Source organism: Phyllostomus hastatus, unplaced genomic scaffold (assembly GCF_019186645.2).
Source record: "Phyllostomus hastatus isolate PE091 unplaced genomic scaffold, TTU_PhHast_1.1 phas_scaffold_555, whole genome shotgun sequence".
Taxonomy (NCBI): Eukaryota; Metazoa; Chordata; class Mammalia; order Chiroptera; family Phyllostomidae; genus Phyllostomus; species Phyllostomus hastatus.
The window spans coordinates 6641418-6929775 of record NW_025334036.1 but is presented as its reverse complement, the minus strand read 5'-3'; the positions used below and the strand labels follow the sequence as shown (position 1 = coordinate 6929775).

General features: G+C 47.0%; 2 protein-coding genes and 1 long non-coding RNA gene across 14 annotated transcripts; 1 reads left to right on the top strand and 2 right to left on the bottom strand.

Annotated features, from left to right (window-relative positions):
- Positions 1-47556: 47556 nt before the first annotated feature.
- LOC123809711 lies at positions 47557-154085 on the bottom strand. Of its 3 annotated transcripts, XR_006784069.1 has the most exons (7): positions 153965-154085; positions 145213-145269; positions 136078-136272; positions 134200-134315; positions 111117-111213; positions 87149-87261; positions 47557-47730 (listed from the first exon to the last, which is right to left on the bottom strand). It is a non-coding gene; the product is annotated as an uncharacterized LOC123809711 (long non-coding RNA). The 3 variants fall into 3 exon arrangements; XR_006784068.1 differs by lacking the exon at positions 145213-145269 and having other exon boundaries at positions 153965-154078; XR_006784070.1 differs by lacking the exon at positions 145213-145269 and having other exon boundaries at positions 136103-136272; positions 153965-154078.
- Positions 153606-182104, top strand: RGMA (repulsive guidance molecule BMP co-receptor a). 6 transcript variants are annotated; one of them, XM_045824968.1, is made up of 4 exons: positions 153606-153797; positions 163750-163865; positions 174529-175043; positions 179906-182104. In XM_045824968.1, exons 2-4 carry the CDS (start codon positions 163784-163786, stop codon positions 180623-180625), a joined length of 1317 nt encoding a protein of 438 aa, XP_045680924.1. In that variant the 5' UTR covers positions 153606-153797; positions 163750-163783; the 3' UTR covers positions 180626-182104. The 6 variants fall into 6 exon arrangements, with proteins under 6 accessions (XP_045680924.1, XP_045680923.1, XP_045680922.1 ...); XM_045824967.1 differs by lacking the exon at positions 153606-153797 and adding an exon at positions 154046-154335; XM_045824966.1 differs by lacking the exon at positions 153606-153797 and adding an exon at positions 159514-159532.
- A 5792-nt stretch (positions 182105-187896) lies between these two features.
- On the bottom strand, positions 187897-273099 carry CHD2 (chromodomain helicase DNA binding protein 2). Of its 5 annotated transcripts, XM_045824718.1 has the most exons (39): positions 272559-273099; positions 272089-272221; positions 255451-255682; positions 251949-252035; positions 250272-250333; positions 245398-245505; positions 243304-243444; positions 241937-242070; positions 240820-241072; positions 240026-240126; positions 239058-239102; positions 238732-238910; positions 238494-238618; positions 236848-237064; positions 234989-235078; positions 233948-234138; positions 229925-230113; positions 227895-228057; positions 227420-227572; positions 225205-225276; positions 221806-221955; positions 220916-221064; positions 219851-219947; positions 219311-219403; positions 216116-216286; positions 215014-215189; positions 213844-213885; positions 212927-213066; positions 210012-210150; positions 209660-209810; positions 208404-208526; positions 207076-207204; positions 206038-206178; positions 204276-204410; positions 200602-200780; positions 198573-198672; positions 196534-196747; positions 193561-193807; positions 187897-191453 (listed from the first exon to the last, which is right to left on the bottom strand). In XM_045824718.1, exons 2-39 carry the CDS (start codon positions 272148-272150, stop codon positions 191120-191122), a joined length of 5514 nt encoding a protein of 1837 aa, XP_045680674.1. In that variant the 5' UTR covers positions 272151-272221; positions 272559-273099; the 3' UTR covers positions 187897-191119. The 5 variants fall into 5 exon arrangements, with proteins under 5 accessions (XP_045680674.1, XP_045680676.1, XP_045680671.1 ...); XM_045824720.1 differs by lacking the exon at positions 272089-272221 and having other exon boundaries at positions 272559-273098; XM_045824715.1 differs by lacking the exons at positions 272089-272221; positions 272559-273099 and adding an exon at positions 268407-268910.
- Between the last annotated feature and the right edge of the window lie 15259 nt (positions 273100-288358).

Genomic DNA, 288358 nt, shown 5'->3' with positions numbered 1-288358 from the left:
CCCTTTGATGCATTTTCGGGCCGAGCAAAGGGAGCCCAACACCCCAGTGGGTAGGCTTCAAAATGCCTTTGCAACTGTTATTTTCCAATTGACTGTGAAAACAGAATAGCTTCCCATGACCACTAAGAAAGGAAGACAGAACTGGCTTACATGGCCCCAGGCTCAGCAAACCCACTGGCGGAGATGGAGCAACTCACAAAGGCCCCTCCCAGGCAGCCCGGTGGAGAGGGATTACTGTGTCCTTAGTCATTCTCTTGACTCAAGGTGCTAGTTTTGCCTGGGCTGGCTTTGAGTCACTGATCCTCCCTACAGATTGTATGTCCTACTTTAAAAAAAAAAAAAAAAACATTTTCAAGCTTCTCTTACCTCTTCACCTCTTTCTTTTTAAAGATTTTAATTTATAGCAAAGGTATCAATAAAAAATATTCACAAGCCTTCTTTAGGTTCTATAATTGAACATGTTTCATAAGTCTCTATTAGTTTTCTCAGGCTACTGGGACAAACTGCTGCAGACTGGGTGGCCTGAGCAACGGAAACTCATTCCCTCATGGCTACGGAGGCTGGAAGTGTGAGATGAAGGGGTTAGCAGGACAGTCCCTCCCCACTCCCGTCCGTGAGATTCACCTGCACTTCTGCATACAACAACGGCTTGCTGTTTTCATCTTTGGGATGGACATCATCGTACGCACACACCACAGCGGTTGTCCATCCTACCGCTGATGGATATCTGAGTGGTTTTCCATCGGAGAAACCATGCACAATGTCAACTTTCACACTTACGCTTGTCACACGTGCACTTACTTCTCTCAGTTCTACAAAGCAGCAGCACCCACTGACACTCCCGCCAGCAGTGTGTGGCCGTCCCACTCTGAGCTATAATCCTGGACCCAAGTTCTGGACCCTGAACATCTCAGTGTGTATACTGGTAGGGGATGGGGGGAGGGTGTCCATCCAAGGGGACAGGAAACTTGCAATATGTCAAATACACTCACCATGTAGCTATTTTCTGACCAGTGTGCTGGTCCCTCCTGCAAAACGACTGGGTGAAGGACAGAGAGTTGACAGGGAAGTAAGGAGGAAGGCTAACAAGCTAACAACAAATGGTATAAAGCTGGACTCTGCCAGCTGGCCAGCCTGGTGGACCCCGGCTAGCAGCATGGATATACCGTGACAGTCCCTCCAGCTAATGGGCTTCAGGACCAGGTGGGCTGGCCTGGGATCTCCTGGGTGCTGTACACAAATACTGGGGGCCTTGGATGCCTCCCCTGGGAGCTCTGCAGGGCCGACCAGTCTTCAGAAGTCCTTCCACTTTATCAGTACTCAGTCATTCAGCAGCCGCCACAGTGCCATGGGGAAGGTACACTTGAATCTCTCTGGCAACCAACACATCAGCGCACACCAGGGGTAAGTGAGCCTTTCACATCTATTACAATATCAAATGAAAGGGGGAAAACCACTAAGACTGAACCGGCTAGTCTAAATACTCTTGCTGAGCCCTTAAACACTGCTCAGGACATATCAGAGGACATCACAAATAGCTATGCTTCCGAAAATGTAAAGCTGCCTGAAAAACAGGGTAGGCGAACACATTTCTTTTTTTTTAAGATTTTATTTATTTACTTTTTAGAGAGGGAAGGAAGGGAGAAAGAGAGAGAGAGAGAGAAACATCAATGTGTGGTTGCTGGGGGTCATGGCCTGCAACCCAGGCATGTACCCTGACTGGGAATCAAACCTGCGACACTTTGGTTCGCAGTCTGCACTCAATCCACTGAGCCACGCCAGCCAGGGCAGGAGAACACATTTCACAGCACGTTCTTTAACAGTGGAAAGTTTCGCAGCAGATCAAAGGATACACTGACCACGGTCTAACACTTTATGACATCCTCTGATACTCACAACGACATTCTGAAGGAAGCGGGCTAATACGGTCACTGTCGAATAAACCCTGAAATGGAACGTGCAGATTTCATGAAACTGAAATGTCTCCATTGTTAAGGTAACAGTAGATGCTAATGTTGTAAATTTACTTCTAAGTCAGAATGAGAGATCACACAAAGGAATGGGAGACTGGGGCAAACGCAGGTGCTCCTGCATACAGGCACCTGGGAGAATACTCAGGAATTTCACACCGTCTTTCCAGAAAGTCAAGGTGCTCACCTTAGACTGAACCAATGCGCATGAATACAAATCAAGTTTGATTTAAAAGAGCCCTTTAACCTTTTAGAGACAGTAGAATTTCGTAGTGCTGTACAAACTTTTAGATGTCTTAAATAGAGACATTTACTTTGACAAGAGCTGTTTTTCCAGAATTCGTTTTACAAAAGAGTCTGGTTTTCAAAAATCTGCATTTCTATTTTGAGACTGGAAAAGATGTTTTTATCAAGCCTTTCAACTCCTTCCACGTGGGTTCAAGTTCAGGTGAAGAATCAGTGTAAAGGGTCGGGGAGGCTGCTGCTCTCTCGACACTAGAAAGGAGAGCAGGCAGGCATATCCGAGCTTCCTACAGATGTGCGTGGGTGTTCTTTGCGGGCCTACAGGGGCCTCTCCGGCTTGGCTCCCATTATGGAAATATCTATAGCTTCGGGCTCTCCGGCAGCCCTTTCACTAGAATTATTTACTGCTGCAAAGTCAACACAGCTTTTGTGAACCGGGAGCCCAATTTGATCACTGAACACACATAAGCAGCCTTCCACCCACAGGCCGCAGGGGAGGCTCTCAGTCCCATTTGCAGAGCTGCAGAGTCACAGACAGTCTGACGTCTCCGCGCTCAGCTTTACGTCTCACGATTCAGGAAAATGGGCTGACCTGAGAACCCGCGTCTTCTGCAGCTGAACACCAATGGCAAACCTCTCTGGGAGAAATGACAGTCAGAATGACCACCCTCCCATATTAAAGGAGAAAGTAAGTTCCCCTTGCTCTGCATGGGTCAACCCATGACCACTCCAGCCATTATTTCCTCATTACTGCCTATGTCTAGGAGTAACCTTGGGGCTAAACAAAACCAGCAGGGCAATTACATTTCCAACTTCTCTTGGAATCTAGACTCCATGGTAACCCTACACCTCCTGCCGCTGACCTCCTGGGAAGGAAATTGGTGTCCTCTGCTTACAGAGGAAGTGAATTGTCCCCAGAGGGCCTAGGTCACAAGCTGGCATTCCATTCTGTTTACGGTCAAAATGGTTCCTTTTTTCATGATTTCGCTATTAACACCAGTAAGCAGTGATTTCATTGACCTCAAAGTGAAGTCACCAGAATTGTCTCTTTAAGAGGAAAAAGATTGTTTAAAGTATGTTTAAATTATGGTCAGTGAAGAGATACTTGGTTTATTGCTGACTACCTACAACTCTTTTTCAGCATATGGCCTAACTTCCCTAAAGGTTTCATCAAGATGTTTGCCGGAATATACTTTACATATTTGAAACATGTATCCTTAGATTTTTCTAAGAGTCCCTCAGCTCCCCAGTCTGAGGAAAATGGACTTAAAGGGATTGTCCCTTTCAGCCATGAACAAACACTGACATCGCTTCACAGGGCTGACTTTCATTCCTGCTCTGCCACTCCCTGGCTCACTGACGACATCCACGTCTCCTCAAAGCACTGAGCCTTAGTCTCAAGTGCAAATAATACCACCTTCCATCACAGGACCACACTCTGAGCCATGGAATGGGCTGGATTCGAAACAGACCTAAAACGTCTGGATGGCAGCTCATCCTCCTGAAGCTGCTCGAGTGACCCCATTGGCATTTCCAAAGTTTGCATCAGCTGCCTTGTACCATGCGTCTGAAATTAGTTCAGCAGGAAGGACTATAGACAAGAACATCTAACACCAGGACGACTCCCAGAAACAAAACTACGTGCCGCCATTGAGTAAAAGCTAAAGAGAGTGGGTCAGTCCTCATTTCCAGAAGAACAATGGTCAATTTCCAACTCATATGGCATCACACTGGATACAGCAGCTGCATCATCAAAGACACGCAAAGGACCCCGCAGCAGGCCACCGGCTTCACACACAGAGGATGACTAAAAAACCAAATCACTCCAAAAGACACAGAATGGCTGAGCCCACAAAAGCAGTCCCACCAAACGGTCCCCAGGTCCTCACCAACCACCCTGGTCACATACTAGTCTACCAACAGGTCCATCATACTACACACGTTCTGACTGATCACAGAAAAGGAATCTGAATCCAATGAGCAATTTCCATCCTCAGCTGTTTCAGAACTGACAGCTAAAGAAGTTACCATAGAAAAAGTGACCCCACCCATTGCAAGAATGAAGAGGAAAAGAAGCAATGAGCCACTCAACAGCAAGTCAAGCGATGGAGAAGTTGCCGTTCACAACAAATGTGTCTTGGTACTAGAGCAACTGGAAAAGAAAAATCAAGGATCTGTATGTAAACATGGGCAACCAACGAAAACTTCTTGACACTAAGATGGCACTACTGGAGACCAAGGTTGACAAGCTTCAAAGACGCGTTTTTTATGTACTTACAGTCGATGCACAGGGCCCCTCCAAAGGGTGCCTCCTCCCCAAGGGTGGTAACGGATGAAGCCAGGCTGTAGCTGCCTCTGCCACAGCACCCCAGGACACAGAGGGGGAGTCCCACAAGATCTGGAAAGAATGGTTCACATAGCACATGTACTGAGCCAGTAATTAAGTTCTGCAACTAAATCCTCTATGACCAAACCCTTCATGCTTGGAAGACATCCCCCTATTGCAGTGATTGTACACTATAAACAACACCCACAAAAACATAAACTAAAATAAAAGGTCTGATCTTACAAAAACCCTCAGGTGCTATGCGCTCCCATTTTAAAGACTGAGAAACTGACTCTCCAAGAGATGAAATAACTTGCCACGGGTCATATATTTAAAAGGAAAATGAGCCGAGGTTCAGTTGGGGTCAGTTTCCCTACAAAATCCTACCTCTTTCTACTCAAATTCACAACCTCCCTGTAAAGCCACTGTGCATGCCTGTTTCTGGAGAAATACGCACAGGGTGGTGGGGGAAGGAATGGTAGAGCCCAGAGGAGGCCGGCACGGGCCTCTGGAGCCAGGCCCTGCGAAACTGACTCCCACATGGGGGCCTGGCCAGCCTGGGTGCGGCCCAATCCAACAGTGTCATTTCGCCCATCGTGCAGGCTCCCCGCAGGCCTTCAAATGGCGTTCATCTGCAAGGGACACACACACCCTTCCTCAAACGTGGTCAGGCCAGACAGACGGTCCCAGAACCCAGTTCAAGCAAGACAGTCAGTTCGCCTGAAGTGCCAGCTTGGGCTGTCGCAGCCTTGCCAGACCGATAAACTGCTCTGCCTCTGGTTCCTCTTAATTTAGAATTCATTACGTCTCCCTTTCCATGAAAGATAAACCAATGGCTGCCCTTGACAGCTGTTTCCTCTGGGGTCATTCCTTCTATCCACCCAGCTACTCTTTCTTGGGGGATTTGAGCGATGTAATGTTAGTCCTATCGATTTCACTCAATCCTTCCAGTGTAGTCTACGGTGACCGGGGAGACGGCCAAGCCCGATGCCCTTAACTGTTTGTGCGCTGTGCAGGCCAGTGAGGGTGGTAAGGAGGACACAGAGAGCAAGGTGCGAAAACAAAAATTCCTGCACCGAAATGCCTCCAACGTGACGTGCTGCTATGGAGGCACCCAGACCAGACACGCCCAGCAAAGTACTGGCCAGTCCAGGAGGGCACCCATCCTCTGCACTTCGATGTAGCCCAATCTGCCCGTGTCACCGTGGACAGGTCTCAGAGGAACTCCAGGCTCCAGTGACGGGTGGAAAGGATTCCTTCACTGTGGGGAGCCAGGGTGGTCATGGGGAAAGTGGACTGGGTTTTCTGAGAACTCAGTGATGGAGTCGGCCTTTGACAAGCATTCTCTATCTCACGACAACCCTGAAAGGTAGGCGGAATGACTGCCAGTTTTCACGTGCGTGAACTAGGGTTCTCGGGACTTTTTCCAAAGACCGCGCCATGCAGAAGAAGCTCGCATTAGAATGTAATTGAGACTAGTGGTTCTCAACCTGGGGTCACATTGCTCCCCAGGGGACTTTTATAATACCCGGGGGCATTTTTGGTTGTCGCAGCAGGAGTACTACTACTAGCATCTACTGGGTAGGGGGCAGGGGGTGCTGTTAAACATCCTACAATGCACAGGGCAGCCCCTCAGAACAAACTGTCCAACCCCACAAGCTCACAGTGTCTTGGTTGAGAAACCTTGGGTTAGAGTGACTCAGAGCCCATGAGGCTATGAGGGCTGGGGATGCGAGCGAGGGGACAATAAAAATTACTCACAATAACTAGTAAAATTACATATGACTTTTGTAATTTTTACTTCTGAGGCCTTGGTGCCTCCCAAACTCAATGGGACACATGGGGAAGAGTGATTTCCGTGCATAATTATAACGATTTGTCGACTAGAAAGCACGAGGCCAAATCCCCAGGAACCGCCTTCAGATTTTATCCCAAGTTCTCTCTGTGCCTGAAGTGAATTTGTTCAACATGTAGGAAGCATTTCTAAATGGGGACCAAAATGACCAAAACAAAAAAAAATCCTCTCTGCAAGAAAAATGGAACATATTTAAAGGGCAGCAGGGGAGGCCTCATCCAGATCACTTGACAAACATCTGCTTCATCAGACCCTTGGGCTGGAGTCAGCCTGACGGTGCCCCAGGCTCCTGTTCCCTCCAGGTGCTCCAGCCTTCCACCCTTGCAGGAAGGAGCTAGCTGAGACCAAAAGGAAAAGGCACCTGGGGACAGAGGAGGGTTAGAGATAAGAACTTCTCCTGGAGACGTCTGGGAATCGAAGGGCCTGTGTAGTGAGGTAAGCCACAAAATCTGTCTCTTAACACACGGATGTGATCTCAGTCATTTCCTTGCCTGAAACCCCACTGAGCACTTGTTCAAGTCCAAAGTCCAGCCACGGCAAGTGGAGTCCTTCCTGGTTTGGCTCTATGTAGCCCACCCAGATCCCTCCCCTCAGGCAGACCCCCAGCCTCCCCCCTAGGCCTTTTGCCATGCTGTGCCTGCTCTCGGGAAGGTTCCTGAGGCCACCCTGACCCACCTTCCTGGACACTCAGCATTTCTTCGCCTGTATTCTTACAGCATCGGGCTTTCCCCCGTGGTAGCGCTGGTCAGCTCCCACCTGAAGCTTCCACTCCTCAAGCACAGAGCCCTCCCTTTACACATTTCTGTCCCCAGCACTAGTAGACAGCAGCGCATCTGCAGTGAGATGAGTGAATGAAGAAAAGGCAGTGGCAAGTTGCCCCGGGCGGTGACAGACATGACATACTAACTAGACGATGGCCTTATGGTGCGTCCAGAGGCTTTGGAGTCAGAAGGCTCAGGTCTTCTCACACTCGGTTACGTCATCACTTGTGAGTGTGACTCAACCTGCCTAGACCTCAGTCTCCTGGTCTGCAAAATGAGGGTAGGGAGGTCAGCTCGAAAACATTGCCCATCTGGTAGGATTGTTGTGGACCAATGCACGCAACGCTCTTCATGAGCACCAGGCCTGGGGAAAAGCACTTCATTTAAAAAAAGAAAGGCCCCTTTTTCGGGGAAAGATGGTACAGTGGCCGATAAGAGGCATTTTGCTTTGGTTCCACATAAACGGACAGAGATCCCATCTGATTCATCCAGAAGGCCACAACCCCATCTTCTTTGCCACCAAAGGGGAATGGGTGTGAAATGGGGTTTGGCTATAAAATGCCCTCAGGAACCAACTGCTGACTGAAGGAAAGAGAAGACCCCACACATTTTCTAGCAACAGCAAACAAAACAGTAGCAACAACTGGTACAAGTAAGCAGGGTGGCGTGCCACAAAAATTGGCACAATCTGCCCTGGAAGATGCAGAACGTTGTTTTTAAAAGTAGTTGCTCTTTTCAGAGGCGCTACAGATTTCCCCTGAAGAAAGCGATCACTGTCTATCTTCAGGGAATGATGTGAGGCAAAACTACAAAATGCTTCTGCTGGAGCCACACAGCCCCTGCATTTCTCCTCCCTTTCTCCCTCCTCCTTCTCCCCTCCGGCCACCCCCTTCCAGCTCACTGGGGACCACCTTCTCTGGTATCCACTGCTGGCTTCTCATCAGCGCTCCAGGGAGGCAGGGAGATGTAACCAGACCGGTTGGGCGATGGTATCAGCTGCCCCCGGTGACTGGCACTTGGACTAAAAGCCTCCCCCCGCTCCTGCACTGTGATTGAGTTTCCTTCTCCCCCACCCCCAGAGTCCCCTCCCTCTTAGAGGCAGCGTCTGTGCCAAAGGGCTGGGCGCTCACCCCTCCGCCTGCAGCACTTGCCAACCTGAACCTGCCGGCTTGTCTGAATCCCAAAGCCTCTCTCCATTGAGCTGACAGCTCTGTTAGCTCTGGGCAGGATGGGAGCAGAAGCTAGACAATTCCATGTGCTTGGTCCCTGGGATTCTGGGGCTGAAATACCCAGGGAGGAGGGGCAAGAGATACCAGTGACATACTGATCTCCATGACTGACACCAGGGCCCTCAGCACTGGGACCTGCATGAAGGAAGAGGCGGAGCACACAGAGCAGAGGAGCTGGGGAGGGAGACCAGGGCCATCCGAGGAGTCAGGACCCTACGTGCAGCCTCACGTAGACCTAAGGAGCGCCATAATGCTGGCACCCAGCAGGCAAAAAAACTCGAGGGGGAGAGAGGGTTGCACTGGACAGGGCAAAGCCTCTGCTCACAACTTTAACACAACAGTCAAGAGAAGTTTCGATGTCCAATGTAGTTTGCTTCTTACCATTTCCCTCTAGTCTCCTTATGTTAATAGACTTGTCAGCCAGTCAGTGTGATCACTTAAAAAAATGGCTTAGCAGAGCTGAATCACTGCTACCACCACCCTGCTTTAGTAGCCAAAGGCAACTGCTCAGATACAATCCAACCAAATTTCAACAGAAATCTTGGCCACTTCATAAACCCATGTGTCATTTCATTTCCGAACACTAATAAGTTTGGAACTCATGCCTCCAAGGAGAAAGGGAGGACTAACATTTACTGGCTCCTACTGTGCGCCTGGCTCCCCCACACATCACCTCACAGAATGCACGCACGGCCTGGGCAGAGCTTTGCGACCTTTTTCATCTCGTGGCACATGTTAAATAATTTCTCCAATCTGCGGCACACCAAGAAATCTGACCAAAAATAGGTATAATTTTGATTCACTCACACTGGAAGGCTACAGTGTTGGCCGTTGTCATTTTTTTATCCAACACTCTAAGGGGAAAGAGGTCAGTGCTTCCCACTAAATAGTCAGGTATTGCATGTTTTAAACATTCTTGCAGCACACTGGTTGAAAATCACTACCCTAGGGGGGAGTTTCTCTCTTGGCATTTGCTCCAAATCTCACCCCGGAAACCTGGGACCTGCCTGGCAATCCCCCTTGCTCCCAGCTGCTGTCAGCAGTCCCCACGCACTGCCTGTCGGTTCACCTCTGAGCAGATTGTGATTTGACTCCACACTTGCTCAGCCACCCAGCTGCTACCGATGCTTCAGAACACAGCATGGGTACCACCTCCTCCACGAGGCCCAGGTCGAGCCAAACTCTCCTCTGTCTTCCTGCTCCTTGATCATTCTTCCTTTTTATCTTTCCAGTCATATAATTTTATTAAGTAACTATCTCGCCTAACAGACTGTCAACAGCCGGCAGGCCCAGCCTGTGTCTTATGGCCCAGAGCCCAGCTGTGTCTGCCCGGCACCGGCGGGCTGAACCGGGAAACTCTGACTGAAAGAAGTGAACGATCGTGCACGCAGTCCGAGGACCTGGACTCTCCCCTGGGCCGACGGCGGCAAAGCCTCCACGCCCCTGCGCCGTGGCCGGCCCAGCATCATCCCAGACCTACCAGAGGAAGCCGGGGGTTCTACTGTCCACGTGACTCATAACTGTTCCCAAGGCAGTAAAGGGCCCCCTCAGGCACGTCAATATAATGAATGGATGGTTACATTTTATTCTACTACTGGTGATACAGTTCAGGAACATCGATTAGGAAAAGTTTTCATAGATTATCCTAGAAAGGTAATCATCCTTGATTCTGAGTTTCAAATGACTCATTCATGGAATTTTAGATCAAAGTGCTAGCATGTCTAATCTTCGTAACAACCCTACGAAGTGAAGGGAGAGGTGGCTGCTGTTTAGTGCCTTTGAGGATGATGTGTGTGATGCTCAGACCGAGGCCCAGATCACTTGTGAGGGTAAGAGACCTGCGCTGAGGAACCCGGGCACTGGACACAAAGGCATCAGGCATCCCCCTCAGAAACCCCCTTGGCACGGCATCTGCCATCCGTCCTTCTACACTCCCCCAGGCCCGCCCCCACTAGGTCTCTTCTATACACCCCTGACCCCAGCTCCCATGTGCACATATCATTCCCCTCACCCTCATACCTGTATGACTGTCAGGTAATGCCCTCTCTGGAATTCCAGCTTTCCTCGAGAAAGGGAATCGTGAGCATCTTACAAGCCTCTCCTAGTGGAAACGGATGTCCAGTGTCATCGTCAAACGACCTTCCTTTCGATAGTGCGTTCCTCCCACAACATCGGAGGAGCAGTCTCTGCCCCAGGGACACTCACGCCCACATTCCGTCCAATGTCAGGTGCCCGTTCTGCGGGCCCCAAGATAACCAGAAACACGGCCCCAGCGCAGACTCTGCTCAGGGTCCAGGGAGGGAAGTTCACTCACGGAGAAAGTACAGACTCCAGTTTCATTTTTAACTTTTCTCCAGTTCATGTTCCTTTTTAACAGAATGGCTTTCAAAGGCGCAAAGAGTTCTGATCCTAGGCCCCCATATCCCTGGCCAGGAAGGAAAGAAACTGGTGTCCTTCGCAATGAGGCCCTTTTCCTTCACATCACCTGTAGACCAGTGTGGGTCACTTGTAAGACACAGGGGTGGCACGGTGGTGACTAGACCTCAGATGAGTCTGAGAAAAATGGGATAATGGGTGGAATGACGTCTCTGTTCCCTTCGCGATAAGATCCCACATTCTGGCCACAAATACTCGCACTGCCCTGTGCTTCTGTAGTCGGGCAATGAAACACAGTGCGCGCTGGCTGAAAGAGGGGGACGAGGAGCATCTGATGGAGAGGCTGCGGGCTCCGGAGTCTCCCGCAGAGCCTTCCAGGGCCGGCCGGCGGCTCTGCGCCACGCCATCCCCACCCCCCTTCCCCTATCTCCATTGGAATGTGAACCCGCTGGGCGTTCTGGAGAGAGACCTGCCCTTCAGGCTGCTCTTCCCTTCTCTGTCTGTGGAGCGCCCTCGGTGCTGGGAGAAAGTGAGCAAAACAACAGAGCAGCTGAGCAGCCAACTCCCTTCCCCAGCCATGCTGACCACGGGCCCCTTCCCTCGCATAAATAGCACCAGCCGGGGTTTAGTGGGGATCTTCAAAAGTAAATGACCCAATGACCAAGGAGCTGTGAGGGAAAATAAAGGACACTGAGCATGACTATCCCTAAGACTGGCAGAGAAGCTGAGGGTGCCTGGCTGGGCTCGCTTCCCACTGCAGTTCTGTCTGAGGCCCTGCCTGGGACACGGCGGCCTCCGTACGCTATCGCAGTCTCCTTTTCGGGACACACAGTTATAAACACGCTTTTCTAGAGCAAACGCATGTTTTTAAGTAGGCTGGGTTTTCTTGATGCCCCGTGGTCAGAGACCCAGGAGGCTCAGGGCTGTTTCCCCAGGGTACACACTCCTGGTAACGCAAGCGTCCACCTGGGGTCAAGGTAAGTCCTGTCACCCATTTGGCTTATCCCAAATCATACAACAATCCACTGTCAAGCAAACAAACCCCTTATATGCAATCCCTTCACATAAAAGCCCACAGCGCTATAGACATAGAGCAACGTCAGCAGTCTCAATGCAGATCGCCATTTCTTACAGTCACCAACAGGAGAAATGTCCCTGGGACAGGCCACTCCATTAAAGGGACTGACTCACTGGATTGGAGTCGTACTGCCCCCTGTGAGCAAGTCCAGGAACGACATTCCCGGGGCCATCTTCTCTATCAACTGCACAGCTACACAGAGACAACGAAGTCCCTCCTGCCCTCACCCTCTATGAGCTGCTCCCTGAAAGAAGCACTAACAGCTTATGGTTCAAGAAAATGGCTTGATTCTGTGTCCCAGAACTTCTCTTTTAAGTGGCAAAGCCATCCTCTCCTGTCCTTCCACCAAATTCCCAGACAGGCGAAGTTGAACACATGCACGTACACACACTCACACACACACACACACACACACACACAGTGACAGAAAGTTCTAAGACTATACCGTCAGAGATTACTTCTACAGTTCGTAGGAAGTTCCGCCAAGTTATAGGGTTAATGCAGTGGAAACAACCAACAGGGCTGCATTTTTCAACCATACATGATAAGGCTGCTTCACCTTCTTCAAAGAAGGTGGGAACGGAGGGCATCCCCGACCCCGCAGGCCCACCCAAGCAGGGAGCTGGGATCCACCGACACTGACCACCTCTCCACCGCAGAACTGATGTCCTTGCAGCGCCCACAAAGGGACTCTAATCCCATGAGCCCTGCTCACCTCACTGCCTCCACACAGGTCCTGAAACTCCCGGTGAACAAGAGCCCAAGGAGGGTGAGTAGCTGGAGGCTGTGACACGCCAAGAGACCCTACCTGTGTAATTCCATATGAAAGTCAGAGGCACAAAAATCTCAGGTGGCGACTTCTGAAGAAGACTAACTTTCCACCCACCCGACCACAGCAGAAGAAACACAGGTCTGAGAGGACGTCTTCCAGCACCGTCGAAGGACCCGCCAAAAACTGCGACCTGGCGGGACCGAATTTCAGCTATGGAAGTACCTGAGGAAAACAGACAGAATGTGCACTGAGGATGGAGGAATAAGAGCCAGAAAAAATGGCAGGCACTTGAGGAGGGTGGGAGACACAAGCTCGCATTTCTTAGAGCTAAAGGCGTTTGTGACTCCAGGGGAAGCCACTGGAAGCAATGCCTTCGCACTATTTCTTTGAGCCAAGCACAGCTTGCCCTCTTCCTCCCAGGCGTGGCCCAGCCGTGAGGGTGGAGGAGAATGCAACTACTCTGGGGCAGCTGCAACCAGGTGGCTGCAGGGGAGGGTCGGAGTCGCCTTGCAGGCCAGGCCACGTGAGGTGGCAGTAGTCTGAGGGCCCCAACTTCCTCCAGCCTGGACTGTGGATGCACCCACATGACACAGCTAAGGCAGCAGCCATCAGTCAGGCTGTAGAACTACAGTAGGCAGGTCAGGCAGGACTGCCTGGGTAGGGTGAGCAACACTTGGTTTAAAAAAATCACACTACTATATGCTCTGTGAAGCTACTACATAGTGAAGGCCGAGACCCTGTGCTTGAAGCCTTATGGTCTGAGTGGCCATAGACCACAGGGCCCCACCCACTTAGAATGTTAAGGAGAGAACATCCCTGGTGGCAGTTGAAGGCAGCAGTTGAAGCCAAGGCTTGCGGCAGCACAGAATTCACAGTCCAGGGTAGGACACAGACACCCCAAAGAGGAGCTCAGGGAGGAGGCCCCTGCAGACAGGGCTGGAAAAGGCTGCCAAAGCCAGAAAAAAAGCGGGCATGCAGGCCTGGGAAGACATGAAAGGGCTCCCGAGGGACTGAGGATCCAGCAGGCCAGAGGCAAACTGAGCACTGCGTGACTCCGCTGGGGGCCTGCCCTGGAGAAAAGCAGCCCAGCCTCTACCCCAGCCACTGAGCTAGCAGGCTTGCTCCTCAACAGGCAGGGGTCATGGCTGCCTCTGTCTCCGGGGCCTAGCTGGTGCTCTGTGAAGCGTTCACTGGGAATCATGACAAGTCCACATGTAGCCTCTCTGTAGGCAGAGAGAAACAATTCATGCATTCATTCATTCAACAAATACTTATTGAGCATCTAGTACGCTCTGGACATTAGGAATGTAATAGTGAGCTCCTGCCTGATGGAGATTATAAGTCACTCTACAACATTTCCCTCACAGGTGTTTTAAAAGAGCAGTACTCGACCCTGTGAGAGCCTAAAGCCCTGCTCTAGCTGTGGGGCCTCTCTGAAAACAAAGGAGCTGGAATCTGAAAGGGGGGCGGAGAATTACTAGGTTAAAATGGGCAAGAGGAGAGGGCCACGGTGTTCTAGGGAGACGAAACTGCAGGAGCAATGAGCGAAGGGAAGAAGCAGGGTGTGTGTCAGATGGCCAGGCACCAGGAGCTCAGACAGATCTGGGAGGACTGAGGCTGCAGAGGCCAGCACGGGCCACACTGCGAGTATTCTTGGAGGTCATGGCAAATGTTTATTTTTGGAGCTCATGCTGGAAGGTTCTGGTGTTGATGCAGAAGCCAAAAAGCACAAGCAGCCAATGGTAAGACCGTAGCAGGGGCCAAACACAGAAGGTCAGAGCGTGTCCACATACACATCACAGAGAAAAATGAGCATGCGTGCAGTCAGGGGCCCAGAGGGTCCTGTGCCATAATCCATCACTATTAAGAAATCCCCATTCTTTCCTTGGCATCAGTCATGGAGAAAAAAAACATCAGGCATCTGGGACCCAGAAACCTACCAGAGGTGAACTGTGGTTCCAATAGCAACGGAGGGGCCTGGCACAGGTCTGTTGTGTGTGTGTGTGTGCGCGTGTGTGTGCATATGTCTCCAAATTACATGTATAAATCGGGGGAGAAGAGATGGGTCGCTTGTCTCACTTCGTAAATGGAGAACTGAAACTCAGAACAACTACAGAGATTGCCAAAAGTCACAAAGGAAAAAAAAAAAACAGAATGAGAACTGTAAATTCTCTCCTAGCTCTTCTCGCAACATGCTTTGTCTAAACAACAGAGGCCTGGCAATACCGGGAACTGATACTTGAAAAGAAAGTAAAATGAGATTAATTTACACCAAAACACTGCACTCCTATATGCTTCTGAAACAGCTGGATAATACATCGCCTGAGTTCCCCTCCACATCTGCAACTGAAGATATTAAATATTAGATAATGTACTCATCTCCAAACTAAAGTGGTTTGCTTAAAGCAAAGAAATTCTCAAAATCATAAAAGGAAACAAGAATAAAAATAGGACTAATTGGAGAGAGACTTAAGTAAATAATGATGATGTGAACCCATCCCAATACTATTTGTATCTGTGATGCTAATTACTCATTCATTACGGAACTTGAGACATTCCTGGTGACGTTCATCTGGGAGGCCACGTGGACACGCCTGCCACAGAACAGAGGCCCTGCGCACTCCAAAGTGCAGGGCAGGCATCGCGACAACCCCATGCAAACCACACTTAAATGAGCTGGAGACGGGGAGAGGGGACTGCGAATGGTTTGGAAAGAGAAGCTGAGAAAGGCAAACGTGGTGCCTGTGGGTGAGAACACACGAGTGCTAGATAAGAGCCCTCTGCTCCTGCCCCTGGGTCCTTCCTCCTGCTGGCTTCTACTTACTGGCTGGCTCTAACATCTCAGAAATACTTCCCACCCCGTCATCTGCCAGAGCTTCTCAGGATAGGTTCTCCAGGGGCTCCCATGCAACGCCCCACAGAGGCCAAGGTTATGCACGTCAGTCAGATTTTGACAGCCTCGCCTCACTAACCCCCGAATCCAACCAGATGCTTCTCTCTCCTCTTGCTCCAAGCGCCCAGCTTGCATCCTCCAGTGTACACATACCGGAAGCTACAATATCCCCAGAAAACGGATCCGAAAGAAACAGACTTCACATATTATGTGTCCATTCACAGCTAAACTTTGCGGTTCCCTAAGCTACCGGGACATGGCCCTTCCCAGCCCAGACTCTCTGCAAGGGTTCACAGATGGGGTCTCGGTCCTAGACAGTGTGAGCAAGAAAAAGTCAGAGCCTGAAAGGGCTTGGCTGTTCCATGAAGAGACAAAGGCAGACTGTTCCTTTGTCCACAAACTGAGATTGGCTCCAATGCATCTCCCTCCAAAATGAGACTGTGATGCTTAAGGAAATGAAGCGTGTCCTCCAAACTTCTTTTAAGTAGAATCTGAACTAATCCGAAAGGCCCCTCGCCCCCACCCCCACCTGCCCCTGGGGATGGCGGTAAGGAGTCCGGCTGCTCTGCTGCGCAGCGAGTCGCAGAGGCCGGGCCGGGCGAGGGCGGGCTCCCCCACATCCCTCTGCACGGCTGTCTTCCCTGAACTTCCCCACCCTCTCGTTCTCTCTTTCCAGCAGTGGCAGGCCTGCGGGGTGCCCAGCCGCTCTGATGGGGGGAGAATGAGCAGGGAGAGGTGGGCACGTGGTGGGGGAAGAAAAGGTCGGGGCCTTCCCCGGGGTGGGTGGAAGCGGCGCTGTCCCTGTCCCCAGGAAAACAGCGCCTGGAGGGGGAGTCCCCTCCGCTGGGCAGAGGGGCCTACCTTTCAGATCCCAACCCTTCTTCCACCCAGGAAACCGTTTTCATAACAGAGACCACGCCTGACCCTGAGGGGTCATCGGAGGGCAGGTGGGCTGTGACCCACACGGGGATGGCTGGGGTTTTGATCTCCCTGAATCCTCACTGATCCCAAGAAACTCCTTCCCCCAACCAAGGGACTATCCAGAAACCTTTCAGTGCAGCTGGTGTTCCATTTCCCATTTTTTCCTGCTCATTTTTGGATGACTGCCTCCTTCCCTCACTCTTGTCTTCCCCCTCTCTTTCTTCTCTTTCTCCTTTCATGAGATACTGTGAGCTAACAGGAACAGTATCGATCCTGCTCACCACTTCTCTTCTCTTCTTCTCGGCCCACACCCACACCCCACCCAGGACACAGTGCCCCAAAAACATTCAGCGTCAGACAGCGCGCCATCCCCAGGGCATCCCATTCCCGGCAGGGCCAGTGCCCTGGACCTAACTTTCCCTCCAGAAGCCAGACGGCCCCTCCTCCTGATCCTCACTTCTCACTTTTCTTTCAAAACCCATGTGTGCTTGCAACCACCCAGAGCACAGCAAGAATTTAAGTATCAGAGCATCCCATCTAATTCCTTTTATATGTGTAAATGTTACACTCTTGTCTATGCCTCAAGTTGAAATAAATCCCCTAGACACCCTAGAAAATATCTTAATTCCTCACGCTATCTCCCACAGACACTGAGCACCGTGCCCACTCGTGAGCAGTCATGGAAGGACCTCTAGAACTCAGCTTGCTCATCACGCCCCTAGAGAAACTCTGAAATTACTACGGAGTGAGGGTCAGCACTGTATTCAGATCTGAAGTCCATCATCAGTAGTTAAATCCTGTAACCTTAACAAATCAAGCACTTGTTTTCCTAGCATGTACTACAGACTAAATACCATTTTGTATTTTGGAAAGTATGAGGCCTTTAGTGTATGTGTTGCATGTGTGCATGCACGAGTGTGCATGTGTGTGTGTGTGTGTGTGTGTGTGTGTGGACAGGGTCACCATTGTAAAACTGAGCACAGCGATATTTCCTCCTGCCATCTAAAATGTGCAGGCAGGGGCGGGTGGGCAGGAAGGGGTTCTCCTTCATTCACTCCAGTGTTTGCATCTCACGGTTTCCTTGTGTCCCTTTTTGCCTTGAGGGTGATGGGAATAAAGAGGAACCGTCCAGTCCTTCAGTATCTCAGGCCTGTGAACCAAGACTCAGTCTTGTCTCCCAGAGTCTGATTGGTTTCAACGCCAACATCGTGCATCCTCCCAGGAAGGCGGAGGTCCCTGCAGGTCCGTCCTCTTCCTGGCTGGTCCTGGCTCTCTGGCCACCCAACTGTGGGATGGCCCCTAGGTCCAGGTCTCCCTGGGACCCAGGTCACTGACAGAGGCACTATTCAGCAATTAAAGGTAGGGCAGGAGCAGGACAGGGAAGACAGAGGCAGAATGAAGTGACCTAGAAAAAGGCACTCCTTTGGACGAATTCCCACCGTCTCAAGCTGAGACTCCCCACCTGCTACTCCTCTGTTCAGGACCTGCTCTCTCCAGTAGCATTCCACTAGCATTTCCAGGGCAAAACATCATGGTGGGGAGGCCTTACAGCTCTTTTTCTGTGAACTTGACTTCAACGGTCAGTGTTGGTCCTCTTATTGAGCCTGGGTCTCTGTGCTTAGATGTTTGATGTCTCACCTCCACCACGTAGTCTCAGAGCTACAGCTCTTCCAACGTCTCCCGGGAGCTGGAAGCTCCTGCTAGCTATAAGCAGACAGTCAGAGCCCAGCAAAGGCCTCTTACATGGAGCCCCAGGGGAACGGGTCCAGCCTGGGATTCTGGGATCTCTCAAGCCAGGCATTTACAGTGGCATTTCCCGAAGGGGACTGGTGCTCTCTGCCAGGCAGTCTCACAGGACAAGGCCAAAGGGTGGAGTCATCCCCACCCCAATGGCCTGATGCCCCACGAGCAAAGACCCCACGTTGCTCATTGTCCTCTGAAGAAAAGTGGTGAAACTGAGTCCAAAGGAATTGTCCAAAGGAATTCTTCAACCTGGCCCTTTTGTTGCACAACGTTCAGGATTTAGGGGGCAGAATACTCAGGCTATAGCAGAAGCTGTATTTTGCCAGAGTATGAGAAAAAAGTGAAAATCACAGACACTTTAGGTCCTTTTTTCTCCGACTTGGCTTCTTCATGATCTTGGACATCCTGCAACCCAGCACCCAGAGCATGAGAGCACTTTCCCGCGGGGACTCAACCTGGCTGTCTTCCATCCACGCGGGGATTCTCAGAGACGCCTCTGGCACCCAGCATGTCAATGCCATGTGCCACGGTCAGGGCCCCAGGCTGCTCTTCACGTTACTGCTTTGTACTGAAAAATGTGTATGCTCTGAAGCAGGAAAACCAACCTTCAAACCCAAAATTGGGGGAATTTTCAAAGCATTTTCATTCCACTAGCATTTCCTGGGTACTCGTGGTGTGCCCGCTGCACAGACAGGCAGTGGGTCTGACAGTATACGTTGTCCCTGCCCTCAAGGCCTTCACAGCCCACTTGTGAAGAGGCAGCAATGGGAGGATCTGAGGGCAATCTGTCCATCTCAAAAGGGCCTGGCCCACGGCAGGGAGAAACAGCCCCCTTCGAACGAGCAGGTGACTGTGAGAAGCTGCAATCCCCAGGGCAGGTTTTGGGAGCCAGACTCTCCTTTCACAAATCTCTTTGCTATTTGCCATGAGTTACATACAGATGTGGGCTCAAGTCTTGAGGTTTTGGCTGATTAGGATATTTTCAGTAAAGAGGTAGAGAATTCAGATTTAAGAGTTAAAGATATTTGAACAGCTGGAGGCTCGATTCCCTTTTGCTTTTCCTAAAGAACAAAACTGTACCATCAGTGACTGTCTCTGCACCAGGAATAGGACAGAATGGAGCTTCAGTGCCGTGGGCGCCCCTGGACCAGCCCCCTGAAGCACTGTCATTACTGAGCCCTGCTGGAATGGGGACAAGACTGTTCATGCACAAACACAGAAAGAATGTATCCCCTTAGCTCTGAAAAGAGGGTTTAGAAAGTAAATTTCATATGGAACTAGGGAAAAGCTGGCACCTTAAAGGGGCAGAAGCTTTCATTTCTTTATTTGGATAAAGCCCTTAAGATGCCAGTTACAAATGGTTCTGACACGTGAATGGTTCCTGCCCAGTGTTCAAGGGAGCCTCTCAGGGCAGGAATCCCAGACCCGAGGAGTTAAAAATGCTTCTGCTGTTTCTTTCTTAATTCAAGCCCATCCGATGGAAGTGTTCGTCAGACATGGGCGTATTTCAGAGTCCTGAAGACAGCACTAGAAAGCTCAAAGACCCGCCCCTCCCCCCAGCAAACTTCCCCCTCCTCCGAAGCGGCTCCTTCAGAGCCTACCCGAGGCTTCAGTGCTCTGCCCTCCTCACTGGGACGGGGACGTTGGCCTCTCACCTTCCCTGGGATGTGTTCCACTCAGAACTTCGTCCCAACTCCTGGCTGCCTCTTCAGTGCTTCCCAGGTCTTCCTGCCTCTACCCTCCTCCTCCTCCTCAGCCCGACTTCCCACAACCAGAGGCCTGGTGTGCTGCTGCCTCTGGTACCAGCTTGGCCTCCCATCTCTGCCTCTCCCACAGCCTGGGTGCCGGGGGCCTTCCCTCTTCCCTCTTCCCTCAGCAAGCAGCAATTGATCATGACAATGCGGTCTCCTGAGCCAATGCCTTTGGTGCAGGCCTGAGCGAGGGACTGAGCCTTGAGTTGGTCTTGTGACAAATGTAAGGCCCCTGCTTCTGGAAGCCAGCCCCCTCCTGAGTTTCATTTCCAAATGATGCACACAGCCCCCGGGCCCCATCTTCCCCCAGCTCTGCAACCAGGCCTGTTGTCCCCTCTGCCTGGCCAAGCTCCCCGCACCAGACTGCCCCCTGCTCAGCAACACAACCTTTGGGAAAGCATCTCTGTGGCCAAACAAGTGGAAGACCCTCTAACAGTCCCCACCTGTGGAAGTCGGGCACATGGGCCTCATCTTTCCAGGATGAAGGAGAAGAAGGCCCTGTCTGTGTCACCATTGCCCTCTCTTGGCAACAGGTAGTAGTCGGGCTGAGTAACCATGGCTAATGAGGCTTCCTTGAAGAAACTGGGTCTCTACAGGCAAAGGAGCTCTCCCCCAGGGAGGTCCCAGCAGACTCCAGAGTCCTGCTCAGGGCCTATGAACATCTTAGGATCCAAGACAAGGAGTAGAGATTTCTGAAGACTTCTTCAAACTCTTCATCTTTGCTCCTTCAAGTGTGCTACTTACCTTATGGGAGAATAGCAAGACAGTCCAATTCCATTATGGAAAGTCTCCTCAGAAGGAAAACCCGGACATAGACCCCCTTGGCTCTATGTCCGGTGGCACGGGGCACAGGAAGTGTGGATTCTACATGGAGCTAAAATGGAAAAGTCGCCTTTCCCAAATCACAAGCATAAACTACATGTACAGACCAAAAGATAACTTCCCACCCCTCACGGCCCTTCTTCCCCTATATCCGGTCTGCTCAGAGGACTGGGCAAGAACAATGGACAAATGGAGACAACAGCAAAGCACCTGTCCACCAGGAGTTTGCAGCCCAGTGCACAGGTCATCCCTATAACCTCATGCAAAAGCTCCAAGGTTCTCTTGATGTCTGGAATTATCCAGACCAGAGCTTGGGGACACTGAACTCCCCAAGTGTTAGCCTTATGTAATCAGCAATAAACTCCCTAAGCCTGTTTCTTTGCCTATAAAACAGAAAGAACTTTTCATGTTCTGATGTGAGGCCTGGAGTGATGTATTCAAAGCGCTTGGCACAGGGACCAGCAGGCACTGAAGAGTTGCCGTCATCCCTATGGAGGTGATGCTGGGGCGGAGTTTACACCCAGTGCAGCAAGGTTGGTAGGGAAAACAGGAATGCCTCCTCGGAGAAAGTGGGCATTCAAATTAGCCTTAAAAGATAAACGTGGTTTTATCTGAACATTCATTCATTCATTCAACAAATATTTCTGGAGTAGCTAGCATGTGTCAAGCACTTTAAGAACATGAGTGACATTCACAGCAAGTCTTTCATGTAATCTCATGCCATATGCAGATGTCAGCTCTACGGCTTGGCTACTTGGTCCAGATAACAAAGCTCGGCATCCACGGTTTTCCAATCGGGTACTGGAAAAGAAGCCAAGCTTCAAGCCCAGGTCATTCCTAGTTCTCTCTTCTGTGGCAGGAATACCGTTCCCTGCATTTATACGAATGCTAGTCTGTGATTATACACACATAGAAGTGCAAATTTAAATACTGCCATATCAAAATGAAGCCAATTCAAACGTGTAAGAATACTGAAAACAAGGTCTTGCTCATAAAATCTTGTTTCTGTTAATATTAGGAAAGTTCCAGTGGTCTCAGAGAAAATGTTTCTCACATCACCTGTGCAGCGGGTACGGGGAAGGAAGGCGGAGAGCCCAGGTGAGCCAGGACCTGGCTGCACAAAGGCAGCTTTTAAGCGCATTCACTGCTGACACAGTGGGAGGTGGGGAAGGTATTTACAGGGGTACTGGGACATGCCATTGGGGAAAATGTTTTGAGTTAGAGTAGACAAATCTTTTCCAGGCAGCCCTCAGACCACTGGGCCTCTGCCTTTTTGCTTCCTTTTTCTCCAAAAAGACTATAAAATCTTTCTCCGTTCCACAAGAAGCACCGCAGTTAAAAGGAACTTGAAAAACACCTTCTTGCTCACTGGGGGCATCAAAGTCCCAACTCCCAAGGTACCACTATGAAAAGTTGCGCAACAGCAATCAGCATAGAAATAGCTATAAAAAAAATAAAAATACAGACTCTCCATTTTGGGTCTCTACACCTAGATGTCCCTGTGTGCAAATTTTGAACATTTATTTGGAAAGACTGCAGCCCAGAGATGGACATTCCTTGCGGCCTTCACCTCACCGCGAGAAGCGCACGGATTGGTTGGAACGTGGAGCCAGGCTGCCTGGGCTGGAATCGGGATCCTCCACTGACCAGCTATGACTTTTAGCAAGTAACCTAGCCTGTGTCTGTTTTCTTCTCTGTAATACGGGGATAATGACATGAGGTTGCTCTGAGAATCAAATAGGTTAATACTGAGGAATAACTGAGTTAACACTGTCAAGTGTTTAGAAGCGTGCTTGGCACATAGTAAACACAGACATTAAACAACAAGCAATGTCCAACATAGAAGTGACGACATGAGCCAAAAAAGATACAAAACAAAGATTGTAGTATTCGTATCATCATCTTTTATAAGCTGTTCACACCATTTGGCAGGTTTCACTGGGGTGTTTGTCTTTTGATTATTGATTTCTGAGAGTTCTTTATTCTGAATGCAAATCCTTTTGTCAGATATGTGCATTTCAAATAATCACAGCAGAAGACACTGTCATTAGCCACTGGGGAAATGCAAATGAGAGCCACGATGACACGATGACACGTGCACACCCACTAGAACGGCTGACATTAAGATGACAGATGACACCCAGTGCTGGGGAGAGCGCGGTGCGCCCGCGTTTTCTGAGTGCACTGCTGACAGGAAGGCAAAAGGACAGAACCGTTTTTGGAAAACTGCTTGGCAGTTTCCCACCAAGCGAAACATTCACCTAGCATATGCCTTGGGTACTGAGCCGAGAGAAATGAAAACATATGCTTACACAAAGACTTGTGCAAGACTGTTTCAAGCTGTGTTGCTCATATAGCCAAGAACTGGAACCCACCCAAATGTCCATCAGCAAGAGAACGAGGAACTGGTGGCACACTGACACAGGGAACTGACAATGCACGGGACCAAGGTGGATCTCATGGACGTTATTATTTCCAGCAAAAGATGCCAGAGACACAGAAGGGTGCATCCTGTGTGCGTACCTCAAGCACAGGCAAAACTAGCATATAGGGACAGAAATGACGAGCAGTTCTGGGAGTAAGGGTCCTGACTCAAGAGCCAGAAAGGAGCATTCCATGGCAGTGGTTCTAATCGGGGGGTGATTTAGCCACTCCTGGGGACACTCTGATTGCCTGCCTCTAGCATGTAGCGCGTGGATGCTGCTACCCAGGCTACAACACACAGTGCGGTCCCCGACCAGGAATGGTCCAGCTCTACATGTCAACAGCATATAGGTTGAGGAGTCCTGGTCTCGAGTAACGGAAATGTTCTGTATCTTGACTGGTTCCATGGGGGTTGAACACATTAGACAAAACCTACCAAACTGTGTATTTTGCTGTATGTAGTTATACCCCAGTTTTAAAAGTTACTGAACAAAATATCAAAAAGGAACCAGATCAGAAGGGAAATGTCCCTTTGGGCACATTTGGCTTCCGTATTCACTTCCTGAGAATGTGCCGTTTTCCTAAACCCATGCTGCGCTTACAACAGTATTTCACATACTTCGCTTTGGTTGACCATTAGTAAATGTGTACGATTCAAGAGTGTAAGTTCACTTCTCCCCAAACCTTCTGACTGGCTGACTCCACAGCACCCTGAGTGCCCCATAGCTCCCTCTGGGGCTGAGACAGGACCCCCACCAGGCAGAGCCCGCTGACACCCCGGTGACTGGAAGCCTGACAGAGAGTGAGGAACCAGTCCACAAATGGGACTCGCCCCCCACAGAGTTTGGAAGACACCCAAAGATACAGTTTGGGGTAGGCTTTTTAAAATATTTCAAAAAAGAGGTCCACTTTTGGGGTAGGAAAAGTATCTTGCTTTTTGAGAGTATCGGAATGAGCAGACCCTGCCACAGACCTGTCCTTGATTTTCTGGTTCAGCACACTTTAGTTCTGGCTGCATGTTAGAGTCTTAGGGGAAAGTTTTCAATTTAAGATTTCTTATATTGTGTTTCATTCCATTCATCTCAAAGTATTTTCTGATTTATTTGTGGTTTCTTCTTTGACCCATTGGTTGCATAAGAGTATATTTTTGAATTTCCATATTTTTTAAATTTTACAGTTTTCATCTATTATTTATTTCTAGTTTCATTCCATTGTGGTTGGAGAAGATAATCTGTATGATTTCAAATTTTTAAAATTCAGTTCCTTCTTACAATTTCTATTTTTTTATTGATATTCTCTCTTTATTAAGACACCATTCTCCTGGTTTCCAATAGCTCTTTGAGTATACTTAGAGACACTTGATTTCAATATGAAGTACCAAAACAAAAAGCCCCAGGTTTACCAAGTCCAGCCTTCGGGTCAAACCTTGAAGATGGGGAAATCTGAAGAAGGGCAACTGAAGGGGAGAATGTTTCAAAATGAACAGAGGGTCTAACTTCCCTGTCACCAGAAAAATTACTAGGAAAAGCCAGAGCTAGCCAGAGCTGACCAGAGCTGACCCACGGGGGTCAGGCCGGCTCTCAGGCCACGCCTGGCTCTGTGCGGATGTGGTATGCAGGGGCGGGTGGGGGTGCGCATGCCCAAGCGCTTCCGTGTCCTGTTCACTCTATGGAACTTCCACTTGGCTTTTCATTAAGTCTCCTCACAACCTAAAGTTAGAGACAGATTCAAAAGGAATTTCTCTCTGCCTGCTGAGGGCTAAAAGCAGATTTTAAAAATGCATTAAAGCAATGCTTCACCTTTAACAATTTTAACAAGTTCATTAACTTGAAATATAGAGCACAAAATCCTAATATTCTGCCTCCTAAGTTACTAACTTAGGAACAGACCTCTGATAACCTCTGCCACTGCCACCATCAGTATGTATGGCAGGGATCATTCCAGAAAGTTCCCCTGAGCTGGAACATGTGTGGCTGTCAGACATTTTATTCCTGGCCCACCCTTCCTGTCTATACCAACCACTAAGATTAAAAATGCATCCAAAGTAAACCTCAGACAACTGAACCTTCCACAGCAACGTGGGGGGCACTTGGTATTAGAGGGTGGTCACCCTGAGTCACTGCAAAGGCTGCCCCAGGTGCTCTGCAGCTGGCTGGAATGGCTCGTGAAATTCTATCCTTCCAGCTCTCAACACACTGAGAAGTAACCCAGAGAAGCCAACAGCCCCGTCCCACCTGTGGAAATTAACGATGCCAGCTCAGCACATTGGCAGAGAAAAGAAATTTACACAGCAAACAAACTTGCTGAAAAATTGGAAATATTTGCTTAACAGAAGCACATTGATTAAAGTCACTCCAAGATCAAATGACCCTCCCTGCCTACACAATTTCACCCTGGAGGCCAGCAGACTTCTATTGGCACAGTATTGATGAAAAGCTCTCGCCATGTCTAGATGCACCATCCTGGGGGCGTTAATCTCACAGGTAGCCCATAATTTTCTCTTACACCCCGTGTCTTCATTTGGAAGAGTCTAATTCCAATACGAACAGTAAAAAGGAGATAAAGTCATTGATATATGCCTTTCCAATATCCCCCTTTGGTTAAGAACTTTTCATTTCTATAGTCAATTAAAGCTCACCTTAAATAAAACATGACGTTCGTTTCAAATAGACTTCCAAGGTTCCTTGGGGTTTTTTTTTAATTTTCCACAATTTCAAAGGGAAATAAAAGGCAGAGTGAAAGCCACTTCACTACCAAGATAAGCAACTCACCAAATAAATATGCTTAACACCATGCTCATCACAAAGGAGAGAAATTAGCAATTCCAAGAAGGGCCCTCACCTAGTACCAGAAGAGAAGAGCATCTGAGGGCTAGGCCATGGTCACCCAGCCACTGAGACAAGTCCTCCAGCTGTTTGCAGCAGCTGGTTAAGGCCTCTCTGGGTCCCCGCAGTTACACAGCTTAGATACCGACTTCTCATCACAACCGTGAAAATGACCCACATTTGACTTGCTGCAGCATTTTAAACAGCCCAAGAAGCAGCCACCCATGCCTTGCCCCTTCTGCTTCCTAAGGTCAGTCATAAGGCAATAAGACCATCTCAAACTCTGTCTCAGGTGGACAAGGAAGGGCACTCCAGTGCAGGCCTCCTCACCCCAAGCACAGTAGCTACAAAGCCCTAGAGCCTGAAGGTAGCTAGAGAAGGGTGGCTAGGCTTGGGGGTGGGGACCCTCCTAGCCTCCACTGTTCTGCCTCTACAAACAGACCTCGGAGCTCCCACCCCTCCTGTTCAGGGCATTCAGACCACAGCCCAAACACTGAGCTCAGCCTGGAAATCCCCCCACCCCTGCCCCACTCCTCACTCTCAAGGAGAGTCCCCAAGCCACCCACCTCCCTCGTAGGACAGCCTGCACTTGCTGAGTGAACACCAAGTTACAAAGTCAGTGAACACTCCAAGACACCTCCCTCATGGGCAAAGGACAAGCTCCTATATCCTGCCAGAAATCCTAGATTTCAAGCTTCCCAGCCAAGCCACCTGCCTCCAAAGAAGGTACGAAACCCACACGAGAACAACAGGCGCTTAGGTGGGATGTGCAAAGGTTCTTGCTTAGAGGGCCTCATCAAGAACTCAGGGAGGACAAGGAGTGGAAAGGAAGGGACAGAGGAAGCTGAAGATGCGGGGAAGTGGGGAGACAGAACAGTGGGGGAGGCAAGGAGGAGGGAGAGCACTGTGCTTGGGCACCTAGGGTCCAGATACTGCTCTGGGTGCGCTTTTTCCTATTTTTCTCTTGCAGTCACTGTATGACGCCTCTGGGAGAAACCAGGGTTCCCACTGTGGCTGAGTATTAGAATTATCTGGGAATCTCCAACTTGGATCAACTGAATCAGACTCTCCAGGGGCAGGGCTCACACACCCATGGTTTTTAGAAGCATCCCAGCAAAATTGCACTCCACAGGCGGGACTGCTGCAAGGAACCACTAAACTCCTTTTTTACTCTTGTGTCATGAAATACCCCCTAGGTAAGCAGAAAAGAGCCACCAGTGTGGGGTCCCTGGAGGGGACTCCCGAGGGGCCAGCCTCACCTGCTCCTCCTGCCCGGGCTCTGGCCCCACTGAGACTGCACTCAGGCATCACCCTGAGGACTGGGATTTTCACTTTGCGTGACTCAGAAAAGGACTGACCTGGAGTGAAACGTTGCTTTCTTAAACTCCTTAAGTTCCTAAGTCTTGAAAACATAGGCTCACACATCTTAGAAGGCCTACAGCTTTTCATGTGAGGTTTTTCTTTTTCACCAGACCGCCAAGCCACTCCAGGTTTGATGCGCAGTGAGCAGCCAGATGTCATTTTGAAGAGTAATTTTTTTTTGCTTAGGAGAAAATGCATGCTCTAGTTCCTGATAATTGATTTGCAAGGTTCCAATTTAGGCAGCAAATTGCTCCCGCTGCCCAGGTATTTCATATCTTATATGAGCACTTTGATAGAAAACTCAATATTCCTTATGCTGACCTGGAAATGACGAGAAGAGCTGCAATTTAAATTTTGAATCATTTCTCTAGTTTTCTTAGTACCATTCTAAGAGGCCCTGATTACAGATAGATCAAGGTAGTTTAAAAAATAATAATGTTAATGGTGTCTTCTAAGTGGCCTTACACCCTAAGGGAAGGCTGGGCGCTGGCCCCAGCCTCGTAATCAATCCTGATAAGAACTCCACCTGAGCCCAGGGGCGGGCCACCCTCAAGGACTCGGATTGAACCCGAGGAAATGAGAGCCAGAGATTTGCCTGGCTGTCAGTGATGGAACCAGGGCAAGCCAGGCTCCCGGGCACCCAAACAAGAGAAAGAGTGGAGGACCCACGTCAGGATTCGCAGCCCTCAAACCTCAGCCCTGATGCCTGTTTTAAAGGTCAACCCATGTACTTCTCTCTGCAGGCAGAGAGGTTTTCTCCTTCGTGAAAAGGGCTGCGAAGGTTGGAAGAGAAACTCTCAGGTGTCTTTCTCGGCTTCAACCCCTTGTGGCCCGAGGACTCCCAGCCCAGTGGGTGGTCGAAGAGCTGGCCTCAGGGTCAGACTGAGCCTCTGGGTCCATCTAGGACCCAGCTTCCAGGCTGTTGCCAAGAGAAACTGCTGGCAAAAACAAGAAAGGGGAAGGTGGAGAAGTCAAGGAATCACCACGTGAGCCTGGGCATGTACGGTCTACAACAATAAGGACAATTCACTTATAACCTGAGTTGGGCAATGCCCCTTCTGTTGCCATGATTATTCCCAGATGCTATTCCTGTGCAGTAGGTAAAGTGGGGGTGTCCAACCCACAGCGCCTGTGGGCCGCATGCGGCCCGGAACGGCTATGAATACGGCCCACACAAAATCGTAAATTTACTTAAAACATTACTTAGTTTTATTACTCAGTTTTATACCAAGTTTTATTACTTAGATATGTGCATTTTCTGTATTAGTGATCACAAACTAAGGACCTGCTCAACAACTTTAAAAGATTATCAAAAGGGCCGTTGCATAATTAGGGTTATTATGTGAGGGCTTTTTTGCTTATCTATGGTGGCAGATATCACAAAAACTATGCATGGAACTTTTTTTATTCATCAGTTTTCGTTAGTGTTGGTGTATTTAATGTGTGGCTCAAGACAACTCTTCCTCCAGTGTGGCCTAGAGACGCCAAAAGGTCGGACACCCCTGATAAAGTACAGAAGAGAAACGCAGCCAAACTCACAGATGCAAACGCATGCGGGAACCCACACACACCCCTTTGCTCTACTCAAGGTCTGGCAAAGGGAAGGTAAGGTGACGCATTGAGCAGACCCTGAGGGTGACCCACACAACCCTGCGTGGAGGCATCCTTCAGATTTTACAAACCGGCAAACCGGGGCTCAGAAATGCTAAGTAACACGGGTTCCACAGCTGGGTCACTTCGAGCCCAAATTCAAATCCTTGCCTGTTGGAGAATTCAGGGGCCGAGGGGCTGGCATCCACCCCACCTGAGGAGGCCTACGAGAGGAAGGCTGTGGAGGAGGCGCCCCGCCCGCTGGCACAGCCTCGGGGCAAGCTTTACTTCCACAGCCGGCCAGAAAAGGTAGCGTAAGTGGGTTTTGTTTTCTCTTTTCGTGGAAAATTCAGCCAAAGGGTGTGCCCTTCGATCTTTGTATCAGGTACAATTATCTTCTCGGGTCATTCTTCTTCAGGGATGTCTTGGCTGTGCATGGCCCTCTGATCATCCACAGAAACTTTAGAACCAGTTTGTGATACAAAGAAAAATCCAGTTAGGATTATTATAGGTCAGTTGGGGGAACATTAACTCCTTTATGATATTGAATCATACTATCCATAAACATGGAAGGTCTCCATTTACTTAGGGCTTCCTTAAAGACTGAAATGAAGTTGCACATACACAGATATATGTAAATATAAATATATAGAAATACATATACACACACAACAGTTTTTGCCTGCAAAGGTCTTGGACATCTGTTTTTCAATCTCCCAGGTAGCTCATTTATATATTTTAAATAATACTTCTGAAAACTCATATATTCTAAAGGCTGAATAGCAATGCAATTTTAGTTTCTGTATTCATTTTATATCTGCATAAACTACTAATGATTTTAGTAATTTACTTAAGGATCTTTTGGGTTTTTGTACAGGTATTCATGTCCAAATAACGGCATTCTCTGGGCTTCATTCTCACTTAATTTGCTGCTTTCTCTAGGATTCCAATACTAAGTATAAAAGATTCAGCTAGCACAGGCGTTCTGGTTCTGTTCCTCATTTTAAAGTGTTTCTAATGGTTTATCATTAAGTTTGAGGTTTGCTGTAGATTTGGAGAATTGCCTTTATGAGATTTTAAAAATTTTCCTAGTTTGCTAAGAATGCTTATGATGAATAAATGTGAAATTCTGTTGAATGACTTTTCTACATCTATTGCAATGATCACATGCTGCTTCTCCTTTAATCTATGTAGCATGATAAAGAGTATTAATCAATTTCCAGTTTGAACTATCTTACATTCCGGGTTCACCCTGGTAAACCTTTTTTCTCTAGCATATTTTGTCTAATACTAATACAGCTCCACAAATGAGCACTCATGTACTATCTGCTAATAAACTTCTTTCTTTCCATATGTTTTTCAAACTTTCAGGGTCCTAATGTTTCAGGTAAAAAGCATATCACCAGGTTTTATTTATTTGTAATCTACTGTGATGGTCTCTCAACTAGCAAGTTTAAATGATCATATACGTGGTTATCACATACATGTAGTATAGTTAATGTCAATATACTCAGATTCATTTTATTCTTTCTACAAGTTGTTTTTTCTTTGTTATTTTTCTTCCTTATTCACTTCTTTAACATTGATTACAATTTGTCTTACTCCATTTTTCTCTTTCCTTGTGTGGCACGTATATGTACTATTTTCTCTCCTGTGATTCTTGAGAAACTTAAATTGTGAGAGCTCTTGGAGACCTAAATAAAATGTTTTTTCTCCAAAGAGTATTTGCCTTTCCTTAAGCCAAGAAGAAGGAGGGCAGGAGGCAAAGGTACACCTGAAACTCAATTCAGTCTCAGCCTGAGGTCTTTTGGAACTTTTGGATGGTTTGAATTCTAGTTCCAAACCCTATGAAGGCCAGATTACAGTTAAGAACTCTCAAGAGACATTGTGTTTATCTTTGAGTTTTGTTGTTGTTGCTATTGTCTTCCTGGATCTGAGCCCAGCCCGGTTAGGGCAGTCTGTTTGTGTGGGACTGAGAGCGAGCGCAATCCCTGAATTTGTGCCCACTTACCGGCATTTCCCATTCCCGCTCCCCTCCCCGATGCAACCGACCACTCTGGTCTGCTGGATGTGCACGCCTGATTGAACAGTTTCTCCCCGAAGTCCATGTCTATCTAGGACGTAACCTTGTTTGGAGACAGGGTCTTTGCAGATGTAACCGAGTTATGATCAAGTCAGGCTGGGTCAGGGTGGGCCCTAACTCAATATAACTGGTGTCCTGGTAAGAGAGAAATCTGGACACAGAAAGACACAGACGGGCAAAGACAGAAGATGAAGGCAGTGACTGGAGTGGTGTATCTGGAAGCCAAGGGATGCCAAGGGTTGCCGCAACACGCAGAAGCTGGGAGAGAGGCCTGAGACAGACGCTCCCTTACAGGCTCTAGTAGGAACCAACCCTGCCAATGCTTTGATTTCATGCTCTGGCCTCCAGGACTGCGGAGGAATAGATTTATTTTGTTTTAAGGCCCCCAGTTTGTGATATTTCCTAGCAACCCTCGGGAAATAATACAATGGAGATCCAGTCATTCATTCCTGCAAAACACCAATTGCTTTGTATGACTGCATTTTTAATTCATATCCATGGCATTGCGCTGTGGATCACGTCTGCTTCCTCTCTTTCCCTGTAGCACTTGGTGGTACACCCACAGCACTCGCGTGTACCCAGCCCACTCACAGCAAGGGGCGCCCAGAAAACTTCGAGCTACCTGCCACCTCAAACACCTGCACATGTGTCAAATGACTAGTGTGACAACTTCTTTCGTTCACATACCCGAAAGAAGGAGGGCTAGGTCCCAGGGACTATGCACGTCCAACTGAAGCTACTACTTCCCAGGATGGCGGCACTTTTCTCACTCTGGCAAAGTAAGTAAGGGTCTCTCTCTCGTCTCAACCCCAAGGACACCTGTCCTTATCTGGCTTTTCCTATAAATTAAGCATATCCTTTGCCCAATTTTTCTTTGGGGATCCTACCTGTTGATTTGTAGGAGTGCTTTGTATATCCTAGACCAGCAAGCAAGCAGTTCACACATTTTGAGCAGAAAGCTCAAGTAACTTAGAACCCCAGAGCTTTTGTTTATATGTTGTATCTGTCAAAACATTTAACGTTTTTTTAAATAAAACAAAGTATTTTTAAAGATTCCTTAATTCATTTAAAAAGTAATAAACTTATATAAACATAACATTTTTATAAGAAATAACTATTTTCCAAAATAAGCAATTCAATGAGGAGAGAAGCGATGTTTTTTATTTTTCCAAATCTTTTTAATGTCCACCCGTTGCATTATTTTGGTTAGAGTATACGAAAATATGTAGTTGGGAAAGGCAAGGATATTTTAAGAACCTTTGCAGATAATTTTTTCTTTGACAATACACTAGAACTCAATACATGGTAGTTTCTTAAAAGTTATTTGCAGTGTGAAATCCAAAATTATATCAATGAGCTTTTTGCACACTGTGAAAGTCCACCGGTCTCTCTTGCAGTTTAAATAAATCTTTTGTCTGTGCGTGATTTTGAAGTACCGTTCACCAGCCATTTGGGAGACATTAGTTCGCAGAGTCTCGAGGATCTTCCAAATGTTGACTTTTCCTTACACAGGATCAAACAAGTCCCATTTGTTAACATCTCCGCCAACTTCGTCAGAAAAGTCTTTCAGCACCGGGAGGCTGTTGAGCTCACAACGGTGGGCAGGAGCCTTCCAAAATTTGAATTTCTGCTTGAACACTTGAACCTTATCACTGCCAACACCTGCTGTCAGTCCCTTCCTTTGAAGTGACAAGCTCAGTGTATTAATTTCTGAGAAAGGGAGGTGGCAGGTGTTGGGGCAAGAGGCAGGGGTTTACTTTCAGTCTCAGACGCAACCCTGGAAACCAGTCGGGCGGCTGAGACAGCCTGGCCGCGGCTCTCAGAGCCGGAGGGTGAATGAAGCCCTGGTTCAGACCCCACACTCGGCAGCAGAGGGCAAGCTCAGCCTGTCCTGTGACCGCCGGCCTGGGAGGCCAGAGGAAAGCAGGGCTTCCCATGCACTCTGGAGCTGCCTGCACAGACCCCTCGCTCTCCAGCTGGGTGAAGTTCTCCGAGTCTCAATTAACTTATGTGGAAGGCAGAAATGAGAACAGCAACTCTCACCCACGATTCACTGAGCACCTGTTGTCTTCCAGACTCGGGCTCCCAGCACTGAACCAGCCAGACAAGTCTCAGCCTGGAGGAGCTTATGACCTGGTGGTGAGCACACCTGGAGCCCTGTGGCAGGGAGAAGGGATGGGGAGTGAGAGGACAAATGCCACCCCTGGCTCGCAAGGGCGACCTCTTACTACTGAAGAGACTTGAGGCACCATCTGATCTGTTGTGTCTATCTGATAAGCTTCCACCCCTAGAGTCCCAAAGAACCATTAAATGGCAATCACACTGGCTTGACACTCGATATTTCAGTTAGCTCACATGGAAGTATTGTGGCTAAATCAAATATTTAAATGAGCCCCTGCACACTTCACCATGAGTGCCCCTGGAGCCTGAGCATCACAGATGAGTCAGAAAGTCCTCGTCCTTCACTAGAGCAGGGACACGAGACTGGAGAAATTTTAAACTACCTCTCTCTCTCTGTCACACACACACACACACACACACACACACACACACCCTTTGAATGCCTCCAGTAAAGCTTCATTCTTTTGGGATCTTCACGGAATTCTCGTCTCCTAGGAGAACATTATAAAATGCAAATGACCCAGGAGGGGGTCACAGCTAAACCCTTCAGAAGTTTACACCTGAGTTAACAATTAACTTTAGGAAAAGTTTACGGCTTATAAGGTCTTTAGAGGTCACCAAGTTAAGATGAGGTCATACTGGTCTAGGGTGGACCCTAATTTAATGACTGATGTCCTTATAATACAGAAAGAGATACATCAGGACAGAGACCTGCACAGAAGGCAGGCAGCATACACACACACGGAGAGATGGCTGTGGGGAGACAGAGGAAGACACCAGGGTTACGCTGTGTCACACGCCACGAAACACCAAGGATGGCCGGCCACCACCCCAAACTGGAAGAGGCAAGGAAGAATTCTCCCCTGGGCCCCTCCAAGGGAGCATGGCCCTGCCAACACCTCTGTTTCTGCATTTCTGGTCTACAGAACTGTGTGAGAATACACTTTGGATGTTTGACAACAGAACAAGTTAGGGATATTCTCATTTATTTCAGCTACCACTTGGCTCACCCTGACCTGAAGGCCAGACGGTGCAAAAATGCATGTTCTCCTTTCGCCCCTCCCTCCTCCCAAAGCCCCCTGCCCACCCCCACTCCATTCATCCCCGTTAGCCTCCGAAGGGTTAAATGCTGGAGAAGTGCCTTTCAGGAACAGCTGGAAACAAAGTGCTGCCCCAGGCTGACAGCATCCAATGAAAGGTCAGGAGGTTGAGGGAATCATTTTCCATGGGAATAATTTTCTAAGGGAAATGGTAAAGTTATTTGAGTCACCAGGTGGGACACATAAAGGACAATCTTTCTTGGCTCTCAAGAAATGCATGCTGCTTGACCTCACAGCTTTGCCTGTCTCTGATTTACATAATGAACTCGGAACCTCGGTAACACGAAATGACTTTTTATAACGTTCTATATATGCCATTTTAAGTTTTGTAAAACAGTGTCACCTTCTGGGGAATAAACATGGAAGGAGGGAGAGAGGGACATAAAATGTTCATAACCTTTGACCTGGTAATCCCACTTGGGAATTCAACCCCAAGAAATATATTCAACAAGGGAAACAAAGCTTTATGTGGCAAAGATGTTTGCTGCAACGTTATTTATGATAGAAAGAAAACGTAACGGTTCAGCTCAAGAGGGTGAGTTAGAAAATGACTGCACATCAACGTGGGAGAGTATCATGGGCCATTAAAACTACAAAGTAACATGGGAAACGTCGCCTTCAGAAAGAAAAACAATATGCACGGGGTGACATATTCACGATGTCACTCTGTGTCTGTAGGATATGAAGACAGCGTGGCACCGATGAAAAAGGGTCACCTGAGGCAGTAGAACCACAAGAGATCCTTCTCTTTTTCTCAGTTCCGTGTAATGGTAATTTCTTTTCTCTGACCAGAAGTTTAATTTTTACAATATTACTGACTGTATTCCCCAGGCTCCCCTTTGTATGGTGCCAGTGGGGCACTGGAAATATCAGCCAGGACCCTTTGTGAGGTGTAGGACTGTCTCGTCACCATGCTGGGCACCTGACACTAATGCAAAGTAACACTGAATGTAAACTGTACCCGGAAAAAATTTTAATAAAAAATATTTTTTTAAATGTGATTTTGTTGGGGAAATAGAGTGTTCATAAATTGTCGCAATGACACCGTCACCTCTGCAAGCAAGCTGAAACCCACTAACTTGTATGCCCCTGGGAGAGTGGTATGGCATGTGCACTGTATCTCAGTAAAGCTGTTATGAAACATTTAATTTTGTTTTTTAAAATGTGAGCCACTTCCAATGAAGAGGGGGAAAAATCTTTGTTTCCAACTTAAGAGCACCACTCAATAGCTGTATTATATATACAAGGTTTTTAAGTAAATTCTCAATGCAATTTATGAAGTTAGTGACAAATGGGATCTGGGGTCCCATTTTAACCAAAGCACACCCAATGTACTTCAGGAGACAGGATCTTTGCTGGTCCCTCCTGAAATGGAACCGATCCCACCAGGGAAAACATTTTGAAATCAGACAGATGGCATTCAAATCTGAAAAAAAATAAAAAAAGAAAAGAGAGGAGAAGCCCCACCACCTAATCATAGCGTTGCTTCGGGCAGCTTACTGAGCCTCTCTGAGCCCCTGTTTCCCTTCCACAACACAGAGCTGAGTCCACCTTCCTGATGGGGCTCTGGCGAAAATTAAAAGGCATCATACATGTAAAGTAATGAGACATATTTGTATTGGAACATAATATAGAGATGCAACTAAAACAAGTTTTAAAACTACTTTGGGTTTTGTTCAGGGGGCCAGCAATGACAACTGGTTCTTCCCATGGTGAATCTGGGGAGTGGTCTGCACACGTCTGTCTGTCTGTCTGTCTGGCAGAGCTGCATCGGTCTGAACTGCACCCCAAGAGCCCGCGGTGTTTTCTAAGAGGCTGCCCAGGCAGCAACCGTGTCTGTTCCTACAGCCCACCCCACATCACTGGAGCCCGGGAAGAGAGGGAAATCGCTATCCATGGGCCCCTGAAACAACCGCTCAGTTCGGGAACATGGAATCAGTTAAGTGAATGTCCTGCGGCCTAACAACAGGGATCGTGGCCTTGGGGCCCTGGAGTCCTGGGGCCGGACGCCGTCTCTACCCCCTAGAGCCTCCTGTCAAGTCTCGGACTACGTGCACGACTCGGCTCCCTCCTTTAGGAAACGTGAGCCAGCACTTTCTGGTTCATGTCGTACTAAACATAAACATCTTCGGGCGCACAGCAGAGACCCGGTACATGGTACTACTGCGCCCATTTCCCCATTAGGCTTTAACTGATGGGCTTCTCTTCTGCTAAGACAAGCTCATTCATCCTCTGCCTCATTCTCTTCCTCCTTCTCTTTCTCCTTCTCTTTCAGTCCCACCCCCAACCCCTGATTTCTCATCCTTCCCAAACCAACAAGTCCCAGAACGTAAGCCTCTAAATGTCAGTCGGCACCAACTCGGCCCACGGCATATGGCCCCGCGCGATCTCCCCATGATCTCATCCAGTTGGACTGTTATTTTCACAGACTGGTATTAAGGAGCATAGCCAGGAATTTTACAGACACTGTCACGCTGGGTATTCTCAGGCTTGCAGTGCAGATGGAGCGTTCCTAGAATTTTATGGTACGACACGTGGGTCTCTTCCCTCCTCCTCAGACCCCCGCTCTCCGGGGCCCCGGGGAAAGCGATGCAGGGCTCTGCGCTCCACTCTGTGCTCTCTCCCCTTCATGTGCCAACCGAGCGTTTCCTGCCCTCGTCACAGTCAGCAACCGCAGCCTCCGCACACAGAGAAGGGGGTGCCGGGGGGCCAGAATGGGGCAGGCATCCTGAGCATCCCACCACGGACAGGTCACTGGTTGAACACTCCGTGAACTAGGAAGCTGAAGCTGAGCTGCCTGTCAGTGACAAGCAGTCCTGTTCCTCTCTGCCCGAAAGTATGAGCTTAGCATGGGGGGTGGGGGTGGGGGGGGTGAAAGAGCAAGTGTTCCTGTCCCCCAGCTTTCACGGAGCCCAAAATCAAGAACCTCCCAACCACTAAACAGGTGGAAGAATGATCCAAGTGGCAACAAGTCACCTGTGTAAATTACAAAACATAAGCCATGAGGTTTCTGTTCTGTAATTATGTAATATATGTATTTTCCCCAAAAGTGAAAGAGAAAAGCAAAGAAAAAAATAAAAATAAAAAGCCCTCTGGTCTAACATGAGGGAAGGTGGACACTTGAAGAGCACACCATCTGTCTCTGCACCCTCATCCATCCATCCATTCATTCATTCATTTTCTCTCTCTCTCTGTCTCTTTCTCTCTCTGGTTCACTCTGCTCTTCTTTACTCATTGCATGCATTTCTGGCTTTCAGGCACTCAACAATCTTCTGTCATCAGTTGTGGCTTCTTTCTGGGTAATTGCAGTTATTTAAAAACAATGTCAGCATGAAAGTCTTTCTTCTGCTCCCTGGCAACCACTTTACACTCCCTGTCTTGCCACCTCTCCTGCCCTGCCCCTTTGCTTCACTCCCTCCTCTGTTAGCCTCACCCCTTACCTGGTTGGGAATGTCCATGGAAGGGAAGGGACAGGGTCACCAGTGTTTGTACATGAGGAACAACCTCTGTGCCTTCACACACAACAAATGCATTCAAGGCCAAGACCATAAGCATGTCAACCATCCCCCTGAATACTGTGATGCCACATGCACACTGGGACATACCCCACCAGGGCAGGCCCTAGATGGGGGACACAGATCCCTCCTCAGCTCTCCATGCGCTCCCTCTCTCCAACCAACTGGCAGAACAATTTCAAGGGAGGGAGGAAGGGAGGGAGGGAGTGAGGGAAGGACAGACTTATTTGTAGCCTGAGGTTCTAAAGACTCAGCTCCTCAAAGAAAAGGTAAGTGTTCACAACCATCTTCAGCACTTCAAAAATGCTGGTCAAAGCTGGCCCCACTGCCCCATTTCTCGGATTTGGCTCAACATGGCGCTGACTCAGTCTGGGATAACTGGCAGGCTCATGCAGCTTAAAGCCCTGAGAGGACAAATGTATCTTCCATTAAAATAAAAAGTGAGGGAAATAATGACTACTTGGAAAAATAGCATGTTTAGTCAGAAAAGAAAGTCTTTCTAAACACAGGACTAGTAGGCAAAACATTTTAAATGAAATGATCATTGACAGAGAAATAATCAGTGATCTCTGAATTCAACCTCACTGCAAGAGAAAGAGCCCCCTCGGTCACAGACAGCTATCTAGGTCAAAGCCCCCATGAAAGTGGCCCTAAAGTGACAGACAATATATCTCTGCTATTAGCCTCATGGCTCCCCAGGACATGGTGCAGTACGGACACCTCCATGACTCACTGTCCCGAGAACAGGGAAATGGAAGAGTGACCACTTCTGCCCCTTGACCCAAATCCCCACAGGGCAAGAATGGCCACGGAGAATTTCCTAGCATCGGAGAGTCAGGCTCCGGAATGAACAACGAAGAGAAAGACACAGTCCGGATCAGCATAAGCTTCAGGCTGCAGAGGAGCATCTGACAAAAGAGCTTGGGGTCTAGAAATGCACTTCTTCTGCAGAGTTTTGTCATCTTAAGAAAAAAAATCTCCTGAAATCTTGCCTCCTCCAAAATCCAAAAGCCTAGAGTAGTGATGATCGTGGCAAGCAGTTCTTTCCTACCTGTCCCTCCTCCCAGGTCACATGGAGCCCTGCACATATAAAAGGTGTCATGTCAACAATGACAGGCCACAGTTAGCTATTATTTCCTATTTACTAATAGTATGCCCGGACCTCCAGCCCCCCCACCCCAGTTATTTCGGGGGCCCAGGGAGTGTGTGTGTCCTGTGTGTGCCCCAATAAAGCCCCTGACTGACCGGCTTGTTACCTCTTAAGGGATGCCCAGGGCGAGGCCTCCGCTGCCTGCCTGGCAGTGCCAAGTTCCTTGCCCTGCGCCCACTGGACCACACGGGAGCCACTCCTGCCCTGCTCTGCGGCCTCCTGCTTCACCACCTTGGATGCTGTCCCTTCTAGGGCCCACCAGGCCATGTGCTATAGAAACTCTTCCTAAGTCAGCCAGCCAGATGGAGGCTCTTGTCTCTGAATTAATGGTCTCCTAAAGAGCCGTGCCGGCCATCGACTCTTTGGAGCCCTTGGAACATCTTTCCATCCACTAATGCAACACTCCCCTATGTGGCTGTTTTAAGAAGGTTTGCTAATCTTGTCAAAGACCAGCACCTTCAGAAGCAGTTCTCCACCCGCACTGCACCCACCACCCGCTATCCACATGCCCCGTGTTCATCCACAGCTGAGTTAGCTGAGAACCCCACACACTGGGTCCTGGATCCGAGGACGTCCTGTCCATCAGTAAGCAGGGGAGGCACTAGGAGAAGGATCGTGCCAGATTGTCAGTCAGTCTGTGCCATGAAAATGGCCTGATGAAAAAAAAACGGAGAGTTCCTGGTTGAAGCACTGAACAAAACAGAAATGCAAACCGAAACGGCCCTGGAAAACTCTGCCTAACGGAGCCGTCCAAAGGCACCACGGCGATCATTTCAGCAAAGCACCCCCTTGCCTGGAGAAAAATACTACCTGCAACTGAGTGGATACAAAGGTGGCGGAAATGCAAACCCTTCCATGATTCTGCTAATCTGGGGGGTGAGGCGGGTGGGCGGAGGTGATTGTGGATCCTTGCCTACTTGGGAGACTGCCACAGGGAAGCCAGAGCGCAGGTAGGCAGGGTCTGCAGGGAGAGATGGAAAGAGAGTGGCCGCTCCCTGGAACTGACCAGCAGACTGCAAGGGGAGAGCCATGAGCGACTTCCTTAGGAAGTTCACTCTACCCACCACCTACAGGGCTGTGGGGAGCCCTGCCCCACCGTAGCACCAAGCGGAGCAGAACCAAGTGGACCACAGGACTAACACTTCCAGCGCATCTACTATGTCCAGGGCCCAGCCTCACCTCATTTCATTTCCACCGCTTGTGGCAGGTCCTATGTCCCCTGTTTTACAAATGAGGACAATGGGGATAAATTCATGTCTAAGGTCACAAGACTAGCAACAGAGGGACTGGAAATAAGCATGCACATCTCTCTACACCCAGACAGCATTCTGGGTAACAGCTCACCATTCTGCTCCAGGAGAAATTGTGTTTTCCTTAGAATAGAAGGACTATTTCTTTGCCTCCTTAATGAGTAAGCCCAGCTCCCTCCCAGCCCGGGGTCACACTGATGCCATCGTCTGTCCCTCCCGCCTCTAGGACAGAGCCCGTCTTTTACTAAACCTCACCAAACCCAGCACAGGGGGCCCCAATCCAGAAGAAGAATCCCTGTTAATATCGTATTGTTCACCAGTAATTGCTTTTTTTCTGGCCTCCACCTTTTCTAAAGCCATGGGCCATTTCTCCCAGAGTCCACCTTCTTGAAGCTTTTGTTTAAGTCTTTAAAAGACATGGCTTTTCAAAGAAATAATTAAGGCTTTCGTGCCCCACACTTTTAACAAATATATTTTGACCTCGTTTCATCCCTTTGGGATGGGAGCTGTTCTCTGGCACCTTAAAGGGATTTCCACCCAATTATCCTCCAGAATCCTCTTTTCTCCCCTGCTTTCTTTCAGCACAAAAAGCTTCCCATTTGCCTCCAAAGGTGAAATTAGGTGCTTGCCCATTCATCACGGACAGAGTTTAAATTGGATGAAATAATAATGCTTCTTTGAGTTGCAGGGCAGCCTTCACAGGGGAAAATTAGAATCTACCCTTCAGAGCCACTCCATCATCTGTTGCCCTTCTATTCTCTCTGTGCGAGTGGGGGGAGAGTGGTAAAGGCAAAGGTGGGATTCGCACAAAACTCAAAGCGCCTCTTTACAAACTTTGTTCAGGAGCTAGGATAAAGGCAGGGCTTGCTTCCGCCCGGAGCCACGCCCATCCCGACACCTACCCAGCCACACCCCGAGCCCTGAGCTCTGCTGGAGGGAAACCTCGCAGAGTAAGACTCAAGAGCTGTGGCCCTGCCAGTTCTGGGCATTTTATTTTTAATGCAGCACAGTAAATTAGAAAGGAATGGTGACTAAAAGTCAAACAAAAAGCACTGGGAGTTGGGGGTGTTGGAATGAAATAAAATGGTGGGGAATAGTTTGATCTGAGCCTCTATCCTTTAACCTGAAACAGAGAGCTTCCCCCTCAAACGTCACACCTGCAGACGAACTGTCTCCTTGGTGCATAGAGCATCTAGTCGCCTCCCCACCACCCAGGACCCCTGCGTGCACACATATACACACGTGTTCTGTCTCTCTCTCCCCCACCCTCTCTCTCAAAGCCTAGGCATCCCAAAGAACTATTTCTAAGAGAAGCCTGACCCGTTGGCACCCTCTGCTTTAGATAATGGGATGGGAAGAATGGCACCCATGGGCCTCCTGCAGCCTCCCTGAGACACCCCCACTGACAGTCACGCTGTTACCAACTTCGTTCCTTTAGAAAAGTGAGAACATGTCTTCCAGAAAGCCTGCCTGACTTATTACAAAACTGAGGGGTTTGCTTGTCTAATTAGTCCAGTGTCACCAGGCAGAGGGCAGGGCCTAAATGCCTTGCACAGAAAAGACAAAGATCTGGAAAAGACGATGCAAGGCGAGGGCAGCAGCGGGGAGCAGTAAGCTCACGGGAGTCCCACGAGGGGCCAGGGACAGGGGAGAACCAAAAATCAGAAACAAGGGCAGCTCTTCCTGATTTTCAACTGGGTCCAGAGCCAGAACGGATCTTATTCTATTCAATTTCCTAAACCTGGTGCATCTAACGTGCTAAAACTCATCTACAGAAGAGCCTTTCATGTTTTATGAGCACATCTATTCAAACGATAAATATCCATGGATCTAAACGGGCCTCTCCATTTAGATCTTCTTCCTATAATGCATGCAATATCCCAACGGTGCCTCTGACATTACATTAATCTTCCTGCATCGTGTAAATGGGGAAATGGAAATATTTACAATGCAGGTTGCACCAAAATTTACTAGAATATCTGGATCCACCAGGCACTCTCTGCCAAAAAAAGAAAAAGGAAAAAGAAGAAAAAACCCATGGCATTCAAGAGTACTGCCCACACAGCCCAAAGGGAACATAGCTTACAGCTTCCCGAGTCCAGCCACGCCAACCCAGCCTCCCTTTTCCTGAAAACATGAGGTTGCTCCACTACTACCTTGTCTGGCTTTTCTAGGAAAGCCAGAGCACAGACTGCTATGTCAAACCCCAGAGTTTCTGAATCGGTAGGTCTGGGATGGACCTGAAAATCTAAGGAAGTTAGATTTTACACATCTAACGAAGTTCCAGGGATACTGGAACTGCTGGTCCAGGGGCTCTCTGTAAGAACCAGTTACTGTAAGGATCGACTTCTTCACCAGCGAGACATCCGGCCCAAGCAGTCAGCCCGAGGCCAAGGATGCTGTGGAACAGCCTATCACACACAGGACAGGCTGCACAACAAAGACTTATCTAGCTTTAAATGCCAACAGTTCGGAAGTCGAGCAGTCCTGCTGCAGAGCAGTCTCATCTCTGCTACCTACCTACACTATTGGCTCCTTTGCAAGGCCAGTTCTCCTCACGGTAACAAGAGGGCTGCCTGTCACCGTCTTTCTTGTCTACGGAAACAGACCAGCTTTCCTTTGCTGTCTCTTAAGATTGAAGAATATTCTCTCCCCTAGATGGGTCAAAATTTTGGGGACTTATTTCTGTGATCAACAGAAAAAAATTCTATTTTAATTAGCAAATTAACTACATAATAGAAAATATACTTGTATTATGCAATTTGTCCATTATTATTCTCTGAAAGAGACCTGGTATTGGAACTGAATTGTTACGAGGGTAATAGTTGCCCACAAGGCACACACAGATTTCATGCAGTTACTGTGAAAGTGTTAGTAAGTAATTCTCAGTATGTTCCACTATCAAATAAAGATCTGTTCTTTCCTGTCACTGCACTGCCAAAACGGAGTGTTCTCATCAAGTGAGGTTTCAACAATTAGTTTTATTTCTCCCCAAACTGAAGGTCCAAATATCTATTTGCTTGGTTATAGGACCAAACAATTTTTCTTACTATCTATTATTCTTTAGATAATTCAATAAACCATGCATGGCATTTTCAGTTCAACTGATTTTGAGAAAACGTAAAAAAAAAAATGTGGGGTCCCAAAGGGAAGATGAACTGCAATGTTAAAGACATTCTTCATTTGTCACCAACTCACGGAAAAGCGCATCCTCACACATAAGGTAAGTGACTTGAGGTTTAAGTTTGAGAGAGGAAATGTACTTTTAACCCTTTTCTTTTCAGAAGAGGACCTAAGATTTTTGAAAACCAAAGGCAAATGCCTCCTCTTCAGTCAGAGGGGTCAGAAACCAGGGTAAACCCTCTCTAAAAGCCCTTCATTCAGGGCACCTCTGCCTCCTCATTTTGAAGATGATCCACTTTAGTTCAGTTTTCCCTGGATCTGAAGTTCTCTCCTCCCTGTCTCCTTAGACTCTCATATAATTGAAAACGTACTGCATACACTACAGAGAAAACAGGAGAATCTAGAGTCAACATCACACCTGAACTGAACTACTTCGAATACTGCCTGTCCCCTGCCCACATCAGATGTGGGTGTGCATGGTGTGGGGGCTGGAGGTTTACTTGTTTGGGGTCTTCAGACTATTTCTGGGGAAACTTGAAGAAGCCCACAACGACTCTGGACTCCTGAGTCCCACCCGACTGACTGTGGGCCCGGAAGCGGAGAAACTGGAAACAGTCGTACAGTCTGCAGGGCTGCTGGTGTCCGGCTGCAGTTCCCGATCCAGCCCAGGAAGAGCCTTCCCAACTCATCCCGGGCCCCTGAAGGCTGGCCCTCTGAGTCTAAAAGCTAAAGCCCTCAAATTAAAGATGCAAGAGGACAAGGAGGAGTCCAGACAGAAAAAGCAGAATAGCAAATCATAACGTAAGACCCTTTTGTTTTTCCTGGAAGTTCAACTCCTGGCGACAATGGGTGACAAACACAGCTTCCCCGCCTGCGCGCTGACCGAGTGGGTGAGGTCTGGCAGGAACTATTTCCAGTCAGAGACCCTCACTTGGGTTTTATTTCACCGTCTGTAAGGGTGTTGTTTTTTGGCAGGGGGCCGGGGTGGCAGATGGAGAATCTTGGAGAAGACAATTCACAGGTTTTTGGTTTTGGTTGTTTTTTTGTTGTTGTCATCAACTTTGTTTTTGATAAGAGATACAGGTGTTCCCATTTGGAATGTAAGCTATATTTTTTTTTAATTAAAAATTCCTGACAGTCTCTTTGGCCCAAAAAAGGGAAAAAGCAGATGGACACCCTTTGGGGAGACGATAGCTTTCTGGCAGGGACTGAACTGTCGGGGGTAACACTGTCCAGATTCCGGCGTGGAAATGTGCTCCGAGGGGCTGCAGGGTCTGGGAGTTATTAACCACAAGACCCGTCTCCACGCTCTTCGGCGCTGCTTGCAGCTGTGAGGGAAAGTCCTGAAGGCGGGACGCAAGGTGCCATCGTGAGCCGAGGACACCTCTGCAGGGAATGGTGTGCATCCTGCAGCCCCCCTCCGGCCCCCACCAGCCCCATGCCAGCGTTTCTAAAGGGAATGCAGGCAACGGTTCGTAAAGTGATGAATGAATAACACGCCCCTAACCTGAGGGTGATCCCAATTATAAGAGCTAATTACCAAACCTTCACTTTATTTACTGCCACAAACAAAAACACAAAAGTACAATTAACAAGCAAAAGCAGGCACTAACAACTGAGTCTAGAGGTAAAATAATAAAATACAGAGAAAAAAGGATGGAAGGAAGAGGAGAAGGGGAGGGCCTAGGTCCTCTACAGTTGGTCACAAGCGTGTAGATGCTCGTTTTAAATCATCTCCGTGCTTCCCAGTCATCCTGTGAAAGGTCACTTGTGAAACCTCAGGGCCTTTAAGTCTGCCGAAAGCATCAACAGTGAAGGGAGGCAGGGAAAGCAGACAGCCAAGGAGAGAGGAACCAAGACCAATTATTTACATCTGTTTACCTGAGCTTCCCAAGCTTTACCTCCGCTCAGAGGGATCTCCAGATGGCTAGAGACCTCTGCTTTTTCCATGTTGTCAATATCCTCAGAGTTCCTCTGCCTACGTATGATTTTGCCCAAAGCTAAAAGACCAATATGCGTTTATCTCTAAAGCCAGCTTTGTCAAGAAGGCATTTCTGGTACTGGTGACAATGGGGTGATCATCTTAGGCTGCAGAGACAGGATAACAGCTTGTGTAGTTGGGCTTTATTTTGGTTCCATGTTTATCGACAGTCTACTACCGGGGTGTCGAAGTCATTTTCACCAGGGGCCACATCAGCCCCACGGTTGCCTTCAAAGGGCTGAATGCAATTTCAATTCCTTCACAGTTAAGGAGTAGTTACATTTATACAGTCCTAAAATTACAATGCAGGAGTGGGAAGTGGCGGGGTCACTGTTGGGAGCACTCCAAGACAGCCCCCTTAACTGCTCCTTAACTGTGAAGGAATTGAAATTCCATTCGGCCCTTTGAAGGCAACCGCGAGGCTGATGTGGCCCCCAGTGAGAGTGAGTTTGACGCCCCTGCTCTACCACTATGGGCGGTACCAGGCAACAACATATCCTGTGGCCAAGCAGCCTGGGGGCCCCCGTCCTCAGGGCCCCTTCAGGACCCTTGTGCCTTCCAGCTACTGAAGGGGAACAAGTTCAGTGTTTTAGTGCGGGGAGCCAGGCTGCCTGGGTTCGATCTGGCTCCGTGTGACTCGGTTTCCTCATCTGTAAAATGAGTGGCAGCAACACTGCAGTGAACCACAGAGGATTCTCTGTGCAATTATCCAATTATTTCCTTGGGGCAAATTACTGAAAGAAACTGGTTAAAGATTTTTGAAGCTCCTAATTTTATATAATTTTTTCAAGTACACATACAAGAAAGGGAGAGAAAGAAGAAGAGAGGGAGGGAAGGAGAGAGAAAAGAAGGAAAAAAGAAAAGAAAGGACAGAAGGGAGGGAGGAAGGAAAAAAAGGAAGGGAGGAGAGAGAAAAGGAAAGAAAAGGGAAAGAGAGAAAAACCACAACCCAAGTTAAGGAAGCTTTGTCTTCCTGAGAAGTCCTATCTGCTGAGTCTGCTGTCCACCCAGCTTCCTGGACTCACTGTGTGTCTGTGCCAAACCACCCCTGGGAAAGGCCGAGCCGGCCACTCTCCAATCCCCAGGTTGACGATGATAAAGACCCTCAGAGGCAGGGGCGAAGCAGTTCAGGGCTTTTTGTTCTGCTGCCCCTTTGTTCCAGTGCCTTCTCCCATCTCAAAGGATTCCAGCAGCACCGAGGGCGGACACTGTGCCCATCCTGGTTCTCACAGACTTCTGCAAGGGAGGACAAAGCAATGTTGGCATTGAGGAGGGCCCACAATGACGGGGGACTGAGAGAGAAGAAAGCGCCTGGCGGATCTGGCAGGCCCAGTATATTCAGTTGCTGTAGCAACTGGAAGTTAAACAATGAGGAGGAGAGGGGACAGCCATTTTCCGCACTTGGTCCAGTTGTCATGGATACTGGGATTTTAGAAGTAAAAGGGTGAAGGCTTTTCTTTACACTTTACAATCGGTGCCTTTTTTCCACTTACTTGGCCTGTGTCCTTGCTCTGGGACGGGGACCTTCCATCCTGAGTCTCACTGCAGGGGGCTAGGGAAGGGGAGTAACCTCGGGTGCTATCAGTAAAGGTGTCCTCTGGCCCGCAGCTCTAAAGTTTGTTCTCATTTAATGCCAGGCAGAAAGACCTAAATGTTCATGGAAATTTTCATTCACCAAACACCTCCCAACACTATGCCTCTCCCAGGAGCACTCACACACGGGCAGTCACCTGAGGTTTCAGCTTCGCATGCCTCCCACCCCAGAGACCCCTGGTAGCATCCTTCCCTGCTTCCTCCTCCAGGACTCTGCAGAAGGAATACAGCTCTGCTCCCTTCTCCTACACTGACCCCCAGCTCCTTCGCCCTGAGCCGATGCCCGCGCCCCAGCAGTGCCTTGCTGGGCTGTGCGGCATGGTACGGTGAGAAGGTCACCAGCTCTGCGGACCTAGGGTCAAGGCTCAGCTGCGCCGCTCACCAGACCGAGCAGAGTGCTCAGTCTCTCTGAACCTTATTTCTCCTTCTGGTGCAGTACACATCATAACACCCTCCGCGCAGCACTGGTGAGGGTATTAAGTGAGGAAGTCTATGCCACACTGGGGCTGACTGCAGGCACTGCAACAGTGACAGTCTCCCTACCCTCCTCTTCATCAGCTACCCCCTCCGCCTCCACACACACACTCCCCCCCCCCCCGCCACAGGCTTTCACACACACAATCACAGCTGGAGATGGAACTACTGGGAAAGAAGTAACTCTTTATTCCAGTCTTGAAGGGTGAATGTGGAGACCATCCGAGTATTCACATTTAACCTCCAGCATCCCCAGAGTGCCCTGGGCATTGAAGACAACACGGAATGAACACGGATGGAATGCCCTGAATTGACAAACCACTTCCCCGCATTTCAGAACGATATAGACCTGCCCAGCCACCGTCTGTCTGTGTCCATTCAGAGGAGACATCTTGGCACCTATTAGCAAAGAAAGGCAGAAGTCAGGGGTAGATCTTCCTTTAAAAAAAAAGTTGCAGAGATATCAAAAATCACTTCTAACACATATGGAGCATTTACCATGAGCCAGGCACTGTTCTCAGCACTGTTCTGAGCGGATTAACACATATAATCATCATTTAACCTCACTACCTAAAGGAGGAAACAGAGACACAGAGACATGAAAAAGAAAATGCTAGATATTACTCCAAGGGCAACAACGGGAATGAGTCTTGCCCGCTGGGTGGTTACAGAGGAGAGCACTCTGACTCGGGCCGCGGTCAGGAGAACCCCGGTGGGGGCACAGGAGCCCAATACTCTGCTGGGAGCAATCAAGGTGCCAGGGCAGGTGAGCAAGCAATTTACTAAGACTGCTCTTGGGCCTTAAAACGTGAAGTAGAGCGGGAAGTGAAGAAAGCAGGGCCACCTGAGGAGGACACGAAGGAAAGAGCTGGCATCACCGTCACCACCTTTGCTGCACAGACCCCCGTCCTTGATCCTCATGGTGTCCCCACATCGTAGAGATCACCTCCATGTGACGCCTCCTTATCTGTCATAGGAATACTTTTTAAGCAACACCCGAACCATCTTAAACTATTACCTCCAACAATCTGACTCAGGGAACTCTTAGTGTCTCAGAAGTTCTGGCTGTCAAAAGAGACAGTGGCTACTCTCTCCACCACAGGACGTCCCCTCTCTTTCTCTCTACCTGACCAGCACCCCAGCTCCCGGAGCCTCAGTGAGAGCCCCAGCCCCGCCGGCAGACACATTGACCCTGGCAGTCCCCATGATCCCTCTGCGCCTCCAGGCTGGCAAGGCCCTGAGAGACAAATGATTGAGCCAAATTTATGGAGAGAGACACTGAACCTTGGAGATGTTAAATGTTTTAACCAACATCCCAACCTTCTTGAGTTTCCCAGCTGAACCACAGCCGCTTTTACACAGTGGTGCCCCTTGCTGGCCCGGCTGACAGCTCACTGCCAGCCTGCTGCTGGGAGCGCTGACTGTGGGCCCCGCTGCCTGGACACGGGCCTCAGGTGGGCAGGGAGCAGTCTGCAGGGTGAGTGGGGCTCGGTCCCGGGGGCTGTCCCTCGGCACTCAAAGACTCCTACCACCTCCGTTTGTCCCAGAGCGCCTGCGGCTGTGCACCGTAATCCAAATTGGGTTCAAGCCCCAGGCCTCCGCACTCCATTGTAATGCTATATTTTTATTCAGCACAAGATCAGATCTGCCAAGACCTCACATTGCCGACATAAAAGAAGAAAGATTTTGTTAATCCCAAAGAAAATGAATTCCTCTTATATTTTCCTAGAAAAAAAGAAAACATGAGGGTATTACACCGGCCTCTCAAACCCCAGAAAAACCCCCACCATCGTGAGATGGTTAGAACATGCAGCTTTAGGAGTCGACACAAAGAACGGCAATTACACACCTCTTCACCTCTCGCTGGTTTGTTTTCTTATCCTGGATATTTCAACTGTTTTTTTCCTGGGATGCTTTGGATATGATAATCCCTCCAGCCTTGAAGCAGAGTATCAGAGAGGGAGTGGGGTCAGAGGGGGAAGACGTTCACAGGATCCGAGTACAGAGACGACGCCAGAGAGCGAGCGGGCAAGGAAGAACACCTGCCCTGAAAATCTGGTATGTTTTTACGAAATCTGAGTGCTCCAGGGCCAGAGGGGCCTTGAAGAGAACTAGTGAGACCTTCTCACTAAACACACACATACAGTGAATGAGGTTCGGGCTGGGTATGATTTGTCCAAGGAAACGGATGCTTCACTTAGGCCTACTCTAGAACGGGCTTCCTGGGCATGTCCCCGGACAGTCCACATCGCCGGGGCACCGACACTGGCCAGCTTCTGCCAGTTATAGTAAAAGGCCCTTCCACACCTCTTAGCATTTTCGTGTCCTTTGCTGCCAGAGCCACCGAGCTCACCATCCGCTCCCGCGACTGCCAGCAGTCTCTCCCCTGGCTAGGTGCAGGCACTCAGATGTGGAGTATCTCTCAAATGAATTGGGGTTTTGTTCCTTGCAACCTGGGCTGAAATTTACAAGACTAAAACAAAGGCACTCCCTGTGCCCTGGTCTTGGCTCCACCCGGAACACTAATTGCTCAACAACAGCACATGTGGGAGAAAGGGGCCAGCTCTGATTAAGGAGCCCCATGGGAAGGTGCCGAGAACAACCTTTTCTTTTTCTTTCTCAACTCGCCTTTGTCTCTGTCACCAGAGGCCACTCTGCCTCCATGCTGCTGGGCATCTGTGGGTACATAGGAGTCAATGGACCAGCAGCATACCGGTGTGGGAGACCACAGTGCACTGGGTACCTGCCGCGTGCTGAAGTGGCACAAGATGGTCTTGCGCATGAGCACTGCTCCTCTGACAACTCTAGGAAGTGAGCACCATCATCATCTCCACTTGGAAGATGAAGGAACAAGAGTCCAGAGCTACAGAATCAGAGAGAGGCTCAGCTGGATTATAACTCAGTCCTGGCTCAAAAGCCCAGGACCGTGCTTCCAGAATAAACTAGGAAGTGTGGTTTTTCCCAAATCCTAAAATCACAACATTTCACAGCTTAGAAAGCACTTTTCTTTTACATCTGGGAAGGATGACATTCATCTAAGACCCCAACAGTGAAGGGACATGATCCGGATCAGTCTGACAGGTTGGCTGGCCCTGACCTAGAACCCAGGACTCTGAGGCCAGTGCTCTTTGCCCTCTCCCTTCCGCTTGCTCACCCGTTGTTGTCCTGGATTCCCAAGGGCCTCCCATCCCTGAGTGCTGACCAGACTGATCTGTGCTGAACTGGCAGACTCATCAGTTCTGGGGTGCCTAGCATCTCTGTGAATGCTGCCAAAAACAAATATTAATTTTCCAGCTGCAGAAGGAAGAATCTATAAATAAGTCCCAACTGGAAACATTTGCAAGATCATATGTGTGGAGGAAAAATAGCCATCCTTTGTGCTTCCAGATAGAGTTAAATTTGGAGTAATCCCTGGAGAGCCTAACGCACTCCCATGTGTTAAAATAAAAGACACCCGGCAATGGAGGTAAGAAGGCCTGCATGTCCGAGAACCTGTGGCTTCACGGTGAGGTGCCTTCCTGCATGCGTACCGCCAGCCCCATAGTGGGAAGAGCTGGGGTCTGATGCAGAGAGCTCAGGGACACAGACACACAACCAAAGGCCTTGCTACTGGAGAGGAAAGCCCTGGAAGGAAGAACAAACTCACAATAAAATAAAGGAGGACAAACCCTCTTCCCCAAGCCTGAGGAAATCAGGTTGAACCAGATGAAAATCGGGCAGCAAGCCAAGTCAGCTTTACCTGACCTGTGCGACCACTCCCTGTTGTGTTTCCATGGGAATGGGCATCCTAGGTACCGAGCCAGCAGGTTTGCCACTGCAGGTATTTCTCCTCTGACAGTGATCAGCAGTGGGAAGGTAGATGAAGGAGCAGGGGGGTGGAGAAGGGTTACCGTCTTCAAGACTGGTGGCAGAGAATTAAAACCCTCTGTAGCAGAAATAGAAAATGCTGAGGTAAAACTGCTACTAAACTCTATAAGAGAATAAAACACAGGCACCCTGGCTGGTGTAGCTCAGTGGATTGAGTGCAGGCCCACAAACCAAAGGGTTGTTGGTTCAATTCCCAGTCAGGGCACATGCCTAGGTTTCAGGCCAGGTCCCCAGTATGGGGCGTAAGAGGCAACCACACAATGATGTTTCTCTCCCTCTCTTCCTCCCCACCTTCCCCTCTCTAAAATAAATAAATAAAATCTTTGAAAGAAAAAATAAAAAATATATAGGCTAAGTAATTCTAAATAGGCTTCTTCTTTTAATCCACTAAATGCAAGATAAATGACAAAGGTCTTAAATTGCAGTAAGGACACTGCACTTGAGCATCAATCACAATGGAAAGAATGACAGCAGCTAAATCAGTCCGATTCAGTTGGGCCACAGAGCACACCCACACAGTGCCTCAACCTGAATTATGATCTAGGCACTTACAAGGCACCTGACTACAAGTGAGGGAATGCACCCACATCTCAGCTCCACGCACCACGTGAGAGTCACAGCCTACTCACATTGAGTGCTTGCTCACGCACGTTGTCGCTGGAATGAGGTCCTAGATCATTTAGTGCTTATGACACCATGATCCCTTTTCTGAGCACCCCACGTGTTTATCTTTATTCAAGCCTCCTGACAACTCTATGTGGTGGTTACTCCTGTTATGCACACACGTGCACACACCACAGAGAAACGGAATCAGCGGCACATCAAGGTTAGATGGCATGCCCTCCATCACCCAACGGCAGTGAGTAGAGCCAGGATCTGAACCTATGCAGTCTGTGTCTCATCACCACACCATCTATCATTCACGTAGAGGTTCCCCCAGTGCCTGGCCCCTAACAAACCCTCAGGGGCCTTCAGCTTTAGTGTTGTTCTGATAGGCCCTGAACTGTTAGAAATCACTGCCAAAGCCTCTTTACAAAGTTGGCTGGGATGCGGAGAGCAGGGCTGTCCAGAGACCAACAGATGCATCTGATGGCAGCTTAAGGCTTCATCCAGACATCGATGTAGAATCATTGCTCTGTAAGCCAAGCCTCTGAAGCAGGGCAGACACAACACACAGAACGTGGGGGGCCAACCAAAGCTTCAAAGATGATCTTTGTTTTGCTTTGAAGTCTGAGCTTGGTCTGGCAATCTTCACCTTAATATCAAGTTAGATTCCACCCAAAGTGTTGACAGCATGTGTTCTAGGAAGGTGACATATCTTCTAATGCTCAAACTGACAGGTGACCTCCTGGCTGGCACCAATTGGCCCCCACCCCAGACTCTCCCTTCTGTACAATTCATAATATCTCAGCTGGTGGCAATGACCTGGACAAGCATGTGCCATGGTCTGTGCCTTCTGTACCCTGGGTAGCCTTGGATGGCTTTAAGCAGTGACTCAGAGTTGGCAAGGAAAAGCATACCATGCGTGCACTTCGCAGCTGCTGCTTCTCACAGCACACCACCACCCACACGGGCTGACACAATGAGTGTGTCTCACCAGGAGGCCCAGGTGCCTGCCAGCATTGTTTACCAGCCCGTGGTGAAAGCCCACGGGAACCTGGCTTCTCTGCCAGCCAGCTAGGCCTGGTTCCTACTCTTCGTGACTTTCTAAGTGAGTATCACAGCAGGGCTTTACAAGTAGAATTTCTAAACCCACAAGACTGCAGAAACAGACAAGTGTGGCGGCGTCACCTCCTCTTACGCATCCCCTATTGGCAGTGCTCCTTATGCAGAAGGTATCGGTCACAGAGAAAGTACCGAGACACCAGGCAGGCAGTCACTAGCATTTCTACTAGACTTACCTCCCCTGGCCCCTAGACTTGTGATCCATTGCTCAGGAAGAAAAGAAACTTTTACCTGTGAATGTCTGAGAAACAGCCTGAGGCCCCAGACTGAGGCCACAAGAAAGTAAGTCACAAGAGAAAGGACCAGCTAAGGCCTCCCACGTACACGGACCCCTCATGAGAGAGAGAACTGGCTCAGTCCCAAAGAACCCACGACTCTCCCTAAGGGGACAGGACCCACGAGCATCCTGCCTCATGCTCCACTGTAGTCTAAGCCACAAGGAGGAACCAGAAGATGCCACCAAACACAGGGTGGCCATCCACATGGTGAGGACATTTGGGGTTCTTGCCGAGGAAAAACCTGGTCAGCTTTTAGCTCTCAATCCTCTCTTTAAAAACTCAGAAACCCAATTTTTATAAAAATTTTGGAAGAGGCTCATCTCTTAAAGATGAGGTAATTGAAGCCTAGTGGTGGTAGTGTGGGAAAGAGGGCGAGAGGGTGAGACGAGGACGTGGAGAGAAGCCGGATGGGGCAGAGGGGTGGGGGCGGGGATCTGTCTGGGGCTTGCCCTTCATGCTGGCTCCCCCGGGCACACCCCACGGAACCTCGAGGGCTCCAGAAAGTTCCAGGCTTTAGACCGCAGTAAGTACCTGGCAGCCCTTCTCCGTTGTCTGTAAGGCTGCTGACAGTCTGTTCCTCAGAAGGCTGTCCGTAACTCGGGGGCACCCTTCCTATGAAACGCCGGGGTGCGGACGGATTGTGCGTGCTCAGGGCCTTGTTCATACTTGCTTCCACAACGTAGTGTTTGCACAGGGCACCATTAAGGAAGAAATTCAGAATAATTTCAAACCTACGTACCTAGATAGGGCCATTGAGAGCATACCTGGTATATTTCTTTCCATCCATTTACAATTCATTTCATAAAATTGAGCACCTAGTGATTCATCTGTTCGTTCTAAGTACGTTGTGAACGTTTTTCATGTCTGTAAGTATTCTTTGAAGGTATAAATTTCCCATTTAGTTTTAATGTGTATTTCTTACATTTCTAGGGAGATTTTTTCCTTACATTTATTAAACATTTTGATTTTTCTACTATTAAATATAATTTGACCATTTTATATTTAAAAGTGAGTTAGGTTTCTTTTTCTTATTCACTGTGGTCTTGTCAATTTTACTGCAAATATTTTTTTCAGCTTGATGATAGCTTTTTAAATTGGTTTCGATTTTGAGACAATTAGCCTTTAATGTATGAGCGTTACATTTGTGAACAACTGCATTCATGATTTCCCACTCCTTCCATGCCTTCAAAGTTGTTCCACATGCCTGAAGAGTTAAACATTTATTTCTCCTTCCACTTTTTTTACCTTCAACTCTTTTTTAGTGTTTCATGTGCTACCTGTATTGCTTTCACTATATATAACACAGCACTTGAATATTTAGCCCAAATGGTGTTCATTAACACAGAATAGATTAATTTTCTTCTATTGCTGTTTTGGACCTTAGCCTGTATTTTGAAATGTCTTGTAATTACCACAATGCCCACAAAGACCTGGCTTGCGGGCTGCAAGTGCAGTTCAAGGAAAGCTGGAATGGGCTCACTCAACAAATGAAGATGGAACCCCCATATCACCCAGGTAAATATCCCTCACAGGAGCTCCCTGAGCCCCAAACCTATATTCAGTCACCAGGTTTGTTTAGATCAATGAGCCATTTTGAGAAAGATTAATAGACATGTCTACACATACACAAACACAGATATTTCATACAAACATATCCCATGCAGCCCCCACCCTCAGATCCTGTGGATAATCAAAAATGACCACTGTCACCCCAATAAAATCAATTAAAAATTTTTTAAAAGTATATCAACACACTAGAGCAAAGCTATAGCCAGTAATTTTCAGGGGGAAAATAATTATCCTGACAATCAGGCCCAGAGCAGTGTGCTCCTTGTCAAAGAAAGCCAAAGATGCCTGTGCATATTTCTGCATCCACTTTTAACAGCTTAATTAATTTGCACACCAATGAAATCTCAAAGTCTAGGAATCCACCTGTTCATAAAATGACGAATGAGATTCATGAGGTTTTTTTAGCCTAATTCCCAGTTTCATTTGCATATTAGAAACCCTTCGCATCTCTTCCCCAGAAGCTGCTGGCTTCCAAGAGCCATTCGCAGTGCACAGCTATGGCTATAAATTCAATTACTCTCATTAGCGTAAATCCAGTGTATTCCACCCGGCAGGTGGGTTGTCATTTTTATACAGATTGCTCTCTGCCCTGGAGCGACCAACCTTCAGCACATCCTTAGATGGTTTTCGACTCCACATTAAAGAAGAACTCCTTTGCGACAGAGGAATGAAATCTGAAAAGCAACAGGGCCTCTCAGACCTGACACACAGGAACCTGCCTCCCACGACAGGGCTCCTTCCCACTGTGCTGCGCGCCCACTTCCCTGCTCGGTGTCTGTCCCCCTGTCAGTCAGGATTTCTCACAGCTGTCAGGCCACCAGAGGAAACTCTTCACTTTGGAGGAGGGTCCTCGAACCCCATACCCACAGCTCAGCTGAGCCAAACAACAGACCAGCGGGCTGGGGGTTCCATCAGAGGCTGGCTTCTGGCAAGAACGGGCAGTAACCCAGTAATGCACGCAAAGTAGAAACCTGTTTGGGGGGCAAGTGAGTGAGGGGGTGAGATGACTCTTTCCCTCCTTGTTCTCATCCCTCATTTTCCTGCTTCGACTATCATTTTAGTCATCATGTTTAAGTGACATTAAATATGAATTCTACCCCCAGGAAAGAGGACAGGGGAAGTGCAGACAGGGAGCAGTATTTCAAGAGCTCCAGCTAAGTGCCCAGCAGACTGCCGCACCCCACTTAAATGTCACAGCCCCGTGAGATTGGTCTGATCAGTCCCTGTTGACATGCCAAGCACCTGGAGATTGGCAAAAAGCCATCGACCATGCAACAGAAAGAGGGAGAGGGGCCCCAATGAAGATTCCAGAACCAAGGAGTCTCTCTGTTCCTCTGGGAAGCTTTTTCCTTCCTCTCCTCCCTGACTTCCCGGATCAGCAGGCAGAATGGCAGGCAGAGGCTGCACTGGGGCTGCCCCGAGGTTCTGACCAAGGCGCCAACAGGAACAAAAGACACAAAGCCAGCCAGGGGCCTTTGTAATCACTGGTCCTGCTAGGAAACCACTTCTTGCCTCACTAGTGTTTCTCTGAGGCTGATTGATGCTCTGGAGCGGGAAATCCATGAGAAAGTCCCTTTCCCCCTCAAAATTGAGGGCTTCCAGTAGACTTGGCAAATGTGCCCAGCCCCCCACCCCCAGCTCTCCATGGTGAAAGTCTGCATGGGGCAGGAAGTAAGCCTGCCAAGCTCTGTTCTGGGCTAAACACTCCCCAAGCAGACACCGGGTTCCCATGTCAATGAGAGCTCCGCAGTGCTTTCTGAAGGCTGTGATGAATATGTGAGAAAAACAAACACGGGTGGCAGGGTTGGGAAAGAAGGAAGGGAAGCTCAGAGAGAGGCGCCCCCAGGCAGGCCTGGGAAACCCCAGGGGTCTAATTGAAAGGGTTTAAAATAGTAAATATCAAATCTAAACCCAGATGGTTTTTTTTTTCAAAGGAAGCAAACCGTTCATTAAGCTGATTCCTTCGAGTAAGATTACCTTCAAAACAACAGGAAGCCAACCTCCCCCCACCTTCAAAACAACAAGAAGCCAGCCTCCCCCCACCGCTAACTTGCTTCCAAATCCCATTTTGATGGCACAGCTGAGTGGACAGGAGCCCCGAGCAGAGTGGGGGTCATTGGCAGGAGGGGGTGAATTCCTTCCTGATTTGCTATTTTGGGTCAAGCAGCGCTAGGGATGTTGTTGGCTTCTCCTGTACCCTGGGTTTGGGTCTCAAAATCCTTCCATGAAAAAATGAAAAATGAAAGCTGTTGACACCAGGCGGACCCAGAGAAATGCACCAGGGCGAGCGTGCGCGTGTGGAGGCCAGAACGAGGGGAACAGGGAGAGCAGTCCTCCCCCACCGGCCCCATGCAGGCACTCGAAGTCTCCCAACAGGCACCATGAGCAGGGCCCCCTAACACGCAGACTGAGCAGGTGCACCCAAAATCATGCGACCCCCCTCCCCCCAGAGTGGCAAAGCTTCCCACCGTGTTCATTCAGCCATCCTTTGACTTAGTCCTGGGTGTACACAGGCCCTGGGAGACGGACACAGCCAAGGCAGACCTGAGCATCCCCAAATTCCAGCCCCTCCAGACACCTCATCCACGCTGCACCCCAGCGACCTCCCACATCCCAGACTGCAACAAACCGAAGGCAGCAGCTATCAGCAGGTGCATCGGTGTTCCAGAGACCACCACGAAGCGGGAGGGACGCCACCACTGAGACCATGGCATTCCATCCACTTTAAGAAGCAGACTGATTTAAAAAATGTTAATATGTAAAAAAAAATGAGCATCCAGAATCAATGAAACACATTAATAGCTGATGCTTATTGAGAACACAGCCGGTGTCAGGCCCAGTGCCAAATAGTTTCTGTGGATTATCTCATTCACTCCTCACAACTGTAATTATCTCCATTTTTCAAACGAGGAAAGCTGGCCTTCAAGCGCTGAGTTAACTTGCCCAATATCCCACAATGTGGCCAGTATGCACACTCAGGCCTGTCTGAATCCAGGGGCCAAGAAATCATCCTTGTGGGTCCTTAAAATCCCCTAGGATGGCCCTCGGAAATAGACACCTTCGGCCCTCACCCTGCTGAGCTTCTGCTTCCTTAAGTCTCCAGTGCTGTGGACAGAACTGCATTTTATACGAGCACCCAGGCCATTCTGATAAAGGTGGCCCCAGTGCCACGTGTGGAGAAGCTGAAGAAGTCACCATGTGCAGGTTCACAAGTATCGGCCCTGGGCTGTCCACCAGGGCGCAGTGAGAGCTGGAAAACACCGCTTTGTCTGTTTGGGGTAACAGGTTACAGCCGAAGAGGTGCAGTCAATTCAGTGGCCTGTAGCCTCTTAAGAATGCTCTTAATTGAGCCAGTCACTCTGTGCTGGTATACCAGCCGGTGCACAGTGGGAAATGCACACTGCCGCTGCAAAACCAAGTTGCACTCAGTACCTAAGGACCGGCAAGAGTGAAGGGCTGGGCACAGGGCAGGTGTCAATCTGGGGCTGCTGCATGCAGACCAATGTGAGTCCACTGCACGCAGAGAGGAAAACTGCTTCTTGTCCACGCTGCCTTCTTTGGAACCATCCCCAGTCCTTGGCACAAGTGAGCATCCCCACAGCAAATGAGAGAGCCCCTAAACTGGGAACAACGCAAATTCTTTCTGTTCAAATGGTGTCTGTTAAAATAGCGCAGACTCATTGGCCAGAAGAGCGTGAGCCTTCGCTAGAAGAGACACGGGTTGGAATCACAGCTCCACCACACTAGCCTTGCCATTTCTAGTGTCTCTCTATACCCAAGTGCTTTCTGTAAAATGAGATTACCGATGCCTCCCTGTTGTTAAGACAGAATGAAAACGTGTGCTTCAGGCATTTGACATAATACCTGGCACCTATTAATAATTCAATAAATGTGAATATCTTTCATTTGCTAAATTTAAATATACGCAGTGCAGGATTTTACCTGGACCAAAAAAAATACATAGCAAGAGAAATCAAATAGCAGAACAGCAACTCCAAAAAAAGGGACTGAGCTCTATTCACTTGTTGGTTCTTAAACTTTCCTAGCTACTGAGCCATTGATAGAGATGCTGGCTCTGGATTTCTGGGTTTGCATCCTGGCTATGTGACCTTAAACTAATTTCTCACCTTTTCTATAGACATGGAAAAGGCGAGAGACTAGTTTCTCTGGGAAGAGAAACTTCTGGGAAGACTTGGAAATGGGCAAAAAAAAAAAAGATAATGGGTGCTCTGGGTTGCTACCACCTTGCTTGCACTGACTCAAAGCTCTTTCACAATTCTATTATGCTGTAGCAATGCTACAGAAAATGTGGGGCAATGCAAGCCATCCCTGTCCACAGAAACGCAGACAGCTCCCGTGGAAAGCCAACTGATCACTGCGCTATGGATGGTGACCGCTCCACACCTGTTTCCTCATTCCTGACTGTAGTGCACGGTCGGGTCTCTGAATTCTCCTTTGAACTACTTGTGCCATTTTACTGGTTCCTTTGCTAATTAAGTAGTTAAATACAATCTTGGACATGTGTTCACTTTACTTTTATATGAGAGTCATGATTTTACTTTTTGAAAATATTGATTCTTTAACAGTAAGCCTCAGTTTCCTCATCAGGATGGTGAAAACAATAAAAACGTCCACTTCATGGGGCGGGAGTGAAAAGAAATGAAACAAATGGCACGCAGTCCTTGGCACGGCGTCCGGCACATCACACGGACACGGTTACCCCATTAGTGAGCACGTCTGTTAGGCTGTCAAAGTGGAGTAATGACTAACGGACAGAATGTTCTCACTTTTAAGTTGTTCTCCAACAATTTTTTTTTCTTAAATATTTATTACCTACTACTGCTCCTTTACTAGTGAACACGCACAGATCAAATGAGTAGATAAATAAGCAGCAAGTAAATATTCATAAAAATTTAGAGGGATACACTTATGGTTTGTTTGAGAACCTGGATGTCGGGTCTTAGGGTTGTTTTGTTTGTTTGTTTGTTTGTTTGTTTTTGGACATATGCCTTGGCTGTAATCTTATACCTCTTACATTTATCATACATGCCAATGATAAGCTAGTTTGAATTCCTATGATGGAGTCTGTATTAATATTTCCTAATGCCCCCTAAAGAATACAGCAAATTCCAAATTCACTCATCAGCTGACCACTGATCTAGGGGCTCATTTAAAACTGGGAGACAGGGAGTCAGGGCACCTACTCCTGATACAACTATTTTACAAGGCTGTGATTGAGTCATTTAAGATCATCTGGGATTAAGAACTCTTTAAAAGAATGGGGACCTAGAGAAAAGCAGAAAAACACAACAGCAGCTACCATCCGTCCAGCACTTAAATGACCTGTGGGTTCATTCAGCAACAAATATTCCACATCCTCAAGAAGCTCAGAGGCTAATGAAGCAGAGAGGGGACAATTTTCAGGAAAGCTTTCCGAAATGCAGAGAGTCCGATGAGCTCTGGCAGGGCAAACAGGGGTCGGAAGCACATCACAGCGAGGGTACTGGTCACACTCTGTGGTGGCTCGAAGGGTGAGCTGCGGCTGGGAGGTAAAGTGCTGGGGAAGGGGGCCTGCAGGCAGAGGGAGGTGCAATGGCAGGCAGGTGTGAAAGAGCCTGCTGGCTGACGCCAGGAAGAGCAAGGACATCCATGTGGCTTGAGGTGCTGGAAAAAAGGTCACAGGGCTAGGAAGGTCACCCAGGACCACGTCAGTTAAACCAGCCATTGGAGCCCCATGACCCCTCAAGGAAGGTATCACAGCCCCCATATCAAAAATGAATAAAATTTAAAAGCAGTGAAGTCTGAGGATCTAAGACTATGTATTTTGTAATCATCAGAGCTGGGGTTTTTTAAACCTATATGCAGCATTGTAAAGGCCTAAGAACCACAAAGAATCAGGGAAGACAACTGAAACCCCTAACTAAAGACAAATTTCGAGAATACACCTCCATCCTGGGGAAAGTGTCAGACACGGACGTGCAAGCCTCCTTCCAGTTACCACCTAGCATGGTCGTTGCTAACAAACTAAACCATTGGTGATTTCCTACCCAGAAAGAGCTCCCACTCGGCTGTCTTTTCTGTTCCCAAAGGGGTTCTTTGCCAGGGAGGCAGCAGCCGCCTGTGCTTCCCCCAGCTCTGGCCCCCCACGGTGAACGGCACCTGCTTCACCATGCTGACACTGGGGCTGGCACAAGAGAGACACTGGCTGATCTTGGGTCATCCTGAGCCTTGAGTGGGTCACAGCCACAGACAACTCTGCAAGAGATTTACAGGGTTTCCTTGGTTAATTTTCCTTTCCATAGGCCTTGGGGACCACCCCCCCCCCCCAGCAAGGAGAAGATGGCCAAGAGTTAGCCGCATGTGCACACGCTGTTCTGTGCAAGTGATGGCCGGCATCTGGGCAGAGCGAACGCCAAAAGCAACCGAGGCCATCTGAACCTCATCACAACCCTCAACTACGTTCGCCCAGCTGAAGGATGAGCACGGATCAAAGCCGCCTTTCCCCCACTTCCCTCCTCTCCCTCTTCAACATCTGGGAGAGGCCACTGGACTGCCAGACCGGAAAGACTGACGGACAGTCTCTCTTGGACCAAAGTCTCGTCAGGATCCTCTGAAACTTCTTCCCAGACAGGCCTCAGCTTTAGACTTTGTATCTGCCTTTGCTCTGCCTGGTTCTGGCAAGAATTCTTTTCTGGCAAAAGGATTTTGCCAGTGATCCAATTGGTGATCACTCTAGATCTCTGATCAAATTCTGTATTTCCCGCCACCCCCAGTGATGTCTGCTTGCCCTTCAGCAAGAACCTGGTTAGGTGGGTTCAGCAGGAACTCCCCCTTACCCTGAGGTTCCCCCTCAGAAACTGGCCACGCAGTGACCCCACCCACTCGCTGACTATGAATCCCCACTCGTCCAGGTTGCAGTCAGCAGCTGAGCCCCGTTCTACAATCTACACCAACATCTCTTTTCTCTCATTGCAACAGCTCCTGGATAGAATCTGTTCTACTACTTTAACTACTGTCCAGCTTTGACTTTCCTGTGACAATGCTGACAGGAACACGAGCCACAAGAGTCGACCTCACTAATTCAAGCCATGCCTCCAGCTTCCCAATATGGCAGCTAACATTCCAAGAGCCAATGTCGAGTCTCTTCCCTGTATGTCCCACAGCCATGGCCACTTGAGCACACCCTGGAAATGCAGGCCAGTCCTGCAGCATGTTTCCTACGGATACCAGCTCATATTCAGAAAGCAGAAGTCGTGACTTTGACCTTCATGATACGGTATATCCAAAGCCAAGACCTTACTTAGCAGGGGACAGGTAAGGAAAGGGACCCAGTTTTGACTCTACGGGCAGAATCACATAAAATTCAAATCACAGCTTTGATGCATTTGGGAGGTGATACTGGAAAGAAGGAGATGAGAGGCTTACAGTAATCTCCTACTGTTAAAGGAGGGCATGGTTCATAGTAATATCCACTTGTCCTGTGTTGTCTGGAACAGGCTCCTGCTAACTAGGTGGGTTGATGTATCCTGATGTGGGGGCTGGAGGCGGTTGTGCAAGCCAATCAGTAGAAAAGCCAGCTGCAGGCTGGGAGAAGTTGGGTAAGTATGAGTAACAGCTTGGCGCACAGAAGAGATGACAACCATTCTTTACCAAAAGAACCACCAAGTCTAAACACTATATGACCAAAGAAAAAAACTGTAAGAGTTCACGGTCTGTTTTGGAACCTGATAGTTATTAGTTGCTTTGTTTCTGATATGCCAGAAACAACAAATTTCTGCTTTTACGTTATAATGTGAGCATTTTAATTACGAAGAAATACAGCACCTAAGGAGAAAAAGTTAGTTTACATTTTTAAAAAAATAACATTGTTGTTTTTTTCTGATCATAACAGGAATACTTGTGAATGCCAAAAACTCAGAAACTACCAGAAATTGTAAAGGCGATAAATATTCTACCACATACACATAAACATTTTGACATCTATCTTTCCAGATTTTTTTCCACATATACAAAATGATTTAAAAAATAAGAACTAGTCATGTAATATCTTATAACTTACCCATTTCTGTTAGTTTTTTTGTGACTCTCTTTCCATGCTAGCAAACATGAAGTTATGTGATCACTTTTAATTACATTATACTACTCCAGTGTGCCAATGCATTTTTTTAACCATCTACTCAGTAAAAATTGGATGTTTCGATTATATTGTATTACGATCATTTCCGGGGCAAACATTCCTGTGTATAACTCTTTGCTGAATTGCCTAACTATTTTCCCTAGGAATCCCTAAAAGTGGAATTGCTGGATCAGCCATTCGCACTTGCTCTAAGGCTGCTGATCCATGATTCCAAGAAACCATCTGGAACAACTGGATCAACTCACCCTCCCCCAGCACACTAGGAAAATGCCCATCGCTCACACCCTCACCAACTCAGCGTATTGTAAAATGATTCAACCTTAGTTTACACAATTGCAATAAAGCACATCACTGTTCTGCTGTGTCCTAACCTCCAAGGTGCTTGGCCAGAAGCCCTGGGGCGGGGGAGAGAAGGACCAAACACAACCAGGAGCTCCAGGCACAGGGAGCATTGCTCCGGCCTTGCTCTTTCAGGGTAGAAAATGAAAAGGCCCGGGGCACTGTCTTTTTATGTGCCAACTGGAAGTTAGAGGAATCTGGGGAAAAGAAGGGGCCGTGGGTGTCACGGCTCACTTCCTTCACACTCCCAGGTGGAACACATTTCACCACCTCCCCCAGCCTCCCTCACCCCAAACAACATCTGCTGGTGAAAGCGGAGGAAGAAAGAGGAAAAGCAAACACAAGGGCCAGAAGGGAACAGCTTGGTCCTTCAGGTTAGAAGGGCAGCCTGTTCCCACCAGGGACCCCTGTTCAGCTGCAAACTGCTGCCTTTGACATTTCAATGTGGCCAGGGAGGGGTGGGGGAGGGCGAGGAGGGAGCAGAGGGGCAGCACGGGAGACCTGAATAGGGACCGGGGGGGACAAAAAAATCTGCATCTCTTTAATTCTGCCACTTGTTCTTTCTCCCCTTTTTCCCTCGCCAGAACGTGACATTCAGGAGCAAAAGCATTTTTTCTCTCACTCTCTTTTTTCCTTTTTCCTTTGACATTTAAAAACAATATACACTTGGGTGCATTGAAAGCTGGGGATGGTTAGTGGGAGGAGGGAAGAGGAAGATTGTTTCGGGAAGAATTGAACCTCAGGAAAGCTGCTTTCATCTTCCCTGGGACTTGTCCTGGCAGCCACATTCCTTTTCATCGCTTTGGAGGGGAAAAGTGAAAGGACTTGGGTTTTGCAAACAAAAAAGGTAAAATTCTAACCCTATCTAGTGAATGTGCTTTCTGGTAGGGGAGGGAATTACTATTCCTTGGAAAGGAAGGCCCTGGGAGCTTTAAGGAACAGGACTCTTCTGGAGCTAGCCTCGGACAACAGCAGCAGCAGTACCTCGGAGTGGTGCTGGGGTTAAGGTGGGGTCAGAGCTAGGCTGCCCTCTCCACACCCGTTCCTGAGATGGAGTCCACACCCGCTCCCACCAGGCAATCCAGCTGACCCTTGAACGAGGTGGGTTTCAGCTGCACCCATCCACTTGTACATAGCCCCCCACCAATAAATACTGTAGATGTGTTCTCTCCTCCTTATAATTTTCTTTGCTCTGGCTCACTTTATTGTAATCCAGTATATAATGCACACAGCACACAAGATGTGTTAGTCAGCTGTTATCAGGCTTCTGGTCTAGAGCAGGCTATTAGTAGTTGAGTTCAGGAAGGAGTCAGAAGTTTCCACTGTGCAGGGGCCAGTGCCCCTGACTCCTGTGTTGCTCAAGGGTCACCTGTACTGGCTGCAGCCTCTGGGAACACCACTGAGTGGAACACATTTACCAGTCGGGCTTGTCTTTACCAACTCTCCCCGTTGGCCCAGGCTGCACGTGAGAGCACCGAGGCCCAGGAAGACAGAAGGCAATAAACTCACAAAGCCAGGCCAACAGCCCCAAAGCCGAGTCCTTCCTCTCCGAGGAACACCCCCATCTCACTGTGGCCGCCTGGGTCTGTTACAAGAGACTGAGTCACAGCTCTCCCTCCAAGTCACAGTGGCTCTCTCCACCCACCACAGAGCAAAAATAGCAGGAAAATCAAGAGAAGTGTTCCCCAGGGGGAAGACGGGACAGGAATATCACTCACACTGGAGCAGGAAATGGGCAGGCTTGAAACTGAGAGGAAATGACATTCCAGCATCCTCAGGGACTTCAGGTGGCTGGGTCGGGAGAGGTTCCTGACCCAGCCGCTGGGATCCCAAGGACACCGGGGAGGAAACAGCCATGTGGGCAGGGCTGGGGGCATGGGGTAACAAAGGAGCCCAGGCCTGAGGCCAAGAAGCACAGGTGCCACTTCACCCAGACCAGCAGGGACTGTACCCACCAAGGCCACAGGTCACTGCCCTGGAGTGGACAGCACCAAGCTGCCCATGTACATTTACAAAATGTGGCCCTATTCTGCATCCCAAGCTCATGAAGTGAAACATAGGATAAGTTAGTACCTAAACCTTTGTCACAGTACTTGAAATCATTTTAGTCTCCAAGTATGACCAGAAAGAACTCGACTGAATTAAAAATACCCTTTTCCTACAGTAGAAAATATATATAATGGAATAGAACCTTTTTTAAAAAAATAAACTTTCAGTTGTAAATCAGATTTTTTAGAAATCATTGACAGTTCACAGGGTCCCCATGGATACTGTGCCATCCCACATCCACATGGCACATTCGTTACAACTAAAGAACTACGACCGGCGCATTATTAACCACGACCTATAACTTTACGCAGGTGTCTTTAGTTCACAAGCAATGGCTTTTTCCTGTTCTGGGGTCCCATCCCAGACAGCACACTACATTGAGTGGCCACGTCTCCTCAGGCGCCTCTTGCTCTGACAGTCTCCCAGACTGACTTTGTTTGGATGACCTGCTGACCGTGACAGATTTGAGAGGTTCCGATCAGGTATTCTGTGAAACGTCCCTCAGCTGGGATTGGTCTATGTTCTTCTCATGATTTGACTAGGGTTATGCAATTTTGAGAAGACCACAGAGGTAAAATGCCATTCTCATCACATCGTATCAAGGGTACATCCTATCAGCCTGACTTATCACTGCTGAAGTTGACCTTGACCACCGGGCAGAGCAAGTGTTTGCCAGGCCTCTCCACTGAGAAATTACTCCACTTTCCTGCCTTCCCACAGTGACCTCTTTCGAAAGAAGTCACTGTGTGTCGCCTACACTTAAGCAGTGAACGACATGCTCTACTTTGCTCCATTAAGAGCAAAGTATTTACATAAATTATTTAGAATTCTTCCGCTTGGGAGATGTGTAATAAACTCCTTTGTTAAATGTGGACTGAGATTACTAGCTTAGCATCCGTATTTTTAAGTAACAGGTTGTAGAGCATATGAGAGGTTCTCAAGTTGAGTCCCACAAAGCTGTGGGAATCCAGGGGGAGCTGGAAGGGCTTTGGGACAAGACGGGCAGTGAGCAGGGCTGCCGAGTCTGGCCGTGGTGACCCACCACCATGTCACTGTGCTTTATGAAACCCTTCACGCCCTTGTCTTGAATGACAGCAGAAGTCCCATGTCTGCTGTCATTCAGGTCTCTAATGCTTCACTGAGTGAGCGGGTCCCCATTCCACTGCTTATTAGCAAGCAGACCCTGGGCAAGGTACTTATCCTCTTGAAGTCCCAAGTCTCACTTTTAATGTGGAGATGACACCAACTCGTCCTCAGATTGCTGAAGTGAGGACAGAGCCAGGCAATGTGTGTCAGACGCTTCTGGGCCTGGCCCAACCTGGCCCAATGTAGGTTAATGACGCTGAGGAGCTATTCCTGTCTCTCTCTCGGGGGCTCAGAAAAGGGTCATGTGAACTATGAAACAATGAACAAAAAAGCCCCAGTGACTAATGCGGAGGGTGGGAATGAGAAGCAGCAATGTCTAGGAAAGAGCAGCTCAGAACGGCCAGCCGAGCGCGCTGGAACAACCTGGAAAGTGTCTCGGCCAGCCAGGAGAACAGGCACAACCATTCCCAGGGCACCTTCGCTTTGACTCATGGTTCAGAGTTCATGCTGCACTAGCCATGGCCGCTCCCCAAAGGCAGCGCGGGACCACAGGGCCTGGGCTCGGTGCTCCCCCGCTCAGCCTCTGCAGCTCCGTGCGGCCCCGCCCGAGCGGTCAGGCTCTCCGACTGCAGAGGGAAGTGCTCACGGCAGGATGGCTGACACCCCAGAAGGAGGTCCAGGGGGTGAGGGAAGGGAAGCAGCTGGGCAGAGAGAGAACCGTGATTTGGGCTTGCCTATGTCCTGGGCTAAGCACACACTCGCCCATTCCAGAAACTTCTTCAGTCATACATCTGAGAAGAAAAGAAACAAGAACATGCCTCGACCTGGTGGCCCCAGCAGCCATAGAAATAACTAATCTCTACCAAAAGTTTGAGGCTGCTCAGCTGCCATCTCCCCGTGACACAGGCAAAATCCCCACTATTGACATTGCTTGTTTGGGCCAAAGCACTGCCCCAAGCCCCTCTTAAACGGTTGATATGGCCTCTGAAAGGTGACACAGTGACCAAAAACTGCCCATCAAAATAGTTCATTGGTTTGGAACTTATAAAAAAGTTTTCTTTTTAAAGAGAGCAGCTGTAGGCAGAAAGGACCAGCTGCGGGGTTCAGAGGCCAGAAGACGGCCTGGCCTGCATGCCCGGAGTCCCTGTCCTGGCTCTGAGTTGGCAGCTGGGCCAGGAGATGACGGACAAACGTGTCTTCGAGACAGCCCTGCACGTTCAGCACCAAGGGCTTGAATAAAACCCAGAATGAAACCAACCCATGTAGCAAATTTCCTCCCCAAACAGTGTACCCATGTCTGGGCAAGCCCAGCCACCTGCCACCATCACCCTGTGAAACAAACTGACACGGTCAGATGTCACGCTAACAGAAGACTTTAACTGAAGCTGAGTTAGAGTCATGACATCATTTTGCTGTCCAAGCTTAATTCCCCTGAAGTTACATCATGAAACCAGGGCATTACCAAGGATTAGGGACCAAAGGAAGGTACATGTGAATAGGTTTCCATATGGCCATGACTCATGTCTCACAGTCAAGCCCCACAGGCGGGCCCTCATGACTCACCACTGATATCAGCACCACTTCCGTGCGGCCTCCATGTGTGTGGATGCCAGACCTTGGCCCCTGCTGCTGGGAACGCTGAGAGGCCCGGGTATAGTCAGGAGCGAGGGGAGCCACATACAGGAATCATCGTCCCAAACAGAGCCTCTCAGGGGAACTCTGCTTATCCGGGAAGACTTCACTACCGTCTGAGTTCAGTGTGGCCCCCAAAGTGTCCCGTGGTCAACACGTTTGGGGAAAGGATTGGTAAATGGGTTTCCCCACTGCAAGCCTCCTTGGGGCTCTCAACCTACCACTGCTCTTCGTGATGCCCACGAAAGCAAGGGAGTAGGCTGCATTTCCCAAAGCTGCTAGTCTGGGGAACCCTTCTTGAAGCAGAATCCATAGGGTTGGTGCACTAAAAAACACTCTGGCAAAACCTTTTTAGTTGTGGCTTCTCCCCACACTGTTCTCCCTTGCCACAAAGACAGAGAGGCCTCCAGCCCCCTGTGTTTCCAAGGCCTCTCCTTCTGCCCTACTCGAATGCTGCAGGCTCTGCAAGAGGGAGGCCAGATGAGAAGGAAGAAGGCAGAGAAGAGAAAGAGGGAGGGAGGACATTAGGACACTCCAGCGCCGCCGGCTCTGCCAGGCAGGCTCAGTCCAAGCACCAGCACTTGCCTGAACTTTGTCTTCCCACTTCAGGCATGAGCATTGCCCAGTGCCCATGCCCCTGCCTTGCCCTGAACTGTGGCTGCCTGGCAAGTCAGCACCATGTTTCTCCTACCACATGCACCCTGGCACCTCAGCCTCTGGCAATACCAAGAACCAAGAACTTGACGTTCCTCCAAGCATACCATGGCAGCCTACCCAGTATCCACTCTCTGCTTCTTCCTTAATAACAGGCCTTGATTAATTCAGGGCTGCAAGATGCTCAGCTAAAAGACTGTATTTTACTGCCTCCCTTGAATCCAGGCAGAGAAGTGAGAAGTTCTCAGAGACTGAGAAGTTTCTTTTCTGGGAGGTGATTCAGTTAGAAGGCATAACTTTTTGCCCCTTTTCCTTTGCCTTCTCCATCCTCTCTGCTTGGAACACAAACATCCTGGCTGCAGCTCCAGCAGCCACCTTGTGACTTGAGGATAGAAGACACATGCTAAGGGTGGCCAACGCAGAGAGCAAGAAGTCCCCTCCACACCAACGCCGAATTGCTTGCTTTTGGATTTCGTTATGAGAGAGAAGTAAGCTGTCATCTAATTTCTGCCACTTATTTGGTTTTCTCTTTTAGACAGCTAACCCTAAATCTCACACAACAGCCATGCGCAATCATGCCTCTGAGCCTTTGTATAGCAGTTCTCTCTACCAGGAAGAGAGCCTATGAGCAAGGAAGCCAAGGAACAGAAAGGTGAGTGACTTCAGGGCCACATAGGCGTATCTCTGCCCTCACCCCTCACTTCTCACAGTGTGATCCTCAGACCAGCAGCCACCTCCCCTGGGAACTTGTTAGAAATGGATCACAGATTGCTTCAATAAAATTGTTTGGCCCTCTCCATCATCCACAAAAATGTCACTATCCAGGGAACTAGCCTCATGTCCTCAGCTAGCTGCCCAACCAGCTCAGTGACATCAGAGAATGTCTCTGAATAGATGCAGGAGTCTAGGGCCTGATGCCCTGGGTGGGAACCCAGGGCTGTGTGACACTTTGCTTTCTGACCTGGGTTCCCAGTTTGTTTCGAGTTGACAATACCAGCACCTCAGCCTCTTCAGGTGGCCATGTGCACATGACAGGACGAAGAGTAGAAACCCATGCACAGCAGACTTCCACAAACGGCAGCTACTGACCCACCGGTCATGAAAAGCACTTCAGCCACGGAGTCTCAAAGCCAACCAGTGACAGAGTATTTCCCCCAGAACCCCTGGCAGAGAGCTGTTCCCACGTTTCTTGTGGCAGATGTGGCTCTCACTTTTATCCCTCCCTCCAAAAAACACCATGCAACACTGCAAGCCCTTTGTTCCCAGAACAGCTTAGCAAGGAATCTGCAGAGCTGCTGTGGGAAGCTATCGCACACAGTCTCTGGTGAGAAAGCAGCTGGCCCTCCAGCTGGGCCCAGGTGGTGAGGACATGGGCGGAGGTGGGCTGGGTGAGCCCTGCAGCAGAGGATAAAGGGGTGCTCAGCTCAGCAGCAGCAGAAGCCTCTCATCTCCCAGCCCCAACAAGAGGGGTCAAAGCTTGCCCCTCCTCTCCCCAGGCTGTGCTGGTTCCTCAATCAGCCAACCTCAGGCACAGGACCAGACTTTTTTCTTTTCCATAATGCAGGCCAGCTTGCATGGGGGAGCCTGGCCCAGCTGGTCACACAGCATGAGAGTGGCCCTGTGGGGCCACCTGGAGAGTTCTGAATTATCATGCTCTGAATTATAATGCCCCAAATTATCATGGCTACACATTCTCATGCAGAGCTGGGGTCTGTGGTTCTGGGAGGTGCTGAGATTCTGCATTTCTGACAACCCCCAAGTGATTCCTGAGCTGCTAGACCACAGACCACAGTTTGAACAGCATGGACTCAGCACACCCAGGTTTCAATACTACTCCACTCCCCCCACCAACCACACACACACACATACACACACACTCACTCATGATTGCACTCTCTAAGCCTGTATCCTCATCTGCAAGACAGAGTGACAATCAGCACCTAGTCCATAGGGAGGAGCTGGAGCTCACAGGCAGGCTGTGTCTCCTGCACAGCAAGAGAAAGTCTCGTAAGATGTTCAAGCAGGGGTGGGGCCCAGGGGCACTGTTGCCAGCAAGAGGCCATGTGACAGCATGGGTTTTAAATCAAACAGGCTGAATGGATTGCTGAGTCTCAGAAATGCCTCTATAACTCATGGGCAACAAGACTTAGAGAAAGATTTGGCTGTTAAAGTTAAAAAAAAAACAGAGAAAGAAATCTCTAAAGTGCTTAGCACAGGACTTAGCATGCAGGAAGAAGTCAAGAAGTGTTAGTTTTCTTCTCCCTATGTTCCTTCTTTCCTGGGCTAGTTTTGCACTCTCCTCTCTTCCAGAGAAGGTGTAACTGCACACCAGCAGGGTCCGTTAGGGGCTTCCCAGGCACATCGTTCAATGACCGTTAGCATGAACACTTCTCTCCAAATCACACTTACTTGTCAGGAACCTTCAGTTACAAATGACAAGACTTAACGGAAACTGGCTTAAAAGGGTACTACGGCCCCCTTCGCTGAACAGTCCAGTGGGGTTCAGGCACTGCTGGATCTAGCTCCCCAAGTGCTAGTGTTGGGAACCTGTCTCTATCTCTTTGTTCTGCCTTTCTCAGCATCGGCTTCACTCTGGGTCAGACTTTGAATGTGGTGGCAAAAATTTCCTCCAGCAGCTCCATGTTGACAGATTTGACAGAAAAATGGAAAAAAAAAAAAAAAAGATTCTTTTTCTCAAAAAATCCAGAAAAAAACTCAGGGCTGACTCTTACTGGCCCAGATCAAGTGACGAGTCTGTGCCTGAGTGAACTGCTATGCCCTGCACAGTCCCGAGTGGCATGTCACCGGCAGGCAGGGATAGAGCCCAGCCGCCGTAGCCTGTTTATGTCCTAGGACCGTCATAGCAATGTACCCCACGCTGGGCGGCTTAGACCACAGAAACTGATCGTCTCACAGTCCTGGAGGGCAGAAGTCCAAAGTCAAGGTGTCAGCGAGATTGGTTCCTTCTGGAGGCTCTGAGGGAACACCTGTCCCCTCGCTCTCTCCTGCCTTCTGGTGTCTGTCCACTCATAACTGTCTCACCCCACCCTCTGCCCCCAGTTCTTGTTGCGCGTGGGTCACCGGCCAGCAGTGACCACGGAACGCTGTGGATGGCTTGACGATAAACACGCGAGAAAAAACACATGCACAGAGACAGACTAGTTTCTGTGGGGAAGTAGGGACGAAATGGCCACCCCCCCTAGTGGGGAGCGTGCCGATTTACCATCCATACCTGCTTTTATTGGGCTCACTTTGCATAACAATTCAGGTAAAGTACAGTACTCATTAGGGGAAGTAAGGAACCATAGAAAACAAGGAACTCTGCGGGTCTATTTTGAGTCAGGGTAAAAGAGCTGTAAGACTTTGAGGAACAAATTAACTTCCTCCTTGGACCCTTCTCATTCAACTGAGAGCATTCTAAACAAAGAAGGTTTCACAGTAATTTACATGTTCTTTCTTAGGCCTGATCACCTGGGGAATCTGCCTTTTTCAGCACAGAGGTGCACCACCCTGTCATTGTTTCAGGCTTAGGTGGAGCAAGGGAACTAAGGCAACCAAGAGATAAGGAGATTTTTCTCCCAGAAGATGAGAACTCAGGCTTTGTCAAAGCCGAGGAGCCAGGGTCCATCACCCCCTTTTGCTGCAGCCCCCCAAGTCCTTTTGGGGGGCCTCCCAAAGTGATCGTGCCTGTCTTAGGTCGTTCCCCCCTTGGGGAATCTTACCTGTCTTTGGCTAACCAACCAAGCTTTTTGGGGTTCAGTTATGAATAAAGCAGCAGAAGCAGCATTCCTGCCAGGGAGATAAGCTTTTGTCTCCTTGCTGGCTTACGGTTCCAAGGGCGTTCCCTTAGTCTTAGCCTAGGCGGGGGTTTCAGCTTCTGATACCAGTCAGGGCGGTTCCCCACAAGTTCTTCCATCTGCTCCTCTGTGTCTTCACGTGACCTTCTTATGATGACACCCGTCATTAGATTTAAGGCCCACCTTCACCCAGTAGTATGACCTTACCTTAACTAATTATATCTGCAAAGACCCCATTTCCACAGAAAGTCACATTCAGAGTTTCTAAATAAACATGAGTTTGGGGTGGGGCCACTGTTCAATTCCGTTCAGGTGGTAAACCAGAAGAAAAATGGGGTATGGATACCAGAAAAAAATAAGATATGGACGCTTGGCAGGCAAACCCCAAAACACCACATAAGTGACCAATCCTCAGACTGTCAAGACAGGGGAGACCTTGAACAAATCTGTCTTCCCAGTGCCTCGAGACGACTGTGCCCAGTCACACGTGGGAAATCCCACAGGGAACCCGGTTCTCCAGCAACCAGAGTCTCATTTGGATGGGAATGGTTCTGAGAAGCTGAGCTAAATTTACAACAAGTCAGGAGACTGCCATTCTCTTTCAGGCAAACTCACAGTAGCCCCCCCAGCCCCGCCCCCTCGACTGTTCTGACTCCACATGTGTCTGAGATAGTGAGAGCCCTGCCCTTCAGGGAATTCGCGCGGCCCGTAGAGCCCAGCTGTGTCTAAAAATGTGAAGCTGCTTTGGGAAGGCGAAGTCAGCTGTTCCTGAATCCCCAGCTTGGGGAGGCCACCCTCCAAGTTGGCCGAACTGGCCCATCTTCTCAGAATCACCATCGCTGATACGCAAGCCAGTTATAGATTTTACTTCCCGTCCTCCCTGCAGAAAAAAAAATAATGATAACTTCCAATTTCTTGGGGGGAAAAGTTCCACGAGAGTTTAAGTCAAACTCCTAGCAGTGGTAATTTCTGGAGGGTAGGATAAAGGAGGGTTACAGGAGCATAAGTTATTTTTGAAAACAATTATAAAGATATTTCTAAATTAAAAACATCTCCTAGTGGTTCTGTGAAGGCTACCAAATCATGTCAGTGAGCTAACCACCTTTGATTTGGGATGTCTAATAAGTAAGAAACTTTCTCCCTCAACAATAAGGAAAGAAAAAAGTCTAAATGAAAAGAAGGCAGTGGAAACAGAAAAGTACATGTAAAAACTAAAAATCCAAGCCAAGTGCCATTTCACATTCTTATTTCCTCCAAGAAGTGAAGGTTTCCTACTTGGTGCAGTGACACCCCCTGGGGACCCGAGACCCTGGACAGGAGTCAAGATTCCCAGGTCTGACTCACAGCGCTGTCACTTCCCAGATGTGTGACTCCAGGCGAGTCACTTTACCCATGTGAGCCTCAGTCTCCTCATTTTCTAAAAATATCTCCACTATCCAACTATATTTGTATAGTTGTCATAACACTCAAATGGGTCCACCTACAGGCAAGGGCTCTGAAAACACCATCAACATTATAGGGGATTATTACGAAAATTCTTTGTTATTTAAGCATGTGTGGCATCCTACCAAGCCCCAATAAAATACATAACCAACAAAAGGTAATCCTTTTCCTCAAAATGATGGCCTTTTTTGCTTGCTTATTTTACCCTCAGGTATACTATTGCAATCATCACACTTAACCCATGAAATATGATCACACTGGCCCATGCAAGCTTCTACTCACTCTTTATTTATTCCCTGTTTGCTCCCTTCCCCACCCCCACCTGCCTCCTCCCTGCTTATAGGCAACTATTTCATTCTGGTTAATACGTAGTCTTTTGTATGTATTTCCTAAGAGCTGTGTATATCTGCACATTGTTTAATGTTTCATTTTGCTTCTTAGAGTTCTCCTTAAATTCTTAGGATGTTTTTGCATATCTGGTCTACATTTCCTCTCACTGTGGCATTGTACTTCACGTGCGTCCGAGGCACTTCACTAGCTGGGTCTCCCAGCTTAAAGGGGGACCCCCTTCCTCTAAAAAGAACACGGCAGTGCACATCTCTGCTCAGACCCTGGGCACAGGCTCGGCCCCAAGGCGCGTGCACACTCACTTCGCTGCTCTCCAGTTCAACATCCCTGCATCCCCACCGCACACGGCATCATCCAGCTTCCCCACGGGTACAAATGTGTAGACACACAGGGAAATGTCATTGGCTGATTTTCATCTAATTGATTAGGATTGATATTAAGCACCTCTTTGTGTGTTTATTATTTCAGGTGTGAGGGAGGGTTCTTTTTCTAAAAATTGCCTGTTCATATCCTTTTCTCATTTTGTTAGGAGTTGCTGTCTTTCTCCTGTCCGTTTGAGGGTTTTCTTGCAAAGCCTAAGTATATACCTTCTTCCTTTCTGTCATCTGGTGATTTGGCCAGGCAGAGATCCTTAATTCTGATGTGATCAAATTCCTCTCTCTTCCACGTTGTAGTGCGCACGCTCTGCGAGGCACCCCCTCCCTGTCAGCACCCGAGTCAGCTGCCCACACACTAGCCAGCAGCCCCTGCGCCACTGTGAGTGGTCCATCCTAACGACCAAAATTCACCTGTGCCTTCAACTCTCTTGCCGGTTCAAGGATGAAATCAAAACATCGTACTCTGGTATACAGGGTCCTGATGAACCTAATCCCACCTGTCCTGGCTCTTTTCTGCTGTGTAAGCCCCCACTTCCCTCCCAGACCCCTCTACCCCGCCTTCCACAAGGCTGTCCTACATACACTGCTCATGTGTTTAAAATACCCCCTACCCTGTCCCTCTTCTTAGCAAGTAAATGGGAAGACTCTTTCAACTCTTGCTTTTGCCCATTTGTAGTTGGGTTTTTTCCCCTACTCGGCACACTACTGACATTTGCAAGTGTAAAAAATGTGGTTTCATGTCAGAAGACACTCCTAATGGCCCATGACAGGCTACTGTCAGTACGGTCACTGTAGTCAGTCACTGTCAGTCACAGAGCAGCACACAGGAGGAGAAGAAACACCGGGTCACAGAAAATCAGCACCGGACATGTGTTAGGGCCGAGTTTGTTCAGACAACTGCCACAGAGGACAGAGACTCCGGTGTAAACTGAGCTCAGCACCAGCTGAGACAAAGGTAATGTGAGGTTTTCAAAGAAGAACAGAGAGGAAACAAACAAACAAAAAGGGTCTACAGGGAAGTGAAAGAGGGTAAAAAAAGACTAGGCGGAGTCTAAGGAAATGGGAAATTACAGAAGGGAAGGGGGGAGAACTGCTGTGCACAGTGCGGCAAAGTGAGTTGAGGCCACGGGCATTTTTAGACTTGACATCACTGTGCTTTCTTGAGCAAACACTCGGCGTGGAGGCTGAGGTCACTGTCAGGGACACAGCCCAGGGCAGGCGGAAGCCAGGCTGAGGCTCACTAGCACAGCGCTCAGGCGAATCCTTCGTGCCATACTGCGGTTCCTGATTCACTCCTCCTGGTGGTTAGATAGCTCGCACGTGGCTGCACCAGCAACAGGGCAAAGCCAAGATTGGAACACAAGCCTGCCTGACCACAAAGTCCTGCTTCTGGTTGGCATTCATCATTTCAGTGAGGCGCTTCTGTGGAGTGAGCCCTGGGGGAGGCTTGTGAGCAGGAGGCAAGCATTTATGTGATGAGGCAGCCCAGCTACCCTCGGGGTTGGGGGGCAGAGGTTCACCTCTGGCCCTGAGGCAGCAGGAACTCTTGTGAGAAAATATATAAACTGGTTTTTTTAATCACTTTGTAGAAATTTGCCACCATGTGAGAAAAAAACCTCATGGGAAAGTTGATGAATGATAAATATGCAAGAACTATTTGCTTCTTGAAGGGAATACAACCTAGGAGAAAGCCTAAACATTTCCTTCACAGTCACGGGGAGGAACTCCCAGAAGTTTCTAGAAGAAGCCCTCTCAAGTGTCTCCATTCTGAGACACAATGAGCTCCCTCAGCAGGTTTTGGCAGAGTGCAGTTCTGGGAATCAGCTGGAAACCGGCCAGGAGGCACCTGGCTGCAGGCCGCACCCTCAGCAGGGAGACACAAGCAACACCACTTCCAGCGACAGAGCGCATCGGGCTGTAAAACTCAAATCCCTCTCCCAGTCTCATTTAGATAATTATAGTTTGCCTCCTAGGACCCTCCCTGTGGATCCAACCGGCTTTGGTTGTCGTCGTTACTGCTATTCTCCTAAATTACTGGGTAGGGCAGGATTAAAAGGCCAAGCCTCCTACAGGGAGGATGAGCCGGGAAGGTGGTTTCCTCTATCAGCTAACTACCCCCTCTCAGAGAGAACTGACTCCTTCGCACAGAGCACAGAGCGCCTACATTTGGTGTCACGTCATCAGAAAAGTGAGTGAATCCCATGTGGTTTTTCCTGTCCGTGCACTGTCCTGGGACCCGAAACTTTCTCCACAACAGACCAGGTGCTGGGACACGGGCCGGCCCGACTCGAGGCAGCATCGCACAACCGTCACGAGCATCCTGTCAGAGCCAGGCTGTTTCTGAAACACTGGGCTGAGACAGACGCCTTCCTCACCTCGAGTCAGCAGAAGTGGCTGGCTCGTTACGCGCACCAGGCACAGGAGAGGCCCCAGTATGTGCTCAAGAGCATGAGCTCTTACCTGTCCACTCAGGATCAGGCCACCAGACTCCCTGAGGTGGGCTGTGGCCAATGTCATGCAGTTATTACAAATGAGGAGAGTGGTAGTGCAGTGAGCAGATACACTTGACCCTTGAACAACATGGGTTTGAACTGTGTGGGTCCATTTTATGCAGATTTTTTTTTCAATTGAGCCACACAGTTCAAACCTAAGTTCAAGGTCAGCTGCATAGGTTGTTGTGAAGAGGTGAGCTGTTATGACAAATGGCAGGCCCTTGGCATGTAGGGAATGGGCCACAGGGTCTGGAGTGGACTCTATCACACGCTGGGTGTGGAGTCTTGGGTCACACACACCTCCCTTCCCATGCCTCTGTCTCCCCATCTGAGAATACACCAGTTCTTATCTCTCTCACCTTCCATTCTAAGGCTTCCGAACTCTGCCTGGGCCTCACTGAAACATTCTTGCAAGGTCAGACTTTAAAATCATCTCAACTTGTAGTGTTTATATCTATATTGAGAATAAATCACCTGCAATGAAGACAAAAATGCGAAATCTAGAGGAAACTGAGCGGCCCCCTACACAGGCCTCCAAGAGTAACGCTGAGACTGGGGACTGAGGAGGGGGCCGGAAGGGAATTCCTCATGCCCGCTGAGTACAGACGGAGTCAGAAAAGCACTTGCCAGGAGGCCTTTCAGAAACCAAGAATGTCAGCACCATCACCAAGTGAGGGAGAAAGCAGGAGCCGGGGCAAAGGCCTAACCCTGCGGGCAGAGGGCTGTTGTGCTGGACAGGGCCAGCTACCAGGGGCGCCCAGGCCACATGCCCACGTGGGCCGACCTCAGGCTCCACAGGACCGGCCCCAGGTTCGGCGCCCACCTGTTCGTGAGGACGGGGCCTAATGAATGACCGGCGCCCTCTGCTTTGTCTCAAGCCCAGGATGTGTCTGACCCATCAGCTTGAAATTCCTCAGGGCCTTAAGCCTGCTGAATCTGGGGACAGCATAATGACAGCCAGAGAAATTCCTCTATAATTTTCAAGGCCCATTTAGGGTTTGATGCTTAGAAAGCAAACTCTTCATTTGTTCAAATCTAAAATGTTAAAAGCCCCCAGTGGACAAAAGCGCTATTTACAGGCCTGGCCCCCACCCCCTCCCCTCTCCTGGGCATCACTGGGCAGCTCAGCGTGTTCGCTGTGTTTGTGTGCTGTGTTTTGTTCTCCTCCTTCAAGTTGGTTCTGTGTTCCAAGAAAAAGACAAGGCTGACAACTTGAAGAGAGAGCAGCCCTCTCCTCTCTGGTCTACAAGGGCCAACATCTCCTTGGCAATCAGCCAGCCTAATTTAGTGTCTTTGCTAATGATGGGAAAGGGCTGCTGATTAAAAACCTGCAGACAAGGCCCATCAGGAGGCGTGGCAAACCCAAGGGGACTCCAGTGGCTGCACAAAAGGGGCTGCCAGGAACTCGCACCGCAGGGGGCTCACACCAGAAGGGTCAGACCTGCCATCCAGCTGCCCTGTCCTCACCTCTACCAGGCATCGTCACCAGATGCCAGTGCGTGGGCCTGGGGAGGCGGCGTCTGTCGTAAAACTGGGTTTTCCTGTAGACAGTGCAGACAGCAGAGGGCTAGCCAGGGCCTTAGCAAAGAAACAGAGGCAGAGCGCTTGCCAGGGAGTCATACTCCTTCCCAAGCAGACAGAGAGACTCCAGGTAAGGGGGAGGCTGGCCAGGGAGTTAGGATCTCAAGAGGTGGAGGGTCTAACCTGACTGCAAAGGCCCTAATTCTATTTCTACAATCATGACCGCGCGATGTTTCATCCCTTGCCTGCCCTGGGCTTTGAGGCACACATATCAGCTGCCCATCAACACCTCTTTTTGGCTGGGAAAAGCATGCTAGGTATGTTCATTGTGTGGTTATCCATTCCTCTTCATTCCCTGTGAACAGAACCTTGATTTGGTCTGGGGTGCGGTGTGCTCCCCAGATGGCCTTTCCAGTATGTGTGGCCGTGAACGTGGTTGCACCCAACAGGACACAGGTGGAGGGCCTGGGGGAGACTTGTGCTTTCCTGATACAGTTTCCTGTTTCCACCCCCTCCCACTTTCCCCTTCCTGCTTTTTCCCGAATGAGGATGGGCAGCTGGGCGTGGGGGGCAGTGACCACCTGTGACTGAGAAGCCACAAACATGCGCACAAGGTGGCAGAGCGGAAAGGCGAGAACAGTCTCATTTTCAAAGGCGCCCTGGAGCCGCCGGTCCAGCCCTAGAGCCACCACCTTGGCCTCCTCGCTCCACGAGACACACAGCCCCACTGTTCCGTGCACACTTCTGCCGCTCGCAGGGAACTGAGCACGTCCAGAGCCAAACTCACAACTGCTCTCCAACCTGGCTCTCTGCCAGTCTTTGCACACCTGCAAGTCAGAAACCAAGGGCCACCGCGAATTCCCCAGGTCCCTCCTCCTCTGTGCTGAGACAGATCAGTTATCTGTCTGTCGCTCCTTCTCCTCCAACAGCCCCCGATTCATTTTCTACCCAGCACCAGTGATCTTCTCCAAGTGCCCATCTGCTTGCGCCCTACATACAGCCCTACAAGGGCACCACCCCCTCCATACAATTAGGAGAAGGGCCTTCACCTGATCAAACCTGGCAGCCCCACACCTCCTATCCTGGCCTCTTCTGCGCTCCACACACTCTTGCCTTCTTCCAGGTCACTGATTCCCAACTTTGTCTCATATTAGAATCACCCAGGGCTTTCATCAAACTTAACTAAAACTACAATCTCCAAGGGTATGGCCTAGGCATTGGTATGTTTTGAGATGATTCCAGGGTGCAGACAAATTCGGGAACCATTGTTTCCTTAACCAGCTGGTGCTCTTGCCATCCACCCATTGGCGTTCGGGTCTTCCTCTTGCCTGGACCGCTCAGGCCTCCCACACTGCTTCCTCGTACCTGCACCTTCTCCTCCTTCAGCCAACATTTCAGACATCACTGCCTTGAGGAAACTGTTCCAAGCCCCCGAACTAGGTGGGGTGGGCCCTGTCCCAAACACAATGTCTATTCCCCCAACCAGACTTGAACCTCTCTCCAAGCTCGGGTCCCTCCTGTTTCACCTGCATTGCATCTCCAGGTCAAGCACACTATCTGGGCTTAGTAGGTGAGCGACACATACCAGAGGGGACCCCCCAAAAACTGGAATTACCTTCTGGAGGGCAGGCCTCTTATAGTACAAGCTTCCCCTCCTAGGTGAGTGTTCTAGGAACTCACGTGGATCAGCTGCTGCTGTGAGAAGCTCCGTTCAGCTTCAGTGAAGTTTTTTTGGAGACTCGTCCAGTACATTTGTCTATTTCATGATAGGTGGTTTACGAGCACACCTGCCCACACCACACTGAGTGTTCAGCAGTTTTTGACCAAAAACAGCATGACTCCCATCTCCTCCCAATCACCCAATCTCACCATGAGCAACTTTTGTTTCCCCAAATGAAAAACATCCTCAAAGAGAAACATTTTGCCTATATGGAAGAGAAGAAACAAAAACAGCAAAAGCACTAAAAGGCACCAAAATTGAGGAGTTGAAAAACTGTTTTGAACAGTGGAAAAAATGTCTCAATAGGTGTATTGCATCAAAGGGAGAGTACTTTGAATGTGAATGAAGTTTAAACAGAACAATAAATGCACATTTTTTTTAATAAATAAATTCTGGGTTTGGGGGGCTCCCCGTCATTTTTGTTGAACTTAGGAATGGTCAGTAGCATCTCACCTCACAGGTGTGGATCTGAGACCCTAGATCTGAGGTCCAGTGGCTGGGTGTAACAAAAGGGCACTCACAGCCGGGTGTCAGCCCTCCTTTCATGACGGAGTTTGCAAACATCCAGTTCGTCAGCATCACCACGGAGGCCACGTGCCCAGAGTGCCTGATGCAGCAGGTCTGGGGAGAGGCCCAAGAATTCTCATTTCCGTCAAGTTCCCAGGTGACGCTATTGCTGCCGGTCTGGGGGCCACACTTCAGGACCACTGCCCGGGCTCCCCTCGTATGACCTTCCAGCCACCGGGTGCACTGACCGACAGGGAAGGGTCCAAGTCAATGCACGCCCACCTTTACTCCAACAACTATCTTTTTCTCGTTGCTTCTTTTTAAAGCTTTATACAAGAGTTACAGTCATATCATCAGAATCCGGAGTTCGTCCTGGGCTCTGAGAAGGGACTCCTTCCTCCCCATCGCCCTACTGACAGAGCAACTCCAGCTGCGGCAAAGCTCAGTCTCCCCAGGGGGCTGGCAAAGTTTCTAAACCTATCGGCAGCCAAGTGGCAAAGGGGTCTGGCAGGGCACTCTGATCCCTGCACACCTGACTCGTGTCCAGAAAAAGAGACAAGTGTGAAACTCTGCCTGGAGAGAAATGGGCCAACCACAGCTCCCCGCCAACCTCCCATGCCCTGCCCCCTGCCCGTACTCTGGAAACCCTGGAGATTTCCAGAAGATTCCCGGATCCACACTTTCAGACAATCCACAGTCTGTTTAAAAATCCCCCTTTCTCTACTCTTTCTTCTTCTCTGCAGCGTTTTCCAACAAACTGCCGTGAACAAGCCTGTGCCTGTCTTTCACGCACGCACACTTGGGTGAGTGCAAGCGGAAGGCACAGACTTGGCACCCGGGACAGCTGGCCCCACCCAGACCATTCCCGTCCTCGGCCTGGGAGACCTGTTCCTCTATTTTGAAGTTCCAGCCCACAGGTTTCATGTTCATACTGACTGCCTTGTCTGAACAGTGGTCGCCAAAAAAAAAAAGTAAACAAATAAAATAAAATCATAGTCCCTTAGCTAATGGTTCATTTCAAGATTGAGATCACCCTGTAAGAAATATTACAAGTGAAGGCAGTTCCATGGGGGAAAAAATGGAGACATCTGAAACATTTGTAACAAAAACCACTGGGTAGAGGGCTGGGGAGATGCCTGGAGTAAATGGGTTTCTAGCGCATTATTGGCCAGAGCGAAGGCCACTAGGACACTCACTCATCCGCATTTTACACTCCAGCATTTGGGAAGGAGATGTGCTATGACTGAGGCTTACCCCAACATGACTGGGGAAGAAAGCGTTTGTAGCTATTGTCCTAACTGTTAATTAACTGTGTCAACAAGATTGTAGAAAAAATGTTTTTAAAGCCTCTTAAGAGGGCAAACACATTTTAAGCACCTCTAAGTACTTTCGGAATACCCAAGGATTTAAATTGACAATGATAAACAATCACTAATTATAGTCATTCCTGACTGGTTCTCACCAAGGATCTGTATTAGATAACACTTGTGAACCTAGTTTCAACCACAGTGTATATTTAAGGAAGATTAAGTTCAATTTAATTCAAATCTGCTTTTATCGCGTTTCCTATAATGTGTGTCAAGTGATGAGACTGATTATTCTCAAACACGCTGTCTTTCAGACTGGCCCTTCCCGGGTTAGCCAAAAATGGTAGGACTTGACTCTGCTCTAAAACTTGTAACCACAGGAATACAACTTTATCACACATTGTACCAAAACCACCTGTGATGTCCCATGACAGGGATCGAAGTATCGTATCATCTTTGTACGCCTGGCACGCAGCACAATGCTCATCACAAAGAAGACCCTAATACATGTCCACTGGGCAATGGAGTCGCAGAAACAACACGGCCTCCATGATGGATTGTTCCAGAAGATGAAAGGAGAGGAATTAGTGTCACCAGCTTTTAAAGCAAGACTCGCTCTCTTTCATTGAACATTTGAGCCGAGCAAACACTGAGTTAAGCTTTTCAAGTGTTTCTTCTTACTGGAGCCTCAGGACAAGCTCTGAGGAAGGTCTCTCAATGACCCATTTTACAAATGCAGACTAGGACAATGGGACTGTGAAGGGTGGGAGGAAAAAGAAATCCCAGGTCCCTCGGGCTCCAGGCCAGCCCCTCTCAAGGGCTGGGTACCTTACCCTCCGTTCAAGTCCAGCCTGGGTCTAAGCACTTCTGACAACTTAAGAAAGCAAAAGACTCCAGAAGGAGCACGGTTACCCAGTAGGAGGAAGAGGCTGGACAGGGAGAGGAGCTCTCTGCACAGATACACAAAGTATTGCTTCATTTTCTCTCCTTTGTGTCGTCAAAACAATGAGGACACGCAGAACGAACAGCCTTGAACAAGCCACAGGCACTCCACTCACCATCAAAAAAATAAATAAATAAAATAAAGACCTTCTTGCCATTGTGATCTTTGAGCAAAGTAGCTGAGTAGGAAATAAATACATCAAGGTATCCAATGTGTTGTTGTTTTGTTATTTAAATCATTGCTTACTCTTAGCATCAAGTAGGTTTTGAAAGGAGAACAGGAAAATGAAGTCAGATTGTATGAGCAATGTTTTAATATAAGCAACAGCGGGGGAAAAATCACAGTTCAAGAAAGTGAGTCTCAAATTTCAGAGGGCATGAAAGCTCCAGAGGAGATCCTTAAAAACAGATTCCAGAGTCACACGGAGTCACATTCCCAGAGAGCAGGCTTGTGTGAGGGAAGCCCAGACCTCGTAGTTTCACTCCCAGTGTCCAGGCACCCTACCCATTCATTGCTCCGTTTACTGAGCAGCTACCGTGTCAGATGGGGGATCCAGAAGGCGGGGATACCGCAGTAAGCGACGTACTCAGAACCCCTGCAGTCAGAGTGGGGAGACAGGCCATAACCAGAGGCATCTACGGACATTGTGCCACAGAGTGAGAAGGGTTCGATGAGGAATAAAGTAGAGAGAGGGGAATAAGGGGCATCGCCTCCTTGTACCGGGGGTTGTGGGAAGCTTTTCTAACACTGGAACAAAGCAGGTTTCTACGCAGAATTCTAGGGAAAATGCATGCCGCACAGAGGGGACAGCAAATGAGAAGACACTTGGAATGCTGGTGCTGAGTCAAAGAGCACTTGCTATGTACTGGATGCTTCACAGCAGTGATCTGATTTCAACAGCACAGCGACTCCGCACCGCTAAGCACTGTGTCTCCCACTCACCCCATGACCGCACGGGGGATCTGGCCACAGGCCCAGCAAAGGGTGGAGCTGAAGGATGGCCCAGGTGTCCAACGGAATTCCCCCAAGCACAACGAGTTAGGGGTGTCCACCGTGGGGGACAGGTCCATCCTGAGAAGTGGTGAATATTCAAAGGAGTAAATAAAGCATGATTTAATTATAAGCGTACCTGCCTAAATGATACTTAAGAGTTTAATGATTTGGGTAAGTATAGTGGCATCAGAAGTAAAACAGTATATAGAATTACAGAGATAGAAAGGACTTAACTGTATAAAAAAACTGCACGAGAATATAAAATGAGAGGGGAAATATGCCAAAATGTGAACTGTGTTGTTGCCTCTAAACGTACATTTAATCCTTCACTTTTTCATACTTCCCAGTGTGTCTATTGCAATAAGCAGGTATTTGTGCGATCACCAGGGAGGAAAATGAAAAATATTGTGAAGATGTGCATTGCTCATGCTTGGAATTTTGACTGTGACCCCATCTGCAGGTAAGAGTGACGGCCCCAACTCCCATTAAGGCCATTCCTGCACTTGTCCCCTCAGGGAGGCCCTGAGCCCGAGTCAGCCGGGCGTCCCCGGAGCCAGGGTCCGGGTGCTGCTCCCTGGCTGCTGAGGGAGGGACTCGGGGGGGAAGCCTGTGCTGCCTCCATCCATCACGTGGGCAGCCAACGGGGTCACCTTTTACAGGCGGTTTGAGCGCTCCACTGGCGAACCTTCCGGCATGTCACTGCTATAAATTCTCCTGGCTCTTATTAATAAACCATAACGGTAATTCCCAGAATGATGGCCTATTATCCTAAGTCGCAGAATGACAGCACAATCAAAATCAGAATGAATTATAGGCCTGAAGACACGGTGGAGAGGTGGGCAAGTTTAACTGGCTTCCAGAGGAGCAGCACCGGCCCATGCAGCAAATCAAAGCAGTAATATTCAAGGCAATTGTTTACACGGCCAGAAGAAGCAGCATGGTAAGCTTATACAGCAAATGCTTCCCCAGAAATGGATGATGCACCAAAGAAGTGAGGGGGGCATGTGGTGGGCTGCGAACTGACCCCCAGCCAGCCACACTGGGCTTGTTTTCTGTGTTGTGTTTACTTCCTTCTCCTCCCAAAGTGTTTTTTGTTTTTTTAATTTTGCTCTGTGTCTGAGTTCTAGGTTGACAGTTCTACACTATTTCTTCTTTCACCAGGTAAAAACCATTCAACACATTTGACCAAGACATGACTAAGCCATTTGAAGGTGAAAGAGAAGTCTTTGAAGGCCGAAATACAAACGCCTCGGAGTCATCTCTAACAGAGAGCCAGGATGACTGGGATGCGCCCAAGTGGCTTTGTACTTGGTCTCCCACCGACATGAGACTTGCTGACTTCGGAAGTCCTTGACGGGGACTTGGCAGAGAGGACTCTGAAGCCACACGGTGGACTTCTTCCCCTGCAGAGGCCGAAGCCACCCACTGTGATGACTTATCTGCGACTCCGCCAAGCAAACTTAGAGATCCGTCTAATTCCACACAGGGGGCGATTCCCACCACACCACCTGTCATATTCTTACTGTGGGGCGAGCCTCCACCACAGTGGCCCCCAAATTCCGGCAATCCATCTTTTATTAGGTTCCTAACTCTAAGAAAAGGCAGTGGGTCTTAACCCTAAAAATATGGGGAGTTTTAATAAAAAACATCCATGGCTGGGATCCACCTCCACGATTTAATTGTTCTCTAGACCCTTGCTACTTGGAATGTCGCCCTCAAGCCAGCAGCGACAGCATCACCGGACAGATTGTCATGCAGACAGAATGTCAGACCCCACTTGGAAACTAATTCCTCAGAATCTATGTCAACAAGATCCCCAGATAATTCTAATGCACAGTAGAGTTTAAGAAGCACTGGTCTAGGGTAGAGCCAGGAATTTCTTTTTTTATATTTCCCCAAGTTATTCTAACGTTCAGCCAAGACTAAGAGCTCCCCACTTAAATTCTACCATTGGCCTTTTCTTTTCCTTGCTGACCACAGCCAAGCTCAGGGCCTGAGGCATCGGACCAGCTGATCCAAGCTTCGTCCCTCATAAGAGGGCCTGTTGTTAACTGTGGAAAATTCCCTCCATCCCACTCCTGCTTCCCTGAGGTTTACCCCAGACAACCACGTCTAGTGGTCTGCCCACACCCAACCCCAGGAATTTTATATCGCTCTCCTTATCCTGTTGCTGACCGTCTTCCTACCTTGCTTCTACCTTGCTTATAGCAGTTCGTCCCTCCCCATCAGCTGCCCTCTCCCCACCACCTTTGTTCCTTGGCAACTTCCAGTACAAGTGTCCCCACAATAAGAAGTACCAAATGGAACAAGGAAGGGCTTCTCTTTCTCTCGTCTTCAAGCACCATCTCCTCTTGCCACACGTGGCTTTCTACATGGCACATGTGTGAGTCACGTTAATGGCATGAAGGCAGAGAAAAGGAGGAGGACGGAACAAGCGGAGAGCTACAGGAGAGGCGTCACCTGACATCCGAAGGTAAAAGGAACAGCAGTTTCAAGCAATGACACTAAGTCCACGTGAGGCAAGTAGGACAAATACTGCACCTAATATCAGGAGATTCCATAAGTGACTCAAATGATCAAAGGCAACTAAAGGTCCAACACCAAATATTATCCAGTTTCAAACTGCAGCCCCAGTGAGAGAACACAGCCAGATCCCCTACATGGTCACTGTGGTTCAGAGCCAAGAAGCAGCCTGAGCCTAGGTCCAGGCGCATCTTCGCTTCACCGCATGTGCTCAAGAAAAATGCGACAATGTTAGAATGAAAACTAGACAGGTTTATACACCTGAGACACTCTGCTTACTCCAGGTTGGTTATGAAGGCCACATGGCAGTACATGCTCCCTGGTGGCCAGTCACAAATACACTCAGACACTGGTGGACAGCGCAAAATGCTTCGCCGTTCTGTCGTTTTTCACTTGGTACCTGGAGAGTCAAAGGCAGCCTCTCTCAGGCATCTGCTGGCCTCATCACCTGTCTCCTCTGCTCTCCGGTTCCTCTCCCTCCTCCCTCACCAGCCCCCAGCATCATCTTACTGGTTTTGAAGGGGCCACCGCTGAGAAGGCCGCCATTCCTGCTCTCACCCTGGGAGGGCACCTCGCAGCTCTCCGCACCCTCCATCTCTCCTCTGACCTTCAACAAGAAGCACCTGTAAAATAAAATGATACGTTTCATAAGAAATGGCATCTCAAGACATAACTTGAATGCATTATTACAGCAAAGACCCTCTTTGCACGTTCCCACATAAAAAAAGACTTCTCTGTCTTTGACCACACTTCCTGTTCTTGCATACCTGTATTCTTTCTCTCTCTCTGTGCATCGGTCAGTATAAACTGGGTGTTACTCCAGTAACACACAACCCCACCTCAGTGGCTGTAAAATAACATAGTTTTCTCTCTCACTGACTCCATAGTCTGCAGTGTGCCAGCAGGGGCTCTGTTCCTCACAGCTACTGTGGGGCCCCGGCAGGCCCCCAAGCCAAGAAGAGAAAGATTTCTGCAGATCACGCATGTCCTTCAAACAAGCTACGTCACCCCTGCTGGTCATTCCTTGCTCAGAACTAGTCAGAGGCTCTGTCCAACCACAAAGCAGCCACGAGTGCAGTCCTGCCATGTGTGCAGGAGGAGGACCAAGAATATTGCTTTGAAATGCCTTATTTACTACCCTTGCACCCTAAGTTCAAACTCCCAGGGGGAAGAACACAACCTGCTCCAACTGACCGCACTGTCTGAGCTCACTGGCCAGGCAGAAAGAGGAACCTGTGCACTTCGTGTGTGTCTGGGAACATGGGAAACAATGGACACGGATGAAAAAGGCAATGCAAGGGTCACGAGCCAAAGAAACAAACCGTAAGATATGAAAACAGGTCCCTTGGGTGTGGATGAGTTGGAGACAGGACTGGTGGGTTAAAAAGCACACAAAACAAAGCGCTAGGGCTTGCAGGGATGAAAACGGTGATAAGCAAAGAAGCTAATACCCATTACCTGAACTCAGTTTCCAAACATTCATGGGAATTTTCCCACCATGTAGCTACTGACACACCTGCAAGGTAGAAAAGCTTCTCAATCAGAGGTAAGCCATGATGGGGGCTGAACTAACAAGAGCACACTCAGATTCTTCTGCTGCTCCACTTATAATTTATGTACTAGTCAGACACAATTTTCATTTAATCAAGAGCTATCTTGTCCAACCTTTCAGCTGCAAGTAACTTTGTACAAGATGAAAATAACCTAATCCATCATGATGATAGAAAATTTTCTACTTCTTCCAGGCCCTCACTGCCAACAAAATGCCAGGAATCTTGCTGCTTTGGATGGTTTATTAAAACGCAGCAGACCCAAACTGCATTAGGGCTGTGTAATAGCACGCCCTGCCCACCAGCTAATGCTTGCCAGATGTGCGAGCTCAGCCGCATCTGCAAGCACCTGCTTAGAGGAGTGGGCCTCCAGAGCAGATCAGGGAGAATGCAACTACTGGCTTTATGTGCCCTCCAGTTGATGCATGCAGGGGCAAAGGGTTAAATTAAAATGGGGAAGGGGGTTGCCATGCTGAGCTGGCAAGTGTTTCAATAAAGTGATTTTCCACTAGCTTTTTGCAAGCATATTCCCTGGACTTCTGCACCCATATATTTTTGAGGCTGAACACCAAAGTTCTAATCCCCACCACAATGATCTTGGGTAGTAACGTCCTTAACTTCCCTGAGCTCTGGATTTCTAACTTGTAAAATAGGGACAATTACACTCACTTGCAGGCTGCTGTGAGGATGAAACAAGATGAAATATGAGGAACTGCTTTGCACAGTAAGAGTGACATAGTAATTTCTCAATAAATGTCCCATCCACATATGCATTTAACATGTAGGTAGGGCCAGAAAACCTGGATCTCTCTTCCACACTCAAACCATGTTACCCTCTACACACACGCCTATTCCTCCCCTCTCCATCCTTCCCTGCCTCCTGCTCCCCCGCCTGTCTTTGTCTGGGACTGTACTATAATGCAGAATTGGCAGAAGGGACACGAGGAGCACTCTGCCCAAGCCAGTGCATTTCTCTGAAGGGAAAAGTTCAGAAACAGGCAGGCAGAGTAATGGAAGCCCCAGCTCTCTCTGCCCCCTAAAGCATAAGGCAGTGCTGGCATGACCCGCTGGGTCTATGCACCTACCCCTAAGCAATATAGTACTTAGTCTGATATGTGTTTAAACTTTATACAAAAACTTATACATTCCCACATGGCTTGCATTTTGTACTCAGGATTGTATTTTTGAGATTCATTGCTGTTGGTGCATGAGGCTGTGATTTACTCACGTTCACTACCGTATAATATTCTACTGTGTGGCTATACCACCATTTATACTACCACGGACAGGCATCTGTGCTGTTGCCGGTATCCTCACTATTACAGACAGCACCACCATGAGTGTTCTCAGGCTGGTATACATGATCCAAAGACCTTCCGAGGCAGGAGGATAGGAGAACACTGCTGGGTCACAGGTCTATGGTCCCCAATTATTTTTCCAAAGAGTTTGTTCCAGTTTACCCTCTGATTGCCCAGTTCCTGGCAAAAACATTGCAAACTACCTTGGAGGATGTTACTCTTGCAAGTAGAGGTTGCTGGAGTTTCAGAACACTGGCCGAATCAGTTCCCACACATGCCACCTGGAAGTTCACGGTCACAAACATTCCTCCAGGGGAGGGAGAGGTTTGGTCGTGTACAGAATTTTGAACAAAGAGAGTCTTGAGATGAGTGGTTTTGCGGCCCCCTGGCTCGAGGGATGAAACCTGCCCAGGATTAACATGTACTGTCCAGCTCAAGAACAGAACAGTCTGTAGCTGCTGCTGTTTTTCCCATGGGGGTGGTGGAAACTGGCACAAGACTACTTCCAAACCACCCTTCACCAACAGACTCCAAGGGCTAGACTGATGTCTCTGAGGACAAGCAGCATACTTTTCTCTCTCATTTATATCTGTAACGTTCAGTATGGTGTTTGCACATCACAGGTGCTCAATGAAACTTCATATCATGGAATTAAGAGTTAATCATTTTGGCAGATACTGCTGTGTATTATTGAAATCTGTCTCTTCCACCTCCTGGGTGCGATGCTAGACACCATTTCCCAGCTTTACTCACAGTGGCTGTGACCATGTGACTGATTCTGACCAATCCAATGTGAGCAGAGGGGATACCCACCACCTCCTGTCCTGGTCTACAGAAACCACCCACAGCATCCTCCACACCCTCTCTTCTTCTGGCTGGCAGCTGGATGCTTTCCCCCCACACAGTCTTCACCTGGGCTCACATCAGGGAAGGTGGCTATGGCATCTTTTTCAAATCAACCAAGGAAATAAACATGTTTTCTCTGTAAAGCAAACAAAGCTGTGTAACAGCCCCTTTGTGTGTTTTTCATGAGACGGAGAGAGCAGATGAGCACGTTCATGACTCAGAGCCTGAGGTGACTCGCACTCAGCTGCCCAGGCTAGCTGCCAGGCTGGCTCTGAATAAAGTCGGATTTCTAATTACTAGGCCTTTTGATACCTCTTAATGTACACCAACAGGATGCATAATGAATGGTGGTGTTGAAATTCAACAAGGAAGTAACAAGGTATATTAATTACCTATCGCAGCATAACAAATTACCCCAGATTTCAGTGGATTAAAACAAAAACACTTATTATCTCGCATTATTTCTGTGAGTCAGGAATCTGGGCACAGTTTAGCTGAGTCCTCTGGCTCAAGACGTCTCATAGACTGTGACCGAGCTGGTGGCTGGGGCTGCTGTCATTTTCAGGCTCTGCTGGGGAAATCCACATTTCAGCTCACTCTGTGGTTACTGACAGGATTCAGTTTTTCATGGGCTATTGGACTAAGGGCCTCATGCAGCTTCTCACCAGCTGTTGGCTGCAGGCTGCCGTGTAGGGAGAGTGTGAAGGCTCCCTCAGAGCATGGTGGAAGCTTCATCAGTGAGCAAGTGAGAAAAGAGGGAGATGGAAGAGGGGTGGGGAGACAGGGAGGGAGCGAGTAAGCAAAGGAGAAGTCACAACCTGATCTTGGAAGCAACATCTCATTTCTTTCTTTATTAGAAGGAGGTGACTAGGTCCAGCCTTAGAAGCTACCTTCCACACAAAGAAATTAAAGATCACAATTTTGCCAATTCGCTCCTCGATTTTTCTGAACCTAACCTCTAAATTTCAATTATCTAGTCAAAAGTCTTAATAGCTCTTCAAGCTCTCCTCAACATTTCAGAAGCCAATGTCAAAGTGAAAAAACTATAATGAAAATTATATCCAATTTGCTTCTTCCTTAACTGGGAATAAAACTATCCACTTCTGCAATGGGATACTTTGGAAAAAGAATGGCAAGGGGCCTATTTTCCTCTCTTATGTCAACACTTAGAAATAAAACTCAAAATTTACGCCAATTATCTGGTTGATTTTTAAGTCAAAATGCAGAAATTCCAAACACAAAAGCAGGCCTGCCTATTTTAATGCTAATAATTAAATTTACATCTGCCTTTTAAAATTGTGTCTCTCAACCAAGTACTATGAACTATGTAATTTGTGCATGTACTTGTTGACAAATCATGCTTCTCTAACGGGCAGTAAATTACACAGTGTTTCATTTACTAGATAGAAAGGATTTTAAAATTCTTAAATTCAATTTTTATAACACGTAAAACGACAAAATGGGTGTTTTCTTTCAATCCCTACAAGATGAGGAGAGGTAAGAGACCGTATGTTCCCAGAAGGCCTAGGTGCAGGCTTTCGGGAAGCCTCTCTCTGCCTTGCACACCACACCCTCCTCTCCTTTCCAACCCATGTGACTGCGGACGAATCAGACCTTTTGGAAAAGACCCACCATACACTGTTTCCACGTCTCATGAGAGGCACAGATTTGGAAATATCAGTCCCCGGCAGCCCACACATTTTAATGAGCCGTGGCCAACTGCACTGACGGAACCCTTCAGCCACGTCGAGTGTGCTGCCACAGCTGGCCCAGGGCGGCAGAAGCTGCCTCCTCCCCGGGACACCTCCCCGTGTCTAGTCACAACCGCATGAGCCCCAAACGCGGAGCACATGTTCCCAGCTGCTCTCAGAGGCCCGGGGAAACTGGGCTCGCGGAGCGCCGGGAGCCATGGCAGTGTAGCGGGCGCTGGAGGAGCCGCGGCTGAGATGAGGAGTGGGCAGGGAATGGGGTACCAGGCCAAGAGCAGGAAGCCAAACCTCATCAGTCCAGCAACCTTGCAAAGACATCTTAAAGTGCAAAGTCATTCTCAGTTCCAAAACCAGGAACGTCTCCAGATGTTGAAATGGCTTTTGCCAAATGCTGACTTGGAAAATTTGCTTTTCCTTTGGTTCATTAAGAGAGAATAACCATTTATGCATTTATTAAAAGAAATATGACCCTCCAGGGTCTGTAAGCATCTACCCAGGGGCTGGAATAACCTCTCCTTGAGAGCCAATTCCGCTCTTTCTATCAGCAAACGTTTATTCACTGAGGGGCTTCCAGGTCCCCAAGAAACAGTGCCTGCCCTCATAGAGCTTTCAGTCCAGTGCAGGGACAGCCTGGGATGTAGATGATGATGACACAGTGTGGACCGTGGCCCTGCCTTCAGAAGCGGTGATCCAGTACTGGGCCATAAAAGCAGATGCACGAGATCCCTGGCCTGGCTGGGGATGGGGGCTTCAGGGCGCGAATGCGTTATCGTGGAGCTGACAGCTGAGCTGAGACCCCCAGGGCCTCAGGACTCATGGGAGTGACCCAGGGAAAGTGAGAGCACGCGCAGGGTCCAGATTCTCTGTGTATAGAGAGGCGCGTGAAGGTAGCTGGCTCAGATCAGAGCATGGTGCCTATATGAACTTATTTTATTCCCAACAGTCCCATACAGGTGCTGCTATTAGCCTCATTTCACAAATGAGGAAACAAGCATGAGGAGGTTAATTGACTTTCCCAAGATCCTCCAGCTAGGGAGTGGCTGAAAGTAGTTCAAAATGAGCGGAGCATGTGGGGGAGGCGGGGGAGGCCCAGGCCGCCCGGAGGCACAAAGGCAGGCAGAGGCCAAATAATGCCTTGTTAGGCATTTGCAAGCATCTGGGCAACCCCTGCAGGAGGTCCGAGGTGTTGACGCTAGGAGCTGAGGTAAGCTCTGAAGAGTTCACACCACATGCCTTGTGGAAAATGTGTTGGAGACAAGTGAGGTTGGTGGTGGCAGACCACCTGAGCCAGATGAGTGGCGGTGAGGGTGGCGGGGACTGCGGTTCCCGGGACCTTTGGTGAGTACAGTCGATTGAACAACGGCTGCTGGCAGAGGGCAGGATGAGGAGAGGGAGGCCCGGAGGCCAACTGCCAGGCTCCTGGCTTGGGTTCCACACAGATGGCGGGGCCCCCAGAAGAATTCTCTGAGATCCCAGAATAACAATGAAGGGACTGGCTATGATCCTCGACTATTTCATGGCACCAGGCTGGACGCCTGGAAGAATGCATTCACCCCAGGGGTCATCCAATGTGACCAGCACGTCCCCAGACACAGGCTCCTTCTCTCCTGCCCAGTGTTTGGGAGACCAGGGCCCGCACTGGTGTCTCCACGTCCTCCTGGTCTGTGTTTCTGGACAATTCCTGTTTTGGCAGGGCCTGCCTTTGCTCACTCCAGGAGAGACGTGCACCCAGGACTCTCGGTGAAGAAGGAGCAAATACACCTAGGTGCCTCTGGACTCTTCCATCTGCACCCAACAGGCTGAATTGCTTTTTGAACTCATATCAGGCTTGGCCCAGGCATATTTTCCCGACATATGTCGGTTTTCAGTGAAATTTATTCGGTCTCTTTCTGATTCTTCTACACTTAACTCATTCACAGGGTGTGAGGACACAACTATTTGACATCCGGGACACCTTCATGGGTGTTCTGTGGCATTTTAAAGCCTCATTTTCTTTCGTCTTAGACATAGGGAACAACAACTTGCCAAGTATAAACAAACTTTCTCCAAGATGATTTTAAACGTCTTCTCGGATGGAAGTAAGAGAACAGAACACAAGAAATGGAGACGGAGCAGAAGGCCTGTGGAAGAAGGAATACATTTGGGCTCTTGAATGACACCAAAGAACTATCAAAACTAAATTAAATACAGGCACCAGTGATGTGGTAAGTACCAGAGTCACCTCTGCCTTGCCTAATTTCTACCCCATCGGCCTCATCCTATGTCCCTCCGCAGAAGGCACTTGAAGACGCTAAGAGAACAGCTACATTGAGCGGTGGACTTTCACTGTGTGGCTAGTTCCAACTATTCTAATACCCACACGTCGGCTCAATGTCCTTAATCAGTGCTTCTCATGCTTGGGCCCTATAAGCGGTCGTAAGGAAGAAGTCACTAGATACATAAACCATTTAAGATTGAACTATTTTTTTTTTCATTTTGGAGACTTTCTCCTACTTCTTGGGAAAGAAACCGTAAAACCAGGCAGAAACAATCATTTTTTATGACTGCTGACACATCTGGGGGTTATGAGAAAAGTCTGTATCCCTTCCCCTCGTCCAGGCAACAGTTGAAAGAACTCATTTTGGACTTCTGCACAGCACCCTTCTCTTCTTTCTAGACCAATCTGCGCTCATCTCTGTCTTCTCTGGCAAGCCATCGCCCAGGGCCCACCTTTGAGTCAGTCTGTAAACAGTCTGAGAAGCAAGGGGTCACAGCAGGCAACAGCTTGTCCAAGGAGGCGCAAACAGGTGGCGGACCTCAGGCAGAAACGTACACTCCAAAGGGGGCGGCCCTGTGGGGCCTGAGGCAGCTGATGCGAGTGTTCAGGGTCTGGGACGGGTCCCCAGTGAGGGCCGAGGCTGATGATGAATTCCTGTGGGCTGATTTGCAAAGAACAACAACTGATTACGCTGGGCTTGTTAGGACAGTGTCCTCTAGACAAAATGTAACCCAGAAGATAACAAGGCAAACCTGCTGAAGCCGCTGTCACCAAGGGCTCTGTCCCACCCCTGACCACAGCAGCACGGCAGGGGGCAACCCAAACGGGATGCCATCCCCCACCTCAATTGCAACGTCCTATTTTATGTCTCATCTCATTGGCTCTTACGGAGACTGAGACGCTGGGGAGGGGCTGGCTCAAAGACTGTGACTGACTGCTGTCATCAGCATTAGCAAAAAATTCAGCCTCCTCTTCCTCCCCCACCCTGCCCCCGCTAGAAAAGGATCACTGATGTGGTGGGCAGTTTTGTCAGCCAAAGGAACCACTGCCACCCTTTACATGTTTGCTTGTTTGGGGTATTGATCAATGTGTGCCCAGCACATTCCACAGAGAAATTGAAGTAGCCACAAAAGAACTATGAAACAGACTGTAAATTAAAAAAAAAAAATTAACAGTGACGCACAAATAACTATTGTTACTGAGACTTACGCAGAGTTTCATGTATCAGGCTATGGACAGTAATGGTATCTGGCACAAACACCTTATCTTCTCTCTTTCTTTTTCAACATCACTTTGCTTTCCTAATATCAGCATGTGATAGAAAAAGCCTGATGAAAACCTGCAGTTGCACATCTGGACATAAATCAGCTAGATAACTGAGCTTTAAAAATACAGGCTGTGGACATCGGGAAATCAATCAATAACTGAGCCTCAAGGTATATGCCTTGGAATCACTGGCCTGGCACTCCAGCTCCAAAAGAGAAAAACAACTGAGGATTCTGCGGGGGGCACGGGCATGGGCATGGACATGCACCTTGGACTAGCATCCACCTTTGAAGAGCCTTGAGAATGCATCAACTAATGCCAACTGATTAGCTAAATATTTTGCATTTCTAAAACAGTAAAGCAACTGAAAACTGAGTATTCTTACCAAGTGTGAGGAATAGATGACTACCAAAACCTAAGTCTTAAAAATGTGTAGCTCTGAGAGAGAAGTTCAAAAAACAAGTACCAGGAGCCCTCTGACCCAAGGTATTCCTATCCATGTTTCCATAAGTTGCTGAGCCAATAGGAAGCATCCTATTGCAATGAGTCAGCCCCCAGTTCATCTTCCAGACTATCTAGTGGAGAGTTCTTATTAGGATCCTCTAGAAGATTTTGTAAAAATAGCCATGCCCAGATCCCACCCACAGGCATTCATTTCCACTAATCCAGGAGGACCCAGACGTGGGATTTTTAACAGATCGCTGGATCTGAGAACCACAGCTCTAATCCGTACAAGCATATCTCAATATTGGGTAACGACAAGGCTGTAGAGAGCGTGCCTAAAGTGGCAAGTAAAAAAGCAAATGCTCATCTTTTTAAGGCTACCCTGTCCAATACAGTGGCCACTAGCCATATGTACCATTTAAGCACCTGACATATAGCCGGTGCTATTGAGGAACTCAGCTTTTCATGTTATTTTACTACCTTTAAAGACTGAAACACAATTTAATCATTGGAAAACACTTGCGTACATTTGAAACAGCCTGGGCATATGAATCTACCTCTCAACCATAAATTTTGTGAATTCTAATACAGACCAAGTGTTTCTGGTAAAGTTAATGTGTAAATTGAGAAATGCTGGAAGCATAAAATGCATACTGGATGTCAAAGACTTCATGAAAATAATGCAAATGTCTCAATTTTTATACTGACTACATGTTAAGATAATATTTTTGATATATTGGGTTAAATAAAATACATTATGAAAATTAATTTCACTTGTTCCTTTTTACTTTTTTAACACGGCTACTGGAAATTTTTAAATGACATGTGTACGTTCCAAGGAAAATGAGCAATCTGCAGCCAAACATAACAAAAGACACACAGAAACTAAGGATCACGTGAATGTCAGCAGACACAATACAGCTGACTCAGCCTCACGAATATTTCAGACATTGGAATTACCAGACACAGAATATGTTAGATGAGAAATTGAAATACAAACAATAAATAAGAAACTTAAAATGAGTAAGCATAATTGAAAAAGAGCCAAACAGAACTTCTACAAATGAAAACTACAGCAACTGAAATTAAAATCTCAACAGAAAATGAGACACGGCCAAATGGAAAATTAGTGAATGGAAAGATACAAATAAATTATCCAAAATGCAAATGTGTTTGAAAACTGTGAACCTAATATTAAGAGGCATGGCAGACAGAATAAAAGGTTTAACAAATATTTAAGTCAGAATACCAGAAAGAAATGTCAGAGAAAGTAGGGGAAATGTAATATTTCATGAGAAAATAATGGGTTGGAATTTTCCAGATTTGTTTATTAAGCTTCGGACCCCGGAATTGCAACATCTCAAACAGGATAACCTTCACAAAACATAACAGAATAACAGAAAACCAAAAGAAAAAGAGGACCTATTAAAAGCAGCCATCAAATGAAAACAAAAATACAACTTATCAAAACTTGCAGAATGCAGCACAAGAAATGCTTAGAGCTTTCCGTGGCTATGTTAGAAAAGCGGTCATTTCCAGTAATGAGTAGTGAAGTACAAGAAATTTTTCTATACTATCCATGATGCAACCATGCTGGAAGAAAAGACTGAACCTTATTCGCTATTTCCTCCATAGAATAAAACATTGAAAATGACTGTCATATGAACAGGTGATCAAAGACTAGACAGTCAAAAATGTGGGAGAAATTGTTATAGAGATGTATCAGACGGCTGTACGTGGCTCTCACTTAACTGCAAGGCATATGGTCTCTGAAAGGACCACAATGCTGCCCAGTCCAGCCGCTGAGACTCTCAGAAACTCTACAAGCAGCTCTCCTCCACACCTCTGAAAGCACACACCTTGGCCAGCAGCCTGGTGGTGACTGGGCCCCAGGGAAAGTGTATAAAAAGGGGGTGGGCCTCCTCACTGTTATGTTTGCCTTGGGCTCACTTGGAGCGCCGCCTGTAAGAACTGCTCAGGGAGCTGCCTTTCTGCACTGCTGGGGACCGAACAGCGTCATTGTCTGATTTCTGGACTCCAATAAAAATAAAGTCAGAGAAAGGGGCTCTGGACATCTCTAACAAAGCTGTTTCAAAACACAAAATTGAATGCGATTGGTTGTCTAAACACATTCGTCAGCAGGTTCTCACTGAGCGTCCATGGGGAACCTAGGTCTGGGCTAAGCCTTCTGGAGCCATCATTAACAAAACATTCAGTTTTTCACTCAAAGGACCTTCTCTGGGATTTCCAGACCAGCTGAACTAAGTCAAATGCAGCTTTCAGGCATTGCTTACGGTACAGATGATGGGAATTTGGGTCCTAGAGCCTCCTGGCACGCTTTAGGGTATCAGCCCTTGGTTCTGAGCTCAGGCTGCAAGCCTCAGCCTAACATCCTCACACCTTCAAGTGCAGTGGGGGAAAAAAACCACACCTCATCTATATGTTGCTCAACCAAATGTCCTGAGATGAACTCTATTGGGACCTGATTGGTTTATGGGTCAACTACCCATTCCTGAAACATTTACTGTGACCAAAAGTGTAACAGGATGCAGCCAAGAGGTGGGCCCCAAATAGGGATTTGGAATGGGGTCCAGAACTCAAGGTGTTCAGGATATATTAGGATGTCCTCACCCCTTCTCCTACAGGTGTGGGTTGGGGGACGGGACACATGAAACAGGGCCATTGAGAGCTGTTTCGCATAGCAACAGCCTTGCAGCTAACCTCTGGTGTGGTCATTTAACATATCTATAGCCTTTAACTGGTTACACAGATACATTAAATAGCTGTGGCCATGCTCTGAACCAGGGGAATGGAAGTAACTTCCCCATCAAGATGTAACTGGGAAGCAGGTCCCTGGAGTCACAGCGCCTGCGTGAGAGCTTGGAGATGATTGGCTCCATGCCATGGGGGCCACACCTGCCCAGACTCACAATGGCAACCCAGTAAAGCTGGAAGGATATGAGGGTGCTGGCACGTGTGGCCAATTGTGGGAGGAGTTGGAAATCGGGCTGCAGAGAAGGATTGGTGCAAGGATTTAAACCCAGGTGCGGCAGCCACTGAGGGGAGAACCCTGCAGCTTTGGCTGGGTGGAGACTCCCGCAGCCCTTGTGCAGAGAGGACCACGCAGCTGGGGCAGTGGAGAAGCACTTGGCTCCCGCAGCCCTGGGAGGGCTCCCGCAGCCCTGGGAGGGAGAACCACACAGTTTTGGCTGAGTGGGGACTCCCATGGCCCTGGGAGAGAGAACCACAAGGCTTTGCCAGAGTGGGGACCTCCGCAGCTTTAGAAGGGGGAACCACCACCTGGCTTTAGCAGAGATCCTGGAGACACAGATGATGGTGCCAGGAACCCAGGGAGCCCTACCAGCCGAGATGGATTACTAAGAAGAACCGGGGGCTGCCTGAGCCATGGACTTCTTTTTCCTGAGATACGGTACCCCAGACTGGGCAAAGGGGGAAGGAAGGACTGTGTGTGGGGGGGGGGGGGTGTTTTAAGGGACTTTGGGATTTTGATGAAGGCATTAGGTCACTACTTTAAGTTTATATAGCATTAAATTAACATTTCCTTTCCTTTTCACGAATTTCTGGCATTGAGAGATGTCTTTCCTCTGGCAGTGGACATAACGGACCTGGGGGGTTCCTTTCAGTAATAGTATATTGCCCTTGGCGCCCCCTTGTTGTTCTGTAACAGTTTTTGGCGACCATGAAGGGACGATAATTGTCCGTGGCAGACCGACCCCCTCAGGTGGGAGAGTGTGAGACTTTGGAGTTTTCCCAGTCTTGAGAATTTCTCTGTGCTCCTCCTGAGGGCATCAGATGCCTAACAACACCTGGAAAGGTGAAAAGGAAATGAAACAGGGAGGGAGCAGAAACGTGAAAATGGTTTGGTTGAAAACTGGTTTCCGAACACCGTTTGGGAATAATGGAGTTGTGGATAATGGTTTGGTTAGTATGCTGTTCCCAGGTTGCCCCTGCCTGCTCACTTACAGTTTCGGTGAGCCCAGGTAACTGGTTCTGATAGGAATGGCTCTGGTTCTGAAGGTCATGAACTGAGGTCCAAGGGTGACCATCTGATATATAGGGTGTTTGCAAGGTCTAAGCTTCAGAAAGCTGCAGGATGTCCCTGCAAATCTAGGGACTTTTAGTGGAAGGTACCTGTAGTACTAGGGACTTTTAGCTGCCACATGCTGAGTTGAAGGATAGTCCTTCCCAATGTGGGAAAGGAACCACAATTAAAAGAGGATGATGGTTAAATCTGGATGAGTAGAAATATGTATAAAGGATGTGAAAGTTTTAAACCTGGAATAAAGGAAACCTCAACTACTTGCTTTCTGGTTTTGTGGGAAAAGAGGTAATTTCTAACATTGGTTTTTGTTTCTGATCAGAAACCTGTATCTGAAGACCTGTTTAAGGTCACCGTAAGACCTAGTGAAAGGTCACTGTAACTGCTTGGGGAGAATGCCTTTGCCACTCAGGACCCAGGAAGGGTCATTTGGGGCTGATGAGTGCTTCAGCCTGAGGCAAAGGGAGGATGTCTCTGCCATGAGACCAGATCTGGAAAGAGCAAGTCTCTGCAATTTGGTTCTGTTTCTGATCAGAAACCTGTATTTGAAGACCTAGGAAAGATCACCTGTAACTGGTTGGGGAGAATGCCTTTGCCACTCAGGACCCAGGAAGGGTCATTTGGGGTGGATGAGTGCTTCAGCCCGAGGCAGAGCGGCATGTCTCTGCCATGAGACCGGATGGGAAAGGAGCATATCTCTGCGAGGCACCAATGGACGCACTGGGGCAAGAGAATGCCTCTACCTGTGTATTGTTCTGGAACTCGATGTTTTGGGTTTTTCTCTGTATCTGCTCTGAAAAGACAGTTGAGGATTCCAGGGAAGGTTGAAACCTCACACTCTGTAGGAAAATTTTGAGAAGCCTGGTGGATATCAGAAGGGAAAGGATTTTCCTTCACACTTTGTATTTTTCTCCCTACCTGATCCCTCCAGAATTTGGCATTCTGAAGGAGTGATGACATAAGGTTTCTTTGCATAAATCCAGTAAGACCAGTCGCTAATAGTGGTTTTGTTAAGAAGACTTTGAATGGAATGTCAGGCCTGAAGGAGGCATGTATGGGTTCTGGTCATTACCAGAAATCCCTGAGGAACTGGGATTGACTTATGAAGCTAGCACAAGCCCATGAGAAAAGCCTGGTACTTCGGCTGGTTGTGCGGTTCATGGCAGTCTTTCCAGGGAAGGAACGAAGGTTGCTTCCCTGAAAGATGGCTGAAAAAGGAACTTGTAGGCACAATGGAACCCTCAAGGATTTGAGTGAAACAGCTGGTGCAGGTGAAGCCAGATGGCAGATGTGTGGCTCTGCTTCTGTGCCCCAAGAGGTGGACTGAAGCCAATCTAAAGGGTCCCTGTGTGAATTCCAGCAAAGCGGACTTAAAGATCATAAATGATCCAGGCTGCTCTTGGTGTGTTTATGCAAATGAACAGTCAAAATTAAAAGCAGGACTCAAAGTAGTCCCTTTAATAACAATAAGGGTGATCTTAAGGAGAAAAAATTGTGGTTCGAGGAAAATCACAATGCTCAGTATTGGACATCAGAATGGCACAGCTGTCTTGAAAATTTTTCATTTGAAAGTTGACACTGGGTTTGTAATAACACCAAAGATGTACAATTTACAGATATGGATGACCTGTCAAATTGCCATTGCTAAATGTCATTGCAGGAACGGCCTCGCTACTGAATGTCTTCCCAAAAGAGAGTCTCACAGGCACAGAGACTAGTTTGGGGATTGTTGTGTGAATTAACCTGTGTGTTCTCTTTTCCTAGGGCGTATGCTTATGACTTTATTACCTGAGTGATTGGTTACAATACAGGCCTCACTTCAGGAGCCCATTTTCGTCATTGCCCACTGAAACTCAACAGTTTGGCTGAACTAAGTGGTTGGGTTGGTGAAGGGGTTCGGGCAATCTGTGGGTTTCACTTTAGAACTGATTTTCCTTTTTCTGTCTTAATGGCTTGGACAGAAAGGGGCCAGATATCTGAAAGGAGGGAAACCCTAATATATTCCCCTCGGCCCGAGTGAAGTATAGTGGGCCACAAGGGTTTTGGATAGGTGTAGCATGCCTTGTACACCTTCCTCCTGATAAGCCATTAAGTACCTGCCTTTGCCATTTAGTGGTTATGATTTAATTGTGCCTTCCAACTTCTTCCAAATCTGTCACCTCCAGAATACGACGAGGATGCCAACGGTCCAGTAATGCCAGCCTTTGGACACCAAGCCTGCGACTTCCTGGTGACAGCCAGCTGACCAGGATCCTGTAAGGTCCTGCCCCTTACAGGAAGGACTCCCTCCATGCTGCACACCCCCCCTTTCAGGGCACCCCTGACCCAAGGGTAGGTAAAACAACGTCCATGGCCAGCAGGAAGTAGTTACAAGAAGATGAGACCTGCGTCCATTGTCCTTTATAAGATTATAAAGTGGGTGTATATCTGAAAGGAGGAATTGTAACAGGGTGCAGGCAAGAGGGGGGCCCCAAATATGGATTTGGAATGGGGTCAGAAACTCAAGGTGTTCAGGAAATATTAGGATGTCCTCACCCCTTCCCCTACTCCCTTCCCCTACAGGCGTGGGTTGGGGGAAGGGACACATGGAGCAGGGCCATTGAGAGCTGTTTCGCATAGCAACAGCCTTGCAGCTAACCTCTGGTGTGGTCATTTAACATATCTATAGCCTTTAACTGGTTACACAGATACATTAAATAGCTGTGGCCATGCTCTGAACCAGGGGAATGGAAGTAACTTCCCCATCAAGATGTAACTGGGAAGCAGGTCCCTGGAGTCACAGCGCCTGCATGAGAGCTTGGAGATGATTGGCTCCATGCCATGGGGGCCACACCTGCCCAGACTCACAATGGCAGCCCAGTAAAGCTGGAAGGATATGAGAGGGCTAGCAAGTGAGCTGATGGTGGGAAGAGTTGGAAATGGGGCTGCAGAGGAAGATTGGTGCAAAGATTTAAACCCAGACACGGCAGCCCTGGGAGGGAGAACCATGCAGTTTTGGCTGAGTGGGGACTCCCATGGCCCTGGGAGAGAGAACCACAAGGCTTTGCCAGAGTGGGGACCTCCGCAGCTTTAGAAGAGGGAACCACCACCCGGGTTTAGCAGAGATCCCGGTGACACAGATGATGGTGCCAAGAACCCAGGGAGGCCTACCAGCTGAGAGAGATTAATGAGAAGAACCAGGGCCTTCCTGAGCCAAATGAGAAGAACCAGGGCCTTCCTGATTTCTATTTCTTTTCCTGAGATACGGTACCCCAGACTGGGCAAAGGGGGAAGGAAGGACTGTGTGTGTTTGTGGGTGTTTTAAGGGACTTTGGGATTTTGATGAAGACATTAGGTGACTACTTTAAGTTTGTATAGCATTAAATAAACATTTCCTTTTCACGAATCTCTGGCATTGAGAGCCGTCTTTCCTCTGGCAGTGGACATAACAAACCTGGGGGTTCCCTTCGGGTAATAGTATATTGCCCTTGGCCCCCCCTTGTTGTTCTGTAACAAAAGGATGCCACATTCTGGCCACTTCTGGATCTTTCTATGGGAAGAAATACAGAAACAGTCTCGATCTAACTTGTATCACATTTTCCTCTATGTAGAAATTTTATTCAACCTTGTTTCAGCTTTTCAATTTTTTTTTTTTTGCCAATGAAATTGGAAGCAAAGCTAATCTGCCTAGGATGACACAGAGGAGTGGGGTCCTGCGGAAGAACCCCCAGGTGGTTGATCAAGGACAAAAGGAGAGGCTTCAGGAACACCCCCTCTGAGTGCCAATGGAACCCTTTATTTCCCAGCCCACAGACCAGCCTTCCTGAAGTGCAATTTCACTTATTAATGGCTGAATCAAAGAAAAGTATCTTAGTTCATTAACTTTCAGATATTTGGAGCTAAATAAAGTCAAAGAGCATTTTTGACTACAGGACATTTCAGAGCCTGTGGGATTCCAGTGAGTGCTTGGAGTCTCCAGGGGCAAACACAGCACACAGAATTTCCCGAACCTATTTGATCACGAACCTTTTGGAGCACCTCTTGGGACTCATTCCCTGGAACAAACTCAGGGACATGGTGCTCTGGAGGAAACAGACCATTTTCTGACCCAGCCCCACCTTATCCCGCCCCTCATTTTCACTGAAATCACGAAGCAGTAAAAGGTCACTGAGGAAGACCGGCTTTGTCCCTCCCTCACCTCTCCGGGATGTTTAAGAGAGGAATATAATAAAACAGACATAAACCCCACCAACTCCCTGGCTTCTCAAAAGAAACCCTTTCTTCATCCAACCTGTTATATAGTCGCTGGAATCAAACTGCAAAAACCCTGCATTAACTCCAGCTCCAGTGGGAGGAAAGACCACTGGTGGGCTACACCAAGGGGGCTTTCGGTCTCTGCGGGAGCTGGCGTTCACCTCTGGCAAACCTCTGCCTGCAGCTGCAGAAGATCACGTCAGGTTCACATCTGTTCCCCAGACACCCGACACCCCACCCCAGCTTCCCCATCCAACAAAGCCTGGCCAGGTTTTCACAGTTAATTCCTCCAGGGCCCCTAGCTCATCTCCTCCCTTCTCACTGCTATGAATTCTCAGAGATCAAAGCAGCAAGTTAGCCAAAGCTTTGTTTGCTCAGAATTCAGCAGAACACCTTCAATTCCCAGCTTGAAAGGGGGCTGAAAGAAGGTCAAACATACTCTATTGTTGAAAAACTCTAAAACAGCAAGACATGACCAAAGTATTAGCAGAGGAACCTGCGTGATTTCTCTGGACTCAGGGTCCTGCGAAGTAAGGGACTTCCCCCTGCAAATTTAATAGAAGAATCTGGTGGGAAGGCAGCCAGACTTTCCCTGGAGGTCACCCAGAGTTGACTCGGGCAATACACTGATTCTGAGGTGGACACTGGGAGCTACTGCCACAACCCAAAGGGTCAGCCTCGAAATTAAAATGAGGTCTAAAATGTCCATTCTGGACTACTCTTCTCATCCATTCAACCTGTGTTCTGGGCTCTTCCTCCTCACCCTGGCCTTAGTTCAAAAAATTGTATGGCATTTAGAACGAAAAGGCTCTCTAGTTTGGAGATTTTCAAACTGTTTGGCAGCAGCAAATACTTTTCCAAACAAACTCAAACAGGACCCTAATACAAAGTAGACAGAGTTGGGGGCACTGGGGGATGGGGAGGTGGGGCAAAACCTGAACATCCACCTCCTCGGTCAACCCCTCTACTACTGTGGCCCTGGGCTCCCACCATTTGAAAAGGTCCCCAAGGAGTCCAACTGCTTCGGTTTACACAGATGCTGGGGGCCAGGGATGGAGAGGGAGCTGCCCAAGTCTTGTGGGCTTGATTGCAGTCTTCGGTCTTCACTGACAGCCTGTACAGTTTGCTCTCCATGTTTAAAGAAAAAAAGACATCAAAGTAGTTGGTCCTAGTTTCAAAAATGCTCCCTTTCCGCTCTCACAATCACTGCCGCCCTCCTGGGAAACACCTGGCACCCCGGCATCTGCCACCAATTGCCCCAGGCTCTGCAGTTGCTCGACTGTCGTCGCTCCAGCTCAGTCAGTCATTAGGACCACCTTGAGCCTAGTTAAAAATAGAGGTCCTCTGGCCCAGGGGTGGGCCGAGTGAATCGGAAGTTCCAGGGGTGGGTGCGAGAATCTGTGGTTTGAACGTGCACTCCAGATGACTCTGATGACTGGCCAGCTTTGGAGAGCACTGCATTGAATTTAGGTTGAGTTTCTACTACAAATCCACCTCCAAAGTTAAGGAATTCTGACACTAAATCACAGCCCTTGTTGCCAGCAGGATCACAACTTCGTATCTTTCTCTGGACATCCTCTTGGGATTACAGAAGGTGAATGCTTTCTCCAAGACCTTTCACTCATGTATTCTAAAAAATAAACAAAAACCATGGACTTGTGCAAATATTTATCTAAAAGGATGTACATTGCCTACACTTAAAAAAACAGAAATCTTCAATAACAAGAGTATTGGGTCAATGAATGTTGGTGTAAAAACATAATATCGTACATTTGCTAAGAAATGTTTAGAAGATTAATAGTACGTAAATATGTCACAATATATGTAAAACAAGTATAACATGTTACAAAAGCAAATGTATAGCAAGATTCTACTTTTTCACATACATAAAGAAACTAAAAGTATAAACAAGAAAATGTTAATATCTCTGGAATGGTGGTGGAACTAATGGCAATGTTTATTTTCCTACTTGCATTTCTTCTAACCTTCCAAAATGTTTATAGAGAACATGAACGTTGAAATCCACAAAAAATGCACAAGTTATCTTAAAAGCATCTTTGGGGTGGGAATCAATAAATGGGATCAAAAGGATGACTTAAGATATTAACTACTTACACTCTTGCCCATATCTCTTAAAGATCATAAATAGATTTGTTGTTGTTGTTATTGTTTTTAGAATAAAATCTCTAGAAAACAAGGCACACTACCCACAGACTACATACAGTAACAAATTTCTAGACCACAGAAAGCAAATGAGATCACTAGATACTTAAGGAAAAGCAACCGTGTGAAGGAAGAAAATCAAAATGAAATCTCTAGTACATAAAAAAGTAAGATTTTTCAAATATAAGAGAAAGATGTTTGAAGAATCTATCCAAGAAGTCCAACTTCTGTTCACTGGGAGGAGAAAAGAGAAAATGGGGGAAAAGGTGAAATCAGAAAATAGAGAAAAACACTCAATGGAAGAAAGGCATGAGCAGGAAGATTAAAACAGCCTGCTGAGTTCAACAGAGTAGATCTTAACAAAAATACTGACCTCTTTCAGAGCGAGTCTCCAGGCTAATTGGTTTGCATGTAGTAGGTATTGTAAGCCTCACAGCAAACCTGAGTTTGAAAACCTCACTTTCCCCACATCGTAAGTGAGGCAACTATTTGAAGGATTCTAAAACCACTTGTCCAAGTCCACCCGCACACATAATATTCTTCCTTCCTTAATTAATAATCTTAATACCAAGATGGAGGTCCCTTTGTCAAGAGTGATCCTATTGTATATAGACTGCTATAAAAATAATGAAATATTTCTCTTCTGATGCAGAATATTCTTTCCCTAATTTATGGGCTGGTTAATTCTTAAGAGCTGCAGCAAATCAACGGACAGTTACAGCTGTGTTGTCACCGAGGGACTTTAGCAGAAAGGCTTTGGGCTTGACCCACATCACAATGCAAGCAGCTCATCTGTGTGACGCCAGCTCTCGTACTGACCACCAAGGCAGGAACTAATACCCGATGGCCTTGATTGGGGCACTTAACCTTTCTGCAATTGAGCAGATAACACAATGAAATAAAGTAATGTAGGAAAACACTCAGTCTCATGCCCAGCATGTAGAAGGTGCTGAGGGAAATAAATAAGCATTCGCTTAACAAATAAATAAGAAATGTGTTTACTTAATTCACTTATTAAGATATGTGAAGAAGCGACCTGTTTCTGTCAACACCAATACCAAAAGGTAAGGTCTTCTCCTGGAAGAAAGAAGTCTCAAAGATTCGATTTTCTTTCAGGATATAGGGATCAATCCTTGGATTATGGAATCTACATTGTGGGAAGGATGACAGAGGCAGAGCTTCAAAAGGGGGAGAAAAAAAAGAGAAAAGAATGGCAGGAGGAAGGGAGGAGACAAAGCAAGAAGCCAACGAATAATTATTATTTCACCAAACATTGCCACGGCACCTCCTAGGAGCCAGACTCTGCAGTGAACGCCTCACACATATTTACCTCATTTAATCCTCACAACGACCCTCCACGGCAGGGACTCGCAGTACATCCATTTCACAGATTGGTAAATTGGGTGCAGAGTAGTTACGTAACCCAATATGCACACAAAGCTGGAACTCACACTCTTCCCCTCGGGCTCCAGAGTGCAGGCTCCTTGATACCACACCGCTGTCTTTCAGGAAAGTGATAGGAAGAAACTTCCCAGTGCTTCTTCCACTGTGGTCCTAGAAGATGGACTGAGCAACTGACTGTGTCTCCTGCATCTGTTCATTCGAGGTACTCTTTATTGGGAATCTCAGTTCACAGGTCTACCTCCCAGGAAACCAGCTCCCTGAAGGCAGAAATGCACCTTCTATCTGTGAGTCTGGATCTGCCACATCCTAGCACCTGCCACTCATTAGACACTGAATCCAGAGGAGCTGCCGTGGCCCTGGAGGTGGGGGAGACAGGTGGCCAGCGCGGCGCTTCTGGGAGGCCAGGGTGTTTGAACTCATCTTGCTATTCTGACGGAAGCTTCTAGCTTTTCGGGTTGCTCTGGGGAGTCCCCATTCCACAATGCAACATGCCTGCTACCCAGTACTGGTGCAGTCTCTGTGATTTTGCAGGACAGTCCAGATTTTATAGGGCTGACTTTTTCTCAATCAAAGCAATTTGCTATGTGTTCAAGAATTATAGCTGTGCTCTGTTAAATCAATGTAAGACTTTTTACATAGATTAACTCACAAATCAGAGCAAATCCTCTGATGGCCCAGAGAATCTCTGCTTAGCCAGTTTGCTAGCAATCTTAGGGAAACATGACCTTCAAAGTCAGTCAAGACAAATACATGTAAAATATCTATGATATATAAATACATATATAGAAAATCCAGGGTGGGGCAAAAGTAGGTTTACAGTTGTTCATATGGAAAATAATGGAATAATAAATGATACCACAAGAATAAACTGTATTTTGCAACCTATTTTTTATCACAACCTATTTTTCTCCCATCCTGTATTATATATATATGGGCATATTTCACATGTATCTATATATGTGTGTGTATATATACACACACACACATATAATTAGAGAGAGAGGAGGAAAACATTGTAAACATTTCCATTTTTAAAAAGTATTATAAATAGAAAACAGAAAAATGCCAATAAGCAAAAAGGGGAGGAATAAAATTTCCCTGCCAGAAGTAATTACCTTCTGTTTTAATGTATACTCTCCCAGACATTTCTCTATACGTACGTACTGCTACAAAAAAACGGTTACAATACTGTTTCCAACCTGCCTTCTTCCCCCTTAACATCGTGAATAACATCACCCTTGTTTTCCATGCTTTTTATCATCGCTCTGACTGCGCTTTATTAGAACTTTCCCTCATTTTCTATGCTTCAAACTATTCTACAAAATGAATGCATCCTATTTACTTTGTAAGTTCCCTACTCCTGGACACATTAGACTGATTCCAATTTTTTGATCCTATAAAACACTGCTTAACCCTCTCAACGCTTTGAGTAAATGCCACTCACCTCAAACAATGAAACTCAGAAAATACACTACCAGCAGTGGCCTGACATCATGTGGAATCCACACTCGTCCTAAATTTCATTTTCTGTTTGGATTTTTTATTTCTAGATTCCATCTTTCCTGTCACCAAGTCATCCATCCACCCAAATGCTCCCTCTCTTGCTCCTTCAGCCCAGCCCCTCCCTAGCGACTCCTCTACCAGTTCTGATGAAACACCTTGCGCTTTCCCTTTTGTTAAGTCCCTTTCTGCTCTCCCCTCCCCTTTGCTTTCATCCACTCACCCTTCCTCCTATGGATGCTGCCCGCCCTTTGAAGTCTGCCGCACAAAGATACAGGCAGGCCCTGGGGGGAGGGGGGATCCAGCACACCCTGAGCCCTAGAGGAACTCAGAGTGTAATTGAAGACGCAAGGCACACATGCACGGTGGTGTGCCAGTAAATTGGCTCTCTGAAAGGGGGGAACCCTTGATATTTTTTCCGCCAATTTCCACACTATAAAATATCCCCACTACGGCCAAGCTATCAACATGATGTCACTGAGCCCGGAGGTGGGAAGAAATGCACATAAGCCATCTCCAGGACGTAACTGCATGTGCAGGAAAAGTTAAAACACACATGTGCTTTCATATATGTGTGCACATATACATGAATGCTTATATATGTGTGTATGTATACATACATATGCATGTATTTTAGCTTTCCATGGACATGCAGTCCTGTATGTATGCATCTATAACCAGACAACCAGATATTCTAGGTAGGTAATATCTTCTTTATCAACAACAGTAACTGAGCACTTATGATGTGTCCGGCCCTGCATTCAACGTGTTATATGTATCACTTTACAACACACTCCTAGCAAGAGGGAGCATCATCACTGCCAACTTGACAATTTTACCCTTGTGGAACTGAGGGGGTCATTTCCCCACAGTCATTCCACACAGTGAGTGTGAAGCCAGGATCCAATCAAGGTCTACCTGCTCTGAGGGCCCAGGCTCCGATGACTGCCCTCTCCTCCTGCTTCTTACCAGGGGGCTGGCCTCAGGGCCCCACATGGAGGACCCCCAAGGGCAGACTGGCCATGAGTCCAAACAGGTGGGCTGGCCTTCTCACTTCCCCACTGCATCACTTTGCCAGCATGCCACCAGGGCTGGTTAGTGTCGCCCAAACCTGCCCTCCAACTTTCTATGCAATCTCTCTTCATTTGGTTCCCATCTCCTTCCAGGGTATTTTTGTAAACGATAGCTTTCTCACGCCTGTCTGTATCTGTCTCCTGCACTTGTTTAAACATTTCTATCTCCTTATCAGTTATCATGGAAAATCCTTCACTGTAAAAACCTGGGGGACAGAGAACTTGTACAACTAGAAAGAATGCACACACGTCTAAAGAGGCAGACGAATGGCCCAAGAGGCCGGCCAGCTCGCAGGTGTCAGCAGGATTAGGTTGTCACTCAGAAGGCACACACAGGTGTGCACAAACGGTAGTGCCAGTGCAGGAATTTTGCAATAATTCTCCCATTGCTTGGCCCTAGGGAGTCTGAGTCTAGTTCCACAACAGAAAGACTGGAGGAAATTGGAGCGAATTCAGCAGAACACCACAAAAATGATTAAGGAATGAAAAATGAGACCAACAATGGCAGGATACACACACGAGGAATCCTCCTGCTGATGCAGAAAGCTGAGGGGAGAACGAAAAATCATTTTCAATTGAAGGCAGGAATGAGGAATTAATGTTTGTTGAATATTTACCATGTGCTGGGCACTGTTTGGCATTTAATGTGCATTAACTCCAATAACTCACAATTACCCTTTCAGAGTAGGCTGTATTCACTTCCAGGCTCTCAGACGCGTGAGGCAACGCCCACAGGGAATCGGGAACTCCTTCCAGGCCATGCAGCAAACACCTGTGGAGGCGGAAGGCAAACGTCTGTCTCACAGCCTCTGACGTACACTCACGGCTTTGCCACGTCAGGCTTCACCACCAGTGGGGGGCAGGGCTGGGACGTGAACCGGGACAGCAAGCGTCCAGAGCCTGCGGGCCCAACTCCCACCTGATGCAGCCCCTTACACCTACCAAGAGCCAACAATTTATTAGACAAGAATGAGCAGCAAGAATGAAGGCTTTTACTTGAAAATAATTGTCTCTGTCAAAATCAATCCCGCACACAGAGCCTCAAGAAGGCTTTCTGACAGGACTCAACACCCTCCCTTTGACATGTCCAAAGGAAAAAAGGAAAGAAACACATGGAGGATGCATCCCGGTCCCCAGGAAAGTGATAGTGGTACCTGTGGAAGACTCACCTGAGCAGCTTTCTGAATGAAAATTCTGAGGTCCCAAACCTGCACACTCTGCTCCCAAAAGTAGGTTTGCGGGGTGATGCCCAGAAACCCACTTTTCGAACAGCTGCTGGGGCTCTTGTGGTTCTAATGAACTTGGCTCTAGTGCCACCTGTTGCGGAATGAGGCCCTGGACCTTGGCCCAAGGTCGGCATACAAGCCTTGCTATGGTCTGAATGTCTGGCTCCCCAAAAACTCACACACTGCAACCCTAAACCCCCAGTGTGATGGTTTCAGTGGTTTTCCTGAGAAAGAGACCACGTGATCAGCAGGTGACTCAGCGCTGCCCGCCACGGCAGGCAGCCAGAAAAGGAAGGACCTGTTTGTGTACTGTATCTGCTGGCCCTCATCAAGGGCCAGGTGAGCATCAGAGCCATTCCAGACCTCGAGTTATCAGTCTTCGCAGCTTCTGGCAAGAGGGCTTAGCACAACAAGCCACAGCCCTTCTATTAGACACTGACTATTAGTGGGCATTGTCAACTTCTGTCACAGCATCATCAAGGTTAAGGCAGGATTAAAATCTGGGTGTTATGAGTGGCAGCCCTCGGAGACCTGCCTTTCCGCAAACGTGGCCCCAGGAGTGCCCGCAGCAAACCTCTCCTACCGAGCTCACACTCAGCAGCAGTGCAGCACTGGGGCCCGGGATGCACTTCCTGCCCCTTGTCCCCTCTCCAGGGATTAGCCCCGCTGGAGCACCTGGACAGGAGTCAGAGAGGCCTCTGCAGACTGAGGGCAGAAGCCACATGCGACAAGGAGCTGAGTCCAGCCTGTGCACCACTGTCTGCCCAATAACCAGCACACGCTGGAAGGCCCAGTGCATGCGGGGCACTAACTAATACAGACCTATGGGATGAAGAAATGAATAAGTGAACTAGTATCAACTGGGCCAGACAAGTAAACAGAGGCTGTGATAAGCCTGGCCCCTGTTACACAGGTCCCTGAGGTAAGCCTGTTTAAAATGCCTGATGGATCCCAGATGAGGGTTTTCATGGGCAACAGATGATCTGCACAGACAGGGAAGACCTGCCCCTTATCCAGGGGGCTAACGGAGGGGCCTGGCTTCACTCCTTCATTGCTGTCTTGAACAGAGCAGGCGCTGTTTGGTGGCCAATTAGCCGGCCCCAAGACTGTGGGGGAAGCCGCTGGAAGCCATCTCCATACCCAGACAAGCAACTCAAAGCACCAGCAGGCCAACAGCACTGTTTTTAACTAGAAAGGCAGAAACGACAAAGATGGTCTGCGGCACTCACTCCCCTGCGTTTGCCAGGACCCCGTGAATCTCTTCCGTGGGCCACTCCTGGCCAGAGTGTTCTCCCGGACCAAGTTGCAGGTCTCTGCTGACCCCGTACTCAGGCTGCGTCCGGCCCAGGGGGAGGCCTGAGCAGGAGGAGACCCGAGGGCCTGGCCTCTGTGAAGGTCATGTGCTCCCATGTGACCTGCCCCTCTCTCCCCCGTTTTCCTTCAGCTCGGCTTCCCAGGCTCCCAGCAGCCAGGCTTCCTCGGAAGCCACAGCACACATGGCAAAGCTCTTCTCCCCGCCCGGCCCAGCATGGCTCCTCCAGGCAACCCGGGCCTCGGGGCCTCTGTGTGAGCGCCCTGACCCATGGCTGAGGCCTGTTTTCTCTCCCCGGGCAGTGACCCTACCTCCCAGGATGCCTGCCATGTGTCTGTTGACTTTTCTCCTTCCTGTCTTCTCACATTTGCTCTGTCTTCCCCATCTGTAAATGGCATTTCTTGGGGCGTGCAGGAGGCCTGGGACCACAGGCATGTGTCCCGTCTGGGCCGGGCCGCAGCCCATTCCAGTCAAAGGCAGATGCCTGCGGTGCCCTGTCCTAGCGGGCAGGGGAAACACGGCCTGGAGTGTGGTCAAAGGGAGCTCTGTGTGTCTTTGTGGCTGCATGTTTGGGTGGCAGCTTGCTCCTCATTTCTCGCTATTTTTACTCTAAAAGACTCTCTCTCTTGTCCATGGCCCCTGCGCCCTGCCAAGCGCAATGCGGTACTATGAAACCATCAAGTCATTTGGAGCCCAGAAAGTCTTGGGTTCAAATTCTGTGCCATTGTTTCTTAGCTGCCCCTACCCATCCTCCTCCAGGGGAGACAACCTGAAGGACACAGGGACAGGGAAGCCTCCCACTTTGGCTCTTGTTAGGATGCTGGATCACAGAGAGTGCTGAGGTCCCGTGTCTGCTGGGCACTCCCTCAGGCCAGCCACCCACCCACCCACCCCTTAGGGCTGAACCACAAGAAAAGGCCCCAGGGACCCTTGTCACTCATGCTCATACACAATCTGCCCCTCCCAAAGCCTAGGAAAGAAGGATGAGGTCATTCTGTGTTGACCTCTACGTCCTCAATTTCTGGTGTTTTTTTTTTAAACAAAGCCATATTGTTATGTTTTGCATTGAACACTAAGTTCCCTTTTTTAACAAGAAACACATCAGTATGTAAAGGAGAGTGAGGACTTGTAAGTGAGAAATTGTAAGTGAGGAATTGTAAGTGAGGAACTCGTGACTAGGGAAGAGATGCTCTTGTTCACAGAAAGAACAGCTACCCTCTCAGCACCTAGTGGATGCCACATGCTCGGCTAAGTGGTTTACATATTTTCATCATATTCTTTCGGCTGGAAGGACCTAAGACTATTGTTGAGGAAGATGGCAATGAGGTAGGAGGGAGTGGATTCCCTGGGAAGGGAATTGATAAGGTACAGCACCCATTTATGATAAAAACACTCAGCAAAGTGGAATAAAGGGAGCATTCCTCAACACAATAAAAGCCATAGAGGAGAGGCCTACAGCCAACATAACTCAATGGGCAAAAACTAAAATCTTTTCCACTAAGATCAGGAACAAGACAAGGCTGTCCACTTTCACCACTTCTATTCAACATAGTATTGGAAGTTTTAGCCACAGTGATCAGATAAGAAAGGGAAATAAAAGGCATCCAAATCGGAAAGGAGGAAACAAAACTGTCACTGTTTGCAGATGACATGATAGGATACGTAGAAAATCCTATAGACTCCACCAAAAAACTGCTTGACCTAATAAATGAATTTGGCAAAACAGCAGGATACAGAGTCAATATCCAGAAATCAAAGGCATTTTTGTATACCAACAATGAAACAGCAGAAGCAGAAATCAAGAAAAAAAATCCCATTCGATATAGCAAAAAGAAAAATAAAATACCTAGGAATAAACCTAACCAATGAGGTAAAAGACCCGTACGCAGAAAACTATACACAACACTGAAGAAAGAAATCAAGGAAGACACAGATAAATGGAAACATATACCGTGTTCATGGACAGGAAGAATTAACATCAAAATGTCCACACTACCCAAAGCAATTTACAGATTCAATGCAATACCTATTAAAATACTAATGGCATATTTCACAGACATAGAACACTTCAAGAATTTATATAGAACCATAAATGACCCTGAATAACTGCTGCAATTTTGAGAAGGAACAACAAAGTAGGAGGGATCACAATACCTGATACCAAACTGTATTACAAGGCTACTGTAATCAAAACAGCCTGGTACTGGCATAAAAACAGGCACATAAACCAATGGAACTGAAAAGAGAGCCCAGAAATAAACCCAAGTCTCTATGGCCAGTTAATATTTGACAAAGGGGACAGCAACATAAAATGGAGTAAAAATAACCTCTTCAACAAATGGTGTTGGGAGAACTGGACAGCTACGTGCAAAAAAAAAAAAGAAAATGAAACTTGAGCACCAGCTTACACCATACACAAAAATACATTTAAGGTAGATGAAAGATTTAAATATAAGCCATGACACCATTAACATCCTAGAGGAGAACACAGGCAGGAAAATCTCAGATATTTCACACAGCAGCATTTTCACTGATATGTCCCCTAGAACAAGGAACATAAAGGAAAGAATAAACAAATGGGATCTCATCTGCATGGCTAAAAAAAACAGCATTAAAATAAAAAGAGAACCAACAGTATGGGAAAACATATTTGCCAATGATACCTCAGACAAGGGTTTAATTTCCAAAATATATAAAGAACTCACATGACTCCACTCTAAGGAGACAAGCAACCCAATTAAAAAATGGGCAAAGGACTTGAACAGACACTTCTCCAAGGAGGACATACAGAGGATCCAGAGACACATGAAAAGATGCTCAGTATCGCTAGCTATCGGAGAGATGCAAATTAAAACCGCAATGAGATACCACTTCACACCAGTCAGAATGGCCATCATAAACAAAGCAACAAACAAGTGTTGGAGAGGTTGTGGAGAAAGAGATCCCTAGTGCACTGTTGGTGGGACTGCAGACTGGTACAACCACTATGAAAAACAGTATGGAACTTCCTCAGAAAACTAAAAATGGATCTGCCTTTTGACCCAGCAATTCCACTGCTGGGACTATATCCTAAGAACCCTGAAACACCAACCCAAAAGAACCTATGCACCCGAACATTCATAGCAGCACAATTTGCAATAGCCAAGTGTTGGAAGCAACCTAGGTGCCCATCAGGGGCACCTAGGGATCAAAAAACTACAGTACATTTACACAATGAAATTGTATGCAGCAGAAAGAAAGAAGCTCCTACCCTTTGCAATGGCATGGATGGAACTGGGAAGCATGATGCTAAGCGAAATAAGCCAGGCAGTGAAAGACAAATACCATATGATCTCACCTTTAACAGGAACCTAAACAACAAAACAAAGGAACAAGCAAAATATAACCAAAGACACTGAAATAGAGAACAGGCTGACAGTGACCAGAGGGGAGAGGAGAGGGAATTTCAGGGGAAAAGGGGAAGGGCTTGCAGGAACAAGTATCAAGGACCCATGGACAAAAACAAGGTGGGGGTGGAAAGGGGAGGGAGGTGGGGAGGGGTGAGGTGGTGGGCTAGGATGGGAGTAAAAGGCAGAAAACTGTACTTGAGCAACAATTAAAATTTAAAAACTGGGGGCGGGGGAAGGAACAGACTATTGAGAATTCACTGACTCAGGTGACCAGAAGGCCCAGGAGTGGTCCTGGCACAACTTGAACCAAAAGTATAAACTTTGAATGGTATCATCTGTGCTGTCTTTCTATTTCTGTGTCTGTGTGTAGCTGTCTCATTCTGTGTCTGTCTCTGTCTGCCTTTCTCTGTTTCCCTCTGTGTGTCTTTGTCCATTTCTCTCTCTCTGATATACTCAGAGGTGTTTATACTATGTGGGTGCTTTCATAGAGCTTTTGAATCTGAGTTATCATCTGGTATTTCTATCAGGCTCCATCTGCTTCCAGAACTGTGTGCAAACAGTAACATCCCAAGCTCAGAAAAGAAGGGACATAAAACATTTTTATGTCTCTGACCTGAAGAGCCATATGATCCAGAGTATGTGGAAGGAACTCAGAAAAAGGAAGGAAGAACAGATTGTCAGGCCTAGCCACAGCCACAAGGAGATTCTTGGGCCAATTTTCATAAAACCAGCCTCAGCACATGCTTCGTGCCCACAGTGCAGCTTTCCAAACAATTGTGTCTTGTCTTTTAGGAGAGCATGCAGGCCTGGGTTTAAAACCCTGGCTCTACTGCTTTCTACTGTGTGATGTGGAAGAAGTTACTTAACTTTTCTGTGCCTCAGTTCTCTCCACTGTAAGACAGGAATAATAATTCCTACTGTTGAAGGGTGTTATGAGGATCAGACCTATGGAAAGCCTTTAGCCTGGTGCCTGGCCAACAGCGGTGACGGTGCTGAGCATGATGCTGATAGGAAGGGGAAAGAAGAAGTGGTCCAGATAGTGCTGGTAGAATCTTCCAGTTCATTCCTCTACTTTCCACAACCCACGTGCACTTTACAAAGACAGCACCTATCAGTGACAAAGTGCCCCTGCCTTTCAGACACACTTCTGCCTGAGACTTCCAGAGTCACCACTGAGCACTCCAGTCCCTTCAGCTGAATTTCCACAGGAACTGAGCAAGAGTCACCTCATCGTGGTGAACAGTGAGCTAGGCTCTGGGCTCGGGCCTGACAGTGCCAATGTGAACAGGCACATGTCTGTGCCTTCCATTTCACACCTTGTAACTGCCTAGCTTTCCAAGCACAGTGTGGCTTCCTTTCCAGCTTCTCCACTTCTCTCCCATCTTCCTTTCTGCTCCAAGATCTGACTTCTTGGTTCCTATTGCACCTGAGGTCTCACTAGGGTAAGCCAAGTGAACAACAAAAATACAATTTTTTTCCTCCTTAATGCAAACCAAGAACTTCCTCCTGCCTTGCTCCAAAGTTATCATGAGGAAATTCCTCAACATTTAGAGAACACGCTCTAAAAACCAAGGTGAGCTTCATCACTGCTAAACCAAGTTATGTTTAGAGCTGAAGCACAAAGAACTGAGTGGCAAATTTTAAAAGACAATATTGACCCAGAGCTCATTTCACCCTCGAGTGAGCTGACGGCTGTTCTTGAGAGAGAGAGATGCTGTCCCATCACGTTTTACAAACACACACTGGCCGTGGAGATTTCAAAGAGTATACGGAGAGGAAAGACACAAGATCTGGAACCAGACGCCTGGGTTCAGGTCCCAGCCCTTTGGTAGCTCCGTCTGCCTGAGTTCGATTTCTACATCTGCAGATGGAGGGTAAGCATGAAGCTGGCTTCTGTGTGCATGTAGGGATGGGCTTGAAACAGTGAAGAGCTCTGCAAAGATAAGGCCTTTTATCCTTTCGATCCTTTGAACATCATTCTAGGACAATTCCACTTTCAACCTTAAGGGCTGGGATGAGGCTCCCAGCTGTGGCAGGACCACATCCCTGAGCCTATCCCATAGTTCTCAAGGCCCCTCCCGCAAGCCTAAGTTGGAATGAGGTCAGCCATCACTCCCTTGCAAGGGGGTCGAACAGGCCTGCACCAGGCACTGGATCGTGGTCTGTGATGAATGCTATTACCAGGAGCCTCTGGTGCATTGAGGCTGAGGTGGCGGCGAATATTTTGCAGGGTAACTTGCATATATATGTATGTGTTCCTGGGCTGGGCAGTCTACTCCTGGGGAACATTCCAAGAATATAGGGACGGACCAGAGTAATCTATCTTTGAGACCCAAATGCTCTTGAACAAAAGCACATGGCAGCCGGGAAAAGAAGTTAAAACTCATGGCAGGTTTAGCAGCTGGGTTGCCTAGCTGAGCCCAAGGTGAGTGTGAAGGGATAACAAGTACAGCAAAGGTGCTCCTGTCAGGGCTTTCCCTTCGCACAGTGACCATCTTCCTGCATCCAAGCCCACACGGGCGAGTCTACGTCACTCACAGATCAAATAAGCGGAAGCGTGATGCCTGACCCCGAGGAGCACCAGACAAATGCTGGCTGCTGACTTTTGTCAATGTGGCTCTTCTTCTGCCCCTTGATCCTTGGGTTTGCATCCAGGACAGAAGGTAAAGCACTTGACCAGTGTTTCATGACCACCGGTGCGGCCAAACGTCCTGCCACAGTCTGCAGAGGGCACCCGGCACTCCTATCCAGCCCTGCCCCTCCAAGACCCAACAGCTACGAAGAAGCTAAGGAATCACTAGGGAGAAGAGTCTGCAGCAGAAGTGCAGTTCTGCACAGAACCAGAACCTCCGCTCTTGGGGAAAGGGTGTAGACAGCACTCACCCAAGTCCCCAGGGAGCTTGGCAGCTGGTGTGGTCACATCTGGTGAAGAAAGAATGAATGCATGTGTGAATTCACAAACCCCTCTGCATGCACTGTCACCTGTATGTGTCAGACTACAAGCAAATGAGCCAACTCAGTGAATAAAGCACAGAATGTAGGTCCAACTGCAGGGCTGCTTCCCACTGGCTCAGCGGGACTGAACAAGCAGCTTAACCACTCACTGCTCAGTGTCCTCCTCAGTACAACAGAGGACCCTGTGATATCTCCCTCACAGGGCTACCATGGGGATTAAATGAGGCAATTCATGAAAAGCACTTAGGATGAGCCAGGAACAAAGATTCAACGAATGCTAGCTATAGTGATCATGATAGTGATAACTACTCAGCTACATCAAAACAGTGAGGCAGCCAAAGTTGAAGAAGTGAAATGCAGATGCTGCCAACAGACAATGAAAGGGGCCAAATTAGCAGATCCCCTCATAGTGCTCCCATCACTGCTATAACAAGAAACCGCATGGGCAGATTGGTGATGGTGCTTTTTTACCTCCCAAGCCTCCGGGAATGGAAGTCAATAATCGAACATCTCCTGATAGCAACATCTTATGCACATATGTTGTCCCTGGCACCCTATGCCTGTTGTTACTGGTTGTGCTCTGTTTGCGTGTTTTTCCATCACTCTGGTTGGCAAATTTGATATCCTCATTAGCTGGGAAACAACCGACTGTGATCTCAAGTCTGTGGAAGGTCAGCTCAAGAAGCAGCATCTTCCTAGCAACAGTTGCTAGGGAAGATTATAAGGGTGGATTCAACTCCCAGTGGAGATGAAGACATGGAGGGCTATATAATTGGCATTTGTTTGAATGAGGCAGGTGGGGGACTTGCCACTATGAAGGGCATATGTAATCTCTTTGGTGAGGAGTTCTGGCTGGCCTTTTTGTTTTATTTGATGTCATTTCATTTTCCTAAAATACAAAAACACAAAAGTATCCAGTCCAAAGGTTTCTAATCTTATTAGACACATCACACTTTTATAGTAAATATTTTTCAATATCCCTTTTGCTATCCTTCAATGAAAGTATAGATGTATAACCTACCAAAGTGCACAATCTTTAAAAAAGTTAATGTCATGCAATATGAATAATAACTTACAAGATAGATGTCAATGTGCAAATGCTTATGCACAAATATACTCAGAAGACCTAATAAACCAATCAGGTGCTTGTATCTGGTCTTGATATATTATCCAGGTTTATTCATTCTAGATGACCTTTTTAAATAAAAGTTAAACAAGTACATTAACAAGAGGTATAGAATAACCAAAAACCTAATGCCTACGAGTGCAGTTAGAGAGTGCTGTATCAAACACTAGGAACAATGTCATCAGTGACGTGATTTTTCAAAGTGGTGAACAACTCAGTAAAGCCATTTCTAAACAAGGCAAAGTATGAGCTTTTTTCCATTTATGTGGCACTTGCCTTTCTAGAAAACTCAGGGTATATTAAAACCATAAAACAATGGTTCGATTTTGTATGTAAAACAGAGCTGGACTCAAAGCCCAGGTGATTACAAACGACTTTTTTTAAAGAAGAGCAAAGGAGAAGGGCCACAACTCCAGGTGCTTGTGAACTCAGATGCCTTCCCTCCCTGACTCTCACCCACTAAATGCCAGCACAACCCTGTCCCCTCGCTGCGACAATCAAAACCGTCTCCACAGATTTCCAGAGTGTTCCCCAGGAGCATCAGTGATCTAGGCTGATCCCCCTGATCATAATGGAGGGCGTAAGTCCAACCCTCATGCAATCCCCAGCACAAGCGTGAAGGTGGAAAATTTCTCATTATAGATTACACTGTCTTCTCAATAAAGCAAAAATCAATCCCCAAAACCAATCTTCCCAGTCAAAAGCATAAATGGATGGACAGAAAAAACATGTATCCAGTCTGTTATATATGGAGTCAATGAATTCACTATTAACATGTGACAAGTAAAATTGATTGCAACACTGACACTGGCAATTTCTCGCTCCTGTCCCTAGCGGTCTGGTCACCGCCATGAAACAGTGATGGGAAGACACACAGTGAGAAAAAAACCTCCAACCCCACCCCAAAAGAGAACCAAGCTGAGAACAATCGGTCTGGGCCATCCTGCCTCCGTGGTCCAAGCCAGCCCCCAAGGCAGCTGTCCTGCCACGCTGTATGAAACTGTCCCTAGAGGAAATGGGTGAAATTCACTGTTTGTCCTAAACTTTGAGGGAGATGTGACTTTGCCGAAATCCTCCAACAGATCTGGGAGGGGCCCACGAATACACATTTGTAGCTATCATCCCAGGCAGTTTCTGAGCAGGTGACCCTGAGAAGGTGCCCTAAGAAACACAACTAAGCGGGGGTGCGTGGCCGGCCTCTAGGGAGGGAGGAGGCAGACGTAGGCCATGAGAATACAGAGGTACAGGACCTTTCATTCTTGGAGCTGAGAGATCAGGGCAGAAAGGACTCAAAGAGTTAGGGGTTCGACTGCTTCTTAGAAAGAGCACTTCGATCAAATAGCTGTTGGGGTCTCCGTTTGCTTCCACTGTATTCCTGCTTGGGTGTTTAGCACATAATAGGTGCAGAGTAATATTTTTCAAGTGAATGAATGAATGGGTAAATAGCACATGGATAGGGGACAGTTTGGAAGGATGTTGGAGGGCAGGGAGGCTCTCACTGTGGCCACAGCATGGGATAAGGACCTGTGTCTAGCAAGGGGGTGGGAATAGAGAGGCAGAGAACTAATGACTATTCTGGCATATTCCAGGCCACGGAGACCTCATGGTGCTTCTTGGAGGCATTTCTGTATTTCTAGCATGTATGAGAATGTCTTTGAAACTAAAGCAGTTATGAGACATAGTCAGGACTCAACTGTATTGCAAAGTCTGTCCTCCACTCCACCCCACCCCTGGGAAATATATTCTTCAAGCACAGGCAGCTGGGCAGTGGGATGGAACGCCTGCTTTATCCAGACCAGGCAGACACGTTCCTAGCTCATTCCAGCTAGAGGTTTCATTCTGGGTTTGGCAGTCATTTTGGGGTTTTTGTGTCCTAGAGATATTTAACTCTGTACTTAATTTAGGTTTAATAGGCAGCTATTACGTTAAATAGAGACCAGCTGAACTGATTGTTTAAGACATAGTTATGGTTGTTTAACAACTATGTGGTTTGACTGCTACATCTCAATAAAGGTTTCCCAGTACTCGGATATTACTATGTTTTGTATACGACAACTGTCCTCACCTAGCTACTGCCCTCCCTTGAACAACTGCCTGAGAGCCTGGGAGCTCCCAGCTCTGCTGTGTCCCCTGGTCCCCAGACTGCTGAGTGTCTGAGAATTCATGAGTGCCCACAGAGACCAGGAAACTGGAGCTGAAGTCACGTGTGGCTGTGCAGGGGGGCCAAGCCCCGCAGACAAAGAGCAGGCTCATGGCTGTACGCCAGCTCCAGCCCTGCACCACCTGGCAGCGGGATTCGGGACTTGCCGACCATCGGCAACGTGGCTCTGCTGGGAAACTCAGAAGCCACAGCTGAGCCCCAGAGCTAACTCAGGCACTTGGGACTCTGCTGGGAAGAAAGAATCTGTGTGTAGCACAGAGAACCAACAGAATTATAAAGGCACTGACTCTCGAGGGATTTCCTCTATCGTAGTATTGCTTCACGTGTGATTCGTGGACCAGCGACGGTCTGAGACCTGTTCTTACTGGTCCACAAATTGAGAATGAGCGTTGTGTTGCAATCTGAAATTGTCACGATACCCAGGCTTGAGATCGATGGATCTGGCTGGGCGACCAGGCCAGTTTGGGCATCACTGAGCTCATGGGCAGAGGTGCCCATGGCCTAGGCCGAGGTTAGCCAAGTGCCCTTGGAACACACATCTGTCTGCCAAGTACTGAAAATGTGAAAACTAGTCTTTCAACTCAGATGCTGTCCCTAGCCTGCCTGCACACTTTGGGGTACATAACAAGACTTTTAAAATCTTCCCTACGTATTTTTAAAAATGGCTGATATGTTAAGTGTTGTGTTTATTTTGCAATAAAATAAAAACTTTCTTAAACTGAATGCTTCTGTTTCCAGAATCAAATTGAACCTGTTTCTTTTTTTAAAAAAAATCAATGATGTGAATATAATAAAAAATTACTAGATTGCATCAAGGGAAAATGTTATGGTATAAAAGGATATTTGTATAGCGAATTCATGTAAATTATATCTCAATAAAACCACTATTTTAGAAAAGACAGAAAGCTAGTTGGATGGGTGGGTGAACAGATACATAGGTGGATGGATACACACAGGACACACAGACACGACAGGAATGGGCTCACATCAGCAGACAGGCTGAGAAGACCCATGAGCTGCTGTCGATTAGCTGGAGACCCAGGACAGTCGGTGGAGTCATTCAGTCAGAGTCCAAAGGTAGAAGCATCAGGAGCCAGGGGAGGAAGTCCCGGTCCCAGGCAGAAGGCCGGGACACCAGGAATGCCCATGTCCACGGGCAGGAGAAGATGCATAGCCCAGCCCAAGCAGAGAGAGCAAATCCACCCTCTTTCCACCTTTTTGTTCTAGTCAGATACTCTATGATTGGATAATGCCCACCTGCACTGCTGAGGGTGATCTCTCCTCAGCCTACCAATTCCAATGCTAGTCTTTTAGGGGAATGCCCTTACAGACACGCCCAGAAATGATGATTTACCAGCTATCTAAGGGTCTCTCAGCCTGATCGAGTTAATGAAATTAACCATCGTACACCCAGTCACTCAACAACCACATGCCGATGCCAACTATGCCTCGCTCAGCAGCCTGAAGACTGAGAACCGACCAGAATCACAGGCCCTGCCCTCTGCAGCCAGTACAAGCCAGCAGGAAGAGAAACACGTGCCCAACTGACAACGACTCTTCAGGCTGAAAACTTCACCAGCTACAGGAACACACAGCACTGGAGAGGGAGTGATCAAGGCTTGTCTCGTTCACCGCAGGGACTCGCTCTACAGGATTGCTGGCAAAACTCGATCACTCCCCCGCTTCCAGTTAACAAGGAGACCACTGGACTGTGGCTGCCAGCTACAATGTTTCAACTTCAGGCACTTTGCCTGGGTCCCTCCATGGACTGGATGGCTCTGCACACAAGCTCGTCAGGCAAATAAGCCAACGCTCCCCACCCACTCCCCTAGACTGAAGATTTGGGGCGCTGCTGACTTTGACTCCAATGAGCTTTGACATGCTAAAGCCTGAGACAAATTTAGGCGAGGAAGGCCTCCCTGTGGGCTCATCGCAGGCCAGGACACTGAGCACCAGATACACATTTTTTAATCTGAACCTCCATGGAGCAAAAGAAATTGAATCGGCCTAAATCCCAGGAACAGGAAAAAAAAAAAAGGGAGGGCAGGAAACGTTAGGATGACGAAGCTACAGCAGGGTCTTTGCACTCACAGGCCAGAGAGAATCAGGAGCCAAACAGAACTGAGAGAGAAAGAGAGCGAGCGAGCAGCGAATAAAGTCATTAAAAGGAAGGACTTCACCAGCAGCTTTTCCAATGAGCAAAATCAGACTTTTGGAGGCAATTTCTCAAGTGGGGTTTATTTTAAGCCTTGACAATGAGCAGGAAAAGCCTTTGGGAAGCGTAGCATTCTGGAGGCCTGGGAACAATGTGGAGGTCAAGTTGGAATTATTTACACTCATCAGGGTGGGCCCAGTGTGGATGATTTAAACCCAGGCCAGCCCAATGCACCCATCAGTCTGCACCTCCACTAACCTCGGGGCACAGTTCCCACCAGACACATTTCACGACCCCACACCAGTTGTGTCTTCTGTCCAGAAAACACCCCCTGCCCAAAACTCTTACTTAAATTTTGTCCCAAATATCCCGCTGTGTGTGTGTGTGCGTGTGTGTGCGTGTGTGTGCGTGTGTGTGCGTGTGTGTGTTTGAAGTTACTTTAGTGAAAGCAACTTGCAGCTGTAATCACGATTTCTAATTCTTGCTAGAAAGTTACTGACTGATTTGTGAGGCAAAAAGCGGGTTTCAGCCGATTCTGGCCTGAGTGGAAGGCGCCTCCCCACCTCCCAGTGTTACACACACAGCGCCATTGTCCGTCACAACCCAGGCTCTGGAAACCCAAGTGTTCGCGCAAATTCCTAGAGCAGAGGCGGCCTGAGCGTCTGCATCGCCCCAGCCCGTGTTCTCAGACAACTCACAGGCATCTTGATCTGCGTATGTCTCCCCGAAGGCCTGCACTGCAGACCCGCCAACAGCTGAAAGTTATAAATAGGACAGCAGGGGAGGGTGGGGGTTCGGGAAGCAAAATCTAACAAGGATCCAGATGCAATGGGCCAAGAAAGCTCTTTAGAGGGACAAAGAAGGAAAATAGCTGTGGTGTGCTTCTAAACCCAAGCGCCAACCTTATTAATTGACTGTCAAAGAGAACCTGAGGGATCACTCTAACCCAGTGACGTTATTTGGGGAATGTCACCTCCTCATGTAATAGCTGATCCAGGTGAGTGGCCAGCCAGCACTAGTAGGTCCCTCTGGAACGGGAATTCCACAGGACACCTGAACTTGGCACAGTGGCACACACTAACCATGAAGCATGACCTCAAGGCCAGGGGTGCCCATGGCAAGGGCAAGTTCTGTTTGTTGGGGTGACTGAGTAACATCCGTCTCCTCACCTGGATCCTAAGCTCCCTGTCTGTCCTGCTTGCTAGTGCATGCCCGGTGCCTGCTATGGTGCCTGGTGCGCGGGAGGCACTCATCATCTCTTACCGCCTTCTGCCCGGCCTGGCCAGCCGCTGCACTGTGGCGTGAGCTTCACTCCTCGGGCCTCTCACTTTGCTGTGCTGTGATTCGGTTTCCCCACCTGTCTTCTCCGGGAAGGTCACAGCCCCAGTGCCTCACAGGCTGCCTGGCTCGCCGATGCTTGTAGAAACATTCAACTGCTCACTAAGGAAGATACACACGATTTAAAGCTCCCACTTGTGACTGTCTCTTATTATATACATTAACAATTTCAGACTTCTTGCTTTATTCATGATGTCATATATTCTTTCCTTACAAGTATCTTCAGCTTGGGAATTAGGAATAACCTGTTTCTTTACAGAAACAATGCAGGAAAGCTGACCTGCGGAAGACTGCAGAGGAGAGGAATACTTTTCCTCTCCTACAAGGTTTGTGGGTTTTTTGTGGTTTTTTTCTTCTTCAAAACACAGTTTGCCCGGATGGAGCCCATGCTACCCATGCTAAGCTAAAAGCCTCAGACTTCTTTCCCCATTTATGTCCTTAGGACCATCATCCTCCATTCTGGGTGTGTGCAGTTAATTTAACGCACCAGCCGGTGAGGTCCTTCTGAGTTACTGTCTCTGTGGGAAGCCTGACACCGAAAGCCACACTGTTCCCACTGCCAAAACCATGTCCCATGGCTCCACGGGGCTGTGTCCACCTGGGTTCCTGCCAAGGGCTTTCTTGGCTTGTTCCGTGCTCCTGAGAAGGAACAGCCTGATCCCTGTGGTCTCCAGAAGAGCTGGTCAGTGCATCTACCTCTCTCTCTGTCTCTCGGGTGACCCCAGGGTGACTGACTCTGCCACCCGTCCTCTCGCCAAGGGGTGGCGTCCACATTTCTCCAGAGGCTGCCATGCAGAGCCCTGCTCCTGCTGTGTGGGCAGAACCATTCAGTACAGTCTGGATGCATTTTCCTTTAGAACTTCTGTTTAGAAAACTGTTTTCTCTAATACCCAGACCTCTTGGTGGAGGGGCTAGATTTTACTGTCTTTGTATAGCTTTCCAAACTCTAAATTACGACCCTTCCATAGGACATAAAATTGATTTTGAGGACTGGACCAGTACTGAATGCATAGAAGTTCATTCTAAACAGGAGAAGGATGGACTGAGCATCTTTTGTTTTGGTTAAAGGTGAGAGAGATCTACTGGGAGGAACCGGCAGACGTGATGCTGGGGGCTGCCCAGCACAGGCCATCAGGAGCGCCAGACTGACCTTGCAGGTTGAAGCCGCCGCGCTCACACGGGACTTCTTCTACATCACAGAAACCTCGGCTCTGGTCTCAGGGCCTTTCCACTGACCAAACCAGGTCCACCCAGATTCTCTAGGACAATCTTCCTTATTTAAAGTAAACCGGTTGCAGACTTGAACCACATCTCCGGAATGCCTGCAGAGCGACGCCTAATTTAATGTTTGAATTGCTGGGGCCTGCAGCCTAGCCAAGTTGACACAAAAGAACAGATGTACAGTATACAGTGGGTTGTTTTTTTTACCTGTAAAACATTACAGTGGTACAACCTTATGCTAATATATTTGAAAGTTTTAATAAAATAGATCATTTTCTAGAAAAACACAAATTGATAAATTTGTCTCAAAGAGAGGTAAAAAAAAATGGCCTTGACCACCAGTCACAGAAGAAAGCAAACCAGCTTCAAAGAACTGCCTCCCCCCAAAAAAGGCTTTGGGGTCAGCCTGCTGTCACGGCATGTTCTTTCAAATGTTCACGGAACAGATCATTCTCACATTATGTAAACTGTTCCAAAGTGCAGAAGAAGATGGAATACAATCCAACTCATTTCAGAAACCTAGCAGAGCATCCAGACCAAAACCTAAAAAAGGATATAGTATGAAAGTGAATAAATTAACTTCATAATAAATGAAGATACAAAGCTCCATCCCAGTCAAATACTAGCACATTGAATTCAACAGGAGAGCAAAAGACAATGACAGCTTCTGGGGTGATGGGGTGGACAGCACAAGCTCCTGCCATCCGCCCCAGCAGGGATGCATGCATCTCCCGACGGGTGAATGACACCTGGGAGGGGGACTGGGGCAGCCCACTGAGTGAGGAACACCCCTCACTTACAGCCCCCCAGCAAGAGGACAGACCTGAGCTTGCAGGGGAGTTGAGCAAGGTGGTAAAAGGAGCTTTGTCTCCTATACCTGGGAACAGAGGCACGGGGAGCTCTACCGTTCCCCCAAATACCTCCTCGCTGTGCCCCGCAAGTTGATCAACGGTCTCAGGCCTGCCACAGAGGGGGCACCGACAGCCAGTTAGAAAAGGAAGTAACAGCCACCGGGAGTACAGAAGGTCACTTTCCTTCCCTTCTCCCCACCCCAACGTACTGAAAAGGGAGGGAGAGCCAACAGGAGTAAGAGCCAGAGGTCCCAGCCTGAGCCTATGTGGAGGGAGGCAAGGAGAGAGGCAGGATGAAAACAGTGTGAGATTGAAGTGTTCCACTGGCTGAAGGCTCCTAGCTCAGAGGGCCCTGAGGGCTGCAGGACCAGCATGCCATCGAGTCTAGGAAGGGAGGCAACACGGAGCAAGTGTGGCTGACATAAGTGCCCAAGAAATTGGTTATATTTTTCTCCTGCAATTGTCTATTTTTTTTATTTTTCTACAAGCAGATAATACTTTTATAAACAAAAACAATCGAAACTGTGGACTGTGTGGAAAGGAATAATTTGCCATTTAAGGAATATTTCACACAGGCTGCAACATTTCACCTGGAGAGGATTTAGGGGCACTTACCATCGTGTATCTGAAGAGGTGCCCTTTGTAACCATCAACTCCATAAAAAATGTGAGCTATATATAGTAACATTTGAAGAAAGGATAGGCTTATGCTGTGATCTTGCAGATTCCAGAGCAAGAGTTAATGATTTCCAACCTTAGGGAGACAGATTTCAGTTCTAAGTGAGGATGACTCCTCTGTCCCCTGGGGCAGCCCAGGGTGGATCAGGTGTCTGTCCAGGCTCTCCATCAAGCTGCATTATCAGCTTCTGAAGAGCCCCAGCAGCCTGTCCCACTCCAGTGTTCTAGGATCCCTACCTACCGGGCTTGCCCAGAACTAGCTGCCTAATGCTGAATCCAGCCAGACCCTCCAGGCCACAGCTGGTCTCGTCGATAAACACTGTGGACCTGTGCAAACTCCAGGACGTGAATGCCACCTCACCCCCAAGCAGTATCTCCTCAGACTCTCAGCTTTTCAGCTCCCCTAAGGAGGACCCTCACCAGCAGTCACACGTGATTGCAAAGCACAGGGGGAGAAGTGGCACCGTTTTCTCTCCCTCTGTTCTTGACGATAGAACAGTGAGATCATCCCCAAAGCAGCCCGGGGGGCGGGGGCTTAGACTTCACAATGCCACAGAAATGATGGGTTTGGTTAGCAACAACAGGGCCTGGCTTTGCAGGAACACTTGTGCGCACCAGCTGCACTCCCTCTGTGTGTTTTCAGCAGGTCGGACTACCCTGCACGAGGTGAGGAAAATATCTCGCACAGCGTTACGAAGACTCAAACCACCAGTCTCCAAGGTAGAGTTACAACTAGATTTCCCGGTAAAGCAGGAGGTGAGGTACCGTGCAGGCTCCTTGCCAGACACAGAAACCGTGCGCTAGCCCCTGGAGCCCAGCCAGCCTCAGCTCCTCTCACCATCCCAGCCCAGCCTCCAAATTCGTGCCTTTGCTAAGTCCCTGAGGCCCCTCGCCTTGCTTTCTGCATCGGTCCTCAAGAATCCCCTCAATGTTCCTGAAAGTCTGCTTGCCCACCCAACTCACATTTTGCTGCTCCCTCCCCGTCACCCCCTGGTAACCTGGCCAGGCTTCTCTCAGTCCCGATGATGCCTCCCTGTCATTGCCAGCCTTTATCTGGTCTGTGAGCCCTGGGTATAGGAGCTCTGTCTTCTCAAGCCCATGTCCCTTCCACCATGCCTGGCACACAGTGGGCACTCAGCAAGCACTGGGTGACGGACTAAGGCAGTCACACCACAGTAGATGTGTTCCCCTTTTTTCATCTGTGCAGCGGTGTTCCGAAGCCAAACTGACTGGGTTTGGCAGACCTTGTACCCCTGATCGCCCACTGTCTCTCCCAACTCTCTAAAGCACACTGTACACCCCACAAATCAGTTGAGGGTCATGTGATTATTGTGCATTTTGGTTAATTGCAAACCCAATTAGTTCCCATAATAAATGCTGGCATTTACACAAAGTTGAAATAGGCCACTGGTTCTGAAAGTGCATGTGATGTGGTTTCCTGATGGGCAAGGGAACTTAGCGGAATATTTATGACACTCACACATGACATCCTAGCTATTGTCCATGCTCCTCTTTATGGCATCATAAAGATTGCTTTTTACGGTCAGGCTGGCTGATATCTTCATCAAATCCCCTAATGTGCACATTCACCAGAGGAGCACTTGTGCCAATGAGTAACATTTCAGCAACGTTCAACAAAGGTTTATTGAGTGCCTGCTCTGAGCAGGGCACTGAGTAATGGGATTTGTCTCCAAAGCTTTCAAATCTGCTAAAAATATTCTCAATTTCACAAACAGTCAAGACAAAAAAATAGCTTGCTCTAGTCTCCCCTCTGGGGCCCACTGGGTGAAAATGCACCTAGAGCTGCCCAGGGAAATAAAACCTCCCTTCATGGACCTTCCAGATCTCTTGAAAAGTTCTGTCTGCAGCTGGCCCTGAAGAACTCACTCATTAAATTCTGCACACAAGCTCTGCTTCCAAGCAGCTGAGCTTTGGGGCACCCTGCAGCCCCTCGGCCCTGAGGACCTGCCTCGCAGAGTCCCAGAGACAGGGCGAAACACAGATGGCCACTGCCCTCCTCTCCCTACTTCAACACGATTCAAAGGCACCTTCAGAGCAGAGGGAACAACACCATTATTATGTCCTTTGAGCCCCCGTTTCTTCATCTGAAAGTGGGAATCGTGCTGTCTTACCTCCCGCCCCGCTAACCCCGGACCCGGGCTGCCACGCAGAAGGGGCTGAGAAGATGGGGGAAGGGGACGACAGGGGAGGAGCACGTCAGGACCCTCAGCCAGCCTCAGTGAGGAGCCAGACACGGAGGAAGGACGAGGACAGGGACAGTCATGCCAAGGCTTCGAGCCCAGGGGCCACGTGGATGGTAACTCCACAGACCACAGCAGAGGAGCCACACTAGCATTGAGGGCCAGTGGCTTTGACTTTGGCTGTTACGTGTGCCCAACCTCACTCCCCTTCTTCCCTACCCAAACCTAGTTCCCCCTTAAGCCAGTGTTTCTTCCCCCCCGAGGAAGCCTTCCTGGCCATTAGAGGGGAAAACAATCTCTCTTTAGTGTGTGTTCCTCACAGCATTTCGGAATCACTGGATGGGATCCCTCCCCACTCGATAGGAATGATGTGCCTGGGGGCCTGGGGCCAGCAGGCAGAAGACAGGCAGGACTGACACATCCAGGTGACATGTCCGGAAGCAAAGGCCTGGACTGAGAGACAATCCTAGGGGCCCCAGGGGCCCCAGGGCATGGTGAGGAGGCATCAGGAGTGGAGACAATCCAGGAGCGTGCAGGCAGGAAGGAAAGGAGTTGCCCTAAGGTACTGAGCAGAACGGAGCATGTGTGTCGGATGCCTGGTGATCCTTGCCCAGGCAGCTTTGGCACCCAGTGTCCCCAGCACCTTGCCCCCTGGGCCCGTCCCTACTGGGACACCCCCTTTCAGGCAATCAACAACGCCACCTCTCCTACCCCCAACTCAGGATTATGTGCCTTTGATGACTGAAGGGAAAATGAAACGCTCCACCTAAAAGCAAATAGCAACATTCTTTAAACATGTTTCTTTTTGGTGCCTGGCGCATAGCCCTGTCTGCCGGCTCCAGGCTACCCCTGGCATTGCCTAATAAAACCTTCTGAAGCAGAGCTGACGGGGGCATTTTACCTGGGGAGAAAAGCTATTGATTGTTGACATGCTGCTGGCTCCTTGGGTTTCCGATATCAATAGCTCATCAATGCCTCCTGAGTGTTGAACAACTTGCCTTCTCTGCACTCCGGACAGAACAAGAGCAGTTCCAACCGTGGGAAAGAAAGAAGAGCTCGCCCATGCGAGTACAGATTGTCTTTGTTTCAAATAACCTGGTTTTCACGGCCCGGTATTTATTACTCATTTATTCACCTCCCCAACACCCACTATGACGCATGACACACTGAATTTGAATCTCCTTCCCTTCACCAAGAAACCGAAGGCCCTGCTGACACAGGCGCCCTGGAGTGTCGTGGGAGGTTCCTACACAGGTCCAGGGGGTGGCCCTCATAGACACAGTTTCGCACCTGGTCACAAGGGCCTCAGCCACCTCTCTCAATGTCATCAGGACACCAGCTGTGAGGTATTTTAAATGCAAGCACTGTGGACTAATCAGGTCCGGTGGCTGTCATCTCCCTGGGAAATCTCAACCCCATGGGACCAGCTTCGGCCCAGAGGCCGATGTTCCCCAGGCCTGCACCCACATCTCATGTGACAATGTCTCTGAGCCCCAAAAGGGAGCTCCCTGCCTACAGGGACTCTCCAATGACCTGCAGACACCTCTACCTCCGTACATACGAAACCGAATTTGGAATCTTCCAACATTTGATCACATGATCGCATCTCCTCAGACTACGGGGCCACCTGTATCCTCGAGCCATAGTCATGAACATTTCCCAACTCCTTCCACAGCCAACTGGTGCCGCCAAAGCCTGCTGGTAGCTAACGCGTGATATCGCTACCACCCACTCCTCTCCATCCCCACAGCAGCCCCGGGTGGGCTGGGAAACAGCTTTCTGACTGACCCCTCATCTTCTCTCCACTCTGCTTTCACCCTATCGTCAGCATGATCTCCTTGAAAATGCAAACCCGACCCTGACCTGCCCAGCACTGACCTCCCGGGTCAAGTCTTCCCCTAAACACGGTACGGCAGCCAGAGAGATGTGCCGACAGCTCCCCGACGTTCCCACCTCCGGCCTCGGTCAGGCTGTCTGTTCCCCAGAGGGACCTCTTCTGGGTTGCCTGCCTGACTCCTTGTCCCGCCCTCAGTGCCTATCCCTCAGCCTTCTGTGCCCATACTCGAACCTTCCTCTAACTGTGCACTCATCGTGTGCCTGTTGCCCTCCACTTCTGGGTCAGTCTGGCTTATTAAAAAAGCGGGCTCCATCATTTACCCCAGCTGCGCCCCCAGCATCTAAGCAGCAATCAGAAAAGCCCATCTGACCAAGGAGTGGAAGGAGAGTTTCTGCCTCACCAACGATGTTTCCCTTTTTCCCAGGCTGGCCCTCACACTGCCCTCAGAAAGCAGCCAGTTTGGGGGTCCTTACCCTATGGACAAGAACCCACAGGGTAATTCAGATTGATGAGCTAAAGGAAGGTGCCCCCAAAAGTTTACAGCATGGAGACCTACTCGTTAGGGGGAGAGAAAGTGGTGCAAGCCCAGTGATCCTCCAGAAAACTCCCTCTGTCCCCGATGCCTTTTCTCCAGTCATGTAGGACTGGAGAGAGTGCTGGTCTCACGGGCCTTTTTTCTCCAGTTTCTTTAGCCAGGAATATTTTACGGTTTAATGCTCGCTGTTCTTCTCAAATGCAGAAGTGTGAGTGGCTCCCTGCTGGGAAGGCTGGCTTCATTCCCAGAGGGGCTTTTCACTGGGAAGTGAGTCTGCAGGCTGAAAGCAACCTACAGCCGGGAAGTGATCCTCAGGCTGAAAAAATACCAGGATGTGGCCCTCAAACCCCAGGGCCCCAGCTCATAAGACAGTCTAACATTTAGAGAAGGGCAAGGCATCCACCAGTAGAGTCTGACCCTGACCCTGGGACAGCCACCACGCCCTGTGGCCTCAGACTAGTCACTGCGCTGGCTAACCACTAGAGTCCTCACCTGTGACATAAAGGAGTTTGACTAGATGATGTGGCTGTGTTTCTTAAGCATCATACCTCAGTGCCAATTTTTGGGGTCTGGGGCAATGGTCACAAGTACTGAAACAGTCCTGGCCTCAGGAAACTTTCCCATAAAGTGCGAGAAGACAACCAGGAGTGAGGAATACTCATACAGTGTGTGGTGGATGTCTCCAAAGGCACTGGTTCATTGAATGAAGCGCTGATTTATTAAGAAGGATGACATCTCCTTCTCAATCTCTGGCTAGCAGAGCTGTTCACCTACCTTGTTCCAATGATGGGCAATCTCTTCTCTCTTCAGGAAGAAAAAATATCTCTTTGAGGTGGAGGCAGCTGAGAGCCACCCGTCACTGTCTGTGGTAGGCAAGGTCACGGCAGCCCCTAAGAGAGGGGGGTTTAAGAAAATTGCCTGATAAGTCCTTGTTCCTTAAGCTCAGAGCCTGGCAATAAGATTCAAACTGCTCCACAACCAGGCAATGTAAGAATCTGGTTCCCATCACTGGGGGTGAGATGGAGGGAGGAAAGAAGAGGAGAGGAGGAGAAGGGGAGAAGATAATGCTGCTGAAACTAATTGTAAATTGCTATTGATTGTTATACAAAATAAAATACAGTACACACACACACAACCTAGAACTAAAAGCCAACTTAAAAGGCCATAAGGTGATGATGAGGGTGTGGGGAAGTAAACTGCTAAGATCTGGCCATCAGAACGAATGAAGAACTGATTCATGCTACAACACGCGGACACTCTGTTAGGCCATCTGCAGAAGACCACATATGTACGTGCATCTACAGGAAATACTTGCAGTGTCTCGAAGACATGAATCCACAGATAAAAAGTAGATTCATAGTTACCCACAACAGAGGGCGGGAGGAAGGAGGGAGGTGAGGGCAATGACTAAAGGGTTCAGGGTTTGTTTTGGGGGTAAGAAAACATACTAATATTCATTATGACCATGTGAAATAATATACAACTCTGGGAGTATACAAATAATCACTGAACTCTATACTTTAAATGGGTAACTTCTGTGGAAATTATCTCTCACAAAAGCTGGTATATATATAATTTTTTAAGTGCACCAAGGCTCTTGTACTTGCTGTATTGAGGAGAGATCGTTATAAATACTGATTAGTTCTAAATACTGATAGATGAAATGCTGACTATTAATTCAATTACCACAGTAAGAGCCACTCCTTGGTCACAAGAGAGCAGACTAATCAAGAAATGTCACTCCCGAATGCTACTTGCTAAACTCGTTCTATTCCTAGATTTGTTTGGTGGTTGGAAGAAGCATCGGTGTTGGTTGTTCGGCAGCTGTAATAAAGTGAACTATATGTTTTATAATGAATGTTAATTCTGGCAGTTGCAATATGTGCAAAAACGGAACTCTCCCAGTAAGGTATGAAGTAAGAGTTCTGCTGGGAGACGCTGTGGAGCAAAGCCGGAGGGACGGGGCACGCTCAGGTGGAGAAGATGCCAGAAGGAACATGGGGAGAGGAGGAGGGGGCTGGGCATGGGGATGAAGACAATGTAACTTGCAACTCGTAAGTCTCATGGACCACGATGAGGCCAGCATGGTAGATATTAAAACTAGACTCTACTTGAACTCTCTTATGCTCCTAAGACTTGATCTTGGCAGAGTCCAATGGTTCTCAAACTTGTGAACGCACCAGAATTATCTAGAGGGCTTGTCAGAACACGGCCTACCGGGCCCCACCCCCGAGTTTTGGATTCAGTAGGTCTGAGATGGGACTGAGAATATTTATTTCTAATAAGAGCCAGATGAGGCTGATGCTGCAACTGAAGCAGCCGTTCTGTGGACCATGCTCTGAGCAGCGGCAGTGAAGGGAGCCTGCCAGACGCAGTTCAGCTCAGAGGACTCAAGAGGCGTTTCTTAAGACTGTTCGTGAGATGTTCCAGGGCAGAAAGGGTTAAGGGAGAGAGGACCCTCGTGCGGTTTAGACTGCATTCTGGCTTCCTGCTTACTGACTGCAGTCAGTCAAGTTACCCCACAACAAACCCCCTGAAACTGCTGCAGGGGTGATGGGCACAGCTGGGTGGTGCGAGTCTGTATTCATTAGGAGGTCATCCACACTGCATGTCTCCCACGGGTCTGACGCAGAACGATTTGTTCCGACCAACCTGATACTCCTCGGGGCTCGCCCACCTGCGAAGTCTGCAACTGAAGACACTGAAATCCCTCATGCATTTCTCACGGGTCTCCGAACAGTCTTCAAAGTGCTGATGCACACGTCCATGGAGTGGCCACACAGATACACACACGTGTCCCGAGTGTCTTGAAGCTTCTTAACAGCATGCATGCTGAGTGCTTATTATCTGCCAATAATAACAACACTCATGATTAGAAACAAGTTACTCATAATTATAGCCTGCATCGGGGGCAAATTAATGAATCTGAGCCCAAGAAACCTTTGTTTCCAAAATGCAATTTTTTCCCAGCTTTATGGAGATACGATTGACTAATAAAATTGTATAAACTTGAAGTACACAACATGATGATTTGATACACATATATATTGTGAAAACACTACCACAATAATGTCAGTGAACACACCTATCACCTCACACAGTTACTACTCTGTGTATGTGAGTATCTTTCAAGGACATTCGGGACTTCCGGCCAAGATGGCACCATGGATGCACCATACCTCCACGTACAACCACGATTGGAACAACAACAATTTAGAGGCAGAATAACACCTAGAACTGACAGAAAATTTATCTGAATGGAAGTCAGACAGCCAAGAAGTTGAAATAGACCTATTCATCCAGACCGGTAAGAGGGGCAGAAACGAGCAGCCGGGCGCGGGTCGCACCACGGAGAACAGGGAGAATTGGGCGCATAAGGCAACCGGGAGCGCGTAAGGCATCCGGGGCGCGCAGGATTGCAGCGGGTGGACCCTGAGTACGCAAGCAGCAGCTGGCAGACCCAGTGAGGCGGTGATTGTGGAGCAGGGCAGAGCAAGCAAGCCAGGGTCCCAGGGAAAGGACTAAGATCCCAGGAGAACGGAGTTACCGCCATTGTTCCCTCTCGACCCCGCCCTCACATATAATGTCACAATCGAGCAACTGGGGTGCCCAGCCCTGGTGAACACCTAAGGCTCCACCCCTCACCGTAACTGGAGCGACCAGACCAAAAAAAAAGAGAGAGAGAGAGAGAAGGCTCAAATAGAAGAACAAATCAGTGCCCCAGAACTCAACCTTTTGAGCGACCAAGAGATAGCTAACCTATCAGATGCACAGTTCAAAACACTGGTGATCAGGAACCTCACAGAATTGGTTGATTTTGGTCGCAAATTAGATGAAAAAATGTAGGTTACCATAAAAGAAATTAAGGAAAATGCACAGGGAACTAATAGTGATGGGAAGGAAACTGGAACTCAAAACAATAGAGTGGACCAGAAGGAAGAAAGAAACAACCAAAAAGGAAAGAATGGAGAAATAAGAATTCAAGAAAACAAGGAAAGGCTTAGGAACCTCCAGAACATCTTTAAACATTCCAACATCCGAATTATAGGGGTACCAGAAGGGGAAGAGGAAGAGCAACAGATTGAAAATGTATTTAAACAAATAATAAAGAAGAACTTCCCCATTCTGGCAAAGGAAATAGACTTCCAGGAAGTCCAGGAAGCTCAGAGAGTCCCAAAGAAGTTGGACCCGAGAAGAAACACACCAAAGCACATCATAATTACGTTAGCCAAGGTAAAAAATGAAGGAGAGAATCCTAGAAGCAGCAAGAGATAAGGGGACAGTCACCTACAAAGGAGTTCCCATCAGACTGTCAGCTGATTTCTCAAAAGAGACCTTACAGGCAAGAAGGGGGCTGGAAAGAAGTATTCCAAGTCATGAAAGACAAGGACCTATATCCCAGATTACTCTATCCAGCAAAGCTTTCATTTAGAATGGAAGGGCAGATAAAGTGCTTCTCAGATAAGGTCAAGTTAAAAGAGTTCATCATCACCAAGCCCTTATTTTATGAAATGTTAAAGGGACTTATCTAAGAAAAGATTAAAAAAAAAACTTGTATAGTAAAAGGACAGCAAACTCACAATTATTAACAACCACACCTAAAGCAAAACCAAAAGAAACTAAGCAAATAACTAGAACAGGAACAGAACCACAGAAATGGAGATCACATGAAGGGTTACCAACAGGGGAGTGGGAGGAGAAGAGATGAGGAAAAGGTACAGAGAATAAGTAGCATAGATTGTAGGTAGAAAATAGACAGGGGGAGGGTAAGAATAGTATGAGAAATGTAGAAGCTAAAGAACTTATGACACATGGACATGAACTAAAGAGGGGGGAAGAGGGTGGGAGAGGGTGTACAGGGTGGAGGGGAGTGAAGGGGGAAATCGGACAACTGTAATAGCATAATCAATAAAATATATTTTTAAAAAAAGACATTCAAGATCTATTCTCTTTGCAAATTCCAGTATACAGCACTACGTTAACTATAATCACCATGCTATACATTGGGATTTTCGCCCTGGTGAAAGGAGCATTAGGAAATACAATATTTTCTTAAGGCAACTTTCCCTGTAATGAGATAGGGCAGAGACCAGCTGTAGTAGGGCTGATGAAGATTAAGATGGGCTCCTTAGAAAGCATCTTGAGACAGAACATACAAATCACCATGGAAACCAAGCCATGTTTTTATTGTATAATAGGTTTGCTAATTATACTAAAAAGGTAAGAAAGTCCACTGCCTAAAGGGAGATCGGGATGAGGATTAATGAGTAACGCAGCAAGAAAACGGAGAAATGGGGCAGCCGGGAGCGTCCAGCACTCCTTGACCTGCCAGGCAGGAATGATATGCACCCAGGGGTCTTGCTATCCTGCTGGATGGAGGGAAATGAGGACCAGCCATGTTCCCCAGCCTCTGTGCTGCCTCTCTGATGGTTACGGTACCCATGGAACCTCCCAGAGGGTGGGGGAGCAGACCGTGCTGCCAGCACCCCACCCCCAAGGTCAGTGTGGTCCTGTGGCACACACCTTCCAGGTAACAGGCTGGACCGGAACACAAAAACAAGGAGGATGTAAGCGCATCCTGGACACCTGCCCAAGGGAATTCTGCCCACGTTAGCTCACTGCATGCTGTACTAAAACCTTGCCTGGACAAAACTTAACATTTGCTGAACACCAATCATGTCTGAACACTGCACCCTTTTTTCAAATTCTAATAATCTCAAGCACAAAGGAATATGAAGAAAGGGACAGGACAGTATTCTAAGTAAACACAGGCTAGATTCAACATATAGATTTGCCACACTTCTTTCAGACCTTTTCATTTTTTAAACACAGCACTTCTAATATAATTTAAGTAACTTCTGAAACACCCCTAATGGGGTCCTTCCTTTCTTCTCTGTTTTTACTAATCTAAGTACCCATAAAAAATAACATTGTATTTTTAATTTTACATAATTGGTATCACATTACATTTAGATTCTGCCACTTCATGTTTTCACTGGACATTAAGTTTCCGGGAGCTGGGGACAGAGAAAGTACAGAACACTAACTGAGCTCAACCATGTGGCGGGGCTCACCCCCATGAACACAGGGCACTTGCAAGGAAGGGAGCGTGTACGATGCACACCCTTGGGACCGGAGACTTTCTGAGACCTAGAATGTGGCCAGTTGAAGGAATGTTCCCTGTAGGCCTGCAAAGTGTGCGGCGTCTGTGTTTCTGGGGTTCCTCTGTGTGTACCAGATCAAGCATGTAAGTAGTGCACATGTACTAATTAGTGTCTACGTAGTCTCATTTCTGAAGGGTTATGTCTTAAATTATAGAAACAAAACTTTAACTGTTATCAGTTACTTCGATCATCACAACTTTTCAAAAACGTGGATGATCTGACTCAGGGATGGAAACGGCTTCTAGGAGTATCTTCAACTGAAGAAATGTTTACCTACTGGGGCAAAAAAAAAAGTGGCAATTCAGCCCACATTTAAGTCCAGATCCATGAGGCTCTGGAATGGTAACTCTCAGCCTCTAGATAACTGTGCATATTCTAGCAAACAAAAACCAAACATCTGAATTGCATCCTGCCGCCATTCACTTGGCATTCTGGTGGACCTTGTCTGCTGATTTGGGATGGGTCCCCCATCCCTAAAAAATTTCCCCAGAGTGTACCACCTCCCATTGATGTCCCAGCAGGTACCAGGCCCTCCAGGCCTCCCCTTTACCCTCTCCCGCTGGTCAAAGCTCCCATCTGGTGGCCCAGTGATGGCAGGTTCATGAACTAGGAACCAAAGCCCAATTCACAATGCTTTCCCAGCTTTCATGTCTGCATTTCAACCCTGTTAGAACAGAGCCTGAAGTGGCAGATTCACCATGACAATTAACGTAGCTGAGAAATCAAGACCCCTCTCTTGCAAGGACCCCTTAGGCCCTGTACTTCACTCTATAATTTTGTTTTTCCAAAGAGGACTCCAAAAATCAAGGGAACCTCTGGCCACCCAGAACCTGGAACCATGCCTGCAGAAATGACACCTTTACCTAAGAGATTTTCTAGCCAAGTAGTCAGGTGCTGTAGGGGGGTTCACAGGTCATAATCTCGGGATTACAGCTTAGATCACAGACACAGACCTCTCCGTGCCCCACTTGTGCACCAGGCTGGGCGCCTCCCCCCACCCCATGGGACTCGCTGGCCTTGGTCAGCCCTGCTCCGCTGTGGCCTTCAAACCAAGGAAAGGCCACGGCTCCCAGCTCAGCAATTCGCCGGGGGCCCCACCCTGCTCCAGCTGTGTCCACTGGGTTCTTGGGGAAGGGCCAGCCCAAGCCAGATGATCTGACATGATGAAAAGGGAAATTCTCTGCATTCTTTCAGCAGAAGACATTTGCCAAATGCAATGCAGAGAAGAGAAGCAGGCTGGGGTTTTCTTGAGCAGCCAAATGCATCTTCACCCCTAATACAGTTCTCTAAGGGGAAAAGCTGGATCACATCTCAGTAAATCGAATTTCAGGGGGAGCTGGTGTCTGCTGTGGACAGAGCTGGGGGCCAGGGAAGGGGAGCCAAGGAAGGATGTGCGACGAAGCATCGAGATGCTCTCCCGGTGCACGAACTTCCAGTATTGGAAAAATGTCTTCCTATTCCCAGAAATGACCCAATGGAACAATCAGATTACATTATTTTCTCCAGTCATCAATGCACAGTGATGGCTTCAGATGGAAAGGGCCAAAACCCTGTTTTTAACTCTGTCCTAACTCTCCCATACTAACCGGTTACCCAAAGATTCTCACAAAGGTCCTCTTTCCCAGATGTTCATTTTCCTCTCTCACCAGCAACTAAGGAGGTTTGGTGGGAAACATGTCAGTCTGTCAGTCTGAACTTCCCAAGCCAGCTTCAGCTGGTCAGCTTCTACCAAGACACTTGAGGGGTGCCCAGAAGGCTGGCCAGAGCTGTCTTTCCCCATAGCAAGGGGGGCATCTACAGCTCTAGAATCACTTCCAAACATACCCTCTCAGGAAGCCTGTGCATTTTAGTTATTAGACGCATCGGAATATCTGGTCGTGCTGGCAGAACCAAATATTCCTTCAACACTCAGCTGGTCACCTCCTCCACGAAGCCTGTCTGATTGCCTCCCACCCTGAGGCTGAATCAAGCATCCACCTCCCAAACATCTCTGTAGAATATGTGATTTTTATATAATTGTCTACATCCATTCTATCTCCCTCACCGGTCTGGAGGCATAACATTTCCACCCTCCCCTGCTATGATTCTATCTCTACCACCCTTTAGAGTTCAAAAAGACCTCTGACTTACTTCCCACTTAATTGTTATGACTACGAGTTGCCATTTTATCCATCAAGGAGCTGAGACTTGGAAAGGCCGTCAGCACCTAGACCTACATCCAGATCCCGATTTCGAGTCTGGTGTCACTTTCCCCATTCCGGGGCTACAAGAAACAAGGCTTTGAGGGAATAAAGATCCTGGAAGGGCAAAAGCCCAGAACATAGCTTCTCTGCCCTCAAACATAAGGCTGGATGATAAATTATAGTCAGAGGTGCCAAAAATACACCACAACCACAAATCAAAATGCCCCCAGATGCCCAGCTGGGATTGCAAACGGCTGACACAGTCCGGGCAGGGACTCGGACCCACCTGTCGGGCCCACCTAACAGGCCCACTTTTTATTCAGAGCCAACAGGTTGCTACCACACAGGAACACAGGCCCAGAATGACTAATTTTATTTTTGTAGTTGGAAATCTGGACTTTTAATACAAAGTCTACAATATTTAAATGTCGGCAGCCAACCTAAAGCTTAAAAAAATACTTAGGGCCAAACAACTACATCGGCAAGCTGAACACAGCCTACATGCAGGCCACCGGTGTGCAAACGCTGGTGCAGGACCACCCCCTGGACATCGATCGATCCACGCGCATCGATTTAATGCAGCTCTAGCACCCCGCCCACCCACACGGCACCACCTTGCCATGTAGAAAATGGGGCGGGCCATCACATTTCCTAGTGTACAGTCTGCGTTGCTTTGATTGCTAGCTCCCTTGGAGAACTGGAATTTCGGAGGGTTCACACACAGAAATGGTGGCTTCAGCGTAAGGCCGCCACTTTGACTTGACTTTCTGCTCCTCCATAAAGCCTTTGTCCTCACAGGTCACAGCTGAGTAACAACCTCACGATTTTATTAACCACAGGCCATTCAGATCAGCCAGCCTCGCAGAAGGAGACTATCTTTTAAAATTTGTGTCTGATTTGGCATTTATTTTGTGTCCATGAATCTTTCAACTACTTTCACATAGGCTCCCTTTCGGATGGCTGTTCAAGTGCCCCACGGAACCTCACCTGACATGTGTACAACAGTGAACATGTCACAAATGAGAAACAGAGGAACGATGGACTCCAAACCTTCAACGCGCCCTCTCCTCACTGCCCCTCTGCAGGCACTTTCATCTTAGGCCAGCGGAAAGGCTGATCTCTCTCTCCCGCCGTTGCAATCATTATCAGCACCTGCCCCGCACCATGCCTCACTGAATCCTCACAGCAATCCTCTAAGGCAGGGCCTAATTTTGGTGTTGTAAGGAGAACAAGGCCCGGAGAAGGGAAAATACACTTAAGTAGCCAAGCTAGGATTTGAACCCAAATGAAAGCAATTCCGGGGTCCACACCCAATGATAGATACCAGCTGTATAACCTTCACGGGCCCTGTTAGAATCCCTATTGTACAGATGGAGAAAGTGGACAGAGAGATCCTAAAACGCCCTGAAAGTCACGCCCAGCTGGTTAAAAAAAAAAAAGCAGATTCGCAATTATATCAGGTCAACAATAGACCCAGTTCTAAATCCACTTCTAAATTTTAACACAGGCTTAGTTGAAATGAAAAAATGATGATAATAAGTGTAAGAAAAAAGTTTAACCCTGGCTCTGCTCTAATCCCTGCTAATCGCACCTTTAATTAAAAAACTAAAGGGGAAAAAAAGGTACACATGAGCTTACCCTGCTGGCTCTCCCCCTTCATTTGTAAGTCTGATTTCTCCTCTGTTTACATGTTTGCTCTTGTCTGCCAGCCTCTCCCCGCTCCATGTGTGGTCCATGGATCCACAACATCAGCAACATCTGCAACATCTGTGAGTTCCCCAGGAGTGTGGGATCTCAGGCTCCCTGAATCAGGATCTGCATGTTAACAAAGCCTCCAGGTGACTGGTGTAGACAGGGAACTGTGAGATGCACTGACATGACCCCAAGAAATCTCAAGTATCAGCTGTTTTGTGAAGAATTCTTATCTGTGTTCAAGACAACATTGGCTAGTGGGCACTGATTTTTACACACACTCTCTCTACCCAGAGACACAGCTGGCAACAAGAACAGCCTGAGGGGAACATGATGAAACGTCTCAGAATCCCCGTTTACAGGCTCGGGAGACTACTTTGGGGGACCCCAGATTACACCTGTGTCCTTAACTCCCCCTGTACCCAGTCATCTGTGTCATCTGCCGCAGTGACTCCGCCTCCTCATCCAAGATGCCCACTCACCCTGCTACCTGTGCTCTGGGTCTGTTTTTCAGAGATGAGGGGAAGGTGTCATGGTTTTCAAACAGTGCCTTGCTGAACAACAGGAGAAAAACTGATCTTTTGCTACATGGAAAAAAATGCACCCAAAAATGAAGTAATGAGGGAATAACAATGAACCTTAGGGGCTGTCCATAAAGCAAGCCTAGGATAGGATTGAGAACTTCCTTATAAAGCCAGATGGAGGTTCCTCGGTGGCTGAGCTGTGGGTGGTATGGGGCTGAGACCAGAACTGTGGAATCCTGGGTTATAAAAGGTCAGAACAGCTTCTGCCACTGGTCAAATCTTCCATGAGTCCTTGGGGGAGACACAGGGGAAGGGACCCTTGGCTAAAAGGAGGATGCAAGCCCGGGAAAGCCAGGAGCCTTCTCCAAAAGGCGATGCTTGGCTTTTCTTGGGGCTTGCGGGAATTTCATTATCCTGTGCACACTGTACAGATGGGAATTTAATAATTAATTAGGGAGGAGCTCACCCGAGAGCTCGTGCAGGGGGATTATGCAAAGCAACTGAGATGTGGCAAGGGGCTGAATATTTTATAGTGTGTTTAATTTGCAAACACTACCTACTCAGAAGGCTTAGGCAGGAAACCTATCATCATCATTATAATTATTACTCATGCAAAACTACTTGAATTTCCATCAGACCACCTTCCTTTCAACTGTTTTCACCAAACACTTCTCACAAAAAAGTAATTTTTTTAATGAAGGAAAAGAAAGTAACAAATGCAAAAGAGTATTAGAAATGAAAGGAACCCATGTTTGAATTAAAAAAAAAAAAACCTAGACACCGCCTTTGTGTAGCCTGCAATTCTTTTTAACATTCGAACAGCTTCCATTCTGATAATTTCCTCTCATGTGCATTCTATCAACTGAGCTCAGACCCCAAACCCCCAAAGAAACCAACCAATGCATTATTTCTTAGGCACTCTAAACATAGCGCATTAATTATGCCACCCACTGATTCTGAGTACCCCAACATTCTATCTATAAATTCTCCTCTGCTTAAATAAGCCAGAGCAGTTGCCTACTGCCTCCCAACAACAAAAAAAACCCTAACTGCTCTAAATTGTGTGGATAATAGGGGCTAGAGGAGTGCACGCCCAAGGCTTTCTAGTTAATTCCACCTGTCCCGCAACCAGCACAGGTGGAAAACTCAATCATCTACAACAGGGTCAGCAAACTTTTTCTGTAAGATGCCAAATAATAAATATTTTAGGCTTCGCGGCCTCACCGTCTCTGTTGCAACTTCTCAGCTCTCCCGCGGTGAAGGAAAGCAACCACAGACAATCTGTAAACAAAACAGACGTGAGCGTGGCTGTGTTCCAATCAGACATTTCCAAAAGCTGGTGGCGGGCCTTAATGGTCCGCTATGGCATTTTTTTAAGACTTTATGCAATTTTATTCTTTAAAAAACGACTGGGGGTGGGGGGGCTCTCTCTGACCCCGAGCACACGTAATATGCAGACCTACATATATTAGATCAAACCGGTGGTTCTCACGTTTGGCAACATCTGGAGACCAGGGTGAGTTTCCCAGGTATGTAAGTTGCACGCTGGAATGGCCTACCACACTTAGAAGGGCCCCAGTCCCACACCTGATTTTAACACTTGACTATCACTGTGTTGAAATTCTTAATACTTTTTCTGCAGGGGGCCCACATTTTCTTTCGCACTGGGCCTCACACATTAGCTTGGCAGGCGTGCCGGAGACACGGAAAACATCAAAGATTGCGACGCCTGGGGAGACGCTGTTTGGGCTTCGGCTTAGTGGGCAGAGCGGGGAGGCTGTTCAATATTCTGCAACTCACCAGACAGCACCCGCAAAACGGCCAAGAATTATCAAATCGTCAGTAGAGTGGTGCGCGCCCCCCATTACCTGCAGCTTCACTTACCCACCGTCAGCTGTGGCCTAAAAATATTAAATAAAAAAATCCCAGACACAAGCAATCCCTAAGTTCCCAACAGCGCCATTTTGAGGAGCGGGAAGAAATCACCCCAGACCTGCTCCCGCCGAGGCCGGCAGGACGCTGGCTTTTGGGAGCCGAACGGAGCGGCGCACGCTACGCACGTTCCCGCCAGGTGGCCCGTCCTGGCGCATGCGCGATTGCAGGGGTGAACCCGGTACCGCAGTGCCTGTGGTCACAGAACCCTTGTTTCACTTCGTAATGTCCTCTAATCGCAGAAGTGGGGCCTCTGGCCATTCGGAAACATCGGAGATTAGCCAGGCATGCTTCCTTTAAGTGACAAGGTATGTATACAAACCCCCCCCCCAAAAAAGAAAGAAAAACCACAGTGCATGTAGGGTTCCATACTGTCTATGATCGCAGGCACCCACTGGAGTTCTTGGAACATATGCCCCAGGATGAGGCGCTACTACTCTAGTGCCCAAGCTTTAAAAAAAAAACTGCGTTAAACCATGTAAAATTGTTGCTATTCTACCTTTTTGGACATGCAAGTAAAGTCATTTTGTACAGTGCCGCCTAATTGAACCAGGTTTTACATGTTTATGAGACATAAAAGTATTTACGGAGCAAGAAGAAAGTATCAATCTATGCATTTCTGATTTGTTTGCGTTTGCCGCAAATAGGCCTCTTTAAATCTACCCCGACTTCTGTCCCCGTGTATTTATTCATTTCCTGTTTATTTTCTTAAGAAGGAATACATGCGAATGCAGGACTTTTTGAGGTTCTGAAACATGCTCAGTAAAAGTGACTCTCCCACCCACCCTGCCCCTCATCCCTGTTCCCCTTCTTAGGACAATCCCAATTATCACTGCCCCGCTCAGGCACTTTGTAAAAAGGGGGCACTCTGTATACGGGGCTAGTCCATTTTCTTTAGGGTGTCCTTTATCTGCCTGCCTCAGACGTTCACCGATGATCCGCTGTGCATGGTCCAGCCCTTGCTTTGCTTCCCTTTCCTCCAGGGGCCCCCCGAGGGCGGGGAGGTGGCTGCTTTCCAAAGAAGGACTCCAAGTATTTCAGGGCCTTCTCCTCCCCCAATTCTGCCTCCTGTTTCCCCTCTCTTGAAGTCACACCTGAATAAAAAGTAGCATTGCATTTTCCATTTCCTGATTTCTCCCCCTCGGTGTGCTTTGTCACAGAATGCCTTATTGCTTTATTTCAAGTCTGCTGGGACCCAGCAACGGTCAAAGTTGTTGAACAGAGTAAAAAAGCACTTGAGCTACATTCAGGCCAAACCTCTATAGATAGATTTGGCCCTCATTTCTGTTCCAAAAAGAGCCGGAAAGAGACGGCCTGACATTGGAAGCTCAACTTCCCTGGTATTGATTTTGACTTGAAGCATGAAGGAGAGGCCGCCTCTCCCTATGCATGTGAGCGTGGGTATATAGGACCATGTAGGTGCTCGTAAATTATTAATACCACGTTTGAATTGAAAAGAGAAAAAGATGAGCGAAAGCAACCAGAAAAGCATAGGCAGGCAGAGAACACCAATTCAAAAGAATGATTAATTATTTAGAAGTATTTAACGACTATCTTAGTTCAAGGGCAACATTTCTCGTTCAGAGAAGTGAGAAGCTTGCAGGGAAAGTGTGGCTCTGGCCCCAGGCGGCAGCAGATGGATGTGGGAGAACCCCAAGGCCCTTGCCTCCTTCTTGACCCTTGAACTCCTGGGCCACCATACTTTGTCTCCTAGGAGGAAGGCTGTAGGCTCCAGGCTCCCTCAAGCCTCCAAGGAGGTGAGAATGAGATGCTCTTGAGGGTTGGTTGTCCTGGCAGCTTGATGTCAGAGGTGGCAATTCTGTGATGAAGAGAAGGCTGAGTTGCATTACTTCTGATGGGGTTACCTCCCCAGAGCACTGCTGTCCTTACACTCCAAGGTGACCCTGACTGGTGCAGAGGCTGGGTTGGCAGGACAGGGGGGTTCTTATTGTTGGGAGGAAATCCCTCCACCAGCTCTTCTAACTGAACCCTCCTGCCTCCCACTCCTGCTACCTTGTCCTCCAGGGCACGTTGGGTCCTTCCCAGTTCTTGCCACATCCCTGTCTAAGTGGATGGCTTGAGATGGTGCAAAGGGGTGAAGGATAAGGTAGGAGTAAAAGAACAGAAAATAAGCATTTGGAATGGTGGAATAGTCTCGATTTTAGATTCCCAGATTTGCTGTGCTACAAAAGTCTGTGAAGGGTTTTTTGTGTGTGTGGTAAAATACACATAATATAAAATAATATAAAATTTACCCTTTTAATCATTTTAAAGTGTACAGCTCAGTGGCATTAAATGCATTCATACTTTTGTGCAACCATCACCCTCAGCCATCTGTAGAACTTTCTCATCATCCTAAACTGAAAGTCGGTTCCCATTGAACACTAAGGCCACCCCCAGCCCTGGCATCCCCTCCTCCAGCCCTGGCAACCACCATTCTACTTTCTGTCTCTATGAATGTGACTTCTCTAGGTATCTCATGTAATTGGAATCATACAGTATGTGTCTTTTTGTGACTGGCTTATTTCACTTAGCATAATGTCCTCAAGGCCCATCTGTGTTGTAGCAAGTGTCAGAATCTCCTTCCTTTTCAAGGCTGAATAATATTCCATTATATATATACCACAATTTGCTGAGCCATTCATCCATCCATCCATGAATGCTTGGGTTGCTTCCACCTCTTGGCTATTGTCAATAATGCGAATGTGAACATGGGCGTACAGATATCTGTTCAAACTAGGTAGCTTTTTAAAACATATCTCTAAGTCTTACCTTGTGAGATTTTTATTTCACTAGCTCTGGAGTAAGTGCTGGGAACCTGTACTTTTAATAAGCATCCCCCTGATTCTAAAGTCAGACCAAGTTTGGGAGGTGAGGAACTACATGCCTGAGCAAATTGTGCTAATCTTAGGGAGTCCTCTTTTTAGTTCCTTTGTAATCCCTGATGATGACAGCAAAAACATCTTTCATTTTGTAAATGTCTGTTCCAGCAGTCTGAACATCTGATATTTTTCGTTTACAATAGGGAAACTGAGGCAGAGACACAACTCAAGCACCAGGATTCAAGCTCATTTCTCTGACTCCAAAGACCGTGCTGTTTGGCTCATGAACTGTCCTGCTCTCACTCCCCTAAGTCTGTGGCAGCTCTCCGGGGGACACAGGGCAACAGCAGCGTGATGGGATATGAATGAAAGGAGAGAAGAGTCTGCACCACACAGGGGTGGCTGGCCGCAGGTGCTGTCCGGGGTAGCTGTTTCTCCCTGTCCAGAAAGATGTCATCCACAGCTTGGAAACAGTGAGTACGACCCGTGTTCGGCTTTAACACCGTAGGTCAGCTTCCTACCATCTTTAATGCGAAGATGCAAGGAAGATGCAAGGAGACCTAGATGGGGTGGCTGCCTTTTGCTGCACTCCTGCCAATCGATTCAAAATCCTGTTCTTGGTATTTTATATGATTTAGCTTATTGAGTCCTCGCCGACTCTTCCAGGAAAGATCTTTCCACTTTACAAATATGAAAATGAGAGCGATGTTGTATGATTTGCCCGTGGTCACTCAGCTAAGGCCAGAGCCAAGGTTTAAAAGCAGATCCTCCCGGCCTGGCAGCGAGTGTCCTCTCTTCCTCACTCTTTGCTTCTCACTCCTCCTTCCCTACCTTCCATCTCCAAAAAAATTTAAGATCACAGCACTTGAAGATCAGTGCTCAGGAGAAAAAGAATGTTCTCCTTTTTTGGCACTCTGCTAAACTTCTCATCTTCTAGCCATTAATCGTTTTTGTGACTCTGAAGTTCCCAGAAAAGGGGCCATTGTCTGACCAAGCCTACTGTGTGTCTCTGAGCCCCTGCAATGCTTACTACCCGGTTGTTTCGTGAGACTCTACTGGGCACTTTCAGGGAACCACAATATGAGTCCATCACACTTTGATATTACAAATCGTGTCCAGGGCCCTCTGCAGGGCTGTATACATGTTTATCTCAATGAATGATTACTGACCAGATGAAGGAGTGAACGAATGAATGCATACTTCTCATATGTCTTGAGTGGACCTGTTTGCTGTGTTAGTCAGGGTTCGCCAGAGAAACAGAGCCAGTATTAGAGAGAGATTTATTTTAAGAAATTGGCTCACATGATTCTGGGGCTAACAAAAAAAAATTGTCGAGCAGGACAGCAGGCTGGAAAGTCAGACGGGGTTTCTATGTTTCAATATTGAGGCAGAGTTCCTTTTTCAAAAACCTCAGTCTTTGCTCTTAAGGGGCCTTCAACTGATTCGATGTGGCCCACCACGTCATCAATGATGATCTACTTTACTTAAAGCCAGCTGATTGTAATTGTTATCATATCTAAAAAATACCTCCACAGCAACATCTGGACTAATGTTTGACCAAACTGGGCACCATAACCTAATCAGGCTGATACATGAAACCACCCATCCCAAGCACATACTTCTCAAATTCAGAGACTTATAAAAATACAAGATACTATGAATATTACCAAAGGAGAAAAGAATAAGAATGTTACAGATTGACAACTGTTAATGATAAGATTACTATGAATTTATAATCCCAAAGTCTAGAGTCAGATGTTGTTACTATTTATATCCTACTTGCTTAGAGAAAATATTTGAGGAATCACAGTCAAGAGCAACAATCCAAAATAAATTGTCAAGAGAATTGGAGTTATTGAGCTTTGCCCTAGTGAGTAATAAAATTATATATATTTTATCTCCGCTAAATCATAGGATTTTAGAACTACAAAAGAACCTAATTTGGAGACTACTGTTTTATGTAAAAATAAATCCAGAACCAGAGAGAAAAGTTTACTGAAGGTCTTACCCTATTAAGCCATATGCCCTAGCCATTCTGCAACCAGATCACACAGTCAAATTAACCCAACCTAGAAAAGGAAAAGATTTTTTCTTCATTGAATTGGACTTATTGCAGAGGCCAGCTTCTGGGGATCATGGGATCTGGCCTTCACATGTTAATGAATCATTTTAGTTTTCAAAGACGTTGAAGGGTTACTTGGGAAGCATGGTGAGTGGAAGGGGGGCCATAGTGAATCAAAAAGAATGAGTATCCACCAATGAGCTCCTTACCAACGGGTCCAAATTTGAATACCACGGTAAGATCTTCAGAAACAGGTGTGACTCACTTACTTCCTGGGAAGCTCACTGGAATACTTAAAGGAAGCAAATGTCTCTCTGAGCTTCCCCACAATTCATAGACTGACAAAGCCCCCCAAAGCCCACCAGGAAAACAACCCACCAGCAGAGCTTGCTCTGAGGACATTGAGTGCACGTGGCCGGAAGTGACGCCCTCCATTCTTATTTCACCAGCGTTGCCAGCGCTGCAGAAAGTGGCAGGTGTAGGTGATCCTGGCTCAAGCTCAGCAGGAGAGGTGGGAAAAGGATGGTAAGGAAAACAGACAGCATGCTTAGCGGAAAATGCGTTGGTTTGGGGCTCAGGAGGGTGTGGATTGAGTCCTGACTCTACTCCGTGTTCATCACCTCAGCTAACACTTTGAATCTCGGTTCTCACCAGAATGGGAATAGTTACACCCACCTCATAGAGTGTTACGAGGACTGAGGAAACATCTATAACATTCATTCAATGTCCTGGTAGGGATGGTGCTCGGTAAATGATAACAAAACACAAACCAATCCTGCCCCCGTGGCACCAGCTTCTAAAAGGGCCTGGAGGGGGACCCCTCCCAGAAAGAGAAAAGAAAAGAACGGCCAAGAAGGGGTGGACACCCCAGCTCTCCTGTTTTCTTCTACAACTATGAGTCCAGACTTTAACCTCTTCCTTAGAAACATTGCACACTGGACAAGAGAGGAAGTAATGGAAATAGTAGCCTTGTACTGCATTAGACACCACTCCCACACACACCAACCCCTGCTTGTTTCTTCATGACTTTACTTTTTTAACTCTTGAATCCAGGTTAGCTATTGCCTGTTCCTATTTTTTTAAGGAAATTCAGGCCCTTTGCAGTAAAGGAAACAGGCATTCTCTGGCACTTTCTATTGGGAATGTCTCTCGATTGTCAGTAGAAAGCACGTACATTTGTTAATTTGCACCCTAAACACACCCCATGGCCTCATTTAACTCTGAGTGCTCATCTGTGTATTGCAACTGCCTATGCATGGTTCCAACTTAATCAAGTACTTAATGAGTAGCATTAATATTCATTGTCTTCTCCACAGGAGCTTATGCTCATCAAGGTAAATAGCTGCTGGCCTGCCGCCTGTGCAGCCTGTGGTGGAGCTGAGAATTGTCTGTTTCCATCTAGACAGTGGACTGTTTGTCCCCCCAAGGCGGGGAAACCCTCCTGGGTACTTTCCAAAGGCTTCATTTTAAAACGAGATGTTTCCACTTAACATCTCGTATGAAAATGCCAAGTTTCTTGGCATATTTTGAAAATGCCAAGCAACTTGGAAGAGCAGTAAGAAATCCATTATCTGTGTGATAGTCATTCCAAAATTCTTGTAGCATGCCTATTATGCGCCAGCAGGCACTGTACTAAGTACTGGGGATGCAGTGATGGCCCCAGGCAGCCCTGGTCCCGCCCTCCTGGCTGCTTACCGTGTAGTGGAAGAGGCCCACACTTATGGAAGGGTTACCCTCAAGGGCATAACTGCCAAGTGAGAGCAGTGTGAGAGCATGGGGTGTTAGGAGAGCTATTCCCGAAGGAGATGATGGAGCTGAGTGCAAAGGTGATTAAGGGAAAAAATCAGTCATTCACCAAATACGAGGACTGGAACGTACACTCACCCAACATCTAGTACAACTCTGTTTACAGATGAGGAAACTGAGGCCCAGCAGTGTCTCAGTTTGCCCAACCTCTTGCCCAAGGTCAGAACTAATTATAGAAACCAGCCATCCCAAAACTCAATCCCTTCCTGCTAAATCCCATGATTTTATTTATATCCCAGCAATAGATTCTCTCAGTACACTTGGCCAGTGAGATGCAGGCTATTACTGTGTTAAAACCACATCCCTCAAGACCACAAGCATCAATAACGATTGTGCTTTAATGCGGATGATGCCTTTTCATTTTGCAAATCCAAAGAGTTCCCATCATATCAAAATCCAAGACGGTTTGTTTTCTGTAAGAACGGGAAGGTCATAATACTGTCTAAAAAGTACTGGCACATCTACCCCTGCGCGACGCGATGCTGATTTGGGAGTGAGCCGCGTTGAAGCGGACTTCCTACCCCAGCTGGGGTTGCAGATTTGCAAGCGGCGTTTGGGTGGCTCTTTGCTGTTTCCCCGCTATAGTCTGTCTTTGGACTCCGGAAGCCTCTGGGGATTTATCACCGCTGAAGCGGCGTGGTGGTGTTCTTGCCAGTGTGTGCATGCGCTGCATGGTTAAACATGCTTTTGAAAAGCCCGTGAGAATCCACTTGCAGTCGGTATGTATGCATGCAAAAGTGCAGAGCGAGGACTGAAAAGAGTCGCAGCTGAGCACACCCTGACCGGAGGTTACCTCTGGGGAGCGGCTGCCACGGGGAGGGAATGTGATGTGGTCTTTTTGCTGTAGATACGCCCAAGTTGTGCGAAACCTTACGCAAGAACGTATTCCTGTGTTACACATTTCATACATATGTATGAATTTTTCAAAATAAGATTCTGAAACAAAAATAGCTTTGTCAGTAGAACAAAGGTGCGTCTCCCAGAGGGCAGCGGCGTTTCTCGCGGCTGTGACTGTCTACCGCAGAGACCTCACAGCAACTCCCTCTGGCCATCAAGGAATTGAGGGTGCAAAACGTGCTGTCTACGGCATCCCTGCGGGAGATTTGGAAAGTTGGGGACATCTCGGGGATGGCCACACTAGCCTGCACCCCCAACCCGTGCGTTTAGCGATGTCTTGACTTTTCACAGTGCGTACCCCTCATCGAGCCACCCAACGGGTGCTGGTGCGGGAGGGTGCGGCAGCGACGGGGCGGGGCGAGCGGAACTCTCACCCCCACTTTCTCCCCAACCCGCCCTCGCCCCCCGCCCACGCCTGGGCGCCGGCCCGCCCCCTCCCCTCCGCGCGCAAACGAACCTCTCGACGCCGCGCTCCGCGACTGCGGGCGGGGGGCCGGGCGAAGGAGGGGTGGCCCGAGCCACCCGATTCCCGACTCTGCAGTTGTCTCCCGAGCGCGGGCTGCGCCGCCCGAGCCGCTGGGCTGGGGACGCAATAGCTAGCCGTTCGCTCGCGGGCCGGCTCCTCCAGGCGCTCGCAAGCATGCAGCGGGGGAGCTGGCGGCACGTCCCGGGCCGCTGCTGATCCGGCCGGGGCGGCGGGAACCAGCGCCTGCCGAGCCCCTCCCTCGTTGCCCCGGGGCCGACGAGCGGCTCCCGGGCACCCCCTCTTCGCCTGCAGCCACGCCACGCCACCCCCCGCGGGCCGCAGGGGCTCATGCAGCCGCCAAGGTAAGCGCGGGCCAGAAGCGGGGTGGACCCGACTCCGACCTCCCGGGGGCGCCTCTGACATTTGCCGGGGCCACCGCACTGGTTGGGTCCTCCCTAGCCCCACGTCTCATCTTGCTCCCATCTTGCCCAGATTTGGAGCTTTGCTGCGCCTCGATCGCTTTTAGCTCTTGGCAGCAGTAAAGTTTTTGTGGTTTGGTATTTGCTCTTTTTTTCCTAAAAGTCTCTCCCCAGGCAGCCAGCAGCGCGCGTGGTTGGACAGTCCCGGCGAAGGTCTCCACTGTGTGCGGGCTGGGAGCTCCTTTCCTTTTTGCTTGACCCCCTCTTCCCGGTAGCCAGCGATGGAGCCGGTCACCCGGCTGTCCCGCGGAGAACCCCCGACTGGCCCGACTAGCTCGACTCCCTCCGGCGGTGCGTCGGTTTTTCTAAACCAGCTGCACAGGCACAAGACCAGTGCCTGCACCCGGGGGCGTCAGCTCAGAGCTAGGTCAGGGCTCAGGTCCCAGCGGTCCTTTGCTTGGGAACGCAGGTGTGCTGGAAAATGCAGGACTTTGCTTAAGTGCTAAAGGATAGGATTTCCAAGTGGCCCTGGTGTCCCTGAGTGGGTGGTTGGGGCCTGCAGGCCAGGCACAGGGATCACTGCGCGCCTAGCTCTCGCGGTGGCTCATCCCAGGGAACCAGCTGGGGCAGGGGGACAGGTGTATTTAGAGGGGTAGGCCCAGGTGGGGACGCTGGGATGCAATTCTTGATTGCATCCTGTTAATGTAATTGCATTGGATTTGCTCGGAGGTAGAATCAATTCCCTCAAATTGAGATTTTAATGGGGGCCTTCGAGCTGCTATTATGTAGTGTGGTTTCTGAAGGCGTTCGATTTTATTTATTTTATAAATAGGGTGTCTTGTGGACGAATTAGGGGAAATTGCGCCATCTAGAGGAAATGGTGAGCTGCGAATTCCTTTTAGGCTGCAAAGTTAGGTGTTCTCTACAATAGGTGTCTCTTGAGCCAGGTCGGGAGGCAGGAACAAGACTGCAAGGAAGACTAATTGCCTATGTTTCTACAGACCCGCTGAGCCCCAGAGTCTGAGCTCAACGGACAGAATTGCAGGTCGTGGTGAGTGGCACAGTCGTGCTGTCACCTCAAGGAGAGCCATCACCTTCTCCATCTGGCTTTAGGATCCTCCAGCAGAAATGTAACATAAAATGTTACCTGCTGGTCAGAGGGGGTGCCTGTTCTTTAGACATCTGGGGCAGAAATCTGGAAAGTCTGTGCACGAACCTTGCTCTTCTCCCGTGCATCACACAGATGAGTAATTTTTCAGGTGAATCCTGAGCCCTGATCCCTGAAAACAAAATTAGCTGTGCTCTGAAGGGCAGCTGAAGGAGAACTTGGCAAGGCTCTTACCAATCTGTGCAGGAACTGTGTGGTGTGACAAAAATGGCATGTTTACATCTACAAAGAAGAGGTTTCCCACTGTTCCACCACCATAGCAGGTGACAGGCAAGCCCCCCTCGTGAGGGACATGATCTCCAGTTAACAACAGGGCAGACTTTGCTGGATGGCAGGCGGAGTGGAGGAAGGCGCTGGGTGGGGCGCCCACACACCCAGGCATCCCCACATTCTCTGTGGCTGAGTTTTGCTGCCACCTTCCAGGCCAGATGGTGTTAGCAATGAGCTGAGTTCTCTCTGTCCGGAAAGGGGCCGCGGTTCCTCGTAGATTAGTGCCACGTTCTGCTTGTGGGGAAGACCCTGCCCCATGAGATCCTCGGAGGAGCTCCGGTGGTGGATCTGCTCCCATCCTTCCTTCCCAGGTGTCAGACAGGTGCTTCCTCTCTGGATAAACATGGAGAATGGTAGGTGGCCTGTGTCCCACCCCCAAGCTGTCTCTCCCATTTGCAGGTGTTTATTTAGTAACCAGATTTGTGACAAAGGAAAAAAAGGGTCTTGCAGTAACCTGGCTTCTCTGATCTTTGCCGAGAAACCTCTGTTTGCCTTCTCTCCTTCCAACCCTCCTCAAGACACAATTCACTGCCTCCCTAGTGTGTGTAATAATGCAGAATAAGGTGTCAAAAGCTCCTACTTAAATGGGTCTCCAAACACCCAGTGAGGGACCAAACACAGGAATTCTTAGATGAGGAAACACAAAAGAAAATGAATAGATACTGAGCATCCCTGACTATGGAGCAGGCAGTGTTCTGAGCCACGCTCCCAGTGCCTCTGCATGTGCTGGTATTCCCATTTCTCGGAAGAAGAAACTGACTCTCAGAGAGGCGAAGAAGTGCAGGCCAGGATCTGCGGAACTAAAGTGCTGTTTCCCCTACAGCCTTGCTACCAAATGAATTAAACTCAAGCACTTGCTTTTACACTGTGTGGTTCCCAAATCTGGTCACACCTCAGGAGGTACAATCACCGACCTCTCCAGAATTCTGCCATCCAGACAAAGTGAAACCGAGCCTAAACAAATGTATTATCAAAAACCAGTGCAGCCTCACAGGAATCTATTATGTTGGTGAAATGAAAAGGTACCACTCCTTAAAGATCATTGTTCTAGAACTTGACTTATAATCCCAAAGAGAAGTTCAAGTAACTTATAAGCTTCTGTGGTGTTCCTGGGGTTCTTTAGGAAATGGCTTTGCTTTTCAAACAACATCATTGCTTATTCATTCAGCAAACTGAACAATAAGTTCAACCTGAAGCAGGGAGGTCCAGGTTTTCCCACCTGTGTGGTATCCAGCCCTACTCCAATGACAGACGATTCTTTTTCCTTCTTTTGACCAAATGACAGCTCGGCATCGGCCTCCTTTCTCTCAGCTACGGAGCTGTGAAGGAGCGATCATCAGGGCAGTGGGGAAAACTAAGGACTGCCTCGCCCAAGGGTGCACACAAGGTCAGAGTCACCTGCCGACCTGACGAGGTTCCTGGTGGCATCCCCTCCTAGGTCCAGCCCTGCTCCTCATCCCTCAGTGCTGAGTTTGGCAGGCCATTCTGCCCTCAAACAGGGGATTCATGGGCATTAATATCGTTTTACATCAGTCAGTGGAGCTAAAATACTCCGATCCTTAGATTTCAACATCCTGATTTCAAAATGCTTCCCTCACGATCCTGAAGCACACCTGGTTTCGGAGCTTGGGTGTCTCAAGATCATATGGTGAGAGAAAGCCAGATGCCAGCCTCTTCCATGCTGTCAGGGTTTTACGTTGCTTTTATGTGTCTCTGTTGAGAGCATTTCGAGAAAGGATATCCCTGTGCTCCAAGTGCCTGATCTGTTCGTGAGCGTATGGATTCTGTTGGCAGCCTGGCTGACTTTGGACCTGGCAGGGGACACATTGCCCCTCTGAGCCGGGGCCCAGAGTTAGTGAGGGCAAAGCAAACCCAAGCCAAGATGCTGCCCAGGCCCTCCCTTCCAGGGTCCATGACCCATCTCTAGGGGCAGAAGCCCATCTAGCTTTGAACTTGAGGCGTGCCCTGAACAGCTTGTGGCCGGAAGGGACTGCAGTGAATTGATGCTATAGATAGGCTCACCCAGATGCCTTGGTGCATGGTACTCACCTGTCATTCAGAGACTTTTAAGTGCAGGTGAGTACTATATGAAAACTTGACCTAAATATACCATTTAGAATGCAAAAGAAAGAAAAAGAATTCTGTAACTATTTTAACTTACTAAGTTTGTAGGGAGATGAGAGAGATTATTCAGGGAGACTTATCTTAAAATGTATGTCTTTGTTTATTTCTGGAAGACAGTATAATTCTAAACATATTCCCATCTCTAACGCATGGTCTGCCATTGGACATACAAGGTGTAGTATGTGACTAACGACAGCAGCAGCGAAAGCTCTGAGTGAAGATGAGAAGCAGCATAGCAGTCTCCTCATGTATGAATGGAGACGTGTGCGCCCATCCCATAGTTGAGACGACCCTGCAGTTTCGTAGGAGACTTACTCTGCTAACAGGAGCTCACCAGAACTTGAGTATAACTAATAGTACACTTTGAACCCACCAGGAGTCAAGTTTACCTAAGAGTCCTTGGGGAATTCTGCCTATTTCCCCGCTGGTAGACACTGTCCTAATCCAAACAATGGTTCTTAACCATAATATAAAAGTAATATTGGCAACTACTCATCAACACTTTCTCTTTGCCAAGCATCTATACGAAGTGGTCTATTACTGTTTTCACTCATTTCATCCATACGAGAACCCCCTTGTATGATGAGCTAAAGTGTATCCCTGATTTACGGGCCCAGGTCTCGGCTCAGCCTGCGTGTTCTCGGCCAGCATGCTATGCTGCCCCTCAGTGTAGAAGTGAAGATACCCCTCGGCCTCCAACACATTTTGAAGAGGACACCGTGGAGGTAGAAGGGAAAGTCACGTAAATCTGGCACGTTTGTTCTTTCTGGATTGGCGCCCTTCCCCACCTCCCATCAACTGGGGATCTTCTTTCCTTCAGCTTTGCGTGAGCCATTCTAAACAACTTTGAACTTGATAAATAACTTGGTTATCTGTTCCTATTGCTAAACGTTTGTGGTATGTGTGCTTGGCACCAAACTGTTCATTAATCCAAATACTCCAGCCTTCTGCTGGTTGAGAGAGACACAGAGACTCCCTGGCAGTTCAAACACTTGCCTTTTGGTGCCTAAATGGTTCCAAGCTGGTTCTTCTCCCAAGAACTTAGTGGAATGGGGAGAGGTAAACACTAGGTTGTCTGTTCTCCATGACAAGAACCTGGTGCATCTTGGTACAGGTACCCAAAAGCTGCTTTAGAGCAAGAGGTTGCTAAATGTTTTTTACGGTGTGGTTTCAGATATGTAGAAGTATTGCTGGGGGTTATGACTGAAGAATTCATGCTGAGACTAAAGCACAAGATGTCACTCCTCAAATGACATTCCCCATTGTTCAGCGACATGCTCACTTGGCATATTCAAAAATGCTACAGATGAAGCTCCTCAGAGACAGAAGTCGGTGAGGCCAGTTAGGTACACAGCCAACACCAGTCCACAGGACGCCTGGACACATGGGGTCCCTCAAGCTAGAAGATCACCCCTCCAGGCGGCCAGGCCATGATTCTGTGCACTGGGAAGCTGCGGAGGTTGAGATAGGACAGGGCACCCAGGGGCCACAGAGCTGGAGGTGAAGTGACCCCATACCCCACATGTCTTTCTCCATGTCTACTGCCGTGTCAGGAAGTCTCCATCTCAGTGTTGGCAGGTAAGCAATTCAAAATGCTATCGCTCTCATCCCTGGCTTTGGAGGCAGGAGCATTTGCAAGCTTGTAGACTAGATAATAGATGTGCTCCAGAGTCTCAGACCAGATGCTCAAGAGGGAAGCAAGAAGAGGAGACTTTTGTGTATGAAACTCCCGTTAAACACTAGTTTATAATCCCAATAGGAAAAGATGGGAGAAGTACCAAAGGAGAAGATGCGGCTGCTTCAGAAGTTTACTGAGTAACTCCAAGGTCAAGAAGGAGAGGTGTGAAAAGATAGAGGGGGTGGGGCTTAAATGCAACCCCAGAAACTGTTAGAGGTCTCCAAGAGGGCTCCAACCTAGGCTGAGGCTGGGGGGAAGAGAGGGGACCCCTTGCCTTGTCCAGAACCAGTGCAGGAGCACGCTGATGGAGTAGGGATAGCAGAGGCAGAGAGAAGACCAAATATTCCCATGCCTGGGCAGGAGTTGAGCTCACTGGAGGTGGGGTGACAGTGGAGAGTCACCCAGACCTACTACCATGTCAGCCGGGTGACTTGTGGCCTATTACCTGCCTTCTGCAGTGGAATTTGGGATAAGTATGAGTTGTCTGACTTCCACATGGGAAGGGAGGGAATTAACATCTTTACATGGGAATTGAAGTCCTAGAGAGGACGTAGCCGGGTGAAGGCATTTGGCATCCCTCATCTGAACTGGTTTTTTTACATAAGTCTGCCTGTACATCCCCTTTGGCTGGTGAACTCAGTTCTTTGACTGCTTATGCCTTGCCATGATGGAAAGGTTCATAGGACTGTTTCACTGAGAAAGAAAATAAAGCAGGAAATACCCACTGGGGAGGGAGCAGGCAGAGCATTGCTAATAGTTTTTGGTAAAATGATAAGAACTAGATAGCTTGATGGATTGATTGGTTTTGTATCTGTCTATCCTGAGAACATCTGGAGGGGAGGAACCATGGGTAATTAAAGATGGTAGTGCTACCTAGTGGCCCAAATGAGCAACTGCCCTTCCACGCCAGCCCCGCACCCAAAGGCGTACACACCGGGCCCCTTGTCCACCAAGGGAACCCACCCATGTAGGAAGGGTCATTTTTAGTAGTCACTTTGGTGGAATATATACTAAAATATAATATCACTGAGCACTTTTCAAAGTCCCAATTAACAGCACAAAGCACAACACACTTTCTGGAAAAAAAAAAAAAAAACCGGGAAACCAAGCCAGTCCATGAGCATTCTTCGAGGAGGCAAAAACAGGCTTGGAGACCAGGGAGAAACCCAAGGGTGAATTCTGTTTAGACTTCCAGAATTCCTTCTGACAAAAGTCCACCCCCAGGGTCACTTACGATAGTAAGTTGTGCCAGAGCGTGGGGGAGATCGCCATGGATCGGAATTGTCTTTAGAGGCGGGAAACAAAAAAAAATAGAATAAACAGGTACTTTTCTGGATGAATAATTATAAACAGCGGGGATCCCCAGGGATCACTGGTGCTCCCAGACTTAGTGTAAATGTTCATATTTCATCTGGAGCAGAGAACACTCAGCTGGTTTCAGGCCTGTGGTTGAAACGGCGGCTCTACAGAGAGATGGCAAAACAAACGGTGATTAACAGCAGGCCAGGCTTAGGCCTCAGCGAGAGAATGTGTATTAGGCTTTTGCAGGGGCCAGCCTCACTTAATGCGTTTAGGGGAACGTAATCCAAATTACAAGAAAATGGACTCTGTCTCTCCTGTTTACAGCCACAAAAGGGATCCTGGGGGAGTCTTTGCAAAATGTTTGGTGGCTAACAGCCACGCGGGACCGAGTGTTCTAGAAGGTATCCACCATGAGGCCCAGGCTACGGTCTCAGGGAAGAGGCGTCAGCAATGGGACTACAGCAGGAGCTGGGTGTCTGAAGTCAGCTACACTTTAAGTTCCCATGAGCTTCTTTGGCAAATGACATGCCGAGTTCCAAAACCCAGCGTTTCAAGGATTTCTTATTCTCACAAAGAGTTGTCGACAAGCTGGCTGCTTTGGCCAGCATGGACAGGTTCCTCCAGGTCAACACAACCCCACGCTGCTCTAATGGGCCTGGATTTCTCTTGATAGTCTAAACTGTGCGAAAGCCAAATCTCCACTTTTTGTGGTGTCCAAATTCAGCCTCGCACATGGCTCCTCATGAGAAAAAGGCCCTTGGCGTTACCTTTTCCAAATTATCTGCTTCTGCTGTGAGAATTGCTTCCCCTCTCCAAATGACAGCCAATGAGTCCCTGGCAGGCATGCGGGGGCGCTCCTATGGCAGGTGCCCCTCCCAAATGGTATTATCGGCCTGCCCCTTACAGATGAAGAAACTGGGATATAGAGACCGGAGGTCTTGCTGTCAAAGGCCTGCTCTTGGGCAGGGCAGGGCAGGGCTGTTTCGGGTCTTGAAATCACACTGCCTCTCTGCTATGTTCCGGACCAGCAGATGAGGCGGCAGTGGTGGTGGTGCATTTACAGGTGGGCGTACGAATGGGTCCCTTCTCTCTCATCAGCGGTAGGCTTTAGGTTAACTTGTGAAAGGCAGACTCCAGCCGGTGGTGCTGACTGGTAGGGCTGGAAGATGTCTCTGTAACATCCGGTTCTGTGCCTGCTTCAGTGTGCCAGGGCTGTCCTGGGCTCCTGAAGATTCTCCATCATTGGGTCTGGCCCAGGAACAGGCCAACCTGGAGAGGAATGTCATTTGAGACCTGGATTTTCGTGGGCAAACCTATAGTGTTTTGCAAACCAGGGCTTCAGATGTGGCTCCGTTTGGGGAAGTGATCATCTGACGGAGTCTGTTAGACTGAGACCTAGAGATTGCAGGGAAATGGCGGTGGCACCCCAGCTGTAGAGGCCAGTGGGTAGTTGTTTGGTGTGGCCTTTAGTCCCCAGGGAACCACAGCTTCCTTGTGCCCCACGGCCCGGCTGGCCTCAGGAGGCCTCCGTGGCCTTTTGTACCTGTCCTGCAGAAGCCAGATTCAAAGCGTTACTGCTCTGGGTTGTGTCTTCGCAGAGGTAGGGCTTTCTTCTCTCGCCCAAAGTTTGCTCCTGCAGAGGAGGCTCCCCTCCTGGCAGCAGAGGGCCCTGCAGCCTGTGTGGCCTCGAGCAAGTGAGGACTGTGATAGTGCTTAAGAGAAACATCTAAATTGGATAAAAACTCAGACTTCTTTTCCAACGAAGCAGATGAATAGGCTTGGAAGTGACGTGAGGGGGCCAAAGGAGGAATTGGTTTGACTAAAAACACTTGCTCTGGCCTATTTGTATTCCATCCAAAAGATGTTTCTCAGGGGAAGCTGCCAGTCTCTTAAATATCCCAGGAGCAGCGGCAGAAGAGCTGTAGGGCCTAGGAGGAGCCTCGGGGAGGAGACATTTTTCTCCCAGAAAAAGAAGCGACCAAGTGAAGGGCAGTCTTCACCCCGATGCCCTCCCAAGAGTGGCCTTGGTGCCAGGGTCCTGAGCACCGCAGGGATGGCAGTATCCACACCTCCTCTGCGGTAGCAGCGGTCCTCCCCCCGACAGGATCGCAGGCCCGCAGCTCGGGAGTGCAGCCAGGGCAAGTCCTCTCGGGAAGCAGCTTGGAGGGGATGCTGGAGGCAGCCGAGCCCAGGCAGGGTGGGTGGCCCGGGACAACGGCGGGCGGGCCTCGAGGTACGCTCGTGGCTGAGGTCCGACAGGCCATCCCGCCTAACCCCCGACAATTGGGAAGCGGATTTGCAGCCTCTTGCACCGGGGGACACATCTGAGTGAGAGAAATGAGCGGCTTCGGGACGACAGTCTAGTTGGAAAGGGGACCTGGGGTTTGTCTCCAAGCGCAGTCTCTACTTGGATCGGATATTTACGGGGAAGAATAGGGGCCTGGCGGGCCTGGGGAATGGGCCCGTTCTGCGTGAGGAGCTCCGCGCGCCCTACGTCCCGGGATCCCTGAGGTCCCCAGGGCCAGCGCCGCGGCGGACCGTCTCGGTCCCCGCCCAGCTTCTCCACCCTTGGCGGGCGGCGCTGAAACTCGAGCGCCAGGGGGCGGGCAGCGCGGCGGCGGGGGTGGCAGGGCCACGCCGACATTGGAGGGGACTGGGTGATGGATGGCGAGGGCGGGGCGCGCGGGGGGGGGGAGGGGGCGCGCCGGGCGCCCGGACCGAGCCGCCCGGCTCGCTGCTCCCGCCGGCGGAGCGAGGCTACCCTTTCTCCGCAGCGTGATTGATTTTCTGCTTTTCTTCTAAACTCTTCTTCTAGGGAGAGGCTAGTGGTAACAGGCCGAGCTGGATGGATGGGTATGGGGAGAGGGGCAGGACGATCAGCCCTGGGATTCTGGCCGACCCTCGCCTTCCTGCTTTGCAGCTTCCCCGCAGGTAAGGCACTGCCGTGGGAGCGCCCCCCGGGGGATCCCGCCTCCCATTTCCACGGGTCTTTGTTTCTCCCGCGCCCCGCGGAAGGCGTGACGGATGCCGTGGGGAAAGGGTGGGGGCTACTGGGGCTTCATTACAAAAAGGCTGGACGCGGAGGTCACTTGAGCCAGAGGTACCTCCTTCCGGGAAAGTGGGGACCAGGGATGCGTACCTAATTCCCTGGAGGAGGGGGAGAGGGGGTGGCCTGGCCTCGGAACTGGGGGCACTTTCCCTGGCTGCTCACCCGCCAGTTTGCAAACCTGCCGGCGCCCAGGGGTGGACCCGGGGCCGCTCCCGAGGTCCTAGCCAAGTCCCCGAGACCCCCTCCAAGTGGGACCCCCAGCCCGGCCCCACGCGGGGAGCCCAAGGACTGGGCTCAAACCCGCCCGTATTCCTGTTTGATAACATCCCGCGTCGCCCCCTGTTTGTTTTTATTGTGTCAGAAAGGGAGAGAATTTCAGAATTAAAGCTGAAAAAGCCCATCTGTTTCCAATGAATCCCCCATAGTTTTTCACAATGTTTTTGGCAGATCGCTGCTTTCAAATTCCTCCGAGCCCGGACCTCTTGTTTTTGTTGGGGGAAGGGAGACCAACTCCACAGAGAAGCATTTGTTCGTTCCCAAACGCTCCAGTTTCTTGACTTTTTTTTTTCCTTGGGGGGGAGGGGGGAGGCACGAAACTTAAATCCCTGCTCTGTTTTCTTTATAATGTTTCATAAAACTTTATTTCATTTTTGCCATATGCTATTCACAGCTGGGAAACACTAGTTAAACCCTTTATACCCATTTTTCTCTTGCTAAAAATACAAATAAACCCAGTGTCACGGGCCAAACGGTCCCCTGTTGCAAGGCGGAATCTCCAGGCCATTGTGCTGTTGGGGCTCTGAGGTGTCTTGCAAAAATGCAAGTTTGTTTCGCTCTGGAGCCCAAGGAGCGGATGCACAGCCCCCCATGCTCCACGGAGCTTTGCAAGAAAGGACTTGAGTTAGACTGGGATGGGGTTGTTTTGTTTGCTCCTCCGCCAACTGGGTTTCAGGAACTGGCAGAACTGGGCCATCCAGGCTACAAGTTACGGCTCCCCGCAGGCGGACCGTGCAGGCAGCTAAGGGGCCAGGGATCAGTTTACCTTCCGCCCCAGCCCTGCTGCGGGTGCCCCGGCTCGCCCTCTGGATCCAGCGCACCCAGTGCATACTCTGCAGCTGCACCCCCCTGGGGGCACCCTGGAGAGCCCTAACCTGTTCCCAGCCCAGGATTTCTTTGGGGAGGCCCAGGCCGGGGAGCAGGGGAGAGGAGTGGTGCCAGTGCCGCAAAGAGCCCTTGGACCTCCTGTGTCCCGGCCAGCCCGGGAATATTAAAGCCTCCACAGTGGGTCAAGCAGCTAGGCGTCCTCCTCTCTGCCCCCGCCATCCCCCCAACCCTTTCTAAGGCAGTTTCTCCATCTACTGAGAGGTCTGGCTGAAAGGCTGATTTGGTTGTCTCCCAGGAACCAAAAAAATATCATTAAAAATGGTCCTCTGGTTTAAAAGGAAGTTCCCCTTTTGGAGAGCAGGGGTTTGCGATATGTGTGCATCTCAGTTTGGTCTAGATAAAGATCCAGCCCATTGGAAGTTTTATCAGATGGGTTGATAAATGGCTTTTGTCCCTTGGCTGCCATGGGGGATGTGATCTCAGCTCCAAGCTGAAATTGAGAAGGGGGGCTTAGAGGCCCTTAAAACAACACCTTCCTGCTCTTAAAGTGGCAGCGCTCTTTAACTTCTTGGGGAGAGAGGGAGGAAAGGAAGGGCTGATGGAGCCCTCAGGGGCAGGGGGAGCTGCAGGGGCTACTGGTGGCAATTTTGTTTTTGTTTTTGTTTTCATTTGTCCATCTTTAAAACCTTCAAGTATCCCCCATAGTCTGGGGAGAGCTGGTGGGTTATGTAATTCACAACCCGAATTCCATCACTTTTGTTTCCAAGAAGCCCATTTCTTCTTGGCTTCAGGGCTGGTAACTCAAACCTGGCAGATAGAACAGATAGCTGCAGGACTGTCATGCCAACTGGCTAATGTTTCTTCTAATTTGAGGCCCTAACAGCTGCATTTAGTCAAAATTGCCCACCTTACTGAAAGCTGAGCTTTCAAGATCCCCAAACTCAGTACAGGGGCGGGGGGTGGGGTGGGGGGGTGCAGAAAGTTGTGTGCTCGAGAAACCCGGGTCAAAAGACAGTTTCTTCAGGCAGAGGTGAAATGAGCCATCTCCATGACAAAGAGATGGACTGTAATATTCTTTGATGCGTTGGCAGAGGGGCTGCTTTGGGGTCAAGTCAGAGAACCCTCAGATCTGGGGGACAGCAGGGTGGACGTTCGGTGGCCGGGGGGAGGAGGAAGCTCTGGCGAGGGCAAGGCACAGGGACCTTCAGGGACCCCTTGTGCCACGGCCTCTCCCACTGAAAACAGGTGGACTGTGGCTCCAGCAGCCGCGTGAAAGCGTCGGTTTGTTCGATGCTAGTCGACTTGAATGCCTGCCAGCAGTAACCCCAGGGGAGTGCAAATTAAATTGGACGTAGTTGTGTGGAGAAAGATGCCTTAATTTCTGCTAGACTGAGAGCGTTTGTATCATTCTGGAGTGTTTACATGTACTCGCCTGACGTTTATGGCACACCTACCGTGTTCCTGACTCGAGTGACGTCGGGGGCCCCTCATCTGGGCGAGGCTGGCATCTGCCGTCAGGAAACGGGAAAGGGGCTCCGCGGTGTCCCACGTGCTGTGAGCGTGTCTGCTGGGCCCGTGCTGCGTCCTTTAGTGGATGGACGGAGCGGCCCCGTCTTCTTGCTGCAGGGGACGGGGGCAGGAGAGGCTCCTTAGAACAGTCTTCCACGAGCAGTAGCCTCTTCAAAACACGATTAATAGATACGTTGATAACACGGAAACCGTTGGGGCTTCTTAAAACAGATTTCTAAGAGCAGCCCGTCCGAGGCGTATGTGGCCGGCACGTTGGCGTGCGTCCTGCAACCCCACGTGCGTGCTGTCCTCTGGCGGGATGGTTCTCAAAGTCTGGTCCCTGGACGAGCCCCGTCTGTCTCCCCTGGGCGCTTGCTAGAAACACAAGTTCCGGGCCCACCCCAGACCTGCTGGAGCACATACTATGGGGTGGGCCCTGCGGTCCATACTCTGTAACAGGCCCTGCGGGGGTTCGATGCACGTCCCAGGGTAAGGACTGCTGTGCTAAGAATTGCTGCCCTGCAGCCTTCCTTTTGTCTTTATTTTTCCCCTCTGTTGTTTTAAACAAACGGCAGCTGTTTTTACAGTGTTAGTCCTTGGTGGGGAAACCGAGGTTGGGGAGGCCCAGGCCCTCTGTAGCGTGCAGGCGCGTCTGTGGCATTAGAGACAAGAGACTATTTCTCGCAGAGCCATTCTTTAGAAATGTGCAAGCAAGGCAGTCAGCCTGCTTGCCACATCACAGCCCTCCTGGTAGGACTGTGTGTCCCAGAGCGAGAGAATGAAATGGTGGCCGGTTGCAAGAGCTAGGAGGCAGCGGTGCCAGCCAGCAGGCTGGTGCGGGACACCCCCGAGGGCCTGCCAGGGAGAGCGGGGGGTACAGTCCTACAGAGAGTTGGCCCCTTCGGCCCCGAGGGTAGTAAGGAGAGGACGTCTGGACTTCCGGGAACCCTCTGCAAGGCTGGAGAAATTGCTAGCCATCCCCCCAAAGCTCCGTGAGAGGGGGAGAAGAAGGTCCCAGGACCCTCTGGAGGTGAGAGGGTGGGCTGGGGCCAGTTTCCATATTGGGGGGCCGCCTTCCTAATAGAATTGGGCAGAGAACCCCCGATTTTGTGCTTTGGTTGAACAGTGAGGACCAAGATGCTGTCTCAGTATGTGGCTAAATCCAACCGGACGAAAATCGAAGGCACTGTTTCTTCCAGGTGACCAACCCACCTGGGTTTACCTGGGGCTTTTCTGGTTTTAAAACGGAAAGTCCCATGTCCTAAAAAAGCCTCCTCTGTCCTGGGCACCTATCCTTGGATGATTGCTCACCCCAGGTTCTTCCCCTCCTGCCCACCGGACTAGTACCGGCCTGTGTCTGTTAGGGATGCCACAGCCCAGGACCACGAAGGCCGGTCCCCTGGGGCTGGGCCTCCTGCTCCTGCCTGTTCTCATGGCCACTTGGCTACAAGCAGCTGTCCAGCTCGAGGACCCGCTTTCCCGTACCCCCCCCCCCCGCCACCGAGTTGCCAAATGACTTGCAATCCCTTTTCCAAAATAAATTTGTCTGCTTATAAAAACAAAACTCATTTTTAAACCGCAGGCTGAAAACCAAGTGAGAAAAGGTAAACAGCCCACACCCCACCCTCTCAGCAGACCGCTATCACTGACGAACACTCATGAACGTCCTTCGGGACATAGTATGTTTACGTTGTTCCCTCCAAAGCGTGATCGTTTGAAGGACAACAGTAATGTTTTGTTTTTAAAGCTCTTTGAAGCTTTACTGAGCAGCCACAGTATCTACCAGGCGCTCTGCTAAACGCATACCGACGGCGTCAGGTCATCACACCGTCCTGGTGCGCATCATCACGCCCACCGAAGAGGTGAAGAAACAGAGGGTCTGGGAGGTTGCCTGGTATCACACAGCCTGTCGGCAGCAGCAGAGCCAGAAGTAGAAAGAACCCAGACCCCCGCCTTTCCCACACAGCTGATCTTGTATCGGGACACTCATTGAACTTGCTGCGTAACTTATTAGACTTTGTTCTGTGAGTTTGCGTGGCTTTGACGTGGGGAGAAATAAGACACAAACTTTGGAGATAGGTGGTAGCAGAAGGAGGGATGAGCACATTTTGCGTGGATCTAGCTCCCTCGCCTCCTCCCAAGGCTCCTCTCTGCGCCCTCTCCGTCCCTGGCTTAGCTTTCCGGAGAGGATGCCACCCAGCCATAGGTTGGGAAAACCAGTTGGCAGGGCTGTCTCTGTGCAGATTTTCCTGAGTCAGATATTATGTCTTTTCGGGCTTTGCTTATTTATTCATCTCATGCACCATTTCACCCGAGCAGTCAGAATACCAAGACGCCCATTAAAGCTGTCCGTCCCTCCGCGCCCAGGTCCCTACAGAAAGGAGCCCATTATTGCTCCCCATGCTACGGAATGTCCCATGATCACAGGCTCACCTTCGTGTGTGTGTGTGTGTGTGTGTGTGTACACGTACACGTACCCTGGGCACGTGCCCAGCTGGCCTGCCTTTGCCCTCCCACGGCAGGAGGAAGGTGGAGGAGGAAGGCCTGCCTGCGGGTGGCGGTGACGGAGAAAAGCCACTTCAAATGAGTGTTGACCTGGAGTGGCCAAGCAGATGATCCCAGGGTTGCTGGAGGCAGAGCCAGAATGGAAAATTAGCATCTCCAGAGCTAGCCCTAGACTCAGGAAAACGGGTTATGCCTCACCTCAAAGCAGAAAGACTAAATTGCCCACCTGCAAGCTTCAATTATATCTGAAAAGTGATGTCTTTCTTTGCCCGTAACTGACCTCCTTGGGGAGCCCCGGCACCTCAGTTTTGTGTCCTAAGCCAGGGTGGTGTGGAAGTGGAATCCGTGCCCGGCCCTCGCCCACCATGGGGCCCTCCTACCCAGAGAAGCCCTTGCCTGCCTGACTGGCCGTTCTGTTTGCCGTTGACCTGGCTCCGTGTGGCCCCAGTGGGAGCTGGGGGAGGGCGTCCAGTTTGTAAGCTGAGGTGTGCCCTCTTGCTTGGCACTCGGCGTACTTTCTTGCAACAACTTGGCATGTCGGGGAGGCTGGGGCAGAGCGGGCCCGGCTGGGTGGGGCCAGGGGCAGTGCCTGTTGCCTCAGCCACCTCTGCCCACACTTGGCAGGGAGTTAACCCCTCACTCCCCAGGCCACCCTCCTCCCCTTCCTAGCTCACTTGAGATTCTCCGAGAAAATTCCTCTGGCCTCACTGTTTCTCCTGTAAGCCAGCTCCTGGAGGAAGCCCCCCCCCCCGCCCCAAGACTTCCAGTGCCTTCAGTGGGTAGGAGCCACGTTGGAGCCATGGGCTAGGCCGGCTCCCTGGGACAGTCTGCGTCCGGACTGGGGAGGAATGCCTTTTCAGAAAGGTGATCGATTCTGTCTGCTTGTCGCTCAGGTAAGGTTGTGTCTGCCATACCTGGTGAAATACCCAACCCGTCACCTGGGTGTGTTCCTTTCGGTGTCTGATGCCAAACACCTGCGTGTTTACACCGGGACGATGAGTGACATTCCTGCAAGAGCGACACAGACAGGCAGCCTCAGGCGTCTGTCAAGCAAGAAGACACCAGAATACTGCCCGGGCCAGAGTTTACCAAATACCGGCCCTGGGTCAGTTTGCTGTCCCCTTCTAGGTTCAGTGCAAAGGGACAGGAGAGGGTGCAGAATGGCCCGATGCTCCTTGGAGGCTGCTGGGTCTCAACAGGGGGCGAGGCAGGTTGGCCCTCCTGCCTGGCGCTCCTTGCCCACCACCTTCAGGACCCGTTCCACAGCTTGCGGCCAAGGAGGAGCCTTGGCACCAATGCTGCCCAGGGTGGGTGGGCGAGCAGTGAGGACGGGACAGGGAGGACTCTCGGGCTTCAGCATGGCCTTTCCAGAGCCCATGCAGCAAATTCTCTCCTAAGCTCTGCCTGCTTCTACCGCGATTGGAGCCACGGCCTCTGAAGTTACACCACGCCCTGAAATGGTGTGCAGGTGGCGCCGTGTGCTTACTGAGAACTACCCAGGAGCCCCTGGGTAATCAGGTGGGTCTAGTGCGAAGTCCTGAGGCTGGTGAAAGAAGACCACACGGGGCATGTCCACAGAGGGACTCGGCATAGGGGACGGCAAATGGGGTGGAGGGAGAGCGAGGGCCACGAGGGACCGTGGGGTGGCACGCAGAGTTGCAGGAAGTGGTTTCCACCCCTGGGGCGGAGAGTTGGGGGGACAGGTCGCTGAGGAGGGGCCCCCACCTGGCTGGTCTCAGTGCTTCTCAGTGGCAGCAGTGATGCTGAGGGGAGAGAAGGGCCACTGTCCCGTGGTGGTGATAGAGCCTGGGGACAGAAGGGGCAGCAGTGTGCGCCACCATCTCTCTCTTCTCCGTCCTGTGCCCCTTCGAGGTAGAATCCCACAGGGAGCCTGGTGGGGTCCCGCTCCTCACAACAGAGGGAAGTGGACATTCGCTTCCTCACGGGCACAGCTGGCACTCGAGGCTCTGGTGTCCGGCCCCAGTCCCCTGGCTCCACACCCACCGGGCAGCACTCAGCCCCCGGCCAACCTCAGCTGGCGGGAGGCCCCGTGTCTTCCTGGGACCTTGTCTGGGCGGCACCCATCGAATCCCACTGCCCTTCCAGACCCGATTGAAACGCTTCCGCGTTTCAGAAAGAAAGGATAGCATCTCCTGCCTCCGTGCTTCCATCATTGTTGCATTTTAGTACTCAGATGAAACTCTGCATTCTGTAAGTTTCCATGGCTTACTCTACCTGAGCACAGGAGCTCATGGGGGCTTGTTGCAGGAACAGCATGAAGCGCGGTGCCTTGCAGCAGGTCATGCAAGTTGCCAGGCAGAGGCCACAGCACTGCACACCCCAGCATGGCCATGGGGCTTGTCTGCAAACTGGGCTTTACCCCTTTAAGAAGAGGCAGGTTTTTCTGTTTCCTGGCTCACCCCACCCCTCCTGCCCAGCATCTGAAACCTGATCTAATCCCTTTGCACGCGGGTAATTTATTGGTCTATTGGGCTTTTCTTGGTGGCAAATTGCATTGTCTTTATTCCTGGGTTCAGGCTGTGGAGTGGCTCACCACATTCCTAAGACTCCTTTCTCAGGGCCCGTCCCTCACACCCCCTCTGCGCGCAGCCAAATAGATTTTATTGGGCTTCTTTGTCATGCAAACAAGGCGGTAATAATCAGGCTATTATTCTGAAAGATTGGGCTTGATTAACAGTTCAAAGGAGGTCTCTGAAAGCAGCTAATGCCGCTCTGGTGCACTCTGGTGGGTAAATATTTTCATCCCGCCTGGGACAGTGCAGCTGGTCCTCCGAGCTCCCTGCCTCCCTCTTTCTGCTTCTCAGAGGTGCCGGGTTGCTATCAAGGACAGTCATTGAGCCAGAAAAGCTGTGTGGCTGTGACTTCTCTCTCTGCTGTGTCCCAGTCCACGAGGGAGGTAGCCTGAAGCACCCCCCCGCCCCAAATGCGAAAGTTACATCTATGGGGTGCTACTGAGTAAGGAGGGTGGGAGCCAAGGATTCGGGACAAAAATGAGGGGCTCCTGCTCTCAGGAGACCCGAGGGCAGGAGGTGGCACTGGAGCTAGGGTATCGTGGATGACACAGACAGTTCAGCGGGGCCCACAGAGTGGCTGGAGGGTGAGGCCGAGGGTGGCGACACAGGAGAGCCGAGGGGCTGTCTTGGCTTGCAGGGTGGCAGCGTTCCAGCCTTTTCTGTGTGGCTCTACAGGGTGGATCGAGGTCCCGTGAAAGTCCCTGGGAGGCAGGTGGGGGTCCACCCCTGGAGCATCCCTGAGCCGGGGGCAGGGGGAACCGGCCCTGCGCTGGCCGAGTTCAGTGGCAGTGGAAGCTGAATGTCCACCAGGCCATGCTACAGGAAGATTTCCTACCTTGGGGGCTGGCTGGAGGTAGAAACCAGTGACCTCCGGCATCCTGCTGGCATCCCGCTGGCTCTGGGTTTTAAAACTCCCACGGCGCATCTTGAGAAGGCAACACAGAGGCTGGTCACAAAGTGCTCGTTGGGGCTTGTGACAGAGTCCATTGCACAGAGGACAGAGAGCGCTGGCCTTCACTGCACACGTCAGGGGCAGACAGGTCTGATGGATGCCCAGGGTTCGCTCCACCCCCAGTAAGTCTGGGAGACCCAAGCTCAGGCATCGCCTGCACCCTCCCCTTTCCCCATGCCAGCCACGTCTCTGCAGCCTCTGGATTCTCCCGTTTGTCCCCCTGTAGCTGATTCTGAACATGCTGTCCCAAGAGGCCTGGGTCAAAACAAAACACGCATCATGGGCTTCAAAGGACCGTCCGTCTCTGTGCGGTGCCTTTGCGTTTTCCTGGGCCTCTGCGGTACGGCCCGGGGGTGTGATCCTGGGCCTCTGCGGTACGGCCCCAGGTATGAGAGCTAGCAGAGGTCCCAAGAGCCGTCCCTGCCAGAGGACATGGTGGCCAAGAGGGAAATCTTACTTCCAATCCGTTTCTTTAATTCCCTGGCTCCAACCTTATTGGCTGTGTCTTGGATCTATCAAGAGGTGGTTGAAGGGCCAGAAGGGGCTGCCTTGCCGCCTGCAGCCACATCTCCGCAAAGGGGCTCGCACCGGTAGCCACGGGACCTGTGTCAGACTCCCAGACTCTGCTCTCCTTGCTTCTTGGGCACTCACATCGGAAAAGGCCAAGGTTTACTGCCCGGAATTCGGGTCTCATGGTTTTTTATTGGAGATACTGAACATAAAAACCAGCGCCCCTGGGGTCTCTTTGGCAGGTGACGCCTCGGCTGAGAGCTCTCCCTTTTGATGCCAGGCCAGGCTGCATTCCGGTCCCTGACCTGGGAGGCCTTCGGCCTGTGATTTAATGGGGTGGACACGGGGAGGCAGGATGGCTCCCAGGGGGTCTGGGGGCCCCTCGTCTCACCACCATGGGGACCATCCAGCCCTGGCATCCCTGACGCCCTTCCCCAAGACTGCAAGGAAATGACGGCCCCATGCATGTCCACTTGAGGCACATGGGCCCTGAAGAGAGGTGACAGGGGAGCAGTAGCCATCAAGTCCAGTCCCAGCCTGTCACTCTCAGTGGCCTCTTGCAAGCCAGCCCCCACCCTGATCTACAGTTTCTCCACCTGGAATGGTGCATGGGCTTCCTCTTCGACTCGTAAGAGGTGTAAGGGCCGAAGCTTTTACACAGCTGGAGACACCCAGGAAGTCAGATGTGTTGAAGCCATGGTTCTCAGACATGGTCATTTGTAGCCATCATGAGGGTCTCAAAGCTTGTGAGGGGCTTTTAAACACACACACACACACACACACACACACACACACATTGTACAAATCCAGAGTTATCACCCTCACTTGCTTCCTAGCTTGCTCTCCTGAGCAGGAGGTGGGGGAGGAGCTAAGCCAGCAAGGTGAGCGGAACCAGGGCCCCTGTGACAAGGGCTGAGCCAGTATCATACCTGTGGTTCCGCTGCATGCTGGTGCCTTTCTGAGTCCTCTCACGCTTTCAGCAGCCTCACACGGTAGCTGCTGTTACCCATTTTCCAGATGAGTACAGTGAGACACAGAAAAGTTATTTGCACAAGGTCACACAGTGTCAGAGCTTGGAATGCATCCATTCCCTGCCAGATTTCTTCTGCTGTTACCAAATTCTTAGGGGGTGGGGCTGTGAATGTGTTAACAGATGTCAGAGGCCTGCTGCCCCGGAAACACAGACCACTCCCCTCCACGGGCTGGGAGCTGTGGGAGGGCTGCCACAGCCCTCGCAGTGGGGTGGGAGTGTGTGCCTGGCCGCATGGGGTTATTAGGTCCTTCGCGGAAGGATCTGGACAACCGAGAGCCTGCACTTCATTACTACCTTTGGGTTTGTTTTTTCTCCAACAGTGTGGGTGCCTCTGCCCCGGCTGGGGCGTCCTTGGGTGTGCGCCCCCCCTCATGACGTGTCCCTTCCTTTCTCTGCAGCCACCTCCCCGTGCAAGATCCTCAAGTGCAACTCTGAGTTCTGGAGCGCCACGGCAGGCGGCCACTCCCCGGCTTCAGACGACGCCCCCGAGTTCTGCGCCGCCCTGCGCACCTACGCCCTGTGCACGCGGCGCACGGCCCGCACCTGCCGGGGCGACCTGGCCTACCACTCGGCGGTCCATGGCATAGAGGACCTCATGAGCCAGCACAACTGCTCCAAGGATGGCCCCACGTCGCAGCCGCGCCTGCGCACGCTCCCGCCGCCGGGGGACAGCCAGGAGCGCTCTGACAGCCCCGAGATCTGCCACTACGAGAAGAGCTTCCACAAGCACTCGGCCGCCCCCAACTACACGCACTGCGGTCTCTTTGGGGACCCGCACCTCAGGACTTTCACAGACCGCTTCCAGACCTGCAAGGTGCAGGGCGCCTGGCCGCTCATCGACAACAATTACCTGAACGTCCAAGTCACCAACACGCCTGTGCTGCCCGGGTCTGCTGCCACGGCCACCAGCAAGGTGAGGGTGCGCCTGAGGCTGTGGCGGCCCCGCGGGGTCCCCTCGTGGTCGGGAGGCGGCCTCCTACCCACCCCGGGGGCCTCCTGCGCCCAGCCGTGTCCTCATCCTCAGTAGATGAGCAGGTCATTTAGAAAGGAATGAGAGATTTTTAACGTTGCCTGGAGGGTGGTGCTTCTCAAGCTGCTGCACACCTGCACTGTGGGTGTGTGAGACCGGCTTTCAGGCTGGGGAGGTATCAGAAACCACATATGTATGGTTTGCAGAATCGGGCAGGGTAGAACAGGGTAGTGGAAGCTGCCATATCTAAAAGGCAGTTTACGAGTGCACTGTACGTGGGTGGTAAGGGTAAATGTTTGAGGAAACCTAGTTTCTGTCACGTACTGCGTGTGCACACCTGTGGCCCAGATGATGGCTCAGCCCTGTCCACCCCAGGTTCGCCTGCCTCCCGCACTCGCTTCCAGAGGGCCTCTGGTGACCGCATGTGCAGACTCGGCCAGAAGGAGGCGGGTGGACTCTCAGGTTCCAGGGGACACCTCTGCCCCCTTGGGGCTGGGCCCACCGGAGCCTCCGGGGTTTCCAGGTTGGCTGCGGGTCTGTTTTCCTGGGAGCAGCCCGCTTCCAGGGCACCACACTGGTCCACAAGGGTCTTTCTGTTCCTCCCCATCCCTCCCTATCCCAGAGGACAGCAAGGTGACCTGGCAGCCAGGAAGATTCCCGCCATTACCTTCTGTGCTGGTGGCCCTTGCATGCCCACAGAGGGTCTCCTTCTGAGACCAGCTGCTGGGTAGGAAACCAGTGGGTCTTCGCCCTGTGGACGTACTCAGAGGTTCTCAGTGCCAGGCCTTGTGGCCTGGGGGCAGCGGGGTTGTGGCCTGCCCTCTCTCTGCCCTGTCCCCCTCCTAGCCCTCCACGGACTACAGGGGGCCCATGTCAAGAACCCCCTCTGCATTCTCTGCAGCCCCTCCACCTAGCCACCTCCCACCTTAGATCCAAGGTAAATGAATACTGGGAGCCTGAGGCTGCAGCTTCTAAATCCAGCAGCACACACACTCTGGAAGGGCACCCTGCCCCCGTGTCCCATGCCAGCAGGGGCATATGGGAAGGGACCTGCCCGTCCTAACCCAGTGAGGTATAAGCACCAAATGTGATAACAGAGAGAGCCAAGGGAGGCATTGTGATTGGTGACCAGCCAGGCTGGGCTGCTGCCCCTAGTGACTGGGGGTGGGGGGGACACAGTGGAGCGAGAGCCATGCGGCCACAAACGACTGGGGCCCGCAGGCCGGGGCAGTGTTGTGCCTGGGTGCAGAGCCCCCGGGCCCCGCCCTCAGCTCGCTGCCGACATGCACTGGGGCACTGAGCCCAGTGGTGCTGTCCAAAACCCAAATGGATTAACCACTCCTTCTTGTGCTCCGTTCTCTCACTTGGCTGCATTTTCCCAGTCCCTGCTCTGCTGCAGACTCACTGCTGGGAACTGCAGCTGCAGGCCTGCCCCAGCAGTCCAGCTCCCAGAAGGCTGTGGGGCCCTGAAGCAGAGCAGGACCTGCCCAGCCCCTCTCTGCTGCAACACAGACCCACCTTGATTTTGCAGCGGGCTGAGGGCACGGCGGCTCTACACTCTGTCCCCATCAGCCAGGAGGCAGCACGTGGCCCTGCTAGAGGCCCAGCAGGGACAGGGTCACCGCCTGTGCCACCTGGACAGACCACCACCTCATGGTGCTGGGGTGAGAGGTGTCGCGGCTGTTTCCCAGCGCCCAGGGCCTGCCCCGCCTGTCCCTGTAGGCCCCACTGCAGAGGGGTGTGTGTTGGTCCGTTCGTTGAGTCTGCAAACACCTATTGGATGGACGTCTCTTGTGTGTCAGCCTCTGTGCCGAGGGTGGCCTGCCACCCACAGCTTTCAGTCTAATAATGGAGAACAGAGACCAGCAGCCAGCCGGCGCTGGTGCTGAGTATGCTGAGGGCTCTGCCCGGAGCCGTGGGGGCAGCCTCCTGCAAGTCCTTGCACTGAGCCTGCCCCCCAGGATGGGTGGGGGCAACCTCAGAGCCAGGCTGCAAGTGGGTGCAGCCTGGAACCCCCAGGGAAGGAGGAGGAGCTGGGGTCTTTCATCTCCGAGCCGATGCTGCCTGGGCTTTTTCAGCCCTGGCGGGAACCCCCTGCTCACCTGATCCCTCTCCCCTCCAGCCTGCCCTCCGTGTGGCGCATTTCCTCATTTCCCACAATAAGGCCATTATCCTGCCCGGCCCGTCCTCCTGTTCTCGTGGAAGAGCAAGATCTGGTCTGCCGTTTTAGCCGCCCTCCCACCCCATGGGCCTGCCCGCCACACCTGTGGGCTGGCAGCGCCCCACGCTGCAGCCAAGGAGACAGCCCCCCATCCCCTCCCCTCCTTGCTGGTCCCCCGTTGTGGCATGCTGCACAATTCACCTCCTCTGCTCCGTCTGTGACCCCTTCCGCCCCCACGCCCGAGTGAGCTCCAGGAGGACAGGAGTCTGGGACCGCTGTGTTCCCGGTGTGCGTGCAGCCCCTAGCACCAGGCCCCGCATGTCGCTGGCGCTCCGTGAACAGTTGTGGATGAAGCCTGGCTTTGCCCCGCGCCCACACGGTGGGAAGGGCCCAGGCCCCTCTGGGAAGGGAAGGGGGGCAGCTAAGGCAGGAGAGGCGGCCCCACCCGGGGCCCTGTTGGCAGCGAGCCGCCGGGCTTTCGACAGGCCCCCTTCGTGCTGTTACTTGTGGTTGAGTCCCTGGCACCGGTGCCAAGAAGAGTCAAGCCGCCTGTCAGCCTTCCAGGAGACTGTCTCCACGAGAGATGGCAGTTAGAGCAAAACCAGCCTTTCCTGTTCCAGGGAGACGGATGGCACTTGGAAAGCAGCCGCCCGCGCCCCCCCCCCAATGCCCCCAACCCCCCCCACACACACACTGTCTGTACACCAGGCAGGGACACCAGAGTCCCTCATCCCGCGCCCCCTCCTCCAATGACAGGACCACCCACTGCCCAGACCACCCTGGCTGGCCCACCTCCCGGCCCCCCACAGGCCGTCTCCACATCAGGGCAGGAGCCTTGGATGGCGAGAAGGAAGCAGCAGGAGGTGGAACCATATGAAGTCGCCGTTTTTTATAAGGCAGGGATGGTAGTGAGCGGCAGTTTCACACGGTTCTATGCAGAGGGCTTTGAGCAGGATGGAGAGGCCGCGGCCACCTTGACCATCCCACAGAGCACCAGCTCGTCCCTGCGCCCCATGTAGACAGCAGAGCTGCAGGTGCCCTTGGCCCAGGGGGCACTGGCCTCAGAGGCACCACATGAGCCTCGGAGCAGGAACAGGATAGGCCATGGTTGTTTCTCCCCCAGTTCTGTTCATGTCCAGCCCATGCAGTCCTCCTAGTCAGGATTCTAGAGGAACGAAGCCAGACACCTCTGCCCGGATGAGGGGTGTAGGGGATTCACACTCACGCCCTGTGCTGTTCATCTCCCATCCTTCTCCCAGGCCTCCCATGCTCTGGGCTTGTGGCTGGGAAATCCCAGGGACTGGGAACAGAGACTGGTGCCAGCCCTGCCGCTTGCTGGCTGTGTGACCTCGGGCGAGTCACTTGACTTGAGTTTCCTTGTCTGTCAATCAGAGGTAACGTCCCCCTCCCCTGAAGTGCCACACAGGACTAGGAATAATACAGGTGGTGCCCAGGACACTGGTGCAGTGAGGGTGCCTGTGTCCCTTGGTTCTCGGGAGGTCAGTGACTAACATGACCCATCAGGGACTCAGCCCGGCCCCGCCCCCTGCCGTGGGCTCCAGTGCGAACGGGCCTCCCAGCTCCGGCCCTGGCCAGGGTTACGCAGTCAGCCGGGACACCTGTCGTCTTTTTGGCAGCCTGCCCCTTCGTTCTCTCCCTCTGCCTCCTGCTCCCCTCTGAGGCCTGCCTGCCTGCCTGGGTTTCGCCTCTCCTTCTTTCTTCTAGCATCGGCGTCTTCTCTTCCACCCACCGTTAGGTCCAGGCTGTGGCGTGCAGCCCTTTCTCAGGAACTCCGCTGGAGGCCCGCTGCACCTGAGAGATGGTGTGAGACGGTTGTGCACCGTATTAGTTTCATATTGCGCTGTAACAAGTACCACGAACTAGCGGTTCAGACAGGCAGAGCTTTGTTCTCTGACGGTTCGGGAGGCGAGGAGCCTGCTACGCATCTTACGGAGCTAAGGTCAAGGGGCTAAGGTCAAGGCATCAGCAGGGCGGGTCCTTCCAGAGGCTCCAGGGGACCCTGCATTCCCTGTCTCCTCCAGCCTCTGGCGGCTGCCAGCACGCCTCGGCTTGTCGCCGCATCACTCACTTGAGTCTCTGCCGCTGGGAACAGCCTTCTGTTCTGTGGTCTCATCTCCTCCGCTTCCATCCTGCGAGGATCCTTGTGATTGCGTGGAGGGCCCAACCCAGGCCATCCAGGATCGTGTCTCCATCTCGGACCTTCATCGGATGCCCTCTGCAGCACCATGGGCCCTGCCTGGTCCCATGGGTCACAGGGATGAAGGCCCTTATCCTGGGGGCCCGTTGTTCAGCCTGTGACAGTGCATGAGGGCCTTTTATTTTTAATTAGCCCTCCTTTTCTTTGTATGGTTCCCTTTTTTATATAGTAAATGAGCTGGTTTCTTATTTAGTGTCATGATACAAAGTTCCTATTCTAAGTCAGTTTATTTTTTTTTTTGGAGTAATAACAAGTTGTTATAAAGAAAAAGACCAAGTGCCTAATAGTGCAGGAGGCAACTGGGACCAAAGCGGGGTAGGGACGGTCCAGGGCACCCTGGGGCAGCGCCGTGAGCCTGGGGCTGCGCCCTCTCCCCCCACAGCTGTCTGTTCCGTCTAACCCCCCTGTCCGCCTGCTTCCCTGCAGCTCACCATCATCTTCAAGAACTTCCAGGAGTGTGTGGACCAGAAGGTGTACCAGGCTGAGATGGACGAGCTCCCGGCCGCCTTTGCTGACGGCTCCAAGAACGGTGGGGACAAACACGGGGCCAACAGCCTGAAGATCACAGAGAAGGTATCGGGCCAGCACGTCGAGATCCAGGCCAAGTACATCGGCACCACCATCGTGGTTCGCCAGGTGGGCCGCTACCTGACTTTCGCGGTCCGCATGCCGGAGGAGGTGGTCAATGCCGTGGAAGACCGGGACAGCCAGGGCCTCTACCTCTGCCTGCGGGGCTGCCCCCTCAACCAGCAGATCGACTTCCAGGCCTTCCACGCCCACGAAGGTGCAGGCGCCCACAGGCCCCAGGCTGCCAGCCCCGCCCCCGCCGCCCCCGACACCTTCCCATACGAGACGGCCGTGGCCAAGTGCAAGGAGAGGCTGCCCGTGGAGGACCTCTACTACCAGGCCTGTGTCTTTGACCTGCTCACTACGGGGGACGTGAACTTCACGCTGGCCGCCTACTACGCCTTGGAGGACGTCAAGATGCTCCACTCCAACAAGGACAAGCTGCACCTGTACGAGAGGACACGGGAGCCCCCCAGCCGGGCGGCCACTGCGGGGCTGTCTCCAGCCCCCCGGCTCCTCCTGGGCAGCCTCCTGCTCCTCGCCCTGCTCCCTGTGTCCCTGGAGGCCCTCGCTGCCTAGGATGGAGGGAGCTGCACTGCCTGTCACCAAGCCAGCCTGCAGCTGCCGAAGGGCTGGCTGCTTCCCAGTGGCCCCTCGGTCTCTGCAGGGGCCCGAAGCGAGGGCGGCGGCTGGCCGGCCGGTGAGCTGTGGGACGGTTACCTCAGAGCTGCCTTGGGCTGTCTGCTGGCAGGGGCTGGGGGTGTGGGGCGGCCCCTCCCCCTCCCCAGGGCCTTGGACAAGGTGGTGGCGACTGACTGGTGCTGTGACAGCTGTGACAGCAGAGCCGTGTGAGGGGGAGAGCTGCTCCCCCCTGCCCACCCCGCAGTGTGAATGTGCAAAACCGAGCCCCTCAGGGCCTCCAGCCCCCGCCCTGCCAGAGACACTGGGAAAGGTCCGAGTCAGCTCCTCCCGCCCCCTGCAATGCACTGAACGGCCCAGCCGACTGCTGCACGCGCCCGCCCGCCGTACGCGCACACTCCTCCACGAGCACACTCGCACACACTGGGCTGGCAGGCCCGGGGCACCCTCCAGGCTGGGCCCTGGGGCAGGCCCTCCTCTCCCGCGGGGCCTCAGGGCACCCAGGTCCCTGCCTCGAGAGCCCCCAGCTGGGGATGGTGCGTGCTGGCACTTGCTCGGAGCGACGCCACTCCTGGGCTCAGATGCCCTTCTCTGGCCCCCTCCTCCTCATGCTTAGAAAGTTGAGTTTCTAAATGTCTAAACAGAGAACTGCCCTTTGATTTCTGTTCCTTCCTCTCCAGCAGATGGTCAGACCCCCTGGGCAGGGGGACCTGGGCCACAGGGCGTGGGCAGGAGACCAGCGGATAGGGCCAGCTGGCCTGCCCTGATCCTCTGCTCTCCCCAGCTGCTCCCCAGAGCCCTGCTCCCCACCCTGCCCGTCCGCCCAGGGCTGCTGCGTCTGGGGAGAGGAGCAGCCTTGGCAGGGTCTCCCCCATTGGGTCCCTTCCCTTAAGTCTGGGGCCACACAGCCAGGAGAGACCTGCTGCTGGGAGCCCCAGCTGCCCATCCAAGGAGCCCTGGGCCAGCCCTGTCTCTGCTGCTGCCCGAGAGAACTGCAGGGACCAGCACCAGCCTGAGCTCCGCTCCCGGAGGGGCTGCGGGGCCCCTGAGGGCCGTCTCCCCAGAAGCCCTGCAGCCCCTCACTGTCCCCACCTGCCCGCGGCACCAACTTGGCCCTTCTGCTGTTCCCCAGGGACCTCTCATACACTGGCCTCCCCCCTCAAGAGGTCCCCTCTCTGCCAAACCTGGGCAGGCGGGTGGGAGGGGCGAGGCCCCTACTGGTTTTTGAACAGCCCCTCTGTTGGAAGGAAAAAGTGAAGCACTTTATTTTGGTTGTGTTTGCTCACGTTCTGCTTGGAAGTGGGGACCCCTCACTGCGTCCTTGTGTCTGTGACCTGTGTGGAGTGTCACCCCGTGTACATACTGTAAATTATTTATTAATGGCTAAATGCAAGTAAAGTTTGGGTTTTTGTTTTGTTATTTTCCTTTGGGCTACGTGTTGGAGTTTGTTTTCGGACTGGTTCCTTTGGGGGCTGGTGAGGCGGCCAGCAGTGGGCATCCCCTTCCGGCGTCCTGAGGTGTGTGTGGGGAGGAGCCAGCATGTGTGTGTGTGTGTGCGCAAATGACCGAGCAGTTGGACCACCAAAGCCCCTGCTTTTCTAAAATGACCTTCTGTCCTTACAATGCTCTGTCTTTGGGGCTGGATCCCTGGCTCTGGTGGGGGTAGAACAGAATCTTGAGGACATGCGGGCACACTGCAGAAGGGTGTAATGTGCCCTGGGGGCGAGGGTGCACGTGCTGGCCTGAGACCCAGGGTGACTCCATCTCAGCGGTCAGTCTGGAACCTCAGACCTGGGACTGTCGCTGTCTCCCTTCCCCCAGGGTTCCTCTGTCACATGCAGCCTGGTGGAAGAGTAATGCTCCACAGAGCCGGGGGCCACCCACATCTGTGAGAAGGACCAAGGCTGACTTGGGGTCAGGTTCACTGCTGACTGTCAAACCACTCAATGCGCCAGAAAGAAATGCACACCCATTTTGCAGGTGAAGGAATGGATACTCGAATGTGAGTTGCCTTGCCAGGGATTCCTTAGCAAGGAGCCAGGCCAGCCAGGTCCGCTCCTGCTCTTGACACTACATGCCGTGAGGCAGAGCAGCAGCAGAGTGGAGCCAGGCTACATCCCAGTTCCTCCACTCTTCTAGCTATGTGACCCTGGGTGAGTCACTTAACCTCTCTGTGTCTCCATCCCCACTTCTGTAAAATGAGGGGCGTGTATCGCATCAGGCTATTGGAGACTTGAGTTAATTCTTGTATAGTACTTAGCCCAGGGGCTGGCACGCAGTGAGTGTCCTGAGTACCCCGATGGTATTCCTCCAAAGCAAGAGGGACTGAGTGAGACGGTGGGTGGGAAGAGGAGGGGGAGGGCCATGCAGAGCCTGGGAGCTTGGGAGGGATGTGAACTGTAAGGCTAGCAAGGGAGGGGAGGAGTCTGGAGTGAGCATGTCCACCAGTCCCCACCTGCAGAGAAAGGCTCAAAGTAGGGAGAACTTTCTAGAATACAACTCCTACACTTCCAGAGAGGACCTGGGGAGTCTGGGCTCTGAAAGGGACAGAGCTGGGCTGCATCCAGCATACCCTTGCGTCCTACCTACCCAGTTGCCCAAACTGTCAGCACCAAGGGGCCTCTCCCTCCCAGCAGAAACCGGGAGGAAGCCACTGGCGGGGGAGGCACCCCGAGGTGGCAGAGCGGCGGGCACTCGGCCAGCACAGAACTGATCACTGAGAAGTCAGGGCACACAAGCATTTTTTTAAAAACCTTGCTCACCGTCTGATGAAAATGCTACATTACTTGCCCGAAATAGCCTTGGTTTGGAATTTGTTCAGGACCCTCCATTCAGGATGGAGTTCTTTTCCAAGTCCCTTGCTACCGGCTGCCCTCCTGAACATGGACATTTGTCATGCGAATATGGAACGCAGAGTCTTGGGCTAAATGGTTCCCAATAAGCAGCTGCATCGCACACGGCGGGCTGGGTGGGAGCGGGTCTCTCCTGCCTGCGTCCTTGCGGCCCATCAGCCCACGGTGGTGAGCACATTTGCAGACGGAGGGGCAGCCCCTCGGTCCCGACTCACTGGTGTGCAGCTGGAATCTGGATGTGTTGGCTGGAGAACCAGAATGGGTAAGACGACAGGAGAGAAACAGCTACTAAAAGCCAGGGAATGAGGGTGGCATATACGAAAGGGGGCAGACCCCGGGATGAAAAGGAGCAGAACTCGGGCCGAAAAGAAGGAGCGGAACTCGGGCCGGAGCGGGTCTCCTCCACGCGGTGGCGGGGAGCGGCGGGGAGCGGCGGGGAGCAGGGGGTGGTCTTGGGCGGCAGGCCGACTTGGCATCCAGACTGGCTCTGCCCGGCGCTAGCTGTGTGGTCTGCCTTGGATTTCTTGAGCCTTGGATTCCTTATTTGTAGAATGGAATTACGAGTACCTACCTCCCAAGGTCATTGTAGAACTCCAATGAGCTCACGCTCATAAACTGCCTGGCACCTGGGCCCTGGCGTGGGGCAGGGGCCACCAAAAACAGCGGTCCCCTCCCGCTCCAGTTGTGTGCGTGCGTTTGTTCGTGGACAGTTAAGTAAAAAGTCCTGAAAGAGATGCACCCTGTGTCAGAAGAGGGTGGGACAGCTTTCACCCCTGCTGGGGTCGGCGCAGGGGACCTCTGACTCACTTGCATGAATTTGGGGTGCCAGACATGCAGAGATTGGGAGGGGGCGGACATTCTACACAGAGAAAAGGCTGAGTCAGGGACCTGGCGTAGCAACAGCAGGCAGTGATGGGACTGGACAGCAGTGAGTGGACACACCAGGGTCCGCGATGATGCCACAGAGAGGCCTGAGCCCGGCAGGCCTCGCCAGCCAGGGCACAACTTAGCATTTCTAGTCCAGCTCCCATTAAGAAGCCATTCGCAGGTTTTGAGCGTGGGAGTGATCGACTTGGGTTTTGAAGGAGCCGGTCCAACTGCTGTAGAAAGCTGAGGGCAGAACCATCAGGAGGGAAAGAGGAAGTCAGGGGCCGCGACACCAAGCCAGTCAGAAGCGGGTGGTGGTGGCCGTGCTGGAGATGACACGGACGGCTTTGGGTTTAAGGTGAAGGCAGAGCGGACAAGGTTTGAGGAGAACCTGAGAAGGGACTGATGTCCCACTGCAGGGGTGCTCAGGAAGACCGATGCAGGGAATGACAAAAGGAGGGTGCCCCAGTCTGCTGGGGAGACAGCTATGACAGTGTGGGGACAGCACATGGTCTCTGGTCACAGGGAGGGGACAGTCGGGAATGGGAACCAGATAGCAGGGTCCAGTGCAGCTGCTTAGAGGAAATTAAGCATGAACTGAGTTCTGACGATGAACAAGGTTTGGCAGGAGGTGACAGAGGAGGGGGTAGAAGCCGGCAAGCAGCCCAGGAGCAGAGCTCTGGCTCAAGGACCTGAAGTGGCAAGAGCAGTGGGCTGGCTGCGGTCAGGACTCTCAGAGACAGAGCAGTTCACAGTGGCCAGCAGGGGCAGCTCACAGGGGGCCTGGGGCCCAGACCAGGAAGCTTACAGTTAGGACCAGTTACTGGGAGCAGCAGAGGGACGTCTGGGCTTTGCGGCTCAGGATGGTCCCTCTGGCTGCCACACGAGTGGAAGGGAGGGGTGGCTGGACCCAGGAGAAGCCTGTGCATCCTTGGCTGAGGTGGAGCAGAGAACCCAGCTGCCAGGCTGCTTGGTCAGCAGTGCGCCTCTACCCCTGTTCTGGTCCCTAACCTGTCCCACCAGCTTCATCTATAGGCTCTGCAACCAAGGGGGGTCCGCTGAGCACAAAGGAATAAGGGCTGACTGAGCCTTTGCTGGGTTTCTGGGTCCGGGTGAAGTGCTGGGGCCAGGCAGGCCATCTGTGGGAATCTGCCGCCCCCTGCTGGACGGTTCCAGAACCACATGCACGCGGGCCCCTCTGGGGTGGCTGGCGTCAGGATGCCCAACACTGTCCTCTTGACAATGATGGGTGCCAGCCCACCACGTGTCACCTCAGTGGCCTCACTCACCCCACCACGGCCTCACAAGGGGCTCTCTGAACCACAACTCTGGAGACCCCAAAGGCTGACAGGTTCTCACCCAGGTCCAACCCGTCCCAGACCAGCACCTCCCTGTCCCTCCAACAATCTTCTGGATCTTTGTCCCAGGCAGCGAACATCTCACCTGACATTACATCCCCTCCTTAGCTGGTCTGGAGTCTGCGTCCATCCCTTGGCTAAGAGGGCAGAGCCTCATGCTGGTTCAGTGTGTCCCCAGCTCTTGGAACGGGACCCAACCACAGCAGAGACTTGAGATCTTGGTCAAGGAGAAACGTGCTCTGCTGTAACTGGTCCCAGCTGTACTTCTGCCATCCTGGGAGCTCTCTGAAGGTTCAGGATGGGCCTCCCTCCTGGGGTTGAATCCCCACCCCCCCCAGAGCAAGCCTGTTCCTGGGGCCCTCGGGCCCCAGGGGTCTCTCTGGCTCTGGGCTGAGGGCTGCTGGGGCACAGTGCTACTAAGCGGGCTGGCGTTCCAGGCCACCTCGTCCAGTCCCCCACCCCCCTCAGGCCCGGCCTGAGGAGCACTGCAGCCCCTAGGGTGTAGAAGCCTTTCCCTTTCAGGTTTGAGCTCTCACTTAAAAACCGCATTAATGCTAGAAGCTGCCTCCTCTGTTTGCAAAGGACAAGGCCAGCTGCCTAAGCACACACAGGGAAGCACTGGAAGGGGACTTTGCTGCTCAGTCCCTTCAGACAGACCACACTGCCTCCCGAAGGCCACCGCAGTTGCCTGTGGTCATTGAGAACTGAACTTTGTTAACAGCAGCTCCCTCGCGGGTCACAAAAGAAACAAAGATACCATGTGGGAACCCTCCCTGGGCAGCTGGCCCTGAGTAGTTGATGGTATTCTGTCTTTGAAATGAGCAGCCCAAGGGTCCCAGACTTGTCCGTGTTCCCACACTATGCCAGGTCACATGACCACAGAGCTGCGCAGGAAATCCCGGTGTCCGGCCTGGTGCAGGGTCCCCCGGCTGCCCAGGTTTCTAGGGGATAAAGGCCGGCCCAGGGCTTCGTTAGGACAAACCTGGCCCGGCTCCTTTAAGAGCCACAGGTTGGAACCCGAAGACCAGACTGGTCTGGCAAACGGCAGAGCCCTGTGTTTCAATAAGTGACCTTTATGTTGGCACTAATTGAGGACTTGCCTTGATGACAGACGTGCGCGGCCCCGCCAGGCAGGAGGGAGGAGGGGGCCTGGGCTTGCTGCTTCCAGTAAAAGGCAGGCGTTTTGGCAGGAGGCAGCTGAGGTTCGTTGCTATTGTAAAGCGTCATAAACTGATTATTGCAGCACTTGTTCCTAAAGTTTCCCCCAGTCGTTCCAGCTGAGTGGTGAATTACAAAACGGCTGAGAGTTTATCAGCAGGAAGAACCCTCAACGCTTGCTTCTTCCCGTCTCTGTCTTAAAGAGAACTACGTGCAGTAACAACCCCAGGCTCGCCTCTGAGCACCCACGGGCCAGACTGGGCGAGGCCCCTGCGGCCAGGCCACACCGAGAATTAAGAGTGTGAGTTTGGTTTCAGAGTCCCTGAAGTATCAGAAAAACCCCTCGGGCCCAGCAGACCGCTGGTGCTGCTGCTGGTGCTGCTGCTGGTGCTGCTGCTGCTGTGCAGACGGGCTCTCGTCCGCGGCCTGGGCCACCCTTCCTCAGTCTGGGCCTCGCCGGAGCAGGGCCTGCCACGGTGCCAAATTGCTCGAGTTAACATTTGTGTCAGTGTTTCCATTATAAAATGCTTTTTCCCCCTTCAAGAATATGTAACCCAACTGTTAAATTACCCTCAAGGCCGCAGGCTGGCAGACATGTTGTTTTTATTTCCTACAGAGGGTGGGGGCTGCAGGACCCCGATGCAGAGGGCACAGGTCTTCCGAGGCACCTTCCGGGGCACCTGCAGCCTGCAGGGCCATCTCAGCAGGTGCGGGGACACAGGCCGTGGACTGGAGCTGCCCCCAGGGACTGCTAGCCTCAGCAGTAGCTAGCTGCTCAGGGAAAACCTTCGGCCCCTGTGGCGTGAGGTCCTGGACCCAACGGCTGGCGCTGCGCAAAGGAACATGCCCAACTTGAAAGGCTCCGTCTCACCGGCTGTCGAACGGTCCACATGACCCAGAGACCCAGGGAGGGGGACGAGGCGCGGCCAGTCAGTCCGCACCGATGCAACCCAACATGTTCGCCCGATTCTACAAATCCTTAGTAACACCTTTTAATATCCAAGAATCCAAAGTACAGCAGTTTTACAATGTAGGAAAATTTAATACATACTATATAAACAACATTATTTACATCAGAAATCACTAGGACAGTGGCATTTTTCACAAATATAAATTAATTACTGTTTAGTCAACAGATTTTAAAAGTCCACAATTTTACAATAAAGAAAAACCGTCTGCCCCCGCACGAGGGAGGTGCAGACGGACTAAAGCAGCCTGGACCTTTGGCCTGGCTCCCCTCGCCCGCACGGCAGCCCCCGGGCAAGCCAGGTAGCCCCCGAGGCAGGCCCCGGGCCCGCTCCTGCTGACGGGCGCATTTTGGTCTGTAGGATCGCAGGGTCCGTGTGGGTTCGTAGCTGAACTGCGTGTGCACCGTGCGTCCCGATGCGGCGTCCAGTCGCCAGGCTAGAATGTCTGCAGCATGAAGTGAGAAGTGTTCTGGTTTCCCGGGAAGGGCGCAGGGAATGACTAGGAGGGGAGGGGGCCCGGGGCCCTCGGGTGGGCTCTGCGGAGAGCCCGGCTGTTTCCGGCCATCTCTGAAAGACAGCCATGCTGGGTCTGGGGGTCGAGTGCCCTTTTCCAGGGTGACAGTAGCTGTGTCAATCCTTGTTTATCCTCGGGTTTCAGGTGAGGCTAATTCCCCTCTTCCTCAATCCCGCTCGCTCTACCCCACTGTGAAATCTTTCCCAGTTGGGCTCCATGGAAGACCATCTTCCGAGATTCCCGGGGCAGCTGCTCCCATCCACAAACGAGAGCGTCCACCTGTGCAAATGTCCGTGTTTGATCTAAGCATACAGTATTCACACTGACTGATGTCAGCGAGGAAACGCCTCCCTTCTCCAGCGCACTCTCCAAACACACTTCAACACCTACAACAGATGCTTTTATAGGGATACTGCAATGTTAGAATCAACTTAACACTGATCTGGCTGATACTGCCTTTTGCTCTATTATATGGCACTCAAGGTCCTGTATGCAAACAAAAGGAACTTCCTCCTTCCTCATGATGACAGATCTTTGGGAATAACTCTCATCTCTTATCAACAACAAAAAGCATTGATGAGTACTGAAGTGCAGGGTCTCATAACTCCTTCTGGCCTCTTCATAGTGAAAGAAAACGGGGAGCCTGGAGGAGCCCCCAGGAGGGCGTGACCTGACTTCCCACAGGGGAAGACCTGGGGCTCAGCCCCACCCAGATCTCCAGGATCCGGCAAGCGCACTTCACCTTCCTTCTTCCCCGGGCGGCTCGAACATGGGGTAGTGTTAGCAACGCCAGCAAGAAGCTGACCTTATGACCGCCAAAGCAGAGGCCTGATCTCCTACCTTCTCCCACGGGGCAGTCACAGCATGTCCCCAGCAGGTGATCCTAGCCAGGGCCCCCTATGCTGCTCCTTGAGCTCCATCTCAGGGCATGCGTGGTACACGTGGAGGGTGAAGAACCCCACGTCCATGGGAGGTAAATGAGGAGGTGGTGGGCCCCATGGACTCCCAGCCAGGGCCGTGAGGGCCCAGACCTGCTCTGGGGCTCCATGCTGGCCGGCCTTGGGGTGTTCTGTGAGGTGGGAAGCGATGGCCACCGAAGCGGCACCCGCTTCCCCAGCAGGATGCAACCAGGGGGCTGTTAGTAAAGGCATCAGTGGTGTTGCCCAGGACACCAGCAAGTAAGTGATGATGATCGTATGAAGCACCCCCAGGTTTGTGCGGGGAGTTTAATGCCATGTATGCCCAGTGGAAGGCTTTCCCCCAGCTCCAAGCCTGGATGCGAACAGCAACACTGCATGTTCAAGTCAGTCACTCTGTCTCCATCCAGAGGCGCCTCTGGGTGTGCCAACAACCCTGGCACGCTCTCTATAAAATGAATGAAGGCCCCAGCATCGGGAAATGGAAGGAGCCCGCTCAATGGGTGTGGCCACCTTGCCCCCAGTCCTGACTCACTCACTGTCTGCACCTTGTCCTTGGAGGCTTCCTATCTTGGGAAAAAAGTTTACCTTGGGTCTACATGTGAGTCGATGTTGTTCTAGAAGAGACTGAGTTCAGTTCTAACAATAACAGTGGAAGCCTGTTCACCACAGGTAACAACTTACTTTTCACCTGTCCACCCCCAACGAGTGTCAGGAAAGAAATAAGACTCTTGTCGTCTCCTTCTTTGCGCTGTGTAAAGGGGACTCAACTGCCACCAGCAAACGCTGACCTAGCACAACACTGAACGCTCCCCCCACCTCCCGGCACTACCCTCCCACCTAAGCACCCCAGCTTGGTACCTGCTGGCACCACGCACGTCAGCAGGCTGCCTCTGCTTCCCCCTCCTCTCCAGGCCCTGGAGTTTTACTTCTCTTCACAGGAATCAGAAACCCACCAGGGATTCCAGTTTCCAGCCATACCCCGCCCCCCCAAACCAAGTCAGACCCCCGCTGACTTCCACCTGACTCAGCAGTACCCAAAAGTCAGCCACACAAACCCAACTCTCCCCGGCCCAGGAGGCCCATTCAGAAGGACTACACCTTTGAAATGTACAGACAGTGTGGGAAAAATTAGTGTTTGTAGGGAAGGGCCATTGTGCAGCTGTTCCCCTTCCTCCCCCACCCCCACCCCCTGCAACACAGGTGTCACACAATGAGGCCCAAGAGTATCACTTTTCCCAAGAACACATTTGAGGGGTATACCTGCTCCCCCCTTCAAGTTCTGTGATGCAAGACCCCACCCACTCATCCCCACACCCCATCAGCAGCATCGTCACGTCACCGTGAACCAAATCTCGCCCTGTCCACCGTCCAGCAGGTCCCGGCAGCCTTCATGCACACATTCCTTCCCTGACCACCGCACCCAGGTCCTGGGCACAGTGACCCCGGCAATGAAACATTCACGACTGAGGTCCCTTCTTCCTTCACTGGGGAAGCACAGCCCGTGAAGCTGGGAACGGGGACATAAAAGTCACCTCTTCCTCCTAGCACCCTTTGAAGTGGGAGGCCAGAACCAGGCTGGAGCAGGATGGGGTGCCAGGGTGCAGGAGTGGAGACCAAACCAAAGCTGGACCCGACCAAAGCCCCCCACTCCCGGAAGCGCCCCTCAGCTGATGAGCTGACAGCAGCAGCATGTCCAGAAACACCACTTACTGGTCTAGATAACCGGCTCCTGTTGGATCAGACCAAAAATATCCAGGTGCTTAATGACTCGTGCTCTCCTGTTTTCCGAGCTGTCCTCTATGTTTTCCGGACATTCCAGTTATAGTCTGGGTTGTTTTTCTGTTCTAGTGATCTCTCCAAAGGAGACCTATGATCCAGGGGTGACTTGGAGTCGTGAGGGGATTTCTGAGACGGGGGCGAGCGAGGATCCGAGACTGCAGGGTGCAGCGGGGGCAGGGGCTGCTTGTAATCCCCCAGTTTGTCTGTGTGGAAAGAGCGGTAATGGTCCGAGGGTCCCTGGCCGTGGTAGCCCATCGTGGGGCGGTGGTCGGACATTCGTCGGAAATCCTGCTGGTGGTAATTTTGCGGCCTGAATTCATCAGATCGCCGCCGCTTGGAGTCATGGTGGTGCCTGAAATGGAGATGCAAGGATTAGCAGGAAGGTCACAGCCACACTCCCACCCCCCTTCTTCATTGTCCAGCGGTCCTCTCGTGTGCTCAAATTCAAGGACACTTCCACAGGACTCATAGCAAGTGCTTACATTACTAGGAATCAAAACCAAAACAAAATTACAAAAGGCTATTTTATACTTATTGGCAAAACACGTCCTTTGAAATGACATAAGCCCCATCAAAGCTGCAATGGAACAAGCACACACTGGAATCACTGATGCCCTGGGACACTCACACTCCCTGCAGAACTAGCAACATCTGCACACACTTTCACAGTCCTTGACCCAGCCCCGGAGAAAGAGAGCTGCAGAAATTGTTCCCTAACTTACTAGCAAGAGCAAAAGCCACAACTGACCTAAATATTTAATAGTAGGCGAAGGGTTAATTATTTTAAAAAATTGGCTCAATGCAAAGAATGTTCAATCTTTTACTTAGGGCCATGGGAAACTGCTTGTTGTCCTAGTAAAAGAAAACTGCTACAAGTCACTGACAAGACAAACAATCCAATTCAAAACTGGGCGAAGACTTCAGTAAACAGCTTTCCAAGGAAGGTATACAGATGGCCACTGAGCACATGGAGAGATGCTGGACATCCTGAATGAACATTCACCGCTAGAAAGAGATGAAGATCCAACCGCAATGAGATACCCCTTCACACTCAGTAGGACGGCTACATTAGTAAAACCAGGAAATTAGTGTTGGCAAAGACGTGGGAAAACTGCAACTCTCTACGTCGCTGGTAGGAATGTAACACGGTTCAGCCTCTGTGGAAAAAAGTTAGGTGGTTCCTGAAAAGTTAAACACACGAGCACTGTACGACTAACAGTCCCACCCCTAGGCTTGCAGCAGCACTCTGCACAACAGCCAAAAGGCACCAACCACCCAGATGCCCACCAATGGGTGAATGGAGAAATAAAAGGCAGCATATACGTACACAAAAGAATATTCTTCAGCCATAAAAAGAAATGAAGTCACATGTACGCTACAGTGTGGATGGGCCTTTAAAACGTCATGCCAAGTATTCAAAGAAGGCAGTCCCCAGAGGTGAGTTTTTTTGTGATTCCATTTATGCAAAATATGCAGAATGAATTAGTCCACAAAAACATTACACACTGGGAATTGCTGGGAGCTGGGGACAAGGCAGAATGGGGAGTGACTGCTAATGGCCACAGGGTTCTCTCTGGGCGATGAAAGGGTTTTGAACTTGACAAAGGTGGTGGTTGTACAACACTGTGAATGTATTAAATGTCACTGGACAGTTCATTTTAAAATAATTAATTCGTGCTATGTGAATTTCACCTCAGTAAAAAGAGAGAAAGACAAAGATGGATGGTGACTTCAGGTCCCAGTCAAGACAGAGGAACAGAGACAAGGTTTACCCTCCTGCCTGAAACCACCCGAGACAAAACATACGCAATAGAGGTTTTCAGGACATCATGTCAGACGGACGCTACAAACAGCAGTGATTCCTGAGGGACGGGAAACTACTGACATGGGCCTGGCTAGCGGCCGGCACAGCCTGCAGAGTGTCCAGACCTCCGCACAGGGAAGGGGGACCCAGAACCCAGCGGACTTCCCGACCTGAGAGCCCGGGGCAGAAACAGAACCGGGGCAGCTGGAGTTCGCAGGATGGATGCCAAAGAGAGTTCTACACAGAGAGCAGTTCAGAGCTCTGCAGATGTGTTAACCTTCTGGGTGTCCTTCCTGGCTGCCTATCCTTGACCTGGGCCCATGATGCCTAATCCAGCTCCCTGCTGAGCTTGCTCCTCAGGGCCCAAATCAACAATCGCCAGCCTCACCTCCTCCTCAGCCCTCAAAAGACCTCAGACATCCCTACTACTAACCATCCGATCAGCACAGTGTCAGCTGCCTACATCACGATTCCTCCACAACACAGCGAAGATGCCGCGACGGCCAAGCGTTTGCTCAAACTTGGACCCTGTCTGGGCACATGCTGAGACGAATGCATTATCCGCTCACTGCATCTGACAACTACACTAATGCATCTGCCGCTGGTCTCTTCCCCACAACAGACAGCTCCTGGTGCCCCAGGGCCTGCCGCACACCTGTCATAGTAGTCTCTGTGCCCCCGGTGGTCTCGATCGCTGCTGTACTGGTCATAGGGTCTCTTTCTGGACAGGTTGTTGGGTCGGTAGCTCCCAGACCGGTGGCTGTCCATGTGTCGCCGGTCCCCATAATGGTGGTCCTTGTACCAGTGCTGCTCGTACTGATGGTGCCTGTCACTTCCCCACGGCGGGTTGTTGTTGCCACCACCGTAGTTGAACTTCCTTTCCCTCTGCCAGTCCCCTCGATCTGTGGGAGGAGAAAGAGCGGTCACCTCGTGGCTGGAAGGATCGACTGCGTTCCACTTCCACTGAAGTTTAAACTGAAAGGCTAGCATGTGTTATAGACAGACATTAAATTTCCTCCTTTTTGGTCTTCTCGCTGCTGGTAATATACCACTAATGAGTCCTGAGAGTCTTTCCCCCACATTTTAAGGCAAAAGAAAATTCATTACCTTTCTCCTTCTGAAATCTTAATAGTTACTGTGTTTTATTTTCTACCTGTTTACACCTTCCAAACTGGGGGTAGACCATTAAAATGAGATGCCACTCAAAAAGCTGAACACTAATTCAGAAAACAGCACTACAGAAATTCACAGGTGCAAGGTAATAACCTCTATTTACACATCTGAAGTTTCTTTACCTGCTAGTACCATAAGCTAGTGCCTGGTCTCTGAAAATTATTCCAAACTATACTCACTGGTTCTGTTATTCTTCCCTTGCACATACCTAAAAAAAAAAAAAAAAAAAAAGGAGGGTAGAAATGCTCCCTCCAACTTTGGAACTGGGTGAGCACTCAAACTCTCACGGGGAGAGGCTAAAGTAAAATTTGTTTTAGCTTCTTCAGCCTCCATGTCCCCCTGCAGAGAAGAATCATGCTTATTTCAATCAAAAAAAGTAGTGAAGACACAGAAGTCCAGGAATGGAGGCTATAGTGAGGTGTCCACTCAGAACCCATGGATTCAGGGCCCTCGAGCCAATGAGACATGCTTTTGAGAGAAAGGCCCAGGGACACCTGAGACAGAGACACGCGGAAGGACGCCACGCGGATTTGGAGTCAGAGACTAGAGCGACGCGGCCCTGAGTCCAGAACGCCCAGAGTGGCTGGCAGCCGCTATGGGCCCGGACAGAGGCAGGGAACACATCCCCCGCTCAGTTCCTCCGGAAGGAACCAACCTGGTGACATCCTGATTTCGGATTCTGGCCCGCAGACTAGGGGAGAATGAATTTCTGTTGTTTTAAGTCACCGGTGTGTGGTAGTTTGTTACAGCGGCCTTCGGAAAGCAGCACAGAAACTGACCCAGAAGGAACTATGTGGGCTCACAGGGAATCCAATCTTCTCTCTACAACGATGTGAAGACCACAGACATGCCACCAAATAAACGTCTCCACTCATTCTGCTGGTCTCCTAGCATTTTTCTACAGAACCAAAGAATAACACCATCAAGGAAACTATGCAGCTTAGACATTTACACCATTAAAACCATGTACGGTCAGCCAGTGGCCTAAACTCACTGCTGATCCAGGGAGGATCGGGTCAGAGGACCAAGAAGTAAGAAGCTGGGACACTTCTCCCTAAGAATTGACAAACAACAACAAAATGAGACACCTCCACAATGTGAAAGGAGCACTTGAAGGCGGTTCAAACCAAACGGAAAGTCCGATTTCAAACGGGGTGTCAAGGCCTGTGGTGGAGCGCAGATGCTCGGAGCCCCGGCCAAGTCGCACTGCCTTCCCGAGAAGCCACACAGTGCTGCTCTTTCTTCTGGAGCCCTCTGCGAGGGAGGTCACCGGTTAGGAGCACCGAGCTATTAAGGAGATGGATGAGGAATCCAGGGTTTAAATAAAAGACTACAGTTAGCTTAATAAGAAGAGTTCTTTCAAAGGATCAGAATATAAAATCTGTGACATCACAGGAATAACACAAAACCAGCCCAATCCCAGGAAAAAACCGGCACAACTAATACAAGCAGATCTGAGCACACAGGAACCTTTCCCAACCACCCTGCACACTCATTCCTCCCCCCCGCCCCCCAATAAAATGGGGATCGACTCATTTGGAACTACTTGATTTTTAATATTAGGAGACATCAGACTTCTGCTTCCAAGCAGTTTAGAGGAGCTTGCAGCAGAAATTACGCACTGCCAAGAACATTAAGAAAGGGCAGACAAACAAAAAAGAACGTTTCAAGACATCAAGGAGCAGCCAGACCAATCAGGACCAGGAGGAGTGTGATTCCAAGGAGCAGAAAAGCCCGACCAGGGACGGGCTGGCTGCTGCAGCCTCGGGGGGCGGGGGAGGGGCGCGCCGTGGCTCTGGAGCTTGGGCGAGAGGCTGAGGACCCAGCTAGCCACCATGTCACACCAGCCGTCAGATTTCCTCCTCTGTATGCATGCCCTGATTCTAGCTTTTGCCCAGTTGTTTCTTTAAATTTTCTTTTTTAAGCAAACAATGAAGACCCAGTTTACCAGATTTATTTTTTAAGCCTAAGCTGAACATTGCCCATTATGCAACGGTGGAAACTCCCTAAGTTATCGGCATTTGTGCACACTAGAGGACACCCTCGACTTACAGTACGCCAGAAACGTACTGCCGCTGATGCCTTTACTACCTGTCACCGCTGAACACTAAAAAGAAATTACTCCATTTTTCTACTTGGTTGTCCTTTTGTTATTAACTTACAAGGGCTCTTTCAATATTAACAGTCCTTCAGTGTTGACAATTTTGATCATTTAACTATGACATATAATACAGATTGTTCCCCTAAGCCTATCATTTGTCTTTTGTGTATGGGGGCTATGTTCTTCTTTAAGTTAAAAGGACATGCTTTTATTTCATGTTTTATCTCACTCTGAACACCAGAGGACAACAACGTGATGGCTGAGAATACAGCACAGAGGTCCAGGTGCTGTCTCTGGAAAATAAAATGACCCTTCTGTCGTTAGCTCTGTTCCCCAGCCCACGTCACGACCCACCTGCGTTACTGAAGTGTCTCTTGTTGGGATGACCGTAGTTGTCTCTCGGGTGTCCGTGCATCTGCGGCCCGTGGGAGGCAGGTAGGTGAGACTTCTGGGGGTGCAAGCCATGCGGGGTGTGGGACTGAGACATCACCGAATCCCGGCTTGACCCTGAGGCCTCGGGCCGAAATGGCTTCTTACCACCAATCACATCATCTTTCTTCTTTTGCTCCTAGAGAGTGAAAGGAAACCAGAGACTCTCAAGGTCCCAGGCTGAAATCCCAAGAACGGTATACAGATCATCACCTTCAAACAGTTCCCGCTTGGCTTCTGACCTGGCATTTACTACCTTCTTTGCAAAGCACGCTCAGCGCACCACCTGCTGCCCTGCCCCACTAGGCCAGCTCCGCCGATGGGCACCTGTAATCACACGGGGCTGGAACAGGTGCCCAGGCGGTCAGTGCTCTCAGTGACACCCCTTCCCCATAAAACCAGGACCACCCACTTTCTGAGGCTAACTAAACCAGACAGCCCCAACTGGTCTAATTTGGTCCATGTGTTCTCCCTAAGCCATTTTTCTGTTTTTTAAAATATATGTATATTAAACAAAAATAATATTTGGTATTTTCACTTAACATGAAAATCTCATGTGAATACTTATTTCTACAATATTATATTGAAGAGTGAGTAATACTCAATGTGGATATATCATGATTCATTGAATCTAGTTCTCACTGCTGAACATTCGAGTTATTTCCACTACAAACATGCTTACATCCTCGGTTATCTCCTTAAACTAAGTTCTTGGACGGGAGGCCCACGTTTCAGTCGTGGGTAAGTCTCACTGAGCCGTCCTGCGGACATGCATGTAGACCCCACGAGCGGGGCCACTGCTGTTGTTGCTCAGCTCGCACCACCTCCGGACGCCCACCCCGCGGAAGCCCTTCGCTCCCCGTGTCCAACCTGCAACGCTCATCCCAGCTCGCACTCCTTCCCAACCGTTCCACCACTCCTTCCTCGGGCCTCTCCCGACTACCCATTCAAAGACTTCTCATAACGCTTCAAATTTACACTACCGTTCAGCAGTGCTAGTTTATCACTGCTGCTTTACTGCAAAATCACACATCACGTTCTTCCACGTGAGTGAGAACGTTAGTAACATCAGGGCACTGCTCCACAGCCCGAAGCAGTGCTGCCTTGCCTCAGCACTGGGCACGGGGCACGCTCATGCGACACGTCCTTCTGAGCACCTGCCCTATGCTGGCATTGTTCCAGGTGCCGCAGATACAGCAGAGGCCAAGAGACATAAAAGTCCTGCCTTCCCAGAGCTGCTGCATTACTACAGCTGGTAGTAAATGCTCCTAGACGGGCCCTAATGGCTAATGTGGGTTGGGCCCGCATGCCATGTCAGCACGTCTGCAAATGGACCTGTCTGCACAAGGAACACTGGCCTTGCACCACCCCCTACACCAAAGTGGGGGGGGGGGGGGCAGCTTCTGGGCACCCACTCCTGTCTGCCCCTTCACATGAGCAGTTGGGACCCTCAGTACAGAAGCCAGAAGTTCACAAGACCCAGAAAAGAACAGAAAAAAAGATTTTCTGCCCACAATCCTGTCACCTGTCAAGAGCCATATTTGTAAGTGACAACAGACATGTGCATCGGAAAAAGGCCTGGTGAATAAATGATCCCAGGACAGAGTAACAGAGAAAAACAACCCCTTATCAGAACTTCAACACCGTTGGAAATAGCCAATCAACGTACTGGCTATTTTCCCATCCGTTCATGTACGGTTAGCTAGTGGTGCGTGCTGGGAAGCTGCACAGCTAATATAAAGAAAAGGCGCACAGGACAAGGCAGGGTGGCCGGGGTGGGCTCCTGCACCCCTCTGGGTCTTATGCCTTCGTCCACACAGTCAGGAGGAGACCCACCGACCCCTCTAACACCACCGTCCCGTGATCCTACGATCCCCTCCCCAGGGAAAACAGCAATCAAGGAATTTTCCTATGGAACTGGTTTTTATTTGAATGAACTAAAATTAAATTTGTATTTTACCTACCTCTTCTTCTTGAGATCTTTTCTTATGAGCCATCTTGTATAACTTATGCAATTTTCGAGCATCGAATTCTGTAAACTTGGAAACAAAGATCCATAGGTTCCTATAAACAAAACCCAAAAACCACAGTTCTGGTAAACAGTAGAAAATAAAAAGTTACTTTTTATTCTTTTTTGATTGATGGCAAGCTACTGAACTTTCCTGTGCAATCTCTCCAGGTGTAGAAATCAAGTTACAGAAAGAAATACTCTTTCAGGCCTGTGCCTCAGTCGTCACACACCTTTCCTTGCTACTCTCAATGGGATCTGACTGGGCTCCGGAGACCAGGGCTCCCTCTCAGAGCTCAAATCTATCTGTCGCACTGGCACCTGGGACTCCAGTCCGAGCCTGCCTCTGCCGTCCGTGTTTCTGGCCTCCGCCACACAGTCCACCAGGACCCCCCCTCCCAGATACAGCTGGGTATGTCCGCATGGCTGCCCGTTCTTTCCTTCCAGAGGTCAACAAGGCCTCTCTCGTTCCTTCCCTAAAACCCTAAGGCACTCCTCCCCTCCAAGGGCACTGCCTGCAGCCCAGCACACAGCATTCCTATCGGCAGGGGAGTGCCTGATCAAATGGGTGTAAACTCGGAGACGCAGTCCCTCTCGGGGAGCAGGAGAGGGAGCCTCACACCCTCACGCTCTTTCTAGAGCAGTCCCACCCCACTGTGCTCAGCTCCTCGCAGAACACGGGGCTGGCTCCCTAACTCGCACACCTGCTCCGCCACGGAGAAAGCCGTCTGCCTTCCTTTCTAAGGACTGCTCTAATAGGACTTCCCCATCTTAACTGCCTTTACATCCTAAAAACCTCCCAGTCCCCTGCCTGGCCGGCCCACTTTGGGCCCTTGCTGCAGCCTGAGAATGCTCTTCATCTAAGTCCACTCCACTTTTCTGTGACCAGTTCAAGCGCACCTGCCTGCCTCTCAAAAGACCCGCCTCCCGACTCCTCTTTGGCATGCGCTTTGCTTCCGGGAACTCCTGCTACACTTGGTCTCGCAGTCACTGCTTCACAGTGCAGAGTTTCTCAGGAGCGAGCAAGAACTTTCCTGTGAATACTGACAGCCAGGACACAGCGCCTGGTGCACTTACACTCAGACAGGCCCCGGTGCACAGGAGAAAGCCCAACTTATGGAGCCGTGTGCTAGCATGGCCTTTTATCATCTTCCAATAGTGATGAAGTCCAGTTAAAAGAAAGCCAGATGGCTAAGCTTGGGAAGTTGGTAACAGTGTAAAGGAGAAGAGTGACATTTTAAAACTTAAAAAAATTTGAGTGTGAAGCATGGTATGGATGGCATCATGGCAGGTTTTAATTAAAACCATTTTCACTCTGAAACTAATCCACTGATACTGGACATATGACATGAAGATAACAATTATATTAACCATGAAGTATATGAGGTCAAAGTCACTGTGGACTGTGGAAAGAAATTAATGCTGTAATTATCTTTGAGAAATTTATTGTATTTTCTTAAAATATCAGAAGTAAATATATAAATGAATATGTAAGTCATGATGCCTTACAAATTAAAGTTGTACATTAACTGAATTAATCTAAAATATTGCTAGAGTTATTTAATTATCACAGCCCTGTGACTTTAACTTGTTTCCTCTCCTGTGTAGTCGAGAGCTAACAAACTAGTCACTATATCTGAGTATCAGCTTCAGACGGGTAAAGCAGTATAACTAGATGATTTCCATGCCTTCACTTAAAGGCTGAGTCTCTTCTGAGAACAGGCTAGCAAACCCAGCCTCACCGTCTTTCTCGCATAAATTAATGACGTCACCCAACCCACTCAGAAGACTGGTCTCAGTGGAACGGCCTGTTTCAGGAAAGTAAAATTCAAGCCTTGCAGGTATGTTGCCACAGATGGCTTTTGTCAGGGGAAAAACTGTTTCATTACATGGATGTGTCATAAAGACAAAAACAATTCTCCCTCCTACTCTCTCTCTCTCTCTCTCTCAAACCAAAGTGGGCAGCCAGAGCCCCCATGGGTTACCTCCTCCACAGTTTGATGTGCTCCTGGTCGGAGTAAGCTTTAAGGCACTCGGCGATGCGATCCCCGATCTTCAGCAAGCAGTTCCGGGTGTGCTCCAGCTGCTCCTGCACGCTGAGCCCCTTGTCGGGTTTGTCCAGCTGTTTCAGTGCCTTCTTCACAGGCCTCATCCTCTCCTTACACTGGAACAGGTCAAGAGGGGAGAGACATAAAGCGCCTGCCGCAGAGACGTGTCCTCCTCCCCTGCGTTCTGTGCCCTGAACTCCCAGAGAACACACGGCCCACCCCCGTGCCCTGTGATCGCTGGGGGAGGTGGGTTAAGCCAGTGGAACGAGTACCAGTATCAGAGTCAGAAACACCTGAAGTGCAAGTCCCACCACCACCACTTAGAGCAATGACTGTGGACGCCTTACTTGGCCTCTGAAAATGCTGCTGTTTCCTCCTCTGCCAGAGGGGCCTGATAATCCCACAAGGCCTTCATGAAGATCAAATGAGAAGCAAAATTACAGACCTAGCCTGAAAACCTCCCACCACAAACAGCTAAAATGGCAGATAAATTATTTGCAAGTTTTTTTTAATTGATTTACAAGTTCTTTAGACTTATAAGAAACTCAGGGAGGGGCTTGCAGACAAAGATGGTGAACTGAACATAAGAATCTGTTTCTCTCCTCCCCAACCCTGACATAACAATAATAAAGGGATTGTCTTAAAAAAAAAGAAATAAGCCCACAAAGTAAAAATGAAAGAGAAATCAGCAACAAAATACTGGCACAAGGGAAATAATATGAGAGCTGAGAACTGCCTGAGGTACATGGCAAATTTCCCCCAAAGCTCTGTCTCTAGAAATTAGGGCGAGGGCTCAAAATAAGGACTGGTTTTTCAAAGACAGCCCAAGAGTAACTGACACTCAGACTCCTAACAGACACCCAGGTCTCCGACCCGGGCCAGCCGGAGACGAGACGAGGAAACGCGTGCTCTGAGAGGGCAAGAGAAAGGCCTCTGGACTGGGCTGCGCGAGCAGAGCGGAGGGGCGGCGTTCCCACACAGAGGACAGAATCAGACAAACACAGGCGAACTAGACAAGCCACGGCCCAACCTTACGCCGCTCTCAGACTCCAGAAGGAAGAAAGCCAGGCCTCCACTCTCCAGTCAGGGGACTGGGAGATTTCTCCGTAAAACCTGACCACCCAAGAGGAAGAACCAAACGATGCTGACTACCCACTGGACACTTCCCAGGGAAGCTGCGCAGCCAGATCACCCCGGAGCGAACACTCTCAGTCCACCAAGCCCCGCCCACATGCTCAGAACTCCCAGTCCGAGTCCCACCCCACTCGCAAATACGAGCAGACCACCGAGGACTACTGAGCCATTAGAGTGTCTAACATGAACAACAGTGGCCAAATTAAAAAGAAGAGACAACTGAGGATTGATTACCAAGCCATCTGAAAAAGTATCTCACATTAATGTTGGAAAACAAAGAGAAGTATGAAAACATTCAGAGAACCACAGGGAGGGGAATGCTGGCAGTAAAACATGTAAAAGAAACAAAAACCTCAAAAGAAAAACTGGGAGATAAAGTTGAGAGGATCCCCCAAGAAGAGAGTTTAAGAAGCAGAAATCGAAAAATGAAAAAATAGCTAACGTAAGAGACCACTTTCAGAGTCCATTACCCAAAAACAGAAGTCCCATAAAGATACAACTAAGAACTTAGGAGGAAATTATCACAGAATAATGTGAACAAATTTCTCAGACCTGCCGGACATGGTTGTGAGCCACTGAGTGTCTGGCACCGTGACTCAGGCAGGCTCACGATGTGACCATGACTCGACCATGACACAGCAGGACGATGCAAGTCCTGCAATCCTCCGCAACTCAGGGGTCACTGCCAGAACCCAGACAGACTCTCTCGCCAAACTGCCTGGGACATAGGACGAGCTCCTCAATTCTCTTCGCCTTATTTTTTAATATGTAGTACTGAGGTAGTGACCTTCATCATAGGGTTACTGTGCAGAAAGCACACATAAAGCATGCAGACAATACCTGGCTGCTTATGAGAGCAGCATTATTATTGTCTTTAGAGACCTAAGGAGTGAAACTCTAACATCACCCACGAGAATAACGAGTGACTCATGGTCACTTCTGGGGACCTGACAACGGAAATGCGCGAGTTCAGCGGGGGGAACAGCATGGGCTTCCACTTTACATTCTGAGCTTTGAAAGCATGCAGATTTGACTGAGTTTCATGGCACCGTATCAAGGGGTATTACATTCCTAAAACTTCTCTGTATTTATAAAGATTTCATAATATAAAAATGAGTAAATGCTGCCATATGTAAAAGCATTGTCTAAAATAGCATTAATTTACTCATTTATTGACATCCTACTAGCATTTCCACGTACAGAAAGAGAATTTGCCCTGAGAGAGATCACAGGCTGAAGAGCACAGAGAATGAAGAAAAATGAGGTAAGTACTAAAAAAATACGTGTATGTATATACACACACCATGGGTTTGGGGAACACAGAGGAAAGAGGAAAGACAGGAAAGACCACTTTACAGGGATAAGGTCAAAATTCGATCCTCTACTGACACAGCGCAGGAATACTTTGAGATTTGGAAGATCACTTTCTCTGAGACAGAATTAACTGTTCAAGTGAACTGTAACTTGTGAAAACTGGGGGCAAGGAAGAGACCACGAGAGAGGCAGGGAAGGGAATCGTCAGGTGCAGCGCAGTAACACACACACAGGAGCTGCGGGAGGCAATCAGAACCCTGAGGACGCCCGGCGTGCGCCCCATCCACACAAGGCCTGGTCCGTGCACAGCCTCCCCAGCGCTGTCCCTGTCCGCAAGGAGACAGCGAGTATCCGAGGCCATGTCTTAGCTCAGGCCCCCCGCAAGGAGGAAGCACGTAGGGTATGCCCCCTCCACTGCTGCTCTAGCTAACTCAGCCAGGACCCCAGCCCTGTCTTAAGTCATGTTGTCCCCTTTCTCTCACCAGTCCAGCCACAGTGGCCTCTGCAACCGCAATACCAATGCTGGGTCCCGCCACATGGCCTTCATGTGTGCCACTGTCGTGCCTGGGCACGGTCTTCCCCTCCCTCCTGTCCTGTTACCTTTCCCTCTTCCTTGAGCATCCAATGCAAACATCCCTTCCTTAAACGCGCCCTCCTGACATCCCGACTGGGTCAAATCCCCTCCTCACAGACCTTCGTAGAATCCGGTCTTCCTCCTCCACTGCGCCGTGACAGCAGCACACACACGAGCTGCGTGGTGACCTGACTACCCCCTGCTCAAACGCAACGTCTACAATGACAGAAACAGTTCTCTGTTCACCATGGTAGCTCCAGGGGCTGCACACAGAGAGCATTCAACGAGGGTCAGCTCAGTGGACACTCCCATTCTCCACACGCTACGAAGGGCCCTTGCAGCGCTTCCGGACCAGAAGCACACGACATGGCCTTCGGTCCCTAATGTTCTTTCTCACTAGCAGTGCAGTATGAAGATCTTCCTACCAGCCTTTTCCAAAGCTCAGGGCTTTCGCTCTTAGAAGCTGAGTTTCCAAAGTGACGTGCGGAGGCTAAGACTGACCACGGCTGTGTGGCGGGGCCTACGAAAGGCAGAGCCACATCAAGGACTGGGGCTGCAGGCGCTGGCATCCCTCCATGTCAGGACTTACTATGCTGAATGTCTCCTGGTCCAGATCATCCTCCTCATCCTCGCCAATGGGGACAGGTTCACTTCCTGCTGTAATATGGACAGGACCCTGAGATCGCTTTGATTTACTCGAAGATTTGGCATCACCACCTTTAGGCTTTTAAAAAAGAGTTACAAGGAGTCATTGTCACTTGTGCCATCCTGCCTTGCAATTCGGACTTCCTGTCTGCGTCCCATCACTCCAGCAGGTGAATATGATGCCCTCCGTTTGTGAAAAAGGTAACATAAAGTCCTCTGGGACATCACGGAGCCACACTTACACGGTTCACAGCTTCATCATACATCACGCCCATTTCTGTCTCTAAATGTACCAATTCTAACTTTAGTTAAAATTTGGTACATTTCATCTAAATTTGGTACACATCATCTAAAGTTAACCTTTAGATTCATTTAGTGCTATTTTGGCTTGTTCCCTCATCCATAAAATGCACAAAGACACCATCAAGAGGTTACGAGTATAAATTGGCAGAGATCTAGTATGGTATCATTTAGCAGCTTTTATTAACAGCTGATAAATGACTATACAACTTTGATCTAAAAAGTTTTTTATTAACAAAAATATTCTCAGTGATTCAAATCTGCATAAATCCAAACTGATAAATCTAATTTCTCCATAAAAGTTTACAGAAGGGTGGAGATATAAGTAAATATAGATACATTTATTAAAAATTGCTGCATCTATGAATATCTAAAAACGTAAAACAATACTATGCTTTGTGATTATATATGTAGTAAAGGGAGCTATAATATCCGGGTAGTGGATAGATGGATGTTTGTTAAATCAATCTTTATTCTTTTATTTTTGAAATATTTCATTTTTTAAAAAAGGTACCTCTGTGGAAGATAAAACCATAAAGACAGCGGTCACAGGACGGTTTATGATATTAGATTTTGGAAACAACTTCAATCAGAGAGATATAAGCTGCTTCCAGGCTGTTATAACCATACAGAATTTTTTCTATTAAGAAAAATTATTTTAACATGCATTATTCACTTGGAAAGTTGTTTTGTGACATATTGCTAAGTGGGGAGAAAAAGATTCTCAAACAGTCTGGTCTGATATTTATTTTATATTTGTTCTCATGTGCTTAAGACAAGAGATCCAGAGGTACCCAGCAAGAAATCTACTCAAGTTACAACTACATGGAAGAGTTAAGAGTGGTTATTTGTGTGTTTTAACGGTGATTAGGGACTAATTACAAAATACTTTCATTAGAAGTCGGTAAGCATACATAAACCACTGTACCACAATCCTGTGGTTTGGAACAGAACCATGAAGGGAAGGTTGTATAATAGAACTTTTTACCCAATTCTATTCCAAAAGCTTAACTCTTGATGGTATTTGGTTTGAATCCTAAAGCCTTCAAAATATTCAAACTCATCTGTGGACTGTGCTCCTCTATCATGAATCTGAGAACACAGCTCAAGCAGTTACCTGCAAATGCCGGTTTCTCCCACCTGTCCTACCTCACCCAAACATCCCCTCTGACATATGTACGACATTTGTAGGTAAAGGCCTTCTATGTGGAAGAAGAGCTCAAACTTGCACACGCCCTTCTCTCTACGGGGAGAGGCGCAGCCTCCCTCTGACAGCCCCTCCTTCCTTCTTGGATGCACCCAAGATACGATGACTTCGGGGCCCTCAACACCCCGACCTATTTCTAAGCCCCGGAAGGGAATGTCAGAGACCGCGGGCCTCTCAGGAAGTAGAATGACACAGGTACCTTCTCTTTCTTATCTTTCGACTTCTTCCTTTCCTTGTCCCCATCTTTGTCTTTCCTAGAACTCATTTGTTTCTCCTTGTTCTCCTTGTTCTCTTTCTTCTTCTGTTTCTTTTTCATTGGACTTTTTTCTAAGCCATCGTCCTAGAAGACAAACAAGGCTATGAGCAATGGCCACCAACTCTGCATTGACTCATCCACACTCTGGAGAAGGCAACACTGCCCCCAGTGGCTCCTCACCGCATCTACACATAGTAGCGTGTTTTCCAGCAGACAGCCCTAAAGCCAGTACCCAGTTCTAAACTCTGGTAATGACCAGTTCAGCCAGCAGAGGCTTCGCTTACACCTCCTCTTCCGCCCAGCGACCCTTCAACACAGGTACTGTCATGCCCATTTCACAAACAGAAGAACTGAACACTGGAGGGTAGACAGCTGTCAGCTAGTGAGTAACTGGTGAGATGGCTGGTATCTGAATTCATGTTCACACGGCTCAAATCCAGGCTATTCCTGCACCCACTGCCGAGCCTCTTGGAGCTCATCTCGAAGCACAGTTACACTCGAAGAGTAACAACAACAACAAAAAAAACCCCAAACTCACTCGCTGAAACCCACTGAACGATGCTAGTGTATTTTCCACGTTGCCTAGACCAGAGGGCACACACTGGCAGGTGCTGGCCAAGCCTGACCCGCAGGTAAGTTCTGTCTGGCCCAACAACAAACTGAACTGCATGGTGGCTGTCCCTGGACATGAGCTCCCTGGTGGTGTCCCCACCACTCCCTGTCGGTCCCAACGAGGCTGAGTGTCCACTGCTACTCAGCACTGAAACATCCTTGGCTCTCTTTGTTAACGTCCACTATCTGTGAATGTGCAACTGCTGACTTAAATGAACAACTACACTCCTCTCAGGTTAAGCAAAGACATACATATTCTATTTTATCTAATGCACATGTACGCCAAACGTATTTTCAACGGTTTTATACAAATTGGCTCAGTAAGTGTAGCTTAAAGAATAGCTCTCAACTGGGGAGTATGGCCCATACCTTTACTTCCCCCTCCTCTGACGGGTTATCTGAGTGTCTAGGAGAGGAAAAGTCAACCCCTTGCTCATCTTTCAGCCTGGGAGCTTTGTTCTCCTTCTTCACTCGAGGCTTCCGCTTCTTTAACTTGGCCTGGGAAGAGAGGGAAAATGATGATTAAACGACAAATCCAGACCCTTAAAAGCTTGGCCAAATAACACAGGGACTCGTGAAGCAGCAGCAGCCGTATATCCTGACAAGGAAACTCAAAGGCGTGTGACCGATACGCCTGAGGCGGAGGACTGCAGGCCTCACGCATGGCCTGCCCCGCGTGAAAACACTGGGGGCCTCGGACCTGCCGACTCCACTTTTTGGAATTCATCCTAAAGGTGAAATTCAAATGAAGGAAAATCACCTTATATACAAAAATACAAATAAAGGTTATATATATAAAACAATAGCAACCCCCCCACCCAACCCCCCAAAAAAAACAAACCCAAAAGCATGCTTCATCTAAAAATAAGGGAAAGGTGTTTATCTACTTAGTCAAACCTAATGTAAGTATAAACGTGCCGGATCTGTATCTAGAGCATCACTGAGAGTATACGCTCAACATATTATCTGGAGAATGATACCACTTATGTGATACTACTATGTGAAAAAAACAAGGTGTGAAATTAGGGTAACTTTCTTCCCCTGTACAGGGATATTCATATGAATGGCACAGGTCTAAGAGGACTTAAGGAACATACAAAAAGGCTGCGAGGACCAGATGTAACTTGTATCTTCTAGCTGTGACAGCCATCTTTCTAGGTCTGAATCGAAATGAAAAGTTGGGGAAATAAAATGAGACACAGCTCAGATGAGTTCACTGGCAACTCACTTGGGATTTGTCACTGAGCAGGTAAGGCAAACATACTGAAGTCCTCCTTCTGATTAACTGTGGATTCCCATTACCTGTTTTCCCCCGCCCCACTATTACAAGTAGCCCAGAGTGAGCTGTGAAAACAGGCAAACCCAGTGGTGTTCAGACAGTTACTGGAACTATGTTCCAAAACTCGGGAAGCGGCATAAGAAAATGCAACAGTATGTCTGGACCAAGTGACACTGAGAGTGATGAGGACTATTTTGAGACAACCTGGTAAGAAAGATACCAAGGTGTCTGGGTCAGTAATTAAAACGAACACTTCTACTACCAACTAACCACCACTGCTTGAACCTCAGAAGCAGCACCTGACTACGAGAAGCTGCCACTCTGGGTGGGGGCCGCAGCAGGCATCCCTCCTCCCCAACCTGCAGGGCTGGAGCCTCAGATCACCGAAGAACACCAGGGGGCAGCCGCACTCACTCACCTCTTCCCCGCCGGACACGGCCCCCTTCTTCTCCAGGCTCTTCCTGAGCAGCTTCAGCAAATAGTCCACTCGGGTCTGTAGCTGCTTCCCCTGAGGCTTTTTATCTGTCTCCACCGGCAGAATCTTCAACAGGAAAGGAAGAGAAGCACCCGCCACCACCCATGTCCCGGTTAGTGCATCAGGATAAACAGAGACAAGAAGAACTGAGCAGTCCTTTCCCTCCCCAACCACCCAAAATACAGATACAGCCTCAGATCCTATCTCATGTCCATGGCTCCCAGTCACTGAAAATCCCTTATGAGCCGTTCTCGTTTTACAAAATGGGATGGAGAAATCCAGCTCTCCCACTGGCTCCTACCTGTGCTGTTAACAGGGTAGAACAACTCAGGTAGGAGGGGCTTGTTGGCTTCATCTGCTAGAACATCCCAGCCGTCGTGATTTCCTCCTTCCAGGAGCAGGGAATCCCTGGAGCTAGGTTAAAGCTTCATTTTAGATTGAAAATGCTTCTTAGAGCATTGCCGGAGAGCACTGAGCTATGCCAGGACAAGATCTGTCCCTGCTACTACAGCTGGGCCTCTCAGGCCGGAACGGATTTGGTCTCAGCGCTTATGGCAGGGTGCTGTCACCCTCTCTAGGACATTGCACGTGGGATGAGCATTGTTTGACGTGCCAGGAAAAGCCCTGCCAGGAGCACCACGTGGAGTGCATCCTACTGAAGTTTGAGCCAGTCAGCTTTCCCTGCTTACAGCTCTGAGCACGGCCTTGCTACCTGGTAGCCCGCTTGCAACGGATAGGGTGGGAGGCTCGATTTTGTGGGAGAAGTACGGCCAATGTTTAAATCCATTACAAAAAACACCAAGGTGGCTCGTTCTTTCTTTGCGTAGAGAACAGAAAATCGGTCGTTTCAAATGCAGTTGCCAACAAAGGGCCAACAAGAACGGCCGAGGGACGCTTTTATTGTTAATAATCTTACCCTGGTATTTGTTGCAATGAGACTGACCTATAATAAAAATCAGAATTTTAAGATTTCTCCTGTAATTTCCCAAGAATTTTACCTGACTATCATCTTCACCTATGACACAGTGTCACAGTCCACTGAAGATGGTAACGTTCCCAAGGATAAAGAAATCCCAGGAATTTGCTTTGTACTAATTTCTAAGTTGATCCCCGCCCCCCTCAGAAAATAGTTAAAAAGACATATAAAAATATTACGCAACGAATCTTCTAGAAATCTCCAGCATCACACAGTTCCTTACTTTGTCAGTTAACTTGAGCTCTGGATCTGTTTTAATCAGCTCCCAGTTTCCATAGCCATGCTCATAAATCCCCAGCAGGAGGCGAGAATCGTCCTCCACTCCCCACTCCACATCGAAATGGGCAGCTTTGACTCGACAGGTTAAGCAGTACCTACGGGGATTCCAAAAACAGGAGGACGTCAGAGGAGGGGCCTGTCTGATTTGGAGATAAACACTAATGGAAACAGACAAAAGTTTTCTGCCGCGTTAAAGAGAAGGCGGCGAACACACCACGTGAGCACACGTTAACTGTAACCCCCAGTCTATCTGCTACGGCACAAGCACTCCCTGCATAAGTACGTATAACACTCACTTTTTTTTTTCTTCAGGGTCCGCAGGGATAGACTTATGCAGCATCTCAAACTCTTCTTCATGCTGGAGAATGGATTTCACATTCACCTGAACCCCGGATATCTTGATTGTTGGACCTCTCTTTTTTCCTGGTCCTTTCCCTAAAGAAGGCCAATTTCACATTAGATAAATAAGAATTGGCTGAAGTTCCACAGAAAACATGAACCAAATCCTGAATGCTTATTCCTCAATCTCTGTCTTACTGTTAATCAAAGATACAACCTATAAAGCAAAAAAAAAAGCCTCAATTAATATTTGTAAAATAACCTCAAAACAATTCAGCTTTTTAAAGATTTTGATATTTATAATTATATTTTAATCTTCCTATCTGTTTTATACTTGTTTTAAAATTAACAAAATTAGCAAAAGAAGATTCTGAAGAAATTAGTGCTAAAGATTTTTCTTTTGTTATTCTAACTATTCCACCATTCACAAATTTTTTTTTAAGTTTTAAAAATGATCTCTACTAAAAAAGTATGAGGTCAAGCTAATATGTAACACCTCTAAAATGAATGAAAGATGTCATGGAAAGGTTACCGTAACCCTTGTTTCAAATTAAAATAATCCTCGAAGTAAAAATAAAACCCAGTACTCCAACCAGAGTCCAAGTTGCAATCCAAGAGGACAACACTTGTCTGTGACAGGGATAGCTCAGAGTGTGAGAAAAGATCTCATTTTTTTAAAAACACGCAAGTCAGTGAAATGGCACAACAATTGCAAACGATTATTTAGGGATTCTTTTGCAATCCACCAGACTGTCACTTGCAAATGCCATTCAAGACAACACTCACGGGAGCTGGGACAGAAAGTGGTCAAGTGGTCAAGTCGGCTGAAAATCAGGAATCTGGAATTTATTCCCCAATCTGCATAAACTACCCCTTCTCCCCTTTCACCGTTAGTTATTGACCTCTCTGGGTCTCAGCTTCCTAGACAATAAAAAATAGACGCCCTGGCTGGCGTAGCTCAGTGGATTGAGCGCAGGCTGTGAACCAAAGCATCGCAGGTTCCATTCCCAGCCAGGGCACATGCCTAGGTTGCAGGCCACGGCCCCCAGCAACCGCACATTGATGTTTCTTTCTCTCTTTCTCCCTCCCTTCCCTCTCTGAAAATAAATAAATAAAATCTTTTTAAAAATATTTTTAAAAAATAAACAAATAATAAAGACACAATTTACAAAAAAGGAAATTCAAGAGGCTCCTGAACATATGAAAAATACTCAACCTCACTTGTCATAACAGAAATGCAAATTAAATGTATACACATGCTAGGTTTACCCTATCGGGTTGGGAAAAAGAAAAAATGTGAAAATATTACACTGATGAGACTAAGAGAAAACAGACATTCTTACTCAATGCTGGTAGGACAAGATGGTACAAAATGGAATACATACAACAGGATTATTTACCACAATGCTGTGAAGCAACAGATCAAAAGCTGAATGTCCATTAACAGGACACTAAAATTGTATGTCCCTAACAGTCTATGAAGCTGTTAAAAAAAAATCAGGCAGTGGAGAAATGATGGTCCATTTTTAATGAATATAGCAGACATATACTGAATAGAAGAAATAAAACAAAACTGGAAATACCAGGAAAAACTCCAAGTGTATCAGAACTATAAAAGTAAATGAAATCACACAGGCACAAGGGGGCAAAAATCACAGTGAGTTACTTATAAAATCTGGGGAGTAGAAAAACACTGCGAACTGCAGGTTTACTTTTGGATGCTTTCTTGGTGCTATGAAAGCACATATTTGGATCATGGTCCAAACCTTTCAAGGGAGGGAGGGAGAGAAGGAATGAATGAATGAATTACATCTAAAAAAATGTTCACTATATTTAAGATATTTAGAAATCTCTTACTTCAATAATACCTTTGAAGAAAATATCTCAAAGCACAAATACTCCTTTATTTAATGATGATAGCTAATTCCGCAGGCCACAGACTAAACGAGGTAAGTACTTTCCATGTACGGGATTACTCAAGTAATCACCCAACTCTCTGAGGCAGGTACCAAAATACCATTTTCCAAATGAGACCATGAGAAGCCACCACCCGTACCTGTCTCAGCTCTTCCAGCTAAGAGATGGTGGAGGCAAGATTCCAAGCAAGCTGGCTGCCTCCCAGGACAGACCACTAACCACAGCTGACAAAGCCTCTGGTGAGGAGCGAAGCGCCAACAAAGAAGGGGGGAACTGGCATACATAAAGCACGGTCCAGTGAACCAGAGTGGCAACACCCAAGCCGCTCTGCCTGAGGTTCGACTGTGAGGGTCCGTTAGCCAAGAGGACGTCAGAGCTCTCTGTTCACAAGCCCCACACCTGAGGTAGGAGGCCCAGCGGGGACACTGGTTGGCGTGCAAGAGAACAAACTACAGGTCAAATTCATTACAATGAATTCTAGTGCTATGAAAATCTCAGTGTGACAAAACGTGTACGATACTCATCCGATATTTTACTCCAACTGATTTTCTAAACCCTTGAAATCTGTCACAACAAAAAAATGTGCAGGTACATCCAAGATAATTACTGATACTTGTGGTAAGTCCTCGTTTACACCCAAAATACAGGTGAGTCTGCTCAGCTTTACCCATTTCCATCAAACCAATTCAAACTTTCCATAACAACATAAAAAGAAACCATCTGTCCTGTTCATTACTCCGCACCTTCTGCAAATCAACTTCACTTGCAAGTGAATCTTTAGGAATCCTAGAGCACCGAACTCACAGAAAGGCAGGAGAAAACACACACCTCAAAGACCCACACGGGGACACATAGGGTGCAAGTCTGCTGCTCTAAGAAATGCCGCCCGGCAGCGGCAACGCCAGCCCACAGTGCCAGGCAGGGGAGGCGCACTGAGGCCGGCCCACTGACTTACCCTCGCTGGCGTTTTCTTTGAGCTGCTCTTCATACTCCTGCATTGCCGACACACAGCTGTTGTGAATCAGTTCGCCCAGGCGCTTCAGATCCGCCACTGACTTATCAACTAGCTCAGCATCGCGTGCTATGCACTCCAGCCTGAGGACACACAAACACAGGGATACTTCAAGGCCCTGTGCCCACTCTTCTGCTGTCACATGAAACACCCCTGGGTCTCATGTAAGCTTGGTCCTGCATTCTACATTCGTATTTCCCTACATTCCTTAATCGACAAGAAGCCTGCGGCACTGACTGAGGGCTAAAGGACTCCTTTTCCATCATAAAGAATTGTGCCTTGGAATAGTCCAATTTCAAAAGGCAGGGATTCAGCAATCCGCTAACTAAATGGGCCGTCCGATAAAGGCAGCAGGGTAGTGCCTGCGAACAGTGTGGCACCAGTCTGCTTCTGTTGTGCCCACTTTCCTTTCTCCAGCCTCTTTCATTCATCACACTGTTCCCAGCAGCAAAGTACAGTTACTTCTACAACGTTTTTGATCTTTAAGTCATATGCAGCATGTCAATGGATACACTGCCTAAAAATTAGGCTGTCAAAAGGTGCCAGACCTTAAATGGAAATAGTATCAAAAGAACACCCCAAAACAAAACAAAAAACTCCTGCTATAAATAAAAGAGAGGCAGGCCCTGGCTGGCGTAGCTCAGGGCACTGAGCTCGGGCTGCAAACCAAAGTGTCGCAGGTTCGATTCCCAGTCAGGGAACATGCCTGGGTTGCAGGCCACAGCCCCCAGCAACTGCACATTGATGTTTCTCTCTCTCTCTCTCCCCCTCCCTTCCCTCTCTAAAAATAAAAATAAATAAAATCTTAAAAAAAATAAAAAATAAAAGAGAGGCAGATAAAGAACTATTACTAAGCTTACCGTTCAAGGGGGAGACCAAACTTCTTATATGCCTTGATGAACCTAAAGAGATGAGCAAAAAAGCTCATTAAAAAGAGAGACTTGGGCTACACGAATGCAAACATATCCGGTGTTATAATATATATACCAGTGCGCCACGTAAACTGTCAAAAACACACTGGGCCCAGTCCTTGCAGCAGGCCCTGAATGAATGGGCGCCGAATGCCTCCGCAGATGGCCAACTTAAAATGCTGCGTGCTGGCAGTCTGTTCAAACTCAAGAGCCGCTCTATTCTCATGACTGATGGTGAAACTGCTTAGGGACCTAACTGAGGACAGTGATTTAACTCTGATGGTACCCATTTTAGAAGGTATATGTTCATTTGGTACATCCTTCAATCACCACAGCTCTGGAGATAAAAATCCCCAAATAGCTGGTCAGTGCAGTCCACTGCTGTTACTTTCAATTCCATACTGCGATATTTTTCAGTATTTTCCAGTCCATGATACAACTATGAGATTTTTAGGACTGCCTCAAATATTTTGGGGAATGAGACAAAGTAAAATAAATACATGACTTAAAGCTTCTTAGGCAAAATTCTTTTGGAAACTGTGCTGACTCCTGCCCAACCTTACCTCCAACCAAAACTCCAACCTGCCTTTCCACAGGTCTCTGCCCTAAACCACACGGTCTGCCCATCTGCTGCCCTCCCTGCAACTAACCAGCACTGCCAATGAAAAGCAAGATGTGACAACACACCAAGGGCCTCGCTGTGGCCTGACATGCCAACCACTCAACTAGGTGACAGAATCAGAAGAGATATTATGGGGAAAAAACTGGAAACAGGGCATGGTGAGTGAAGAAAGTGGGAATAAACGTAACAATAGCTAAGAAACACTAAGAAAGGGACAGTGTGGATACAGGGATTAGGAAAGTATGACACATGAAAGTGAACCTGGGGATTAGTCCTCAAGTCTTCATTCCTCCTTGATATATACACTGAAACATTTTACATCTGAAATAATATGACATTTAGGATTTACTTCAAAATAACACTGAGATGGAGAAGCACCTCTGGACCAGTGCACGGCTGTCTCTCCTGCCCTTCCCGGAGCGTCAGGGGTCCAATCAGCCCCCAGCTGAAGGTGTGCCCTTCCCACCAAGGCCAAGTGAAGGGGGGCCTCCACCAACCTGCGGATCTCTGCGTCCGTAAATCCCTCTACAAGGTCCTTCCGCACACTCCGGGGGCGCCCTCTGCGCTTTGGCTTCTTGTCATCATCGGAGTCATCCGTCTCACTCTCAGAGGCAGAGGACCTCTGGGCCTGCCTCTTGGACTCAGCATCAGAGTCACTGTCATTTGTCTGAGCCTGGAAGGGCAAAGTCGCATTGGAGCACATGCCAGGTCTGAGAGGTCTAAACACTAAGACCAGACTCTCGTGATTCTTCGGGACGCAAAGCTCCCATCGCATCAGACATTTTCATTGAGAAATAAGGAGGCAGATGCCATGCAATGAAGACCTGACTGGGACGTCACGCTTCCAGAGAAGTGCGAATTCTCCGTCCCAAGAAGTAAACCAGAATAAAAGTACTTGGACTGTAGGTTTACGTTGACTTCTTTGGACAAGTTACTTCTCTGTGTCTTTGCTTGCTATTTGTAAAATGGGGAGTATAGCATCTACAATCAGGGTTTTAATAAAGATCAAATGAATCAGGAACTGTAAATGCACTAGCTTATGCCTGGCACATAGTGAGTACTCAGTAAACAGTAGCTGCCATTACCTTATACTTATTTACTGAGATCTTAGACAAACTCAAGTCTCTTATCTCCAACAAACTGGGTAGTAACTGCCTACTGCGATGTCATTGTAAAAATCAGATTTGACAGGGCCTGTGGTGGTGCTTACAAGTCCAGTTCTATGATGTTTTGTAAGTATTTACACCAGGTGACAGAAACAAACACTAAAGGCAAAAACAGGTTTGTCACTGAGAAACAAATTATTATGATTACTGGTTCTAATCCCAACAGCAAAATGCAAACTCTGTCCAACTAATCTCTGCGCTTAGTACCCGTTCTGCTGGTACATAAAGAGGTAACGTGCAGCAGTGAAATGCCTCCCAGGGGTGCTCCCAGGCCCTGGGCACTGTCCCCTGTTCCTCTGCTGGGTTCCCAAGACCCTGCCCCAGAACCCTCTGGGTCTGGGCAGCAATGCAAGGCCCCTTCCTTGAACAATCAGCCCTTCTGCAGCAGGCAGAGCCTAAGAGTAGGGACGTATCTTTCATCTCACTTGGTCACCTTTTTAGTGGAACTCCGAATTCGAGGCAACATGTAAATTTCTTCCAGCTCCTTCTGCCGCTCCTCCTCCTCAACTCTCTTTCTTTGCTCCTCCGGAATGATCTCATCCCAGTCCTTGTGAGGACGCTCTTCCAGCTCTTCCTCATCTTCCATGGTGGCGAAATTGGCAACCTAGACACAGACAGACAACTGACATTTCCCTGTTCCCCAAATGCCATCTACTAAAACACCAACTCACACAGTGTTTTTAAGCTAAGTACGTTGCTATGAAAAATAAGGCAGGGGCCTGTGATATTACATAATCAAAGAATCTATTTTCTACTAATCTTTCCCTTATCCCCCCCAGAAATCAACTTTCCAAATCCTCAAGTTCATCAGCAATTTTACCAAAAATGTAGGGAAACAGATATAAAGATATAAATTGCCTTATAAAAGTTTTATTAAAACACATGCTGTTAATACAGATGATTACAGAACTGTACATCTGAAACCCATATATAATTTTAGTAACCAATGTTACCCTCCAATAAATTCAATTACAAAAGAAATATACGTTGTTAAATCATACAATTTCTAATATGCAAGCTAAAACTTTTATATCTAGTCAGACTACCTAACAGTAATCCATTATTAACTTACACTTCTATAAATTATAAATTGCTACTTAATAGAACTCACTGGAGGCAATGCATAACTCACAGCACTAGCTACCATCTAGCCAACCAGTTCCCTTCTTCCTTTTTATCAAACATACAGAGGCTGAAGTTATGCAATAACTCACATGCTCAAAAATGCCTTTCATACAGTCTCAGACCCGGCTACACAGAGACGCGCACCAGCTCTGGCCAGCCTCTGAGCCGCGGCGGACAGCCCCAGGCCAGGGCTCCACACTCCTTCTCTTCCTTCCCACCTGGACTTTACAACTATACCAAAGTATTGTGCAAGAGGGGTGTCCGAGTTTCCATTCCTCAAAGTCACTCGGGACTGACAGTGTGGTCAGAACTTTGGCTTTCAGCCAAAATTAACTCTAACTTGGAACATGGATGTCAAGGTCTTCACAGTCAGATTTTAAAATTCCATGACGGACAAGAGGTGTTATTTCTGAGATTAAAAATTTAACATTTCTGTTTTATATATAAAAGGAACCATCTGACCAATCTCTTAAATTAAGCACTGTCTGTAATTACTTTAGGTCTGACTCTTAACACAGCCCGATGAAAATGGTAACAAATGCTATAAATATCAATATTGCATATACCTATGTTTATGGTTCATGCAGGTGGGAATTGAACTTTTTCAAAGCTGGCATGGTGGGTAAGGGCTAGACCACCTGCCTAAGAAGTAGTCCCAACTCCACGTATGTGTGACCTTAGAAAATCTACTTAGCCCCTCTGTGTCATAGTCTCCTCATCTGTAAATGAAGATAATTCATCTACTGTTGTAAGAGTTAATATATGGGGAGCATTTAAAACAGGGCTCAAAGTACAGAAAGAGCTTCACAAGTATTGGTTATTATTACTTAAGAAAATGGAGATCTTATTTATCTCAAAAAACACTTGCTGTGTTTCCAACATGTCAAAAAATGGTAACAAAAAGATTATTGGGAAAAATGGACTCAGTGAAGCACTCCAGAAAAAGCAATGAAAAGACTCCTCCTTCAATAACAACACTTGACCAGGTGCTGAAACGTAATTGCCAAAAGGGCCCTGGAGGCAAGAATCACCAGTCATGTGACTTCTGATCAATCTGCAGTATGCAGAAATTTTTACACCTCAACACTCACACAACATTCTGACCAAGGCCACATCATAAAGATCACTTCCGTTTAAGAAAGGAGCAACTCCTCGTTGAGAAAGGAGCAGTACTCACAGAAATGGAATACAGCTGAAACACCAATAATTCATCTCCACCCTCGGACACATGAACTCTGAAACCAGAGCTCTTTGATCCACTTCCTCCCCGTTCTTCCATGAGACAACTTCTACCTGTGGCCAACCTTGACCTCATTACATACTGCTTCCTTCCAAACCCTGCACCCGCTTCTCCCTCAATCCTAGTGGGTCTCCCACACTTAACCATCACTGCACTGTACCTGGCTTCTCTAACCGGCATGAAACTAAGCCATGGTCCATCCTTTAGCTACGTTCCCACTTAAAACTGGGAAGCCTTTGCCGCTTTGGCTCTCCTCCGCCTCCCGAGCCAATCTCCTACCACCCTGGTATCGCCAACCGATCCAGTTTCTCTGACCTCGAGGACTGGCAGAGAAAGTCATACGAGCCAGGTGACCGGCTCCAACTGAAGCCCTATTTTCTAAATTCAGCGCTACTCCCTATCAAGTTCCTCCCCGTAACCCCTGGCCCCACCCATGGCTGTCCCAAATCTTTTCCACTTCTCAGCAAACACCTCACTTATTTCGCTGGTACTTAAGTTCGCCAAATGGAACTCCCATGTCTCTCCCTCAAGCGCACTTTCATTTTTCTTTCAAAGGCCAACTCCTTCATCTGTGCCTTTGATTATAAACCTTCCAGTCTCCTCTTGAGGCAACGTGTCCTCAAGTTTTCCTTCTTCCCTGAGAACCTTCAATAGCTCCTACTCTCAAATCCCTTCCTCAACCTAGAAACATGGTAACAGGTTTTTAGAAAACCTTGTCTTGCTTGAGCCTTCTGTCATATAAATTACCTTCACTCTACTCTTCACTAGTTGTTTACAACTCAGTGCTGGTGCCCAGCTTCTGCATTCAGTCCTTGATCTTATTTAATTTTCTGTTATATCAGATACCACTGGCCATCCTGTGATGACCCTTAAAAAAAAAAATCTCACCAAGTCATCAAGAGCCTCCTGTCACCTTCTGTTTTTGTACCTTTGACCTCTTTGTCATCTGACTCCATTAATGTCTCTCTCCCACGAGCCTTCCACCCCCCCAGTCACCACCTATCCCATGACATCATATCCTCAGCCCTCTCCCCAGATGTCTCTTCCTCCACCCACTGACCTCAGTGGTTACCTGCAGGGGAGGACGAGAGATTCCATACTGAGAACACGCTCGGAACTCCAGAGCATGATTCTGGGGACATGAGTCAGTTCGAGTAAAGGGAAGAGCAGAGTGTACCCTGTGCCCAGCAAGTGCCATGGGCATCAGCTATTATTGGTTAATGAGTCAATGAGAAGGGCTTCCTCCCACGACGGCTTTCATACCTTAAATTGTGACAGGAGCTCATCTGTCGCACTAGTTGACACTTCGTTCTCCCTGGTTTCAGCCAAGCGCAAAATTTCATCTATATCCATTTCCTAAGAGAAGAACAGCAATACAGCTAAGGTAACAAGGCGACGGTAGTCAGCATGCACTGAAATGTCTGATGCAAATAAGTCAGTTCTCTTTTCTCATGTTCCATTTCTACCTTTCTCTTACTGACCCAGTTTTACACTGTTTTCATTTAATATTTCAAACTATCATTCATACAAACAATTAGGTGATACTTCAGAAAATACAAGAAATAAAACTAGAAAAAAAAGCCAAAGGAAATCTTCAAGTGCTTTCCTCATTTTTTTCTTATTGAATTTATTAAGAGCTTAGAGCTTTATTGTAAAAATCGAAAACAAAAAACCTACGTCTTTGAAATAATTACTGCTTCTTTACAGAAGGCTGTTTAACACGGACTGGGAAATCTGCTTCCAAAAACCTCTCTCTCACAAACGATCCTTGTCAAAACACATTGTTCCCTCACTGTTAATTACCTGAGGCTCCGACTCCTCCCCTTCAAGTTCTTTGAAAAGATCCTCTGCTCCAAATTTCAGAATAGCTGTCAGCTCTTCTTTATTAAAAGGATTTGAACTGTGAAAGTAAAATGCAGTTGTAATCCCTTAGGATATCAAGTAACCTCTGTGGAGTTCTACTTTGTATCTGTCATTCATTAGGGGGTCAAATTACTGGTGAAAATATAAATTCTGTCATAAGAAAAATGATCCTCAAATATCTTATTTTTATCCACAGGATGTGTGGGAACTCTGACCCAGGAAAAGACTAGAAATCAATTCTCCTCCTGTTGGCTCATCTATTACATGATTAAACGAGACAGGTAATTAGCAACATGAAGTAAGGAAAGTCTGCCTCTGTCCTTTGACTCAGAATGTTACCATTCATTCACCAAGAATTTTCAACCTGCTCACCTCTGGTCCAAAATAAGAGAACCAAGCTTCTACCTAGATTGCTCTACAGTGGAAAATCATCTGAAAATATCCTGTTCATGAAAAGCTCACTTGACTCCACCTATATCAAAGCTACAAAGACCAGCAGAGAACACACTCAGCAATTTGGTCAAAATGTAAATTCTTTAAGAGAAATAGTTGTGCTTTCAAATAAAGATCGTAACTACCTTCCTTTTGTTTCGGTAGGAAAGATAACAATTTCCACACAAACATTTTTACCCACAGTAAGAAAACAGCTGCCAATTCAATCTGGTGAAAAGTTCAAGGCAACAGTATGCCAGGATGAAGCTGCTGTGTCATGTGTCACATGCGGAGCCAATCGCACGAGGCCAGAGAAGGACAGGAAAGAGAGAGTGAGCAAGATGGAGAGGAGGAGAGGGCAAAAGCACACATATGCAAAGGGTTGATAAGGAAAAGAAATAGGGAAAACAAAATAAAATAAAAAGGCTATCTTCTTGCAGTCTTAGTCGTTTCCAGATAAGTAAAGGCCTCTAACATCTGTTGTACAAAGTCCTATTAGAAGAATGAATGATACACCAAATGTTGATGTAAAATCAGCCTGACTCCGCTGCCTCCCATCCCTTTGGCACTCACTTGGACCTTCCCGAGTTGTTTTCCAGGACCGTCCGGCCAGTGGTGTCCATGCGCTGAATCACCAGATGGTCCAATACCATCTTCTTTTTGGCCCGTTCTATGATCTCTTCCTCCACGGTCCCCTTTGTAACCAGGCGGTAAATATTTACCTGTAGGAAAAAGAAATGTTAGACTTATGCCCGATCACACCAAAAAATGAAGTTACACCTGTCTAAAACCAGGAGGGGAAATGAAAGATCTATTCTCTAGCACCATAAAATGACTGTAAGCTACCCACCCAAGCAGACAGCTTAAACAGATGCACTATTTTTACTCTCTGCAGCAGGTTACACTTTAAATAAGACTGCCTTCAAGGAATTATGATAGCCTTGTTCTAGAAATAAAAAATCTTGCTAAAACAATCCATTTCACAAAAACTGGATCTTTGGCCGAGTATGAAACTTACGAGTTACCCAATACTAAAGCAAACTTTGAAATTCATATACAAAGGAAATAAGTATATATTTTTCCCACATTCCTTAGAGCTAGAATTGGTCACATATAATAAAAACACACCATGTTGAACGATGCTAAAGAGAATATTTAACAACTTTTCCATACTAAAATAGATGGAAATTTTCAGTTCTTGGTCAATTCATCATTTATCTCTCTTTGAGTAAACCAGAAAGTCACCGGTGACATACTTTTTAAACAGCAAAAGAGAAGCGTTCCTTAATAGGCTCATCTTGGCCCCAATGACAGCTTCTCTGCACTAATTAACAACAACAAAAATCTTCCCTTGGGAAATGAAGATGAACAGGAAAAAGTCAATTCACAAAACATCCCGAAAGGCCTAAGGAACTCCTCTCCCCGCCCCCCCAAGACATATCCAGAAGCCTCTCCCCACTGACCTGCTTCTTCTGACCAATCCTGTGGGCTCGGGCTTGTGCCTGCAAGTCGTTCTGGGGGTTCCAGTCAGAGTCAAAGATGACGACTGTGTCCGCTGAAGCCAAATTGATTCCCAGGCCACCAGCCCTTGTCGAGAGCAGGAAACAGAAGTCCTGTACACAATGCAATATACTACTTTATGCAGTGGCCTTCTCAGAAACAGTTTCACAGTCCAATAAGCCCTTACACCTGGAAACCCCTGCAGGTGTGAAGAAAAGTGAGATATGATGGACAAACTTTATGGAGGCTACAAGAATGTCAGGGACTTGACGGACGGCAGGGTGAATTTTCATTCAATTAGGAGGTAAGAGTCAGTACAACGAACTAGGAGTAAGGTAGGATCTGATAAGGCAATAGCAGCAAAACATTTATGTTCGCACCTGGCTAAAACTAGCATACAAGCAGTAACAAAAACTAGACAAACGTAATTATCAAGTGGCCTAGACGCTGACTTTCCACGGGGAGATCGATTGTGCCATGTAAGGCAGTCATGATAAACAAGGACCCTGTTCTGTAAACATCCCTCCATCTGTCAGGCTGGGGAGGACACAGAAACGGCGCACTCCGAGGCCACGTGACGGGACTGGTGAGAAGCAGGGCAGCCTCCATCCCCGCAGGACATGCGCGGAGAAACCAGAGCCGGTGTGGCCCGAGAGCTGCGTGTGCGGAAGGCCTAGGCACTGCTGGCACACTCCAGGGTTCACACCAGTGACAACAGAGACTGGGCGGGCACAGTACACCTGCCCATGTCTCAGTGCTCAGAAAAACACGGGCATGAGGCAGGAAGTAAACTATGTGAGCTAGATAAATAGAAGTCAGACTTCCATTTTCAGAGCATTTGATCATGTATGTCAAAGGTTGGCACAGAAGTAGCACTCAAAAACTGACAGTTCTGAGTTGTTGTCGTTGTTGTTTTTTAGTTTTTAGGGGTTTGTGGGTTTTTTTTAGTTTTTATTTTTAGAGAAAGGGAGAGGGAAGGAGAAAGAGAGCGAGAAACATTGATGTGAAAGAGAAACATCAATCAGTTGCATCTCACATACACCCCAACCAGGGACCAAACCCGCCACCCAGGCATACGCCCTCACTGGGAATTGAACCTGCAACTCTTTGCTCTGTGGGATGACGTCCAACCAACTGAGCCTGAGTTATGTTCTGATAAATGGGTACACATTCAATATACAAACATATGCATGACAAGGTCTCCATGTTCTAACTAGAGTCCCAGTGGCCAATGGCACGCCACAGAAATAAAAATGGAGACAGCTGTCTCCATTTTTGGAGAACGTTAAATAATTCCAGTAAAGAACTGATTAATGAGGATGTTGACGCACATGCTCTGTGATCCTTGGTAAAACACCAAGTGACACCAAAACGCTAAAGAAACCTACAGGTAAAGAGGACATTTCAGAATGAAATATCCAAAACTTAAAATCTGGGGTCTGACTGATCTCATTAGCCATTTTCAAAGTCTCTCTTTATCAAAGATAATATGAACTATAATAAGATGTTCTTTGTGTCCATTGTCAAATTGGCAAAGGTTAAAAATTATGCAATTCAAAGAAGCTAAGGGTGAAATATTGGAAATATTCATACGTAAACACTATGAATATCAATTATTTGGGGAAAGTAAATTAACAAAATGTATCAGAAACCTTTTTTAATTGTTCATATGCTGTTACCTAAATATCCGACAACAAAGTGGCTAAATAAGTAACGGTACAGGTATGAGAAAATATCAGAAATTAAAAAAATTTTAAATCTTTAATAACAAAGAAAAATGCTCAGCATATAATTTTTAATGAAAGGTGGTAACATTGTCCGAATCAGGTAAACATATAAAGAAATAAATGGTTTCACTCAGTATTAAAAGGAAATACACCCCAATGATAGGAATAAATAGCAAGTTGTCTCTGGAATGGGAGTTTTGCACAATTTCTTATTTGTGCCCTTTCCCATCTCCTAAATCTTCTACATGTGCATATATTTCCCCCAATGACTAAATAATTCTTTTTAAATTAAGTTAAAAAGACTCAAATTTGTAGAAAATGGTAGAGAACCTGTACTCTATATGTAGCCATGGGGCAGGGGGATCAATTGAGAACTAAGGAAAAAAAGGAATTTGGGCCTTTTTTCTGAGCAAACACGGTATGAACCACCCCACTCTCACTATTTTTTAAACTTGGAGCAGGGAACACGAAAACAATTTCGACAAATACTAACAGAAAAGCTAGCATTCACTGAGGGCTCACTGTGTGCCAGGCCATGTGCTCAGCGCTGAGCGTTGGCTACCGCATCTCCTCCTCGCAGCAGTGCCATGAAGGAGGTATTGGAATTACTGCAATTTTACGATGGAGGAGACAGGGAGGACCGACAGGAGGAACGGGAATGAGCTCGAGCTCAGTAATTCAGTTCCTCTTCTCCATAACTATTCGAGCCTTGGTTCTGAGCAGATTAGAGCCCCAAGCTCCTCAGGAACTAAAATTTCAGGCTAGAGAAGTCAGAAAACCACAGTTTAACTAGGACTACACGCAATTCCGGAGGTAGAAGGCATGCCAGTCTGGAGTATGAGACAGAAGTTAAGAGCGTGAAGCTCTTCAGAAAGCAGGAAGCCAAGTCTGTTCTGTTTATACAAAACAGTGGCCCAGACTTCTGAAGTTCTACCATTCTCTCCAGAGCACTTCTCAGTCCACTCTGGGTCTCTCCACAGCTTCCTTTCCCTCCACCAACAGCAAAGCTCTTCTCCCCACTTCCCTCCAACCCCACAGTTCTTTACAGTTTGATGTGCACCAATGACAACACTACCGTGGTTCCCAACTTGTCCTAAGTGGCTCTCCTGTATGTCTAAAAAGTGAAATACTCTGTAGCACCACATTCAAGCTGGATGCTACAGTAAATGTTGCTGTCAGCCAAAGCAAGATCATTAAGTCACTTTGTACCAGGGTCTAACGAATTTGAGACATGGCAAACGTACTTTACAAGACCCAAAGTCACCAAAAAAGTATAGATTAGAACCTCCTGGTACTAAAGATATGTCAAAATTAGCCTACTGGCCAGCCCTCCCCCACCTTCGCCTGGCTGGTTTCCTAGGCCCAGAAGCTTGGTATCTGGAAGCCACCAGAGAAAACTCAGTTGATATCAGAACTGTCATTAATCCACACCAGGGAGGTAAACAAGCATGCATTTGCTTTCCTGGAGTGAACACAGAATTAAGAGACACCTTTTATGTTAGTGATTTCTCATTTCCTTCTCCTGACAGGAGAATTGCAGTGAATTATTCCTGAAACGGATTATATTGAGCCAAAAGGGCTTGCCCTTGATACAGAGCCCAAGCTGTCCCAAAAGCAAAGCCATGCAGGGTGTACCTCAGAACCATCTGCATTGAAGTGGTCCAGCGCCTGTTTTCGGATTTCTCCCTTGATGGAACCATCCAGACGCTGTAAAAATAAACCACAAGGAAATCATAAGGTAGGAAGATCAGCTTCACTCAGAATAGAACACCAGACCTGCAACCTTTATCAGCGCAGCACCCACTGGGTAAAAATAACTGGAATGCCCCGGCAATGTGCTGTCTGGGGCTGTGCTTAATTAAGCAGCCCGCTCTACTTGCCCCAAGATCTCCCGTTACAAACTCAAGGTCAGAAGCTTCTGAATCAAAGGGCTATCTGGGTTCATCCAAGGATCAGAAAGGCTGCCAAGACCTATAAGGAAAAGAAGGCAACCCAAGCTCTGGTTTGAGGCTTTGTTTGCTTCTGCATCTGTGGGTACTGAGGAGACGAGGAAATACTACCCCTGGTCACCTAATAATTAGCTCCTGGGGAAAAAAAAAGCTTCATAGCTAATGTAGCTAAAATTTGTCCGGTTATTAAGTATTACACAAACAAAAAAATTATTTTCATCCTTTTGTTTGAAAAACATTTTGCAATAACAGAGAATGTTGAAAATTAAGTTGGTCATATAGCCCAGCTTCTCAAAATTGCACTCTAAAATGAGAGCCAAGTTCAACCAGCAAAATAAATGCATCTTTAAGAGAGCCTCTAACATTTCCTGGTACATAAAATGCTTTGGAGCATGTCAGTTCTAAGCAAAAATAAAATGTCAACATACAGAAACCACATATGTAAAATAAAAAGTAAAGATTACCTGTATGTTGTACATATAAAGCCCTTTCCACTCTAAAAATCATTTTAGTATTTCTTTCCCTCACAATCACCAGGGAGGACAAACAAAATACCTCGTTTTGCAGAAGGCAAAACTGACCCAAGAGAGGATGTCAGCTGGCCAATGACCAGTGACTGGCTGGGGACACCCTATGGAAGGACCTACATTCCCCCAGCTCACAGGTCTGCCGACCAGCCCCAGAGCCACCTGACCCCAAGTGGAAGCATACACAGGAACCCCCTTCTTTCAGATGAAGAGCCTCAGCCAACAGGTAAGTTTAAGTGGCAGGTTCACCGCCTTTATTTGAAATCCCAAAACCCAAATGGTCCCATTTAACATTCCCATTAATAGAAGACATTAGACATGATAAAGCTGAATGACTCCAGCCTACTTTTTCCCTGGAGAGAAAAGAAATGCATTATTTGACTTGATATCAAATGATTACTAGACCTGAAAGCTCACAGGGACCCAGTGCCTAACAGTGTACTGTATTTTGGTAATAACCACAGTACTAAACTATATGCTGTGACAGCTACTGAAAGACCACACAAGATGTCAGGGATATAGCAATGCCCTCCAGGGTATTTAGAAAGACAATCTATTAAGTTAGTTTTAAAGCTCAGCCTTCTTAGGAGAGTCACTGACTCCAAGTTTCTTCAATATCAGCAAAACTAGGCGAGTTGGCAGAACAGTCCATCCATTCAAAGTTAAAGAGAAAAACTATTTAAATAAAACTTAAAAATCAAAATGTTTTAAAAATATTATGCCAAGAGTAAAGGTAGATCGCAGACACATCTATACATAGCTCAGAAATCAGTTTCCCATAGTCTTACACCCAGAAAAATATTATGCTGAAGAAACTCTTTTCCACAAACTTTATTTTTCTTATCTCATAGGAGATAACTGAACAAAGACAAAAATCAGCATTAACAAGTCTGCAGAAGAAAAGGGGACCGTCGCCACGTGCTTCAGGGACCAGCAAGCTTCAGGCACACTGTTCCGCTGAGTCCCCGGCCCCACAGCCAGGGCTGGCCTCCCGGGAGCAGGAGCACGACACTGCCACCTCTCCTTTTCTGTCGAGGGCTTCGGTTTCTGTAACCAGGTTCCCGCCTCCTTCCTCTCTACCTTCAGCCCGGACTTGGGGAGGCCAGACATCGTCTAACAGGCTTTTCTCTTGCCCAGTTTTGCCTTCTCTCATCCCCCCCAAAAAAGAAAAATGATCTTCATGCAACCATGCTCATTATAGGGTTAGAGCATAAAGGCATGGAAGTAAAAAACCAAGACCTCCCTGGAGCCTTCATCTCAGCTTGTTTCACACAAAGGAACTCTTGTTCACTACGGCAGGGTAATTCAGCAAACAAAGCACAGAACCCAGGGGAACGGAGGGAGGGAGGGAGTCCAATTACCGAGCGCCCTTACCTGGAAAGGGTAGTGCTTAATAGTCAAGTACTCGGCCAGGATATCCAACATCCTCACCATCTGGGAGAAGATGAGGACTCTGTTCCCCCTTTCTCGGAGCCTGGTCAACAGTTTATCCAACAGAATCAGCTTCCCGCTGCTCCTGATCAGGGACTGAAGATTGAAAAGACATTCCAACGTTTAAAATCCTGCAGTCTGCCCTTCCTCTCTACGAGTTCTCATTTTTAAAATCACATTTAAGCTTTCTGAAGCTCTCTGTAACCTAAGTGACATATTTCTAGCAATTCCTGAAATGCTCTTTACCTGTCATCGATGACGTTATTGACACCACAATACTTCCGGATTTTTCCTAGCTATGTTAACTGTTCGCACCTGTTTTTAAAGCCCCTTCTGATGCTTGAGTCATTTTGATAAGCAACTGTAAAAACTAAACTGTGTCTGAGAAAGCAATGAGAACAGGATAGCAAGCACACACCGTGAGAACCTCCTGTCCATTCTCCCTCTCGTTTTCCTCGGGCGGTTTAATCAGGTAGCAGTGGTTACAGCACTTCTTCAGTTCCATCACGATATTCAGGAAGCCGGACGTGCTGCCTCTAGTTCCTTTGGCGAGAGCCTTGTAATTCCTGGTCAGGATCCATCTGCAAATTACAGATGATAATGACACTCTTAGATGCAAACAACAGAGTTGGGGTATGCTATGAAAATACGGATAGTGAATCTGGATCAAATCAACCCTCTACACTAGTCTGTGACTGCACAGGAAACCAAGTATCCACAGTAAACTATGAAATAATGCCACAGAGCTAGAATCAGCAAAATCAAGGCAACACAGACCCAAGTTTCTTCACTCAAAGAATTTACAAGGACAGACGGAGACAGGTTAAAATAAACTTAAGGGACATGACAACCAATCCTAATGAACAGAACATACTCAGATCCCAGTGCAAACAACCAACATATGTGTGAGCAGATGCATGTGCACATAAGTGTGCACATGCATCTGCTCACACATATATTTATGACACCTATTATTTATGACAACCAAAAAAACTGTAAACACTGGACATAAAAATACTAAGAAATTATTGATTTTTCTTAAGGCATGATAACAGTACTGATATCATGCTTGACTCTTTTTTTAAACTGGGGTATAACTGACACATTGAATTAATTTCATTACATCACATTACGGTTCAGTATTTGTACATACTGCGAAATGATCACAGTAAGTCCAGTTAACATCTGTCACCATAGAGTCACAATTTTTCTTCCTTATGATGAAGACTTTTTTAATCCGTTCTCTTATCAGCTGAGGTCACAATGTGGTGCATCACACTCCCACGTCTGACTCATTTTGTACACAGAAGTCTGTGCCCTTGGAGCCGTTTCACCCATAGCAACTGCCCATCTGTCTTCTCTATAAGCTTGGGGTGAGGTTCTTAAACTTGATTTTGGGGGGCTTATCTTTTTGCTTAACTCTGAGAAAAAGAGTCCCTATTTTTTAGATGTATGGGAACATTTATGCTATGTACCTGGAACATGTTTCAAATGACAGAAGGGCAGGAATGGGGACACAAAAGGAGATCTGGAGGAACTGAGAATGGCCCTGAGCCAGCACCGATGAAGCTGGACTGTGGGGGTACGTGACTCCACTCTATTCTGTGTCTGTATGCAGTATCGACAGCTCCCATAAAAAATATTTTTTTTAATCAAGGGAGTGTCAGACAAACGGGTAAGAGAGTTAAGTACTGAAAATTCAAATCTTGTTCTTAGCCACTTTGTATAATTAATGAAGAACAAGCAGGGACCGTTAAGATGGCCAAACTTCTAACTTCAAAAGGCTAGAGCTTTTATGGCAATATCATTTGTTACAATTACTCCAGATCCACCTTTAAATCATCAAAATGAAAGGCCAAGCGTCACAAGCACGCTGGATGCTGCTCTCTGTCCTAAACCCACCGTTTTGCCTTTAACATATTACAGCCTAGACCCAGGCCATACGCTCCCCGTGGCTCCTGGAGCACCTCCGCCTTCAGAACTTTTCCTTCTGACCTTCCATCCACAGCCCCAGCACACACCTCAGTGTGAACAGCGCTCCTAACTGTCCCCAGTTTGTCTTCCCTACCAAACAAACAGAAAGGCTCTGGCAAGAACACATTCCACTCATCCTCGTATTCCCAGTATCTACAGGATGCTTGGCATTATCTCAAAACCTTAAATGACTGAGTGAGTGGCAGAGTATATAAACAAGCCTGCTTACTACTAGTAGGGGGTTAGCACTGAGAATTCACATATGCTTCAGACCAGTTACAGAACGGAAGTACTGTGCACCCTCTCACCCAAATAAAAAAGCAAGGATAATAAGATGTCCTCTGACCATTACATTGCTCCTTAAGTCTGTGCTGAGACATCACAGAAAGAAACAGTTGGTTTGTCAGTTACCCCTCTCATGGCTTCGTGGCATTGACCCCAACCCCATCAGGCCTAACCCAGCCCATAACTTACTTGTAATACTGTTTCTGAAGGGCCGACATCTCCACCCTGAGAATCTGCTCCACTTTGGCAGGCAGGGATTTCTCCACATCTTTTTTCACTCTCCGGAGAAGGAAAGGCTCTAGCACCTTGTGAAGACTCTGGTAGCCGTTCTCTCTCCCTTTCCCGTGGTCTTCTTCGAAATCTTCCCAGAACTCAAACCTGGAGATGAAACAATAGTGTTACTTAGCTACGTAGTAGAAAAAGGCATTTTTCCCCAAAAAACATTTTTAAAGGAACTAAGTGATTAAAAAAAAATCTTCCCCATAGGGAAAGATAAATCTTATCTGTCACTAGCCCTTGAATATAAGAGAGGGGGAAATCAAATGAATTAAGTTCACCAGTCCACACTGGATAACAGTTTTCCAATTTTGAGAATGCACCTAGAGTTCACGAAACATTTCAGTATGTCACGCAATCAGTATATGCACAAACACAGTAAGTCACTGTGTGAAATATTATGCAGAAAAAATATCGATAATCTTTTAATAAGCTTCAATTCCTTGGGAAAATAAAATCCCAAGGTAAAAGAATAATCAGTGGCAGTATTAGAGCTGTCGCTGCTCAAAGGTGAAAGCTATGTAATTTCCATCAATAATCTTCACTATTCACAGACTGAAAAGTTAATGGATTATAACAACAGAAAAAGACAACAGCCCTTAGACAAGAACAATACAACTGATATAAAGTTATTAGTGCAATCTGCAGACATAAATTTTATTAAGGAATTTAAAAACTTGTCTCTCGTGTGGTTCTGCCTGAACTCTAGACAGAAGTTTCTCACATTTAAATTTTAATTCAACCATCTTCGGTTCACACTAAAAGACTTGTGGCAGAAATCCAGAATTGGTCGTTATGACCAATTTTCTTCAAAAATAAAAAAGGAATGAGGAAAATTTGTTTTACGAGGATCAGAAAAACATACTTTGTCTTGCCACACAAACACCCACGTGGAAGAACTAGCCTCGTTTTGTGTGCAGACAAGCTCAGTAGGTGAAAGGGCGCCTGTGACCGAGGCCACAACTGGAAGCTTAGTCACTGCCGTGGCCTGCTCTCCGACACCAGGAGGCCCAGCCCGGCTGAGGCCAGGCAAGTCCCAGAATGACAAACTGGAGTGACTCGACATTACCCGGGGGTGAGACGCTGGGTCACTCAAGGACTCAGAGCACAAGCTCTTTGGCAAGATGGAGAGTCAGGGACAGTAATGGCCACCAGGCACAAACAACGGCATCAACCGCATCTGGGGCTACTCCTGAACTCATCATAAACGGCCAGGCACTGTGTCAGGGGCCGCCAGGTGGGTCAACACAAGCCTTAGAGACAGCCCCAGCATTGTTAAACCTCTACCAAAATGATCAAGAAAAAGAGACAAGACACTAGTTACCGCAACACAAAAATAACATCACTACTAATCCTTCAAAAATCAAAAGGATGAGGAAATATTGTAACTTTATGTCAAGAAATAGGGCAAGTTAGAGGAAATGCACAAATTCTTAGAAAGACACATTTTAACAAAACTAAACCAAGAAACAGAAAACCAGAACAGACCTGTAACTGGAAACTGAATTAGTCATTAAAAAAATCTCTCACAAAGGAAACCTAAGGCCCACAAATATGCACCAGTGGAAAAGAACTGAGAATCCAGAAACGGACCATTACATTTACAGTCTCAACTGATTTTCAACAAAGGTGCCCTGACAATTTAATAATGAAAGGGTATTCTTTTCAACAAATGGCCCTGAACAATTTCCAAAATCCCTCTGCAAGAAGGATGAACTTAGGCCCTCACACTTAACACTATAAACAAAAAAGTAACTCAAAATGAAATGCAGACCTAAACGTAAGAACTAAAACTTCTACAAGAAAATAAGAAAATCTTTGCAAACTTATGTGAGGCAAACATCTTATTTTACATCAAAACACAATCCATTTTAAAAAACAGTAGCAGTGTACTTCATCAAAGTTAACTTCTGCTCTTCAAAAGGCAACATTAAGAAAATGAAGAGACAAGCCACAGACTGGGACGGATACTTGCAAATCATACACTACTAGCAAAGCATTTTCATCTAGAATACCAAAAATAAAGAAAAAGAAGTTAAAAACCTGTTTAACACAGAAGACAGATGATCCAACTTTTCAGTGAGTGAAAAGACTTGAAAAGACATTTTACCAAAGATATACAAATGGCTAATGAACTGATGAAAAGAGGTTTAACATTACTCGTCATTACAGAAATCCAAGTTGAAACCATGACATGCCACCACACACCCAGGATGGCTAGAATCCAAATGACTGACAATACACCAAGTACAGTACTGGTGACGATACAGAGGGAACTAGCAAACTGAAACATTTCTGATGGGAACATGCAATGGTACAGTCTCTTTGGACAACAGCCTGGTAGTTTCTTAAGAACTATATACTTTCCTAGCAACCCAGCAATTCCACTCCTAAACATCTAACCAAGGGAAGTAAAATGTACGTCCACACAAGAACACGACAGCTCAGCACTAAAACAATCCAAATGTCCATTAAATGAATAGGCATACAACGGAGTATTAGTCCACAGTAAGAGAATAGTCCCTGATTAACTATGACAAAGGTGAATCTCAGAAATATTATGCTAAGTGAAAGGAGCCAAAAACAGAAGCCTACTTATCAGGAACCCATTTATGCAGAATCTCTAGGAAAGGTAAATCGCTACAGAGGAAAGCTGATTCGTGAAGGCCTAAGATTGCAGATAAAAGCAGAGATTAAGGGAATTTTGGGGGGTGAAAAAATATTCTAAAACGAGATTACGGTGATAGATGCACAACTCTACAAATTTACTAAAAATGTTCAATTGTATCCTTCCAATGGTATGCTTTATGGTGTGCTAATTATGTTGAAAAGTTGTTTTAACAGTTAACACCACATGGGGGGGAAGGGACCATTTCTGTGTTGGTCATTAGGCTACCCATAATGCCTTGATCGGTGTATGACTCACAGTAGGCACTCTTATCTTTTTTAAATTGTAGAAAAGGCAGGAGCATTCACCTGCCAGTTTGACACCCCTCAACCGCACTGCTGACTGGGTGCCAGGTCCTATTCTTGGCAATCAAGTGCAACAGATCCCTGTTACGTCTGGACTCATAATTTAATGACATGAGAAGGATGAGGGAATGAAAAAAAAAAAAGGTGTCATATAGAAAATGCAACAGGGTAGGGATGGTCAGCATGTCTAACAGGCTACTTTAGGTTGGATGGTCTGAGAAGGCCTCTAAAAAGAGGTAGTCACATAAGCTAAGGCAATAGTGTTAAGTGACTGGCCAGGTGAAGACAAGGAGAAAATTCATTGCAGACCAAAGACATGGCAATGGCATGGCATGCTACAGGAACGAAAAGATGGCCAGAGGGGACGACGCAGAATGAGCGGTGGAGAAAGAGGAACGATACGCGTCGGGTACCGTCAAGGGGCAGACTGAATAGGGTCCTTCACATCAGGGCAGCCAGTACAGATTTCATTTTAGGCATCATCAACCACCAGTGGGTAATTTTAACTTTTATGAAACTGGATACCATCTCTCCCAAAGAAATCTTTAATGAGTTAAAGACTGGAATAAGACCTTAAGCTGATGCTTCTGTTAGCAAAGGTTTGGATTTAAGTATTTCTAATGCTTGTCAGATTATGTACCTTATAGACTTCATTTAATTTTTACTCAGTACCTTGTAAGAACAGTGAGAAGGTCTGATGTTTCCTATTTACTCATTATTTCCCCAAAGCAGTAACGGATTCAAATATTTGGTAGACAACCTTCCCTCCCTAACAGGCTGATTTCTCTGCCTTCTGTCATTTATTATGGAACGCTGTAATACATTTGTTCCTCCCTCAGTCAATGCTTTGCTTTCCCCAAAACATGCCATCCATTTTCCCTAAGGTCTACTAAAAAAAGAGTTAAAAAGCATTGGCATTTCAGACATTCCAGCATGTTTTGAAATACACAGTAAGGAGCTTACTTCTCCGGCATAATAAAGTGCAGCAAGGACCAGAGCTCTTTGAGGGAATTCTGAAGAGGGGTCCCCGTAATCAGGAGCCTATGGTTGGACTTGAAATCAATCAGAGTTTTATACAATAAAGAGTCATCATTCTTCAACCGATGGGCTTCATCCACTCCCAGAAAGGCCCAGTTAATACTGCCCAGCACAGTCTGAAGTGAAAACAAAACAGAACGAGCCACCAGGTCAGAAGGGAACCCAAAAGTGCGTTCAAGTGTTAATCATCTCTGTACAAATACCACCACAAAGGTATACACAGGAACATTTATTCTCTGCTGACTTAAAGTACACAAAGACTCTTCTGTTTATTTTAGTTGGTTGCCAGATTTATGTCTACTCAAAAGGGCACATCCTCCTGGAAGAGATATAGGGAATCTCTTATGCCAGGTATTGCTGTGTGCTCTTAAGAAAGAATGCAAAAATTGATATGCTGGGCGAAAAAAAACACAGAAAAACAAAAGAAAGTGATTTGGCAGTCTCTCCTTAGTGAATATTCTTCTCTCCCTGTTCTCCAGCCCCACTGTGAAGCACAGAAACATCAGGAGTCACCAAACTGACCTTTACACTTATTTATCACCAATGGGATCACCTGTCACATACATTTCTTAGTAACAATAGAAAGGAGATAACTTGGAAGAGTTCCGTTTTCTGCCCTCCTCATCACAGAGACTGTCCCCACCGAGTGCTCTGGAGAAACCTTAGCAAGGACAGGATGGCTCTCAGGCCCCGTTTCCAACACCTGACTAGAACCTCAGGGAAGTTACAGGTCTCAATACACCTGCATCCTGCATCATTCAACTGGACCAGGTGACCTAAGGCCCCCTTCAGCTGCGAGGTTCTAATTTTTATTAACAACCTTCAAATTCTTTCTGGATTTGTCTGTTCATTTGTTTGCTTTTTTAAAGAAATAAAGACAGATAACATGGTAACTGGGGGGTATAAACCCCACCATTTGGATAAGTCACTCTAGAAAACTTAGCCTTTTAGCTACCAGTTACATACCTTATCTTTTAGGAGGATCTCGTATGTTGTAATAAGTGCATTGAACTTGAGCCTTTTGGTCTGAGAATGAATCCATTCATATTCCCGTATCTATAAAAGAAAATGATAATTAAAATACAATTTCCACTTTTACTTTTCTCTATCACCAGCAAGTCTTATGACATGCAACAGAAACATGTTCAACTAAAAAATCTGATTAGAATTTAACAAATACCGTACACATTCTAAAATGACATAATTTAAGCATAAAGCAGTAAAAGAATTAAAAGGTCTATCACTGAGCGGCAAAAACATTACTGCCAGAATTCAAATAAACTGTCGTTTCCCTTCGCCCCTCCAACCCCAACACAATTGAGCAAGTGATGCATTTCGTCAGCAATTAATTCCCAAAATGAGGGTTTTCTTAAGGAAATATAATCTGATTATTTCTCTGGGCAAGGCAATACTTTTATTAACGAGTAACTCCACCCACTAGCTGGGTCAGAAATTTCATTAATCACAGGGCACAGAGATATGGGCCCCAAGGAAGAGGAAAGTGAGGGTTAACAGATGAAAACAGCATTTAACACGAGTAAAAACAATGTCAACGTGAAGGGAACACAAAAGCTGACACATTCTCAAGGAGGGTGTAACTGGACACCCAGCCAGCAGCACGAGGGCCCGCGACACAGCTCTGCCGTTTGCTTGACAAGTTAGAAAAGGACACGAAGAACAAGGAGTACATGTGGCCGATCACCGCCAAAGGGGAAAGAAAGAAAAAAAAAAATAGTGAGGACCATTAAGAAAACTTCCCTGATGCCACAATTTTTCAGAGTTCTCCTTGTCTTCGTTATTACATAAAGAGCAATCTAAAAAGTTTATTTTTCTTTCGTAATGGTTAAAAAAAATAAATTAGCAAAGCTAAAAACTATTCTATGCTTAGAAATTCAAAATTAGGGCAATGAAATCTGCCAGGGATTAGGTTAGACAATGAAAACATCTAATAAAAATAAATTTGAATCAGTCTGATAATACATGACTCTAACATTTCCCTCAAAGGTTTCTGGATTCCTGATGATTTGCTTGCATTTATACAAGCAGCACCCGGGAAACAGCACACTCAAACACACGGGGTGAAAGAGCAGGCGTGTGGGCCCAGACACGTCTCTGTCCCACCCCACGTTCCAGGGGCCTGGGGACCAGTGTGAAACTCTCAGTCAGTATCTTCCTCGGCTGGCTGGAAAAATCATGGTCTACTCTGAAGACTATCGTGAGGACTACAGGCAACATACATAAAGCACCAAGCACAGGGCCTGGCACATAACAGGTGCTTCTTAAAAAAGTTATAGGTATTATCAGGAAAAGAACTGCCAAACAAAGATAAACATTAAGGCCCAGTGTTCTGAGTTTCTGATGCTAAGTGTGATAACAGGCAAATCTCCCTTCTGCCACCTTGGAATGGCTCCTTGTCCTTTCCCCTTATCCCTTGCTTGTAAGTTACGCAACCTCACCATTTTAATTAATTTTTGTTAAGTTTTAAATTTTTTTCAATTACAAACAGCAACAATAATATTAACATTCTATAAGGTATTAACTCCTTCTTATAACCCTTCATAAGTAAAGTGGTCTTGAAAGTACAGAAGACAGAAGAAAAAATTAATACTGCAATCTAAGAGATTCCCTCACGAATTTTCTTTAAATACAGTAAGCGTATTTTAAAGAACATCTAAGTTGCATTTTTGTGATACATATTATCTCTCAGTATCAGGGGCACAGCAGTGTCAGAATCATAATTTTACTAAACACTATAATGGGTACAGGTCAATTTCCAAAACACATTCATCACACAGATTCCATCCCAGTTCTTTTGGTTTACACACCGTATTTCTGCTCATCAGGTCACCTATGTAAACCACTACGTTAATCTCTGGTGCCCAGATCTCAAACTCCCTCTGCCATGAGGTGAGGGTGGATAAAGGGACGACTATAAGAAAGGGGCCATACAGCTGGTGTTGGTGGAACAGGTAGGAGAGGAACGATATGGTCTGGATGGTCTTTCCTAGGCCCATTTCATCAGCAAGGATTACACTGTTACTTCTGCAGGGAGAAAAAAGAAAAATCATTAGTTCATTCTCACACACACACACACACACACACACACACACACACACACAGTATGTGCACAGAGAGCAAGGACACCACTGCCCCACTCTGTCACCAAGTAAGACATTTCGTAGTGAGCCTCAACTGTATTTCCTCTCACCTGCAGTCAAGCCTCCTACATAAAATAGGACAAGCTACAAACAACAATGAGTGACCTAAGCATGGTCAAGACTTGGATTACTGCAAGCGCCTACTCAGACCATGTTCCTGACCTTGCCTTTGGTCTCCTACGTATATCTCTTGTAACAGAGAAGGCACGTGGACTCAAGCACATGACCTTGGCTTCCAATACTGAAAGCAGGGCAGACTGGCTAGCCCCACTGTAGTGAACCGACTGCCTGACAGTCACGAGTGTCTGCTCGAGTTACCCACCCAGTCCACTGCATGCCACCACGTTGTTCAGTGCTACACACACTGCCCCTAGGTCTATGTGCTGCTGTGCATACAGCTTGTTTTAAATACACCACAGTCTACAGCAGGGGTAGGCTGTAGGGTCCTGAATTCTGCCCCCGCACCTACTGAATCAGAGTATCTGTGAAAAAGCTCGGGAATCTGCATTTTTAACAAGCACTTCTGCATACTCTGATGCAGGTGTATTCCTGGGACCACACTTTGGAAAGCCCTGCTTTAGCACACGGGCTGGATTTGAGCAGGACACCAATAGGGACAGGACTGTGCAGAGATAAGGGGGGAAAAAATGACGAAATGGCCAGAGTCAGGAAAAGTATGTTCAGAAAATAGTAAATAGCTTATTCAGCAAAAAATTAGGAATACATGTATGACACAGGTTGCAAATATTAAAAGTTTCTTGAAAATCGGGCCACTGAAGGTTTACACACATATAATCCATGTTTATGCAGTGAAGCAGAGAATGTGGGACTGATACGCAAGTTAAAGACAACTTAACTGAATAAACGAGACATTCACTAGGAAAAGATTAAACTTGTAATTTAGGGAAAAAGCACACAAAAGAACGAAGCAGAACATATTCAAGGAAGGGAAAAGGAGAAGGCCATTTCTCTATAAATCTCAGACACACCTATGTTATGTACTGTTCAGACACAGCGTGTTCCTGAGTCCTCATTATGTCTCTCACCTTTCCACTCTGCTGACAGGAAATGATCAATTTTCAGCAACATTCATTTCCTCTCCCTAACAAACTTTTCTCCCTAGAATACTGTATTCAAAAACTGGTTGAATCTGTGGATTTGAAAGGCTGACTGGACTTCCCCAGAAAGGAATTCTCTCCATCTCATAATTTTCTTACTTCTACAATACACAGGAGAAAGAAGTAATGCTTTGCATCTAACAACAAAGAAGCCAGCAGCAGTACAGACAATTCCGAACATCTTTTTCTACCTACTTGCACCAGGAATGAGCAAGCCAGTTGAGGCCTTCTAGCTGATAGTCACGGAGCTCTAGATTTTCCCCTCCTAAATATGCCGGCTGTTTCTTTAAAGCTACAAAGCGTGGTCTCTGCTTCAGGGCCTGAAAAACAAAAATTAGCAAAGTAAAGATCTCCCCAATATCTGATGAACCTTTGTATCAATACATCTTCCCCCTAAAAAACCCCAAAACACCAAAGCCAGCCAACACCACACCTTGCACTCTCTTGTTGGAATGGTTTTTGAATTGTTCCGACTGTGGAAGCTGTCGATGCAGCCCTGGAATTTTTTTCCTATCAAGGCTTCGTCTTCCCAGCTGCACTCTGAATAAGGCAGTCCCATCCACTTGCATAGATATTCAGGTTCATTCGAAGGTGCCGGCTTCCGGCTGTGAGCTAGTTCACATGTAAAAATACACAGGTCATCCACTGTCCATTAAAGGAGGGGAGTGACATTCTGTTTTACATATAATGAATGAAACATCACGTGGCAAAACATGAGCTGTTGGTAAATGCTGAACATTTATAAATAAGATTACTTACCAGGAAAATCTGTTTGACCCAGTGTAGATTTGCTTGTCTTCATAGCTAAACAAATGGAAGATAATAGAGAAAGTTATCACTATAACCAAGGAGTGACACTTTAAGTCCTATGAACAAGAATATTAATACACGGTCTCCCATCTTAAAAAGAAAAAAAACTCTCAGGTCCACATTGCCCTGTTCTCTGTGCCTCTTGACAACATGATGCCCAAGGAGAGCTGTTTTCACTCCCTGTCCACTGCTCCTTCTCCCCAGAAGCTGCCCCAAGCAGGCTGCATCCCCACCACTCCAGGACCTGCCGCCAGTGCCCTACCTCTCGCAAGACACAAGGATCCAGTCCCAGTTGGACCCTGTGGACCAGCAGCATTTCCGCCTTCCTGAGCCACGTGGATCACTTGCCTTCCAGTCTCCCACCCTCCCAGCTCTCCTATCTCACTGGCTGTCTGTTCTCAGTCTCCTTCTGCTGGTTTCTTGCTGACTTCCAAAAGCCAAATGCTCTCGGACTTCCTATTCTCACCATGTGAACTATTTCTGATGATCTCTTTAAACCTCAGGCTTTAAATACGATCTATGTACTGATGCATTCCCACATGTGAATTTCCAGCCCAGACTAGGAGTTCTAAGACCCACACATGCTACAGCCTTCACAATACTCTCCATTTGGTGACTAAGAAGTTCATCAAACCAGGTTCATTTTCCACCCAAACATCAGCTCTTCCAGTTCAGGAAGTGGTGCCTCTATTCTCCTGTTTACTCAGGTCAAATACCTTGGCATCACCCCTGACACCTCTTTCTGTCATTCCCTCACCTCCAAATTTATCAGCACATCTTGTTTGCTTTTCCTTCTAAGTATATCTAGGCATCTATTCCCAAAATTAAATCTATAAAAAAAAGTGTTTTTTTAATTTACATCATTCCCATTATTCGTGGAGCTCACACACTGCTAAAATAAGTCTCTGTGTTCTTACCTATTACCCTTTCTACTATCTGATACTGTTTGTTCAACTCTGAGGCTAGCTCTTGTTGGCAGTTGAAATATTCCACATCTTCAGGAGAAACTTTCCCCAACCTGGACAGAAGACAGAAAAAGCACATCCTCATTAAATTTGGGGTATCTGTACACACTTACCAAAGCGAAGTCAGAGACAGGAAAGGAATCTTGTCTTCACTTCCACCTGCCCCTGCAGTACTCTAACTAGGCCAGAGATTTTACAAAAAACATACACTTTTAGAAAACACCAACCAACTCAGACCCCTCTCTGATGTGGCCTGTTTCCAAAGAAACCTAAAAATAACTACTTTGTGGCAAATTCATGTAATTTCATGGGATAAACTCATGTATCCAAACAGACTGAAACAATATAACTGTCTTCCAGATTTAAAAATATACCATTTTTATTATATAGTGGGCTTTAGGAGTGCTTGAATGTGACATTCTTTGGAAACTATCCTTAGCACCAAAGCTCTTTAAAAGGACAACATTAAATAATACTGTACTTCTGAGAATTTTAAATTTCTATGCCTTATAAGCTACTCTTATTTTAGGAATATTTTTATATTTTGCTCAGAGGGAAAATACGTGACTTAGTGAAGTAGCATATTTTGTACTACAATAAAAGAGAAATTAGAACTCATCTGTCCCTATTCCTAACACAGAATAACCTGATCACGTTACACTGGCAGGTAGGATGACCAGGTATATGGACGCTTCCTGTCCCTCAGGCTGCAAATGTATTTCCTTAAGCCATGATGGGAAATGTACCATTGCTTGATTTCATCCTCTTTCTTCTTGAAGTTCTCGAGTTTTTTTAGGCCCTTCACTTTCTGCTGCTGCAAGGACTCTTCACTCTCCCACGTGCTGTGGATGTAAGACCAACCCTTCCACTTGATGAGGTACTGGACTTCGCCTTCCTCCTTTTCCGGGTCGAAGTCACCACTTGGGTCTCCGTTAGCTTCAACTGCATACACAGTAGTAGATGCTCCAGTGGCTGCGAAAGGATTCAGTTTCAACAAACCTTAAAAAGTATGTGAAAGCAGACACTGAAAAGTTTCCCATGAGCACAACTGTCTAAAGAGTCTCTTTCTGGATAAAGCACCAAAATCCTTCAACTTGAAAGAAGCAGAATTTCACAAATATAGAATAAACAAGGTCAGTAATTTCAAATATTTTCAAAATGAAGATCCGATTTTTATACTTTAAAATATATTCCAATTTGCTAGTGAAACTAAAAAAAAAAAAAAATCCTTGTGCCCAAACACAATAAAAATGGAACAGAAACATCTGTTCATTTTGGTACCTACTAACTCAGAAAGCAAATCCAGACCTCCAGGAATATTAAAAACAAGGCAAGAAAATAAATATCTCTCCACCAATTACCCAAAGTTCTCTGTTAACTCTATTAACCTCAAGTAAGACTAGATTAAAAAAAAAAAGGCAGAGAAAAATGAATTAGGTGTTATCTTGGTATTTCCTATATTGAAAGATTACTTTAAAGAAACTAAGTTATGAGATATCTCAATTTGATTATAAAAAATCTTCACTATCGTTCAAATATGCATTTAATCTACTGCATACTTTTCACAAGATTCAGAAACAAGTAAAGGCATATTTGCTTAATGTTAATGAGCAAGAAGCTCCACTACATCACTGCCGTTTAAGACAGTAACACATCTTTACTAGCTTCAAGTCTCAAAAATGTAAAACACATCCCTCTGGTCTCAGCTCTGAGACATGAAGACGGGGTCAGAAAAACTTCCCCATTTCACAACCAATACAGGCACGGACTGAGTGAAACGCATCACTTCAGAGTTGAAACGTGTAACATTTGGGCCTCACTAAGCAGCTGTAGAGAAGTATTTTGCTTCCCAAAGGCACATACCTCCTTTCTTGCCCAGCCGTGAATCTAAGACCTTTTCGATGGTTTCACTATTATCCTGCTGGTCATCCACTCCTTCGCCAGTCATTTCAATGAGATCGTCGGAGTCAGTCTCGAAGTCATCATCTTCTTTATAACTGCAGGAGGGACAATGCTGAGTGAGGGGAAACTCTCTCTTCAGAATTTAACTCTGCCATATAGAATGTCGTTAGAAAAAGGAACCGTACCACGCTGCCTCCAGTACGCTGTTGTACAGATCGGCCACATATAAAGTAGGCTCCAAGTTCCCTGTTTGTGTATGAGTGCATGTTCATGGGTAACTACAGGAAGGCTAATCCATGTTTCAAAATAAAAATGGACTACATTTACACTGATTTGTGTAAGCAAGATATAAAAAACTTTAAGGACATGCGTATATGTTCTTTTTTAGTGAGATCATTACTATATAATAAGAAAACAACTACACTGAAAATGTAGAACGAATTTTCAAAAAACACTACTCCTGGGCAAAAGACAAGCAACATTTCTAAGATTAAATGTTTTAACCCTGTGTTTTGTCTCCCAATAACCAGGATATGAAATTTAAGTATCTTCAAACTGTTAAGACCTTCAACTAACATACTTCCTTTTAATAAAATGCTCAAACATGACCCTCCACCACATATTAACAACAGGTGTCGTGGGAGTCATACAAGAGAAAAGCACAGTCCTGGACTCGAGGGCAGCTGTGGGAGGAGACACCTCTGCATTAGCAAACTCAGCGTCTAGTCCTGGGTTTGGGATCACTCACTGGATACACTGGACAGGGTACTAATATCTCCAGAACTCAGTTTCAACACCGCTAAGTGGATTAAGAAAACTGCATATTTTCTAAATAAAAATTAAATGCCCTTTAATTCATGTAACATAAAATACTGTTTGCATGAATCTATTCCTTTATTTCAATTTCTGTTAATGCTTCATACCCTATTAGTAAGCTTGATAAAATTATTATACCCAAATACTATATATAAGCTGAACTTCAGAAAAATTTATCTGATCCCCAGAGCAAATCAGAAGCAAGAAAACAACCCAAACATCTTTCCTAAAAAAAGGATGTGATGAAATGAAGATACCTCGACAGAACATGAACTTAAAGCAGCTCTGTTTACAGGAATGAAGGCCTGCAATGAGCCATTGCTACTCTTTCCACATTCCCGTTGGCCAACACCCCTCTTCTGCAAGAACACAGAGCAGATTTCCAAACGCCTATGCAGGACATAGGTAATTATTTTTGCTTAACAGATGCACAATCCTGGGCTTCAAACCAAGTGCAAGCCAAGTAAACTATCGCCCTCACACTACCGAAAACCTTTTGGGGTGTAACCTACCTAACATTTTTAGCCGCTCTGCGACGAGTCTGCCTTTTTGGAGCTTCATCGTCATCATCATCATCATCAGAAGACTCTTGTTTTTTTTTCTTTCCACGCTGAGCTTTAGGTTGCTTTTTAACACGAGGTTTCGGCACTGTTCTAAAATGAGAAGAGAAAAAAAAAAATGGCCACTTTTACTATCATTTGTTTACTTCAAATCTGCATAATTGTATTTCCCAGATCAGGGGTTCACATGTAGGATTAATCAGGGCAAAGTTAGAAATTATATTCCTGGGTCCCATTCTCTGAGATTCTAATTCACTAGAAATCTGCATTTTCAACATGAAAGTGATTCTCGTGCTAACAGTCTTCAGTCATTGATTAGAGATAGAGTGGGTTCTCAGGCAATGGTTCCCCACTGCTCCTCGGGGTCACCTGACATACACATACACAAATTTCACTTCTGGGGACTGATCGTACAGATACACACCAGTACAGGCATATTAAAAGTATGCGCTGGAGTATTGTTTGCAATAACAAAAGATTAGAAAAACTCTTAAGTGTTCATCAACTGGGAACTAGTTCAATAAATAGGATACTATGGAGCCATAAAAAAAGAAAATGAAGGGAGTGTTTCCATGTACTGATATAGAAAGATTTCCAAGGTAATGAAAGAAAAATACACAAGGAGCATGGGATGCACAACCTGTATAAAGGGAGGAAGGATAAGAAATAACTACGCATATATTTTTATGCATAAAATGTATCTGGAAGGCTACCGGGGAGACTGCCCTGCCACAGACCAATGAACAGACCGAGGACACAGTCTTCCAGTGACGCCCGTGCACAGCCAGGACCGGGGGCCATAACGCGGGAGCTCACACATGAAATCCCCAAATTACTACAGTATCAGTGGTAAAAAGGTGACCAAAGAAAAGGGAGACAAAAACTCCCAATCACATCGATCTGTTTCTGTGAGACCTACCAAACCAATGCTACACAGGGGAGTCAAGGTTAAGGGCTCAGTAAATGACGGGGAACGTCTGGAAGACAGAACTGAAGAGCTGACCCATTCCCGAGTGCTCAAACCCAGGTGGAAGGAGACTAAACTCAGCTGCTGATTCCCCTGGGGGTGGGGGTGGGGGGACAGGTATGACGCCCTAAGCCAGGGGTCGGCAGACACTTCCTGTAAATAGCCAGAAGGTCAAGATTTTCTGCTTTCCCAGACAAAAGGCGAAACTGAAGCTACTACACAGCTACTTATGTAGTGAGAGAAAATAAATGTTCACATGTTTTATAGTGACAAAACTCAAAATAAAATAATGAGTTTTTCTTGTGTGTGTTACATATCTACTAATGAGAGTATCATTCTTTCTGAAAAGGCAGTATTGCATTTAATTGGGATTCAAACTGACTGTTTCCAATAGTCACACTGTGAATGTCTCCCTGTAAAAGCAATGCTTAGCTGGCACGCCGCACAAAGTGAGTGGTGAGTGGGATCTGGCCCAAAGGCAAGCACTCGCCAACAGCACCCTATACCCTCCTGCAAGGGGGTCAACTCTCCTGGGGCCTCTCCACCCCCTGCCCACCTTCCCCAACACCAGCACTTTATGTTGTCCTCTGATCAAAAATCACCAGTACCCTGCTGCCTCGGCCTACTTCCTTTCCTGCACAAGTAGATTCTCTGTTTAATATTACACAGACTATATGAACAAGGTAATAAACAGGGAAGTATGCTTTCAACTAGGCAACACACATTTTAAACTTTACAATTAGCTCCCTCAGAAAGAACCTGTACAGTGGTCAAACGCACAGGGAGCGCTTTTTAGAAGATACATTCTTCCCTCAGACCGAATCCTCCATGGAGTGAGAAACAGTAAGTCACTCTGAGCTACACACCGTGCAAACCCCCACAGTCAACACAAGCAGCTCCGTCATCCGGGCACTTGCTAACAATGCAGGCTGGCAAGAAGTGAACCACAGACATTCCGAACCCAGGGCCATAACACACTGCATTCCACCAATCAAGGCTCCCCGGCTAGCACTGCGCCGTCTGCACCTAACGCAAACTGGGTTCCACCAGAAGCAGAGACGGTCAAGCAAACACTGCACCTTCTGGGCACAGGCCTCCTGGCTTTCACTTTTATTTGCTCTGGTTCACTCTCTGCACTGGTGCCTTGTTCCTGTTCATCTTCTGAGGGCTCCCGTTTCCATTTTTCTCTGTGATCAAAGCAAAGCAGAATGATTTTTTTTCCAAAAGAATTCTTCCAGGTTATTTACTTGAAGAATCTGACAACACTAATGTTGATTTAATTATCCAAAAGACAGAACGTGTATATTTTAGTTTTATGCTAAAGAGATTTCTTCTAGCTCCATTGACATTTTGGTTCTGTTCTTTCGTGGACTATGTAATATCTATTCCTCTTTTCTCTCTTGTAACAAAATAAATGAAAATGGAAACTAAGAATGTATGTTTTAAACTATTTATTCTGGAAAAAAGTGCCACTAAATCTCATATTGTTTTGATTACTATCGGTGACCAGATTGGAGCTATAACATATACTCACTCAGTTCTTCTTAGATTTTAGCATCAATCAGAGCCACCTAAAGGGCTTATTAAAACAGATTTCTGAGGCCACAACCAGTTTCTGATTCCGTTGGTCTAATGTGAAGCCTAAATTTTTAATTTTAACAAATTCACAGATGATGCTGATACAGTTAGGGACCTCTTTGAGAACTCTCATACTAGATATTTTAACAGAATACATTTGAGGAAATCATCCCTAAAATTACTTTTTAATGATAAACCTACCACCTACCATCTCAATTATCTATGAGCTGAAGATGTAGTTTTTTGTAGTTTTTAGGAAGGTGTTCCTTTGCTCCTTGAGATCTCAGAAGGTGTGAAAGGGCCATACCCTACAGGTGTCTCAGTCCCCTGGTGTTTGAAGTTTGCTGGAAAACCCAATAAGGTGCCACAGGGACTGAGCGCATTTCTCATCTATGGGGAAGGAGGAACATATAATAGCTAGTGGGCATAAAATCTAAAAAAAATAAAATAAAATAAAACAAAAGGCAAGTATCTTGGTGTTTCTTTGCAAATAAAACAATCACCACTGGGTTTCTTGGTCTTTGAGTAGTAAACGGTTATGCTAAAGACACCTGTTTGCAGAACTGCAGACCTGCAAAGTCAAACCAACCTTGTTCATGGGAGAACAGGTCAAAGTAATAGTGGAAGCTTGTTGCAGGAAGGTGGCTGCTCTGGGGAGCCTGAGAACCTTGTAGGCAGGAGCCTGTAGGTTGGCAACCTACACCTGAATTTGTAGAGACTTTAGGGAAAAAAGTTTTTTTCAAGTCTTCCATGAAAAGGCAGTGAGACACTTTATGTCCATTACTTAGGTTCTAGTGACCCTGTTTCACATCCATGTCCCTAATAGCAGCTCAGTCCCTGTGGGCAGGGCCGTGTTTGTTCATCTTTGTACCAGAGCGCAGGTCAAAGGCAGGCAAAGAGAGATACTCCCTTGTTAAGTGAAGAAATAATTAAAGAGTGAGCCCTGTCAGCCTATCCGTCAGACGGGTAGGGTGCTTTTGGAAGTGTTAGGGACGCACACAAGTTAAGACAGTAAGGCCTATTAGCACTGCCTAATCCTTCAGTCTCTCTAAAACAATGACCTCCTTATGCCTAACGACACTCTGGGCACCTAGCTTATTCTCTTTCCCCAGAGCCTAGACAATACGCATCTGCTAAAGAATCCAAACAGAAGTGATGGCCAGCAAGGAAGCCAGAAAGATGTCTGCAGCAGCGGGGAGATTGGCACACAAAGCTGCAGTGCCCCAGGACCGAGTCCCGCACAGCCGGTGCTGCAGGAGGGGCTCACGCAGTCAGCTGCGGAGGAGACAAGCTTGAGAGAACACGAACAACTGATACTAAGGGACAGTAGATCCGATGAGAAAGATCCTCCCCTTAAGTACTAGTGGAGATACATGTAACCCTGCCAGGTACTGAGAACCTCAGTGAGGGCCTACGTCTTCCCTTCAGGAGGCTAACAGGGTGGGGACGCTGGGAGAAGGGACGCTGTGGCTGGAGCTTGCCAGTTCCCCTGCGGATGTATGGACTTTCAGACAACAGGAGGACTGAGAACCTCCCCATACGAGAATGTACAAAAACTCAGCAAACACCTCCTCCTAGAGAAGGAAACTAAAGCCCCGTGAAAACAAGTGGTTTGGCCACGTGTCCAAGCTCTGGCCCTGAGATTCTCAACCCTGAAAACCAAAGAATCAAGGAAAACTACAGCCAGGCTTACATATTCTGGGGGGATCTGAACAACAATCGGAGGCCTGATGCATTTTGTATATGTGTGTGTTTGACATTGACTGAATTATTTTAAATTTTGTTTTGATTTTCAAAACCGGGGGAAAAAGTAAAGGTCAGCAATATCACGTTACTTTGTACGTGCGGTGAGAAGAGTGATCGGTTAGTGGCGGGAGACTGCCTCCCAACCCTGCAGCTATGTGGTGCAGGAACATTACGCCGTGTACTTTCAGCTTTCAAAATGCTAATTCACATTATGACTTTGGGGAGGTAGGCCCCTGGAAGGCTGTACTCTTCAAAAATGTCCATGTTGTAAAAGCAATGAGAGCCCGTGAACAAGCTCTAGGTGAAAGAGACCTGACAACCGAGAGAGTATCTGACCCCAGACTGGCTCCTGTAGTGGAGATGGAAAAATGCCAGGGAAGCCATCATGTCCACGGGCAGACACGGGAGTATGAACTGGACAGAAGTATGTCAGCAGTGCTGAATCTACTTATGACAAAACCACACGGGGCGTGTGAAAGAGAATCTCCTTCATTCTCAGGATACACACACTTAGGTGTTTCAGGGTAAAAAGGCCCCATGATGGATACATGTATGTCTTCAACTAGCCAGAAGAAATCCTATGTGTGGGTATATATAAAATGAACAGCCACAATAAAGAAAATGGGGCAAAAATGATAACCAATGGTAACGCTGGTTAAAGCACACATTCTTCGTGCTTCTATTCTTGCAACTTTTAGAAAATTGGAATTCCCCCCCCAAAAAGTTAAAAAAAACTGCTCCTTCTAAAAATCTTTAAAATCTGCAGTAGTCTGCAGGGTTTCAGAACACCACTTCCCTGTGATGACATTGTGAAATTCCCCCTCCTCCCTTGAGTGAGTCTCTCTCACATCTCAAGCTCACGTGCGCACAGGCTGGGTTTGGTCCCACTTGCTCCAATCACAGAGGGTGCCTTTAGCTCCCTGCCTCCCAACCTGAGTCTCAGCAGCTGGCTATGGGACCTCCTCCAAGTAATCTTACTAGTTAAACTCACACAGCAGAGGCGCTCCCCTAAGTCCAGCTACCCAGAGGCTGGCTGGAAGCAAGGCTAGCTCAGTGCCCAAACACACAAGCTACCAGTGAGTTCCTAGGGAGCCTCAGGCCACGGAAGCAGCGTGACAGAAGACACACACCCCTGTACAAGAACAAAGGGGTTCTACTTTAGGGAAAGAGAGGTCCATGAAGGTCTCTGAAAGCTGCCAGCGTGGACAGCTCTGAGGATGGACAGGAGAGGGAAAATAAATGCAGGAGCCGGTCCAAAGGGAAAGCCCGATGACATGGCCAAGGGCTGAGAAAGTGCAGGCTTCTGCACACCTGGATGAGGCCATAAAGATGGGCAGCAGAGGATTTCAAGCGCAGCACCCCCGGATCCCAGTCGAAAGCCCAGCAGGACGCAGTAAGAGGTGGAGGAAAGAGCACAGTCATGCACTTCTCAAGGCTACCAGAGGCCACTTAGCCTGCCTGGTAAGCTGAGAATACCATCTCCTCAGTAGGCCATGCAACAGAGGTAGAAAAACAGCCTTTCAAGATACCAAGAAGAGCAGGCTCGCCTACAGCTATTATTTTTCCAACTCTAAATATTTAGAACAGAAAGAAAAACTGTGTGTTCTGGGAGCAGGTCACCACCATTAAAGACCAGACTCAGCATACTTTCTGATATTCCTGTTAGGTCAGCAGAATAGGCGGTACTCCACTTTGGAAATGAGGAAACAGATTTCGAAAACTCCAATCACTTTGCCTTAGGCCAAATACTTAAGATTACTAATATTTCAGAACAGAGAATATAACTGGGGCTCTCACTAGGGCTCTGAGAACTTCTCTCGGTTTACCAGGAGAAGCCCCTAAGTCTGTGTGTGAAGTTTTTTTGAGTGTCCACATTTTTCTTTCTTTCTTCCTTCTTTGAAATGACGCTACACATTTTTCTGAGGAGATGGGCTACAGAATTCAGACTTTCAAAGGCATCCCCACAACTACTCCAAAAGGGATTTTTAAAACTATTTCTCAAAAAAAATTAAATCCATTTTCACCATAAATAGAATTATTAAAATAAATGTTAAAATAATGAATTATAATGTTATAAAAGAATTTCAAAGTCCAAGAATTAAAATGTCCTGGCTTACAACTGTAATATTAAAATTACATGGAAACAAGGTGAATTTTCATATTAAAATGGGTGTCCCCAACCAATACAATTTTGCCAACACAAAAAACAAGTGGAAGTGAAAACCAGAAAACCTAAATTTGTTCCATGTTTGACTAGAATAGAATATTAAGTACATATATATTTGGTATTTGTGTACATTTTTATGAAAAAAAAAAAAAAAGTAATAATTGGGCTAATGGGGCCAACCAGATGGAGTAAGCTGGGTTCTGCCCCCAAGCAGGAGCCCACGCACATGTGAAATGCTGACTTACACATGTGGACACCTGAGAATCTTGGGCTGTGAGTGCTGCTGCCACAGCAGGGCAAGCTGGACAGTGACCCAGGATGGCTGGACAGCGACCCAGGATAGTAAGATAGGGAAATGGACTCTGGGACCCAGGGTATGATGAAGGCACAACCAAGCATTCCCAGAAATACTGACACGTTACAAACTACTAGGTTTTGTCGTATCCCCCAGGAAAGACTTACTGTTTTTTCAGCTGCCTCTGGCCTCTTCTCTTTGGGCTCCCACTCTCAGACCCGCTACTGGCCTTCAGTGTGTGAGGGGGAAAGAATGAGTACAGACTTTAGTTCACAGTTGTTACGGTCAACACTACCCCTGGTTCAACAGTCTACTTAGTACAACGGCATTCAACAGGAGCTTTCAGACAGAGAAACCTCAGCATCTGTGTGGTGGTGCTCCCTCTCCTTTTGCTTTGAAAGCTGATTTGTGTCATTACTAATGCCAGGAAACACTTCTCTCAGCCTGACTCCTCTACGAGCACAGTGCAGTGAAATGCTCTGGGGCGACGGCAATGCTCTGCGTCTGCGCTGTCCGTCTCAAATATCATAGCCCGCAGTCACATGTCATTCCTGCGGCCCCGAAATGTGGTTAGGGTGACTAAGGAATGGAATTTTTCATTTTAGTCGATTTTAATCCATCTAAAAAGTCACATGTCTAGGGCAACCATGCTAGGTACTGCAGATCTACCATGCCATGCAAAAATGCCGCATCCAGCGTGCACTGGAGGTGGTGACCACTGATCTTCTTCATTTTAGACTCACTGAAGAGCATGTTCAGTCATGAAGCGACCAGGCTCTGCTGGCAGCTCTTGGCCAAGGGAAGTACACGGTCAGAGACATCTTTGAACAGCTCTTTTTCTCCAAAAGCAAGTAAAACGGCAGACTACCCCTCCCTATTGCTCTCAGTCTTGTGCCCTACAGAGAGCATGTTCATTTATATGTGAGAGAAAAAAACATTTACACAACTACGTGGTTGGTTATAACAAGTGTGGCTCAGGAACCTAGTCCTAGACGCTACGGAAGAAAGAATGCTAAGGCAAACCAGCTCAGGCCACTCAAAATAAAATACCATAAATGCAATGCAGATTTACAGTCAAACAGATTTTTAAAGTAAAAACCCACCCCCAATTCACTAACGTTTGGTTATTAACATTTAGCTTTCAGCAGAAGGATGTTATATAGTTAAGAAGGGCAATGAGAAGGGACATTTCACCGAGAGACAAAAAAGCATCTCTTTAAGATGTAATCTATAAAGCTAGTATAGGGTTAAGAATCCACAAAAATATCACACAAACTGAAAAAGGTCTGCATCTCCAAAAACAACAGAACCCAATACTAATTTCTACAATCACCAATGTCTCACAATTAGATCAGAGTAAATATTTTATCAGAGTGAAACATTTTACAGTGCACACTGAAAATGAACTACTAAACTGCATTTAAAGAAGATGACAAACATTACTGATGTCAAGCAAACCCTCCTTCCTTTCTCAGAAATAAACCTGAAACTACTTCCACTGTTATATTTGTTTACCAGGCAAGTGACTCATTGAACAAAAATCTAGGAGATTTAGAAATTAGGCATTTCAAAACGTAAACATCTTGCTATAGTCAATTTCTCACTGTGAGAAATGCAGAGAGGAAGAAAACAGAAAGGGAGGCTGGTTCTGTGCAATGCTCACAGCACTGCACTGAGGCATGCACGTGACATGCACTTTCTGCGAAGTTTCTTTTTTTTAAAAGAGCCACTTAATTCCCATCCTGAAGTTGAGTCTTGTTAATGGCCATACACACCAGAGTCGAAAAGGATGAGGTAAGGCCAGGAGTTTCAGTACATCCCTGTAAACCCTTTCTTTTCCTTACCTCCTCCTTAATGTTAAATCGTGATGGTTCTTGTCGGCTTCGGTTTGACCGCCTCACCCCGTAAACATCAGGATATTCTTCCCACATCTGTAAAATTAACAGACCATGCATGGATCTTTTTTCTTGGTCCTCCATTTACTATGTTCATTGCTGGAACACGTATTTTAATTTAAGAGTATTCAGGTAACAGAATATCAAGAGGGTTGTTTTGTTAGTTTTATGAGACAGTAAGCAGCCATCTTTAAAAAGAATAAGACATATCATCCTAGACCACATTAATGTTTACCAATGCCTCCGCATTACTAATGGCTATTAAACTATATGGTACACTGCTTACACATCATTAAATATACATAAACTTACAGATAAATAAAATGGCAAGAGAACACTTGCTTCTAACTAAAGACAAAGTATTTCCTGCTGTTTAAGTCCCTCATGCTTTCCATTTCAACTTTCACTGCATACTGACCTATGTAAGACACTCAAAAAACAAGCTGGGCCCAACCAAGTCTGATTAAATAAGAATCAGGGCATTTATATAATTCCTCAGGACGGGTAACATGCCAGGTACGTATGAGTTAGGTATTTCTAACACTTAAATTAGAAATTCTCAGAATGAGAATTCACTGCCACCTTTTTCCAGCACACGTGATTTTAGTTTCTTAGCAGTTCAGGAGCCCTTTGCCTCCAAGCACTATTTTTAGTAAAAATCCTGACTAGTGATCAAAAAAATAAAGTTTAAAGGAGGAATTAGTTGAAGAGAAAATTTTTCTCACAATATATTTTAGCACCATCTTATACAAAGACTCACGCCAACAAATGCATAGTACAAACATTCAAGGTCCCTCCTTCCTCAGCCTCTACAGGGTCTACCCACAATCCCACGCTCCAACAGCTAAGTACATTGTATTCTTTTAATAAAATCAATTGCTCATACGCAGAATGCATCCCAATGCACTGTGGAATAGCGACTTGAAAGTGTTTACCAGAGTTAAAAGTGTAAGAGCTGCTTGAGAGCCAAAATTAGAAATGGGGTTTATCATTAAAACACTAGCGAAAGCTTATGTCACAAAAATATGTGACGGCAGGAGGAGAGTGCCACTGGCTAAGGCTCATGAAATATGTGTCAAGTGGCCCACAAAAGAAAAACTTGATGGAACACAACCCGGAAAAAAAAAAAAAATGTCATCAAGCCAAGGGAACACTTGATCAAGTGACTTAAAAAAAAAACAAAAAACAAACAAACCCTCAGCAAGCTACAGAAAAACAAAGGCTCCATAAAAACAAGCGAGATGTTCCAGGAAGAAGCATTTTAGAACTAGAATCTGAGCTAATCATGTAACCCGGGGTCTTTGGTTTTTGAAGGTGAAGACTGTATAATGGCCTCAGACTCCTCTGAGAGTCAGAAGACAAAAGGTCCAACCACGGGAGTCAGGAAGAACCAGGAGGTGGGAAATCTAGGCTGAGGAGGCAGCAGTGCAGAACATGGGCCAAACCCGGCAGAGGAAGGAAGGAAATGAACAGCTCTACTCCGGTCCCGTCCACCAACGCCCACCCCACCCCTCTCTGAACCTCGGCTGGAATAGGACATTAGTCCACACAGGTACTGATGGGGCTCTCACTAATGGGGGTGGCGGCTGACATTTACTGTCCCTGCCCCAACTAGCCTTACCATTTAAAAGTATCAGGCATTCAGACTCCACTGCTGAGACGTTAATTACAGTACATATTTTAACTCACACATCCTGAAACCATCTTAGTCCTTTTGAGGGCTCACGATATCTAATTCAACTCTTCAATGAAAAAGCTATGGTGTGGAAGGAACATGCACGAAGAAAACAAAGAACCTTCTTTAGAAGCTCTCCTTTCAGAGTAACAATCATTAAAGTCACAATCCAATCTTTCTGTCTGGTGTGTCCACCCATGTGTTAGGTGTATTAATTTTTTAGAACTGATCACCTTAACTTTAAAAGTATTATTTTAATATTTCTGCCTGAAGCTATATTTCTAGGTTGAAATTCGGTTCAATAGAATCTCTTCTTTCTTAGTTCCCCTTTATCTTCATAAAAGGCAAGGTCTTACAGTTAACAGCTGAGAATGCTGGACAGTAAACGTGACACACACTGGTCTCCTTTCCTCTGTACAAATAAAGAACTGTGCGCAGCAGGAGTTACATCCAGACTCATTTTTGTCCCTACACTGCATCAAAACTGTGCTGTGGCCCTTGGAAGAGGGCGCCTGGTCTAGACGTCCACAGGAAAGCAAGTTGAGGCGTGAGGCCCTAAAGGTGGCTCAGGGCAGCCTTCCACTGCAAGCCTGGGAGGTAAGTCTCTGCATTTAATGACACTCTCAGAGCAAGATTTCTCAGTGGCACTCTCGCATGCAGGTCTTTTTGAATGGATCCAGTCACCACCTGAACTGCCCCCTGTGAAAGGCCCACCCTACACAGCAGCAGGAACAAGGCAAGTACTGGAGGGTCCGATGGTCACTTCTCTGATGATAAGTTAGTTAGCAAGGACAACTTTCACTTTCCCACTGTTAACACAGCCCCCAGCATTCCCTGACCTCCCACCATCTCCTAAGGGTCACTTGCCATTAGCAATGGGTACACTGGGAACAGAACTGAAGCATCATGGTTAATTCCAATTTTGCTCCAGTTCAAGGCAATTTTATTTTCTTAATTTTAGGTTTCTGAAGCTATTCTGCAGTACCTGCAGGTAACTTGAAATCACTTGTACTACTACGAAAATCTAACTGCGGAACAGCAACTGGTATCTTAGAAGGACAAAAACTGATTTAGCATAAAGCTTTTATTTTCATTATTTTATTTTTAAATTTCTAAAGGCAGTATTCTTATGTGAATCACTAAAAATACCTAAGTGTCTCAAAATGATATTTTCAAAGATCAGCTGCATTCCTATGATTAATTAGACCAAGTCATTAAATTTTCCCCAAAACAAATGCATCTTAAAGTACGAGCATCAAAAGCAAAGTGCTGTGTGACTCAATTTACGTCTTTACATTCTTTGCTTGAAGACTCTTCTCTGCTGAGCGAAGAACACTACCTACACTGCCCAGGTACAGGTAACTCTTCCTCTGTGAGAAGTGTTTCTCTTCCATTGTTCAGAAAACAAAAAGGGCCCTGATTTGTGGATTGTGATTACCCTGTCACATTGCTTTACAACTGCTTTTCAGTCACCTGTCAATGATGCTCCGGTATTTTTAGGTATGGTGTAGATTTTTTTTTTCCAATCTAACCACCTTTTTCAAATGTTAAAAACTGAAACTACATAAATTTGTCCATTGCCCTAGAATTTCACAGTTTACGTAATTATTTCCTTTATAGCTGATGATCAGCTAGTAGAGCAGAAAGCAGTGCCTAGAAAAGGTGGCTGCAGTCTTCTCTATCAAGACACCTAACGAGTTTCCCTTGGGAAATAAAGGCCTGCCAGCTGGCCCCAGCCGGCAGGCAATGTGCACGGTTACGGCGAAGGAGCGGTACCTTCTTCACATCAGCTATCCGCTCCTTCTTGGAGGCTGGCTTCTCTTTGGCTTCCGGAAGGACTGGCTGGGACTTGGAACCCGCGGACTCGCTCTCGGATTCCGACTGGCTCTCGGAAGACTCGGAACTGCTGTTTGACTCGCTGCCATGTCCGCTTCCCGGGTCGCTGCCCTGCTCACTCTCCGACTGGCTGCCCGAGTCCGAACCTGAAGCTTCTTCGGACGCCGAATGACTTGATTAAAAAAAAAAAAAGTTTAATAACTGCCATATAAATCTGCTTTAAAAAAATCCAAGCAGTAAAATAACAGTAGATACTAATTTCAGTAATATACGATCAAAATTTCTAAATTTACTTTTATATTCTTATATTGCAAATATCATTACTACTAATCTCAACACCCCTATTTGCTACCATTTCCTGAGTGCCTATATGAAGCCATGTACCAGCTAATTTATATAGATTCACTCCCTTATAAAAACTCGGAAGGGGAATATTATTTTCTGCTTTATTCCAATGAAAAAATATCTGAAGCTCAGGAGTACTTAAGTAACTCTCCCAGGTGACACAGGGAGGATTTGAAACCAGTTCCATCTGTCTGAATCCACCAGGTTTACTTGTTTAGTACCATCCCTTCCTCCTTGACAAAACAACAAAACAAACAAACCCCAACACAGAACACAACGAAAGCAAGGCAGGGTTCCCCAAACAGTAAGACTGCAATCTCTCTGTGGTTTTCCAGTGTTCTCAATAATAGGTGCTAATCAGACTCGTCTGGGCAGCTCCGTAAAAACACACACATGAACCCCAACCCAGAGGTGCTACCTGGGAATCTCCTGCAGTTGAGTCCCAGACCTGGAAGATCTAACAGAACAAAGTAAACAAAAAGAACACTCTGATTCTAAGGAGAAGGCCACCTAATCCAGTGCAGACAGCTCCTGGCTACCACAATCCCTGCCCCTTCCTCATTCCCAGTACCCCTCCCAGGGAGGCAACCTAAGCAGGTGACAGCAGAAGCCATAGAACAGGAGCAGAAGTCTATTGGGAGATCACCAGCCTTGAGGAGTAGAAGGCAATATACCCTCCTGGTGTTCCAACCAGCAGGAAGCATGCCAGGAACACGCTGGCAGGAGTAAAGACACTTTAAGAGAAAGGACCTACAGGGAGTAGACATGTCAGAGGAAGCGGTGGAGGTGGACAGCTCACTCAGCTCTGCTGCTTAAAAACGACCTTTTCAGCCCTGACTAGTGTAGCTCAGTGGGTAGGGCGTCCTCCGGCAAACCGAAAGGATACGTGTTTGATTCCCGGTCAGGGTACGTGCCTGGGTTGCAGGCTAGGTCCCAGTCGGAGGTGTGTAAGACAGCCGATCATTGTTTCTCTCTTCTCTTTCTCCCTCCCTTCCCCTATCTCTAAAAATAAATAAGCAACATCTTTAAAAACATTTTCTAAAAAAAAATCTACCTTTTCATTTTGGTGAGAAGGAAGTGGGGCAGAACCCAGAGTAACATTAACTTAACAGAAAGGTCCCTGAGTTTAATAACCAGGAGATAAGACACACGACATGAAAGCCCAAAAACTCTAGAAGGGAGGCTAACTAGGACTGACACAAAAGTCCTGTGTGAGCCTCAGTAAGCACAATGAGCACGGGGGCGTTGTGTGAAGACGAGGAAGCAATGACAATAAACGGGGAAGGTTAGTCTGTGCCTTGGGAAAGGGAGACGGAATCATTTCACAAGCACCATGTATCACTCTAAGTGCTTTATATGTATCCTTCTGCTTCTTCCCCAGAACAACCCTCTTAGGCATTACTATTCCCATACAAAACAAGAAAAACTGAGAGGTTTTAAGTACCATGATTAATCATATAACCCAAAAGTGTGCAGGGTGGGAGGGCGGCAGGAATTCCTCCCCAAGTCTCGCTCTGAAGAGCGCACTCTACTTTACAAGAGGGGTGCAAAACCTTAGAGACTCAGAAAGTAAACTTTTCCCTCTCATGCCAAGTCACAAACCAGTCAGTCAGACACCCGGTACCAGTCACTCAGTATTGTCAGGGCCTCGTCACACTTACTGACTCCCTGATCCTCCCCCAGGTGTCCAGCCTGCAGCCCAGGATGGCTGTGAATGCGGCCCCACACAAAATCGTAAATTTACATAAAACACGATGAGATTTTTTGTGTGTGTGATTACGTGTTGCAATGTATTTCATGTGAGGCCGGAGACTTCTCTTCTTCCTCCAGTGTGGCCCAGAGACGCCAAAAGGTTGGACCCCTCTGCCTACGGTGACTAGTCGCTCCTCCACCTGTGACCAGTGAGAAGGCATCACCACGCAGAGAGGAGAGACAGGAAGGCTGAATAGCCTAGTTAGAAAGCGAAGGTTCCAGAGTCCATGGCTTGGGTCTCTGTCCTAGCTCACCTCAGACCTGTGCCATCTTTTAACCTGTGCCATCCTCTGGGCCATTCAATACAGTCATGAGCAAGAAATGACAGCTATGAGCAAGAAAAGCACCATTCTACAAATGCCAAACTCTTACCCAAACATGAGAAATTTCAGAATCTCACATCCAAGCTCCGCCTCCCGTCCTAACACAAAGTTCTTCCCAGCAAGCTCCCATGGGTGAGTCAGTGCCCACGCAATCTGTGGCACTGGCTGGAATTTATTAACAGCTGGAGCTCCGCCAAGTGCTCACAGAAAGGTACTGAGGCAGCTCCAAGCATGTGCTTGTGAGTAAGGGATTTAAAAAGGGCAGTCTATTAGAAACCCCAGTAGCCCAATGGATAAGGCACTGGCCCCCTAAAAAGGGCAGTGTATCTGAAAGGAGTGTCATTCATCACTTATCCACTCCTCTGCTCCAGCGACAACACTGAACCACTTGCACTCCTGCCTCCACTCCTGGCTTCAGCACCAAGCTAAGTACCTCTGATTCTTGAAGCTTCTGGTATCACCTTCTCTAGGAAAACACCCTTTGTGCTCTCCGGTCCGAAGCTCAGTGCCTACTAGGCACTCCCACGATACCTTATCTTAGCATCTCTGCCACAGCAGTTATTACCCCCGGGAACTGAGAACAGGCAGCACCTGAGCTTCAACCCCCACACTCCAAAGGCTCTCACTTTTTAACACATCCTAGAGCAAAAGATATTTGTTTAAAAAACAATAAACATCTCCACATTTAAGGCACTGATTGTCTAACTATTCCCTCAAAGGACAGGATATTTCCTGAAATATTATGCAGCTTTGCTATTAATGCCTGATTATAATACCAAACACCAGTAATGCTAAATTGTAGTTTGCAATGCTGATTCAGAGGAGATGATGAGAAAAATCCACAAGACTGACAAGTAGGGTCGAAGTTCAGTTGATGAGAAATCCTTTAACTAAGCTTTCACCTAAACAATAACCTAGTAAAATTACCTGATTTCCAGTGGTATGAATAGTTACAAGGCAATTAAAACTAGAATTTTCATAAATTATCCACCATACATACAGAATCCTCATGAAAAACAAGTATCTGAACCTGAACCTAATATAATACTGAATGTAAATTGTAATTGAAAAAGAAAGTTTAGAAAAGGAAAATCAGTATCTGAAACTTACTCAAAATGTAAATTAGAAACAAATTTCTTAATTTTTGACTGAACAATCCATACAAGGGAAATACAACACAAAAATAAATGAAAGCAACTCAAGTCAAAACTGAGCTTTTCGATCCCCATAGAAGAAAGAACGCTTATGGAAAATGTTTAACACTATTCACTTGTGGATAAAAAGAGTTTGGTATGTCTTCAAAATCCTTTTTGAGGCTGGCAAAATGGAGCGGTGAAGTGTTTCTTACAAATGGACTTTGAAATCAAGCGGCATCAATGGCTATTGTTCCAACTTTTTCAGCTCCATTTCCCAAACGGCCAGAAGAGGGCAGCACGGCAACATCCGCTGAAAAGTGCAAGCCTGCGGTTCTCGGCCCAAGAGCTGCCATTTCAGCACTTAGTGTTTATTTTCCTAAACTTAACAAAATGGCTGAACTGCTGGCAGAGCAAGTTTTTGTTGTTGCTAGTGGTGGTGGTCAAAGCAAAATCTGGTAAAAACACAGAGCAATCTATGCTGAGATTCCATAAAACTGATTTCCAGAGTAAGCTCTATCCCTGATACACAGCTAGTGTTTTCGGAGCACTCATGTGGCAGACATACGCAAAAATTCTTCTGTAACCCTTACATAACCAGGAAGAGGAATCATCCTCCTTTGACAGAAGAGACTTAGCCCAGGTGTGTGCGTGTGATGCCACCATCCCCGCCCCCAATCTGGAACCTCTAAGTGGCACGGCTGCCCCACCACAGCAGTCACCCTTCAGTTCAGCAGATGACTGCTACGCTGCCCCAGGCCGCTGCCCCAGGCCGAGGCAACGCACTGCCTTCCAGGTACCTCCATGTCAAAGATCCTTAAGACCTCCTCCAACCTCTGGCTCTAGGCCCATGATTCTCAAGACTAAGCTACCTACATCATAAACAAGGTGAAAAGGCAAGCAACAGAGAAAAGAAATATCAATGTATTACATAACACAACAAAAAATGTATACATGCAACAGATGAAGAATTCCACATCAAAGGGAAAAACAACAGAGAACTGAGCAAAGGAAACAGACATGCAGCTATACAGAACAAGAACTGAAATGGCCAATAAATTTATAAAAAGGTAATTAAACCTCACCCGTAACTTGGGGTGTATATGACAACAGATTATTTTACATTCATTTACTTTGCAGAAATTTTGAAAGTCTAATAATATTAAATGATGGTAAGAAAGTAGGGAAAATAGCCCTGGCTGGTGTGGCTCAGTGGATTGAGCACCAGCCTGAGAATCAATGGGTCACAGGTTCGATTCCCAGTCAGGGCACATGCCTGAATTGTGGACCAGGTCCCTAGGGCCAGGCATGTGAGAGACAACCACACACTGATGTTTCTTCTCCCTCTCTTTCTAAACCCTCCCTCCTTCCCTTCTGTCTGAAAGTAAATAATATATTTTAAAAAAAGAAAGTAAGGGAAATAATACTCATATACCATTATTGAAAAAGTAATCAGTAGAAGCTTTGGAAAGCACCATGACATTATTCGGTAAACCTCAAAATATCCATATGTATCATGCAGCTGAGCTTGCGGGTGGGTATGTAACCTAGACAAATTGGCAACCTTGTGCAGAAGGTGGGATATATAAAGTTGTGCAGAAGGTGGGATATATAAAGTTGTTCAGAGCTCTGCTCCTAAGATTTAAAATAACAAAAATCTAAATGTTTATGTATGAAAATATAAAATGGGAAATAGTCATACTATGCAATGAACTAGGGGATGAATTAGATCTATAAGTATCAACATGACAATTTCAAAACTATGTCTTTTAAGCAAAATATATTATGTAAACCATGTATGTTTTAATGTCTTATATGCCAAGCTCATGAAATTGACTAGGGAGAAGGGGTAAACCATATACATCTAACTTTCTTAAAACTTGAATTGTATTTTTGGCACTTTTCTCAGTTTTTCAAAAAAGAGGTTTTTTTTCTAACAAAAAAGAGGTTTTTTCTAACACTGCAGAACTGATCAGTATTCAAGAGCAGACTCACCTAGGATTCGACAGTTCTGGAGGTTACTGTAACACTAGTAACATATGGATCCTCTTTCCAGAAAAAGGCATATGTGTAACAAAAATGCCGCTGACAGTTCCGGGGGATGAAAGCCAAGTCCCATCAGTACCTCTCAGACTGAGGAATCCAGTGGTAAAGTGAGGTGGGGGCTGGGGGTCTACCTTCAATAATATGTTCCCAAAATTCCCAACTGGTGCCAGACAGAAGTCATCTTTATCACGCTCCTTAGGGCACATCAAACAAATGACACTCAGGCATACGTGTCATTGGAGGAAAATGAATTGTAACAAGAAGCGTGGCCAAGGACAACCTACCCAGGCCAGGCCTGGCGATGCACGAAGGGTTACATACAGGAAAAGGCCAAGTTTCTACACAGGCAAGAGCAGGTTAAGAGACTCTGCAACCCACAAGCAGTTAAAATAGGCATCCTGAGGGGAAAATCTCTCCCTTTAATCCACCATCCTCAAGTGACCTACTCGCATCCATTTAGAACCCTGAGGAGAGATGGCCTAGTTTGCACAGCAATTCCTTTCAGCCCACTGAGTCTTGTCTTTCCTTATTAACTTCCACACTATAATTTTTAGACTTTTATAACACAGCAACTCCGAAGTTCAAAGGAGATTTAGAGGCATGGGTGCTAACCTCAATAGTAAATTATGCCCAGAATGTCACAGGAAGTGAGGTTCCTGCATCACACCACAGAAAAAAGGGGGGAAAAAAAAAAAAACCACAGAAAAGGCAAGTGCTCACAACCCTCTTAGTAAGAGCCGACATTCACCATGTCAAGCAACTTGCTGAATGTTTCAGACCCATTTCTCAAGTGCAGAATCACTGACCTGTTGGGCTGTCCTGTGTGTTGTAGGATGCTGAGCAGCATCCCTGGCCTCCACCCACTAGATGCCAGTTGCACCCCAGTCCACCCGAAAATATCTCCACACGCTGTCGAAAGTCACAGGGTAGGCAGGGGACGCCCCTAGCAGAAGTGTGGTTTTACTTCAGTGCTTCAGAAGTGTGACTTTATTTCATTCTAACTGCCCTAACAGATATGTACTGCACATTCAAGAACTATTCCCCTAGAATATATACCTAATCCTAACCCTGGCTATGCAGCAGGCCCATTTGGGCGACTTCAGACAGAACGACTAAAGCCCTAAAACCTAACCAAATGTGGGCTGGTTTCTTTCTAAGTGATTCTGCTGCAAAGTCTATTTGCAAACTAAGTTTAAAACCAAAAGAAAGAAAAAAAAAAAGGAAGCAAAGTCCAATCTTCACAAAGGGGAATCAAAGTATGCAAGGACAGTTCTCCTAGGTCTCCAGGACACCACCCCCTGCAGCCCACCCAGCCCCTCACCCACCATCCTCGAACCACTCCCACAATGCTCCTCTAACTAGGACACAGGAGCTGCTCCGGCAGCTGCATTTTAACTGGGAGTCTTCTGACATAAAATTATGACCTGCTGAACAACATTATCTGTCTGGCACCAATCACACCTACAGTGCAGTGATTCTGAGTTTCTGGTTTCTTTAAAGTAAGCAAAGTACAGAATTATTCTAGATTTTTACTATGTTCTACAATCTCCCCCAGTGTCCTCGTACCCATCTAATTTGACAGCAACTTTTTAAAAGAGATTTTATTTATTTATTTTTAGAGAGAGAGGGAGGGAAAAAGAGAGGGAGACATCAATATATGAGATACAATTGGTTGCCTCTCACACGCCCCCTACTGGGCCCCTGACCCGCAACCCAAGCCATATAGCTTGACTGGGAAACGAACCTGCAACCTTTCAGTTCATAGGCCAGCACTCGATCCACTGAACCACACCAGCCAGGGCTGACAGCAACTTTTGACAAGATGTTAAAGTGGAACCAAACTGCCAGTGTTTGACTGCAACTCTACCATTTATTCTACCCTGTGCCTCGGTTTTCTCATCTACAAAACAGACTTGTGAGGATTACTCAATTTAACATTATACAAAGGACACAGGTCCCAAGCTATTGCTCAATCTTTCCAAAGGAATCAACTTAGCTTTCACTGAAACACCTCTCAAGCTCATTTCGTAGGCTGGTTTGATATTTAGTTGAAATGCATGAAAACAAGCACAACTGGCATAAACAAATGAGAAGTAACTACTAATTCTTGTTAAGGATACAAAAGTCAACTAAAGGAAGAGAAAGGCAGCACGTATAAAGAAGCTCAGCAGGGTGCAGGACCACCCATAGACCTGCAAAGGCAGAGTGCTCACTGACAGTTACTTTGCAGAGCTGGTTACTTCTAAGGAGGTTACTAAGCAATTCTGCTACACTAACTCCCATATTAAATAAAACAGCACTCAATAAAATGTAAATCTACTGTTACTTTTTTTTATAAACTGCTCACCAAGTGCTACTATCCCTCCAAAAAAAAAGATTACTGGTATTCCAAGCACTGCTGGACTTAAGAAATAACCCTGCAGGCCTGGCCAGGTAGCTCCACTGGATGGAGCCTGGTCACCCAGGACACTGGGGTTGCAGGTGTGACCCAGGGTCGGGCACAGGCAGGAACCAACCCAAGAGTGCATGAATGGGCGGAGCAACAGGTCGATGTTTCGCTCTCTAAAATCAGTAAGTAAAAACGTTTTTAAGAAGGAAAAAGAAAAAGAAATAACCCAACAAAGTGCAAAACCCTGAGGTTCATTTTCACATGCTATTCTCTCATTTTCTCTTTAATGCTGGTTACACTTCACAATCCACCAGCAGTGACAAACACCACTCTAACTGGCTCCCCAGCGCAGCCCCGTCCACTCATACAGCCTGGGCTTCAGTTACCTGTAACAGCAAGAGGGAAAGGGAGTTCTGAAAGGACTGCAACTGAGTTCAAAGTTAATTCTGGAAACCAAGCTTTTGGAGGTATTTCAAAAGGGAAGAGGTAGCTCTAGAATTTAAAGCAATTTCGGGTGGGAAAAAAAAAACCCATCAGCATACACACACAATTTAAACATATGCTACAGCTGGATCTGGCAGGACACGATGCAGAAACTTCCCCTTCCATCAAGCACACAACCCAACCCCCATTCTGCCTCCAGACCTCCAAACTCAAGATGCTGTTGAAACTGCCCAGAAAGGGAACTGAGAATACTGGACAAGCAAAGACCAAAGGTTAGAAAACAATATAAGGACAAGAATTCTGGGCTCCACCAGAATATCTGAGACACATGGAAACACATGCAAATGTATGGAAACAAATGCAAATTTAAAACACATGGAGAGCTTTTAAGTTAACTGGGTCCCAGGGGTTGAACTGACCATGGGTATTTTTAGAAGCTCTAAGATCTGATATTAAAATGAAAAAGGAAGAAGAAATAGAATTCAATTGTTAAATAAAAATTCAACCAAGTAAAACTTAAAGATCTAATTGGCTTTATGGAATCATTCAGGAGTTGGGCAGCATGCCAGTTGCAAGCAGAGAGGAGCTCCACAGGGCTGTACAACAGGGAAGGATTTAAAGGCAGAAAGGGGGCAGTAAAAGGAAATTATCAGCAGGGAATCCACGACTGCCGGCAAGCTCCCCCTCCAGGGGAGCGCTGAGAGGTCTATGAGCAGACTGCCTCTAGGATGACCGGTTAAAAGCCACACTCTTGGGGAAGGTTGAAAGTGTAAATAGGTTAGGTATTAGGTCTTGGTCTGCTGTGTGGGGGCTTTCACACAAGTGACTCCATTTGGGGCCTGTTTTCTCTTTTTTAAAACACAACCGACTCATTAACCACAAAGGAAAGGAAGGATGTGGAGGAAACCCCCCAAAACCCCACAAATATTGGGACTATACAGTTCTAACATAATAAACGGGACTTCAGACATTATGCTAAATCAAATATACAGTGCCAATGTGCAGACCGATTACTGAAAGCAAGCTGCAGCCAACATAAACATGAGTTGTGAATGTTACTGCTGTTCCATGAATATTCCCAACCAGCACTGCACTCTGGCGTTCACTGTTGACTCTTACACAGCCTGAGAGGGAAAACGAGGCAGAGGGTAAGCCGGGGCAATGATCACTAGCCCCAGAGGAGGAAAAAGGGCATTTGCTCAGAGTGACTGCCAAGAGCATAGGACTAACTCAAGTAAGAGGCCACGCTCCAGTCCGGAAAGAAATCGCAGACTCCCTTGAAGGCTGGTATTCTCAGAAAGAAATTCTAGCAGAGGCTTGCGTGCAAAACACACAGTTTCTATTAACTTAAAGGGAAGTTCGTTCCTTAAAACCACCTGAACTTCTCTTGTAACTGGCCTAACCAGACCCTTGTCGGGGGAGACCAGGACACCAACCGAGGCCCTCAGGGACAACCTAGCTCTTATAACCGGGCTTAGAAAGTGCAAAGGGGTAAGAATGTAAAATGAAGCATCAGGAATAAAATAACATTACTAATAGCTTTCCTTTATGAAGCACGTTCAATAAGAGCAAATTGCAAGATTTCGCCGGCCTCAATCCCGGGAGAAGTTTTTAGCACTAGAGTACACACTGCATTGACACCTACTGTGTACACAGCTGTCACCAGACCCTGAAGGAACAAACCCATCACCAAAGACCAAACAACTCACTAGAACTGAATCCAAAGTATAAAACCTGGACTCTCCTCAGAACGATGCCTTACCCAGGGCTCTTCTTCAATGTTCACGCCTGAAGGCCAGAGTGATCGCATGAGTACCCAACCATGAGGGGCTCTCCAGGAAAAAGAATTTCAGTATGTTCAATATAAAATAAAGTCCAGGAGATGTTGCTGAAGTGTCAAAAACAAAAAAAGTGACCCTTAACCAAAAATGTAAATAAAATGATAAATTGGAACTGTTTAGAAATGTAGCATGGATGGCTTCCACACACCTCACTCCTCCATGATTTATTTCATAAAGTAATGCCGTCACTCACCTAATAAATTGCACTCAAAGGTAGACAGTATTGGAACTTACTTTCGACTTTAGACTGAATAGGCAGAAAGGTCCTAACAGACATTTAAACAATGTATTCCAAACCCCGCATTTGGTGAGTCACTTTTGCTGAGGTATAAATTTGACTTCAAAGCGCAGTCAGGCTGGGTGCAGGAGGAAATTGCTCAGCTGTAACAAGTACTCAGCAGAAGTGAGCCAACATAGTTATTTTTATTCAAATACAAAATAACTTGGGTGATTAAAACATTTATTAAAAAAAAAGTGTTAACTCTCGTAGGTGGCTTGTGGCAAGAGATGAAATAACCACCAAAAAACAATACTGTTTCTTTGCTCAAGTGCTTCCCCCTTCAAGAAAAGCTAACTGAACTCCTAAGGTTTTCAGAAAAAAGAAACGATCTTTAAAAATGAAAGTATTCAATAGATGTCACACAGAGCAGTCACACAATCTTGACATTAGGAAAAGGTTTAGTGTGCCACATTTTATGGGAGAAATGACTGGAGTCTGGAAATCTCAAGTGGCCTCAAGATTTATCACAAATGTGAGGGGACTGCCATCTTTGGGGGTGTCTGGGGAGACACTAATTGTTAAATTGTGAGTTTCACATACTGGCAGGTATAACACAATTAAACTTCCAAGTCCACCTCTCCAGCAATGCCTTCTAAAGCCTTACCATAGTTTTTGCCCACCTTCCTGTGATGGCATAATCTTTACAAAAGATGTTACTCCAAAGAGTTAAAAATATCAATTGAAAACGACAGATTTTCGAAGAATCCAAAACAGAGAGATCAACCCTTTTCCATTGTGGACACAGGAGGAAAACACAGAAAAGGCTCGATGAACAGACCCCAGTGAACCATACTCTGGTTCTTTAAAAATATAATTGATTCACCTGGCATGTGAACAGTTCATAGGTAAACTGCCACATTATCAGACTGGTTTTAACTCACATAGCAATGATACCTATTTTAGGCTAAAGCATCTCCAGCAGAATGGTTTAGATCCTGGAACATAACTTCAATGACACAACTCTATTCCACCTTTAGGAATTTAAGGAAATACAAAAAAGAAATTACCAAATACAAAAATGTTAATATAACTATTTAATCTTAATGAACAAGCAAACCAAACAAAGAAAACCTTTGTTCTTGTTGTTTTTCATGAACTTCAAGAAGTTGGAAAGGCCCTAACCAGAGAGGGTGTGGCTCAGTTGGTTGGGTGTCATGCCTCAAAGTTCAAGGTCGCAGGTTCAATTCTGGGCACATATGCCTGGGTTGCCTGCAGGTCCAGCCCCTAGTTGGGGCACTAAAGAGAGGCAACAGACCTCTTCATCTCCACCTCCCTCCCTCCCCATCTCTCTAAAAATAAACACCAATTATGTTCAAGTTCTACAGTATTGGCCTCTAAGGCTGTTAAGTATGTTACATTTGACACATTAAAAAAAAAAATCACTTAGAGCCCTGACTGATGTAGCTCAGTGAATTGGGGTGTCCCTCTGCAAACCAAAAGGTTGGCAGTTCCATTCCCAGTCAGGTTACACACCTGAGTTGCGGGCAGGTCCTCAGTTGGGGGATGTACCAGAGGCAACTAATTCGTGCTTTTCTCCCACATCAGTGTTTCTCTCCATTTCTCCCTCCCTTTCCCTCTCTAAAAATAAATAAAATCTATTTTAAAAAATCACTTACAGGACTTTTGATGATCAAGTCTATAAAACAAAATGAAAACCCAGTTTCACTTCAAGTTTCCATGAAGTATCCAAAGAATTCTTCCTAAAGTACCAAAACTATGAGAAGTTACAAAACCACAATGAACTTTATACCTTTCATAAAGTGACACCCGTAAGGGACACATCTCTTTTGAAGTATTTTACTCAAAAAATGTCTGACCTATGGCCAACGGCATGACACTTCACTCCTGCTGATGCTAAAAGTACTCCAATGACTTACAAAACAACCTCTGGTCGGGTACAATAGAAAAAACACTAATACAGCCTTGCCTTCTTATTTAAATTAATTGTGCCTGTATAATGTCATCCTTGGTAAACTCTGATTTTTTTTTTAACCAGAAACCCTTGCAAGGGTTTCCAAACAAGGCAGGCCACGAGAATCACCACAAATTTATTGGGACTGAATTAAAATGTCCAGAATGCAGATTCTGAGATGTTTTCCAACACTTTGCCAAGTGATTCTAGTATCAGTTAAGTTTCAGGAGTCACTTTTCTTCTGCATGTGCTATTAAAGCTTTAAGGGTTATTTTCCTAGTATCTGTTTGCATAGTAATGAGTGCCTAAAGCTATATTCTATTTTTTAAGTTAACCTAATATTAAGTTATTAAAGTCAAAAACTTTAAGATACCTTCTACTTTACTACCCCGTTGTTAATCTTAAAAATAAACCACTATGCACATACTGACCTGAGCTTTACTCCATCAAATGCCAATTCAGAAAAGGTATGGTACCAAGTAAAAGGACACGGGGACAAACTCAAATAATCGTCCCTTTGTTTATGAGCCATGTATTTAAAACAGCTCTAACACCTGCGAAAACGTTTTGATTTAAATAAAAATGTTTCCTTTGACAGTGAAACAGTTTTGGTCAATAGCAACAAAATTCAACTCACTAATCATTTTGAACATTTAAAAAAAGGGGGGGCTATAGGATACCGGAAAATAAAGCGAAAAATATAAAAACGGGCAATTTTTTTAATCTGAAGGTTTCCGGCTGGTGCCTTCTACTTTCTCCAAAAGTAGAAGCTACTTCTAATACCAGAAAGCCGTTCCCAGGAAAAGTAAAAGAATACGTGCTGCAGGAAGTAGACGGCCTGAGAAGGTGGAAAGAACAGCCAGGAGCGAGATTACTCAGGGTAGTAAACTCCCCACGCCGACCGCGCAGGTCCGAAATCAAGATCCCTTTCCTTCCCGCTCCCCTTCCAGCTGCGGGGCTCGCGGGGCTGAAGGGGAAGCACCTGGGCTGCGCGCGCAGCACGTCACCACGTTCACTCGCGTCGGCGACGAGGCGTCTGACGTCACGAGGCGGAGCCGACGCTGTTGACCTGCTGTTACCAAGCGTGCGCTCAGCCAATCAGCTTTCGGCGCCGGCGCCGGCCGGCCTTTGAACTCGGCACGGCAACTTCCTGCTGTTTGGCGAGTACACAGTGCAATGCAGTATGTCTGTCAGCGCTGCGGCACAAAGGAACAGCCATTTTGTGACTGAGCTGGACCTGCACCAAGATGCCAGGGGCTCGCAGAGCTTCTGCCAGGGCTAAGTACCGAGATGCCCTTTATTTTAGCACCAGAGGACCAAAAAAGGAGAGGTGGGAGGAGAAGAGGTTTTGGTATTTCAGGTTTCAATTCGTTTTATTTTCAGTCTTGTGAAAACTCCCGATCCGTGAGAATTAACAGTGTCATAAAATGGCTGCCACTTAAAAAACTGGCTTTTTACAGTCCACAAAAGCAACTGCATTTACCATTTCCAGACACCCCAGGGTTTTAGAATAACTGCTAAAAGCTGAATGTCACCGTACCACAGGTTGCCAAAATAAATCTGGTTCAGAGGCAATTTGGAGATAAATTTAATACAAGGTTTCAGTTCTTAAGATAAATTGCAAAGGCGGAGGAGTCCTACAACACAGAACTCTTTGTGTGCCCACACTTCCATTCTGGTTCCCTTCTCTCCTGCTTCCCTTACTGGGTATTACTAAAGCCACCTCGAAATGTCAATTATTTACATGTGTGTCGTATACGCTTCTGTACAGGCCCATCACTGAAACTTTGTTTTAAATATTTAGAAACTTTACAGGTATCAACTGTTTTTCTAAATCTTATTTTTGAAAGTTAACTTGCACTCTTCAAAAGCCATGCTATACAAAATATAACATTGTACTTAAGTATATACTTCAACAAATTACAGGAGTAATTTACATAATCACTGGTAAGGACTGAGTTTTTTCCAAAAAGAGTAAACTTGCACTCAACCCCTTCAGCTCCTAAAGTAGTTCAGGCCAAAGTTTTTACTTGACCTGCAGAAAGTTCTCCCTTCCTCTTGTGCAAAAGTGGTTTTTGTAGTAAATACTATAGACTTTGTGACCTAGAAACAGGTCCTTAACGGGGAAATTCTGTTGGATTAAGGAACAAAGTGCTAGTTAGAGACAGTCTCCTTTATTTTAGCTCACTAAAAACAAAAATAACAATGTACTACAATGAAACACCAATAATATATCCTTTAGCTTTACAAGTTTAAAAGGAAGTGATGTCATAATTATGTACATGTGTTAAGGTATTCAATTTAGGGTAACCATAATTCAAGTAAATTTAAAACTTTAAGGTCTCTTCAAGGAGTCCCACAAGTATTTTTGGGCATTCATCAGGTACAGGAATCAAAATATACTTGAAAAATGCATTTAAAAACACACTATATGCATCTTGTTTACCTACCCACTGCCAGTAGGTAAAATACATGACAGCTTCAGAGTCGTTTTCCAGGTGAAAGAAATTATTAAAAGAATAGCAACACTGCTTTTTCTTTTTAATTAGAAAACAGAATTTTATCCACGTTAACCACAGCCCTTGCATAAGAAAACCAAAGGCCAAGTGAGACTATGCAAAACACACTCAAGGGATTAACAATTTTAGGTGCTGTATCTTTAGTGATCTGTCAAACACCTGTGGGGATTCTTACTTCTTCAAATCACTGTGACTTTTCAGAAAAATCAGTCTAGGATTACTCGTAGAGGAGTTCTCAGTCCTAAATCTAACCTGTGTAATTACAAGGGCATTGGAGTGCAAAAGACATCACCAAACTATGTGACAACTCAGGTTTCAGAAGAATGTGGAAAGGTATTTTTGGAGGAAAAAAAAAAAAGGGTAAACTATTCGAAGTCTAATGAAACAGATTAAAAGTCAACATTTGTAATAAACCATGTTAAAAACTTGCATATTCACTAACCTATAGCAAACTATTATTTATATAAAATGGTAAAAGCAAAAGTAGAAACAAAAACTATAATCATTCTTAACTACATGATTTAAAATTCATACCATGACAATTTGTAAGAACACAAGAAAAGCATTCATATACGTTTAAAAATTAACATACAGATCATACAAACATCTCAGAGGCTTTATTCCTTAGGCACTAATATATACTCCAACAAATGTGAAACAAATCATGATTTTTAACAGTACATTTGTGTAAGCTTCAGAAGATAAAGCATTCCAAAAGGCACTGTCGAAATAAATCAATAAATGTAAAGCAGCTACAACGAAAGTGCCAGGATAATATACTATACTACATCTACCAACCAGAAAACATTGTCTGAATGTAAGCATACAAATGTAGCCTTAAAATATTTTAAATGTAAAATATACAATTTTAATCACAGTAACAAACACAAAGCAGAAGTATATTAGGAGTACTCCAGGATTTCTGGGATCACAGATTTAATTTCATAAATGCAGGAACTGTAACCACTGCCTAAATGTTGATAAATCATACAAAATTTCTTAAAATGTCAAAGGTATCAAAAAGAAATATAGCATCAAGTAAAAATATAAACTGAGAGGCATCAGTCAAGGGGTTCCATTTGCAATTTCCTTTTAAAATGTACATTTTTTCATTCATATAACTTTCTCAAATGTCTATTTACTATAATTTACTACCACAAGGCTCCTCGATGGCCTTCAGTTACAAGTTTGGGAATCCTAGTTTCTTCAAAGAAAAAATTTGCCTTGTATGTAAAATGGTGCAATGCAGCAATGGCTAAAACCGACAAGGTCATTTTTCTACAGCACAAAAACCTAAAACCTGAAGTTTATTAACAGAAAAACTGTAGTTTGCAAAAAAGGCCCCCTTGAATAAAGGTACCTTACCTTTAGACTGCTGTAAGAGGCCTTAAGTCAACTCAACTTTCATAAATTGCTACCAAAAAATTAGGGTGTGGCATATTAGCAGTCTCAAGGTCACGCTTTAAAAATCGAATCCAAATTATTAAAATACTTAAAATAACACAGACAGCTATCCTTGTCTGTCAAGGTAAACAATGTAAGCTGAGGTTTCCCCCAAAAAAAAGAAAAAAGGAAGAAAGTTGATAGCTCATACCTCGATGCATTGCTGTGTGGCGAACTGTCCTCCTCTTGGCTTTTGTCCTTATTTCTCATCATCTTTTAATTCTTAAATATTAAGGGGGAGGGGGAATCTGTGTTTGCTTTGAAGTCCTGTGCCCAGGTATTTACTGTCAAAAGTTGAAAGAAAGGTAAGGTCCCAGCTTCTAGCTATGGTTTCATTATCAGGAACAAAGTCCTGACCACGTAATGATATTGTTATAATACAACAGCGGTAAGCACCAAAAAACAAAATATTTCTATTTTTACCTTAAAAAAAGGAGGGGATAAACCGAACAGGGGCAATCATCTCTATCAATAAGGAAAGTTTCTCAAAGTAACACACTGGATACAAATAACAATCTCTGTATCTTATTGCGTCATACAGGAATTTCTCATATTTACAAAAAATAAAGCAAACTTTAACATATAAATCTTCAAAATAATCACTAATGATCACAAACTTACCTGATCCATGTAGTAAGTCCAAAGCAAGAGTCCTATCTAGTAGTAGAAAAATATCAGATCCCAAATAATTAAAAATAAAAACAAAATTCTCCGCTAAAAGACCAAAAATAAATAAAATAGCCCTCAAATATGTTAACTGTTCAAAAAAAATAAAGCAACAATTAATATTAAAACGGGTACGAAGAAAAAAAACCTCATTAGGAGAGCGCACAAAAATGGAGGTGCGCCATGGCTTCTAAGCTGGAAAAAACAACGACCTGGGCTCTCAGTACGGCTGCTTCTTTCCAACAAGGCACGAAAAGAAAGCTCCTAAAAGCTGCTTTTCTCCCTAAAAAAGGTTCGAATCGACCCCAATAAGTCACTAGGAGAGGCAGGGGGCTGCGGGGGCCCCCTGAGGCTGCCCGAAAGTTAGGGAAAGTTGCGTAAAGTGAGGCGAAGGCAGGGAGCAGAGCGCGCTCTCTCTAAGGCACAGCCGCCATCTAGAGCCTCCTTCCCAGCTCTGAGAGCTCTGCCTTTGATTGACACTCTCTACATTTACCCCACAACTCAGGTGATGTACCATAGACCCACCCCTTCATCTCCACCAAAAATCTTTCATCCCAGGGAGCCTGAGGACCCCCCACCCCACACCTCTCTGCCCCTCCAGACCACCCCATCAGAGGGAGGGGGGAGGGTTTCTTAACCCCCTCTGGCTCAAGCACCCTTTTTAAGCCAGAGAGAAATGTAATTTGTTCCTTTTGTCTAAAGATCTGCTAAATATTTCAGTCCTTGAGCTAAAATAACTTCCTCTCTGGACAGGAAGTGCTGTTTTATAAAGCCATTTTGAAGAGGGGATAATTCTTAAGAGAATTTTAAGCTCATTTTAGTACTAATCTTTTTAAAAATTAACAACCCCCCTGGGTAAAATGGTTTCTAAATAAAAGCAAAATCTCAATTTCATAAGTTAATTGCAACTTTTGCCTTCTTTATGAAGCCTACAAATTATCTAAAGACAAAATTTTAGGGGGCATTTTCCATACCAACAGGAAGAAAGGGGTACAACTCAAGAGCGCCTCCCTAGTGTTCAGTTGCATTAGAGCAAAAATTAACTAGTTTTTATTCTAGCATCTCAATTTTTCTTCATACTTTCACAAAATTCTTTAACCCGTTATATAACCTTGCAAATTCCTCTCCCCCCAAAAATCTCACAGTCAAAATATATTTACTTCCCAGACTGATTCAGGCAAAACAAAGTTATTAAACTCAAGAATATGGAACTACCATAGTCACCTTCCAATAACAAATCCAAGAAACTCCACCTCTAAAACCAACACAACACATATATCCCCAAATCTTCCCTTGTATTTCAAGTCCGTTTCTATGTATATACACATTTAGACAATGGTTATTAACAGTCACATCTGACAACACAATTATCAAAGTAATGTCACAGGGCAAATTCTCCTAGATATGAAAACACTAAGATCTATGGAAACAAAATTAACACTAATGCCAAAAATCAAGTTATTCAACACTTTTTCTCCCAGGAAGCACCCAAGAAAACATTCACACATCCAAAAAAAGACTCAAACACTCCCTGTTCAACATTATAATCTTCCAGAACAATGTCCTTTCCTGAGGATATACATTTTCCATTTATACATACACTGGAAAAGCAACAAGTTGTATCCAGGTAAATGTAAAACCCATAACCAAAGCCCGGTTTCAATTCCATACTTTCTTTCTACAAAAGATAATTTTTGTACCAAAATCAAAATCCAAAATTCCACTTTTTACATATACAAACTAACCACTTCAAACCAATGAGTATACTGCATATGTACTGATAATGGATGTGTGTGCTATAGTATTTGGCGTTAATCGCAAATCACAGTATAAGTAACTATTTCTCACCAAGAACAAAAATATCAAGCTGGGCTATTCCTTTATAAGAAAATATTATCAACAATTCATTTGGTCTAGCAAAATAAAGTCTACCACACCTTTATAAACTGATTATCAATAAATATAATGCCAGTATTCACCTGGAAATCAAATAAAAGTAGCCTGTGGCATGATGTTATTTATTTTAAATTTCTTAAGGTACAGAACATTTCAAGGCCTTTTATGAATATATACTAAAGGACACTTCCTAATAAAGCCAACAATTCTTCCCCTAACATTAACTAAAGACAAAATGAGGTAACAGTTTAAATGTTCAGATGAATATTCTATGCCAAGATGTTTTATTAACGATATTAAGAAGTAAAAAATATCTTTTCATCAACACAAAATAACTCAGAAAAACACTGTATCACTCATCCTGAATTTTGAGGCAAAATGCATTTTTGTTTTAAAAGTTCATTAAAATCATGTGGCAAGTTAAAGATTCTATTATTACCCACTGGCTGGTTATTGTTTGCAAGACATTTTAAGAAAGCATAGAACAGCATTTCAACCAAATGACCATCTCTTAAAAGCACAAATACATTTCCACAACTTTCTGGAGAAAAATTTTAATCAACGAAGTAAAATATTTTGCAGCACACCATTGCCATTTTTACCAGCTTTATTCAATACACTTGAGTGCTGGGCAACTGTAAAGGCCAAAGAGTTATTTACGGCGATAATCGAACATTTAATTTAATGAACCTTCAGCTCAAAAAAAAAAGCCCAAACTGAGAAATTTTAAAGTGTTAGAAATTTTATTAAAGATAACATTCCACAAGTTCATATTCATACAAATAAAAATTAAAATGAAAAAAAAATTCCAGGCATACAAAAACATGCCATCTTCAATTCCAAATGTCAAAAATGGACTTGTTTTAATGATACAAAAAGTCTTTAGAAAGTCAAATCCACTGTCCATTTATGTAGGGTAAGAAATCTACTGTCTTCATTCATTTCATGCAATCCATGTTAAAAGAACCCTGTCTTGGTTGTATATTATCACAGCACTCTTGTATTAATCCATTTTCCTCTATTCCCCACAGTGGGCTGCCATCTTGATTTCTCAGTGGTAGGGTCCATTTGAGACTCTTCAAGCTGACTGGGTGCTTGATGAAAACATTAAAAGAAAAAAAATGCTGTTGGAATACCAATAATCTTATTCCTTAAAACAGAGAACATCCACCCACCTTGAAGATACTCTTAGCATACATAACACTTTAAACTTTTAACAGCTTTAAAACCATGAAACTGTCTTAAAGTTCTATATAGTTCACACTTAACTTGTCAATCAGAGACTCAAAGACTGTACAAGAGTTAACAAAGTTCTTTTACTATCACAGATACATAGGTAACCATAAAAAAGCAACAAAAAGATAAATTTTCACCAGTTAAGTGTGATATTGTTATACTGTATGTGAGAAGACAAAAATTCAAATGTAAAAATCCTGGAAAGCTAAATTACCGCAACAGTTTGAATTTTAAATCTCAATGCAGAAACTTTCCAAGCTTCTTCAAATAAAACTAATTATGTAAAAGAATCTTAAGGGATAAGAAAAACCAAAGCAGTGGATCATAGCATAATTTTCCAGTCCAACAGATGTTAATTAATTTTGCTTAGGTAATGCAAATAGACAATAAAGACGCCAAACTCTTTAGCTGCATATCTGAGAATGCATGAAATATGGCACCACCAGGGAAAACAATGATAGAAAAGGCAAAATATCAGCCTGGCTTACTAATATTTGCCATAAAATGCTATCATATTTCAAGTTAAATACAAATAAAATATTACCACTGACAAAATTTCAAATTGGGGTAAGGTAGAAGCCAGGAGATTTTACCATTAAATAAATAATCCTGATTCATCAGGATCAACATAATTGCAAAAGTAAGCTTTAGCCTTGGTCTTCTCTATAAATTTTGCAGCTCTCAAACTAAATTTTTAAAGTCTAGGTGACTGAATATCAGGGCACTTCTGCTTATTAGGTATTTAATACTTTGTATCTATCCTAAACTATAATTCAAATTTGTTGTCTACTATGTACAATAAAAATCTACTTAATAAAGTATTTGGTTAACTAAGAAACACTACCAACCATATTAAAAAATGACTGGAAATGAGTGTCATGACATCAGTAATAAAAAATATTTCTCCATAATATCAGTAATATAAAATATTTCTCCATAATATATTTTGCCAATTTCCCTGCAGCCTAAAAGGAAAATAACTCATTTGTCCCCCACATCAGTAAAATATCTTTCATTTGAATTATTACTTTAAATTAAGGGATATATACTTCTACATAGAACTGTGAAAACAGAAATACCATTTCTCATAATTGCTGATAGTTAATTATAAACCAATTTTTCCCTAATCTTTATTGTTTCGATGTAAAATTGAGCTGTAAATGAAGTTGGGGGTGTAAATATTGTGATAAACAAAACTAAAGCACTGGTATCAAGTTACAACCATTTCAATGGATATAGGTGCAATTTATTCAACTTAGAACATGAAATGATAAATCGATGTTCTATATTCTTCTGCCTGCCACAGAACAAGAGGTGAAATTTATCTAGGACTTTATATGAAATTTCCTTTTAAAATCCATCATTTAAAAAGCAATTTTTAAAAAACCTAGTGACATTATCATCGTTCCAAAAGTACTAAATAAAATCACCAGTTTGCCTGATAAAAAGAGATTAGGCCCTTCCATCACATATATTTAAGATGGTTAAAAAGGGGGTGGGGAGAATGACAAAATAAAGGATGTTCAGAGAAAAAGCATACAGTCTCTGACATTCAAAACCACTAACAATATGCACTCCTGTCAGGCCAATCAAAAGCCAAATGTGAGAATCTTGTTAAATAAAAGTGCTCAATCAGCAAAGCACCAAAGAGTAAGTAGTTTAGGAGTAAGCCATTTATTTTTGTGGAATTCCAAATTCTTAAAAAAAAAAACTGAAATTGCTAATAAGCAAAGTTATGTTTACAAAATTTTTAAAAAAGCAGGCATGAGTCCTGTGAGCCTAGAAATATTCTTGTTAACAAAGTCCAGTTCTTCATCTGTGAAAGAGAAATAGCAGTACCTACCTCGTGTGGCAGTAGTGAGGCTTAAATGAGATAGTACATCTATAGCATTTATATTACCTGGCATATAGAAAGACCTCAGTGTTAGCTATTACCTTGATATACCACAATAACCACAGTACTTGGGAGTCTACAAACTAACCTTACTAAATCAAATAATTCATATTCCCATAGTAATGAAACCTTGCAAGAATCCATAGGATTGTGGAAGTCAATTATTTAAAGATAAAACACTTTCTGCTTCAAAGAGCAGTCTTGCACTAAAATAACATCAGTACCAAAAAAAAAAACAAAAAAAAAAACCCCGAGTACGGTTTAGATATCAAAGGCCTACTACTTCATCTCTCACCAGTAATTCATGAATTGCTGCCCACATACTGAAGAGATGATGGTTCAATCTAGAATTCCTTCATCAAACAGACTAAGAGCTTTCGTGTATTTCACATACAAGTTACAGTTCAAACTCATACTATGGAAAATTAGACTTTTTTCCACTATGATGTTCAGTAGTTTATGCTCTCTTTTTTGGGAAATTGTTGCTCTAAGGTAAATCCCACAGCAAAGGTAAAGGCTACTATGGTAAGAAAATAGACAGTAACTGCTACCTCTTAAAATCCCAATATTATACATCCACAAATTAACATAAAATTGAGCAAGGAGGTCTACTCTTCCAATTCTAATTCAGTAAACTTGTTTCAAAAACACTGAGACACTGCAAAATAAAAGAGCTGAAATGCAAGCAAGTGGTTCTACTAGATTGGGTTTAAGAGGTAAGTGCTCCCCAAAAGAAGCAGTCTCCTTTCCTCTACTTCCCAACAAACCCCACTATTTTCTAATAGCAACAAAAATGTGGGGGACAGGGAAAAATACAAAAACAATAAACTAATGATTCTTAATTTTAAAAACAGGGGGTTCTAATATTGCCACAATTTATTAAATCATCTTAAAACTGGCACACTTAATTTGAAAAACCAAAGGGACAGATGGATATAAAATTACAATCTGCAGCAGACATTGATCCTTTCCACCATGGAATTAATGTTCTTGGTGCTTATGTCTTGATTTCACTATTCTTTGTAATGGTCTTTCATTTAAAAACATGTAATAGAAAATTCAAATCTGTTGTCTTATTACACAAAAAGAGCTCAAATTCTCTATAAATTACAATATATTAAAAACTCTGGATCCTAATAAAGTGGGCATAGCCCTGGCCAGCAGCTCCATTGTTTAGAGCGTCATCCTGCCAGTTGGATCCCCAGTCAGGGCACATACAATAATCAAGCAATGAATGCATAATAACTAAGTGGTACACCAAATCAAGATTTCTCTCTCTCTCCCCCTCTAATATTAATAAATAAAAATACTTTCAAAATTTTTAAAAAATAAAGGGGACAAAAACACTAACTACAGAATGATCTAAGAAAGACCAGCCAACTGTTATTTATGGTAACTGAGTCACCTTACTAAATCAAATCTTTCCCATTGCCCCTCTTAGTGTAAAACTTGACTACATCTCCTTTAGAGACTAAAAGTTGTAGTTTCTAGTCAATTTTAATTTTTACTGAGTTGAAGTTTTAGCTTTCAGGCTCACTGGAAAATTAATATTTAAAGCTTAATGTGTTTTAATGTGTTAAAACTTAATGTGTTTTTTTTTGTTAGACCCAAAACACTAGTTGATAATGTTTAATAGAAAGACATTAGTAATGTATCAACAAGAATTTGTAGGTAATATATCAAGAAGGATTTACTGAGCATCTACTATTTGCCAGGCAATTAATATCTTTAAAATATGCTAAAACAAGGTTAATAATTATACATTAGGAAAGCTTTCATTTCTACCCTCACCATCCCACATCAAAGAAAAACCACACACACAAAAGAAAAACTACTATTTTGTAGGCCTTAATAGCCATTTATACAATGGAAATTGAAGTAGTAATTAGAAGAAAAACTATCACCTATATTCCCAAATGTGATTCAAAAATAAGTATGCATTAAGAAACAGCTACTTTAGAATTATCATACCTAAAATTACCTGTCAATAATAAATAAATCCTCTTTAGAATCCATCCAAATTCCTTTATACAGCCTTAGTGTTTCCACAACTTCTCAGGCTGGGAGTTAAGAAACCTATTTCACAGTAATTGTTACCAAATCTAATTTCGAAGCATTAACTCCACTGTGAAAATTTTTGTTGGACTTTCAAGTTTAAGGGAAGTTCAGAATTACTTATTTTATTAGAATTACTACATTGAAATCCATCAAAAGGTAAGTTCTATTCCCAAAAGAGAACCCTCCCCCCACCACTTCTTGGCCTTTTGGCTAAGACCAAAAGAGAACCCCAGAATGTCCAAGTTCTACAATAAAAGGACAACAGAGAAGGATCTAGAAAAAGGGTAGGCAGGCTTTCCTCACAGAACAAGACAGTAGATATTTTAGGGTTTGTGGCCATTAGCTACAACTATTCTCAACTCTGCAGCTGTCGTGGGAAAGCAGACACAATGTATAAAAAGCATAGCCATGTTCTAATAAAGCTTTATTTATAAAAATATGGGGGAATCTGCCAACACTCAAATCTAAAGTGATGTTACAAACATGTTCATATCTGTGTTGTGCTGCATTCAACCTTTTGCCTCAGTTTAAGTGAAAAAAAGTAGAATAGGTTAGAACTAATAAGCTAAATTTAAAGAATAAACTTTACAAACATCTATGTTGGTTTTGTATTTTTGTGCTGCTTTGAGCTTCACTAAATCCCTCTATATTTTTACAATTTTGACTCACTCAAAATTTCCAAAAGTCACATTTAAAATTAAAAACAAGATTAAACATGTAAATTCAAGAAAACTTACTAAATGCTTCCATCAACATCTATTATGTTGTAGAGGCCCTTTAGAGATTCAGTCTCAGGTCATATTTCTGCAGAAAACAAAAAGAATATAATTTTATGCATAGAAAAGAAACAAAAATAAATTACTAATATGCCATGATTTATTCAGAAACATAAGGATCACTTGCCAGAAGACCAAGTCATATATTTATTTATGAACAATATAGTCCAAGCAGAAGATAAAAGTTCTACCTCAAATGATCTTAAATCCTTCTCTACTGGAGGCTCACCTGTAAAGTAAGTTACTATAAAAACAAATGTTCCAGTCCCCCAGAACTCCAAGAGAAGGTAAAAGACTGGCCTCCCTGGGTAGATCTAATGGGCAGTAAGGGTTGAGATCTAGTTGTTTAGCAGAGCCAACATCACTCCTTAATGGTACAGAATACTCTACCTTCTGGTCTTTTTCACCTAATCTACCTTTAAAACTTCTAAAGGAAAACTTTCATTACCTACCTGCAAGGCCATGTTTCTTCTCACTATATGTCATATTATTTCACATTATCATGTATACTCTTCTGAGATAAAGTGTGTTAGAAAAGAATCCTTAGGCACAATTTCAAACTATTTTTACTAATAATATTGACCTACTTGACTCAAACACTAACCCTTTCTAAAACACATAATTGATAACCAAAAATGATATACTTTTCACTAATAATTAAAACTGAAATACCTCAATCTAAACATGGAAGATTTGTTTCTCATAACTCAAATACCTCTGAATATAGGTTTATATTTTTTCAGTCACTCTTGCTCCAAAGTATGATTACAATAATCACAGTATGTAGAGCTACCAAAAAAAAAAAGCTATTTAGAAGTTCGGTATTAAAGGATAGCAATTTAAGAAGTTTTAGAAAGCAAAAGAATAGTTTAGGATTTAAGTTAAAACTAAGCTACTCAATGCCTTTCTATGCTAATGTTTCAAATTTTCAAAGTATTGAATATAAAGTTTCTGATTTTCTTACAAAATCTAAATCCCTTTAGTGTTTTTGACTAATCATAATCAATACAGCAAAAATCTGCTTCAAAATTGCCTCTAAGAGTGAGGTGCTAAAATATCCTCCTCCCAAGAGGTACAAAGCACTTTACAAGAAACATAGCATTATTTATTTTTAAGCTTCCAACGTAATCAGATTTTATAAGGAAGAGAGGATTTTCTGAACAGACAAATCTTGGATCAACAAAGTAAAATAAACTGATACAATTCCTAATAGAAGAATGGAATTGATTTAAGGAATATTAATAAAAGAAATGTCACATAGGTCTTATAATGTGCTAATAAAGATGCTACCTACCATTACAAGTTTGTACCTCTGGGTTTGCCCTTCACCAAAAACAGAAAAGGACTTGGATCTCTGTGCTAGCAGAAAAATGACTTAACAGATTTAATCCACCATACTGGCTCCTTCTCAAGAATTGACAAACTAATACTCTGCCTTCTTTTGAAGGAGGGAGAAGCCAAGATCAGCTTAAGCCAACTTCAGAGGTTAATGATTATGCCCATATTCCTACCTACCTTTAACAATCTGCAGTACTACAGATGTTCACTTAATATGAAATTATAGGTGACATGTAAATAACCATTTTGATTGTTGGGCCTTTTATCATAAAAGGTAAAGATGGTTTTAGTCAAGTCTTCTGTAAGCATCCTTAGCCCCATCTGTGCTTCACCATACTATTTGATTTTGTCACCTTTTAAAATCCTTAAAACAGTTTTTAACATTTAATTATAAAGTCTAAGAATACTATGAAATACTAAAAAAGTCTTCCACAAAAATAAGGTGGTGATAAAGTCATTAGAAAACACTGCTACAAAACAACTCACAAACTACAAAGCAAAATATCTAGCATGATAATCTAAAGTAAAATTAGTATGATTACTACGCAGTACACATTAAGGATGTAATTCTTTGAACAATTATTCCATTTCAAATAAATGTTTTAGTTTCAAAAGCAAAAGACTATTTTTCAAAACACAAAACTAGCTTTATACAATGTTTAAATCAAAACTATCAAATTGCTGTAGGAAAAATGTTACTTAAATGTTATATTAAAAAATCAAGTCACATTTTTATAAAGTTTATAATATCCTTGAATTTAAATTGTAATGGTTAATTACACTAATAAATAACAGCCAATTTGAAATTTAAAAGTTTGACCTAAGCCACTCGATCTGGAAAGGAAAGGTAGCTGGTAAAACAAAGACATCTATATCTTAGAAGTACAGAGATTTCTTAAAGGAAATTAATTATGTCAGGCATGGAAACTACAAATCCTCATCTATAATCTCAGTGGTCAGCTGCAAATGTTTCATTAGATACACTAAAGTTTAAATACATTTAATGAAATAATTATTTTTAAAACTCCAATAATGCTTTTATCACAGTATTCTAAATCTTAATTATTTAAAGACAATCTCATACCTTAACTGCTGTTTAAGATCAATTTTCCAATGTCTTCATTTGTACTACCTATTAATATTTTGGAATGTGTAAAATTAACCAAGTTGGGTCCACTATTGCTCAGATCTCAAGTCATTCAAATAGTTTCACCACAGAAATAGATGATTTGCAATGTAAGAATTACAAAACCTTATTCTCCCATTTTTGTAAGAAAATTAGACACTCCTTACTATTACTTTTACTGCAAAAATCTAAGAGCTGAAGTTATCTTCAAGAGATTAGAAACTCCAAATACTCTATAGTAACTAAGAGACTAAGGTGTACAGTGAATTAAATGTCAAAATTACAGGGTTTATTTACATTAGAAGTTAGGTCTCTTGATTGCTGAATCTGTGATATTTTCCGCTCTATCCCACACTAATGCAAAAGACAGGGATGTCCTCAAGTTACCCCTTACCCCTTCCCTTTGCCTCTCAACAAAGAATTAAATCTGAGAGGAAAAAAGGTAAATTCACTGGCTGTCCAGTCGCACTTTTTTAATAATCAGTAAAGTGAGTAACAGTGAGCTAAACTTGAAGAAAATTTTGTGTTCACAATTACCCATGTCACATCATCTATCCTCAGGTGTCACGTCACGGCTCACGAAAACCTTGTCAGCAACTATGAGCCTGGCTTCTTTTCTTTCTGTGGAACCTCAAGGAATGTTTCAATAGTTACTACCTTAATGACAAATGCAATGCAACCTAATCACCAATTTGATCAGGAGATTTTCTATGATTCAAAAAGTAGTTCAAAATGTAATTTAAAAATATAAGCACTATCACGAATGTTGAAGTACATGAAGACTTCTTCAGAGTGTGATCATAATCCTTTATCTCGTTGGTAATAAAAGGAAAGTTGTATCCCATTAGATTAGGGAATGATTTACAAGTCACTATATCATTTAGATTTTTCTATTATAATTATTGATACTAAAATACGATAAAATGTTAATTTAACATTCTAACCTTCAACTGTTCATTTTTTATTTTACAGGTTAAATTATACCTTTGGAAGGTCATTAGGAATTGTCGATTTATACTTAAACTTACATTGTACTTCACACACGTGTCTTAAGAGACCAAATTCTCAATTTTAGTAAGTGCCCAACAACATCTGAATAAGTCTAATATCCAATCATTTGCATAGAGGAAACCCTAATGTTGACATGTGTTTAAGAAGCTTGGAATAAAAGATGTTTTGAATTTTTTGTATGTTACATCTTTAAAATACTATAAAGGTCTAACATTCCATTTTCTTTTGTACACTATAAACAAACACAAATTTAATCAAATTGCAAAGCACTGCAAAGGAAAAAGTAAGCCAAAGCAAAGACAATAAAAATATTACCCCTTTCACCTATTTGAATCAACAGAATAAGCAAACACCAACAGATAAAAGATTTTCCACAAGAAAAAAAATTCAAGGACATAAGGTAAACTTGCCCTTATATTAATTAATGGTTATTTGGTATTCTTAAAATTCCCAACATATTATTATATTACATATTTTCTCTGATAAATCTTTACTAGTATCAGCTTGAAATTAATTTTCACATTCAATTTTAACTTGTAATTAAAGAATATTTTCTATAAATTATCAGTGGGCATGTTTTTTCACTGACAAACTAGTTTTAAAATGTAAAATTACTATATGTATATTGAATATTACTTCTTCCTTTTATGATTTAAAAATAATTATTAAGCTATGGAGGTCTTTTTAGATGAGTTATTCTAGTTTTCCGTAAAATAACTCATTTTTCTATGTTTGAAAACAAACTCATAAAAATGGGTACGACGACTATTTAAAATCCATGAAGCAGAAACCAGAATGTGAAAATATTTCGTGTCTGAAATATAGTCCTTATAAGAATCCTAAGATCTGCAAATGCGACATCCTACGCCATTTCTAAAATGTGATCAGTATCATCAAAAAGAATGTACACTTCAGATCATAAAGACCACTTTGATGACTCAACTACTGATTTAACTGTAATCCTCAAGTCCCATTACATTGGAAAGTAGTTAATGTCTTACTGTTCTGATAGAAACTACATGTATCAACTGTTTCAGTATTAATCAAAAGTGCTTTGATATAAGGAAATGGAATTTGATAGGCTTTTTCTCATCCTTTTCTCAAGGTAAAAAAACAATCTACAGTTTATGTTTCATTGACAAACTTTACTGATATTTTCCTACTCAAATGGTGGTAGCTATTAAATTTCAGATGTTAGATAAAAACATTTACTTACTTGCTACATAAAATACAGACTTTGGCAAAGGTTTCCTTTATCCTCAGAGATAAAACTCCACGCTCTCAGTCTCGAAAATGGTTTATCTTTTAGGGGGAAAAAATATTCTAAACAATTTATTGATGCAACAACCAATAGCAAGTAAGGACAAGTGTTTTATAACTTTTTATTAAATAAAAAAAAAACGAAAACTAAAATCTATGTTTACAAAATCTGATTTTTAAAATGTCCTTCCCTAAAATCTATTAGTAGGAATAGTAACTAGCTCAAGTTTTCCAGTATTTGTATTTATTTACATATTTAGAAGATTAAAACTGTTTGCACAATATATTAGAGAGCTAAAAACAAAAAGTGTATCATGGTTTTCCTCAGAATATAATCAGTCTTTTCTTGTTCCCAAAATTAAACAAAGGCATTAATGGGCCTTTAGTATTTAACTATTCAAAAGGCGTATTTATTTACAATGGCTATGCAAATATACTTTCCACTCAGTAAAAAGGTTTACAAGGCTTGTAAAATTATTTCAGATATTTATTAATATTCATAATCACCACTTACTGGAAATATAAATTATCAAAGAACAAAAACAAAACCTAATCGGCTAATTTTTATGTCAAAGTAATAAAAATTTACCCAGTCTTACCTCAAATAAAGAGCTGTATTTGTTCAGAAGCATCATCAACCAAATGTAATTGTAATCTTGTAAGTTACCTTAAAAAAAAAAGGGAAGATGATATCAATGCTTTGATTTTTAAACATTTCTTGGCCTAAGTTTCAGTGTGATGAAACAATAATCCATAGACGCAATCTATGGATAGATTTAAGAGACAGCTCATCCACACACTACCTGCACCTATTAGGTTGCAGTTATTTCTTATCTTAGCATCTGTCAGTCTTTGTTTTCCTCATCTTTCAGTTGCATGGACTAATACTTGTGATTAAGGTGTTGAAATTAAAAAAATATACAGAAGATTTACATCTTTAGACAGATTTAAGATTATGATTTTGTTTTTATTTTTCTTCTTTTGAGGCCAGGCAATACCAAAAAACAAAGGAAAAGTTTACCATTTTTCAAAGACTGAAATCTTAACATTTCCCTTACCATCTAGAAATACCTTTTAAATTTTTGAGTAATTGAAAATTAACTCTTCCAGGAGAAATTAGTGAAGTTAAAATGGCCACTGGCTACTTTAAATTTTTAAGCTACAAGTTATTTGATCTCACCAAATGGGATATTAGCTTTGTTTTTTAGTCAAGTCTAAGACATGTAGTATCTATGACATTTGTTCAATTTCAAACCAGGGTCTTGACTATTTTTAGTCTCTCCCTTCCCCCATTACTCATGTAAAAAGATCCTATGAGGTTAAACTGCCAGCAATTATTTTGCATTTCACTATTCAAAAAGGATTCTGAAACACCAGATTCAGAATATTCATTTCAAATCACTTTCAGTATTCAAAAATTTCAAAAATGTTCATTTGAAAAAACAAAACTGGTACTCAAACAACACTGCCTAAAATCAAGATATGCGCAACTGATGGAACATGTAGCCCTATATGAATGCCATTCGGAAAAAAAGAAAAAAAATTTTTACTGACAAATATACCCTCAGAAATACGGTCGACTCCTGCAGTTTCTTTGATCTTTTAAGTACTGTACTAGGTAAATTTGCCCAATACTATTTTTACGTAAATCTGCACCTTTACAACACACAAGAGGAAGAGGTACCGCAAAATGAAGACAAATATATTCTAAAATACACAAAGCTTTTTGCATCTGTGGTTTGTTCAAACCACTTAACTTCAATTCCCTCTCAAACAATTTTTCAAATTCGTAGGCAGAGGACAATGCAAATTTTTTGAAACCAATCTATATTATTGAAATACTGTTCCGTTTTAAGAATATCTAGATTTTCGTGCATGCAACAAATGCAACAAATATGGCTCCTCTTCTTCGTCCATTACCGAGAGCAATCCTACTTTAAAATTTACACTGCGAGAAAGTAACTTCACAAAGAGATTTGGTGTCAAAATATTCCCCTGTAAAAGTTTTGTCGACCATGGCTTGTGATAATATAGATTATTTTTTAAAAAATAATATAATGAAGAACTTAAACTTTTAAAAGTCTAGGAACTGACCCAAGTACGTTCTAACATTCAGGTGTGCTAAGTTACACATAACGGCTCCTTATGACCTTTTAAAAAGTATCAAAACATTATTCAAACATCAGAATGTCAGGTAAACTCGGCAAAATAAACTGTATTAATCAAACGTCATCGTCTAGCACCTCAATTAAATTCTATTCCCATTAAACAGCCTTGACATTATAGTAAACTTGTCTTCCTAATTTTTGAAATACGAGACGCCCTCCTCTAACTTGCATTTTAAAAGACAACCTTAACGTCATCAAGGTTTTAATAAGCAGCAAGTACCTTCTCATCTGTTAATCCTGCAGCCGTTTTCAAAATCGGCTTTGAAAGAGTTAAGAGCCAACACCCAAAAGAAAAAAAAACAAGTTTTATTTTTCTTTAAACGTAGCCAAGGTGCCATTGTTCTTTTAAACTCGACCATCAAGATGAATTCCCACCTTACCGGAAAGAGGTTAACAAGCTCCCCCGTTGAAGAACCTGAAAGGGATTTTCTTTTTACCCTAAATATCAAAATAACTCACCAGGACAGAAAGGGGTTCTTCTCGCGCGGTCCCCTTCGGGCTCCCGCCTGCAGTCACCCGCCGCCACCCCTTTCCCGGCGGGGCCGATGCCGGCAGTGAGGCCGCCCCCTGCCCACCGCAGGGTCTGGAGAAGGGCCCCCCGCACCACCCGGCCCTGGGCCCCGCGGCGCCGAGGCGCTTCCCGCCCGGGGAACCAGCCTACGACGCCGGCGGGGTTTTCACAGAGCCAGGCAGAGAGGCCCAACCCGCCACCCCCTCCTGCTCGCGTGTTCAAGGACATTTTGCTTTTCCTCCCAAGGACAAAGGACAATAAAAGGGGCCGGGGAGCCGCTTACCGGGTCGGAGCGCGGCTGCTGGCACCTGGAGGTCGCCCGCACACGATTCCCGCGCCGGGCCTCTTGCCCGCGCCGGGTCGAGCCTCCGGGGCTTTGGGGAGCCTCTGCAGACGATGCCGCAGCGGCGCTTTCGGCGTCGTGGGCCCGGCCGCTCCGGCAGCCCCTGCCGGGGGATCGGACCCCGACACACGGCCGATC

Excerpts from the sequence above, each read along its gene's own strand:
- CHD2 (XM_045824715.1), bottom strand. The coding sequence starts at position 268,507 with ATGGCTCATAAACAAAGGGACGATTATTTGAGTTTGTCCCCGTGTCCT. Across the intron at positions 213,067-213,843 it reads TTTGGTCTCCCCCTTGAACG|GCTGGAGTGCATAGCACGCG; the intron begins GTAAGCTTAGTA and ends GTGTGTCCTCAG. Across the intron at positions 207,205-208,403 it reads CCGTGTCCGGCGGGGAAGAG|GCCAAGTTAAAGAAGCGGAA; the intron begins GTGAGTGAGTGC and ends CTCTCTTCCCAG.
- RGMA (XM_045824964.1), top strand. The coding sequence starts at position 162,939 with ATGCCCTCCCAAGAGTGGCCTTGGTGCCAGGGTCCTGAGCACCGCAGG. Across the intron at positions 163,073-163,749 it reads AGCTCGGGAGTGCAGCCAGG|GGAGAGGCTAGTGGTAACAG; the intron begins GCAAGTCCTCTC and ends CTCTTCTTCTAG. Across the intron at positions 175,044-179,905 it reads CTGCCACGGCCACCAGCAAG|CTCACCATCATCTTCAAGAA; the intron begins GTGAGGGTGCGC and ends GCTTCCCTGCAG.